The 231,830-nt window shown below is 47.5% G+C and overlaps 1 protein-coding gene and 2 long non-coding RNA genes across 10 annotated transcripts; 1 reads left to right on the top strand and 2 right to left on the bottom strand.

Annotated features, from left to right (window-relative positions):
• Positions 1-4,934: 4,934 nt before the first annotated feature.
• On the bottom strand, positions 4,935-6,300 carry LOC148774806 (uncharacterized). Its single transcript, XR_016035333.1, has 3 exons — positions 6,210-6,300; positions 5,219-5,273; positions 4,935-5,042 (listed from the first exon to the last, which is right to left on the bottom strand). It is a non-coding gene; the product is annotated as an uncharacterized LOC148774806 (long non-coding RNA).
• A 32,944-nt stretch (positions 6,301-39,244) lies between these two features.
• TMEM131L (transmembrane 131 like) lies at positions 39,245-212,113 on the bottom strand. 5 transcript variants are annotated; one of them, XM_055405425.2, is made up of 35 exons: positions 211,918-212,112; positions 211,169-211,239; positions 196,208-196,251; positions 122,197-122,265; positions 117,985-118,108; positions 116,860-116,976; positions 115,899-116,009; positions 93,727-93,804; positions 93,380-93,533; positions 92,084-92,142; positions 91,656-91,764; positions 89,465-89,558; positions 88,807-88,960; positions 88,077-88,247; positions 86,741-86,810; positions 85,561-85,678; positions 82,813-82,954; positions 81,558-81,667; positions 80,486-80,558; positions 77,210-77,337; positions 74,071-74,213; positions 71,986-72,172; positions 71,594-71,779; positions 70,822-70,971; positions 69,889-70,490; positions 63,793-63,941; positions 55,688-55,812; positions 52,954-53,120; positions 51,658-51,843; positions 49,223-49,301; positions 48,291-48,370; positions 43,428-43,548; positions 41,352-41,443; positions 40,269-40,408; positions 39,245-39,649 (listed from the first exon to the last, which is right to left on the bottom strand). In XM_055405425.2, the coding sequence occupies exons 1-35, from the start codon at positions 212,039-212,041 to the stop codon at positions 39,374-39,376; spliced, it is 4,803 nt and encodes a 1,600-aa protein (XP_055261400.1). In that variant the 5' UTR covers positions 212,042-212,112; the 3' UTR covers positions 39,245-39,373. The 5 variants fall into 5 exon arrangements, with proteins under 5 accessions (XP_055261400.1, XP_055261402.1, XP_055261401.1 ...); XM_055405427.2 differs by having other exon boundaries at positions 41,352-41,440; XM_055405426.2 differs by having other exon boundaries at positions 89,465-89,555.
• A 39-nt stretch (positions 212,114-212,152) lies between these two features.
• On the top strand, positions 212,153-231,624 carry LOC129542823 (uncharacterized). 4 transcript variants are annotated; one of them, XR_016035296.1, is made up of 7 exons: positions 212,153-212,763; positions 214,903-215,062; positions 216,372-216,449; positions 221,510-221,753; positions 224,267-224,412; positions 230,243-230,522; positions 231,171-231,624. It is a non-coding gene; the product is annotated as an uncharacterized LOC129542823 (long non-coding RNA). The 4 variants fall into 4 exon arrangements; XR_016035297.1 differs by lacking the exon at positions 224,267-224,412 and having other exon boundaries at positions 214,956-215,062; XR_008683164.2 differs by lacking the exon at positions 224,267-224,412.
• Positions 231,625-231,830: the final 206 nt, after the last annotated feature.

The raw sequence follows: 231,830 nt of genomic DNA, 5'->3' as shown, positions 1-231,830 counted from the left end.
ATCTCCATCATCACAGTGTCCCCGCACCATCTCCACCATCTCCATCATCATCAGCATCCCCGCACCATCTCCACCATCTCCATCATCACAGCATCCCCGCACCATCTCCACCATCTCCATCATCACAGCATCCCCAGCGCCATCTCCACCATCTCCATCATCACAGCATCCCCGCACCATCTCCACCATCTCCATCATCACAGCATCCCCAGCGCCATCTCCACCATCTCCATCATCACAGCATCCCCGCACCATCTCCACCATCTCCATCATCACAGCATCCCCAGCGCCATCTCCACCATCTCCATCATCACAGCATCCCCGCACCATCTCCACCATCTCCATCATCACAGCATCCCCGCACCGTCTCCACCATCTCCATCATCACAGCATCCCCGCACCGTCTCCACCATCTCCATCATCACAGCATCCCCGCACCGTCTCCACCATCTCCATCATCACAGCATCCCCGCACCGTCTCCACTATCTCCATCATCACAGCATCCCCGCACCACCTCCACCATCTCCATCATCACAGCATCCCCGCACCACCTCCACCATCTCCATCATCACATCATCCCCGCACCATCTCCACCATCTCCATCGTCACAGCATCCCCGCACCATCTCCACCATCTCCATCATCACAGCATTCCCAGCACCATCTCTATCATCTCCATCGTCACATCATCCCCGCACCATCTCCACCATCTCCATCGTCACATCATCCCCGCACCATCTCCACCATCTCCATCGTCACAGCATCCCCGCACCATCTCCACCATCTCCATCGTCACAGCATCCCCAGCACCATCTCCACCATCTCCATCATCACAGTGTCCCCGCACCATCTCCACCATCTCCATTGTCACAGCATCCCTGCACCATCTCCACCATCTCCATCATCACAGCATCCCCGCACCATCTCCATCATCACAGCATCCCCAGCGCCATCTCCACCATCTCCATCATCACAGTATCCCCGCACCATCTCCACCATCTCCATCATCACAGCATCCCCGCACCGTCTCCACCATCTCCATCATCACAGCATCCCCACACCGTCTCCACCATCTCCATCATCACAGCATCCCCGCACCGTCTCCACCATCTCCATCATCACAGCATCCCCGCACCACCTCCACCATCTCCATCATCACAGCATCCCCGCACCACCTCCACCATCTCCATCATCACATCATCCCCGCACCATCTCCACCATCTCCATCGTCACAGCATCCCCGCACCATCTCCACCATCTCCATCATCACAGCATTCCCAGCACCATCTCTATCATCTCCATCGTCACATCATCCCCGCACCATCTCCACCATCTCCATCGTCACAGCATCCCCGCACCATCTCCACCATCTCCATCATCATCAGCATCCCAGCACCATCTCCACCATCTCCATCGTCACAGCATCCCCGCACCATCTCCACCATCTCCATTGTCACAGCATCCCCGCACCATCTCCACCATCTCCATCGTCACAGCATCCCCGCACCATCTCCACCATCTCCATCGTCACAGTGTCCCCGCACCATCTCCACCATCTCCATCATCACAGTGTCCCCGCACCATCTCCACCATCTCCATCATCACAGCATCCCCGCACCATCTCCACCATCTCCATCATCACAGTGTCCCCGCACCATCTCCACCATCTCCATCGTCACAGCATTCCCAGCACCATCTCTATCATCTCCATCGTCACAGCATCCCCGCACCATCTCCATCATCACAGTGTCCCCGCACCATCTCCACCATCTCCATCATCATCAGCATCCCCGCACCATCTCCACCATCTCCATCATCACAGCATCCCCAGCGCCATCTCCACCATCTCCATCATCACAGCATCCCCGCACCATCTCCACCATCTCCATCATCACAGCATCCCCGCACCGTCTCCACCATCTCCATCATCACAGCATCCCCGCACCGTCTCCACTATCTCCATCATCACAGCATCCCCGCACCACCTCCACCATCTCCATCATCACAGCATCCCCGCACCACCTCCACCATCTCCATCATCACATCATCCCCGCACCATCTCCACCATCTCCATCGTCACAGCATCCCCGCACCATCTCCACCATCTCCATCATCACAGCATTCCCAGCACCATCTCTATCATCTCCATCGTCACATCATCCCCGCACCATCTCCACCATCTCCATCGTCACAGCATCCCCGCACCATCTCCACCATCTCCATCGTCACAGCATCCCCAGCACCATCTCCACCATCTCCATCATCACAGTGTCCCCGCACCATCTCCACCATCTCCATTGTCACAGCATCCCTGCACCATCTCCACCATCTCCATCATCACAGCATCCCCGCACCATCTCCATCATCACAGCATCCCCAGCGCCATCTCCACCATCTCCATCATCACAGTATCCCCGCACCATCTCCACCATCTCCATCATCACAGCATCCCCGCACCGTCTCCACCATCTCCATCATCACAGCATCCCCACACCGTCTCCACCATCTCCATCATCACAGCATCCCCGCACCGTCTCCACCATCTCCATCATCACAGCATCCCCGCACCACCTCCACCATCTCCATCATCACAGCATCCCCGCACCATCTCCACCATCTCCATCGTCACAGCATCCCCGCACCATCTCCACCATCTCCATCATCACAGCATTCCCAGCACCATCTCTATCATCTCCATCGTCACATCATCCCCGCACCATCTCCACCATCTCCATCGTCACAGCATCCCCGCACCATCTCCACCATCTCCATCATCATCAGCATCCCAGCACCATCTCCACCATCTCCATCGTCAGAGCATCCCCGCACCATCTCCACCATCTCCATCGTCACAGCATCCCTGCACCATCTCCACCATCTCCATCGTCACAGCATCCCCGCACCATCTCCACCATCTCCATCATCACAGCATCCCCGCACCATCTCCACCATCTCCATCATCACAGTGTCCCCGCACCATCTCCACCATCTCCATCATCACAGTGTCCCCGCACCATCTCCACCATCTCCATCGTCACAGCATCCCCGCACCATCTCCACCATCTCCATCATCACAGTGTCCCCGCACCATCTCCACCATCTCCATCGTCACAGCATCCCCAGCGCCATCTCCACCATCTCCATCATCATCCTCAGCACCATCTCCACCATCTCCATCATCACAGTATCCCTGCACCATCTCCACCATCTCCATCATCACAGCATCCCCAGCGCCATCTCCACCATCTCCATCATCATCCTCAGCACCATCTCCACCATCTCCATCATCACAGTATCCCCGCACCATCTCCACCATCTCCATCATCACAGCATCCCCGCACCATCTCCACCATCTCCATCATCAACCTCAGCACCATCTCCACCATCTCCATCATCATCCCCAGCACCATCTCTATCATCTCCATCGTCACAGCATCCCCGCATCATCTCCACCTGCCATAGAGACTCTCACTTCTTCAGGTCTCCGCTCACCTTCACTTCCTTTACTCTTCAACCTAGATATATGTTCCCTTCCTTCATAGAATTTAGCTTAGATTGCAGCTAGATTCTCCCATGTGTGTGATTAATGCCCGTCTCTCTCATGAGACCATAAAAAGAATTGTTTGTTTAGATCACTATTGTATTCTTTATGCTTACCCAGGAACTTGTATATAGTATGTGTTCAGTAAAAAACTTTTGAATAAATCAAGATACTCAGGAGATAAAGAACACAAAATGGAGCTCAGAAAGAAGCTTGAAGAACCCAGAAGTCAGGAAACACTATCAAATTTGGCAGGTAAATTCCAAAAGGAGGATGGAGGAGTGGGAGGTAGTTCCTTCTGTTGAGACCTCATTTTGTGTTAATATCTCTCCTTGTAGTTTAATGTGTATTTGTTTAATGCTTTGACAAGTCTATGAAGCAAACACAACCTGAACTTTAAATATAAAGCAGCTCAGAAGTGTTCAGGGCTTGCCAAGTGACATAGTTAGGATTGGAACCTCAGTCTGTGTGATTTCAAAGTCCCTACGCCACGCCTGTCACTAGATCTCCATAGACAACTTCCTATGCTTCCTAATCTTGCTTGTCTTAGTAAGAATAATATTATAGAACGTGAATGAACACTCAGATCACAGAAAAGGCTAGAGTTTTATAGTATGAATGTGTGTACATGCCGCTATTTTGTTGCAAGTTTTCTTCATACAAATATTGTCCATATGAACTGCCCAATTCAAGGGTGACTGCCTCATGTGAGACTCTTAAGCTAAACAAACCTTGCCTGAAATGATAGCATTTACTATTTCAAGAAGGAAGTTAAGTGATTTTTATGAATCAATATTCATTCCTGGCTTACAACAGCATTTCACTTATTTTCTGCATACATATTAAAATATAGGTTCATAAAAAGATGCTATTCTGGCTCTGAAGGACTTACATGAATCACTGCCATAAGTCAGCTTCTGCACAGACTTAGGATGGACATCAGCCATGACCCACGCACAGCACAAACACAGATCCAAAGCTGAATGGACTGGTTTCCAGGACTCAGCACAACCGGTCACACGCCTCCTCTGCAGCCTTGTGGGGACAGCGCAGCACGGCTTGTGAGGGCAACAGCTTCATCTGAGAGGCATGGGCTCAAATCGTGCCTCTTCCGCATGCTAGCTTTATGACTGAGAAGGTCACGAGACTCAGTTTTTACGTCTGGCAATGCCCAGAACCTGGTAAGTGCTCAGTGTTAGCTACTGTTTTAACAAAGGCCCCAGTATTGAAGGGGCTTCACTGGTGGCTCCGTTGGTGGTCTGCCTGCAGCGCAGGAGACCCAGATTCGATCTCTGGGTCCAGAAGATCTCCTGAAGAAGGAAATGTCAATGCACTCCAGGATTCTTGCCTGGGAAATCCCATGAACAGAGGAGCCTGAAGGGATACAGTCCATGGGCTTGCAAGATTAAACCATCACCACCAGCAGCATTTAAATTGTGGGGATTTAGTTCGTGCTCTAGTTTGCTGTAGGTCAGTCAATTTAATCAAGTTATTGATGGATCTGGAAATAAATAATGAGAACATTTGTCCTGGGGGAAAGGAATCTCACATAGTCACTTGCTCTGCCCACAGCCACCTTTCTATTTCCGATTCAAGGGGCCACTACATGTAATCCTCCCCCCCACCCCCAGAATCTGGGAGAACAGGGCAATAGGGAACAGCAGGAATATCACTCACCAATCAGGAATCTGTTCTGTGTACAGTGGGGTCTGGTCCTCCCTTAACTGTATATCTGTTGGACAATCCAGAGTGACTTTTAGAAAGTTAGGATGCTGTGATTCTTGTTTGTTATGAGAAACAATATTTAAAAGTGATTTAAAAACACGTCTGCTATGAAAGTGCAGTAGGAGGGTGTGTGATCCTCACCAGCTATCATCTCTGTAACAGGAACTTCATAGGATTGTTATGAAGATCAGGCACAGTGCCTTCTGCAAAGCACAAGCAGCACCTGAACTTTGAAAGTGCTATGAGCTGTTTGTCAGTAAAGCCAAATGAATAAATGTACTTATTTTGTGGAAAATCAACTGAGAAATGAAGCTGCCTGTCTGCATATGTACACACACATTCAGCGTGTGACTAATAGTAATAGCTACAAAAGTATGCAATGATAGGGTGAATGAGAAGAGAAACTGGACTGTAGGTCAACTGACTGAAGAACTCTCAGTTAGACACGTGAAACTGCAGAGTGCAGAGCTGCGTTGGCAGAGAATAAAAATTCGGAGAGAAAATTAAATGATGTGAATGGCTGTGGACATCTGGGTAGATTTTTTCCCCCAACTCTTTCCAAAAGAGCATCTGTTTCTGTTCTTAAGCTGATTGCCAGGAAAATAACCATGTAACAGCTGTCACTCAAATAATCGGATCCCAAACCTATCTTTCTGGTCCAGTGAGGGCAGAAGACCCGTAGGCAAAAAAAACCCTTATCCAAAGTCGACCAAATACCAAGTCACTGACCCTCCCCTTGTTTCACTCTGAAAGGCAGAAAGTTATCGAGAAAGAATTATTCCTTGAGGGACCTGGGAAGGACTAACTGGGCAGAAAGTCTCCATGAAAGTGGTGCCATAGAAAGTATTCACTTGCATGAATAAGGCCCTTGGATAAAAGTAAATACACTAAGGAATAAAAATATTATGGGTTTTCAGCTTTAGGATGAATACTGCTTCCTTACCAAATTTATGAGCTCGGTTTCTCTCAGAAAATGAGGGTGTTGATGACACAGGTGGAGGTGCAATTTGTGAGCAGAGGGTGTGGCCTCGGGCAGTTCAGTTGGGACGCTGAAGGCCAAGTGTTGGGGAGCGGGGAGACCCCTGCAGAAGCAGAGAGCAGAGTCCAGGAAAAGGGAAGGGGCAGAGAAAGGTGTGGGAAGGAACCCATGCTGTGAAAACCTCATTTGAGGAAGCCTGTGTGTCTTTGTCAAAGGAGGGCTCCAGGCCAAACCCACAGGCACAACAATAGCTTGCTGTTGCTGTCGGAGGAGAGAAGTCCCGGGCTCTGGGAGGGGAGGGACTCTCATTCTCAAGGCTGTGGCCAGCTCTGCCAAGGACACGTCCCCACGACGCACAGGAAGAGCTCCTGTGCCTGAAATCACAGAAGGTTGGGAAACTGAGCCCGCCCCAGCTCTGCCAGGAAGCTCTGTCCTGCCGCGGGCCACCCAGGGAGTGACTGTGCTAAAATTCCACTCTTGCCTCACATGTTTCCAGAAATTTCAGTTTTAGGAAACGAAAGTAACTGCTGTGGAGAAGCTGAACTTCCTACCGTGTTGAAACAGCCCCAGGCTGGCAAAGTCTTCGTGCAGGAAGCCAGCCCAGAAAGCGGGGACCTGAAAAGGGAAGCTGGCGAGACAGCGGGACTGTCAGGCCCCTACAGGCATCCAGGCCTTTGCTTTCTGTCAGTTCAGTTCAGTTCAGTCGCTCAGTCGTGTCCGACTCTTTGTGACCCCATGAATCACAGCACGCCAGGCCTCCCTGTCCATCACCAACTCCCGGAGTCCACTCAAACTCATGTCCATCGAGTCGGTGATGCCATCCAGCCATCTCATCCTCTGTCGTCCCCTTCTCCTCCCACTCCCAATCCCTCCCAGCATCAGACTCTTTTCCAGTGAGTCAACTTGATGCATGAGGTGGCCAAAGTATTGGAGTTTCAGCTTTAGCATCAGTCCTTCCAATGAACACCCAGGATTGATCTCCTTTAGAATGGACTGGTTGGATCTCCTTGCAGTCCAAGGGACTCTCAAGAGTCTTCTCCAGCACCACAGTTCAAAAGCATCAATTCTTCGGTGATCAGCTTTCTTCACAGTCCAACTCTCACATCCATACATGACCACAGGAAAAACCGTAGCCTTGACTAGATGGACCTTGATTGGCAAAGTAATGTCTCTGCTTTTTAATATGCTATCTAGGTTGGTCATCACTTTCCTTCCAAGGAGTAAGCGTCTTTTAATTTCATGGCTGCAATCAGCATCTGCAGTGATTTTGGAGCCCCCAAAAATAAAGTCAGTCACTGTTTCCACTGTTTCCCCATATATTTCCCATGAAGTGTTGGGACCAGAGGCCATGATCTTTGTTTTCTGAATGTTGAGCTTCAAGCCAACCTTTTCACTCTCCTCTTTCACTTTCATCAAGAGGCTTTTGAGTTCCTCTTCACTTTCTGCCATAAGGGTAGTGTCATCTGCATATCTGAGGTTATTGAAATTTCTCCCGGCAATCTTGATTCCAGCTTGTGCTTCTTCCAGCCCAGCGTTCCTCATGATGTACTCTGCATATAAGTTAATAAGCAGGGTGACAATATGCAGCCTTGACGTACTCCTTTTCCTATTTGGAACCAGTCTGTTGTTCCATGTCCAGTTCTGACTGCTTTGCTTTCTGTCAGCCCTACTTATGCAGCGTGTCCTTTTATCAGGCATGGAGTTTGTGGCAGGGTGACCAGCACAAAGTCGTGGCCGCTACCCTTCAGAAGCTCACAGTTTAAAACAAGAACAAAGACAAAAAGGAGACCCACAGATACAGGCAGCAGTCTCATGGGTGCCAACGGGGAGCAGTGGGGGGTCACAATGGGAGAGGGGGGTCAGGGGCACACCCCCAGGTGTAACATGAAGAGGACACAAGGATGTAGCGTGCGGCACAGGTGTTACAGCAATATTCTATGACAACTTTCCTTGGAGGATAATCTATAAAAGTGCCAATCACTACGCTCAACACCTGAAACTAGTTTGATACTGTAAGTCAAATATACTTCAGTCGAGAACAAAAATTCAGTCTTATGGGTGCAAGTAATTCCAAGAGGAACAACATGAACATTACAAATGAGGCGGCAGTCTCTCCGCATCCCCCTGAGAGAATTGTGAACCCCATTTTGCAGATGGGCAAATAGAGGCTCATAGAGGTCAGAGGATCTAGTAAGAAACACAGTCAGGATCTGCCTTCCAGACGCCTATTCTTTCTGTTAGCTGACTTGGTCTCTACCACATGCGTGTCACCAGGGTGAGCGCTCGAACACCTGTTTACATGGGTGAAGAGCTGCACAAACAATAGACAGATTGGCCAAAGGCAGTAGAACGGAAAGTGACCGGAAACGGGGGCCCCTCTCTTACGGGGTCCATGGTCTTGTGCATGTCAGTGTTTCTGGGTCTGTTTCTTGAGAAAGCTACATTTTTGCAGGGTTGCTAAGATAAACTTAGGTGGTAGAAGCGAAAAGTAGTTTGTAAGTTAAAACCACTGTTCCCATGTTTAATATTCTTACTACTACTTTTCAGCTTTGGAAGCAAAGAGCAGGCATGCTGACTGCCCGGCTGGAAAGCTGTGCGTTCCCCAAGTTCCGGCTCCTCCAGTACACACCCCACTGTGAGTGCAGCCTCCTCACCCTGCCCTGTGGAAAGCAGGGCTCAGTGAACCACACAAAATGCTGCTGCTCCAGCTGCTGCCATGGCTGAGAGAGAAGTTGGTCTCGTGTTCTGTCAGTATCCGTGGGACTGTGACAAGCCAACAGGTTGGCTTGCAGTTGGGAGAGAATTCAGACACGATCACTTCAGGACCGTGCTATATTAGTTTCCTATGACTGCTTTAACAAATTCCTGCAAATGTAGTGTCTTAAAACAACAATTTTTTTTATCTTACAGTCTTGGAGGTCAGACACTCACAGTGGGTCACACTGAGCTAAAATCCTTCCCAGAGAAGAGTCCATTCCTTGTCTGACCTTCCAGAGACCAGCTGCATCCCTAGGACATGCCTCCATCCTACAGCTTCAAGTCCTTCCTCTGACCTCAATTCTGAGGCCCTGGCCTCCTGCTTTCACTTAAAAGGACACTTACATTTACACTGGGCCCACCCAGAGAGTCCGGAATAATCTCCCCATTTCAAAACCAACTGATTAGCATCCTTAAGGGCTTCCCGTACCTCAGCTGGTAAAGAGTCTGCCTGCAATGCAGGAGACCCTGGTTCAATTCCTGGGTTGGGAAATTCTCCTGGAGTAAGGATAGGATACCCACTCCAATATTTTTGCCTGGAGAATCCCTATGGACAGAGGAGCCTGGTGGGCTACAGTCCATGGGGATGCAAAGAGTCAGACAACTCAGTGACTAAACACAGCACACAGCATCCTTAATTTCATCTGCAGCCTTAATTCCTCCCTGCCATGTAACATAACATATTCACAGGGCCCAGGAATTAAAACATGGACGTCTTTGGGAGGCCACTACCTTGCCTATCACGAGTTACGGTAGGAGAGGAATCCAGAAGTGTGACAGCTGGCAAAGGGAAGCCACTCTGCAATATAACACTGCCACAAAACATCTACACATTTGAGTCAGGCTGTCTCACTCTCCTGCATTGCTCAGGGGAATTATAACCGTCACTATGGAATAAATCCGTATAATGTGGTTATGGCGTGCGTGAGAAATGGCTTTGCTGTAAACTGAGGCCTGTCCTCGTGGCTTCCATTTCGAGGCTCTTACTTGACAACCAGTAAGACTATGAGACTTCATGTTCATTATGTAGCCTGTGTTGTAAACCAGACTATTCAAGACATATTCTCAAATTTTGGCAAAAATACTAATAGCCATTTTCTCATGACACGGTTAAGACCAATGAAAGTTTTGTTGTATTTATCTTATTAAGAAATACTCATTTATATTATCATATTTTTTGTTTTAGCATAAATTTAGTTCTACCATGGATCAAATCATATCATCTTCGTGTATAATGAACACTGGAACTCAGTAATAATTTTATGGGGCTTCCCAGGTGACTCAGTGATAAAGAATCTACCTGCCAATGCCAGAGACACAGGTTCAATCCCTGGGTTAGGAAGATCCCCTGGAGAAGGAATTGGCAACGTACTCCAGTATTCTTGCCTAGAGAATCTCACGGACAGAGGGGCCTGGTAGGCTACAGTTCATGGAATCATAAAGAGTCAGACATGATTCAGCAACTAAACAATAACAACAACAAATAATCCATGACAGAGCTTTACTTGCTTTAGACTTTTCAAAACATATTTAACATTGTATTTAAACGAGTTTATTATGGGTAAGTATCTTTCCTAAGTTAAAACAATTTTTTTCCATTTATTCATTCATCCATAAATATTTATTGAGTGCCCTATGTTCCAAGCAATGCTGGAGAAACCAATGAAAAAACAAATGTCTGCCCTCATGGAGCTTAATTCTTCTCGGGTGGGTGGGGAGGCCAACATGGCGGCTTCACTGCGTCCTGTGTTCAGTCTCATTAGGCTGAAACCCAGAGACTGACGGGGCTCTCATTACTGCCTAAACCAGGGAAATCACTTCTAAGATTTCTCGGGTTTTTGGCGGCCTGCCTTTCCTGAAGCTGCAGGTTGAGGACTTCAGTTCCCCGCTCAGGCTCACTGTTGTCTCCTGGGGTGTACTGCGTGTCTCCAGTACGACCACTGGCTTTACGACAGCTGCTTCCCCAAAGCTGGCGGTCGAGACAGAGTCGCTAGCAAGACAGGGCTCTTACATAGTGTGACATGATGAGGGACTGACACCCCATCACCTTCGGCACATTCTGTTGTTGAAAGTAAGTCACTGATCTCGCCCATTCTCAAGAGAAGAAGGGCATGAGCACCAGGATTCAGGGATCCTGGGGACCAGCCTGGGCTCCGTCTGCCATCCCGGGACCCAGGATGAGTCCAAAGGGGCCAGCTGTCGTGCACAGTGGAGACTCTGGAACACGGCCCCATGTAACCAGCCTACATGTCCAGAAGACAGAAAGATGGAAATATTTGGCAAGCAGCATTAATGACCGACACTTCCCCGGTGGCTCAGCAGTAAAGAATCTGCCTGCAATGCAGGAGACTCAAGTTTGAGCCCTGGATCAGGAAGACCCCCTGGAGAAGGAAATGGCAGCCCACTCCAGTATTCTTGCCCGGGACATCCCATGGACAGAGAAGTCTGGTGGGCTACAGTTCACGGGGTCACGCAAGAGCTGGACGCGACTGAGAGAGTAAACAGCAGCAACAGGTTAATGACCTGCATAAGCAAACGTGAATATATGATGCGTCCAGAGAAAGTGACAGTGAAGTCGCTCAGTCGTGTCCAACTCTTAGTGACCCCACCAGCCTCCTCCGTCCATGGGATTCTCCAGGCAAGAGGACTGGAGTGGGGTGCCACTGCCTTCTCCAGAGGATCCTCCCAACCCAGGGATTGAACCCGGGTCTCCCACATTGTAGGCAGACGCTTTACTGTCTGAGCCACCAGGGAAGCCCTACCGTGTGTCGAGTGATGATAAACACTATGGGAAAAATAGAGCAGTGTAGTGGGAGAGGGACTGACAGTGTGTGGGAACGGGCATCAGTCAGGATAGCTTAGGTCATGACGCTGTAACACGTGTACAGAGTCCACTGTGGGTCCAGACTAGCCTCCAGGGAAACTTTGGTCCAGGCAGTGACCCAGCAATTTAGCTGATGTCGGTGGCAGCACCCTGTGGTCAAATCATCTGGAACGTGTGGTCGGCCCTGTCACTGCAGAAAAGGGCAGACGTCAACGCTATCCATTGACTCTGAAGTGCTTCGACCCGGGAGTGATATGACTGTGCTCAAAGTCATTGCCTGATGTGTCCCAAGTTCATAAAACACGGAAGTAAAACCAATGCAACACTTAAGTATAAATTAGTAACCTCATTTGTTGTGTAAAATAAGTTAAAGTAAGCTTTGCTGGTATGACCCCCTCAGGAAGTGTTCAAGTCTGGCCTCCATCTGTGTTTGATTTTTAACAAAAGCAGTAATGACGGGCAAGGAGAGCGATCAGGTGATACTTGGATAAAAACCTCGCCAGAGGGAGGGAGTACCATGGGGCCATGGAGGGAGTGAGTGCAGAACAGCCCAGGTAGGAGACAAGCAGGTGGCAGGCAGGTCCTGCCTGATCTGCAGTGTCAGAGCTCTTGGCCATCATGGGAAGCCGCAAGCGGGCACACAGTAGAAGTGTGACTCGGGCCCATATGCTGAAAGGACCCTTTTCAGTTGCTCTGTTAAGAACAGTCCATCTCAATATCCACTCTTTCAAACCGAAAGCCGCCATGTTCCATAATCCAAGCTTGGCTGAGGGGTGGGCAGGCAGAGCTCTCCTGAAGCTCTGCTCTCTCACAGGTAACTTTTAATTGGTCTCTGAGTATTGGTTGTTGTTGATCAGTCTCTCAGTCGTGTCCAACTCTTTGTGACCCCATGGACTGCAGCTCGCCAGGCTTCCCTGTCCTTCACTAACTCCCAGAGTTTGCTCAAACTCACGTCCATTTAGTAGATGACACCATCCAACCATCTGTCTCATCCTCTGTCGTCCCCTTCTCCTGCCCTCAACCTTTCCCAGCATCAGGATCTTTTCCAATGAGTCAGTTCTTCACATCAGGTGGCCAAAGTATTGGAGTTTCAGCTTCAACATCAGTCCTTCCAATGAGCATTCAGGGTTGATTTCCTTTAGATCTCCTTGCAGTCTAAGGGACTCTCAAGAGTCTTCTCCAGCACCACAGTTCAAAAGCATCAATTCTTCAGTACTCAGCTTTCTTTATGGTCCAAGTCTCACATCCATATATGGCTACTGGAAAAACCATAGCTTTGACAAGACAGACCTTTGTTGGCAAAGTGATGCCTGTCCTTTTTTTTTTCTACAATTCTTGGCATTATTTTATATGCTCTTTCAGAATGTGTCATTTCTCCATTTCACCATGAATAATTACTGGGAAGAAGCTGCCTATTCAGTCACTCACAGAGATCTGATCCCATTTGCAAATAGTCATTTTTCAATGATGTGCTTTTTATGATAATATCAGCTTTGGGTATCCTAGAGAAAACCAGAGGCATTTGGTTTTCTCCTTCTGAACCCCAGGCTGAAAGAGAAGCCTCTTTCTGAACGTGCCCTTCAGTGGCAGAAGGAAAAAAGGAGATAAAGGGCTGCACAGCACTTGTTCAAGCTTCTCTTGGAAATTAGCAGAGTGTCACTTCCGCCCACATTCCGCGGCCAAAGCATGACATCAGGCCAAGCCTGACAACAGTGCATGGAGTGTGTTCCGTCCACAGGCGCTGCTATTCAGAGTGAGTGCGCATGATCTACCATGGTCTCTGAATCAAGTCAGCCTGGTCTGAGATCCCTGCAGGAGGTCTCCAGCTTAGACGTGCAGGTTCCAACCCAGTGTGGGGCTCTTCACGGAGGGGACAAGGAGGCTGAGAGCCCAGTCACAGAGTCACTCACTCTCCGAGGCAGAGTGAGGCCAGGGAAGGAATTAGGAGAGGAGGGTTTGTGGGGACCAGAGAAGAACCTCCAGATCACAGAGATTGCAAGAGGAGAGGTTCATCAAGGAGCGGGGTCTGCAGGGGAATGAAGGGTCGGCTGCCTCAGTGAGAGGTCACCAATCCTACTGGGACAATCGTTGAGTCACTGCCCTGCCTCAGGTCACCGGGATATGGACACTGGCCCGCCTCAGGTCACCGGGATACGGACACTGGCCCACCTCAGGTCACCGGGATACGGACACTGGCCCGCCTCAGGTCACCGGGATACGGACACTGGCCCGCCTCAGGTCACCGGGATACAGACACTGGCCCGCCTCAGGTCACCGGGATACGGACACTGGCCCGCCTCAGGTCACCGGGATACGACATTGGCCCGCCTCAGGTCACCGGGATACGACATTGGCCCGCCTCAGGTCACCGGGATATGGACACTGGCCCGCCTCAAGTAACCGGGATGCGGACACTGCCCACCTCAGTCACCGGGATACGGACACTGACCCGCCTCTGGTCCGGGATGCGGACACTGGCCCGCCTCAGGTCACCGGGATACGGACACTGGCCAGTCTCGGGTCACTTGGATACGGACACTGGGCCGCCTCAGGTCACCGGGATACGGACACTGACCCGCCTCAGGTCACCGGGATACGGACACTGACCTGATACGGACACTGGCCCGCCTCACATCAACGGGATACGGACACTGACCCACCTCAGGTCACCGGGATACGCACAGTGGACCGCCTCAGGTCACCGGGCTACAAACACTGACCCGCTTCAGGTCACAGGGATACGGACACTAGCCCGCCTCAGGTCACCAGGATACAGACACTGGCCCACCTCAGGTCACCAGGATACGGACACTAGCCCGCATCAGGTCACCGGGATACGACATTGGCCCGCCTAAGGTCACCGGGATACGGACACTGCACGCCTCAGTCACTGGGATACGGACACTGGCCCTCCTCAGGTCACCGGGATACAGACACTGGCCAGCCTCAGGTCACTTGGATACGGACACTGGGCCACCTCAGGTCACCGGGATACGGACACTGACCCGCCTCACACCAGGATATGGACACTGCCCCACCTCAGGTCACCGGGATACGGACACTGACCTGATACGGACAGTGGCCCGCCTCACATCAACGGGATACGGACACTGACCCACCTCAGGTCACCGGGATACGCACAGTGGACCACCTCAGGTCACCGGGCTACAAACACTGACCCGCCTCAGGTCACCGGGATACGGACACTGGACCACCTTAGGTCACCGGGATACAGACACTGGCACGCCTCAAATCACCGGGATACGGACTGTGGCCCACCTCAGTTCACCGTGATACGGACACTCGCCCGTCTCAGGTCACCGGGATACGGACACTCGGCCGCCTCAGGTCACTGGGATTCGGACACTGGCCCACCTCAGGTAACTGGGATACAGACACTGGCCCGCCTCAGGTCACCGGGATACAGACACTGGCCTGCCTCATGTCACCGGGATTAGAACACTGGCCTGCCTCAGGTCACAAGGATACGGACACTGGCCCGCCTCAGGTCACCGGGATATGGACACTGGGCCGCCTCAGGTCACTGGGATACGGACACTGGGCCGCCTCAGGTCACCAGGATACGGACACTGGCCCGCCACAGTCACCGTGATACGGACACTGGCCCGCCACAGTCACCGTGATACGGACACTGGCCCACCTCAGGTCACCGGGATACAGACACTGACCCACCTCACACCAGGATACTGACATTGGCCCGCCTCAGGTCACCGGGATACGGACACTGACCCGCCTCACACCGGGATACGGACACAGGCCAGCCTCAGGTCACTGGGATACGGACACTGGCCCGCCTCTGGTCACCTGAATACGGACACTCACCCGCCTCATGTCACCGGGATACGGACACTGGCCCGCCTCACACCTGGATATGGACAATGGCCCGGCTCAGGTCACCGGGATACGGACACTGGCCGCCTCAAGTCACCGGGATGCGGACACTGCACGCCTCAGTCACTGGGATACGGACACTGGCCCGCCTCACACCTGGATACGGACAATGGCCTGCCTCAGGTCACCGGGATACAGACACTGGTCCGCCTCAGGTCACTTGGAAACTGACACTGACCCGCCTCAGGTCACTGGGATGCAGATACTGGCCCGCCTCAGGTCACTGGGACTCGGACACTGGCCCGCCTCACATCAGGATATGGACACTGGCCCGCCTCATGTAACTGGGATACGGACACTAGCCCGCCTCGGGTCACCAGGATACGGACACTGGACCGCCTCAGGTCACTGGGATACGGACACTGGCCTGCCTCAGGTCACCGGGATACAGACACTGGCCCGCCTCAGGTCACCGGGATACCGACACTGACCCGACTCAGGTCACCGGGATACGGACACTGACCCGCCTCAGGTCACCGGGATACAGACTGACCCACCTCAGGTCACCGGGATACGGACACTGACCTGATACGGACACTGTCCCGCCTCAGGTCACCAGGATACATACACTGACCTGATAGACACTGACCCGCCTCAGGTCACCGGGATACGGAAACTGACCTGCCTCAAGTCACCGGAATATGGACACTGACCCATCTCAGGTCACCGGGATACGGACACTGGACCGCTTCAGGTCACCGAAATACAGACAATGATGCGGCTCAGGTCACCGGGATACGGACACTGGCCCGCATCAGGTCACTGGGATACGGACACTCACCCACCTCAGGTCACCAGGATGCAGATACTGGCTCGCCTCAGGTCACTGGGACTCGGACACTGGCCCGCCTCACACCAGGATATGGACACTGGCCTGCCTCATGTAACTGGGATACGGACACTAGCCCACCTCGGGTCACCAGGATACAGACACTGGACCTCCTCAGGTCACCGGGATACGGACACTGGCCTGCCTCAGGTCACCGGGATACAGACACTGGCCCACCTCAAGTCACCGGGATACGGACACTGACCCGCCTCATGTCACCGGGATATGGACACTGACCCGCCTCAGGTCACCAGGATACGGACACCGACCCGCCTCAGGTCAGCGGGATACAGACTGACCCACCTCAGGTCACCGGGATACGGACACTGACCTGATACGGACACTGTCCCGCCTCAGGTCACCGGGATACATACACTGACCTGATGGACACTGACCCGCCTCAGGTCACCGGGATACGGAAACTGACCTGCCTCAAGTCACCGGAATATGGACACTGACCCGTCTCAGGTCACCAGGATACGGACACTGGCCCGCATCAGGTCACCGGGATACGGACACTGGGCCGCCTCAAGTCACCGGGATGCGGACACTGACCCGCCTCAGGGTCTCCGGGATACGGACACTGACCCACCTCACACCGGGATACAGACACAGGCCAGCCTCAGGTCACCGGGATACGGACACTGACCCGCCTCAGGTCACCGGGATACGGACACTCACCCGCCTCAGGTCACCGGGATACGGACACTCACCCTCCTCAGGGTCTCCGGGATACGGACCCTGACCCGCCTCACACTGGGATATGGACACAGGCCAGCCTCAGGTCACCGGGATACGGACACTGGCCCGCCTCAGGTCACCGGGATACGGACACTGACCTGATACAGACACTGTCCTGCCTCAGGTCACCAGGATACAGACACTCACCCGCCTCAGGTCAATGGGATACGGACACTCACCTGCCTCAGATCACCGGGATACGGACACTCACCCGCCTCAGGGTCTCCGGGATACGGACACTGACCCGCCTCACACTGGGTTACAGACACAGGCCAGCCTCAGGTCACCAGGATAGGGACACTGGCCCACCTCTGGTCACCTGAATACGGACACTGACCCGCCTCATGTCACTGGGATACGGACACTGGCCCGCCTCAGGTCACTGGGATACGGATAATGGCCCGCCTCACACCTGGATACGGACAACGGCCCGCTTCAGTAACCTGGATACGGACACTGGCCCGCCTCATGTCACCGGGATACGGACACTGACCCGCCTCACGTCACCGGGATGAGGATACTGACCCGCCTCACGTCACCGGGTTGCAGACACTGGCCCACCTCAGGTCACCGTGATGCAGACACTGGCCCAATTCAGGTCACTGGGACTCGGACACTGGCCCGCCTCACACCAGGATACGGACACTGGCCCGCCTCATGTAACCGGGATACGGACACTGGCCTGCCTCAGGTCACCGGGATACAGACACTGGCCCACCTCAGGTCACCGGGATACGGACACTGACCCGCCTCATGTCACCGGGATACGGACACTGACCTGCCTCAGGTCACCGGGAAACGGACACTGGACCGCCTCAGGTCACCGGGATACAGACTGACCCACCTCAGGTCACCGGGATACGGACACTGACCTGATACAGACACTGTCCTGCCTCAGGTCACCAGGATACGGACACTCACCCGCCTCAGGTCAACAGGATACGGACACTCACCCGCCTCAGATCACTGGGATACGGACACTCACCCACCTCAGGGTCTCCGAGATACGGACACTGACCCGCCTCACACTGGGTTACGGACACAGGCCAGCCTCAGGTCACCGGGATAGGGACACTGGCCCACCTCTGGTCACCTGAATACGGACACTGACCCGCCTCATGTCACTGGGATACGGACACTGGCCCGCCTCAGGTCACTGGGATACGGACAACGGCCCGTCTCACACCTGGATACGGACAACGGCCCGCCTCAGTAACCTGGATACGGACACTGGCCCGCCTCATGTCACCGGAATACGGACACTGGCCCGCCTCATGTCACCGGGATACGGACACTGACCCGCCTCAGGTCACCGGGATGCAGACACTGGCCCACCTCAGGTCACCGGGATGCAGACACTGGCCCAATTCAGGTCACTGGGACTCGGACACTGGCCCGCCTCACACCAGGATACGGACACTGGCCCGCCTCATGTAACCGGGATACGGACATGGCCCACCTCAGGTCACCAGGATACGGACACTGGACCACCTCAGGTCACCGGGATACGGACACTGGCCCACCTCAGGTCACTGGGATACGGATACTGGACCGCCTCCCGTCACCGGGATACGGACACTGGACTGCCTCAGGTCACCGGGATACAGACTGACCCGCCTCAGGTCACTGGGATACGGACATGGACCGCCTCAAGTCACCAGGATACGGACACTGGCCCGCCTCAGGTCACTGGGATACGGACACTGACCTGCCTCAGGTCACCTGGATATGGACACTGACCCGCCTCAGGTCACCAGGATACGGACACTGACCCGCCTCAGATCACCGCGATATGGACACTCACCCGCCTCCAGGTCTCTGGGATACGGACAATGACCCACCTCACACCGGTATATGGACACATGCCAACCTCAGGTCACCGGGATACGTACACTGACCCACCTCACACCGGGATACGGACACAGGCCAGCCTCAGGTCACCGGGGTACAGACACTGGCCAGCCTCAGGTCACTTGGATACGGACACTGGGCCACCTCAGGTCACTGGGATATGGACACTGACCCGCCTCACACCAGGATACAGACACTGGCCTGCCTCAGGTCACCGGGATACGGACACTGACCTGATACAGACATTGGCCCGCCTCAGGTCACCGGGATACGGACACTGACCCGTCTCAGGTAACGGGGATACGGACACTGACCCGCCTCAGGTCACCGGGATACGGACACTGGCCTGCCTCGGGTCACCGGGATACGGACACTGGACCGCCTCAGGTCACCAGGATATGGACTTGGCCCACCTCAGGTCACGGGGATAGGGACACTGGCCCGCCTCAGATCACCGGGATATGGACACTGACCCGCCTCATATTACTGGGATACGGACACTGACCCGCCTCAGGTCACCGGGATACGGACACTCACCCGCCTCAGGTCACCGGGATACGGACACTGACCCGCCTCAGATCACCAGGATACGGACACTGAACCGCCTCAGGGTCTCCGGGATACAGACACTGACCCACCTCACACCAGGATACGGAAACAGGCCAGCCTCAGGTCAACGGGATACGGACAATGACCTACCTAAGGTCATTGGATACGGACACTCACCCACCTCAGGTCACAGGGATATGGACACTGACCCGCCTCAGGTCACCAGGATATGGACACTGACCAGCCTCAGATCACCGGGATATGGACACTCACCTGCTTCAGGTCACCGGGATAGGGACACTGGCCCACCTCGGGTCACCAGGATACGGACGCTGGCCCGCCTCAGGTCACCAGGATACAGTCACTGGCCCACCTCAGGTCACCAGGATACAGACACTGGCCCGCCTCGGGTCACCAGGATACGGACACTGGACCGCCTCAGGTCACCGGGATACGGACACTCACCTGCTTCAGGTCACCGGGATAGGGACACTGGCTCGCCTCGGGTCACCAGGATACGGACACTGGCCCGCCTCAGATCACTGGGATACAGACACTGACCCGCCTCATGTCACCAGGATACGGACACTGACCCGCTTCAGGACAACGGGATATGGACACTGGACCACCTCAGGTCACCGGGATACAGACACTGACCCGCCTCATGTCACCGGGATACGGACACTGACCCGCCTCAGGTCACCGGGATACGGACATGGACCACCTCAGGTCACCGGGATACAGACTGACCCACCTCAGGTCCCCGGGATATGGACACTGACCTGATGGACACTGGCCCGCCTCAGTTCACCGGGATACGGAAACTGATCTGCCTCAAGTCACCGGAATACGGACACTGACCCGTCTCAGGTCACCGGGATAGGGACACTGGCCCGCCTCAGGTCACCGGGATACGGACACTGGCCCGCCTCAGGTCACCGGGATACGGACACTGACCTGATACAGACACTGTCCTGCCTCAGGTCACCGGGATACGGACACTCACCCGCCTCAGGTCAACGGGATACGGACACTCACCCGCCTCAGATCACGGGATACGGACACTCACCCGCCTCAGGGTCTCCGGGATACGGACACTGACCCGCCTCACACTGGGTTACGGACACAGGCCAGCCTCAGGTCACTGGGATAGGGACACTGGCCCACCTCTGGTCACCTGAATACGGACACTGACCCGCCTCATGTCACTGGGATACGGACACTGGCCCGCCTGAGGTCACTGGGATACGGACAACGGCCCGCCTCACACCTGGATACGGACAACTGCCCACCTCAGTAACCTGGATACGGACACTGGCCCGCCTCATGTCACCGGGATACGGACACTGACCCTCCTCAGGTCACCGGGATGAGGATACTGACCCGCCTCACGTCACCGGGATGCAGACACTGGCCCACCTCAGGTCACCGGGATGCAGACACTGGCCCAATTGAGGTCACTGGGACTCGGACACTGGCCCGCCTCACACCAGGATACGGACACTGGCCCGCCTCATGTAACCGGGATATGGACACTGGCCCGCCTCAGGTCACCAGGATACGGACACTGGACCACCTCAGGTCACCGGGATACGGACACTGGCCCGCCTCAGGTCACTGGGATACGGATACTGGACCGCCTCCCGTCACCGGGATACGGACACTGGACTGCCTCAGGTCACCGGGATACGGACACTGATCTGATACGGACACTGTCCCGCCTCAGGTCAACGGGACACGTACACTGACCTGACGGACACTGGCCCACCTCAGCTCACCGGGATACGGACACTGGCCCGCCTCAGGTCACCGGGATACGGACAATGACCTGATACTGACACTGGCCTGCCTCAGGTCACCGGGATAAGGACACTGATCCGCCTCAGGTCACCGGGATACGGACACTGACCCGCCTCAGGTCAACGAAATACAATACTGACCTGCCTCAGGTAACCGGAATACGGACACTGACCCTCCTCAGGTCACTGGGATACGAACACTGGCCCGCCTCAGGTCACCAGGATATGGACACTGGCCCGCCTCAGGTAACCGAGATACGGACACTGGACTGCCTCAGGTCACCGGGATACGGACACTGGCCCGCCACAGTCACCGTGATACGGACACTGGCCCACCTCAGGTCACCGGTATACGGACACTGACCCGCCTCACACCAGGATACTGACACTGGCCCGCCTCAGGTCACCGGGATACGGACACTGACCCGCCTCACACTGGGATATGGACACACGCCAGCCTCAGGTCACTGGGATACAGACACTGGCCCGCCTCTGGTCATCTGAATACGGACACTGACCCGCATTAGACTGGGATAGGGACACAGGCCCGCCTCAGGTCACCAGGATACGAACACTGGCCTTCCTCAGATCACCGGGATACGGACACTCACCCGCCTCAGGTCACCAGGATACGGACACTGGCCCGCCTCAGGTCACCGGGATACGGACACTGGACCACCTCAGGTCACCGGGATACGGACTTGGCCAGCCTCAAGTCACCGGGATACGGACACTGGCCCACCTCAGGTCACTGAGATACAGACACTGACCTGCCTCAGGTCACCTGGATATGGACACTGACCCGCCTCAGGTCACCAGGATACGGACACTGACCCGCCTCAGATCACCGCGATATGGACACTCACCCGCCTCCAGGTCTCTGGGATACGGACACTGACCCACCTCACACCGGTATACGGACACATGCCAACCTCAGGTCACCGGGATACGGACACTGACCCACCTCACACCGGGATACGGACACAGGCCAGCCTCAGGTCACCGGGGTACAGACACTGGCCAGCCTCAGGTCACTTGGATATGGACACTGGGCCGCCTCAGGTCACTGGGATATGGACACTGACCCGCCTCACACCAGGATACGGACACTGGCCTGCCTCAGGTCACCAGGATACGTACACTGACCTGATACAGACATTGGCCCGCCTCAGGTCACCGGGATACGGACACTGACCCGTCTCAGGTAACGGGGATACGGACACTGACCCGCCTCAGGTCACCGGGATACGGACACTGGCCTGCCTCGGGTCACCGGGATACGGACACTGGACTGCCTCAGGTCACCAGGATACGGACTTGGCCTGCCTCAGGTCACGGGTATAGGGACACTGGCCCGCCTCAGATCACCGGGATACAGACACTGACCCACCTCATATTACTGGGATACGGACACTGACCCGCCTCAGGTCACCGGGATATGGACACTCAACCGCCTCAGGGTCTCTGGGATACGGACACTGACCCACCTTACACCAGGATACGGACACAGGCCAGCCTCAGGTCACCGGGATACGGACACTGACCCACCTCTCACCGGGATACGGACACAGGCCAGCCTCAGGTCACCAGGATATGGACAATGACCCACCTAAGGTCACCGGATACGGACACTCACCCACCTCAGGTCACCGGGATATGGACACTGACCAGCCTCAGATCACCGGGATACGGACACTCACCTGCTTCATGTCACCGGGATAGGGACACTGGCCCGCCTCGGGTCACCAGGATACGGACACTGGCCCGCCTCAGGTCACTGGGATACAGACACTGGCCCACCTCGGGTCACCAGGATACAGACACTGGCCCGCCTCGGGTCACCAGGATACGGACACTGGACCGCCTCAGGTCACTGGGATACGGACACTCACCTGCTTCAGGTCACCGGGATAGGGACACTGGCTCGCCTCGGGTCACCAGCATAAGGACACTGGCCCCCCTCAGATCACCGGGATACAGACACTGACCCGCCTCATGTCACCAGGATACGGACACTGGACCACCTCAGGTCACCAGGATACGGACACTGGCCTGCCTCAGGTCACCGGGATACAGACTGACCCACCTCAGGTCACCGGGATATGGACACTGACCTGATACGGACACTGTCCCGCCTCAGGTCACCGGGATACATACACTGACATGATGGACACGGGCCCGCCTCAGGTCACCGGGATATGGAAACTGACCTGCCTCAAGTCACCGGAATATGGACACTGACCCGTCTCAGGTCACCGGGATACGGACACTGGCCCGCCTCCTGTCACTGGGATACGGACACCGGACCGCCTCAGGTCACCGGGATACAGACACTGGACTGCCTCAGGTCACCGGGATACGTACACTGACCTGACGGACACTGGCCCACCTCAGGTCACCGGGATACGGACACTGGCCCGCCTCAGGTCACCAGGATACGGACACTGACCTGATACTGACACTGGCCTGCCTCAGGTCACCAGGATAAGGACACTGACCCGCCTCAGGTCACCAGGATACGGACACTGACCCACCTCAGGTCACCGAAATACGATACTGACCCGCCTCAGGTCACCAGGATACGGACACTGGCCCGCCTCAGGTCACCCAGATACCGACACTGGCCCGCCTCAGGCCAATGGAATACAGACACTGGCCCGCCTCAGGTCACCGGGATACGGACACTGGCCCGCCTCAGGTCACTGGGATATGGCACTGACCTGCCTCAGGTCACCGGGATATGGCACTGACCTGCCTCAGGTCACCGGGATTCGGAAACTGACCTAGTTCGGACAGTGGCCTGCCTCAGGTCACTGGGATACAGACACTGATCTGATTCGGACACTGGCCCGCCTCAGTTCACCAGGATACGGACACTGGCCCGCCTCAGGTCACCAGGATACGGACAATCTCCTGCCTCAGGTCACCAGGATATGGACACTGACCCGCCTCAGGTCACCGGGATACAGACACTGACCCGCCTCAGATCACCGGGATATGGACACTCAACCGCCTCAGGGTCTCCGGGATACGGACACTGACCCACCTCACACCGGGATACGGACACAGGCCAGCCTCAGGTCACTGGGATACGGACAGTGACCCACCTCACACCGGGATACGGACCCAGGCCAGCCTCAGGTCACTGGGATACGGACACTGGCCCGCCTCTGGTCACCTGAATACGGACACTGACCCGCCTCAGACCGGGATAGGGACACAGGCCCGCCTCAAGTCACCAGGATACGAACACTGGCCTACCTCAGATCACCAGGATACGGACACTCACCCGCCTCAGGTCACCAGGATACGGACACTGGCCCGCCTCAGGTCACTGGGATAGGGACACTGGACCGCCTCAGGTCACCGTGATACGGACACTGGACCGCCTCAGGTCACCGGGATACGGACTTGGACAGCCTCAAGTCACCAGGATACGGACACTGGCCCGCCTCAGGTCACTGGGATACGGACACTGACCTGCCTCATATCACCGCGATACGGACACTGACCCACCTCAGGTCACCGGGATATGGACACTGACCCGTCTCAGGCCACCAGGATATGGACACTGACCCACCTCAGATCACCGCGATATGGACACTCAACTGCCTCAGGGTCTCCGGGATACAGACACTGACCCACCTCACACCGGGATACGGACACAGGCCAGCCTCAGGTCACCAGGATACAGACACTGGCCCGCCTCATGTCACCGGGATATGGACACTGACCCGCCTCATGTCACCAGGATACGGATACTGGTCCGCCTCAGGTCAGCTGGATTCGCACACTGGCCTGCCTCAGGTCACCGGGATAGGACATTGGCCCACCTCTGGTCACCTGAATATGGACACTGACCCGCCTCATGTCACCGGGATACGGACACTGGCCCGCCTCAGGTCACTGGGATACGGACAATGGCCCGCCTCAGTAACTGGGATACGGACACTGGCCCACCTCATGTCACCGGGATACGGACACTGACCAGCTTCAGGTCACCGGGATGAGGATACTGACCCACCTCAGGTCACCTGGGATGCAGACACTGGCCCGCCTCAGGTCACCGGGATATGGACAATGACCCGCCTCAGGTCACCGGGATGCAGACACTGGCCCACCTCAGGTCACTGGGACTCGGACACTGGCCCGCCTCACACCAGGATACGGACACTGGCCCACCTCATGTAACCGGGATACGGACACTGGCCTGCCTCGGGTCACTGGGATACGGACACTGGCCCGCCTCAGGTCACTGGGATACGGACACTGGCCCGCCTCAGGTCACCGGGATACGGACACTGACCCGCCTCAGGTTACCGGGATACGGACACTGGACCGCTTCAGGTCACCGGGATACAGACTGACCCGCCTCAGGTCACCGGGATATGGACACTGGCCAGCCTCAGGTCACCGGGATACGGACACTGACCTGACGGACACTGGCCCGCCTCAGGTCACCGGGATACGGACACTGTCCTGCCTCAGGTCACTGGGATACGGACACTCGCCCACCTCAGGTCACCGTGATACGGACATTGGCCCCCCTCAGGTCACCGGGTTATGGACACTGACCTGATACTGACACTGGCCTGCCCAGGTCACCGGGATAAGGACACTGACCCGCCTCAGGTCACCGGGATCCGGACACTGACCCGCCTCAGGTCACCGAAATACGATACTGACCCGCCTCAGGTCACCGAAATACAATACTGACCCGCCTCAGGTCACTGAAATACGATACTGACCCGCCTCAGGTCACTGGGATACGGACACTGGCCCGCCTCAGGTCACCGGGATACGGACACTGACCCGCCTCACACCGGGATACGGACACAGGCCAGCCTCAGGTCACTGGGATACGAACACTGGCCCGCCTCTGGTCACCTGAATACGGACACTGACTCGCCTCATGTCACCGGGATACGGACACTGGCCCGCCTCACACCGGGATACAGACACAGGCCAGCCTCAGGTCACTGGGATATGGACAATGGCCTGCCTCACACCTGGATACGGACAATGGCCCGCCTCAGGTCACCGGGATACGGAGACTGACCCACCTCAGGTCACCGGGATATGGACACTGGCCCGCCTCAGGTCACTTGGATTCAGACACTGGCCCACATCAGGTCACTGGGAATCGGACACTGACCCGCCTCAGACCGGGATATGGACACAGGCCTGCCTCAAATCACCAGGAAACGAACACTGGCCCACCTCAGGTCACCTGGATTCGGACACTGGCCCGCCTCATGTCACCGGGATACGGAAACTGGCGTGCCTCAGGTCACCAGGATACAGACACTGACCTGATACGGACACTGACCCACCTCATGTCACCGGGATACGGAAACTGGCGCACCTCAGGTCACCGGGATACTGACAATGGCCCGCCTCAGGTCACCGGGATATGGACACTGGCCCGCCTCAGGTCACCAGATTACAGACACTGACCTGCCTCAGGTCACTGGATTATGGACACTGACCCGCCTCAGGTAACCGGATTAGAGACACTGACTCGCCTCAGGTACCGGGATACGGACTTGGGGGTCTCAGGTCACCGGGATACGGACACTGGCCCACCTCAGGTCACCAGGATACGGACACTGGCCCGCCTCATATCACCGGGATACGGACACTGGCCCGCCTCAGTTCACAGATTTATGGACACTCACCCGCCTCAGTACACTGGGATACGGACACTCGCCCACCTCAGGTCACCGGGATACGGACACTGACCCTCCTCAGATCACCGGGATACGGACACTGGGCCGCCTCATATCACCAGGATACGGACACTGGCCCGCCTCAGGTCACCAGGATACAGACAAAGACCCGCCTCAGGTCACCGGGATATGGACACTGGCCCGCCTCATATCACCGGGATACGGACACTGCCCCGCCTCAGGTCAATGGAATACGGACACTGGCCCACCTCAGGTCACCGGGATTCGGACACTGGCCCACCTCAGGTCACCGGGATACGGACACTGGCCCGCTTCAAGTCACCGGGATGCGGACACTGCACACCTCAGTCACTGGGATACGGACACTGGCCACCTCAGGTCACCGGGACACAGACACTGGCCAGCCTCAGGTACTTGGATACGGACACTGGGCCACCTCAGGTCACTGGGATACGGACACTGGCCCGCCTCGGGTCACCGGGATACGGACACTGGCCCGCCTCAGGTCACCGGGATACGTACACTGACCTGATGGACACTGGCCCGCCTCAGGTCACCGGGATACAGAAACTGACCCACCTCAAGTCACCGGAATACGGACACTGACCCGCCTCAGGTCACCGGGAAACGGACACTGGACTGCTTCAGGTCACTGAAATACAGACACTGACCCGCCTCAGGTCACCGGGATACGGACACTGACCCGCCTCAGGTCACCGGGATACGGACACTGGCCCGCCTCAGGTCACCGGGATACGGACACTGACCCGCCTCAGGTCACCGGGATACAGACACTGACCCGCCTCAGGTCACCAGGAACCGGACACTCACCCGCCTCAGATCACTGGGATACGGACACTCACCCGCCTCAGGGTCTCTGGGATACGGACCCTGACCCGCCTCACACCGGGATACGGACACAGGCCAGCCTCAGGTCACCGGGATACGGACACTGGCCCACCTCTGGTCACCTAAATACAGATACTGACCTGCCTCATGTCACCGGGATACAGACACTGGCCCGCCTCAGGTCACTGGGATACGGACAATGGCCCGCCTCACACCTCGATACGGACAATGGCCTGCCTCAGTTACCGGGATACGGACACTGGCCCACCTCATGTCACCGGGATACGGACACTGACCCGCCTCAGGTCACTGGGATGAGGATACTGACCCGCCTCAGGTCACCGGGATGCAGACACTGGCCTGCCTCAGGTCACCGGGATATGGACAATGACCCGCCTCAGGTCACCGGGATGCAGACACTGGCCCACCTCAGGTCACTGGGACTCGGACACTGGCCCTCCTCACACCAGGATACGGACACTGGCCCGCCTCATGTAACCGGGATACGGACACTGGCCCGCCTCAGGTCACTGGGATACAGACACTGGACCGCCTCAGGTCACCGGGATACGGACACTGGCCCGCCTCAGGTCACCGGGATACGGACACTCACCCGCCTCAGGTCACCAGGATACGGACACTGGCCCCCCTCAGGTCACTGGGATACAGACACTGACCTGATACTGACACTGGCCTGCCTCTGGTCACCAGGATAAGGACACTGACCCGCCTCAGGTCACCCGGATACGGACACTGGCCCGCCTCAGGTCAATGGAATACGGACACTGGCCCGCCTCAGGTCACCGGGATACGGACACTGGCCCGCCTCAAGTCACCGGGATATGGCACTGACCTGCCTCAGGTCACCGGGATTCGGAAACTGACCTAATTCGGACACTGGCCTGCCTCAGGTCACTGGGATACAGACACTGATCTGATTCAGACACTGGCCCGCCTCAGTTCACCAGGATACGGACACTGGCCCGCCTCAGGTCACCAGGATACGGACAATCTCCTGCCTCAGGTCACCGGGGTATGGACATTGACCCGCCTCAGGTCACCGGGATACAGACCCTGGCTTGCCTCTGTTCACCGGGATACGGACACTGGCCCGCCTCAGGTCACCGGGGTACGGACACTGGCCCGCCTCAGGTCACCGAGATACAGACACTGGCCCACCTCAGGTCACCGGGGTACAGACACTCGCCCGCCTCAGGTCAATGGAATATGGACACTGTCCCGCCTCAGGTCACCAGGATACGGACACTGGTCCGCCTCAGGTCACCGGGATATGGCCCTGACTTGCCTCAGGTCACTGGGATACAGACACTGACATGATACGGACACTGGCCTGCCTCAGTTCATCGGGATTAGACACTGATCTGATACGGACACTGCCCCGCCTCAGGTAACTGGGAAACGGACACTGACCCGCCTCAGGTCACCGGGATACGGACACTGGCCCACCTCAGGTCACCGGGATACGGACACTGGCCCACCTCAGGTCACCGGGATATGGACAGTGGCCCGCCTCTGGTCACTGGGATGCGGACCCTGGCCCGCCTCAAGTTACCGGGATACTGACACTGGCCCGCCTCAGGTCACCGGGATATGGCCCTGACCTGCCTCAGGTCACCGGGATACGGACACTGACCTGTTATGGACACTGTCCCGCCTCAGGTCACCGGGATACGGACACTGACCCGACGGACACTGGCCCGCCTCAGGTCACTGGGATACGGACACTGGACCGCCTCAGGTCACCGAAATACGGCCACTGACCCACCTCAGGTCACCGGGATAAGGACACTGGCCCGCCTCAGGTCACCAGGATATGGCCCTGACCTGCCTCAGGTCACCGGGATACGGACACTGACCTGTTACGGACAGTGTCCCGCCTCAGGTCACCGGGATACGGACACTGACCTGACGGACACTGGCCCGCCTCAGGTCACCGGGATACGGACACTGACCCGCCTCAAGTCACTGGGATATGGACCCTGGCCCGCCTCAGGTCACCGGGATATGGACACTGGCCCACCTCAGGTCACCGGGACACAGACACTGGCCCGCCTCAGGTCACCTGGATTCGGACACTGACCCACCTCAGGTCACCATGATACGGACACTGGCCCACCTCAGGTCACCGGGATATGGACACTGGCCCGCCTCAGGTCACCAGGATACGGAAAAGCGAGCAAAGCCAAGTCACGCCTGCAGCTCAGCCTGCGTTCTCCCTGGTGTGGCCTGTCCAGTCCCACTAGAGTTTGCTGTGCCCAGGTCACTGTCAGTGAACTGCCAGGTAGCCCCTCCAGGGGCCCGGCGCTGCACGGAGGAGGAAGGGGAAGGCAGGATTCAGGAAGGTGTATGAGGCACCCGTACCAGCATCTGTGCTGAGAGCAGGGTGCCCAGTGGGAAGCTCTCCAAGGCACAGGGGGCCCTGCCCTGCTCCTGTGTCCTGCTCAGTGGCTGAGGACAGGGGCGACCTGCCTCGGTCTCTCCCAGCCCTCGGCTCTGTGACCATGCCTGTGTGTTCGGTCAGCTTTCCTGCCAGGAATGACCTGAGAAAAACAAGAGGCAACAAAACTGGAGTATTAAATATCGTATTTTAACAGCAAGGTGGGGCTGTGCCGCAGTTTGTTCTTTGGGCAACAAAACACAGCTGCGTCTCTCGGGCTGTCTCATGGCTGCTGGCTTGGCCTGGGTTTAACCACACATCAGAGAGCCCCAGCGGCCACCATTTCACTTGAGGGTGCCCAGCCAGGATCGTTATCCTGGTGCCCTCTGGACTGTCCTGGTTTCAGCCACGGAAGTCTCAATTCCCGGGAAAGTCCTCTGTCCTGGGCAGTTCATCCTGCGGGTAACCGCGGGATGCTGGCACCACAAACACATGGATCTCAACATCAGGTAGACTCAAGTTCAAATCCTGTGTGTGCCATGTCACCTCCGAGCTGTGATCTTAGGGAAGTCAATTGCTATTTTGAAGCAGGGGTAAAGTTTGCCTCGTGCGATCTGTGATGAGGTCTAAGTTCTTCCCTAACCGGCACAGTGTCCCCGTCACTGCGTTCTTCTGTGTCACTGGCCTCTGCGCTTTTTCCAGCCTGCGGAGCTCAGGCCTCCTGCTCCTCTGTCGGGGAGAGCCGGGGTGTCCGCGCACCTGTTCCCTCCTGTGAGTCTCTGCTGCCGGCTCACTGAGGCGTCCCCCAGGGACTCTTCGTCTTCTCCCCATTTCGTTCCTTCCTAGTGCTGAGCTGGAGCTGGAGTTGTCTACTTGTGAAAGGGGCAGGCAACCTTTGAAAACGGCTCCCACGACCCCACTACTACTCATCTCCACCCCTTGAGTGGGGGCAGGACCTAGGGACATAAGTCTAATGTGGCAACGTGATGGCACGCCGCTTCTGAGGTTACATCCTAAACATGCGGCTGCTCCCTCCCCCGTCTCTTCCCGTCCCTCTCTCCCGCCTCCACCCCCGCTTGCTTGTACTGTTGAAGCCGGCTATTCTGAGGAGACAGCAGTCTGCCGTCAGCAAGCTGCAATCCTGCCAACGACTATGTGAACGAGCTTGGAGATGAACTTCACCGCCCCGTGCCGCCCGCCGCTTGCTTAACTCGGAAGCGACTGCAGCCCGGACTGACACCCCGGCTGCAGTTGTGGGAGAAACCCCGAGGCAGAAGGTGCTGAGTGGAGCCACGAGTCCTGACCCACAGAAACTGACATAAGAACTTGTTATTTTAAGTCACTAAGTTTGAGGGTCATTTGCTCTGCAGTAATCAAGAACCAGTGCAGTGCTGTACTGCTTATTCCCCCTGTAGACTCCTAGTGCCCTGGAAGAAGGGAGTATGCCTGTCTTGTTTACTCTGGTTCATCCAGAGCACAGAACAAAGTCTGGCCCACGATAGCTGCTCAGATTTATTGAATGAGCACGTCACGAGGGCACAGACCGCTCACATCTGTCAGGACAGATGGAATAAATATTTGCTGAATGAATGATTTAGTGACCAATTAAATATGTTGGGAAGAGAGAGTGTCTGGGCAGACTTATCTGTAACCATCAAGTGCCCAGGCCCCTATTGTGGGCTCAGAAGATACAACAAGCAACATGTTAGTAACAGAACAAACTCAGGCATAGATTTAAGTCAGGGATGGATAAGAACTGGTGTTTGGTGTTGACACACTGAGTGGGAAACAGCAGTAAAACTTCTGACAGGCGTTCAGAAAGGAATCTAGCTTTTTACAGAACATTAAATGAGGAAAATATTTCACAGAACAGTGTGCATGTCCTATTTTTGTCAAAACACACATATACACAAGTCTGGAAGGAAAGGTACCAAAATGTTAAGTGCTGCTTGATGGGTGGTAGGATTACACTGGCTTTTTTTTTTTTTTTTTGCTTATCCATATTTTCTACAACAGACAGAAGAAACAATAAATGTATTTCCATTTATTCTTAAAAAGTGATGCAAGAGCCCACAGCGGTTTTAAGTCAATACGCAGGTGGAAGAGTAACCCAGTGAGAGGGAGGGGAGAGGACGTGGCTGCTGGGGGCAAAACCCTGGGCATTTGTAAAGCAAGATTTCTGGTTGGGCCAGCGGAAAAGCATTTGGTGTTGACTACCGGCAGCAGCGACCTTTGCTCTGCAGCCACATTCCCTCTGCCTGGCCCTGCAGTCCCCGTCTCTGAAACGTGTCTCAGGTCTGCTTTCCAAGTTCACTTCTGGCCACCATTCCAGCCTAACCATTCTTTCATTCACACTTGCTTGTCTATTGCCTTATCTAGCATTTGCCCAGCCCCGGAGGCTGTCTTGCACTGGACAGCTAGACTAACGTCCCAGAATTGTTTAGACCGTCCTTCTTATTACAGGCTGGGCATGAAATCATGAGCTTAAAACTGCTCCAGCCTTCATCTCATCCCCAGATGAACCTGACCAGACTTGCACTTCCTGTCAAGAAGTGAAACACAGGAAAGCAAGTGTTACTTCCAGTGTAGCCACTGCCTGTTTCTCCAAATTCTGCCTCAGAATCCCTCCAGCTGTGCCTCCCTGCATGGCTCCCTGTATTTCAATCCTACTACTCTGGCAGACTGTTTCTGAATAGCTATTCAGCAGCTGACATATATTCGTGACTGTGATCTTAGACCTTATTTTTCTGAAGCAGCAGCCACACAGGGAGCACACACTGTGTTGGAGGAGTCGGATCCCCACGGGGGTGTGAGCTGCATCTTGCTCCCCCGGGATGTGGGAGCCCGTTGGCACGGGTGCTGCTACCTTGGGTGAGTGACTTTGGGGCACTCCTGGAATGGTGGGGCCGAAAGGCAACGTCTGCTGGTTCTGCGGGACCCTCTCCCCACAAGGCTGCCCAGGCTGTGTTGGCTGCCTGGGGCTTAGACACCATAAATCTTTCCAACTAGCAGGCAAAGAAAGACTCTTCTCCATGACTGGGCAGTGCCGTTCAGTTTTAGGAACACTCAGCAGCATCCACTTGCCTCAGCTCTGATGCATGGAGGCCTCTATTTCCTCTCGACTGGGACCATGTGACTGGTTCCAGTCAACCAACCAGCAGTGGTCACAAGTGACAGAGTCAGAGCACGCTGAGTCCTGCTGCTGCTCCTGAGGGTGTCAACAGCGAGCCCGCGGGGGGAGACGCCAGGTGCCCGTGCACCGCGGTCTGGATGCCGGGTCCTGCCGGGGGGCCCCTGCCCTGCAGTGTCACTGGGCCCTGTTTGGAGATCCGTTTTTCTGCCGTGTAACCTAGCCTATCCCAACTAATACACAACCAGTTCTCGATTCTGACATTATTCTGATTTAATGACCCTTCTAATTAAAGAAGGCAGGCAAGCGTGTGGCTGGTTTCTTTTCAGCAGCACTGTGGTTCTGGAACGCGCGATGGGTTGGGGGACGTGGCCTAACCCAGCACAGCTTGCTGCTTCCGAGGCAGGACTTGCTTTTCCGAGTGAAACAGACCAGGCGGCCGTGTTCCGCGTCAGTGTTGCTGTCCACAGTCCTGAGGTCGCGGCACTTGGGCTGTTCCTTCCATTTTTGTCGTTGCTGTTCCTTCTATTTTTTAAAGGTTGTAAATAAGTTCTTCATCTACAGTGAATGAATAAACATCCAACTGAAATAAACATCCATCCAGATGAGATGATGCTGGGTGAAGTTTTTGTTTTCAGTTTCTAAATTAAAAGCTTTCCTTTGAATTACTCCATATATTATGCAAACACAAATAATAAACACACTGTTTTACTGACATCTTCTCTGTGCTCCAGTGTATTAAATTATACAAATGTCTGGGTCACACAGAAATAATTATTTTGAAATATTAGAGTTTGCATAAACATATGTATTTTAAGTTGTATTTTAACTAATTATAATTAGACTACATTACATTTTGTATGTTGGCTATAGAGTGTTTAAAGACATTCTTATGTGCCTTTAATCCTAGCCCAAGTAATTACTACATACCTCATTTTATAGGGCTTTTATTAGGGAATGCTTAGTGAGTTTCACTTTGCCTTTGCCTTTAAATTATGTTCTTTTACAGCATAATGTAAATTTTATTGACTTTAGCATTTGTTTTTAGCATACTTACTTTCACCATTGTTAAATAAAACACATTCCATTAAGATTTAATTAAAAATTTTTAAAGAAGGGGGAATAATAGTAATACATACTTATAATAGGAAATACCAAAAAAAGAAAATGAAAACCACAATGCCGCCCACCAGATGGTACACTCCCTCCTCCCCCAAGTCCAGATGGGCTCATACAGCTCAGAAACTGCATCCTACCTTTCACTGCCTGTGTCATTCTCTTCCAGTGATTTTTAGAGGTTTCCTCGTACTCCAACATCTATATGTACCATAACTTAAACATATTCCTGTTGTAGAGCGCTTCTTTGTAGCTCCGCACTGTTCTAAACACTAGGACGAAAATATTAACACATCAGAAGCAAAACAATGCCCCTGCCCCAGAGATACCCACACCCTAACTCCGGAGGTTTTGAATGTATGACTGGCACGGCGAACACAAGTGGCTCTGAAGGCATGGTTAATCGCCCTTGAGACGGGGAGAGTCTCCGGGTGGACCGTCTAATCACACAGGTCTTTGAAAGAAGAGAACCTTTCCCAGCTGAGGTCAGAGAAAAAGATGTGACAAAGCTGTCAGTCAGAGAGAGGCCACGTTGCTGGCTTTGAAGACGGCAGACGGGGGCCGTGAGCCAAGAAATGTGAGCCGCTTCTAAAAGCTGGGGAAGTTGAGGAAGGAGCAGATTCTTCCCTAGAGCATCACCTTGCGCGAGACGGTAATTCCTAAAGGAATTCCGCCTTGCCAACACCTTGATTTCAGCCCAGTGGAACTTGTGTTGGACTTCTGACCTACAAAGCTGTCAGATGATACGTTCATATTTTTTTAAGCCACTAAGTTTGTGGGAATTTTTACAGCAACAACAGAAAACTGATACCTGATTTTTGTGCATGATTTTTTTTTTTTTACTATTTTCCTTAAGAGTCAATTCCTAGAAGAGTTTTCAAGGTACCTAAAACACATTGCCAACGGAGAAGGCAATGGCAAGCCACTCCAGTACTATTGCCTAGAAAATCCCATGGATGGAGGAGCCTGGTGGGCTGCAGTCTGTGGGGTCGCTAAGGGTCGGACACGACTGAGCGACTTCACTTTCACTTTTCACTTTCACACATTGGAGAAGGAAATGGCAACCCACTCCAGTGTTCTTGCCTGGAGAATCCCAGGGATGGGGGAGCCTGGTGGGCTTCCATCTATGGGGTCACACAGAGTCGGACACGACTGAAGTGACTTAGCAGCAGCAGCAGCAGCAAAACACATTGCCAAACATGCTACCATCTCATCAGCAGTGTTGAAAGGCCTGCTTCACCTGGCCGCTACTCAGCCTGAGATTTAGCTTCCCTGGTGGCTCAGAGGTTAAAGCGTTTGCCTCCAATGCGGGAGACCCGGGTTTGATCCCTGGGTCGGGAAGTTCCCCTGGGGAAGGAAACGGTAACCCACTCCAGTATTCTTGCCTGGAGAATCCCACGGACGGAGAAGCCTGGTAGGCTACAGTCCACGGGGTCGCAAAGAGTCGGACACGACTGAGCAACGGAACGGATGTATCCCGCTATTTTGTGTTCATTTAAATTGATGCTAGTAATTATATTGGACACTAATGGTAGCCAAGGGTTCACTATGTGCCAAGCACTATGTAAACACTCAGTTAATCCTCAGACTTCCCTGATGGCTCAGTTGGTAAAGAATCCACCTACAATGCAGGAGACCCCAGTTTGATTCCTGAGTCGGGAAGAGCCTTCCCTGAAGGGATAGGCTACCCACGCCAGTATTCTTGGGCTGCCCATGTGGCTCAGCTGGTAAAGAATCCGCCTGCAATGTGGGAGACCTGGGTTCAATCCCTGGGTTGGGGTATCCCCTGGAGAAGGGAAAGGCTACCCACTTCAGTATTCTGGCCTGGAGAATTCCATGTATAGTCCATGAAATTGCAAAGAGTGGAATACGACTGAGCAACTTTCACTTAATCCTCACAACTCTATGAAGTATGTTACCACTGTTATCCCCATATTACAGAAAGAGGAAACCGAGCCACAGGAAAGTTAGTTCAGTTCAGCTGCTCGGTTGTGTCCAACTCTTTGCGACCCCATGGACTGCAGCACGCCAGGCCTCCCTGTCCATCACCAACTCCTGGAGTTTACTCATACTTAACAACGAGAAAGTTAAATATATGATAAAACTGGAGTTAAGACCCCACAAAGTCTGGTCGCAAAGGGGATGTTCACTGGTAAGCCTCCCATTAGAATCAAAGCTCCTGGAAGGTGGGGTTGGCCTCCTCTACTGCTTCGCTTACTCTAGGGGTCCACATTTCCCAGGTGGTAGTACATGGGGCTCTGTACATGGGGCTTAGCATGTAAAAGCAAGGAAGGACATTGAGTACGTAAAGAACTGTGGTGATTCTCTTGCCTTTGCTTGTGGTCAGCCACAGAATAATGGAATTACTCTCTAATCACTAAGACTCACCTCTTTAGCTACGAGATAATGGTGCTCACACATGTCCCTCCACTCACTCCCGTGATTCAGACACTACGCCAGAGACGATGAACAGGCCGAGAGGGGAGGACCGTGCCACACAAACCCCACCCAGCAGCAGCCGAACAAGCGGACGCGTGTGCTGCCACTGCGAGGCCCAGGCCCCTGCTCTCCTGCTGCTCCTGTCACCGAGCAAAGGCCAGCAGACGTTCTCTGGGGGACTGGATGGGCACTTCAGGCTGTGCATCGCTGGGCAGAATGGAGTCGCTGTGCTCCAAGACAACTGGATCCACACAGCAGCCCAGAGGCCAGGACGCGCCACCCGCAGCTGGGCATCCCGGCCCTCCTCTCCTAACAGACTCACCCGCTCAGGTCTCCACTGCCCGCCTGCCCGGGAGATGCAGTGCCCTGTGTGCCAAGGCTCAGGTGCTTACAGGTGACCCCCAGGCCTGACTGCTCCCTTTCTGCCCAGCGGTCCCTGCCCCGGCACCCCACGCACCTACACTCAGCTCCCCCACGGGCCTTCTCCACAGTCGCTCCGTCTCTGTGTCCCCTGGCTGCGGCTGGCCTGGCTGAGGGCACCGGGCCGGGCACCGCCTGACCAGCCCTCGGGGCTCCTCGTCTGACCACCTTCCTGCCTTCACGCCATCGTGGCCACTGCCTCCCTCCTGGCCTCCCCAGAAATTTCTCCTGACTTCTCAGCCGCCGCCTCCTCTTCGAAACAGGGGCCTTGGCTCAGAGCTCTGGCCCCTTCTCCCAAAGCAGCCCCTCTTAGAACCATCCGGAGGCCAAGGATGGATGCCCCCACTATCTCCAGCCCTAAACTCCCAGGACCTTCAGATTTCTTGAGGCCACAGCCCCGCGCTATCTGCACACGGGGTTCCAGCCTCCCCCAGGCCAGCAGGTACCTCTGTCCCCTGCCCCAACCAGCCCCACTCCCCGCCCCAACAAGCCCCCGGAAACCTCCATTCCACTTCCTGACGAGCCCTGACCACACTAGAGTCCTCAGCACAGTGGAATCATATACTCCTGGCCCTTAGTAACTGGCCATGACACGCGGCTTCTTCTCCGGGCTCACCCGCGCTGCGCAGAGCCCTCTTCCCTCCCCAGGCTGGCCAGCACCCCTCTGTGCACACACCGCAGTTTGCTCGGCTGTCTCCCATCGACGGACAGTGCAGTCGTCTCTGCCTTTTGGCTGTTGTGAACAGTGCTGCAGTGAACATGGTGTGCAAGTGTTTGCTTCTATTGCTGTGGGCGCACACTTAGAGCCTGAGTGACGCTTCAGTATCTTCAGTCTCAAGGACAGGGCCGGTAGCCTGAGAGCGCTCCAGCAGCCATGTGTGCTAGGAGGTGCTCCCTGCAGGATGGCAGTCCCAGATTACAGTCCGCTCACCCTCCTCACCCAGGCCCCACAAGCCCATGAGAAAGAAAAAGCAGCGAACCCGACATCCACTCAAAAACCTCTCCCACTCAAACTCCAATAAAGACACAACAAAATGTAAAAATTAGCCATTTTTATTAAAGTTGAAAAGTTTACACATGCAGTCAGATAAGTCCACCATCACATGAATCTCTAAAATCACTGACAAGCAAATACACACTGGCCTGGTGAACCCGCGCCAGCTCTATGACCTGCTCAGAACTTGTCTGTGGACTCAGCCTGCTCACTCGGAGGGAACCTTGACACTCTTACCAGCATGTCCCCGTTGCTGCTGCCCGCTGGAGACTGGCCTGACGGAGATGAGGGAACATCCCTGCCAGTGTCAGCAGAACAGGCGCCGGGCTCTGCTCCACCCAGCGGCCATGCCCACCAGGACTGGTGTGTCCAGACAAGTTACTGGCAGTGAGGTTCCCAAAACCAGAGGCTTGTTTCAATCAAAGCAGTGCTTGAAATAAAATCCTCCCCACCTGAGCCATGGGCCAATTATGGCAGCATCCCTGGGAACACTACCCGATCGAGGTGGCTCCCTGCAAGCTCCCGGGGAGCCGATGCTCATGGAGGGGGGCCCATCGCAGCCCCTTCTTTCCCCAATCTTACCTTCTTCGACGCTGTCCTGGCTCTGATGTGCACACTTGGCGTGTTGACACGCTTCTGGAATCACGATGCTTTGTTTCTAACACCGATTTGTGAAGGGTTAAAAAAAAAGAGCACCCAGATTTCATAAAAAAATTTATTTTCATATAAAAGTGCCAAAATATCCACCAACGTCAATCTACCTTAACCAGTTTACGCTAGTAATCCAAACACAAGCCTCTTTATTCACATTGTTTAGACTCGAATCCTTTTCACATATTCCCACAGTAGCTCGAGTCTCTCGACAGTGGGAAGTTTGCATTCCTGTTCGCTGTGCTAGTCCATATGTCCAGGTCCATGTAGGCACGGAACGGGTTAAACCCGGGGTAATACTCCTTGCACAGGACCGCCTGGTTCTCCATGTGAGCCGAGTGTTCTGTGGCGGGGTTCATGGCGCAGCAATTCTCATACACATCGCTTTGTGGGGCCCAGATGGAACCAAAAAGTCCAGACATTGGAGATAAGCTTCGGGTGCTTGTGAGGTAGGGCTGAGGCATACACAAGGAGAGGGGAAAAGGAAATATTTAAAAGCCTTAGAAAGCAATGTCAAGGTGGACTGCATCCTCGTGGCTACCGCAGTGGAGTCAACCCAAGCTGCCTGGATGTTACCACGCTATTCTCAACCACCTTGGGGTTTCTAACTCCATTTTTCTCAAACAAAAGGTCATGAAATTCTCATCCAACTAGATAAGCTCATTTCAGGTCGAATGCCCTCTATCTTTAAAAACACAGTGGAGTGGGTGTGACCGGGGGAAGCCCTCCAAACCCACGGGTGACCCTGCCTGACCTTCCTGGAAGGTTCATCTCCTCTCCTCCCACAGGTGGAAGGTCAGCGGGGTCACAGGAGCCCACCTGCACCCTGGAGGGCTTCCTGGCCCAGGTTCAGTGTCACCGACAAACCTCTCTCCTTGATGCGGTTTAGGGCATCATGGCTGCCAACATCTGCAGGCCCCTGTCCATCTGCCTACCTGTGAGGCCCCTGCAGACAGTGGCTAGTGACCCAGGGGAGCAAACCAGGCTCCGGCGCATCTGAACCCAACCCTAATGCCCAGGATGACGGGGGCACCGGGAAGAACCCAGGGCTCAGCAGGGCTGGGCGGCACTGACCGGAGAGCTGATGAGACCGGCGTGTCCCCAGGCGGTCGGCACACTGGGGGGGCTGCCCCAGGCAGACGGGGAGCTGTGGTCAATGAAGTCCGTCTGAACCTCGGCAGGACAGGGGAAGCCGCTGGGGTAGTTCATGTTTTCTGCAAAGAGCAGAGACATCAGCAGAGGTGAACACGTTTCAGGACAGAATGGAATTCTCACCCTCAGGCAATAAGCTTTCAAGGACTTACTGTGTTGACAAGTTAAAGACAGACATAAAATACTCCGTGAGACACAGCACCTGGTAAGCCCTCAGTGAGGAAGTTCTTTCTCTGGGCTCGATTTTCTGTATGTCATAATCTGGTGGAACTCTGTAATATACAGAGTACGCTATAATACTGCTATATGTAGACTTAGAGTGTCATGGTTCTTACTAGTCCTTAAAACTTTCTTTTACTGCCTGTCATGCCAATGTCGGCCATCTGCACATACACCACATGCATTGATCAAAGCAGTGGGAAACCAAGCATTTCTCAGATGGCACTAAGAAGGTATAAACACAGCCTCACACACAGGAAGAAAGCGACCACAGCACCCCCTGGTGGTTACCACAGAGCACTGCATGTATCAAAACCCAGATAAGTACAAGCATCTGCAATTCATCCGTTTCCCCTCCATGCTCTTTCCCTTCCTTCTGCAGCACTATCCAGGGGTATAGAGTCAGGACATGCTGAGGAACAAGCATGTAAATCATTCTACCTCTCCTGGGACTTGTCTGCCTGAAAAGAGTAACTAACAGGTAAAGACCCAGCCCCCCAACAGACAGCGCACATTCAGGTTCATGTGGGTTCCACCTAGTCTGAAGGGCTAAACAGAGCAGGGTTATTTGTACATGTCCGCAGGCCCCTGGGTCTAGCAGGCTTTTTGAGGCCATATAAAATTACACAAGGCAAGTGTGCTGCACCCACATGAAGGCTCAGCGGACAACTGGAAGCTGCCTCTCAAAGGCACTTTCTCAGCAGCTAGCGCCCTAAGTACACATCCTTTCGGCTTTGACTTTCTCAGAATAAAAGGATGTCACTGGGACTGTCCAAGCAGCTTTACCTTCTGGAAAGGCATTGTAGTCGTTCAATTCCAGGGGGCAGTACACACTGGGAAACTGGCCTTCACACGTGGCGTTCCAATCAATGAAACTGCTACAGAAAACAAGGGGTCTAGTTTCAGAAACAGGATGTCGACAGATCAAAGAGAGAAAGAGGAAAAGGATCTTACTGCCCAGTGTCCTCATCACTGCGAGTTCTTCAGTTTTGGAAAATAAAAGAAGTACTGTATCGTCACAGAATCAAAGACCACCTGAAGGCTCACCACCAGCATCACGGTGCTGCACAAGGGACCGCGCAGGCCGGACACGCCCTTCCTTCCTTCCCTTTCTGGAGTACAGCTGCTTTACGTCACGTTCGTTTCTGCTGTGCGGCGCCGGGAACCCCCATGCGTACACACGTACCCCCTCCCTCGGGGCCTCCCTCCCACAGCCCAGCCCCGCCTCGAGGTCATCACAGCGCGAGCTGAGCGACCACGGCTCCACAGCAGGCTCTCTCTACCTATTTCACACTGGGCAGTGTATGTGAGAGCTACGCTCTCAATTTGTCCACCTCTCCTTCCTGAGCTGTGTCCACAGGTCTGTTCTCTGCATCTGTGTCTCTATTCCTGCCCTGCAAACAGAGTCATCTGGACCGTTTTTCCAGATTCTATATGTATCTGTTTTTCTCTGACCTACTTCACTCTGTATGACAGACTCTAGGTCCATCCCCGCTTCCTTCAAAGTGGATGTAATTAATGTAAGCACAGGGAATACAGCAAGTAACGCTGTAACACTCTGGTGAGAGACAGGCCCTAAGTCTAATGTGGTGATCATTTTGTAACGTGTAAAAATATCAAATCACCCCGCTATACACCTGAAACTGACACAATGCTCTACGTTGATTATAATTCCAAAGAAAATCAGAGGTGGGGTTTGGTCTCTTGAGTACAGTGAGTATTTGGGTGAAAGGAGGGCAGGGGAGCGCTTTTTAAATGAAACAAAACAAATAAATTATGCATGGATAGGGGAATGGATCAAAACCTGGCTTTCAGTTTGCCAGAGAAGTACTTTCACTCAGACTGCAAACAGTTCTCACCCATGAATAGGTGTACATCATGTAAGCAGGACAAATATTTGAAAGAAAACTGCTCTCCCTTCTAACTAATAGCGATCATATTCTAAAAAAAAAAACCAACCAACCCAGCCAGGTTTGTGAAGTGAAAGCAGAGGCCGGACCCACGCCTGTGGCTCTGTCAGTAGGGGAGGCTGGCTGCCGCTGGGGGTCCAGATTCCCGCTCTGGGGACGCTCACACACCCATACTAACGACCACCTCCACTAGGAGCCAGGCCGGCACTCGGCTCACGTCAACCATACAGAATGTGATTCTCGGTAGATGCTTTGGTCCCGAATGCAATCTGGATCTTCATTACAGAAATAAGAAAGTAATGACTTTGTAATAAGCTGGAGCCCCTAAAAAACCTCAAATGGTTGTGATAAAACACAGATATTAACATTTTCTCAAGTGTTCATCATCAAATGATAAATCCAATGGCAAGTCTAAGATGTGGCCATTGTGTAACTATTTTTCAATACGCAAACTATTCAATCTTTAAAAGCTTTAAATGTGTTCACGATTAATGCTATGGAAAACGGAAATTCCTGTTCTGTTAGCAAGGAGGAATTATGAGGGACTGTTTTTGCTTTTTCAGTTGTGCCTCTGATACAGGAATAGCTCATCGTTTCCATTTAAAAAAGGAAAGCGCTGATATGGTCACTGGCTGGATTGCTCTCTCCCTTCTGGGCTTCCCTCAGTTTCTGGCTTATAATTTCTCAGACATCACAACTCAAGTCCGAAAGGCAGATGGCAACACCCCGCCGAGGGGCTGCAGAGGAAGCTGGGGCCGGGCTGCTGTGAGGACCAGCTCCCAGCCCCAAGCCGGTCCCCCGGCTGCGGGAGCATGTACCTGCTGGGCACTGGGGCGCGCGGGGCAATGCGGCTGGCACGCTGCTCTCCAGGGTGCACCCAGGCTGCTGTGAGGCCCGGCTCCCAGCCCTAGCTCCCAGCCCCACACAGGTCCCCAGCCGCGGGAGCACGTACCTGCTGGGCTCGGCGGCGGGTGGGGGCAGCGCGGCTGGCCCGCCGCTCTCCAGGGCGCAGCCGAAGCCGCCAGTCACACACACGGGCTGCGCGGGCCACAGGTCCCCCGGGGCACAGAGACCTGTGGGAGAGAGCGGCCTCTCAGCCCCCTTCCTGCAGGGGCTCGCCCCCCAGACAGCGCCCCCAGGCACCCACGGGCCTGCCACGCCTGGCGCTGCGGATAACAAGGTCATGGGAGTGAGCAGGGAGGGCGTGCTTCCTGCAAAGCCACGTCGGGGTCCCAGGACGCGGCCATGAACAGGCTGATGTTCAGGTGAGCAGAGACAAAGAGGCAGGAGGAAGAAGCTGGGGCGACGGCGCCATGACAAGACACACACAATCCTGTGGCAGAGGAGGGGTGGCCGCCCCAGCTAGGGAGGGAACGCCCAGGCCCCAGGAGGCTCAGGGCGCGGGGGCACACGAGTGGGGCGGCTCTCGCCTTCCAGGGGAGGGACCTGTCCCGGCTCCCTGTGCTGCGGAAGGTGTGCCTGCGGGGCCAGCCAACACCCACCATGCGGTTCTGAACCGTCTCCTAAAGCTGCCCTGGGGACCCAGGCCTCTGCTCCTCCCAGCCAGCACCTGCCAGGACCTCCACGGGCCTCCACCTTCACCACCACAGCTGCTGCTCAGCCATCTGTGGGATGCACGGAGAGATGGACAGACACACGCCACTGGTTGGTGGCACATATTAGAGATGAGCTGGCCATCTGCACACAGGCCGGGCCTCAGCAAGCAAAGACTAGACTCGGCTGTTGGAAACGCACTGGGGACTGAAAGATTCGGTCCAGCTGGCCACATGGGGACACTGCCTGCCTGTACTCCTGGAGGAGGCAGGTCCACCGTGGGGGCCCAACCTGTGCGCACAACACTCTTTCCAGGCAGCCAGTGTGCCCTCAGGGAGCTGGGGGTAATCATCCTCCTGCAGATCTGGAGACATGCAGCTCAAGATGGTCCCAGTGACCCTCCAGCATTTAAAGAAACACCACTGGAGACCACGTAGCTGTCACAGCAGTGGGGGTCCCTCAAAGATGAGGCCTGCCTCCTAGGGCCACCCTGGTGCTTTAAGGCCGGCTCTGCAGCTGGGCCCAGACCCTGTGCTCAGTCCTAAAGGGCAACACATCCTGCCCTGAGTCCTGGTGAGAGCCGCTGGAACCAGAGGCTGGATGAGCTGCTGAGGAGATCTGGTTCCCATTCTGTCAGTCAAATTCACCAAGAATTGCTTCTAGAATCACGCGGTCATGAGCAAACGGACCAGCGGCCAGGACCACACAGAGATGAGGGGCGCGCGTGCTGCTGTGAGACTGGCTCTGGGGGTCTCAGGCGTCTCCATGCCCCTGAGAGGGTGCTCTGGCCACCTGCATTCTGACCTGTCTTTCCAAGGACAGCCACTGAACAAAGGCTCGGGAGACGTGGGGAGGGTCTAAGTCTAGAAAAAGGGGCAAGTTTGCTTCATCCAATGTGATAAAGACGTCATCTCCTACCTATCATTAAACACTGAAACACGCAGGTTTCCTGAGCTTGGGGCTCCCTTCCTGTAACGCAACCACAGACCACTGCAGGTATGGGTGGGCCCTGGGCGCCCCCTGCATCACCCCTCAAAGTCTGGATACCTGCAGAAGTGTGCTTATGAGGCTCTCAGGCTGCTCGTTGTGCTAAGCATCCTGTGCCTCTGACCCAAGCCTCCTGTCCTCTGGTGGCGTCCACAGAATCACGGCAGGCAGACCTGAGCTCAGGTGAACACTGCAGAGCCCTCACTGGTCTCCACAGTGATGCGATCCGATTCAGACCCAGCACCACCCTCCGGCTGCAGTGCTACAAACAGACGGTGAGGTGGCAACACACGTTAACTAGACTCACTGTGGTGACCGTTTGCAAAATGTACATACAGTGAGACCTGGAGGAGGGCACAGCAACCCACTCCATTATTCTTGCCTGAAGAATCCTATGGACACGACTGAAGTGACTTGGTATGCATGCACACACATACATTGAATCAATATACTACTTGTATGCCAGAAACTAATAGAATGCAGGTATCAATTGTACCTCAAAAAAAAAAACAAAAGATGAGACGGTGAGGGGAGGTGAGAGCAGAAGCAAAGACCTGTCAGGAGACTGTGGTGATACCCCACAGGAGAAATAATGGTGGTTGAGAGAAGACGTGCTCAGACTCTGGGTCTCTGTGAAAGGCAGAGGCTGAGAGGTCAAGGATGGTCCCCAGACCTCTGCCTGAGCAACAAGAAAGCGCGACTGGGAGGCTGTGTGGGAAGCCGGCTGAGGAGGGAGGTGTTCAGTCTAGGACGCCCACACAGGCCCAAGGACAGATGGCAGACAGCAGCTGGTGGTGCGGGGTCTAGGCCGACGGTGCAGAGGTGGGCGCCGTCAGGGGGCTGGAGGAGGACAGCCCCCCAGGGTAGCGTGACCCAGAAGAACTGGAGAGCTGGGGGAGTGGAGGGGGACTGCACCAGAACCCCCAGGTCACAGCCCGAGCAGAAGGGGCAGGATGGGAGACCGAGGACAAAGCGGGGCCCAGACACACAGGCACCACCGCTCAGCCAGCCCCGCAGCCTCAAGGCTGACAGAAGGCTTGTCAGCAGGTAGATGCCACTCTGAGCGGCTCCCTAGAGACTGCCAGGCCAGGGAGGCCAAGGGAGAGAGGCTGCTGCTGCACTCGGGCCAGGCCGGGGGCGGGGGCTGTCTCCCAGTGCTTGCCCTGGGCAAACAGGAGGCCTGGCAGAGAAGACAGGGCAGAGGCGCCGAGTGTGGGCGTGGGGAGGGTGGGGTCCACACAGGCCGGTCAGTTGTGTGTGCTGTTCTCCACTCTCTCAGCAACAGGCAAAGGAGCTGGAAAACTTGAGCAAAAGCACGCCTGTGGCTTTGGAGGCGCGTGCAGCACAGGGGAGAATGCTCAGCAGGGATGTGACAGCGGGGCAGAGGGCAGAGGCTGGCATGGGGGGTGAGGGGTGCGGCGGAAGAAGGGGCTTGGGACAGGCCCTGCAGACAAGGACTGTGAATAAGGGCAGTTTCTGCAGTGACTTTAGGGCCTAAATAGGGATTCTAACAGGTCACCAAAAAGTAAAGTAAGCAATATTAATTCAACATTCAAAAAACTAAGATCATGGCACCTGGTTCCATCATTTCATGGCAAACAGACGGGGTAAAAATGGAAACAGTAACAGGTTTTATTTTCTTGAGCTCCAAAATCACTGCAGATGGTGACTGCAGCCATGAAATTAAAAGACGATTGCTCCTTGGAAGAAAAGCTATGACCAACCTAGACAGCATATTAAAAGGCAGACATGTTACTTTGCCGACAAAGATCTATATAGTCAAAGCTGTGGTTTTTCCAGTGTTCATGTATGAATGTGAGAGTTGGACCACAAAGAAGGCTGAGTTGAAGAACTGATGCTTTCAAACTGTGGTGCTGGAGAAGACTCTCGAGAGTAGCAAGAGACTTGTGAGAGTAGCAAGAGACTCTTTAGAGAAAGGAGATCAAACCAGTCAATCCTGAAGGAAATCAACCCTAAATATTCACTGGAAGGACTGATGCTGAAGCTGAAGCTCCAATACTCTGGCCACCTGATGCAAAGAACTGATTCACTGGAAAAGACCCTGATGCTGGGAAAGATTGAAGGCAGGAGAAGGGGACGACAGAGGATGAGATCAATGGACATGAGTTTGAGCAAGCTCTGGGAGCTGGTGATGGACAGGGAGCCTGGCGTGCTGCGGTCCACGGGATCATAAAGAGTCGGACACGACTGAACAACAACAAAAGTAAACTGCAGACTGTGAACAAAGACGAGGTAAAAACGCACTTGAAACACACACGCACAACAAGCAGAGGACAGAAGACTCTCCCGCTGACGGAGACACACAGGATAAAGTGGCAGACGCACCCGCTCTGACGCAGGTCTCCTCTTCCCTCATCACGAGCAAAGCCCTCTCTCCCCTCAAAGGAAAAGGGGCACCTCCTAAACCTCTCCAAATCTTGTCTCAGTGAATTACTGAATTTAACAGTATTTTTTTCATCGAAAACACATTTTTATTAGACTCATGAGTAACTTATTTCTGGTGATAATCAGACAACAACTCCAAAACGTAAGCATAAAGCCTCACGGAGCCTCCTCCTGCGTTCAACGTTAACGCGCTCCACTGCACCAAGCAGCCTTTAACTTGCACCAGGGACACGAGCAAAAGAAAGAGCCAGCAGTGCCCCTGAGGGTGCCCAGCAGGCGTAGCCTGGGCCTGGTGTGGCAGGACAGGGGCCCAAGGAGAAAACAGGAAACGTGAGACAAGGTCACGAGAAGGGAAGGGAAGGAGCAGGGAGGAGGAAGAAAGAGGAGGCCAGAAAGACAGACCCTGGGCGGGGCGGCATTCCTTCCCACCAGCCCTGGGTCCACGCTCCGGCCACTGTCCCCACCGTCCCCGCTGTCCCTGCTCAGAGGGGCTGCGGAGCTCAGCACATGGCCTCAGCTCGTGCAGGGAAAGACGTGGGTGTGTCGACTGATGCAGGCAGTGGACCCTGGGTCTGTTCCCTGCTTTTCCACCCTCTCAGATGAGAAAGGCAGTGGCAGACCCCCTCAAGGGGCCCCCACCCGTGCTCTGGGGCCACAGGCTGCCTGCGCCTTGCCCCCCCAAGGATAGAAGTCAGGGTCCGAGCAGAAGGGGCCCGGGAACGCCAGGGTGGAGGGCAGGGATGCTCAGGAGCCCGAGGCGGGGGCCTCCTCCCGCCCTCACCCCCAGGCTGGTTCCATCCACCCTCAAGCTCCCCAGCCAGCAGGGCGGCGTGGACACCTGAGCAGAAGCAGGAGCCACGGGCCTCACCTTGATCTTCAGCAGCAGCAGGCCCAGCGGGGAGGCTGGGGCAGGGAGCGTCCACAGGCGCGGGGATGCCGCTCGCGTCCCTGGGGGGGAGCAAGGAGAAGGGGAGCCGCTGAGTCTCTCTCTGCAAACAAGTCTGACTGCGGCACGACATAAATCCTTCCCCCCACCAAAACAGATACTATAGACATGAAGCCATACACCCAAAAAAGGGCTGAAGAACATTAGATTCCTAAGACCCAGCCAAGACTTGTTTTAATAAATAGCAAAAGCACAACTTTAACTAAAGTAGCTCAGATGGTCTGCAGTTTCCAGTCGGCCTCCCTGCGGCTGGCAGCAACCTTCCACCCCATGTTTATTCTCTACCCTGAACAGAAAGAGCTCGTGTAGAGCTTTCCTCATCCAATTTTATTTTTGTGACATCCCCCTGTCCTGTGGCACCTAAAACCTAACTGCGCCCTCACTCTGAAACTCAATACCTTACATATACCTACCCCTGCCCACCCCTCTCAGTAAATGGGCTTGTTTATTTTGTCTGACGCTGTGGAAATCTTCATACAGTGAAGCTGTAAACATGTGACCGCCTATTAGGTCCTTGCACATTTCTAAGAACCATCAATGCTGATTTATTTCAAGTCCCAGCAGAGAACCTGGCTCCCATTCTTACTGTAACTACTGTTCTTCCTACTTTCAGGACAGAGGCTTTCTAACACAGCTGTATCACTTAACAGACCAGTGACACCAGAGATGCTTCTGCATGAACGTGTTATCTTGGAAGGATTGTATGCTTTAAATTATTAATAAAATCAATTCTACTCTCACATATCATTAAAAGGTTTTTCTATTTTTAGTCTGCAGAACTGAAAACAAAGAAGAAACACAAAATGAAAAAAACAAAAAAGCGGTACTTGAAACATGGAAAACCAAACACTTACGTGGGACTGCAGATGTTACGAGAAAGATTCAAGGAGATGGGAGCTTCAGAAGAAAAGTCATTTTGTGAAACATTGTCTCCTGCGTAAAAACAAAAAGATGATCAGAACTTTTTATAAGCATAATTTAACTGTATCTATTCTGCATTTAAGATGCAGACTGCTAACATTATTAACCTCTATGAGTGACTTGTTTTTCATTTTTAACTGTATTCACACATTCAGTAATTTTTTAATTAAAAAACCTTTTATGTATAAATATATATATAATTGGGATCATACTTTAAAAACACTTGCTGCTTTTGATCTTTTACAAGATTATTATATTGGGGACATTGTCCTAATATTTATTATGCAACTTCCAAACACACCTAAACGGAGTCTAACGCCCTGTGTCACAGTAAGGCATCAATGTTCTGCTCTTCTGTTCTTGTTGACGTTAAGCCCCAATTTAAAAACACTCCCATTAGCATCAACAGCCAAACTGCCTTCAATGGCCAAGAACACCGAGCCCACCACCAAACAAAACGCTGCAATCCGCCCTGCACCCATGCCTGCGCGTGTCCCCCATGTGGGTGGCGGCGTGCCTACTCAGGAGGGGGCTGGAGAACAGCTGATCACTTATGGGTAAGGCATGGGACAGTCACAGAGAGATGTCTGCTGCATGCGGGTGGCACTGAAATTCTATGGGGGGTCACTAGGCAAGCAGTGTCTAAACAGACGCCTGCAGGAGGAGCCAAAAACAAGAAAAAGGCTGAGAAAAAAGACAGAAATGACAAGCGGGTGGCTGTCTCGGTTTTCATGGGAGCAGGGTCCTGGTCACCGGACGAGAGCTTCTATTTCAGTATTACTGTTGGCAGGAGACAGCAGAGGCCACTGTGCAGAGCAGGAGGCTGGGAAGGGGCTGGGCTCTGGGGAAGCTGTGGGTTTCTGGGTGTCCAACAAGCCATGTGGCCTCTCCGGGCCAGACACTTCGGGGCCAGGGAGCCCACGCACACACACAGTGAGTGCCCCCAGGATGAAGCCCCGTCTCCCCGCCTGCTCTGGTAACAGAGCTCCACCTGTGCCATGCTGACTGTAACAGTGGGAAGCAGGGGGTTAAATCTTCACACAGACAGAGCTAGAGCAAACCACGCCAGGTGAGAAGGCACAACGCACCACACTTCCTGAAGCACGGCCTCCTTTACGTGCGTTAAAGATGACTCTCTACTTTGTTGATGGATATACGAATGTAAAATAAAACACAGTGGACAGTGAGTCTCTCAAGGAGGAAGAAGCGGAACGGACTATGACATATTACTTCTTAAAAAAATGAGGGTAAATATGACAAAATTAAGACTTATTCATTCTAGATGATAAAAATATAGGTGCTTCGTTGACATTTCCCGTATCTGTAAATTTTTCAAAAATAAGGGAGGACCACTGTTCATTTTCACAGCAACATTAGTATACCACTCAAATGATGGAAAAATCCAGGTGTCCATCAAGAGAGGAACAGCCAGAGAAACTGTGGTATGAAAAGACAACGAATAAACTCAGCCTTAAAACAAAGGAAACCACAGTGGCGATGAACCCTAAAGATATCACACTAAATGAAATAAACCAGTTACAGAAGGCCAGGTATGGTATGACTTGACTTACCAGATACTAGAGTATTCAAATTCACAGACAGAAAGCAGAGGAGAGGTTCACAGGGTTGCAGGGCGTGGGGAAGGGAGAGCTGTGGATTTATAGGCACCGAGTTTCTGTTTGGGAAGGGGAAAAGGTCTGAAAACAGACGGTGGTGACGGCTGCACAATAATGCGAATGTATTTAATGCCCCTGAACCGTACACTTACAAATGGTTAAAATGGTATATTTGGGGTTACATGTATCTTACCACAAGAAAAACATGTACAACTGAAAAAATAAACATGGAAGTCCTTTGAGCTGTTTTCAAGATACAGACTTAATAATAATGATAATAGAGGGAGGGAGGAAGGAAGAAAGAAAAAGGAAGTGAATAAAATCCAAAGCACAGGGCTTCCCTGGCGGCTCAGGGGTCAAGAATCTGCCTGCAATGCAGGAGGCACAGGTTCCATCCTGCCTCTGGGAAAATCCCACCGCCACAAGGCATTAAGCCCGCTGGCCACAACCACCGAGCCTGTGGTCTGGAGCCCAGCAGCCACAGTAATGAAGCCCCCGCGAGAAGCCTCTGCAGCGAGAGAAGACGCCGGGAAGAGGAGCCCCTGCACCGCGGTTAGGGAGCACCCCCCACCGGACCGACTACAGAGAAGCTTGTGCAGCGAGGAAGACCCGGCACAGCCAAAATAAGTGAAATAAATAATAAACATTAAAAAAAAACATAAAACAAAGCAAAGCGAACACTGGATGCACAGCCGTCTGGGCTGGGCAGGCCCTGCTGGGCAGGTGGGCCCCTGGCGCGGCCGCAGACTCACCGGGCGGCGGGCAGCGCGGGGGGCCCACGGCCGGCTTCCTGTCCCCGTCCGAGCTGCTGGCGCTGCTCCAGCTGCCCCAACTGCCCCGGCTGGCGCGCACGCTGCCCGAGGAGCTGCCACAGTCTGAGCCAGAGTCTGAGCAGGACTTCTCTGCACGCTTCTTCCCCGGTTTCTGAAAGTAACCCTCTGCGGGAAGCGAGAGAGGAGATGGGCCACTTCCAGGAGAGGAGAGCGGCCGAGCGGGGAGGGAGGCGGGGCTCGGTCAGGCCGCGCTCCCTCTGCCCGCCTCTCTGCCCCTCCGGTGGGAAGGAAGCCGCTCCCAGAGGCTGAAGACAGCCCTGGGCCAGCCGTGCTGACCACACGCCGTGCTGACCACAGTCCGTGGCAGCGGGTGATGCACGCCGTGGGTGAGACCGTCAGCACCCGGGGACGTCAGCCTAACAATGGTTCTGGGAACAGCAAGGACTTCTCCCCAGAAAATCAAGACTACTCTCTTGGACTGGAGACACGGAGGTCATTTCTTCTATTCAAATGTCTAAATAAAACTGAATCACGTTGTACATCTGAAACTTGACACAACATTGCAAATTGACTATACTCTAATAAAAATATTTTTTAAAATGTTCATCTCACATTTCAGAGTATTATTTATGTGAGGGTGGGAAGAACCTCCAGGAAGGCCAGAAAGACCCAGGTCCAGGCAGACCCAAGTGTGCAGGGCAGGAACAAGAAGCCCATCAGGTCTGTGTCCTGGGCGTAGCCCAGTGGGCACATGGCTGGGAACGTGGGTGTTGGTTGGAGGATCGTGACTGCCTGCCCTACACCCCACCCTGGTGCCGCCACATCCACGGCCATTCCTCTCCCGCTCTCTGCCCTCCCTAGACGTGCCCCAACACCTCCACTGCCCACTCCTGGGGGCACTGCCCACTCCTCTGCAGGCGGCAGCTGGCTCTGCAGGAAGCACCTGCCCCCTGGGGCAGGGGCGGGAGAACAGCCACGGCTCTCCACTGGCTTCCTTGGCTCCCCTCTATCCAAGGGGGTCCTCTCTCGCGCAAACACCCACTGTCCCTCCGGCTGTCTACATGACACCATCAAAAATGGCCAGACTTCACGGGCATGGAGGTCAGAGGGGCAACGCAAGGGCTCGGGAGAGCCTCAGCCTCCTGTCCCATCCAACAGCTCTCCATGCAGGCGTGAGGAAACGCTGCCTGGGAAGTGATAACCTCTCACCCCGGTACTTCCCCGCAGAAACAAGCCCAGCAGAAGTGTGGTTCGTAGCCCAGTGCGGTTCCGTACCTGCCTCTCCCTGCGTGGCAGGTAAGCTGCTTCCAGTGCTGGCACCCGCTTTGCATGCTTCCCCAGGGTTTTCCTGGATACGCCAGTTCCTTACGTTGATGTCACTGCTCATCTCAGACCTTTCAAACTCACCGCACACCAGCTTTAACTCACTCTGGTCGGAAGGCCTGGAAGAGCCACAGAAAATACCATCTGCAGGGTATCCTGCGCACACACACACACACACCTGCTCTCCTTGAGACCGAGCAGAGGTGAGAGCATGAATCTGTGACAACTCAAGCCCCTTCTCTCTGGGGGTGATGACGAGTAAGGGACAGAGATCAGGAAAAACAAGATTTTGCCATTTTAGAACCAGAACTAAGGTGGAGTCCACCTACTCGCTCTGTGTGTTACAGAGAGGAGTAAAACCGCACAGGGCAACTGGTCACCCAAGGTCACTGCTAAGGGGCAGGTGCAGGACTACAACCCACAGCTCTCGGCGTGCCTTCTTTGGGTTTAGGGCAAAAGGACTCTGAGTGGATGACCCTGCTTCTCGGCGTCTGGGGGAAGGTCTGAGTGCTAACTGTTATCTTTTCTCATTCACTCATTTAGCAAACATTTACGCAGTGGCCACCATGAGTCACGCAGGGTTAGGAAAGGTGCAGCATCTAAAAGAAGAATGCTTCTTCCCCAAGGAGTTCACCATCCAACACTTATATCTCTCTAACTAGACCGTGAACTCGAGGGAAGACCTGAAATACAGGTCTCATAAATGGAGACACAGAACTGTGCTGGAGAACACTACAGGAAGGCCGAGGTGATTATTTCACACAGTCCAACTTCTGGACCTCACGTCAGGCACGACTGCAGGATCTGAGCGTGAGATGGAGTCAGTGGTCTCCCTGGTGTCTGAACACTCAGGGCAAAGAGTACAGAGACAGAAGCAGGAGCCACGGAGCAGAAAGGCCAAGAACCGTCAGCTACATAAGCATCATATGCTCACAAAATTCTGATCACCTGTAAGACACTCCACAGTTATTCTGTAATAAATTTGTTTCTTTCACATGTCAGAAATCTACTTTAAAAATGTCCTAACATTCAATTGATGAAACTCCACCCTAACCTTTTATCTTTCTGTGTGTCCATATCAAGCAAATACACCACTTCAAAGGAACCACCTAAGTCCATCAACTTTTTATGAGAATATAAGGGGTGACTTTCCTTTCTATAGGAGACCACATCGCAGCTTTCAAACAATGTAGCCTAAGAATAATTACCCATGAAAATAGTATTTGATCATTTAATAGATCAATAATTACCCATCAATAATCTAACAGTGGGTATCTGTCTTTTTTTTCCTATTTGCATGTTGCTGATTGCAGGGCACAGAACCAGAGCTTAAAGGCCCCCTGGAGGTGGTGAGGGGACTACCTTAGTGGTCCAGGGGCTAAGACTACAAGTTCCCGAGGCAGGGGGTCCAGGTTTGGCCCCTAGTCACGAAACTAGATGCCACATACCTCAACTAAAGATCTCGTGTGCTGTAGCTAAGACCCAGCACAGCCAAATAAATAACTAGCTTAAAAAAAAAGAAAAAAAAAGGCCCCCAGGGTCATTTGGCCATCCTCCCTGTAAAGCAGGACACACAGGGCGGTGGGGGGCGGCATGTCACAGGGCTGCATCCATAGGGTACAAACAAAGGATAGATGCTGTGAGCAACATCTACGTGCCCCCACCCAGGGGTCCTGGCCGCCACAGGGACTGTTCTGCCAGATTTCCCTTCCAACCATGAGAGCAACCATCACAGCAACATGGACTCTCCTCCACACAGATGTGAAGCTGCCAGAGAACAACGGGACAGACACACATGTAACCACCTAGCTCAGCTCACAAGAAAGAGGAACCTCAGAGGCCAGTGCCCAACAGAAGACAAACCAGAGGGCGGAGGGCCAGTGCGGGAGAGTAGGCTGAGGCCCACCCGCACAGGGGCCCGTCAGCACGGGTCGCTCAGCAGGCGCCCAGGCCAAGGGCGGGAGGCGCTCCGCACGCAGAGTCAGGATGGACACACGACTGATCTAGTGGGAAAAACCCTCGAGCTGTGGAATTGATGCAAAATTAGGTTTAGAGAGCCACTTGTGGAAACTCAGACAACTGGGATTCCCACAAATCATGGAAGAACCTCCATCTGGCAGACAAGCAAGGTTTGCCAACAAGAGTGTCTGCCTGCCTGGGGTCACATCTGACTCTGGGTGCGGGCCAGCCTCGTAGTATCGGCACCTCACTTCCTGCAATGGAAGAACCTTCCTCTGCAGGACAGAGCAGAAGATCCAGTGCACAGGGCCGCTCTCTTTCGTTATCAGGACCCCAGGCAGCCCAGACAGCTCAGGGTCAGGCTGGGAAGGTGAGCCCAGGGCTTTCTCTCCCACCTGCTTCCTGTCACTTCACAGGCAGAACAAAGGCCCTGGCAAGGTGGAATGGCTATGCTTTTCCCCTAAAACCTTCCATGGCCTTTTGCATTTTACTGAGTAAAATTTTAAAAATTTGTTCATTTTAAGGGGCTTTCAACAACAAGAGTAACCAGAAGATATGTTAATTTTAAGAATATTAATTTTAACAATATATTTTCCTCTCAAAACACAAGTATCTCCACATTATTGTATCCAACTCAACAAAAATAAGATCTGAAGGTAACAGCTAAATGTAAAATTACAAAGTAAATAGCAGATGAAAATTTAAAGGGACTGTAAAAATTACACACCTCAAGACCTGGGCAGCACCCCTCTTTTTGTTTTTTCTGCACATTCGAGTTTTATTCCAATTTAAATTTTGTACATTTCCTTCCTTCTTCTCCTGAAGCGCCTTCTTCCTATAAGGATCTTCTTGCTAAAGAGGAAAAAAAGAAAATGTTAGTAAAGGCTTCACCTTTCTAATACACAGAAAAACCTCTGTGTGATTTTAACTTTTGAAGACTAACCCCATCTGAATTCAGAACATTCCAGAACTAGTGAAAACTGAGGACATATATTTATATATTTCTCAATCTCTAGTCTGTTTTCATTTCCTTTCTTTTTCTACCTCCTCAACCTCTGCAAAAAGGAAAAAAAAAAAAAAAACACAAACTGTTGCCTATAAAATTTCTCAGGGGCTAAAAAAGAAAAACATCTGTTAGCAATTTATGGTCAGCTTGCTGTTAACCTCAGCAGCAATAAATCCTCCGACCTTCACCTGTTTATTTGGTATGTGCAATTCACATGAATTACTACTGAAGAAAAGTCATGTAAAAACTCAACTTAGAGGAGTAATTTGTGTATTTATGTTTTTATTTGTTTATAAATGAACTTTAGGAGAACAGCCAAAACTACAGAGAATACTCCAAACTAGTTTAAGCTTTTCAAGTAAAAGAAACCAAGAATATGCTTGATGTTTTCAAATGTGGTTCTGAAAAACTTAATTTAGCATGAGTTACACATATACTATATATCAATTTTTAAAATTTGGGTATTTTCCTCTTTCAAATGTTGAAAGGCATGCATGCTCAGTCGTGTCCAACTCTTTGTGACCTCATGGACTATAGCCCACCAGGCTCCTCTGTCCATGGGATTTTCCAGACAAAAATATTGGAGTGAGCTGTCATTTCCTCCTCCAGGGGATATTCCCCTCCAGGGATCAAACCCGTGTTTCCTGAGGCTCCTGCATTGGCAGGAGGATTCTTTACCACTGAGCCACCTGAGAAGTCCTTTAAATATGAGGCATGGTCACATTTTTCTAACAGGCCCAAGGGGAGGAGGGGTTCGCTTGCCCTTTAAATAACTAGCTCATCTCTTTAATGTCCTCTAACACTTTTTTTTTCTTTCTTCTACCATGCTGCCCCTTTTAAAGCAGAAGAAAAATACAAGGTTTTAGATTCCTGCATGTTACATGTCTGGGGCAGTGAAAGCCTCATGTATCTATCAAAGAAATATGATAGATATCACTACCATAAACAGACACTAGAAATAAAACTATATTTTTAAACTGCATATGTGGTAGAATTATGGTATTTTTGCTATCTTTAACCTTTGTTTTTTCCCCAAATAAGTATTAACTTTTTCCTGATTCTGAGAGTACTTTTAAAACATGGCAAACCAAACACACAAAGTCCTATGCTATAGGACTTAATGCTAAAAAGTTTGAAACTAAATAGACACACTAAAGATGTGTGGTCGGAGAAGATGCGATTTTAAACATCAAATACAAACCACGTTTATTTGAGTATCGGTCTCTTTCCAACTTGTTTTGGGGTAGGGGAAAAGCCGGCTCCTCCCCACCTCACTCTTCCCCTACCCCACCACAAGCTGGAAATACACAACACAGTGGGGATCTGAGCCTTTCTGTCCCAGGGGCACCCACAAATGAAGGGCGAGCTTGGCCGGAGCTGCTCTGCCCCGTGGCCGCCTTCTCCATGCAAGCTGGGGAGCAGCGGCGTGGCTCGCAAGAGGGGAGTGCCGGAGGGCTAGCCCAGAGGGAGGGCTGCCACAAGCTTCAGGAGAGCGGGGACATGCTGGCCAAGGTGGGGTGGAGCAACGCAGAAGCAGGGTCTCCCGCAAACCCAGGAGCAGCAGGGGAGATGGTGTGTGTGTGTGTGTGTGTGTGTCAGAGAAGCACCAGGTGGTGCAGAGGCAGGAGCCAGGGCTGGGGAGAGCAGGCCAGCAGCTGAGGCCGCAGGTGGAGCTGAGGGGAACCAGAGCTACACACTGTCCAGCAACACGAGGAAGGCAGGAGCAGGAAAGGGGCTTTGCTTTTCGGTGGTGAGGGGGCGGGGCTAACCGTGGTCTGAAGGGTCGTGCAGGTCTGGACTGAGGAGTCTCTGAGGCTGAAACCCACCCCGTGCAACAGGCTCAGTCATCCTGTGCAAGTATCTCTACCTCCCTCTGCCTCAGAGTCCCAAGTTTTCAAAAAGGCTGCTGTGAGGCTTCAAGTACCTGACACAAAGCAAGTAGCATCCATAAGACTGAGCTATCATCACCATCAGTGTCGAATTACCTGATCTTCCTGAATGAGGGACAGCTTAACTGACCACAGGGTGGGGATATAAGATTTCCGCCGCTTTAATAATAAAAGCAAGGGAAGAGTAAAAAAGAAATCACAGACTGCACAAAGCTACTGTACATAAAGCTACTGTATCTAAGTCAAATAAAAGGACGGAAGGGCAAACTAAGGGGAAAAATCATTTTACTGTTTGACAAAGAGTCAACACCTTCACCTATGTTCTCAAAGGAAACAAGGAGAAAAACACACATTCAACAGAGAAGTGGACAAAGGACATGAAATGCAAGCTCACAAAAGAAACAGAGAAGGCCAAAAACACGAAGAGCTCCTCCAGAATATTTAATAATAAAGTATGTTTTTAGAAAAGACAAACTATACACCAACTTGTATCTCATCTTTCCATTTTGGCTTTAAAAACACAAGTGTGTTTACACTGTGTGTTTATGCCTGCAGACAGGGACAGGCTAGGGGTGGAGCAGCGCGCTGTAACAGCCTGTGTCTCTTAGCAGGGCGAGCGAAACTGGCGCAGACATTCACATCTTAACTTAGAAAAAAATACGTTTTTTAAAAGCGTCAGTGGTAGGATCTTGTGTTTTTCAGAATTTTACAAAAAGGATGAAGGAAAATCCTTACTTTTCTCTAGTAAGAGATGCAAACTGACATGAAAAAATGCAATTGTTTGCCTATCCTACGGACCAAGGTTTTGCCAAATAACAGTGCGGCTGAGACCAGAGTAATATGACCATTGTCATGCACCCTGAAAGGAGACAGGCACCACCTTCCTGAGTGCAAACTGGAGGTACACATGAGGGACCCTGACAGCTGATACTCTTTAATTCTATTTCTAGAAACCTATAGCAAGGATATACCAGGTATACAGGCCAGACTTAGTTCACCATCCTGTTATTTATGAAACTAAAGAGCTGCAAACAACTCTAATGTTCAACTGCAGGGAACCGGTTTGGATTACGGCACAATTAAGTGATGGAATGTTATGTAACCATTGAAAACAAAGTTCCTCATTAATTTCTAACACGAGAAAATTCAAAATTATGACATTATAACAAAGCTCCGTATACACAATGATATAATTACCCCGAGTTTTTCAGTACTTGCACAGAGAAGCAAGAGAATACAGAAAAAGGCAAAAAGCGATCCACTCTGGACACATCTTTTCCTCCCTCCTTTACGTTTCTATAATAGTCATGAATTCCTTTTCTAAGCGGGGGGCGGGGGGTGGAGATCTGCTTTCAAGAAAATAAGCAGCCAGGGCTGGGACTAAACTTTGGTTTGTGGCTCCCAGATCTGGGCTTCCACCTCCTTCGCCAATAAATCTGGAGGAATGTTCCCCATGTGCTATGGACAGATTTATGCAGTCTCCTAAGCTGCAAAGCGAGGCCCCAAGAACGCACAGGAAAACAAACAGTGAGCACTGCACTTGGGAATGTGTTTACTGAGAATGGTTTTCTCCAAATGAACAATGAAATGGAAAGCACACTCAAGGGGCTTTAAAGAAGAGGCCACGAAACTGAGAGCGGGCCCCAGAGCCAGCAGAGGGGGCCGCCCACAGCCCACCCCCACCCTGGCTGCCCGGGAGCCCCTCAGTGACTACGAGGGGCCTCGGACCCCCGAGCACAGCCCGAGCCCCCAGACTCTTGGCCCCAGTGCAGCCCCCGCTGCCTGCACAGAGCAGGGAGGGGAGGAGGAGCCAACACGAGCCCTGGACCGGAGTCCAGCGAGCGTCTGGGCCCCATGCACGCAGGCACCAATTCAGAGGGCGAGTCTGGACGGGAGCCGGGGAAGCTCCGTGGCTGGGGGTGTGGGGGGGCACAGTGCCCACCACGTGCAGGCAGGGCCACACCTCCAGTCTGGCGGCCCTGCACTGAGGGCCCTGCCGGATCAGCTCCCCCTCCCCTCCCAGGACGCAGGGCCAGGGGGCAGCAGGGTCGGCAGTCCTTGGAGTCAGCCTCCGCTTCACTGCAGGGCAGCACAGTGTCCTGTTCCCAGCTGCATCCAGTCCCTCTCCCCCAGGTCCACGGACTCGACTTCTGCTCTTCACCGTGCATCCTGTCCCCGCGGCCTGGCCAGGTCGCCTGCTGTCTGTCTGCCCTACTCGCCCCGTCAGGCAGACTCAGGCCGCTGGCCTCAGTGCCCGCATCAGAGAGCTCACAACACCCTTCAATGCTAACCTCCACGGGGACACTCCCGAGTCCCGGGCCCTGGGCCTGCCTCGCAACGGCAGCTCCAGCTCCATATTTCCCACCCACTGGGCACTCCCATGCCTGTCTGGCCTCCCCTCTGTTGGCAGTGATCACAGTCACACCTGTCACCTCCTTGATTCTAACGACTGGGCAGCGCTTCCCAAGGGCTGCTGTCCTAAGCACTTATCATAGTCACTCCTCCAATCCTCGAGACCATAAGAGGTACGAATACCATCACTACTCTAATGTTTCATATGAGGCAACTGCGACGTTGAGGAACTCACCCAACGTTAAGGAGTAAGAGTCGGGCTGGATTCACACCAGCTGCAAAAAAATAAAAACAAAAAACCATGCCACTAAACCACTAGGCAACACTGCCCTGAGATGAACATGAACGCATCATGGGGGAAGTCCCAATTCCCCAAATTCTAGTTCCCCAGACTTAAAACCCTGGAGCTATTTTTGCAAATGGCCCCTCTCCTTCAAGCACGGAGGTCCTCAGTCCTGAGGTCTCTCTTCCACACTGTCTGTCACCCCGCTCCTGCCAAGCCCGGCCTTGATTACATCACACCTCCCAGCAGAGGAACAGCATCCTGGTGAGAAGAGACCCGGTGCCCATCTCTGCCCTCCCCAACCCAGCCCCCGAAACACTCTGACTGGTCCTGCAGAAATGCCCTATTCACACATTCATTCAAGCACTGGCTCTTCATCGCAGGCCCTTTGCCAACTTTATGAAACTGAATTTAAAGATACTTAATCACGACCTTCAAGAAGACGGCAGCCTGCAGGTTGTTTTCCAGCCTCACCACCCCTCGGCCCCTGCCCAGGGCAGAACCCTTCAACAGCTCTCTATGATTTGCAGCAGGGTCCCTAAATGGGCCACCCTCAGGCCAAATCCTCCAAAGAGACTTTTTGTTTGGGCCAGAGTGCTTTTAAAAATTTGATCCTGGAATTCCTGAGCAGGCAAGCATCCCTTCCCAGGGCCTGTGCTCACTGACTTCATTGTCTCCAACTGAGATTCAGGGACTAAAACCTAAACTTTGAGCTGGCCTGAGAGGTCTTGGCAAGCTGGCCAGACTCGAGTGTTCCTCCCACCGCTTCCCCTCCTGATTGAGCTGCTTCTCGGTCAGATGGTTCCCTCGCTGTGGCTCCCGACCGCACCTCAGGGTCCCGTGTGCCGGGTGCCCATCTGCCCTCCCCAGCCTCTCCACACACCCCTGCACAAGCTCCTTCCTCCTTGGGGCTTCCACGGCCCTGCAGGCTAAGCCGACGTTCCCACCCCTGCAACCCCTGTGACAACGCGCTGTCCTGGGCACTTGCCTACATGGAAATATCTTGTCTTTCCCCACAGACCACAAATTCCTGGTTTGGAAAGTCTGTGATTTTCTTACTTGGTATCACACTCATCTACTTCACTGAAAAATTCATGCTTTTTATAGACTTTAAGCAAAAACAGAATAGTATAAAGAGAGAAAAGAAGAACTCATGCAAAATCCCACCACTGAGAAATAACCCCGTTCTCCCATTGATTATTTAGCAAACCTTATTTTTGAACATGTCTTTTTAAAACCTATACGTACATAAGGATGACAGGACAGATGATGGGAGTGATTTAGAAAACTAAGACTATGCATTGTTTTTAAATAAAACTTTAAGGCTCAATTTTATTTGAACCTAACAGAAGAAAATCAAGTAGAAAAAAAGGAATGCCAACTTTCAATAAATGTTTCCTTTCCACGTGATATATTAATCCCCTCAGGATACCCCTAAGGTCAAGAGAAAGACGGTGAAACACATTTTCGTAGGTTTTCACTCTTTTAAACTACACGCTTCAGTTTTGCACAGAATTGGCTCGCTACCAAGAAAGAAAATTAAACTTACTTTACACTCACCTTTCAATCCCACCTCCTGTTTTTGCTGATTTTATTACTATTTCTGCTTCATTAAAGCTTTAATATTTTAATTCTGTTCTACAACCATAATTGACAACCGTTCAGCCTTAGTTCTGGATATAAAATGGACAGAAACCTCAAAAGATCTCTAACACAACTTCCTCGATCCTGAGTCTATCTTTACTTTTATCTTGGGTGCCTAAATTTCACTAACTTCATTTTTCAAGCAAGGCTGCCAAGCTCAATTGCGTTTACAGATGCGTGTTTACTGCCTTTGATCCTGAGTGCCAGCTTCCTTGGACATAATGTTCCTGTTCACATTTTCACTGTCTCAAGGAGAGAGCTCTTCTGCTCTCAGATGTTAGCTGCTTCTACAAAGTCTGAGGCAAACCTAGATGTGTTTGATTTTTCCTGCCTTTTCTTTAAAATTTTTTATTTTTAATCAGAGAATGATTGCTTTACAATATTGTATTGGTTTCTGCCATATATCAACATGAATCAGCCATAGACATACGTATATTTATTTCCCGTCTTTTCTGCACAATTCTTTAAGCTTTAAGTTCAACACCTTAATCAGGATGTGCCTAAGTTTATTATCACGGATCAGCATTTCTGGTGGACACAGTGTGTCTCTGAATCTTTAAATTCCGTTTTACCATCACATTAGGAAATTTTTCTTCTATCCATCACTGAATTCTTTTCTGATCCATTGCTGGGCCACTTACTGAGACAATCATTCTTTTACATTGGACTATTTTTGTCTTTGTCCCACTATCTATTATCATCTTTTCCCTAAAACCTTCAATCTCTTAAAATTTTTCCTCCACGTTCACTCTGGTAATCTCTAAGCCTTTCCTTCAGCTCAATAAGTCAATTTTCAGCCACTGTCATACGCCTCTTCCAACTACATCCTCACCTATTAATTTGCCTTTAAAAGCTTGTGTTTTACTGAATTCAGAGTCTACTGTGTGAGGTGTTCTCAAAGTTCCCTTCATGTCTCTGGATAGGTTTTCAGCTGGATTGGCACCTTGGTCTGTTTCTGGTAGGTTCTGTTCCTTTTCTTCATTTTTCTACAGTGCATCTGCATAGTCGCAACGCTACTTTCCCCACTGTGTCTGTGCTAATACATAGACAGCTCTATTCTGAGGCAAAGCAGATAAATTCTAAATCCCTTTCCCGCCTTTATCTGGGAACTTTGGTTCCTATCAATCCAAGGCTAGGTTCTGCTTTTTAGACACTGTGCAGTGGTCCACACAGTGGGACAGTGGGGAGCCAGCTGCGTCAGTACCCAAGCTCTGCTCTCTCTTCTGGGAGTCTGTCCCGCCACAGCCCACACACTGAAGCTAGACGGGCATCGTTCCCCTGTGGGACACGGCTTATGCTTCTAATCAGCAGACTCTGCCCTTAAAAAGGATGCTGGGTAACAATGAGAGCGAAGATATATGTGACCTGGTTCTACACTACCAATTTTACCCAGGAGTTAACCCATTTTGCTTAAGAACAGCTTCTCTTGCAAATATCTGATGTCATCAAAAATAATTTTAGTATCTCCTATAGAAGATAAACTTTCTGAACATATCAACCTCACCAATTATCCATGTGAAGTCAAAATATATAACGATCCTCTTTGAAAAGTATGAAAAAGTATGAAATACAAATGTAAGTTATTACATAGATATTTGCAACTTGAAGCCCTAAAACTGGGTTTTGTTCTAAAAGGCAAGAAAAAAATGGATACAGACCTCGATTGAAGGTATGTCCTGTTTCTCAGAACATCCGTCTTCTCTAGCCGTTTTGTGAATCTTCTTCTCTGAAGAAGACTTTGTGTCAACCTTTTTCAAAGTTTCACAATTGTCTACTTCATTCTTGACAGGCACTTGCTGGTTATTCCCTTGAATAAATAAAAATGATTCAATTTCTAGCTAATTATTTCCATTCACATTCCCCAAAGTTAAATTTCATTCCTACACCACGCAATCTCATTTGATTTAATGAGGCTTAGACTTAAGGGCTGTTTCTGACATCCACAATGAATGCTCTAAAATTTATCTTGTTTTCAGGTGAAAATGCACTTATATCGAGTTCTACAAACCGTCATTAAGAGAGGTCCCGGGAAGAAAGAGGAGGGACACACCATTATTCACTGCAGTGTTATTTGTAACAGCCAAAAGGTGCACGGACAAATGGATGGATGAATAAAAAGGGGTGAATACCATGGAACACCACCAGCTTTAAACAGGAATGAGTCATCGCACTGCAATGTAAATATAATTAGCATTGCTGGACATACAAACAAAAATGGCTAAGGCAGGGGAAAAATGGAATGAAGTTCCAACATGTGACACAACATGGATGAACACTGAAGATATTATCAAGTCAAAGTGTTGGTCGCTCAGTCGTGTCTGACTCTCTGCGACCCCATGGACTGTAGCCCACCAGGCTCCTCTGTCCATGGAATTCTCCAAGCAAGAATACTAGAGTGGGTTGCCATTTCCTTCTCCAGGGGATCTACCCTCTTCAGGGATCAAACCTGGGCCTCCTGCATTGCAGGCAGATTCTTCACCATGTGAGCCACCAGGGAAGCCATTATACCGAGTGAAATAAGCCAAATTTGGATTTGAAACAAGACAAATCCTGTGTGATTCTACCTGTCTGAGGCACCTAGAGAAGTCAGATTCATGAGACAAAAAGAAGAATGGCGGCTACGGGACTGGAGGGAACCAAGTTCAGTAGTCACTGCTTAATGGCTTTATTGGGATGATAAAAAAGCTCTGGAAATCAATGATTTCCAGTGATGGCTGTCCAGTGATGTGAATGAACTTAATGTCACTGCTTCATAATTTAAAATGGTACCTTTCAGCTTGTTTATTTTACCAAAGCTTTTTTTTTGGCTGCATCATGTGGCTTGTGGGATCCTAGTTCCTCAACCAGGATCTAACATGCAATTCTTTTTTAAGTTGGAGGAGGCGGTAAAACCCTGGGTTATGGACATGATTCAGACACTAATCAGTTTTATGATTAGAAGTAAGTCTCTTAAGCTGCCTGAGCTGCAGTTTTCTTAAATATGAAACGAAACACCTTCTCCGCCTGCCCTGACTGACTGTTATAAAGGTGCAACAAGACAAAAATATTAAGGGTCATCACGGACAGACACACAAACGGCGGGAGGGCAGGGTGTCTTCCTGCAGAAGGTGTCCTTCTGCCCAGGGATCAGCACCCTCGGGTGAGAACTGAGCTCGAGTCGGCATCAGCAGGAGCCATCTGAAAATGGGACCTTTCCACTGTTCTTCCAAGTAACTTCATTCCTCAGTGTATTTCTTTTTCTATCCCTGACTTCAAAATAAGTTAAATCAACCTCAACCCCATAGTAGCGGACCTCAAGACACTAATATGAGTCAGAAAGGATTTCAGACCTTCCCCTTTCTTCTTTAAGGAAGAATCCCTCTAACACCTTGGCCATCTGGGCAAGTGTAGATGCCTGCCTGCAAACACATCACAGCAGAGCAGGCTACAGGCTGTCATCTGCTTGCTGAGGGGCCCGGGGCAGCGTGAGGCTCTCAACACAGAAGAGTGGTCAAATGCCTTCCAGATTCTGCAACCCTGAAGCTACACATCAAGCTCACTCAAAGCAAGATGCATACATTTTATCAATAACACTTACAAGGTAAGTATTCTTTTGTTAATGGAAAATTATGTAAATATTATGTAAATATAAACATGCTGGGAACATGAAATCCTCTACAACACAGATCAGGTGTGAGACACCCACAGGGGAAATATCCAGAACTTCTGGGACAACCCAGAGGGATGGGATGGGGAGGCAGAAGGGAGGGGGGTTCAGGATGGGGAACACATATACCCATGGCTGATTCATGTCGATGTGTGGGAAAAACCACTGCAATACTGTAAAGTAATTAGCCTCCAATTAAAATTAATTAATTAAAAAAATATCCAGCAGCACAAAGGAGCTGAGAAAGAGCCAAGAGCAAGGGAGACAGGGTTGAAACAGAAAATAATGTCACAAACAAAGACAGCACTTTGGGTTCCCGAAGCCATCCATGTGACCAGAATACAGTTATTCTCTAAAAATGTGCCATGAATTTCCTAGAACCTTAATTCATAATGAGAAAATTATTTTCCTCAAGTTTTCTTCAGGCCAAGTACAGTACTAAAAGTATCAGACATCAAAGTTTCTTAGAAAGGATCCAAGCTTAATATCTAACACTAAACTACCCCTTAAAAGGGATAAAGCACAGACTCAGAAAATTCCTAATACCTACTGTGTGGGTTAAGAATCAGGCAGGTTAAGTCGCTTCAGTTGTATCTGACTCTTTGCGACCCTATGGAGTGTATCAGGACCAACAGTAAAACGAATTCAAATTCAGTCTTCCAGAACTCTAACACGGCAATACTCAAGAGTTCAGAAATAACCATGAGCATACACTTGGTTCTAAACATGGAGCCACCCCAAGGCACCCTACTAAGTGTGCGGACTCACAGGGTCAGACGCTCTGCTGCCACGGCAGGGGTGTCTGAGCCACAGAGATAAGAACAAAAACAAAAGAAGATAAAAAGACAAAAAATGAAAAATAGCTGAAGAACAGAAACGAGTGAGTGGGCCAGAACCCTGCTCAGAGTCTCACTGTATCAAGTCTAAGTGTGCGCTGTATTTTGAGTAAACCACTAGATTTGCATTTCTAGTTCCTGGTATCTGTAAGTATTAAATAAATGAGATTATTTTGTTAATTTCTGCAAATACTGGTATTTCAGAAATTTTGTAAGTATCTGTCCAATTCATTAAAAACTTCCATGCACTGTTCATTTCAAGGCTTTAGGGTATTAAATTTAAAAGTTCATTATCACATTATTACAAGCAGAGACAGCAAAAAATTTGCCAACTATTCCTCTCTCATCACGCTGAGGCCAGGAACAATTGGTCTCCAGCTTTAAATCTACATTATTTTGATCATATAATGAAAAAACTAATAGTTATAAACATTTGAAAGGAGATATATTTCAAAAGATTACTTATTTACACTACACATAAAGCCCTGTTCCTGTCAGATTGTCAAGAGACTCTGGACCATATAACACACGCTTCGAGGGTGTCACTGTTTCACAGCTGTTTGACAGGCTGATGGTGAAAGCCAAATGTGTGAGACAGAGCCCTGAGCAATCTGTCGACAGACTGCACTTCTATCGCCAATTTTAATTTATTATTTACTACAGGCCTCTCAGAAGGAAGCAGGAGAAAGAGCATGAAAGGGATGACACACTTTCTGTTACTCAGAAAACACTGTCTCTCCACAACAACGGGGAGCACGTGGCCGTTCACACTCAGCTCAGAGACTGCGCTCAAACAGCAAGCAGGCTGCGCTCAGAAAGAGCGCTGCCTCGGGGTGAGAGAAGGCACGACGCTCAGGCGTGCTGGAGTTCCTCTGGGCTCAGGGCCTCGCTTTCGGTGCTGTCAGCAGGCAGGCCAGCTCCCCAGACCCTCTTCCCAAAGGCTGTCCCGTCACTAGGCGTGTTTCTAAGAACGCCTATGTGCTTTGGGAGGAACGGTGAGAACACGGCCCAGATGCTGACTGGTTTCAGTGGAGTGGTACCTCCGTTCCCAAGAGGCTCCTGGTGGGCTGAGCTCACAAGACTGAAGCTGTTCTTCAGATTCTAGAAAGGATCTTAAGATGGAAACACAAAGTGAAATCCTTTTCAAGACAGAAAAAACACTGATGCTCCCAAGTTGGAAGTGAAAACCCAGAAGGGCCTTACATTTCTGGTGTTCTCATTCTCGAGGGCTCTTTATGCATGACGACTCCCCCCCACCCCACCACCATCTGCCAGCTCATCACAGAGCCATCTTTACTGTCTGACAAAAGAACCCTGAACCCTCAGTGTCACCATAAGCCCATATCCTGTCTTTAAACCACAAGTTTCTTGCCCTAGATTTCTCAGTCTTTTCTTACTTTTAAAATTCTCAATTCTTTAAAATGCTGAAATCACAAATTAACAGAAGGCCATTTGTTTACTTATTAACCTCTTTGATATTTTCCTACAATAGTGATGTAAAGAGAACACAGAACCAAATACACGTCAGTGAATGGGTTTCCCTGTGAGGAGCCTCTTGCTGACAGATTAATTCTGGGTAGAAATACAGGCCTGTGAATTAGCACCTTTGAACTTGCTGGCACAAACATGGTGAAAAGCCAAAGTTCTTTCATCAACTCTGATCTGATCTGACCAACAATCACCCTGATACTGCCCAACAGGCTGACAAGTCAGCCAAAGAGCAGTTTCAAACAATTCTTGAAGGAGAGATTTGTTTCCATTTAAAGCATCCAAAACATATCAGTCATCTGCACAGGGCAGAAAGGTTTGGGGCGGGGGCGGCGCACGGAGGTGGGGGAAGTAGACATCTACAATGATCCAAGCAAATGATACGTTTGTGGGCACCTTTATTTATTCGCTCTTCCTGAGTGCTGTTAGATACTACATGGTCACCCAGGCTCCACTACAGGGACTGAACAGCAAGAAGCAGACAAGGATCCAGGAGCATGGACCTGAATCCTCTGACCCTCCGTGGCACTACATCATTTGAAGGTCCACACCTTCACAATGCTCTGACACAGCAGAAGGTCCATCCACCCACCTGCAAGACCACAGCACTTGGCTCAGCAGGCACATTTACACAGGCGTCTGAGAGGCACCACGGACCACAGGAGACGCACTTGTGGAGCAACAGTTCCCTGAAACAAGTCTGACTTTAAGTTTGTGTAAAGTCAGTCTGTGTTGAATACTGTTCTCAGGCCCATGTGATGCATGAAGTGAGAAATACTCAGCTAGACTCACTCCAAAGTGTCACCCTTTTCACAGGAGCTTTGTAGTCTGGGCTGCAGAGCACATCTGGGACAGAAACGGAACAGGCACCCACAGCCCACCACGAGCGCCCTCAGACAAGCAACGCTGTGCCTTGATGCAGGCGTGGTTGAGCGCCTCATCCAAGGGCGCCCTCGCGTGCAGGGACAGGAGTCCTTCCAGCAGACACTGCTGCACAGAGCCCACGCCAGCAGGGCGGACAAGGGGCACCAGAAATGACGCGAAGCGGCCCAAACCGTGTTCTACTCAGAGCAGCCTGGCTTTCTTTTCAATTAGAGATGTCCTCTGAAGGAACATTTAAATTCAGCTTGGTGTTTCTGTCCCCCTGCTAAATGCTTAAAGCTCATTAACATCAGCCAATATATGACTTCCTCTATAATATCAGGAGTGAAAAATATGAAGTTATTTATATTCTGATGTTTCAGATAAGATCAGAGGTAACTAATTCTTCAAGATTAAACAGTGTCAAAAATTCGACTCCTGAAGGGAACAGAAATGTGCTTATTAAAGTGGTCGAGACGGATACACAAAAACAAGCATACAACTGGAGAAGAACCAAGGATGAGTGGTATGCTGTGGGGGCAGCTGTTAAACCCAGAATGCTGGCGGTTTTCGTTCTATCAGAAGCATAGGCTGATTGAGCTCTGCAAGCAGTCTGAAAGGCCAAGGTACAAGATACTTAGGAAGAGGTGCCCAACAATAAAACATGATATTTGCATCATTCCAACGAATGTACTGAAAGAGCAAACTCAACCACAGAGCTCTAAAAACTTGGTGTCCCACCCGACACTTTCCATCGTGCAAACAGAACTTCAATATTTACACCTGTGCTAATCAAGCTCAGGGCATGAACTAAAAATTCAACAGCCACAATGGAAACCAAAGTCACCAGGGAAAGGCATCCCACTAAGAACACCCTGGAGACATACGGGAGAGAAGAATCAGCGAGGGGGAGGAGAGATTACCATGCCTTTTCCGGGAACTGTCTGGCAAGTCTGACTGGCACTGAGGTGAACTTCTCGGCAAATGATTTTCAGGTAGTTTCTTAGGGGTCTTCATCGGACAGACCTCTCGCTCCTTGAGCTCAGCTACGCTTTCTGAAATCTGAAAGTCCGTTTCCTTAGGAAACATACATGTCTGCGCGCCCTCCTTCGCGTGGCATTCGGAAGAAGGACTACTGGCAGCAACTGCGCTTTTCAGGGTGCTTTCGTCTTTACCCAGGAAGTTCCGGGGGAGCACGAAGCTCTTCTGCAGGTTGACGCTCAGGCCCCCGGCACACTTGAGGCCCACCCAGGCCTCGCCCGGCCCTGCAGGGCACCCGTCCTCCTTGGCCGGGGCTGGCTTGTCCTCCGAGGGGGCGCCGGCGCTGCTTGCCACGGCCGTGCCACCTTTGTGCTTCCCGTAGTAGACCGAGCACTTGTGCTTCTTCTGGGAATGGCCGTAGGTGGCCGGGCTCCTCTTTGTCGCATTCTGGATCCTGCTCTGCGGGCTGCTGACCGGAAGGCAGCTTTTCCCTCGGCCTTTATCGGAGGGGGTGTAGGTGTCGAGAAAGTTCTTGCAATTGCTTCTGAATTTAAGAAGAAAAACATTTCACATAAAGGCAAGCTGAATAAACCTCTCCTCTCTAACTGCAGGAGAAAGAGGGCGCAGTCAGTATGGTGGGGGGCGGGGGTGTACTAAGGACTTCTCACCTTTCATTCAAGCTCCACGAGGTATAAACTGAGTCCTTACATGAAGTCTAGCATATACTAGAACGAATGGCTTAGCTGCCACACAGTGAGTTAAAGAAAACTGTACAGATTATAAAGGCATATCACCTTAACATAAAATCAGAAGTAAGTAATATCAAAGGTGAGACCTGCCACCATCTCCCCCACCCACACGACAAGAATCCTTACTTGTGAGAATGAGGGCCGATTACGTCCACTGGACTAGTGCTTTGCTGTGAAGAGGAGCTGGCATTTTGTCTCTGTCTTGTTTTCATGAACTCCATCAGAATGTACTGTGCTTGTTGGAAAGCTATTAAAATCACACCCAGCAGGGACAGACTGAGGACAAAAAGAACAGGTTCATTACTGCCTGGTTCTGAATAGCATTAAACAGACACGCTCTCCAAGAAGGCAATGAGTGGCGGGAAATGTCTAAAGAGACACTATTCAGATTCTACAAGATGTATGACATTAAAATTTCTCATGTCTCAAAATTTCAAAAAGCAAAATTTCTAAACAGGTGAATATTTATCATTCTGGCATTTCAATTTCTATAGATTTTTCCAGGATAAAAATCACATCCGAAAGGGTCATTCTAGTCTTCTAATCTCAAACTGCCATTGCCCTAAGCCAATAACACCATATACCACAGGCGATGTTCATATATCTTAAATGTTATATACAACATTTATATCTTCCCCTGGGACTGCCAATGAACAAACACGGAGAGCAACTGTCCGTTACTCTCTCAGACCCTCAAGCTCTCCTACACTTAGTTCCCTGTTCTCTTAAAGCTCACCAGGAACCACTCGGTCTACTTCATGACTGCCAGGGTTCTCAAAGCAATGTCATCCACTCAAGCCCTGTGCTTCGATTCTGCCGGGCAACACACATTCCCCTATAGCTCGGCTGGATGGTATCTCCCTTGGTGAGGAGCAGCAGTGGAGCAGGGGTGGCCTACCTAACGAAGAAGACGGTGAGCCTCCAAAACGACTCCTCCCAGCTCGGTCCCGGGACCACGTCCGCACACAGCGGCAGCAGGTGATGAGGCAGGGTCACGTTGAGAGTGAAGCGGAACTCCAGGTCTGCCGCTGTGACCAGAGTCAGCTCGCGGATGACCCAGGAAGACGTGAAGTCTGGAGTAAACCTGACAACAGAGGTATCTTTATGAACTTCTGATGGTTTTCGCTTTAGGCACAAAAACAAATGATCGTAATGACAGCAGAATTTCTTACCTCTGCGAGACAATTATTTACACGAAAACAAATTAAAACAATCTTACCAGTGACAAAAGGTTTTTCCCCAAAATATAGTAAATGCACCCCCGAACTGAAGTTGAAACCCAGTGCTTACACGATGCTGATGTCCCGGGACGTGTTGGGGCCCAAGGAAAACTGATGGCAGTCCAGCACTTCGAATCCATAACCTTGGCAGTTATACCCATTAATTTTCAGAGATGTCACAGTTATAGGAAGTGGTCCAATATTCTCAACCTTAAAGTTCTTCGTAATCGATAAAATTTGCTTGCTGTCTTTCAGTTCTAGTGAGGACGAAAACTGAGATTTTAGTACAGATGAACTGCAAAATTTATTTAAAATAATTTACTGAATCAACATTTACAGAATTCACAAACCATAATCTACATGAGTAAAAAGCAGAAAAATTCAATATAACCTCAAAGCATGATTCCTAACTAATTTCTAGAACAGTTCTGGATGCTGCTATATTACCAAGATATGATAAAAATACTTAACTCATTAAGATTTTTCTTAAGTTAAATGACCTGCCTAGGTACCAAAAGTAACCAAAACCTCTTATTTGTCCTTTTACTTATTAAAGGTTAAGGTGGAGAATTTCATTCTTCTCAGAAGCCTCCTAGTTTGGATTTACCACGAGCCAACAGGCACCCAGGATCCTTTCACACCCAACAGGCCCAATCAGGAGGGTGTATGTGCTCTGCATAAACACATCACAGACATGAAAATATGGTTCAAACTCTCATTACGTGAAGGGCAGAAAGCAACAAAATCTTTGCAAATAAACGAGAGCACATTTCATACTGGGCACTTAAAAAGGGAGGAAATATCAATTTGTAAAATATTCCTATATATTCATAATTCACAATCTATTCCATATTAGGACTAACATTTTATCTGGTCCCGCAGTTTTTATATTACTCCTCCTTAATTCTAGCTTTTAAGGTCAACTCTAAACTATTAAAGCTCTGCTACTTTGCCCACCTCATGCGAAGAGTTGACTCACTGGAAAAGACCCTGATGCTGGGAGGGACTGGGGACAGGAAGAGAAGGGGACGACAGAGGATGAGATGGCTGGATGGCATCACCAACTCGATGGACATGAGTTTAGGTAAACTCCGGGAGTTGGTGATGGACAGGGAGGCCTGGCGTGCTGCGATTCACGGGGTCGCAAAGAGTCGGACACGACTGAGCAACTGAACTGAACTGACTGAACTATTCAATGAGTAAGTGAAGGAATGATTTAAAGTACACTCTGATGAAGATTTTGAATGCAAAATGGCTAATCTTTTCAGACAGTGCTCATTTGACACAGTTTTCTTATTTAAAAAAAATCCAATCAGGCATTAAAATAGTTCTACAAGTTGTCTAATGGTTTCACCAATCAGTATTCTCCATGGGAAATATACTGTTACATGAAAATACTTTCAATGTGTCCTGAAATTAAAAATAATAGTAGGAAATCAAGACAGAATTTACCAAAATAATTTTCTATCTACAGTTTGACTTTTGTCTCAGTTTCTGAGGAAGTTCTTGAAACTAATCTAAGTACTTTAGAAGCACTTAATTTAAATACATGCAAAACTTAGACATTTCTAATGGAACACTTAATTTCTAAATCTGCATAGCCTGATATAGTTGCCACTAGACACATATGGCCACTTTAAATAAACTTAAACACTGAGTCTCTCAGTCACACGAGCTCTATTGTAAGCACCCATCATCCATGTGTGGCGTGTAGTTGCCACACTGGACGACACAAACATGGAGCATCTCCGTTACTGCAAAACGTGCCAGGTGCTATTGGTCAGCTCTCCCTTAAGCCTCTCTCCACTTACATTTGGTGTGATTTTCTATGACTAGGTAACAGATAACCAAATTAACAGTTTCATACGACTGGTCTTATATTTTAACACTGTTGGGAACTTAACATTATACATTATACTACCACCCCCACCATCTATTATTTAAGTTGGGTTAAACATCTAAACTGTTGTTTTCTAACTAGGTGGTGCCAAACTACATATGCTCAAATGCCTGCCTGATCTAATTACTTGCATCAGTAATTACTGATGAATTACTGTAAACTGTTGAAGACTCTGATAACCGCCTTTTGCCCTTGGCTTCAGCACCCAGCCTCCCTGCCCGAGCGCCACACACACAGACACGCGCGCAGACTCACGTCGCCGGCAGTCCATCAGCGTGGACTCGGGCACCTTAAACCGCAGTGAGCCCCCGGTGCCAGGCAGTCTTCCACCCACTTTCAGTAGCTCTCTCGCCCCAAATCCTTCCACACCAATCATGTCGATAACAGTCAAGTTATTCCTACAGAAAGAGCAAAGGCAAACAAAAAGGCAATGCCACAGCGTTACAGGATACGGTGCCCTTGAGTTTAAATATTCCTAATCAGCCAAAAACATTGCTAAAGTTTTGGGGAAAAATCAACTTAAACAGTATGGCATCTCCCGCCATCTCGGAGCAGAGAAGCTGCTAAACGCACCAGAATAAAGGCAAGCCAACTGGGCAAAAACAAGCAAATGACTGTGATCACTCTCTAATTTCCACCCAAGAATGGAAACCCACATTTTTCTAACAAGGCACCAGGATGGTGATCAGACATTCAAGTGACAAAAGTGAGCAAACTGGGAGCCACAGAAAAATACTAATAAATGTAGACAAATTGATAAAACTGTTTACAGGGTGAATTAAGGCATTTCCACAGTAATTGTGACTATAAGCAATTCTTCCTTAGGGGTATTTCTAGAAATGAAATGCTACCCTATATTTTGAACCAAAGATTTAAAATAGCAGCCCTCAAACAGCAAGTTCTTATTAATCAAACAGTAATTCAGATTAGCTTTTGCCTTTTCATTAACTGAAATCATGATTCCGAGGATGGAGAAGTGGAAACGATGTTTACATGATGCAGACTGCACTGAAAGGCAGTTATCACTCATGTAAACAGTAGAAGCAGAGAATTCATTCCTAGTTACACAGAAAACACTAAGATATCTTTACATCTTCATCTAAAGGACTAAAGCCTTTACCGAACCATTTAAAAGCCTTTAAGTGATGGTAGATGATGGATACTGTTTACAGAAAAACACTGTGTCTCTCAATACAGAAACCACCAAGAATTAATTAGCTACTATAAAAAGCCAAAACTTTCAAGTCTGGGATAGTTGAAGCTGGGATAAGGTAAAGTTTAACTCTATACTTCCCATGACCTTAGTTCATCAACAGAGTTTAAAGTGAAGCACCTGTCAGCGGAGCACTAAAACGCTTACTAGAACATTAGTTACCCATTCCACTAAGCATTAGTTGAGTGAAAACGAAAGTCGCTCAGTCATGTCTGACTCTTTGTGACCCCATGGAATTTACAGTCCATGGAATTCTCCAGGCCAGAATACTGGAATGGATAGCCTTTCCCTTCTCCAGGAGACGTTCCCAACCCAGAGATCAACCCACGTCTTCTGCACTGCAGGCAGATTCTTTACCAGCTGAGCCACAAGGGAAGCCCAAGAACACCCGAGTGGGCAGGTATCCCTTTTTCAGCAGATCTTCCTGACCCAAGAATTGAACTGGGGACTCCTGCATTGCAGGCGGATTCTTTACCAACTGAGCTATCAGGGAAGCCCTAAGCATTAGTTAAAATGCTTAACAAAACAGACTCTTTTAAGAACTTTTAGTGCATTTTCTTTTTAGTAGCATTCACTTGCAGAAGAATAAACTAATATAATATATTAAAGAAAGTCAAGAATAAGAAAGTCTTTGCCAGCTATTCTGAAACTAGACAAGATTCAAAAATAAAAAAAACAGCTAAGGTTGGGACTCCACGCTTCCACTGCAGGGGCGGGGCACAGGTTCAGCCCCTGATCAGGGAACTGAGATTCCCCCATGCTGCATGGTGTGGCCAAAATAAAACATAAAATCAAAAAATATCTAAAACATCATTAAAGAAAAATTAAATTTGAACCAATTAAATCTCACCAATGCAGAGAGAAGTTCAATACAGATCTATATTTACTGTAAATTTTTGAAACAAGACTTTCAATAAATTTAAGAATGAAAAACATTTAGCTGCTTAAATCAGTTGGCAAGTAAAGAGAGCCAGTGGGCTCAACTAAGTACTTTCTTCATTATCCTCTGGTGCTACCAAGAAGTACGGAAGCAAGACAGATAGGTATGAGACTGGTATAAACCCAGACACTGAGGAATGAAAATGTATACAGCAGTGCTTCAATTATTCTTCTGAGCTGAGGACAGAAACTGCGGATGTGTGTGTGTGCATGTGGTGTGTGTGTGTGTTCGTGTGTGGTGTGTGTAGTGTGTGGTGTGTGTGTTCGTGTGTGTGGTGTGTGTGTGTGTGTTCGTGTGTGGGGTGTGTGTGGGTGTGGGTTGTGTGTGTTCATGTGTGGTGTATGTGTATGTTCATGTGTGGTGTGTGTGTGTGTGTGGTGTGTGTGTTCATGTGTGTGTGGTGTGTGTGGTGTGTGTGTGTTCATGTGTGGTGTCTGTGTGTTTGTGTGTGGGTATGCGTGTGGTGTGTGTTCGTGTGTGTTCGTGTGGTGTGTGTGTGTGGTGTGTGTATGGTGCGTGTGTGTATATGGTGTGTGGTGTGTGTGTGTGTGTGTTCATGTGTGGTGTGTATGGTGTGTGGTGTGTGTGTGTTCATGTGTGGTGTGTGTGTGGTGTGTGTGTGTTCATGTGTGTTGTGTGTGTGGCATGTGTGTGTGTGGTGTGTGTGTGTTCGTGTGTGGTGTGTGTATGGTGTGTGTGTGTGTTCATGTATGGTGTGTGTGGTGTGTGTGTGGTGTATGTGTTCGTGTGTGGTGTGTGTGGTGTGTATGGTGTGTGTGTGTGTTCATGTGTGGTGTGTGTGTGTGGTGTCTGTGTGTTCGTGTGTTTTCGTGTGTGGTGTGTGTATGTTATGTGTGTATGTGTGTGGTGTGTGTGTGTATGTGTGTGGTGTGTGTGTGTATGTGTGTGGTGTGTGTGTTCGTGTGTGGTGTGTGTATGGTGTGTGTGTGTGGCGTGTGTGTGTGTATTCCTGTGCGTGCCTGTTCTGCCCTCCGTGATGGTGGATGACATACTGTGTGAAGGGAGAGCACACGTTCTCCCTGTACCAGGCAGGAGCCTGACACCCAGGGAGATTAAATGTGGAGCTTCGGGAAGCTGCTCTCCTCAGCCACTGCCTTTCCTGTCCTGCAACACAGCTCATCACTGGGAGCCTGAGGAAATGTGGGCTTTTAGCTAAAGAGAGAAAGAGTCTTTTTGAGAGAAAGAGTCAGTCAACAAGAAAGCAATAGAGACACACCTACCGGATTAGGATGAGGGAGCTGACTTTTCCATAGTCAGCTGGAGTGAACACTACACCAACCCTTTTCCTTTCCAATGGCTGCAAATGTAAGTGGAGGATGCCAAATCTGGATTCCTCAGACTGCACACCCTGAAAGTTATCAATAAATGCAATTAACTTCTGGAGAGCAAGACTCCATCTTCATTAAATGCATAAACATGACTGCCGTTTCTTTAACGTTGGGATCTGACCATCCAAATCAACCTGTGGAACTTGTTTATCACAACAGTTCACGCCCATCAACAGCTACTGAGCCCAACTGAGAAGCAGAAGCAGAGGCTGCATGACAATCCAGTGTGGATGCTGGAAAGGGGCGGGGCCTCCTGGATCGGATGGGAGCTGGGGCTACAGACCTTCATCAGCAAGCTCACCTGAACGTAAAACATCACCGAGAAAACAGACCAACAGCCTCTGCCTGAATGCTGCAGGGATCTGACCAAAGCACTTTCCATTGCTGGACAACCCTAAATTCTCTGTATTATTGTTGAAAAAGAAACCGTCTTTACTACGTTTAGTCTCTCCATTCAGGAGAACGACCTATTTATTCACATCCTCCTTTTATTCTCCAAGATTTCTAACTTTCTCTGAATAAGATGCATTGTAAATTTAACATTCAAGATTTAGCTCTTCATTATTGTGATAGACTTTCCCTCTTTCCACTGTTTTTTCCTAGCTCTTTCTCACTAAGAGTAATTTATTAATTTTCAGAGCGATAACCATGTAATCTGCCTAATATCTCTCTTCTGTATTTTTAGTTTTTGAATTTGTTTTATCCCTCAGTTATTACTAGCATTTCCCGTACTATCTGAAAGAAGAAACAGTAATGGCATTTGATTCATTTTCATTAAAATTATAAACTTCATGAAGGAAGGAATTATGCTTTATACACCTATGAATACTGAAAAAAGCTGCCAATTTACGATTAAAAGTATAAGAACAATTATTAAGTAATTCTTATATGCCAGGCACTGGACTATAATTAGGTATATAAAATGCTAAGCATTCTATAAAACAATGAAATTTTCAAACATCATTATAAGTGAGAAACAGGAGACTTGGAGAGGCTAAATTATTTACCCATGACCACATGGAGGAACCTGGATTTGGAACTTTGAAAGTGCAATTCCACATGCTCTTAACCAAAGGAGCCACATTTCTAAAAGCAAAGCAACGAAAGAAAAATGCAGGCCTTTCTTAACCGACAAATGATCCTATTAAGAATTGCAAGTTAAACCTGTGTGTCAAAAGCACTGACACTGCTCAGGAAGGAGCGGGTCTATGCACACTTATCGCTGACGCATACTGGCGCGCAGCAGACACCCACACGACATGGCAGATCAGCCGCCCTCCAACTAAAACTCCTTAAAGAAAGGAACACTGATACTACCCCTTCTTCTAAATGTAATAAATTAACAATGGGGATAATTTCCTTTGTCACAAAAAGTGTAATGATCTATGGAAAACAATCACAGATTAAAGACCTTTACCAAGTGAGTTGCACCATTTGCTTAAGTCTGAATAGAAACTAACGTGTAAAAGAAACGGGCCTCATTGGAATTTCAAATTACGTATGATTAAATGGGCGTGGGGCAAAATATCTGCTGGCATAGAGGACTCGCTTGCTATACCTCCCAGCACTCCTGGGAAGCTGCCTGGTGGAGGGGCAAAAAGCAGGACCAGCCCAGCTGCCTGGACCACGGGCAAAGGGAAGGAGCACTACTGCTGGTGTCTCTCACTGCAAATGAGTCTCCGCTAAAAGTATATGGGAAACTTTGTTTTGATTCATTCTGTTTGAACTCACACTGGAGGTTATCTGTGGCCTCCCTCTTTCAAGTTATTCTAGAGCCAACAGTGTGTCTTTGGAGGGTTATGAGTAGAGAAAGAAGAAAACATCTATGACATTTCAGTATGTGTGTGCATTAATATACAGTGATATGCACAGGGGTGTCTATGTTGTTTATATTTCTTTAAGAGATGCTTTTTAAATTGATCTCAAGCACAGAATGCTATGCAGTGCTATGCTCAGTCGCTCAGTCGTGTCTGACTCTGCGACCCCATAGACTGTAGCCCGCCAGGCTCCTCTGTCCATGGGGATTCTCCAACAGGAATACTGGAGTGGATTGTTTTGCCCTTCTCCAGGGGATCTTCCCAACCTGGGATCGAACTGGGGTCTTCTGCACTGCAGGTGGATTCTTTCCCAGCTAAGCCACCAGGGAAGCCCCAAGCACAGAATCAGTTCAGTTCAGTCAGTTCAGTCGCTCAGTCGTGTCTGACTCTTTGCGACCCCATGAATCAGAGCACGCCAGGCCTCCCTGTCCATCACCAAACCCCAGAGTTCACTCAAACTCATGTCCACAGAGTCGGTGATGCCATCCAGCCATCTCATTCTCTGTCGACCCCGTCTCCTCCCGCCCCCAATCCCTCCCAGCATCAGAGTCTTTTCCAGTGAGTCAGCTCGTCGCATGAGGTGGCCAAAGTATTGGAGTTTCAGCTTTAGCTCAGTCCCTCCAATGAACACCCAGGACTGATCTCCTCTAGAATGGACTGGTTGGATCTCCTTGCGGTACAAGGGACTCTCAAGAGTCTTCTTCAGCACCACAGTTCAAAAGCATCAATACCCGTAAGTAAAACACTCAGCTACACCAGGGACCCACAGAAGGACTGAGTGAAAACCCAGTTTCCAGTCAGTGACGTCCTCATCATGTGACATGCTTTTTACTCCCTCTCCAGAGTACTTATGCAAGACCTCATGAGGGCCCAGAGGTGCAAGAATTTCAGAGAAATCCTTTTATATAGGTAAGGTCAATATCACAGAAATTGGGTTCTCTGCTAAAAACATGAAGCCAGTTTAGTAAGACTTAAAAAAAAAAAAATATGTTTGCTTTTATTTTATCTTGCCCCAAAAAAGAATTTGATGGGGCTGAGGAATTTTAAGACAATTATAAATTCTGGGGTCTCAAGTTTTACAATTTTCTACAGAGGTCTGATTCAACTGTTATTTCTTCACTCACATGAATCTAAATAATCAAATTAAAATGATTTACAGGCTCACATGAACCCCGGGCTCCTGCTGCATTAGTTAATTGGAAAAAGCTGCTATGTATGCTTAACTCCTAGAATATAGAAACAGAGAGCCACATATATTATGAAAAGACACTTGAAACATAAATCAGTGAGGCCCGTATGTTATGAGTCTAGTTTGTCGCATTCTTTTTCCTGTTTAAAGATGACATCCTACCAGGTAAGGGCAAGCTTTGGTAAGCTGGAATTCACTGGTTGTGAAATTAATCATTTGCATATCGATGCCAAACCTATAAAGAAAAAAAAAACAACATTTAAAATAGCATTCAGATCACTAAGAAAGAACGTTATGTGTGCATATATACACACATATAAACATATGTGTACATTTTTACACATATCCAGTTCACCCTGACCTGTCGTCTCTGGGCCCAGCTCCCCACACAGTACCTGGCATGCTGTAAGAGCACAATAAGCATTGTGAAAGGAATAACGTCGGCAGCACAGAAAGTAAAGACTGCTACAGTGACAGAAGCTCCAAATCTGAAGCAATTATTTTCCTTCAAATGGTTCAAAGCTGTGGAACCTGACAGGAGGTGACTCTCAACCAAGGACAATGCTATCTCCCAGTGGCCATCTGGCCACACCTGGAGACACTTTTGATTGCCCAGGCTGGTGAAGTCCTACCAGAATCTACTGGGTGGAAGCTAGGGATGCTGCTAAACAACCTCCAGAGCACAGAGCTTCTCCTCTCTCATCAAACAGAGGCAGTGTCCAAACACCAGCGGCGCTGAAGCTGGGACACTGGGGGAGGGGCGTCACTAAGCCGGAGGAGGAAATGTCCTAAGTGAAACCGTGACTGTTTCAAGGATAAGGTTAAGAGACACAGATTCTGACCTTGTATCACAACACCAGGCTAAAATACACTACACCTCCACTAAACTCACTGCTTGCATTGACCAGCAGTCACTGCTTTCAGTTCTAAATTTTAGGAGTATATGTGAAAAGTCACGACGGGAAAGCTTTCCTGACAAGAAACGAATGCTGTGTTGGGCCCTGAACTTGACACAGTAACACTGAAGAGCCACACAAGGCATGGGACTGGCACTTGCCATCAGGCCTGCACGGAGGGGCAGGGGTCGATGTCATGGGCTGAGCCCACGCACAGGACTGGAGGAAATGCAAAGGACGCAGAACAGTTGCGGGTCTTAACCGGACAGGCCCTATCAACTCCTCCCAGCAACTCCCCCACCGTCCCCCTTGAGAGGTCTTCACCAGCTAGGCGTTACCATTTGTGCAGCAGGCGCGCAGCAGCCTCGGGCTTCGGGTACAAAGAGACGGGCAGGAGTTGCAGGGAGACTGGCCACGAGGAGGGGTTCTTCACCACGAAGTACTTCACCTAGACGTGCGGGAAGGAGAGTCAGTTCCGGAGAAAGCACCACCCCTGAGACGCAGCTGCAAAGACTCATCACCTGCATCTCACCAGGAACCATCACCTGAGCAATTCCAGGAACGGTCTAGGGAATAAACGGCCTGCATGCGTCGTAACAGCTGCGTAACCTGAGGTGGAGGAGCTGCGGAAGACGGAAGGAGATTCAGGCCACTGGGCCAGGCAAGGAGCGGCTCTGGGTTGGATGCTGTGAGTACACATGTGAGTGGGACAAGTGGAAACCTTTGTATGGAGACTGCAGATCAGACAAAACTGTTGTGCTTGATGTTTACTTTTTCTGATTTTGATAGACTCTGATATGCAAGAAGATGTCTTATTCTTAAGAAATTCACATGGAAGTGGAGTCGGGGCATCATGTCCAACCCTCTCACACGGCTCATAAAAACACGTTGTGGAAAAAGAAGGGAAACAACAAGCCAAGTACGGCCTTGTTAAAAACAGATGAATCTGCATGAAGGCCAATTGGGAGTTCTTGGTACTGCTCTTGAAACTCTTCTTTAAGCTGAACTTTTTCAAAATAAAATGTTTTAAAAAAGCAGTCTCGGGATGTCTTCCCTAAGAAGCTCAGTGAGTACCTGAGGAAGTATAAATTAGTACTCGGATCACAGTGACCTGGCCCTCAGGTAAGGAGACTTTCCAGATAAAACCTCAAGGCTGCTGTCACTGCCTTCGCTCTGCCCTCCTCCTGCCACTCAACTCAAGAGAAGCTTCCACACAGGAAGGGAGCCGAGGATGCAAACAAGTGACAAACAGAGGACTCTCCCTTCTGAGCTGCAAAATCCCTTCTACTGAAGCCTGTGTCAGCCAAGACCTCCTCTGCGGCTACAGCTGAATACTGTCTTAGCTGGTGGATTCTGAGCTGAATACAGACTTCATAACATGTATCTGCTTAAAGCATTTCAGTCTGTTCATGGGTTTATTCCTTATTTTATTCTTCCAACACCTCCCTCCTAAAAGCACCGAATGGCATACACTTGAATTTCAACAAACTTTGATTCTGGAACAGTATCTCAAGGTGGAAATTCTTGGTTAACGTAAAAACGCAAGAGCCGAGGTGTCATGGACAAAGAAACGAGCAGACGTGGGAGCCTCACCATGCTGTTCCTCAGGGCGGTGGCGCTGAAGTTCAACACGAGGCCAGGCTCGGGGACCAGACGAGGCAGGAAGACAGCAAAGGGCTGCGACTCCTCGGGTTTCTTTGAATGGGCAAACCGAGTCACTCCTGAAACCGTCCTTCTGTGAAATTCGTCAAGAAAGAAAGTACGGGAAATAATTTTGACATATAAAAAGAAATCAGTAAATATCACACTCCAACTAAAAGGAACAAGAGGCTCTTGGAAAAAAATGGCTTATTCAGGGTATGCCTGTGTGCTCAGTCTCTTCGGTCACGTCCAGCTCTTTGTGACCCCATGGACTGTAGTCTGCCAGGCTCCTCCGTCCATGGGATTGCCCAGGCAAGAATACCGGAGTGCGCTGCCATGCTCTCCTCCAGAGGATCTTCCAGACCCAGGGATCAAACCTGCCTCTCCTGTATTGCAGGTGGATTCTTTACCACTGAGCCACCTGGGAAGCCTATTCAGGGAATGGGGGAGACAAAGTACAAGATGATCTTGGAACACCCCATCTTACTAGAAAGCAAGGAAGTGCTCAACGAGTGATGGGTACACACCAAAGACCCAAAAGCTAGCCTCAACAGGCTCCCATCAGCCAAATCTGGGACAAATCAACATCAAAAATAAAAATGATACTAACGATGGTAACGATCAAAGAACTCATAGTGATGCTCAAAAGAGTGTAGAATGAACAAAATAATTAGCAATATCACCATTTTTGCAGCCATAACTGATCAATAACTGATCTCAGGCAACAATTATCAATGGGTGCCAAAATCCTACGTTGAAACACTATCAGGGAACAGGAAATGTGTACGGACTCAAACTATCATAGCACATATTATTTATTAATTCTAAAAGGAAAAACGTAGTCTACAATGGAGAGAGTCAAATGCCTCAACCAAACAATCTCAATAACGGGACAATTGATATTTATGTCCCTCCTCGGGTGACGCAGTGATAAGGACACAAGAACAACCAAGTAATCAGTACTCTTCCCCAAAATGTTTAATAGGAATGTAAGCCTGAAGAAGCAATCCCAAAACATCCAGTGTTGAATGTTCCATAAGACAGTTGGCTAGGATTCTTTAAAACATTACACTCTGAGATGAGGAGAGATGGGGGCTCTAAAGAAAATTAAGGAAATGTGATGACTAAATACAATGCATGATCCTTGAATGTGTCCTGGGTTTTATAAACAGCTTTTTTAAAAGAAACTATAATGGATATTTTGGGGTCAACTAGGAGGGACTGGCGGAGAAGGCAATGGCAAGCCACTCCAGTACTCTTGCCTAGAAAATCCCATGGACGCAGGAGCCTGGTAGCCTGAAGTCCATTGGGTCGCTATGAGTCAGACACGACTGAGCGACTTCACTTTCACTTTTCACTTTCACACATTGGAGAATGAAATGGCAACCCACTCCAGTGTTCTTGCCTGGAGAATCCCAGGGACGGCAGAGCCTGGTGGGCTGCCGTCTATGGGGTCACACAGAGTTGGACACGACTGAAGTGACTTAGCAGCAGGAGGGATTGGGGGCGGGAGGAGGCAGGGACGACAGAGAATGAGATGGCTGGATGGCATCGCCGACTTGATGGACGTGAGTTTGAGTGAACTCCGGGAGTTGGTGATAGACAGCGAGGCCTGGCGTGCTGTGATTCATGGGGTCTCAAAGAGTCGGACACGCCTGAGTGACCGAACTGAACTGAACTGAGGGCCTTTCCTGGGTTCAGATGGTAAAGAATCCGCATGCAACGTGGGAGACCTGGGTTCAATCCCTGGGTTGGGAAGATCGCTTGGAGAAAGGAAGAGCTATCCACTCCAGTATTCTTGCCTGGAGAACCCCAGGGACGGGGGAGCCTGGTGGGCTGCCGTCTATGGGGTCACACAGAGTCAGACACGACTGAAGTGAGTTAGCAGCAGTAGCAGGAGGGATTGGGGGCGGGAGGAGGCGGGGACGACAGAGAATGAGATGGCTCGATGGCATCGCCGACTCAATGGACATGAGTTTGAGTGAACTCCGGGAGTTGGTGATAGACAGGGAGGCCTGGTGTGCTGTGATTCATGGGGTCACAAAGAGTCGGACACGACTGAGCAACTGAACTGAACTGAGGGCCTTTCCTAGGTTCAGATGGTAAAGAATCTGCATGCAACGTGGGAGACCTGGGTTCAATCCCTGGGTTGGGAAGATCGCTTGGAGAAAGGAAGAGCTATCCACTCCAGTATTCTTGCAGAGAATTCCATGGACTGAGGAACCTGGCAAACTAGAGTCCATGGGGTCACAAAGAGCTGGACCCGACTAAGCGACCAACACTTTCACTTTCACACTAGGGAAATGTGAATCTGGACTGTTTATTAGTTCATATAACCTCATCAGTGTCAAGTTTCTTGGGTATGTAATGACAGTGAAGTTACATGTGGGAGAATGTTCCTGGTATCTACTGCTTACTTTCAAAAGACTCAGCAAAAAGGAAGTATGTGTGTATGTGTGCATACAGACACAGGTGGAGGAGAGAAAAAACAGCAAAAGTGGTAAGATGCAAACATCTGCTGAGTCCAAATGAGGAACATCTGAGTACTCATCATACTATACTTTCCAACTCTTCTGAGGTTTGAAATTTGTCAAAATAAAGGCTGGATATTAAAAATTCACTATTGAAATTTCAACAAAGATTATGTTAAAGTGCCCCCCCAGTGCTGAATAAAAGAAACAAAGAGAGGTGAAAACCTACTTGCAGATGTCACCATGTTTTAATTTCTTCCATCTTTCATATAATGTATTTGCAAGTTCGGAATCCACATCCCAGGTAGACCGATCCAGAGAAAGGCTCCTTTCCCAGTTAGGATTTTCTACAAGTTAGATCAGACTTACTGTTTAGAGGCACAGGAAACATAATTCACTTAGTAAATAATGCCAAGGGTTGAGGGCTAAAACTTCTCAAACCCAGAGGACAGTAAAGTGATCAGTGACTCCTGTCTGCTGATTGCTTTACTACAAGTCCCTCTAACTCAATGGCAAATGAGATATCAAATCAAAGGAACATGTATAAAACGAAACTAAATCGAATTATGTGAAGGTAGTAACATAAAAGACACATGGCTCATGAATACAGCCTGAAACAAGGTAAAAATCATACTCAGACTATGTTCAACAGCTTTAAATCTAAAAGGCTAAACTGCGTCATGTAAGTGCTAGTTGTCTCTGAGCTGGGTTACCAGGAAGAAGGCCAATGCGCAGACAGGCGGCAACCCTCAGAAACGAGGGCTGCGAGCAGGGCTCAGCCTAAAGGCGCGTGTTTACACTCATAAACTGGTCCCTGTCTACTGGTCTGCCCTGCCTTGTCTGTGCTGAAAGACAAGGGTGGAAAAGCGGGAGTCATCCAAAGGAAACCTCTGTGCTAGAACTCTCTGCTTAGGCTATATATTTCAATAAGTCAACAGGCAGGAAGGAAGCCTGGAACAGCTTTCTCTACCGACACCTTGGCCTCCAGTCTCACACAACAACGAGTGCTCCCTATTAAGATGCTTATACGCTCATCAAAGACAATTCCAAATTATTATTATTATTATTTTTAATAACTTCTAGTCAGCCCTTTTATAAAAGAATCAGAGTCCAATTGTTCCAGACGACAAGGTTGCTATTATGATCAAACATCGTGTCTGAAAAAGTCCCTTACAAAAGTGCAGGTTAAGTCTTAAGGGGGTGTTAATTACACAGGCACCTCAGATGGTTCTGGAGGATTCTTAATAATTTCAAGTCATTTGGTTAATGATCATGCTCTTAAAGAATAGAATATGATGCAATGATGTTAAAGGACTAATTATTCCATCTACAAATGTGAATCTTCCTCACTACTTCCCACCCCACCCAACACTAGATGTCTACAGAAAGCCTAAGGGCAGAACACTTACCTGCTTTTGATTTTCCCATGAAATAATGCATGCCACAATGTGCTATCACTTCAAAACCCAGACTCCCTTCCTAGATTGAAAAGTAATATATGAATAACTTAAAACACAACACTAAACACAAAAATCCAAATGCACTCAAACGCATAGCACACACGGGCCTCCACGTCCACGAACTTCCCTTTAACCAGAAGCCAAACAACTAGGAAGTGATTTCTTGGCCTTCTTTCTCCTTGACTGAGAGGTCTGACTGTCTCTCACAGCAGGGTCACTACAGTGGGTTCTATGCAATAATCAACACCCACAGTGACACCCCCAGGGCCCTACAGACACCAAGCTGCCTTCTAAATTAAAGATTACATTAGTCTCAGGATATTCTCAGTAGGGTTTCTAAAACACTGAATTCTAATCCATCATAACTCCTAAGCTATTCAGGACATTCAAATGAATGCCCCACTTCCTAAATTGGGAAAGCATAGATCGCCTCTTCCATACATTCCTGCAGCCTGCCTGCTCCCTCCCAGTCACTCTTCTCATATGCAGCCCTTGATGGAAAAAGGAAATATCTAAGAAACCTCCCCTGCTCAAAATATGGATTAATAAAATTAACCTTACATTTTGTTTAGCATACTTTTAGAAGCCCTATCTTTAAGTTTTTAGCAAAACATGAGGCACTTCTATCTACGAAACAGCAACACTAATAAGTGAGAAAAATCATAAGATGGTTGTATGGACATCTCATAGTGAAAATTAGAACCCAGCACTATACAGAAGAGCTTGGGTCAAAAAGAAGCAGTGACAGTAAGTAAACGAAAAGAAATAAACATTAAGAGAAAATGAGACATGTTTAAGGTAAGACCTGAATTAAATATAATATACGGCTCTAGAAAGCATCTGCTTAACTGCGAATCCTTTCGGGCGTTAGATTACGACCCACCAGGAAGTTCAAGGATTATGAGCAGCTCAGTCACTTACCAGTTAACAATTCAGTTTATTTGAAATCACTGCACTGATGTCAGAAATGTGCTTACTACAGCAAGCACAGATTCTTTGCTCATTTTGGAAATAAGTGAAAATGAGATCTTGTAATGCCTTATTTCACTTGAAAATCACTTCATGTATCACTTTATGAAAAATAGAAGCTGTTTTCAAATACATTTCCATACTAAATAATTTATCATCTAAGACTGGCCTGGTAATATCCATTAATTTCTTAGACAGCCTTAGAAAATATGAGGTCAACTCCATCAACAAAATCCAACCACCATAAGGTAAGCTAATAAGAAGAAATAGTAATTATTACAAAAGTTATAACACATATGGAGTGTGTAAACAATACCTTGGTGGGCGCTGAGTAAATCTGAAGAGGTATTGCAAAAACAGCACCTATGTTTGTAGTCAAAAACACATGGGTGAATAGATTTATGGCAATGTCTTTAACAGCAAGTTTCAAAGAAAATATTTTCCAACAGCCTGGAGGTAGAAATAAAGGGCCAGTGAAATTCAGAATCTAAAAAGAAAAGAAGTAAGAGAAATTACTTTCCTAACGAATGCTAATTATGGTTAAAATCATCATACTGTGTGATACTAAAGTTCTTCTATACTTTGAGAAATAAAATGTTACTCAATTATTTCCAGGTCAAACATCGAAATATTTTCTATAAATAATAGATCTCACTTAATATTTAACATGCAATTATTTTTAAATTTCACAAAAGTAATCTTCACATGTTCATAGCCGGTATTTTACCAAAACCTACTATTTTATCATGAACGAGGCTTATTTTTACTAAATGTAATCTTCTTAGGATAAATTATAATTTACAATATTTTAAAATAATGGTAGTAACAAATATCTCTAATGGGATATATCCTGGTCCCTTTGAGCTCCTTGAACAATAGTTTGAAAAAATAAAGAGAGCGTAAAAGTAATTCTGAAAATGTTAAAAGAAACATACTTGCTTTAAAATTCATTAAGTGAAAGGTTTTATAAATAATTAATTTCATAGTATTTGACCTTAAACAAACCTTAAAATAGGCTAAAACTTGAATGAAAATACCATATGTACCTTTAAAATGTGCTTGGTCTCCTTGGAAACAAACACATCATTTAATACAACACCATGGTCAAAATGGTTGAGGTACCACATTGACCAAAGCCCTGAAGTATTCTCGTGATTCTCTATGTGAAACTGGGTTGCAGAAGGGTCCATTCGAAAATACCTGTGAACACAGGACAGTCATGACGTCAGTCCTGTGGTACAGACCACCATAGGGAGAGAATCAGCCTCTCACTGCAACACAACGGTCGCGCAGAACCCTAACCTGACCCAAAAAACACGATCGTTGCGTGAAAGCATCACAATGAATGTCAGTGCCTTTCTCAGCCTTCCTGCCCACCGGTGGAGCATCCGAAGGCCCAGGCGTGTAGTGTGGCCAGCACCAGGACAGCTCACCAGGCAGAAACCAGGCCCCAAAAGTAACTCAGAAACGTGGCAGGAATATGCTTTCCTCCTTGCACACACGGCCGCCTGGCCCGGATCCAATCCACCACCTCCATTATTCAGCTCCCCTTTCCCATTCTGCAAACCACCCTTTCACACCCTGCTAGCGTTGCTAACTCGGGGAAGGCGAGTCCAGAGAGAGAACCACACAAGTTATCACTTCTGTGCTTCAATCACCTCCAGGCTGACCAAACAATTCCAGGGAAAGAGGAATGAAACCCACCCTTGAACCACAGGAGAGGACAGGCATGCTTTTAGTGTCGGAGTGTTTTTTTTCTTTCTGTCTTCTCTCAGCCCACTGCCACAGGACGGAGCTGCTGGGAGGCAGAAGGAAATAAATGTGAAGAATCAGCATCTTTTCTCCATTTGACTAAATGAAAATAACTGTTTTACTTATAATATTTTAATTACCTCACACTTTTGTCTCCATTAAAGTCATGCATGAGATACAAATGGTAAAATTCTTTCTTGAACGCTACCTTTCCTCCTTACTGGCTAGTTGTCAGTTACCCAGAACAAAGTACTATCCCACCCCCTTGCTAAACCAACCTCTCACTTCTTCTTTTGGAGGAAAAGAGAGTCAACATTTTGTGGCTCTCCTTTTGTAAAGATCTTAAGAGGCAAGACTGAAGGCGGGAGGAGAAGGGGACGACAGAGAATGAGATGGCTGGATGGCATCACCGACTCTGAGGACATGAGCTTGGGTGAACTCCAGGAGTTGGTGATGGACAGGGAGGCCTGGCGTGCTGTGATTCATGGGGTCGCAAAGAGCCGGACACGACTGATCGACTGAACTGAACTGAACTAATAGGTAAATCCTTAGGTCTGCAGAGACGACAAAAGGGAACGGTCGAGCCCACTAGGGTGGGTGCAGAGATGCATGTGGAGGTGTAAGCCAGAAACGAACAGGTGAACCCAAGATCACGGAGGAGCCTCACAGCCAAAGTGGGGCCTCGCTGCCAAACACTGCTGGTTCATCAATCCCTTGTAAGTGTTCCTTGAGCCAGGTCAGGACACCATCACACTGGTACTGAATTCTTAACTCTGACACTAATACCTGACTTTTTTTTAGCTGCATGTTAATATATGTTCCCCTCCTAAAATTCAAACACTAAAAATAAGATGTGAAAATAAAAGTCTACCTTTCCCTAGACAAGGGAAACAACGGGCAGCAGACTCCCCAGAATCCTTCCAGTGCTCCAATACACGCAGACACACAGGGACCCTTAGAGAACCACCCTCCATCACTGCAGACTCCCGAGAATCCTTCCAGTGCTCTCACAGATACAGACACACAGGGACCCTTAGAGAACCACCCTCCATCACTGCTGACTCCCGAGAATCCTTCCAGTGCTCTCACAGATACAGACACACAGGGACCCTTAGAGAACCACCCTCCATCACTGCTGACTCCCGAGAATCCTTCCAGTGCTCTCACACACGCAGACACACAGGGACCCTTAGAGAACCACCCTCCGTCACTGCAGACTCCCGAGTATCCTTCCAGTGCTCTCACACACGCAGACACACAGGGACCCTTAGAGAACCACCCTCCGTCACTGCATGCCTGTGCACTGTAAGACCTTTTTAATACCTAAAAAGGTCTAGTCCCCTAGCTCCATGCAAATGAATTACAATTTAACCAATCTCCTGTTTTGTTGCCACAAACAATGCATATTTCTGTTATTACAATTCTGAATATATACAAGTGTATCTCTCACAAGATACACTCCCAGGATAAGCTTGGAGAAGTAAAATTCAGGATCAGAGAGCATACATGTAAATCTTAAGTTTTCAGAGAAATTGTGCCAATTTTCCCTCCCAAATAGCCTGTATCAATTTATACTCATGTCAAAAAATCAGTGCTATTTTCATTCTAGCCATTACTAACACAGAATACCAACAATCTTTGTAATCTTCATAGATCTAAGTCCTAAGTTATATTTCACTTACTGCTTTAAATTAACATTTCTTTCAATATAAGTGAGACGGGTATTGTTTTCATATATTTAAAATGCATTTCATTCCTTTGTAGAAACCTTCTGAACTGAGTTGACACTCACTAGGTATCCTGCATGGCATTTTATACAAAGATACCAAACTGGAGATGCACATCCCTACCTGCAAAAGCCGTACATCCATCACACATGTACAACCTGGCCTTTCAAACCACCAACTAAGTTATGATCTATAAACTCAAAATCCTACTCACGTGGCATCATAAAAGGGGCACACCACCAGTTCTTCCATCAGGTTACCTCTTAGAACTATTAAGGCTGTGGAACTGCAATGCAGCCCATTCACTTCCTAAAGCCTTGCCTAGGCTGTAGCGGAGTCATCACAGAAAGAACCAGTGTCATAACGAGTAAACAACGAAAACAAAAAGACAGTTCCAACATTTTTAAAATCTGTACCTTTGCAAGTAAAAGAAGCAATTTTTGTAAAGTTCGTTGTGGAAGTAGGTAGCAGTACTGGTTCAAACTGCAGAGATAGGACATCTCTCTGGGAGAAATGACGCACATCCTGTAACAAAAACAATCCACAGTTCTGCTCTTAGTGGGGTGGAGGCTGATCCAGGTTGAATCAACCCTGTTAAAACGGCTGAGCAGCTCTGACTGGCACAGACAGCAACTGTTCAGCAGAAGGGGTAATGACACGTGCTATTCTGTAATAGCACGAAGGGCTGCTGACAACCTTCATCCAAATATGGGCTCAAGCAAGGGAAAACGGGTTTCAATGGAAGCAAGAGATAACAGAGACAAATGTTCTCTCAAAAATCCTCACGTTCTGTAATTAAATATACACTTGTAAGTTTAAACTATACACAAGTATTTAAAATTACCTGTATCCATATAAGGCTGTTTCCTGAATGTAATATATACATATTCACTGCTGAATCATCTGTTCAAAAGAATCAAAGTAATGAGATTAAAACAAAGCGCCATCTCATTCTCACATTTTAATACTGAAGTTAAAATATCACACAACACATTTCTATTAAAAAATGCAATTCATCTTCCAACACTAAAATTGAAATGAGAAGCTGTTTTCTGTTGGGTATTCTTTGAAGTCATAAGAAAAAGGACTCTGGCAAAAAGACTGACCTGTCAACACAGGCTCTCTAATGATGAACTACTAGTAGAAAAAGTCTGAGTGTAGGGTCATACTCCTGCTCCCTTTAGATGAAACTAACCAGCTGGACAGCTTCAAACAAAGCTGAGGTCTCCTACTGATCAGACAGCCCCTCATGTCCTCTTGACAACCACACTTGGGAAAAATAAAACCCTGGATCTCAGGGTGCAGGCTTCCCTTTAACCCTCACCAACAGGAACGCTCCCCATGCTTTAGGAGTCTTCTCTACACTGATGTCCACCTGGCCATTCTGGGAACCAACAGAAACTAGGAACCCCAGGATAGGAAAGCTCTTCTGCTGACCCATGACTACTGTAATCAGTTCTGAGGATAGGAAAGTCAACCATGTCTGATCAACAATTAAGATGGCCAATGTAAAACTGTATTTTGGTACCAGAACAGTATTGATAACCCATGGCAAAGCGGACATGATAAACTTCACGGACCACATGTCCGCTACAAAATCTCTTAGAGTCTTAAACTGATAAACAAGGCTATTTTTGGTAAGTAGGACACACAATTTCAAAGGTAAAATTCACAGACAGGAACACTCAAATTCACACTACTCTAACTTGTCAGGCATCCAGGATTAAGTCATACCAGGAACATACCATCAACTATGAAAAATACAAACAGCATGACTTGGTCAACTGAGCTTCTGCAAATCATAAAACAGAACCAAGACACAAGACTTAAAATACTGCGTAAATATTTACATTAGACTGTAGTGCCCATTTAATTTGTTCACCATCTTCAAAATGTCAAGAAAATTATTTCTTGGGAAAACACAGAATGGTTTGCTGTTGCCACTTAATTTACTTTAAAATAATACACCCTTACTATCAGATGCAGACTAGTTACTACTGCAGTGCATTAATAATGAAAGCAAAATCTGTGTCTTGGATTGCAACAACGCAATCTGCAATCTATAAGTGAATGATACAGAAAGATGATGCAGGTGAATCAAAATATATTTTAACAGAAAAGTTTACAGATTCTGCCATACCTGAGCTCTCAGATTTATCTGTAGCTACATAAATAATAGAGAGATGATCTAACAAGTCTTGTGTGTTTTCTTCAAATTCTTTTGAGGTGTTTTCCATTGTTACAATTATGCTCATCTGTAGCCGTAAAACGTCACCCGATTCCACATAACAACTCTAAGATCGAAGGGATGGAAAAAAAGGAAAAACTCGAAAAATCAACTGAATTTTTTAATTTCAAATTTTAGGGAGTAAAAGCACTTAGGGGAAAAGCATATGCATTTCTGCAAATAAACATGTTTTATTTTTTATTTCTGAACAAAGAGGCAGGAAGGAAGGCAGGAAGAAAACACTAAATTTTTAATTTTACCTTTAGTTGCTGACACACTTTATTATGTAAACTGCATTCCAGTTGCACCTGCAAGAGGCTAGAATTAGTGGTTTCCGCCTAAAAGAAGAAAAAGGAGGGAAAGAAATTACAAGTAAGCAAAAGTCTCAATCTACTATCAATAGTAAACAATCTATCACTTAATCAGAAATTAGATTTCTTCACTCATTTTATTCATTCAACATGTATTTGAGCCTCTGCTAAATGTTAGGCAAAATTCTATTTGCTGGGAATACAACAGTGAATAAAACAGAAAAATTTCTTCTGTCACTGAGCTTACATCTAATGGAAATCACAAGCTCTCCCATGGGCAACACGAAAATTCCTGTTATGGCAGTAAGCAGATAAATATGTTCTAAATATACACAGGAACACTGTTGCTTGGCATTTCTTATATTTTTTGAACACTGTGCTCCAACACAGGAGCCTGCTCTTATTTGAAAGTAGGTTCACTCAGTTCAGTTCAGTCGCTCAGTCGTGTCTGACTCTTTGCTACCCTACCCCATGGACTGCAGTATGCCAGGCTTCCCTGTCCATCACCAACTCCCAGAGCTTGCTCAAACTCATGTCCATTAAGTCAGTGATGCCATCCAACCATCTCATCCTCTGTCGTCCCCTTCTCCTCCCACCTTCAATCTTTCTCAGGATCAGGGTCTTTTCAAATGAGTCAGTTCTTCACATCAGGTGGCCAAAGTATTGGATCTTCAGCATCAGTCCTTCCAATGTACATGCAGAACTGATTTCCTTTAGGATTGACTGGCTGGATCTCCTTGCAGTCCAAGAGACTCTCAAGAGTCTTCTCCAGCACCACAGTTCAAAAGCATCAATTCTCTGCTGCTCAGCTTTTTTCATAGTCCAACTCTCACTATTCAGAATTCTGAAGAGTCGGACATGAATGAGCGCCTTTCACTTTCACTTAACCAAGGTTGTAAACAGGACCAAACATTTAGCCAAGGATTTTTAAAAAAGTAATTGCTCAAGAGAGAAACACCAATACAGTATATTAACGCATACATATGGAATTTAGAAAGATGGTAACAACGACCCTGTATGCAAGGCAGCAAAAGAAACACAGATATAAAGAACAGAATTTTGGACTATGTAGGAGAAGGTGAGGGTGGGATAATATGAAAGAACAGCATTGAAACATGTTCGATGTGTTAAGCGGGGCACTCCAAGTCGGAGCTCTGGGACAACCCAGAGGGATGGGGTGGGGAGGGAGGTGGGAGGGGGTGCAGGATGGGGGACACATGGGCACCTGTGGGTGATTCATGTCAGTGTACGGCAAACACCACCACTATATTGTACAAGTAATTAGCCTCTGATTAAAATAAATTAATTTTTTAAAAAGTAACTGCTCATATCAGATTTAAACAGTAATATCATCTGTAAACTGAACCTCAAATCTCAAGAAGAGCTAGATTTTTGTCTTTCTGTGAGTCAAGTCCCACATCAAACACATAAACAAAAAGGCCCACCTACCCCTTATGGCAGAAAGTGAAGAGGAACTAAAAAGCCTCTTAATGAAAGTGAGAGGAGAGTGAAAAGGTTGGCTTGAAGCTCAACATTCAGAAAACAAAGATCATGGCATCTGGTCCCATCATTTCATGGGAAATAGATGAAAAAACAGTGGAAACAGTGTCAGGCTTTATTTTTTGGGGCTCCAAAATCACTGCAGATGCTGATTGCAGCCATGAAATTAAAAGACGCTTACTCCTTGGAAGGAAAGTTATGACCAACCTAGATAGCATATTAAAAAGAAGAGACATTACTTTGCCAACAAAGGTCATGCCAGTGGTCATGTATGGATGTGAGAGTTGGACTGTGAAGAAAGCTGATCGTCGAAGAACTGATGCTTTTGGTGCTGGAGAAGACTCTTGAGAGTCCCTTGGGCTGCAAGGAGATCCAACCAGTCCATTCTGAAGGAGATCAGTCCTGGGTGTTCATTGGAGGGACTGATGCTAAAGCTGAAACTCCAATACTTTGGCCACCTCATGAGACAAGTTGACTCACTGGAAAAGACTCTGATGCTGGGAAGGATTGGGGGCAGGAGGAGAAGGGGACGACAGAGAATGAGATGGCTGGATGGCATCACTGACTCGATGGACATGAGTTTGAGTGGACTCCGGGAGTTGGTGATGGACAGGGAGGCCTGGCGTGTTGTGATTCATGGGGTCGCAAAGAGTCGGACACAACTGAGCGACTGAACTGAACTGAACTCCTTGAAACTGTTAATCAAGCTTTAAGTGACCCCGTGTATCCCAATCCAATAGAAAGCCCTCTTCTGCCCGACCCTGCTCCCCACTTGGCCGTTTCCTGGTGTCTCTGATCCTCTGCTGGCTCTGCTGCCTCTGGCACAGACGTTACAGTCACTGCAGATTCCGTCTGCCCCTTGCCCCCTCTCCCGACACGCCGGAGCCACCCACGCTTATCTCACTGGTGCAGGCGTGTCTGCACACCCACGTGCGCGGCCAGGGCCTGGGAGCCCCCACACCCTCACTCACAGCCCCTGCCGGGGGCCGCGTCTGCACACCATTCCTCACAGCACTGTCTAAGCCAGAAACCTGGGGACCAACCTCCCTGCACCTTCCCGCTCAGCCTCCCCCAGCCACCCAGAACCCAGGCGCATTGAGCGGCTGTCTTCTGCAGCCCCTGGACACGTTCACTTCCCTTCATTCCTAACACACACCCTACGGATCGGGTCAGCACACTATGCCCACGGGTCAAAGCCAGCCTGCGTTTGCAGATAAAGCCCTGTTGGAACATGGCCACACTCTCTCTTTCACAAACTGCCTATGGCTGCCTTCAGGCTAAGACGGCATAGTAGAGTCTATAGCCTACAGAACCAAAACAAACGCCTCTCTGAGCCTTTACAGAAAAAGCTGCCGGACCTCTGCCCTGGTGGGAGGACGGAGGAGGGGGCAGGCAGGCTGGCAGAGCAACTCCCGCCCCAGGCTCTGCATGTCTACCCCTGTTCTCTCCTCTGTACTATCCACAACGCATCAGGAATGAGTTTGCTAACACACAAACCAGGGCACACCACTAACTGCTCAGAACCCATCCAAGACTTCCTGCTCAGCCACAGCCCCAAGTCCTTTACAGCACCCACAAAACCCGGGCCCCTGCCTCTTCTCTGCCTCCCTGTTCATGCTTCAGCTCCATCTACTTTCTGCTCCATTTTGCCGTCAACCTCTGCTGCTCCATTTTGCCGTCAACCTCTGCACGTGCTGTTTCTCTGCCTTGAACTCTCATACCCAATCCATCCTCCACTCCACCTAACAAAATCTGATTCATCCTTCACGTCCCAGCAAAAACACTCCTCTTAGGGAGGTGGTCCTTGACAGCACCACGGGGGTAAAGGCCAGTACTCACTCAGGCCGTAGGTCACGACACTGCCGCAACCTGTTCAAGGTCTGCCCTCCCCAGCAGATCGGAAGCACCCTGTCCGATGCTTTTACCACAGTGTCTACCACTTAATCAGCACGCAGCAGACAGCTGACATTGGAAGAAAAGTGGGTGCAGTCACAAACGCTCGCTTGAAAGGTGCAAGCCTGCTAGGGGCAAGAGACTAAAAATAAACAATGGCTCTAAAATAGAAGTGTGCATTGGAACCTGCTATTTAGCACGTGCTTCTGATCTGAAACTTTCCCAAAAAAAGGTTTAAAGACAAACCCATATCAACACGTTTACGACTAGGTTGGGTTTTATTTAATTAACTTACAATATTTTAACTATAAGTCTTAATCTGACAAGGCAATTTTCTTGCCTAAAATATTTCTTCACATGTTGAAATAAAGTTAAAAGTCCAAAATTATGACTTTGAACATGATTAAAAATCCTACCTGCACAGTGATTTGATGTGATTTTAGAGCCCACTGTTTTGCCCTTCTTGGTAAATTTCTGGATGAATGTATTTATAATTTTCCATGGTAAATAAGATTCCTCTATCAGTTGGAAACATAACAAAAATAAACGTTTTATTTGCTGCACAACATATTTCAGAACCCCACAAGGGGGAGTGCCAGCACCTCCAAACAGCTCTTGAAGATGCAGACTTTTCTCAAAGAGAAATTTAAATGCTCATGTCTCTTTCCCAAAAGAACAAAAGTATTGCACTCTTGACTTAAAAAGAGAAACTATAACCAAAACATGGGGCAACCACTGGCACACTGGGATGATAAATTCTCTCTGAAAGAACCCCAGAGGAGCACTGAGGACTGTTTTGACCACTTACGCAGAAGGGTGCCTGGGCAGGTTATAAAAGAAAAACAAAAGCCTACTTTTCTTTTGAAACCTCCCACATTATTTTAACAAATTAGTTCATAAATTTGACGGCTAAAAGAAACAGTAACTCCTCAGCAGTTTTCACGTAAGTGTATGGTATTATTCGGTTTTAGAAGGTGGGAAAAGATGCAGTCTGCAGGACTTAAACGACTTATCAAAGGTCCCCAAAGGTTAGCTAGGGAAAAATAGGGGGGGGAATAAAAGCAGTTCTTTTATTAAGTCATCAGTATTTTTTCCACGTAAATCTGAACAGATCATGTTTATTTCTCAGGTACTTGCAAGCCTAAAAATTCTTCAACATGAAAACATGTCTTAGAAAACCATACCAAGAGAGAATGTAGCTGTCAAGAAAATAGCCCTGTTAAGATGTCTTTTGTATGGCATGTATTTCCAAGGTTTTGTGGAGAAGTGGTCTAAACTGAGGGAATGAGATGAAAGAGAAAAAAATTACCTCCCTCTATTTGCTTAAAAAACTGGTCTTTGTGTACCAGGCCAGGGGTAAAGGGTGATTCTGGGGGGTTGCATGCAATCAAACAGGAAAGAAAACGATGGGCTGAAAGTTCTAAGTCATTTGAGATGATTTTCATTAACAAGAACAAACCATATCCTGGCAAAAGTATAGGAGAGTCTATAATACATTAACTCAGAATGAACAAGAGACTTGAAATTATGATGTTTCCATTAATGATCACACATGAAAACGTCTCATTTAAAGAATATGATACGTGAAATATAAAAGAATTACTTGGATAAACCCCAATTACTTGGATAGACTCCCTTTCAAGGTTTTTTTCACACTTATTGACTCTTTTTAAACACATTTATTTGTGGCTGCACCCCCGTCTCAGTGGCACCACGCAGGATCTTCATGTGCAGCGCATGAACGCTTGGTTAAGGCATGTGGGATCTAGCTCCCTGACTGGGGATCGAAACTGGGTTCCCTGCATCGGGGGCCCGGAGCTTTAGCCACTAGACAACCAGGGAAGTCCCCCTTTCACAATTCTGAATGCTGAACGGCAGAGGTCTTACCCAGGTAAATCTCTTCTGCCCACATGTGTCTTTGGAACACAGAGCCCACGAAGTCACTTGACTGTTCCAGCCAGTGGCCCACTCACACGGCGCTACATGAAACACATTCCATACAGGAAATGATTTTGTATAAAATGAGTACTTTCCTGGTACCTTCTACACAGCACTCACACTCTAACCAAAGTCCTAAGTTAGTGTCTCCTATGCAGCAGACAGGCTCAGCTGACTCACCAACAGGTGCTGCAGAACTTACCCTGATATTAACTAGCCCTCACCACTACCACCAACCCGGTTTTCACATACATAACCACTGAAACAGAATTTACTTACGTTGCCAAGCCCACTCACTAAAATATCTGTAAAATCCTAAGAACTGGCTGAAATGAGTCTATTTACTTATTTTAAGAGAAAAGGATTCAGCACACGTATATTTTTCCTTACCCACATCGTTTTAGAAAAGGCAGTGTGGTCAAGTAACTTTGCAGTCAACACAGATTCAAGATGAAACCCCAGACATGAAACCTTGGGGATATTTTCTATGAGCCGTTTCCAGGACTCAGCTTTCTCTTGCATAAAGCAGAGGTAATGGGCTCATGGCCATGGTCAGCAGCGTTAAACGAGACACATGCCAATCACAGCACACCAAACAAACCCTCAAAAGGAAGCATTTGCTTGTTTGTTCACAATTAATACATTCAATTAATGAAATCCCACAAGTAACTTAAATGCTTCTAGAAAGCATTTTCTCCACGTCCACGTTGTTAGAAGGGGGAACTTCCCTGGTGGTCCAGTGGTTAAGAACCCGCCTTGCAACGTAGGGGATGCGTGTTTGATCCCACAAGCCCCAGGGACTCTAACCCCTTCAGCTGCAACCAAGACCCAGTGAAGCCAAATAAATGATTTTTTTTTAAAGTTGTTAGAAAAACTCCTCTCCCCCAAACCTTTGGTTTCCAAGAGAAGGGACTTTTTTTTTCCTTCAACGCTTCAAATTCTTCTTGTCTTACGTCATAATTGGTTCAGAACTCAAGAAAAGAGAGAGAAGTCATTTACTGCACTCCACCTCCCATTACCCCCGCCCCTGAAATGTGCCAGGAAATGCAGCGTGGAGAACAAGCGAACGCTGACTATGAAGAAGTCCAGGGGGCCAAGTGGCAGCCGCCTGCCCCATGCAACGCTCCTGGCCTCTCTCTACAGCCGGCAGCTGGCTCGAGCTACCATAGCCGGGCTGGCGGCTTCAGGGCCGCGTTGGGTTTCCACCGCAGCGGGTCACGGTGGCTCAACCCGACAGCAAGCAGCTGTTTTATACAACTGGCTGATGCCGGGCCTTAAGCAAAGGCAAGGGAACCCTGAAGGCCTGGCCCATGCTTGAGTGGGGGCCCCGGCCCTGCACGAGACGGCTCTGACCCACTTAGGCACAGCACAGAGGGGGCTGCGAACGAAAGGGCGTCTCCGTGGGAAACGGTATGGTGGTTCCTCAAAAAAGTAAACACGGAACTGCAGTATGGTCCAGCAGATCCGCTCCTGGGTTCACGCCCGGAAGTGACGGGAGGCGCTCCAACAGGTATTTCTACACCTAGATTCACAGCAGCCAGATGGAGACAACCCAAAACCCACAGACAGCTGAAAGAATAAACACGGGACATACACAGAATGGAGCGTTATTCAGTCACAGGTGAGGGAATTCTGACACCTGCTACCACATGGCTGAACCTTGAAGACACCTGTCCTAAATAAAAAAGGCCAGTCACAAAAGGACAAACTTTTAAAACAATTTTTTTGTATATTTTACTACAATTTAAAATCCTTTTTTGGGGGCTATACCACACGACATTAAGGATCACAGCTGCCTGACCAGGGATTGAACCTGCACCCCCGTGCAATGGAGTGCAGAGTCCAACACTGACCTCCAGGGAGATCCTCGAAAGGACAAATGCTGTACAAGTCCACGCATGCGGGGACACAGGACAGTCAAATTCGGGACAGAAAGTTAGAATAATGTCTACAAGGGACTAAGGAAGAATCGCTGCTTAATGGGGGGCAGGGCTTTGGTTTGGGCGGACAAAGCAGTTCTGGGGGTGGATGGTGGTGATAGCCACACAGCAACGTGAGTGTAATCATGCCACTAACCTGTACACTTAAAAACAGTTAAAATGGTAAACAAATTGGGGGGTACACATAGTTTACCATAGGAAAAGGGGGGGCAGAAAAACAAAACAAAAGGTATCCCAGAGTCAGGGCTCTCTTCAAGATAGAGAGAGCTTCCAGAACACGATCAGCTTCCAAGGCATATGTGAAGGGAGCTGTGCTGAGTCAACACCAGGCAGGTAGTATGGACAGGCTGCTCCAAATTCTGTTCCTTTTTATGCATTATCTTCAGGCCAGGAGTCAGAATTGTGAAAGGGTTTGTTTACCTTCATGTGGTTGGTCCACAGACTCAAGAATTCCTCTGTAACTCACTGGCCGCACAGTTAACAACCAAATGCTAACTGCCACTTCAGATTTTCAAGATCCAAAGAGGTAGATACATCCAAGGGTAGCAGCCCTTATTCACAAAGAAGCAATAAGGGTATTCTGATTAAAGAGGCATGCTGTCATCCTGGGTTGAGTCAGAGAAGCAACTTAACAAAAGCATTGCATGCGTGAAGAAGGCAACCACTCACTAAGGGCTGTCCTTGACGATCAGGCTCACTCCAGAAAGCAGAGAGGTTAGAGCAACATTCTCATTTTCTTATCAGGACAAGAGGAACTAAAACAAAACAATAAAAAAAAGGAAGGCAGACTGATGAAGCAGGAGGAAGAGAGGGCTGCCCTCTGGAGAAAGGCTGACACCTTTGGGAATAACCAGACAAAGCTACAACAGAAGGAGATCATGCTGCCTGGTTCCACGGACAGAGCCAGAGACAGCCTGGAGTCGAACAAGCGAAGGAGCTGCATCTCTGTGCCTGCTTGAGCTTAGAAAAACATCAAAACTCTCCTACTAAAGGCAGACAAGCAAGATCTCAGAGGACTGGAATCGCTCCTTGAAAAGGCAACAGGATTCAGTTCTAGGAGTTATGGGGAAACACACTTCTAAAGCCAAGTACAGAACCTGGAGTGAGACAGTTGAGGACCTATCTGCATCTCTAAAGATGGAGACAGCTCTGCCAAGGACTACACAAAAAGGGAGGGCAGCGAGGCAGGGAGGCAGACGGGAGGAGGATACCTGTGCCCTGAGGGAACACGTTTCCAAAGCTGATGGGATCAGGGCTCAGTCTGAGAGAAGGCGCAGCACTGAGGAAACCCACTCACGGGGCGCCAGGGAGAACCAGGCAGACTAACCCCAGCCCTGCATTCGACGTTGGTCTACAGGGAGGGCGTCGCCAACATACGTGCACCCAGTGTGGGGAAGAGAAGCAAACTCAGCAGACCCAGAACCCAGCAACTGTACCTCTCTTGCTTTGGGAGAACTCACAAGAAAACATCTAGAGGAACATCTCGAGGAAAAACTACTTCCAGACCAAAAAAGAAGGAAAAAGTTCAAAGGGGGCAGCAGGGTTGCACCAATTACAGCACACAGCAGGCGCTTAAAGTGTTAGGGAAGAGGGCACAGCAAAAGCAGCTGCTCAAACAGCTGCTCACCCGAGCCTCCCTGACGGAAGACGGGACAGGAGTAAACCAGCACAGCCTGAAGGCAAAGAAGAGCAGGCGCACAAGCCGGAGGAGGGGGCACGGGGCTGGGGCCCAGGTGCTAACCCCCCACTGGGCCCCGGAACGCCAACCACAGTCCCCATCAGGAGTGTGCTGCAAACAAGCTCCACCTGAAACCAGCAGGATGAAAAGGAAACGCGTTCCCAGAGAGCAGATTCCAGGACGCTCTGTGCGAGGCAGGGGAAACCACATCCCACATCATGCACAGGTCTAAAGTACCCCGCAGCCCCACTCCATCCTGAAACACAGCAGGGGCGCCACTCTGCAGAGGAATGCCTGCAACATGGGCTCCCTGCAGAGGGGACAGGACAGACACATGGCCACTGCAAGGTGCTGGGCGCAGACCCAGGCCTCTTGGAGTCACTTCCCAAGAGAGGAGGTGGCGGGCACAGGTGGCTCTCCTCCTCCGGTTCACCTCTGGACAGGCAACCTCTGCCCGTGGAGCTCAGATCCAGTGGTGAGGACTCCACCTTTTAATGCAGGGGGTACGGGTTCAATCCCTGGTTGGAGTTTTTGCCTCATGGCCAAAAAACCAAAACTTAAAAAGAAGCAGTACTGTAACTTCTTCAGTAAGCACGTTATTAAATAAATAAATAAACAAAGGGCACAGGTCTTGGGCTCAGAACAGTTGGCACAAACTGAAGCTGAAGCCAGAGGATGCTCTCCCGGCCCTCCACCCCTCTGTCTGGCAAAGGACGAAATACTGGGAACAGTTCTACTCAGAAGTCATGCCCTGAGGGCTGGGGGGCATGCTTTCCAAACTTGGTGTCTGTGAGGTTGATAATGTAACACTCCTATGTGTCAGAATTCTAGATCAAGAGAGACTTGGTGTTGAGCTACTGTGACTCCTGAAGCCCCGGGGAAGCATGCACATCCTCGCGGGGAGGGCTGGGGCCAGGCTGGGGCTGCTGGAGCTCCCCAACTGCACACAGGCACGAAGCACCCCTCTAAGTCAAAAGACAAAATAAGGAATCACGGAGGACTCCAAATTCTCTGCATGTTAACTCACAGTCCAGCAAAATTTGATATGGGACTAGAGCCTTCAGCTTTCATGTTGTGCCAGGGACTGAACCTCTGAATTTTAAATCTCCCCCTGAGAGTTTTCATAGTAGGAGAGAATTGATACACAAAAACTTTTTAAAGTGATAAAATGCATTTCCACTATGTGCCAGAAGTTAGGTTCTAAGCTTTGTACATGTATTAGTTTATTCAACAGCTACAGCACTCCTAAGAGGTAGCACTATTACCTGTATTATAAACCAAGACGTAAAAAGGTTAGGTAATACGGCCAAGATCACTCAGAACCAAGACTTTAATCCAAGTGGGTTATTTACTACACTATACAGCTCCAGGATGGGGCATCCGTACAAGGCTGGAGTTGTTTTTTTAATTGGAATATCTTAATTCTGTTATCTGATCCTCTTTGAAAGCTCTGGTGAGCTATACTGGATACTCAGAAAGAATCTGGGATGGCAAATATGAGGACATGAACTTTAGGCTTGGGGCACAGAGTGGCTTTGGAGCAGACTACTGATGAATTATGATGATGCATCTGAGAGCTTCCCGGGCCAGACTCAAGTGGGCACCCCAGCAGTCCACAAGGAACAAACACAGGGTTGGTAAATCGGCGGGAGAATGAACAGGCTCAGAAAGGAGGGGGTGCGGCCACAGGCAGTCAGTCCATCTCCGGGTCAGGGGTGAGGGGGAGGGGAGGCTCGACCACAGGTAAGTCCAGTGTGCCAAAGGTACAAAACCGAGGAGCCAACGGAATAGGAAATGAAACACGGAATACTCCTGCCCCTCTGCCCCAGCCTGCCTTCCCCTCAAGGCAGAGGCAGTCATGGGTGAGTGGGCCAGACAACAAGCCTGTACTGCAGGCAGGGTGACAGGGTGGGGACTGTCGGAGGAGCTGGTTTCTTTCCTCCTTCTTTCTACACCCTGGGGAAGGGTGCTTGTCCTAGATTCCAACATCCCTTCCATAAGAGGAAATGTGGATGGCCAACAGGCAAATGAACCGATCACAGGGGAAAGCAAATCAAAACCACATGAGGTATCACCTCACACGTGTCAGAACGGCTATCCTCAAAAAGACCACAAATAACAAGCGCTGGTGAGGATGTAAAGAGGGAACCGTTGTACACTCTAGGTGGGAATGTAAATTGGTACAGCCACTCTGGAAAACCAGGGCTTCCCTGGTGGTTCAGACAGTAAAAAAATCCATTTGCAATGTGGGAGACCCGGGTCAGATCCCTGTGTTGGGAAGAGCCCCTGAAGGAGGGCATGGCAAACCACTCCGGTATTCTAGCCTGGAGAATCTCCATGAACAAAAAAGCCTTGTAGGCTACAGCCCATGGGATTGCAAAGAGTCGGACACAACTGAGTGACTATCACACACAATGTGGAAACAGCCTGGAGGTTTCTCAAAGAACTAAAAACAGAATCACCATATGATCCAGCGATGCCACACCTGGGTATATGTCTAAAAAATACAAAAGCACTAATTTAAAAAGATGCATGCATCCCAAGGTTCCCAGCAGCATTATTGATAACTGTCAAGATATAAAAGCAACGACAGATAAATGAATAAAGATGGAGTATACATGCACAGTGGAATCCCACTCAGCCATGAAAAAGAATGAGCTCCTGCCATTTGCAACAACATGGACGGACTCAGAGATTATTATGCTAAGTGAAGTAAGTCGGACAAATATGGTATGGCGTCACGTATGTGCAGAATCTAAAAACTACAACCAACTAGTGAATCAGACAAAAAAGGAGGAGACTCACAGACATAAAGAACAAACTAGTGGTTACCAGTGCGGACAAGGAAGGAGGGTGGGCTAAGACAGACGTAGGAGACGAGAGATATAAACCATTCTGTCATATAAACTAAGCCGCAAGGACACGCTGAACAACACAGCGAATATAGGCACTATTTTATGTTAACTATAAATGAAGTATAACCTTTAAAATCGTGAATCACTGTATTTAGTGTACACTTGTAACTTATTAATACTACATATCGACCTTTCCTCAACTTTTAAAAAAGTCCCTTCCAATGGGCCACACCAAGGTCTACCCTTGGGGACAGGGAGTTAGCACCTCTGACTCATGTCAGCTGACACAGGAGAATGCAGCTTATCAGTAATATAAAGAAGGCATTTTAGTGTTTCAGCTTCTGATTCTTATCCACCATTCAGAACTCAAGGGGAAAAGTGCTATTTATTGGACATGTTCAAATCTTCTAACAAAAGCTTCTAGAATATTCGAACATAGTTAATGTTGTCAGGACAACAAAAAAGATTCACGAACCTCCCTGGTGACACAGTGCGAAAGAGTCTGCCTGCCAATGCAGGGACACAGGCTCAATCCCTGGTCCAGGAAGACCCTCCGTGCCTCAGGGCCACTGAGCCTGGGGACCACAATTACTGAGCCAGTGCTCCAGAGGACACGCTCCGCAACAAGCAGGGCCAGCACCCTGAGCGGCGGCCGCAACGGAAGAGCAGTCTGCGTGGAGTGACGAGACCCAGCACAGCCAAAAGGAAGCTAGCTAGCTAACAAAAAAAGACTCCTTTCATAACTGTCAAAGCTGAAACCGTACTTTCTCGCTTTTCAAGGTGATTTCTTCAGTCCTTAGGGAGGCCTGGCACACTGCAGCTCACAACTGAACAACAACAACAATTCGATCCTCAAGCATTTATTGACTACAGGTTATGCGATGAGGCTCTGTGCCAGGTGATAAGAGAACAGTGCTGATTAGAACATGACTGCTGCTCCTACGCTGCTTACAGTCTTAGTGAAGGAAAACACACACACAAAACCCTTCCGGCATATTATTCTTGCTATGAGAGGGGTCTCTCAGGGTTTTCAGTAAGGAGCTAGTCAATTCTCCCAGCAGGCAAAAAAGGGACTAAAGCAAATGCTGAGTTAATGGAGGGACCAGGAAACTGTTCTAGAACACTGCTGTGCTCCGCCGAGAGAACAGACTTCAGAGCTGCAGGGGCTGATGGGTGGGGCTGGGGGGAGAACTCCCCTGGCTGGGGGTTGGGGACACCCACACCCACACCTCTGGGTATCTTCCTGGGCTCCACCAGGATCCCTGGCTGCTACTCGCCAACCCTCTTATCTCTTCCCAAACTCCCATTCCACTGAATCATTTTCACTGGAGGCTCCAATAAAAAAAATTTTTTTTCTAATAAAGCAATTTCTTTGCTTTAAAAGCTGTATTCTGAGGTAGGCAGGTAATTGCATATATTTTCCTAACATGCAGTAATAACTCTCCAGAGTTGGACAGCCTAATGTTCTTATGTTTTTTTAAAAAAAGGTAACTTTTATCAGGGAAATTAGCATCAATAAAAACATTATGATTCTACCCAGACTGTTAGGAATTCTTAACTATCACACCCAGAAAAGCTGTGTATCTCAATTTCCTAATTATGTAAGATCTCAGAAAAACACGGCAGCTACTGAGGCCTTTAACCTTTCCCTGTTTTTATTTTCCAGCTCCAGATCCTCGTTCAGACCTTTGCAACTAGTGAATGACAAACCCGCCCCTTTCCACTTCTCTGTCAAACTGTGGCTGGAGCCGTTCCTCGTCTCCTCCCAGCAGAGTTTACAGCCTCCCTTGCCCACGGCCACACTCACTTGACGGGGATCAGCACCTCGGCGGCGAGGCGCAGGACCGCACTCGGGGCGCCCCCCAGCCTGGCCCCGCGGCCCAGCCCACACCTGTCCCGCAGGGGGAGCAGGCCCCGGGCCCGGCGGCGGCATGCCCAAGCCAGCCTGAGCCAGGCTTAAACGGGCAGGAACGCCAGGGCTGAGGTACATTAGATACCACCCAGAAGATCCAGAAATAGTCTCCCCTTTACACAATCCAGTAACAGGACACCCTGACGGAGGAGGACAGCTCCCATCACACACACAGAAAAGCTCAGAAAGGAGGCGGGGAAGCGTGCCTCTGGGTGCCCTGTGCTGAGGCACACTGCAGTCCTGGCGCCTGTCTCTAATTTTTCACTTCTCCGGTTTCCTGCGCTTTCCTAAAATTACGCTGTAATTTCTTATCATCACAATCTCCCTTTGAGAGAATTCAATACTATGATACCATCTTAGGACACACATATAAAGAAAAAGCACTTTGACCTGGTGGGAACTGTGTGTCATCGGCTTTCCTCTACCTTTAAAGCCTCTGTTTCCCATACTGCCTTATAATTTCATCTTTAACAATAAATATTACTCTACAGTGACTCCAATAATAATAATTTAACTCTCTGAGACAAGGTCATTGTTATGGGGACCTTACACGTCAGATTCCAAGAGATTGCTAATTCTAAATTCTTTTTTGCCCAAATAAATCACTAAAATCTTTCTCAAATCTCAATGGCTTGGATCCAAAACAACACTAAAGAAAAATGTTAAAAAAATAAAACTTCTTGGGACTTTCCTGGTGGTCCAGTGGTAAAACTGTGCTTCTACTGCAGGAGGCACAAGTGTAATCCTTGGTCCGGGAACCAAGATCCCACATGCCGCATGGCACAGCCAAAAAAACAAACAAATAAAAACAGAACTTCTTGCTTTTTTGTGAGCCTAACACAACTCTTTGCATATTACATCCTACTACATACTTTATAGTTACAACCACAGAAAACAGTATAGCTTACCATTTGCTTGCATACATTTCTACACAGCATTACAACTGTAATTTGGAACAATGACTTAATATTGTACTGTGCTGACACACTTAAATTTATCAAACCCTTTTCCCACTTTTGAGCCTTTAAGCTGTTCCTATTGTTTTTGCCATTATACAAATGCTGCAAAAAAAAAACCCAATTTATCTGCATTTATCTTTCCTGGAACATCAATTACAAAGCCAACAATATGAAAATCATTACCTGGGGAAAAATTTAAAGCAAACTGAGCCAGGACTGCCAATCCTAGCTGTGTCCTCAACCTCCACCAAGTAACCTAAACTCTAAGAGCATTCTACAATTTCTAAAATAAGAATTTTAATACCACCTGCCCTGGTAGTAAATCTGTAGAAGGTCATCTGGTTGATGTGGTGAAAAGGTGAACTCACACAAATCTAAGATATTATGTCGAGGTGATTTGCTATTTGGGGCTCTTAACTCGGATGCCCACTGACTCATCTACCTATTAAAAACTCTGGGGGCTGCCCTCAGTGTACTAACCGCTGAGCTGATGTTGAGATGATAAAAATGAAGAAGAGACAGGCCTGGGCCCAGAGAGCCTCGTGGTAGGCCAGGGAAGGAGGCAGCCCAGGACACTCAATGTTAAAGCAGACTTGAACCACTTGCCTTGGGACCAGAGCAGACATTAGCCTGGGGATCTGACAAGGAAGGGATAGCTGAACTGGGTCTCAAAGGATGGAAACAGAACTGGAGTCAGAATGGGAAAAAAGCTTGTGAAATGGGGAGACTGCCTAGAGAAAGCGATGACAAGGGCTGCAGGCATGAGCGGATTGTGAGGCCAAAGCTGAGAAGAGTGGGGGAAATCTCTGAGGATGGAGAAGACACTGGACCTGGGGATGAAGGGCCTTGGGTGCCAAGCCAGGATGCTTGTGGCTGGGTCCTGCAAACAAGGGGGACCCAGCGGCTCAGTGACCAGGGAGAACAGCTCTGTTTAAGGAGACATCACCAGCCCACGTGGCAGGTGTGCTGGAGGCAGGAAAGCCTGACGGGGGATGATCCAGGGGCCAAACGCGGACAAGACTGCAATAGAGCGGAGCGACCTGGGGTCTCACTGAAACCCAGTCACAGTGACATCCTGTCCACTAGGAATGCTCACTCGAAAAAGGTCAAAACAGATGAAAAAGGAGGGCCAAGGGAAAAGGCAACATAGCTCCCGGTGTCACCAACTTTCCTCCCCCAGAGCAGACACGCGTGTGCAGCAAAGCCGCTGCAATGTACATCTGCCTGTCCCCTGAACTCAGCCACTGCTAGAGAACTCCCGGCCAGCACCAATTTAGAGAGAAGACCAATCACACAAACACTCTTGGCTTCAGCATTAGCGAGTGAGCCATTTAATCCAATTTCACTGAGCAGGAAAAATGCAAAAGTCAGATATGAATGGACACACACAAAAAGGGCCAGAATGAGCTCAATACTACAAGAAAAAATTAAATAACCTAACAAATTTTCATGGGCACCCTAGTTTATTCCACAAGATGAACACATTTTTTTGTTATTCCAGAAAACAAACTTGAGATCTTAAACTCAGGATTCATATTAAGAGGGCAGAACCAATTATAATCTATATGACATTATAAATATTCATACTATTTCCCTCCATTCATAGAAATAAGATCATCAGTTCAGTCGTGTCCAACTGTTTGCCACTCCATGACTGCAGCACACCAGGCTTCCCCATCCATCACCAATTCCCGGAGTTTACTCAAACTCGTGTCCCTTGAGTCGGTGATGCCATCCAACCATCTCATCCTCTGTCGTCCCCTTCTCCTCCATCCTTCAATCTTTCCCAGCATCAGGGTCTTTTCAAATGAGTCAGTTCTTTGCATCAAGTGGCCAAAGTATTGGAGTTTCAACTTCAGCATCAGTCTTTCCAATGAATATTCAGGACTGATTTCCTTTAGGATTGACTGGTTGGATCTCTGTGCAGTCCAAAGGATTCTCAAGAGTCTTCTCCAACACTACAGTTCAAAATTCATCAATTCTCTGGTGCTCAGCTTCCTTTATGGTCCAACTCTCACATCCATACATGACCACTGGAAAAATCATAGCTCTGACTAGACGGACCTTTGTCGGCAAAGTGATGTCTCTGCTTTTTAATATGCTGTCTAGGTTGGTCTAGCTTTTCTTCCGAAGAGCAAGCGTCTTTTAATTTCGTGGCTGCAGTCACCATCTGCAGTGATTTTGGAGTCCAAGAAAATAAAGTCTATCACTGTTTCCACTGTTTCCCCGTCTATTTGCCAAGAAGTGATGGGACCAGACCACCTTACCTGCCTCCTGAGAAATCTGTACGCACCTCAAGAGCTAACAGAACTAGGCATGAAACAACAGACTAGTTCCAAATTGGGACAGAAGTACGTCAACGCTGTATATATACTGTCACCCTGCTTATTTAACTCATACACAGAGTACGTCATGCAAAATGCTGGGCTGAATGAAGCACAAGCTGGAATCGAGATTGCTGAGAAAAATATCAATAACCTTAGATATGCAGATGACACCACCCTCTTATGACAGAAAGCAAAGAGGAACTAAAGAGCCTCTTGATGAAAGAGGAGAGTGGAAATGCTGGCTTAAAGCTCAACATTCAAATAAGATCATATGGACATATTTTATTTGACCATTTGCCCTAAATGCACGCTCTTTCAAAAAAGGAGGACAAAATATCAAGCAAAACCCTTTTCAGGGTACTTAATTATACTCTGTGAGCTGAGGCTGGGCTCTGTCCTGGGGTTTTACAAATGCTCATTTAACAATCCAGCAAGATAGAGCAGGCTCAGTGGAAAGCTCACAGGCTTGGAAACAGACTGAAGATCAGCTTCTGCTTTCACAGATGTAGTTAATTTTTCCTCCAGTTTGTATCCCTAAAACAAATCTTTATTTTTTTTTTAAATTTCCCTGGTTGTACAGTGTATCAGAATCCACCTGAGGACACAAGTTTGATCCCTGATCTGGGAAGATTCCACACACCTTGGGGCAACTAAGCCTGCTCACCACAACTGCTGGGCCCAGATGCTGACTCCTAAAGCCCATGCACCTAGCACCCACACTCCCCAACAAGAGAGGCCACCAAAACAAGACGCCCGCATGCCGAACAGAGAGCATCCTCTCTTCACTGTGACCAGAGAAAGCCCAAGTGCGGCAGCAAAGACCCAGCACAGATGGAAGGTAATCTGTTCATTTTAAAAATCAAATGAATCCATGATTTTCACAATAGCATGATGTAAACTTGATTTTGTAATAGCAGACTACATCTTTCAGAAGCTTGGAAGATAAGACCAAGTACTGCCAGTCCCTCTAAGTGAAGGCGGCGTGTGGTAAGCTACGAGGAAAAGTGAGCCAACGTGTTCTGACTGCATGAAACTTCTGGCCGCCACCTTAGGAAGCAAGTTTAAGTGTGAGCAAAGACCCTATCTGAAAGATCCAGGACATTTTCATTTCTGCCTGAACCTTGCTCGTTAGCTTCTTTCCACCAGATACGCTTTCCCACTCCATGCTGAAGAAGATGCAGTTGTGAGCAGTCCCTCCCACACGTCCTACCCCTCTGAGAGAAATGACTTGCCCAACTCGGCACCCACCCCAGATGATGGGTTCTGGATAACAGGAAGGAAGGAGACAAGAACAGGGGACAGGAAGAACATCAAAATAAAGACAGTCCTCTCTGAGAAAGGACAGCTGGCAACCTTACATCCATTTAAAACAATACAAAGACATTTTATGTCTGTGGTTCAAATGCAAAAACATTGTAATCAGGACTTTTTCTGAGGAATGCCATAATTATTTAAGTCTAAATTTTGTAGGCTTTTTTGTTTCCAGGTGTAGTAAGCCTTGAAAAAAGACCTTAAAATTTCTTTTTCTGAATCACCATAAAAATTAAAGAAATTTAGTAACTGACTTTCAAGAGAATTTTTTTTATATTTAGATCTCTGAATACTGGGCTCTAACAGAAGATCAGCCAAAAAACTGAGCTTTATCTACAAACTCTGGAAATGTATTCTACATTGTCACATCACAAGAGCAGGGTCACTGTGCTGTGTTCACTGCTCTGACATTTCCTGGAACATTCGAGAATGATATCTAACAACTGTTTGCTGCCTGATGGAGCAGACTCAGCAAGTGACTTGACTAAACTCACAGATCCCAGGACAGATGAAAAGGAAGGAGAGATTCCACTGCTGAGAATGGAGTCGAAGCTGACAGACTCAAGAAAGAGCAGAGACACCCCAGCGGGGGAAGAACTGTCTGTTCACCAGAGGTACTGGGACCACCGGAAGTGCACGTGAAAAGAATGAACTCGGGACCCAAGCTCACGATCCACACTAAAATGAAGCCAAAATGGGCCACAGACCTTTACTGGAAGAGATGAACTTTAAATTCTCAGAAGAAAACACAGGAGTAAATCTTCAAAACCGTGGGCCTCGCTAGATATGATGCTAAAAGCATAAATGACCAAACAGAAAAGAAGTAAACTGGAGTTCATAAAAATTAAAAATAAAAAGACAACCCACAGAATGGGACAAAATATTTACAAATAGTGTCCCTGATGAAAGTTCAATATTTAAAATATATAAAGAACACTTACAGCTCAACAAGACAGACAAAAAACCCAATTTAAAAATGGGCAAAGGATTTGAATACACGTTTCTCCAAAGGAGATATACGCATTACCAAAAAGTACATGAAAAGATGCTCAGCATCATTAGTCATTAAGAAAAAGCAAATAAAAACCACATGAGCTATCACTTCACGCCCACTAGGATGGCTATTAAAAAGAAAACAAGACTTGGCAAAGCTGCAGAGGAACTGGAATCCTCATATACTGTGGTGACATTATAAAACAACGGAACCACTCTGAAAACAGCCTGAGGACTCCTCAAAATGTCAGACACAGAATCATCATGTGAGCCAGCAGAGGTTTACCTCTACACATATACCAAGGGAAGAGAAGACACACGTCCGCACAAACCTGTCTGCCAATGTTCACTGAAACAGTATTCCTAACAGCCCAAATAATGAAAACAAACTAAACAAACTGTGGAGTATGTCTATACAATAGGATAGTATTTGGCAATAAAAAGGAAGGAAAGATTGATGACATGAATGAAACTTGAAAACATTTTGCTAAATGAAAGAAGCCAGTCACAAAAGACCACACAACTCATTTACATGAAATGTCCAATACAGACAAATCAATAAAGACAGAAAGCAAAGTAGTGGTTGCCAGGGACTAAGGCAGTGAAAAACGTTCTAAAATTAGGCTGTGAGATGGGGGTGAGGGTTGCACAATTCCACGAGGAACTGGGGGGGGGGCACTTTAAGTGACTGAATTTTGTGGGATGTGAATTATATCTTAATAAGAGCTATTAAATATAAATAAAAAGGGAAAAAAGAAACAAAGAACTAGAGCAGAACCATAAACCAAGAAAAGCCACTGCTGTGCCGGGCCACAGGGCAGGGAGCAGCAGCCACTACTCCTGATCTTGAGCTGGGGATCCTGCAGAGCCTTCCTGGGCCCCTCTGACAGCAGGCTCAGGCTGGGCCTGGGAGAGGCGGAAAGCCGAGTCGGGGGCCCCGTCTTCAAGGGGCTTCAATTCCACAGAGGGAAGGAGAGACTGGGTATGGGATCACCTCATGGGATATGAGTCCTAATGGGAAAGATCACAGCTGCACTGAAGTCTGACCAAGGTCCGAACAGAATGGGAGGGACAGCAAGGTCCCCGGAGCGATCGGGTGAGGAAGGAGGGTGACACACGGGCGCACCGAGGGCAGCCCGCAGGGCCGGCAGGAGCGGCCGTGAGCGCAGAGGCGCGGGGACGCCCACGCGGGCGGGGAGGACAGCGCCAGGCCCAGGCTTCCCAGACACAGGCCGCTGGAGAAGGGGGCTGGAAAGGCCCAAGCGGGCTCTGGGGACCAGGGAAGGGGCTGCTGTGATGCCCAGAAGAGGAAGGCCCGGATGTGGGGAAGGGCAGAGGGCGTCAAAGCAAGAATGGGCTCTGCCAGGCAGAGCGGATAACAGGCACGCTGTCAGCGAACCAAGGCCTCTCTCTGAGGCCCCTAATTCCACGAATCCTTAAATCAACTCCATTAACTGAGGAAATCTTAACACCCGCCTTGCTTTTAATGCTTTTATCACCACTAACACAGCACCAGGCATTCAGAGCTCTCACTCACAGTCAGCAGAGAAACCTGGCCCATCTCAGCTCCCCCATCTCCCGCCACCGAAAGACAGCCCCAAGATAAGGCTGAAAGTGCTCAGAGGAAAAGCCCTCGCTGTCAGCACATGCAAACTGAACTTTCTCTAGGCCTTCCAAGCCCTTACAGAATGCAGGTCACATTAGCGCAGTCTCTGGCCTAAAACCTTTCAGTACAGTCCACTGGTTTTGGGACTTAAAGCAAATCCAAATTTGCAAATTAAACCTTCCCTACAATGCTGAGGAAGGGCTATTTCATCTTATAAAAAATGAAAATAGTAGTAATATTTTAAATCCTTAGGAATAACATGTTTGGTGGCAAAGTGCCCAGACATTACATTACAGGTAAATTAATTTTTCTTGTCTCCCCACCGGAATGAGAGCTCCATTGAGACAGAAGTGCCAGACCAATACCTGGCCGAGAGCAGAGGCTCAGTGAGGCAGAGGGCGAAGGAAAGCCTGGGTACCGCGACCTACAGAAGTCCAAGCAGTGGGCTTTATTTACTCACTAGAAGAAAGAGCAGCAGCAGTAAGCAGTATATAAGAGGTAACATATATTCATAATATGCTGAGTCAAGAGCTTTCGGAATGTCAACAGTCGTCCACACAAGGAAATATAAATAATCAAAGGGAAAAACGGACAACCCTATCAGCTATTCATGAAATGTACATGAAAAGAATTTTAAGGTACCATTACATATACCTACTATGACATGGAAAACCTTTCTTTCTGGTGAGCCACACCCAGGCAGGACTGGAGGCAGGTGGGGAGGGAAGATATTTGCAAGAATGTCATTAGTGGTGACCAGGGAGGGTCTGGCTTCCTGAAAAGCACTCTGGCAAGATTAACAAGCTGTATAGACAGTGCACGGTCTTTAACTACAGAATCCTTTTTACAAAATACACCCCAAAGAAATAGGTAGTCCAAAAGAAAAACAAAGAAAGCTGTCAAATATGTACACCCTTTAATGACAATAATAAAACACTGGACACCCTGCAGATGACCAACAGAACTAAGCAAACTATGAAATACCAACACCATGAACTACACAGCCATTATAAGTATATGGACTCCTCTGACACTTTACACACGTGTTATTTCCGTATGTACCAGTTTTCCCAAAAGCAGAACATGTTAAAAATCCCAATTATGACTAGGTAAAAAGGGCTGCTTGGCCTCTTCATCAGACACCAAAATGTAGAGGCTACAAAGTTGGGTGTTTACCAGCATTCAAAATAAACGTACTACTAAAATCACCTGTGTTTGTGAAAGCTGAACACTCTGGACCTGTGGAAGCAGAAAGTAAGCATTCGGAAGCTGCTCTGCAGACCCTTTTGCAGAGATTCTGCGAGTACCAATTCCAGATACCTGCAGAAAAAGAAAAAGAAAAAAAAAAACAACCAACTGAGTTTCGAAACACATTTGACACAACACTGAAATACTTTTCCAAAGGAAATTTGTGTTCATCAACTTGGCCTTCAAGACTATTTATCCAATTCTTATACTTATCTTTGTCTACTTAAAAAACTGCAATAAACGTTGCTGTATTTAAGCTGAGTGTTTCTCACTGTAGCAAATCTTTACAGAAATAGCTTTTTTGATATGGGACAAAAGTTTAATGGAATTCAGACTTAGCCACAAAAATGCTAGATCTTGGCACTTAAATGAAAGATGTCACAGATACCCCTTAAGATAAAGATTTCTGATGGTTTTTGTGAACAAAAACAAAAAGACTCCAGTCCCTTGCCCCCTTCCCGCTCCCCCCCCCGACAATTTGCTAGAACAGGGAGCTCCTGAGGACTGGCCTGTAAGCCCACAACCCCCGCCCCACGACCAGAAACAGTCCTGAGCCCAGGAGAGGAGGTGGCAAGATTCCCAGAGGCCCTCTCGGCCCCCAGCCCTGGACTGCTTGAGGTGGAGGTCGTGAGCTTTGAAACCCCACTATATTTTACACTAGAAAACTGTACAGCGTATTTCTCTGTTTTGTTCCAATACCCTTTCAAGATTGTGTTCCAGCCCTGCACTCTGCAGGAAAGACAGTTGCCCATGAGCAGTGGGAGGAGGCAGGCTGGTGAGCTGAACATCAACTAAGCAGCCTTATGTTTTAATGACACAAACCAGGTGGCAACATTTCCAAAAGGCTTTTTTTCCTTTAATATCCAAACACCTTCATTAAATCAGCAGCCAAATTATATGACCAAAAGGAAAAGCTACTTACATGATAAGAGAGGACTCCGTGTGAGGAGGTATTAATAAATAAAGAACTTTCAATGCTTCCTTCTTCAGTGGGTAAGAAAATAATTCTGAAGGAAGTTTTCCCCATTGCTGGAATTACCTGAAAGAAAGGCACTTCATTAGCCGCTCTGAATGGCCCTTCTTTGACAAATTATCTTTCAGATTTTTTTTTTGACAATTCCAGATACTGACATATTCTTGCACCCTTGATTTATACATATCATGGATCCCTGAGAATGTCCAAACAGATCAACACCCAAAACTCTAAAAGAAAATATCAAAAACACCGTGGACTTAGGGCAAGACCGCTCTCGGCACGGCTGGAGTCACATGGCACACATCTTTCCTCTCTCATCCTCATGTTCAAGGGCCAGTATCTACACGGTTCTACCTCTACTGAAGTAAACAGAACCACCAGTGTACAAACACGCTGCTGTTTAATGAAAGCCAGGGACAGCATTCATCTGGACAGACTGCGATGAACAAGATACCAGGCTCCCCCTTACACCACTTCCTGAGTCCCAGGATTGTTTTTAAGAAGTGGGTGTCACATAGACATAGTAAGGAAAATAAACAAACTCTACTAGTAACCTGGATTTTCATTAAAAATTAAAGGTAAATTGAATTACTAAAATTAAAACTATTGGAAGACTAGGGTTTGGAGCTCTGTGTTGATGCAAATGAGCTTCACAAGGAATCGCTCACCCTCTCTTAGTCCTACACCAAGAAAACAGCCTAGTAGGCTGGCCAGGTAAAAAGATCACCACTAAAAACGTGACTAGTTATTACATGCTTCGGCATTTGTCGTCATCATGAGACAAGCAATATTAAGTTTCTTTAACTATGAAAAAGTCACGCTGAATATACACGCATTACTACCTAGTATAAACTCTTTACACTTTTCTTTCCACATGAGTATCAACAGCCACAAAATTATGAATCTGAACAACTGAAAAAATAAATGCTAGAGCAAACACACAGAAGGAGAGTTTGGGTAGCAGAAAACGGAGAGACAGGCAGCAGAAAGTAAAAACACGGCAGGCCAAAGAAAGCAAGCCAAGCTGGCAGCCCGCCACAGCTTAGCTTCCGAGAGCTGGTCCTCACTCACCCTGCAGTGAACAGGAGGCACGTGGAAATGTCTCGCGGCTGTAAACACGGAAGTCACTACAACCTCACTCTCCCTGCTTGGGTTATAAGCATAAAGAATCTTTGCCGCAGGCTGTCCCAGGAACCTAGGAGGGGAAAGAGAGGAAAAGGCAAGGGACTGGATGGTTATAAACAAAATATCTATCCATTCATCCACCCATCGATACACATATACATACATATACACACTCTAAACACAGAAAGCTGTTGATCTTCATTACAAAGTTAAAAACAATCCTATTGCTAATTCTATCCACAAAGAGTCCAAAACACTTCTTTAATTCTTTCTTTTGTAAGACATTTATGCCAACCCACAGCAGCACCCCACTTACTTGTATGAGAAGAATTCAACCCTTCTAGGCCATTAAACAGGCTTCCCAGGTGGCGCTAGTGCTAAAAAACCTGCCTTCCAATGCACGAGACATAAGACCCTGGGGTTCAATCCCTGGGTCAGGAAGTTCCCCTGGAGGAGGGCACAGCAACCCACTCCAGAATTCCTGCTTGGAAAATCCCACAGACAGAGAAGCCTGGCCGGCTACAGTCCAAAGTCGCAAAGAGTCAGACACTGAAGCGACTTAGAACGCACAAGTTGTTAAATGCTTGCAAAAAACACCTAGAGGGAAGTAGGTACCTGTCTGACATGGGTCTCTAATTTGAATGAAAATATATTTAGAAAAGAAACTGTACTCATAGAAAAATCCAATCTTCTTAGGGTTCATTTGCTGAATAAATTTAAATAGACTTTTGGGGGGAATGGATTTTAACTAGCAGAGACTTTATTAAGTCTTATAAAAGGAAACATAATCATTAAAACACCATTCTTCTGAGAAAAAATGAAAACTCTGCAGCACTTTCTAGCTTTGGCTCTTATCCATTTAAATCATGAGTCTTTCAGAAAACGCTAATGAAAGCTTTGGCTCTTCCATCCAAAATATGCACACAAAAGTTTTATATATACTTTCAAAACTTTCCATGACCCTCACAGTAAGAGTTTCTGTTCTTCAGCAAATACCCTAATCAGGAGACCCTGATGCCATCTTTTCAGCAAGGATCTCTGTCTACAAGGCGGGCTATCACAAAGAACTGCAAGAGGAAAGGGACTGGTTTCTGGCCCACCTACCTGGAGCTACCTGCAACATTTCCTGGAATCATTTACTCTGATCCCTACCACCCAATACCAAATTCACTCCAGTTAAGCACTGAGATAAACAGCCAGTAAAAACTTCACTGACGTGATCGCTCCAGTTTTAGCACCCTCAGTGGCAGAGACCCAAATAGACAATTCTCATCAGTATGGCCCAGAAATAAAACTATATTCAGCAAAAAACCATCTACATTACATTTGTGTTTCTCTGATTTTTTTCCAATTTCTCTGACATTAAAAATGTGCGCTTTAGGAAAAATTAAATGCATACTCTTTCTCTTACAAATAATGGGGTTTCCAAAATACTGTATTTGCCATCAATTCCTTGAAGTTTTTCTTTCAATTTTTCCTCCTACTTTTCATCACAAGTCTTAACTGAAGGCTTAATATGTCCAATATGTATTTTTAAAGTCCTTAACAACCAGTAACAAATAAAATACATATCAGTGTGATTAAAACTTTGATTTCTTTAGAGTGTTCTTAAATAATACAACTAAAATTCTTCTATACTATCATATATAGCAGGTCACCTCAGAAAACCCTAGCTCAGGAATACTGGGCTCATATCTGCGCTTTTCTTCAATTAAATAAAAACTTCCATGATTTTAGGTTTTTCAGTGAATAATATGAATCAATCAGCAAAGTTACTAATACTTATTTCATTCGCATTGTTGCAATACAAGATTTTTAGTTTCAAAAGATACAAATGTCTCCTGGAGCAACACAAAACTGCCAGGTTGCAGAGTCCAATAGCTGTCCCCCAGAAATCTCACCAGACCTAACAGAAAATGCTGGCCAAAACCTGGTTATCACTGTGCTATTTTTACCCTATTTTTTTTTAAACTCTATTTTTAAAAGTGTCATGAGGATAAGAATTTCCTTCACGAGTGACAACTGGAAGATACTCTATTAATTTAATACTACAAAAGAACGATCAAAATTTCTTATGAATGATTAGCACTTTTAATCTCAGGACCAGAAGAATATTAACCCTTAAAATAAAGCCTAAGAAGCAGGCAGAGGGTAACAGAATAACATGATCCTGATTCTGTGTCCTAGAGAGAAACCAGAGCTGTGGGAAGGGATGAGGTTTGCTCAAGGTCAACGTCAAAATAAACAATAGCAAAACCTGATCCAGGGCAGAGAAGAAATGGGGAGACCGTGCTGGTTAAAGTGTGTCTAATGCCTATAAACTGGACCATTTGTTATAAGATAAAACCTGACTAATTTTTTAAATGCTATGATTTGGGCTGTATTTTGTTATCACTGAATGACTGTTTTAAACTTTAGCAAAAAATAATGTTCCCATAACCATATCCTAGATCTCAGTTATGAGAAAAATAGCATAGCACTTACTGGCTTAGAAATCAAGATTTACTGCCACTTCTAGTGAAATAACCAATAACCTTGGGAAAAAATGCATTATTTCTCAGCACAAATATACGAGCATCTATAGTACATGCTCAAATAGAGAGATATTTGGAAATAATTCTCTCTCATATCCTTCCAGGATTGATATAAGACTCAACTCACAAGAGATAAGATTTTATTTTAGAACTGTAAACTACTACATAAACAAAACTGAATCATCCAAAGGTGATTCAAGACTAAAACAACCTTTTCAAGTCAAAAACTTTAAACATTTCTTTTCAACATCACTTACAGCTATCAGAACCAGAAACTGATGTGCAGGGCCAAGTAACATATGCAGATAATACACACAGCCATTCATGGGCACTGATGCTGGATTTTTATATTACTGACAGAGTAAATATACTATAGACAGCCAGTGTCCCATGAACTGGAATTGTTATCACAGTCTAACTGTACTTACTGCTATCCCTCTTACGATATCTACCAATCTATAATATCTAAGTAGGTCCTGCATTAAGAGTTCTCTTAACCATACTTTTCACAGAAGTAAAATAATCTCTTGGAAATTGAAACTGATGAGGTTTTATTATCAAATCTCATTCTTTACTTAAGAGTAAAAATATAAAAATTCAAAAACGAAAAAGCAGACGCCTCGAATCTTGTAAAATCAGTAAGTTCCCTTTGCACGTATCACGTCTTCCTTTTATACACTCTCCTTAAAAAGTTGAACGATGTACTTCTAAATTTAAAGTGCATTATTCTTCACTGCAGCTCTGACCTTCTGACGATCAGAAGATGGAAAGAAGGAAAACAGATGAATGAAGGATGCAACAGGAGAGCAACACTAACTCACCCCAGTGTTCTCCTAGAACCGTGGTTACTGCACTCACACAACGCTCTTTCCAAGTCAAAACAGTCTGTCATAAAACTGACGTTGCAGGGTGCTAAAACAAGCAGAGCTTTTAATCCTGAAACACTCTTTTACTTCCACCGTGAAATTCTATTAACATGAAATTGAATCTATCAGTACAGCAAAATTCTACATCCAGTGAGTCTAACACTTCACATCTTACACTGTACTACAACCAACACAAGTCCTAAAGTTCCCTCCTGAGAACAACTTCATCCTTCCCTTAATTTCTGAGTTCCCAAATCAGTCCCTCAACTAACACTCAGATCACCCCCTTCAGCTCATGGTTCTCAGCAAGATATACTGTAAGGAATTAGTTTCCACTCTGTCTTCCCCACCTGTTTCCAAAACCCCAATCACAACAACTAACGCATGTACAGTTTTGAATCCCCAAGCATAAGGAGCAGTTAGAAACAAGTGAATGAATGAATCTAATTTTAAAAATTGAAAAACCATTGATATGTAGAGTTTTTTCATTATAAAATAGCCTGCTTTATTTCAGAAGAACAAGGACTTAATACCAGACTTAAATCGTAAGATATATTCATTAAAAACTAAAGAAAGGAATAAAACAACTCTAATACTCTCCTTTTCACAAAAAAGTTCCTTTCGACAAGTTCTAGGAACATTATCTCTTGATATTATCTATTTAAAATACATTTAGTATCATACATATATAAAAAATATCCTGAAAGCAAAGAGTCTAAGTAATAAACTGCTAAAAATTATAAGGAGAAAATACTTACTGAACTCCAAAATCTAGAACTGATGGCTGAAAATGTAAGCCTTTTCCACTAAATAGCTTGTCTGAGAAGCTAGAAAGAAAAGAAAAGACAGATTAACTTTTGTTTGTTGTATGCTTTTGTTGGATGCCGACTTAAGAGGCTATATACTTAGGCTGATAGCTCTCATGAGATGTAATTTTACTCCCTAAAACATGAGTTTGAGCTAGATCTTAAATGGCAAAATGCTAATAGTTAAATTATTTGAAGTCTAATTTAATTCTACAGCTGCAAAAATTTAAGTCGCCTAAGTGTGTCTGACTCTCTTGCTATCCCCCATGGACTGTAGCCCACCAGGCTCCTCTGTCCATGAAATTCTCCAGGCAAGAATACTGGAGAATAAGCAGTGGGTTGCCATTTCCTTCTCCAGGGGCTCTTCCTGATCAACCAGAGTCTCCTGATGCATTTGCAGGCGGATTCTACCAATACTACTGAGCCACCAGGGAAGCCCAAGATACTCTTAGATTATGGTTAATACACAGCTTTTATACACATTCAGATAAAAAATGGAGATAAATTTAATTTGGAATGGGCTTCATTTCTGGATGAATTCAGGAAACATTTCTATTTTCACAAGTCCCAAATCAAGAAAAAACACAGGGATGGGAGTTGACGGTAGGAGGCTGGAGAGGGAAGGAGCTCTGCCCTCTATTTTCATCAGACTAGTTATAACAGGAAAAGGACTGGGAGCAAGGGTTGCCCCTTCAGACTGAAACCATCACCAAGTCTGTATCTTTAAGATTAACAAATTAAATAAAATATCACACAGCAGGTCATATTTTCAGCAGTTGTTAATCATTATTATGATTTCATTTTCCTTCAGAATCAAAAACCAGAAATTAATATACCCCAAAAGACACATTAAAAATAAGCCATAACGATATATATGAATAAAGACATAAAACGTAAAAACTACATAGAAATATATAATATATATAATATAAAATATATGTATCAAGAAACTATTAACTGTCATATGACTTTTTAAGTAATTTTTTTTAAATCCGTTTTAAATCTAGCAGTGTGTACATGTTAATCCCAAACTCCCAATCTATCCCTGCCCACAACCTTCTCTTCTGGTATCCATAACTATGCTCTAAGTTTGTGAGTCTGCTTCTGTTTCGTAAATATTAATAAGTTCATTTGTATCGTTTTTTTAAGATTCTCCATATATCATATATTTGTGTTTCTCTGACTTATTTCAGAGTCATCAGTCAGTTCAGTTCAGTTCAGTCGCTCAGTCGTGTCTGACTCTCCGCGACCCCATGAATCACAGCACGCCAGGCCTCCCTGTCCATCACCAACTCCCGGACTACACTCAAACTCATGTCCACAGAGTCGGTGATGCCATCCAGCCATCTCATTCTCCGTCGTCCCCTTCTCCTCCCGCCCCCAACCTTTCCCAGCATCAGAGTCTTTTCCAGTGAGTCAACTCGTCGCATGAGGTGGCCAAAGTATTGCAGTTTCAGCTCCAGCATCAGTCCTTCCAATGAACATCCAGGACTGATCTCCTTTAGAATGGACTGGTTGGATCTCCTTGCAGTCCAAGGGACTCTCAAGAGTCTTCTCCAACACCACAGTTCAAAAGCATCAATTCTTCGGCGATCAGCTTTCTTCACAGTCCAACTCTCACATACAAGATCTTAAAATCCATGTATTCCAGAAAAACTTAGAGAAGCTCCTAAATGTAGCATACATAACTGTTTTCAAAGAGTCAAGTTTTCCCAAATAACAATCTTTCCATTTTCTCCTCCCACAAGTAGCCCTGCACCAAGCACGACCCAGGTCCTGGAGGAGTGGACATCTGAGTCCCACACCTGCCGGCCCACAGAACCGCTGTGTCCCTCAGCAGGCCTGGCTCCCGACTGCCGTGAGGGTGCAACAGTGCAGAGACCAGAGACCCCGTCCAAACCCTCACCTCACACGAAGAATCCTGCCTGCAGCCTCTCCTCCCTCCCCTTTTCTGACTGGATTTAAGCTTCCCTTCCTCCATCCTGTCTCCTTAGAACCCCATCTCCGTTCTCTTATCTGTACCTCCTTTATTCTACATCAGGCATCATCTTTGTTAATAATAAAGGTGACACTTCAGTCTCCCATCTGCCAACTTCTTTCCCTGTGTCCATGTCAGGCAGGTAGGAGGTACGCTATTTACTGGGCGCTCTCAAACCCTAAAAGGCCAGGACTAACTCCATGACTTGCTTGCAAAAACAGGCCTCAAACACACCCAGCTGCCTCCAGAAATGTTTTGAAAAGCCACAGGAGGCCAATGGTCATAAAGAGTTGCCAACATCAGAGGCACCACAGTCAGCCCCTCTACAGACCGAGCTGGCCAGGGCTCAGCATTCCATAAAGAAAAGAAAACAGGCAACTTCACATGCCAAAAATTACCTTAGAAAAGTCAGGCTAATGTATTAGTAAAACGTAAAAGAGTCAATGACAGTCTACTTCACGCCTCGTATACTGAAGGCGAATTTATCGTCAGATTTCACACACAACTTCTGAATGAAGACGAGCGTTGGAGGATTTAAGTAATTCACCCAAGACCACACAGCTACTAAGAGGAAGAGCCAAAACCCCAATGCAGATCTGTCTGGGTCGGAAACTGAGCCCTGCGCGGGGTCTATCCACATTCTTGTGACCTACTCAAGGAACCAAGGTAGTCTCGCCTGCCAGGAGAGGAGAGGCTTTGGAGCCCTCACTATCTAGTACTGAACAAACTGGTCACTTAGGATCTGTAATATGAAAATGACAACAGGATCTGCCTTATCAAGAGGTTAAATGAAATAATGATGTCTTTGCGTCATGCCTGGCACGTAACGCAATACCTATCAGATCGTGTTGCTAAGAGGATGACTCTTGTCTAACAGAAAAAGCAATGGCAACAAATGGAGAGGCCAGTTGAGCTTGGAGCAGAGCTGACACTGGGATTTAGAAGTCCCAAATGGAGGTGCAGTGAATAGAGCAAGTGAAACAGAAACCTGGGCAGTCTTATACCATAACAGAGTTTACTAACGCACACAACCAGGAAGTTCTTCATCCCCAGCGAAAGTAAGACATTTAAGGGTCAACCTAAAGCAAAAAGGTAGAAACAGCGTCTCTAGCTTCAAAGAAGTCAGAGATCTTAGAATGGAGAAATAAAACCACGTCAATATTTCTTCTAAAAGTCACAGAACAGATACATCTTTCTCCTTTGGTCAGTTTTAGCTCAACTTATTTTTACAATCTGGAAACTGGATTGAGTTACACAAGGAGAAGTGTGTAGAAGGAGAGCCCTATATATTTGCACCTATAGCAGGAAGAAGGCACGGGGCCAAAACAGAGCAGTGGCAGCAAACCGAGGCAAGGCTCTGGTCACAGGGACCCCCTTGCCCACCCCCACTGTTTCTGCAGATGCCCCCCTCCTGCAAAGAGCCAGGCCTTCCCTCAGCTGCAGGACATGGGGCAAGGAATTCCATGCATGCTTTTTTGAAAGAGTATCTTTGCCTAAGAGTATCTGACTTTATCTTCTTAAAAAAAAAAACAAAAAACTTTGGCCATCATTTATCTCTGTATATAAAATAAAGAAACACAGTTCAAAAAAGTGGCTAGTATGAGAGGAAAAAATTTCCCTGGAAGTGAGAAGTGAAGTGAGAAGATCCCAGCCAAGAGCTCCTATGTGATACAAGGCTTAGTCTCCTGGATCTCCTCCTCAAGGGGGATGGGATGGATGTGCCAAGGTCCTTAGGAAAGGACTCGGATGTAAATTACATCCTAGGAAAAGTATATCCATCTGCCAATATCAGGCACACCCTTTAAAAAATTCAGCCCAGTAACAGGTATAAAAATGAATGAACTCTAAGCAACTGTTCTGGCCATTCACAGGTGTTATCCGACCAAGGCTCCCATCTTGGGAACTAGCGTCAGGACTCGGGCTGGTTCCAGTCTAGCAGCCCCCTGAGTTCAGAGCATCTGGCTGCATGGGGTGGAGGGGGGGCACAGCCAGCTCAGAGGAGCCTCCCCTCCAGATCATGCAGGAGGCCAGGCTCACGTGCCAACAGGCAAAACTCACAGATCAAGACAGTGCAAAGAGAGGGAAGGAGAAACTTCCTGCAAGAGTCACGAAAGGCTTCCGGGCTGGGGCTCCGCAGAGAGCTATCCTGGAGGTGCCTCCAGTCAGGCCAAGGGCTTCAAGCAGCACAGGTCACTCTGGAGAACGCCATCTGAGCAGTTGGGGGCTCCAAGCAAGCAGCAGAGTGCGGAGTGCAGAGACGAGGAGCAGGTGTGAGCAGGCAGGAAGGAGCGGGCAGGTGCGGGCGGCCCTGAGCCAGCTCCTGGACCCCGAGAGTGGGAGCGGCACATGAGGTCTGCAGGGCCTGTGCCTGACCTTCTCCTCCAGGTCTCACTGGTCTCTGGGAAAACCGCAGCAGTCCACAAGCCTGTGGGGGCTGCCATCCTCCCCAACCAGGGAGGAAGGAACCTCACCTTCCAGCAGGGATCTGAGAAACAACAGTGCCTACCAAAGGGAGGGTGGGGCTGCCTGGGGTCCACATTCCTAAGTGGACCGTTCTCCTCTCCTCTTGAAGGCCCGACACCTACAGCCAGCTGCCTTCAATGGAAGGGCAAAGAGAAAGAGCTTTTTTTTTTTTAAGGTCAACCACGACAATGGCTTTAGGCACTGGATGAGGATGAAAAGGCTGCAGAGGTCTCAATGCTGAGGTGTGGAGGAAAAACAGGTTATGCTAATGAGCTCCTTAATGAGCCACTTACTGGGCTGTTCTTCTTAAACTGAGCACCTCTTCAGATCCCAGAGCTGGGAAACCTCTCGGAAGGTTTCCTGCACTATTCATCCCCTGGGCCCTGAGCAGGAAATAGGGATTTCTGAGAGTCAGCCCCCATTCCCAGGGGTCCTAGAGGAATTCAGTGTTGGCCCTCTATGCAGTGGCCTGGCACCCACCCTGTAGGGATATAGGAAGCCCCAGCCTCCCGCAGCCCCCAGTCAGACGGGCAGCCTCAGGGCAAGACCTGAAGCTCCCACCAGCAGCACTGCCGCCCTGAGGACTCCTGGGACCCATCCCTACCTGTCTGGGGGCCTTCTGTGGAGACACAAATGCTCAGACTGTGTGACTGATGAGATGAGTTCTATAACTACGTGAGTTATAGCATCACAATCACGGTGCTACCAGTCGCTTTCCACTTCACATTAAAACAATACTTCTCCCCAGAAGTTTACCAAAAGGGAAAAATATGAATACACAGGCATGTCTACTTAAGTTAGAAATGTCATTCTTCCTGGTAAATTAATTAACTTGCAAGCAACCACTTAAAAATGGAGGCAGAAATCTACATTCTTCCCCATTAAGTTCCCACAGAGGGAGAAAAAGTCATTTGGCAGGACACAATTTTCCTAGCTTCTTCTTTTTTAAGATATTTTTATTTATTTGGCCACACCAGGTCTGAGTTGCGGCACATGGGATCTAGTTCCCTGACCAGGGATCGAACCCGGGCCCCTGTAGCGGGTGCATGGTTTGAGCCACTGCACCATCAAGGAAGTCACCTAGCTTCTTCCACTACAAGAAGGCCTGGGCTTCAAGGTCAAAGCCAAGGGAAGTTTTTGGAGCAACACCAACAGTGGTGTATCGGCGGCACCCTCACTGACAAGGCTTCCCTGGTGGCTCAGACAGTTTAGAATCTGCCTGCAACGAGGGGGACCTAGATTCGATCCCTGGGTCAGGAAGATCCCCTGGAGAAAGGAACAGTAATCCACTCAAGTACTCTTGCCTGGAGAATTCCAAGGACAGAGGAGACGGGTGGGCTACAGTCCACCGGGTTGCAAAGAGTCGAACGTGACTGAGCGACTAACACTTTCCCTGACAGATCTGGGGTTTTAAGCAACCTGGCTCGTTGCTGGTCAAGCCCTCCAAGGCCAGGACCAAAGTCCTCCACGTCATTCTGCACCTTGAGTTGCTGATGACCTTCTCCACCCACAGAGGAGGTGTTCCTCTCTCAAGGACGACCCCCCACCTCCCAGCCCCGTCCTGCCCTGCCCGCCCCAGGGTTTTCACCATCTCCCTACCCGCACCGCCTCCTCCACTTACACACAGGAAACTCATGCCCCCTCAGTTAAGCAGACGCCCTGAAGTGCCACACCAGCTCCAGTCCCTCTTCTGCTCCTTGCAGTCAAACTGCCGGTGAATGTGCCAGTGGCAGCACGCACATTTATTGAGCACTTCGAGCATACAGGATGCTGTGCCAAGCACCTGATTATCCCATGGATACCCGTGGCCCTGTGCAGACTGTCACTGCACATTCTCACGCACAGGGACACAGAGGTGCTGAGGGTTTCAACAGCCTGCAAGGCCCACTCGGTGGCTGGTGGCTGAAGGGGCCTGTGAGCTCGTGCCCAGAGCCCGCCGCCAGCTGCCCCCACCCCACTTCTCTCCCACAGCCCACCCCTCCCTCACTGAGCTGCTCGTGCTTCCTTACCCAATTCTCAGACTTCACCCCTTCTGGGCTGTTTGCTAAAGGGCCAGTTACGGGTGACCCTGGCACAACACTGGGGCTCCGGGGCTCGGCCCCTACACGGTCACAAATCTGCTTGTAACTTTACAGCTGGTCCTGGAGATCTGCTCCATATTCTCGGTTCTGCACCAGAATCAACCAAGCGTGGCTCACGGAGTCCATATTTATAGAAAGAAAGCACTTTAAGCGGACTTGCGCAGCTCAAACTTGAGTTGTTCAAGGGCCAGCCGTCCCAGTTTCAGTGGCCCTGCTTGCAGCCAGGGGGCCACCATACTACCCAGACTTGGGCGGATTCACCTGCCAGAGGCGGGGCAGTGGGGGGGCGGGCGGTCCCAGGGTAACAAGAGCCATGGCCAGCAGGGTTCGGGGGTCTGGGGGAACAAGCACCACGGCCAGCGGGGTTCGGGGGTCCCGGGGGAACGAGCGCCACGGCCGGCAGGGGGCCAGGGGTGCCAGGCAGTCTCCCTCCAGGACACACTCGAGCTACTAACTCCTGTTTCTGCTTGTCTCCCGTTTCTGCTTGTTTGTTTTCTAAGCCAGGTCCTTAAGACTTCCTCGAGATTCTGTCAGCTACCCAACATCTCTTCAATAAACTCCTTTTCTGCTTGAATCAGCCAGAGTCGGTTTCTGTGGTCTGACTGATTCATTTCCCAAGCCTGAGCATCTGTGGCCTGGACTCCTCTGCTGAGCTTCTGACTCTTGTTTCTGTCTGAGGCAATGCTATCCTGCAGATGCCCCCACTCCCGGCACCCCCAACTGCGACTCAGAATGGAGCTCAGCATCTTCCTTGGTCTCCCCAGCAGTTCACAGAATGGAGCTCAGCATCTTTCTTGGTCTCCCCAGCAGTTCACAGCACGGTCTGCCCCTCCTGGTGAGCGACAGCCAAACTGCCCAGCCCGGAGCCCCGCAGCAACCGCAATGTCTCCCTGCTTTCCAGCTCCACACATGGCCAACACTGACGGATACTCTGGGACCCACAAGCTGACCCCGTACAAAGCGGTCCCCTCCTTCTAGTCTCACTAGCAGGACCTTACATTCGAAAGTCGTTTCATTTGCACATTAAAGAATTTTAAATCCATAATTGGATTTACACATTTAATCATATCACAGTCCGCATGCTATAAAGAACTCCTTTAGTTGAGTGGTTAAACAGCCTTGCAAAAACCTATGAAAGAAAAGGCTGGTAATTAAGCTCATGTTTCCTATCCCTGGTGCAACTTTCTCTTTACAGCAAAGCATGGCTTCTCATCTATGAGTTGAAGTTCACATCTTTTCCCAGGCTACTATATGTTAAAATAATTAAACATGATTTTTAAATCTGCAAAATGCAAAATACATTTTGCACTCTCTTTCAGCTCTAAGACAAATTAGCATGAAAAAGTAATTCAGCCCTAGACATCTCCTGCAATAAAAGTCTTGACCAAATGCTACACGTGAGCCAAAGCAGAAATTCACACAGACAATAAGTGAATTGGAGACTGGGAATGAAGGTCTTATCCTCTGCAAACCACAGGTGGACCAAGCACATTTATGCAACACAGTAGCTATTTTCAAAAAAACAACTCTGACTTCTCAAAGTGACCAGATGAATTTAGATATCAGTAATCTGAACACCTCATGTGACTAGTTGACTCACTGGAAAAGAGTCTGATGCTGGGAGGGACTGGGGGTGGGAGGAGACGGGGACGACAGAGAATGAGATGGCTGGATGGCATCACCGACTCGATGGACATGAGTTTGAGTGAACTCCGGGAGTTGGTGATGGATAGGGAGGCCCGGCGTGCTGTGATTCATGGGGTCGCAAAGAGTCGGACACGACTGAGCGACTGACTGAACTGAACTAAACTGAATCTGAACATGAACAAGCTGTTTTTTTTTAATTGAACTACTGTTGACTTACAATATTGTTACCTTTAGATGTACAGCAAGGTTATTCTTATATATATGTATACACACACACACACACATTCTTTTTCAGATTCTTTTCCATTATAGATTACTACAAGATACTGAGTATAGTTCCCTGTGCTGTTCTGTAAATTTTTGCTATTCATCTATTTTATATAAAGCAGTGTGTATCTGTTAATCTCATACTCCTGATGTATATCCTGCCCTTTCCCCTTTGGTAACCCTAACAGAAACAGACAGACAGACGCACAGACATAGGGAACAAGCTATTTTTTAAAGCTTTTCTGTGAACTAAAATGGACAGGAATGGGCAAATTTAATTCAGGTGACCATCTTATCTACTACTGTGGGCAGGAATCCCTTGGAAGGAATGGAGCAGCCTTCACGGTCAACTAGAGAGTCAAAATGCAGTGCTTGGTAGGAGCTCAAAAACGACAGGATGATCTCAGTTCATTCCCAAGGCAAACCATTCAACATCACAGCAATCCAGGTCTATGCCCCGACCTACAAGACCTTCTAGAACTAACACACACACACACAAGTCCTTTTCATCATAGGGAATTGGAATGCAAAAGTAGGAAATCAAGGGACACCCAGGATAACAGCCAAGTTTGGCCTTCGAGTACAAAATGAAGCAGAGAAAAGGCTAATAGAGTTTTGCCAAGAGAACACACTGGTCATAGCAGACACCCCCTTCAACAACACAAGAGACGACACTACACATGGACACCACCAGATGGTCAACACTGAAATCAGACTGATTACATTTTTTGCAGCCAAAGATGGAGAAGCTCTATAGTCAGTAAAACAGGACCTGGTGCTGACTATGGCTCAGATCATGAACTCCTTATTGCAAAAATTCAGGCTTAAATTGAAGAAAGGGAAAACCACTAGACCATTCAGGTATGACCTGAATCAAATGCCTTATAATTACACAGTGGAAGTGGCAAATAGATCCAAGGGGTTAGATCTGGTGGACAGAGTGCCTGAAGTACTATGGATGGAGGTTAGAAACACTGTACAGGAGGCAGTGATCAAGACCATCCTCAAGAAAAAGAAAAAGGCAAAGTAGTTGTCTGAGGAGACTTTACAAATAGCTGAAGAAAGAAGAGCTGTGAAATCAAGAGAGAAAGGGAAAGATATATCCAACTGAACGCAGAGTTACTGAGAACAGCAAGGAGAGATTAGAAGGCCTTCTTAACTGAACAATGCAAAGAAATAGAGGAAAACAAAATGGGAAAGACTAGAGACCTCTTCAAGAAAACTAGCTATCAAGGGAACATTTCATGCAAGGATGGGCACGACAAAGGACAGAAAGGCCAGGACCTAACAGGAGCAGATTAAGAAGAGGTGGAAAGAACACACAGAAGAACTCTACAAAAAAGACCTTAATAAACTGGATGACCATAATGGTGTGTTCACTCAACTACACCAGACATCCTGGAGCATGAAGGCACGTGGGTCTTAGGAAGCATTACTACGAACAAAGCTAATGGAGGTGACGGAATTCTAGCTAAGCTATTTCGAATTCTAAAAGATGATGCTGTTGAAGTGCTGCACTCAATGTGTCAGCAAATTTGGAAAACTCAGCAGTGGCCAGAAGACTGGAAAATGTCAGTCTTCATTCCAATCCCAAAGAAGAGCAATGCCAAAGAATGTTCAAACTACCATACAACTGCGCTCATTTCACATGCAAGCAAGGTTCTGCTCAAAATCCTTCAAGCTAGACTTTGGCAGTACGTTGAACTGAGAACTTCCAGATGTACAAGCTGGGTTTCGAAGAGGCAGAGGAATCAGAGATCAAATTTCCAACATTCATTGAATCATGAAGAAAGCAAGGGAATTTCAAAAAAAAATCTACTTTATTTCACTGACTAAAGTCTTTGACTGTGTGGACCACAACGAACTAGAAAGTTCTTAAAAAAGATGGGAATATCAGACCACCTTACCTGTCTCCTAAGAAACCTGTATGCGGGTCAAGAACAGTTAGAACCGAACATGGAACAATGGGTTCAAAATTGGGAAAACAGTACAACAAGGCTGTATATTGTCACCCTTCTTATTTAACTTCTATGCAGAGTACATCATGAGAAACGCTGGGCTGGAGGACGTACAGGGTGGAATCAACACTGCTGGGAGAAATATCAACAACCTCAGATATGCAGATGATACCACTCTAATGGCAGAAAGTGAAGAAGAACTAAAGAGCCTCTTGATGAAAGTGAAAGAGGAAGGTGAAAAAGTTGGCTTAAAGCTCAACATTCAAAAAACAAAGATCATGGCATCTGGTCCCATCACTTTATGGTCAATAGAAGTGGAAAAAGTGGAAGGAGTGACAGATTTTCTTTTCTCGGGCTCCAAAATCACTGCAGACGGTTTCTGCATTAAATTAAAAGACACTTGCTCGTTGGAAGGAAAGCTATGACAAACCGAGACAGTGTATATATTAAGAAGCAGAGACATGACTTTGCTGACAAAGGTCCATATAGTCCATGCAACAGTTTTTCCGGTAGTCAAGTATGGATGTGAGACCATAAAGAAGGCTGAGCGCCAAAGAACTGATGCATTCTAACTGTGGTGCTGTAGAAGAGTCTTGAGAGTTCCCTGGACTGCAAGATCAGAACAGTCAATCCTAAAGGAAATCAACCCTGAATATTCATTGGAAGGACTGATGCTGAGGCTGAAGTTCCAATACTTTGGCCACCTGATGCAAAGAGCTAACTCACTGGAAAAGACCCTGATGCTGAGAAAGAATAAAAGGAAAAGGAGAAGGCAGATAATGAGCAGTTTAGATACCATCACCGACTCAACGGACATTAATCTGAGCAAACTCCGCGAGACAGTGGAGGACAGAGCAGCCTGGCATGCTGCAGTACACGGGGTCACGAAGAGTCAGACACGACTGAGCGAATGAACAATAAGGAACCTGGTATATAAACGTCATTATTTTAAACAGAATAATTTTATTTCCTAACACATGTTGAAACACAGATATTCAATATACACTTATCTTACCCATTTACTCACAGATCACTTCCAAAATACAACCGCCTTGATATTTAAGCGGGAATTAAATGTTACCTTAGTTGACATGGAAGTGCTTTTGGATGGATAGCAGTGTGAATATACTGGACTGGCCACAGCAAAATTTGATTAATTAGATTGGTTCTATAAATTTAAAGCTTGAAAAAGCTACTATTTTCACTTATAATGCTTTCAGGCAAATAGGATGTAGCAATTTCAGCTTGTATCCCAGAGAAGCTTCCTTAGTTTTTCTGGTGATGGAACCACCATCAAGAAAAAAAGCAGCAATGTCAAATCCCACCCCCCAACTCCTTCACGTGGGCTGCACGAGCTGTTACACCTCAGCCAAGGCAGTTTGACCCAAGAATTCAAAGAGGAATAAAAGGCCTCCTAACTCCCATGGCTTACAGTCTCACATCTCACACAGGTGGAGCACAGCCCATACGAGGGAAAGATGCTGCAAAGCAGGTTCAGAAAAGCTTTCTGGAAGAGGCGACGTTTCAGTGGGGCTAAGAAGGCTGGACATGCTGCGTTCAGTTGAACAGGGAGGAAGGAGTTTTTGACTAAGGGAAAAACAAAGATGAAGGCACACAGACTTCAGGGAGGTCGGTAACACAAAAACAGATATACATAAGGGGATCTTTCAGAGTTTCTTTGTACAATGAAAGAATAATCCTATGTAACTTCGTGGTCCAAAATTTTAATTCAAACACAATAAACTGATTATTTTTAATCCCAATATGAGCAAGTATACCCAAATAATCTTCAGGCAACTACAAAGAATATTAGCAATACTCGGGGGAAATCTATGAGAAACGCTTCAGCTTTCTAACTGTCCCGTGCAGGGCCCACCCCCGGGCACAGCAGGAGTGCCCTGGGAAGAGCAAGGATTCAAGTGACCCGGCGCTGCAGCCCCTCCGACCAGCTGGACAGCACGCACTAGCCAACAATCTCAGGGCTCTCCCTGCAAAGAAAAGGGCAAAACAAAATCCAACCTCGGAATGCAAGCCTTGTTTGAAAACAGGGATAGAGAAGAAACTCTTTTAACTGGTCTGTGATTGTGCCCCTGCAGCACACTGACACAGACCCCATGCTTGCCCACAGGGCCTAACTCACCACCACCAAGTTCCTGGCTGCTGCTGTTGCTGCTGTTCAGACACTAAGCCGGGTCTGACCCTTGGCGACCGCATGCACTGCAGCCCGCCAGGCTCCTCTGTCTGTGGGATTTCCCAGGGTCCCCAGTGGGATTGCCATTTCCTTCTTCACAGTTCATGGCTTATATGATACAATCCCACCACCAGAACGGCTTCAACGCGGAGCTTTTTCATGTGAAGCCCAAGGCTTACTGACACTGGAGAAACCGTCTGAATGTGCCCAGAAAAAGGACTCCTGAGCACAAGCCGCAGGGGCTAGGGTTTTCTCTTAGCAGGTGGAGCAGTGATGATTTTAGGATGTGCTTTATCAAAAGCATTTGCCCTTGGGAAATGATGGTCGCGGTTTCACGGCTTCTTCCCCAGAGCTGTGTTCCGAGACTGTTCTCTGGTCCTTCTCCATCATTCTTGTCTGGGCTCTGCATCATTTCCCAGGCTCTCCTGCAGCTGGGTATGGCCGTGGAACCAGGCTCCAGCAAACGGGGAGCAGGTTTCTGACACGAGCCCTCGGGCCCTCCCTCCACCCATTCTTCCACCGGCTGCCACGCACACACTGCCACCACCTCACATCCTGAGTCCCAGGCTGGTACATCCTGGGGAGGGGGGACCTGGGGGGGCAGGGCTCCCTAAGATTGCCTGGAACCAGAGGTGGCGCAAAGCACGAGAGAGGAAAAACTGCCTTGTTTTAAACTGCTGGTATTTTGTAACTGAGTTACCTTAAAGCTTAAGTTTAATTCAAACAGCTCTCACCAGAACGGCCAGTGGTCACTGCTCCACAGAACTCACACTGTCCAACAGCCCTACCCTCCAAGCTGCTGCTTGCCCTGGGGAGGCAGGTTCCCGCAGTGCCAGCCTTTCTTGTGGCCCAGCACCAGAGCTTCCTGACAGATGAGAAGGCGAAATGGCTACAGCAGTAAAAGGAACAATTCTCAGACCGCCCCTGCTGCCCCACGCTGAGAAAAGCCACCGATGATGGTGGGCGCCTGTGGTGGCTTTGGACACACGCTGGTGCCGACTGACAAACGCCTGCACAGAACTGCCCTGAGGACAAGGAACACAGAAACTGCCGTCCAGTTCGGAACCCACTGTTCTGCCTCGTCACTGCACCTGCAGGGACAGGTCCATCCCGTGCAGGGGACTGCCAGGACCGCTGTCAGACAGTCCAACACCAAATACACTGCAGGGAGGACAAGGAACAAAACGATCCTCCTCTTGAAAGACTGCTTGGAAATTCCTGTTATGGATACATGGCTCCTTCCCAGGACTGACTGAAGGAACCCTACGACGGGAAACAGCTGCATTCCTGCCCTGCCCAGAGTCCTTTAACCTGGTGAGCGAGTGCAGAGCTCTTGCAGAACCAGAAGTGGAGTATTTTCTCTCCGTCATGCTTTGTGCTGCCTCTAGTTTCAGACTGTGTCCTGTTTCCTAGTCAGTCTTGGGAGAAAGGAGTCAAAAAAGGTTACAGCAGTGGAAGAAAGAAATCTGCTAAATTCCCAGGGCCTAGAGTCACAAACCCTCGAAAGGCAGAATCAACTAGATACAGGAGGACACGAGAGCATCTAACAGTCACGTGACCAGAATTTCCGTTTCCACTGCTATAAAGTTAAGATAACACTCCTAAGTCCACTGTGAGGGTTAAAACAGAGGTCGAGAGCTGTGCAGAGTGCCTGGGGGCAGGGAGAGGGTGGGGAGTCAGCTCTAACGTCAGCAGAAATGGCCAAGATTCATGTTCTGATCTCCACGGACTCTCCAGAAGCAAACCAGCGCAAGACCAAACAACGCTCCAGAATTGTGTGTATTGAGGAGGCGGGTGGCGGTGGAGGCTGAGCTGCTTCCAACCATCCCAGGGAGCTGAGAGCTCCAGGCTGTTAACAGTAGGCGCCTCCCTCTCAGTTCAGCCCAGGGAACTTAATTGTTCTTCATTACACAGATGCCACTCATATGCAAATAGTGCGTGAAGGGCTTTCCTTTTAAATTGTAATTTTTCTTTCTTTTCCTGAGGCACTGAAGTGTTACTGCTGTAGACTCACAGAAGAAAGAATGGCCCAGAGGTGCCCGGGCCCAGGAGGCAGGCCCAGGGCACAGGCCGCCCTCCCTTGGGCTGGGTCCCCTCCCACGGGCCGGGCCTGCCACGGTCTTGTCTCTTCTCTAACTCTTTCCCCTCTCCTCCCAGCATTCTCCAGCCCAGACAAAGCACCAAGTGAAGCCCACAGAGGTCCCAGAACCCAGTGGAGACGGAGCGAAGTCAAGATCAGCGGGCCACAAGGTACCTTCGGCCAGTCAATCCTTCGATCAATGACCACCAACTGCAAGAGGAGAGTGCTCCAGTAAAAACTGTCCTTAAGATAATAATAGCAGCATGGGGATAAAAAAAAAAAAAAACAAAACCTGCCAGCAAGTAAATAAAAGGAAACACAACTGTCCTGTGCAATACGATTACAACGAAACACAAAAGGAAAGTGAGCAGGCGATTACTGAAATGCTAACCGGCCACGTTAGGATGGAGGAATATCAGTAACATTTCCCTCCCCCACCCCATATTCCAAATCTGTTACACGGAGCAATGTCTTTGAGAATATTAACAATTTTCAGTTATGTGCTTTTAGAAAACTCAAGAGCAATAGGAAAGTGCATTCTTATTAAGAATAACTTGAAATGACATTTTTTTTATCAAGTAACATAATAGTAACAAGTTAGCTACTGAAAAGCTAACAGAAGTTCCAATCCCCAGTGTCCTGTTACTTTTCTCCACTTCCCTGTCTCTCAAGGCTCTGCCTCCTCCAGCGCCTCTTTCAGAGACCCCCAGGCTTCAGTTGCCGGCTTTCTTCCCCATCTACAACCACTGGCTGAGCTGATCCAGGCTCCGAGCTCTGTCACCTGAAATTCACATCTCCAGCCCAGCCCTCCTCTCTCCAACCCCAGCATTCCAGCTGCCCACCCACACACAGGTCTATGACTAGCAGGAGTAATTTAGAAACTAAGTCAAGTCACCCTCTTGCAACCCCATGCCAGGCTCCTCTGTCCACAGGATTTCCCAGGCAAGAATACTGGAGTGGTTTGCCATTTCCTTCTGCAGGGGATCTCCCTGACCCGGGGATCGAACCTGGGTCTCCTGCACTGCGGGGCGATTCTTTACCACCTGAGCCACCGGGAAGTCCAACGGTCTTCTGAGAATTCTAAGACATTAAAAAACAAAACCCTCCACTGCTGCATCAACAGCCATCCCAGCTCAGCTATTCCAGCCAAGAATCTTTAAATCATCCTTGACTGCTCTCTCTCCCCTACACTCCACATCAATCCACCGCAAAACCTGTGAGCTCTAGTGCAAAACAAATCCAGAACCACACCACCTTCCCACCTCCACCAGGCCTGGACACTTAACCACTGACCTCAAGTGGCCTCTCCACAGTGCAGGTCAACGCTAGCCAGGATGGCCTTTCAGAACCTAACTCAGCGTCTCATGGCTCTGCTCAAAGGCCCAGTGACTCCCCATTCACTGGCTAAGTCCACAGAGCCACCACCCTGTGCTTCACCTTCAATTTGCTCCCTCCTCGGTAAGCTCTGCTAAAGCCCACGGTCTTCTGGCTGCCCTAGGACCACTCCAGGCACAAATGCCCATCTTAAAAGGCCTGTACACTGGCCATTCTGCCTGGAACATTCTTTTCCCAAGTAGCCTCATGGCAATCTCCTTCACCTCCTCCGAACCTTTGGAAAATCTCACCTCTTTAATAAGCCCAGACACCCTGTTTATAATGACAGCTCCCACCCTTCCTCTTTTTTTTTTTGGCCCCATTTTTTCCACTTTCTCCACACTACATATCACCTTCCAAAAGCCATACAATTCAGCTGTTCCTTATATTCAGGTTCGCTGCCTCTTTCCCACACCCAGATTGCAAGTACCACCAGGACAGGGCTTTTGGTCTGTTTTGTGTGGAACTGAACATTCTTAGGCATTGCCTTTGAGATTGGAATGAAAATGGACCAAAGAATGCTTAAACTACCACACAATTGCACCCATCTCACACGCTAGCAAAGTAATGATCAAAATTCTCCAAGTCAGGCTTCGATAGTATGCAAACCAAGAACTTCCAGATGTTCAAACTGGATTTAGAAAAGACAGAGGAACCAGAGATTAAACTGCCAACATCTACTGGATCATAGAAAAAGCAAGAGAATTCCAGAAAAACATCTACTTCTGCTTCACTGACTACACTAAGGTCTTTGACTGTGTGAATCACAAATTCTTCAAAAGATGGGAACACCAGACCACACTACCTGGCTCCTGAGAAATCTGTATGAAGGTCAGGAACCAACAATTAGAGCTGGACATGGAACAATGGACCGGTTCCATATTGAGAAAGTAGTACATCAAGGCTGCTTATTTAACTTATATGCAGAGTACAACACGAGAAATGCTGAACTGGATGAAGCACAAGCTGGAATCAAGATGGCTGGGAGAAATATCAATAATCTCAGATAGGCAGATGACACCACCCTTATGGCAGAAAGCAAAGAGGAACTAAAGAGCCTCTTGATGAAAGTGAAAGAGGAGAGTGAGAAAGCTGGCTTAAAACTCAACTTTCAAAAAACTAAGATCATGGCATCCAGTCCCATCACTTCATGGCAAATAAATGGAGAAACAATGGAAACAGTGACAGTGACTCTAAAATCACTGCAGATGGTGACCGCAGCCATGAAATTAAAAGACTTTTTGCTCCTTAGAAGAAAAGCTATGACCAACCTAAACAGCATATCAAAAAGCAGAGATATTACTTTGCTGACAAAGGTCCATCTAGTCAAAGTTATGGTTTTTCCAGTGGTCATGTACAGTATAGTCCAGAGAGTTGGACCATAAAGAAAGTTGAGTGCCAAAGAATTGATGCTTTTGAACTGTGGTGTTGGAGAAGACTCTTGAGAGTCCCTTGGATGCAAGATCAAACCAGTCAATCCTACAGGAAATCTGTCCTGAATATTCTTTGGAAGGACTGATGTTGAAGCTGAAACTCCAATACTTTGGCCACCTGATGTGAAGAACTGACTCAATGGAAAAGACCCTGATGCTGGGAAAGATTGAAGGCAGGAAGGGAAGGGGATGACAGAGGATGAGATGGTTCGATAGAATCACCGACTCAGCAGACATGAATTTGAGCAAGCTCCAGGAGTTGGTGATGAACAGGGAAGCCTGGCGTGCTGCAGTCCATAGGGTCGCAGAGAGTCAGACACGACTGAGCAACTGAACTGAACTTGTGCAGAACTGTGTCTCAAGAATTTAGAGAACAGTTGCTCAATAGCATTTATTACACAGGAGAAAAAGTCTTCAACCAGTGTCGTGGATCTTTAAAACCACAATCCAAGCCTCAGAATACCTTTTTAATTATTCAGTTAAAGTTAGCCTCACCAAAATATACCAGAGACCACAGGAAATGTCATGAAAAAAGGTTTCTCAAATTTCAATGTAACCCTTGACCATATCAAATTTTAAATGTGTGAAAGAGAGGGGAAAAGACTAGTGTCAGGAAAGTTACATTTTTTTATTCACCTTAAAAAGAAAAAAAAGTCAGATCTAATCAAGCCAAGGGTATTCAAATTACACTGACTCACAATTACAAACGCTATACTTGTTAATAAAATGCTGAGACAACTAAGACATTTTTTTAAAAAGAAAGGATATTGAGTCTATTGAGAAAAATAAGGCCTTGAACCAGGCACTGCAATGTAGAGAGATTAAGCCAGGACTGTAAGAGATCCCATCTGTTAACCCCGGTTGGGAAGGATCTCTGGGAAGAAGCATCCCAGGTCTGGGCCTGTTAAAATTGTCTGACTAAGCCCCCGAAGCAGCAAGAGGCCTGAGACGGCAGTTATGGTTCCACTGTTTGAATGAGTGGATTCATAATCCCAGAATGAAGAAATAAAACCTACAGTGTTTAGGGACTTCTCTGGTAGTCCAATGGCTACACCTCCACACTCCTAATGCAGGGGGCCTGGGTTCAATCCCTGGTCAGGGAAGTAGAGTCCGCAAGCCCCAACTAAAGATCTTGTGTGTCCCAACCAAAAGTAACAAACAAAACAAAAAAGGGATTCCCAAATGGAGCAACCAAGATCTGGCACAGCCAAATTAAAACAAAAGCCTACAGTCCTTACAGACAGCAGGTGCGCAAGAACACAGGCGAGCTGAAGCGGGCTCAGCACCAGATCCTCAGCAGCATTTCCGCTACCTCAGATGCACCCCAGGTTCAAGGCCCAGTGGAGAGACGCGTCCCCCACAGCCACATCCAGTCCCCCAGCCACCACGGGGGCAAACGTGGCCACCATGAGGATGAAAGACCTGAAGGATGGAGAGAAAGTCCCTGACTCTGCCTATTCGAGAAGCCAGCATCTGTCCTTCTTTAGGCTATGAGAACTAACAAATTCTTTTTAATTGGAATCTGTCACTTGAGACTGAAAAGGTCCCAGCTAATCGTTAGATGAGCCCAGTAACTAAAAGCTAATTTATGAGACTAGGTCCAAAAATAAGGAATGCAGGTAACCTCTGAAACATTAAAAGACATTTTATTGCTATTTATGAAAACAAATGCTTTCTGAGAAATATGGTGACTGTGCGAAAGGTCTAAAAAAAACTGCATCTCGAGTCAAAAAAAGTGTCCCTTAAAAAGTACAAACTATATTTTCTTTATAAAAGCCCCACAGCTTCTTTTGAGCGACAAACACTGCAAAATTAGATTGTGGTGGTGGCTACCTAACCCTGTAGATGTATCAGAATAGCTGCACATTCTAGATGGGTGAATTGTAGGCTATGTGTATTGTATCTCAATTAAGTGGTTTCAGAAAAAAAAAAAGGCAAGTGCACACATTAGGAGGCAAGGCCAGCCTCCTAATTCCATCTTTCTGTCAGGGTTCAACGTAGGAAGGGAAAGAGGCCATCTCTGCAGACGCATCTTCTCAAACCCGGAAGCCGCACAACACAAGCTCATTGCCTCTCTGCACACACAGATGCCTCCTGTACAGAGTGAAAACGCCATACGCAGATGCCTCTGATTAGCACGTCCACGCTTCCCATTATTATGCAGCACTGTGTAACAAGCTGCAGTTAATGCCTGCCCATTATCCAAGTGCAAAACCATTCTGCCTAATTCCAAGCAGTCTGACAGCTGCAGGGGAAGAACAGCCTTGCGCTTCAGTGGAGGCCCTCTGACATACAACCCCTGCCGCTGCAAGGACCCCAATTATCTAGGGCCCATCAACTGCAATCAGGCAGGCACTCTCAGACTTCATCTGTTATCACGGACTTCCAAATGCCAGCATGAGAAGATGAAGAGAAAGGCAGAAATTAGGACTGGAGCAGTTTGGGGGTGGAGGGGTTGTTTTTGGTGGCCCTTTTTTTTGGCGTGGGGGTGGGTGGGATGCACAGGTGGTGACAAAATCTAACAGGAGCAGAACAAGTGCTTCCACCGAGAAACAACGACCCCCGCTGAGTCCACCCCCATTCTCATCTTCACGGGCCTGGGAGCCGGGATCTTCCGCAGCCTGGCCTCCAGGGCCCAGTGAACTCCAGTACTGCTCAATGACTCTGAATTTGCCAGTTTTCCAAATAACCCTATGACCTCTCCTCTGAGGAGGCATTTCCGTATTTCAAATAGTCTCCATTGTGGTTTTCCTTTAACTATAAACAGAGATAAGGAGATACACTAACAGTACTTTATACAATGGATCGGGGGATCACACTGTGACATGGCCCAGTTACTACAATATCTACGCCACATATAAAGTATTACGTTTCAAACTCTCATGACAAACAACTCAACTTTTATTCTGTGTTCAGGAAGCCTCTTTCCAAAATCTATATTTCTTTACTTTCCTAGTAACAAAAGAAGGAAATCCTGTATAGTCCACACTAGAAATACTGCCACATTCTGGCAGTAGTTACAGAATTAATCCCTTTGAATCCAAGAGAAGGTAAATCCCCTGCAGTGGAATTTTAAAACGTGTAGTTCCTGAACACTTCCTCCCTTTAAAAAAGAATCATCGTGAGCATTGGATCACAGAGTCAAGAAATTATTTAATCCAGTGGAATTCAACCTGGCCACCTCTCAGGATAACCAGGAACAGCTTTTTAAAATATGGATTCCAGAAACTTCCCGAATGGACCAGCTGTTAGCTAGCTACCTGGTCAGGAAGCTAAGATCCCACATACCTCATGGCCAAAAAGCCAGAACTTTAACAACTGAAACAATATTGTAACAAATTCAATAAAGACTTTAAAAATGGTCCACATTAAAAAAAAATTTTTTTTTTTTTTTTAAATAAAACAAAATACGAATTCCAGGAATCCACTACTTTCCCCTGAATCAGAATCTCTGGGGAAAGAGCCTGGCAATCTGTTTTGTAAGTAACACCCCCACGCAATCCACTGCCCTTACACCCACTAGGAGAGCAGGAGTTGTGCATTTGGAAACCACAGATCCACTCATCCATCTGTCTGTGGCTTATTCCAGAATCCATTCAGTTTACTTCTGTTTCCAACGCAGTTCATTCCCATTATATTGATAAAATATTTCCGTCTCAGCAAAAGTCAGGTTGCAGGAAACAAGCTAGCTGTTTTATGCAGAAAGGGATTTTAACGTAGGGAATTAAATGCTCCTGAGATCACTGAAAGGTTCAAGAGGGAAGGCTAGAGGCTGAGCTTCCAGAAAGGAGCCCTAGAGCAACAGGAAACTGCCCTGCCACAGGCGTTGGCCTCAGTCCCCCAGGGAAGGTGGAGCCCCCTCTAGGGAGGCCGTCCTGGGACCACTGAGTGAGGAGCACCCCAGAACCTGACCACCGCCAGCGTTCCTACGCCTGACAGCCACTGAGGCGGAGTGTGGGGAGGAGCACTCACTCAAGAATGCTGCAGAGACTGAACTCACGTGACCTGGACACAACTGCACTCAGGGGTCCCCAGAATTGCATCCAGCAGGCCAGCCCACCCTGAGCAGAGGCCCTCACCTCTAACACACTGCAGTCACCACCAAGCAGTCTCCCCACCTCTGCAACCTCCGCAGGCCTCTCTCCTTTCCATTTCTCCCTCCTGTGGGGACAATGCTCACTCCACTACTGTACCTAATGATATCTTTTGAATTTCTTCTATGATTCAGCTCATAATGCAATCAGTCTAGATCTTTTAGGGTTTTGATTTTTATCATTCAATAAGCTGACTCTTTGTCCCCAAATTCTGTCATGCAACAAATTAATGATACTAACACTGAAGAGATAGAATTAATTTTTAAAATATACTAACACCACTTTCACTGGGAAATTATAATAATCGCATTATCAAGATCTGCCCAAATTCAACCAGGCTCTTTTACACAGTATTTTCTGGATCATATGTCCAAAAGAGTATGAGATGCTACAAATGCATAAAAGCCCTGACCACAAACAAGGAGTTGCTATTCTTAGAGGAGCAGCAGAGACTTAAAAAAAAAGAAGAGCAGAAACAGCAAGAATTTTAAGTGCTACAAATAGAACATCTGACACCAATGTGAACCATGAACTACTCAGACTTGAAATAATGATGGTGGTTCTTCTCTTAAAGCATGGTTTCGTGAAATGAACATATGGTAACATCTTGTGTAACAGCCCACAGAGTCCATTTTTGCAATCAGATCTTACTTAATTCAATACACCATGTGAGTTCAAAACGTGGGCAGATGTCAAATTCGAAAACTCTCCCACAGTTACCTGAATAGTGTGAGGAGGCAAGGGAGGTCTTCTGAGCAAACAAAATCATTCCTAACTCAGGCAGCACGCGTGAGTTATGTGCGTGTTAAATCCTAATTTGTCTTCTCTAATGAGTAAAATTAACTTGGTACCTTATTTCTACCCACGTTAAGATTTCCCCCTGAGGATTCAGTCTTCTCTTCTCACTGGGTTTCACCTCTTTCAACCCACTCCCTTCCAAAGCAGCAGGCTGTTTCTAAATGAGTGCACACGGGTCTCTCACTTTACATACTTGTTTCCGGCAAGTGGAAACACACACACCAGTGGGTTCTCTTCAAGGTGTGACTGAAGAGGAGGAGGGCCCACACCCACAAACGTTCGCCAATTTAAGCGGAAATTTTACTTTCATTTCTTCTGTAAATGGATTCCATCCCACCTACCACACTTTAGAAGCACTCTGTATGCAATGTCCTTAAATAGAAAATTCAAAGTAATCAATCATTTCTTTTACAAGTGGCAAGTACCACCAACTCTAGGTGGAACATTTCCATTTTATACAGATGAAAGTCAAAGTTCACAGATGCTAAATTCAGTGTAATTTCTCAGAAGCACCAAGATAAAATTAATCACAAAATAACCCGGAAATCGGGCTTCCCAGGTGTCGCAGTGGTAAAGAATTCGTCCACCAATGCAGGAGATGGAAGAGACACAGGTTCGATCCCTGGGTCGGGAAGATCCCCTGGAGTAGGAAATGGCAAGCCACTCCAGTATTCTTGCCTGGAGCATCCCATGGACGGAGGAGCCTGGCAGGCTGCAGTCCACAGCGCCACAAAGGGTCAGACAGGACTGAGCGACTGAGCACACACACACATCCCAGAAATCACGAACGATCACGGAACAGGCGACAGTGGCGTCCGAGCCCTCTGGACAGTGGGGGCAAAGGCACGCCTGCTCACCTCCCAGGCCACGCTAAACGGTCTGCCCGCAGAAAGAGCAAATGTGCAGCCCCTCTGACCCACAGCACACCCGTCAGATAAGAATCGGTGCCGCGCTTCTACAGGGTCCAGCCAGGCTGGGCCGCACTCTCCCAGGGGGGCTGGCTCCCCCACCCCCTGCATCCCTCACCTCTAGCCCCTCCACCCCCAGCCCAGCAAGCCCTCTTCTCCCCGCGCTCCACTGGGCTCAGAAACTCTAGACCTGAGGCCTATGCTGGAACTGAACTTTGATACAAGCACTCTATGCAACAGGCCTAGGAAGGGAGCCAAGAGACAAGACCAGTGTCTTCAAAGAAAGAGGGGGAACACAGGAGAAAATGGGCACAAGAAAGGTGTTTCCTCGTGCTCTGAAGTCAGTCTCCCCTCCCTGCCTGCTCTGAAGCCAGCACTTTCTCACTGGTAACGGCACTGCTGTCTTTCCACCAGAGGCTGCCCCTCCCCCTCCACAGGTGGAGGATGGATCAGCATTACCGCAACCAGTCTGCACACTCTGCTTTTAAAACCAGTCCTCTTTCCTCAATATTTTAAAACAGCCACATGCTTTTCTCCAGTCCCTGGAAAAGGATACACTAAATATAAAACTTAGGTTTTCCAACCCACGCAGATCTACCGAAGCCAAGTGCTAGGAGCCCAAGTCCTGACTTACTCTCTGTTCTGTTTTCACAACCTAGGTTCTTTCAATAAATTTCCATCTTTACAACTAAATAATACACTCTTTGAAGAGGCAAGCTCCAACCTGTTTTACATTATCTAAGGCCAAAATTTGAAAGTAAGCGAGGCTTACTTATTTCACCCCCAGTTCTAAAAATCCACAGGCGCCACACTGCTGTCCCTGTCACAGACTTAGAGCTCATGGGAAGGGCCCGTCCCGGGCATGGCGGGCAACGGCCACGAGGACCAGGGACACTCAGGACAGACCGCAGGACAGACCAGCCGCTCACACACCGGTTCAGCAAACGCTTGAAACACATGGGACCAAAACTCAAAGAAGCCTCTGAAGTTGCAAAAACATGGTGCAGAAGCGATGAAGCTAAGGAGCAACAACTGCTCCTGGATGTCCATGAAGGCAGGAAAGGCGAACGCAGGGAGAGCAGTGGGCGCCGTCCGTGCAGGGACCCTGTGCCAGCCACTCAGGCAGCCACGGACGGCGGGCACCTCCCGGACAGCTGGTCTTTACAAGGGCCACCCTCCACGGGGACAGTCCCTGCCTCCCCCTCGAAACCCAGAGGAACCCAAAGCCAATTACCTCTGCCCACAGGAACTACAACATTGAAACAGTACAAAGAGTCATAGCCTGGCAAAAGCACCAAATACACACGCATGGCAGGGCTGCACAAAATCTTCAACACAGCCACAAACCCTCTAAATAACAAGCAGTGATGAAAATCAAGCCCCTGAAATTCTGTGTCAGAGTGACTTGACACACCCCAGGGTCTGAATCTCTTCTTTGCCAGGCCAGGAAATGGAAACCCAGAGGGTTTCTTGCCCACGGTCAGGAATCCAATTATGCTGTCTCCAAAACAGGACACACATAAATAAAAACATAATTCCCACGTAACACATTTTCCCTGCCAACCATGTCAGCCATTAAAAATTACGTATCTGTGCACTTGTTCTTAGCTACTGCTTTTTCTTTGGGCAGTTTTTTAAAGTTACAGAGTGTTGGGAGAAGGCACGTGTGGAGCAGCCCTGGCTTTGGGCCATTTCTCCTGCCGGGAGAGGCGTGTCCTCCCCAGGACCTGCATGTGACCCAAGGCAGGTCCAGCAGAGCCCTCCGTGGGACCAGGAGCACTGGGAGGGAATTCTTGGGATGTGAAGCTTTGAGAAAGGTAAACTGAACCTGAAGAAGTCAAACAGAAGTGAAGCATACGGAGGGAAAGAGCCTCACACCGAGAGAAAGGTGTGCAGCTCAGGCAGTGCTGGTGAGGAGGGTAAGGAGGGCAACTTCTCTCCCTGAGGTTCTCTTCTGAATTACCTAATCCTGTTAAAGCAGACTTCTGCAATGAGAAGTGGGGAGAACGCTCTCTCATGAGTTAAGGGCAGGGCTGACACTCGACAGGGCTGGCCTCTCCTTCCTGACTGCCTAAGGCCTCCTCTGATTGGCTGGAACCCGGGGTGTTTCAAGGGGTTAAAATGAAACTGTCCGCATAATGTTGGCTGCAGGACCTGGGCGACAGCTTCTCTGCTGGGTGTGGCGCCCATTCAGACATAAATTTTAATGTTAACACGAGCTAACTGCAGACCTTTTCCCACAGCGCTATTGCTAACAGTATGCTAACTAATGCTCACCTGGAAATTCAACTACAAAACTTGAGGGTAATTACAAGCATGCAACCAACCTCCTTTCTGACTGCTCTCCCCAGCACCCTTCAGAGCAGGGAGCCAACTGACTCTGCAAAGGTCGGACTTTGCATTTCTAAACCTCAGTTCCTCTTCCTCAATGACTTCCCCTTCTTTTTACACCAAATCTTACCTTTGGACTTGCATCAGATCTGGTTTCCTCCTACACAAGGAAGTGATGCTTTTCCTTCAAATTCTTAATTTTTTGCTTGCTATCATGCCTCTCTCCCAGCTCCTTCCTGAGGTTACTGTGCCCTTCTCCAGCCTTAGGCAAACTGCCTAACCTCACCTCTTATAGAAGGAATCCCATTCAACACACAGCAATGGAGACAAACTGAAGGAAATCCCTAAATTTCACAAATACTTCTACTCAAGCAGCAACATCATTCTGGCAGTTTTAATTAATGTAGTTTGCCAAAAACTGACATAGTATTAGGGAATTACATTCACAGGAAACTACTTCAGGCCTTACTTTGACATGAAACGCTAAAGAGACAACAAATGTCCAAGGCAAAAAATACAGGTAATGCTACAGTCACACAGTCTTCAATTTTTTTTTTTTTAGACCAAAGAAAACACAGTACCTCAGAAATATTACACAATGGTTAAGTCAACAGACAAAGCCACGAAAACCTACTCAATCCTTCAGTCCTATAAAGTCTAACCACCAAGTACCAGAGGGGGCTAAGGGGAAACCCAGAGCCCGGAGCCCTGGCAGAGGCCTCGGGGATTTCCTCTGATTTTTCTAAATCACGAAAGGCAACTAGATGCAGGGCCCTCAGGCAAACCCAGGGCAGAAAGAGGTCCGTGGGAAGTGGGAGCAACAAGACGGGGGAGGCCCCGTGGTGGGGGAGTAGGGAACACGCGGAGGAGAAAGAGGAAGCCGTTTACCGCAGACTGGGACTTCAACCCATGTTCCGGGACTCAAACCAGCCAGAACCCTGCTTGGGACTCGAACCCACGTGGCTGCGACTCGAACCCAGTCAAACCCACAGTACCTGGTTTCAGGACCTAATGAAGCTCATCACAGAAAGAATTCAGAGAGAGACAAAGTGATGGTAAGAAGCAAATTTATTCAGATTCAGAGAGAAGCACACTCCACAGACAGAGTGTGAGCCTTCGCAGAAGGCGAGCGAAGCAGCTGCGAAACATGGCATGGCTAGTTTTCACAGGCTGGGAGATCGCACGTGCTAGTGAGGGGAGAGCGCCAGAAAAACGTGTTTCTGCTTCACTGACTATGCCAAAGCCTTCGACTGTGTGGATCACAATAGACTGTGGAACATTCTGAAAGAGATGGGAATCCCAGACCACCTGACCTGCCTCTTGAGAAACCTGTATGCAGGTCAGGAAGCAACAGTTAGAACTGGACATGGAACAACAGACTGGTTCCAAATAGGAAAAGGAGTACGTCAAGGCTGTATATTGTCACCCTGCTTATTTAACTTATATGCGGAGTACATCATGAGGAACGCCGGGCTGGAAGAAGCACAAGCTGGAATCAAGACTGCCGGGAGAAATATCAATAGCCTCAGATATGCAGATGACACCACCCTTATGGCAGAAAGTGAAGAGGAACTAAAAAGCCTCTTGACGAAAGTGAAAGAGGAAAGTGAAAAGGTTGGCTTAAAGCTCAACAGTCAGAAAACTAAGATCATGGCATCTGGTCCCATCATTTCATGGGAAATAGGAAAACAGTGGAAACAGTGTCTGACTTTATTTTGGGGGGCTCCAAAATCACTGCAGATGGTGACCGCAGTCATGAAATTAAAAGATGCTTACTCTTTGGAAGGAAAGTTATGAGCAACCTTGATAGCATATTAAAAAGCAGAGACATTACTTTGTCAACAAAGGTCCGCCTACTCAAGGCTATGGTTTTTCCAGTGGTCATGTATGGATGTGAGAGTTGGAGTATAAAGAAAGCTGAGGGCAGAAGAATTGATGCTTTTGAACTGTGGTGTTGGAGAAGACTCTTGAGAGTCCCTTGGACTGCAAGGAGATCCAACCAGTCCATCCTAAAGGAGATCAATCCTGGGTGTTCATTGGAAAGACTGATGCTAAAGCTGAAACTCCAATATTTTGGCCACCTCATGCGTCGAGTTGACTCACTGGAAAACTCTGATGCTGGGAAAGGTTGGGGGCGGGAGGAGAAGGGGACGACAGAGAATTATATGGCTGGATGGCATCACCGACTCGATGGACATAAGTTTGATGATGGCGTTGGTGATGGACAGGGAGGCCTGGCTGCGATTCATGGGGTAGCAAAGAGTCGGACACGACTGAGCAACTGAACTGAACTAATGAGTGGGAGGACTATTCCAACTATCTTACGGAAGGGGCAGAGATTTCCAGGATCTGGGCCACCGCCCACTCCTTCGTCTTTTAACAGTGCCTTGGAACTGCCATGGCACCTCTGGGTGGGTCACTTCTCTTGCTGACTGAGGATCAAGGTCTCGTCTGGTCTGCCCTCTTGGTCCCATTTGACTCTGACTGGTTTATGTTGTGTCCGTAGGCTGTGTCATCCTTTCAAAAGCTGGGCCCTGCCCCTTTCTCTCCTGTTACAAAGGGTGGAGGAACAGAAGTGGGCGTGGTGTTAACCAGGAAACCTGACACCAACCACCTGGGCAGGCTCTCCTATCAATGAAAAAACATCTGTTAAAGGCACTCAGAGAGGAGCTGAGGATGCAAAAATTTTAAAACAACAGAAAGGATCTTGTGGTGAAAGACCTTCATCGAGTGGGTGGAGACAAGCCAGACACTGAGACTCGGGCAGGCAGAAGGCAGGCTGTTCTAGCAGGAGTAAGGGCCTGGGGAGGCCACCCCCAGGCCCCAGGAAGGAGCCTTTGGCACCGCACCCACCTTAGTTGGGGTCCAGCACGAGGTTTCCCTCGCAGCCCGCGCCTGCTTCTGAGGCCTCCTAAGACTCACACACAGTGAAAGCCAGCACATGTCTTTACTACAAACTCAGGAACTTAGAAAGTTGAAATTAAAGGGCACAAAACAGGAACTCAAAAGCCACTAGCTGAAGCTTCAAAGGTGAGAATGTCCCATTTCATAAAAGGCGGTTGAGGGTTCCCACTCCTAGGCTCCACCTACTCCCCGCCGCCGACACACACTCGATGTCCTCACGACTGAAGAGCCCACGGCCCCCCATCTGATGGGGAGCAGGGCCCCCGGGACGTGCACGCGGCGACTCTGAGCCGCTCTGCTGAGACAGCCTCAGCGGACGCGCACGCTCCGAGAGTCAGGCTGGGTAGGACAGTTACAGCATGCTTTCCTTCTTTGTATTGTTGAAAAACTGAAATAAAGCTGCATTTCTTCTGTAATAAAAGAAAGAACAAAAGGAGACGGAGAGCTAAACAAAGCACACAGGCTTCAACGCAGACGAGCCCTGAGGGCAGGAACCAGGCCCGGAAGGACAAACACTGCCTGGCGTGGCCACACTCACCGTGATGCACAGCACAGGGACGGCTGTCGGGGCTGGAGTTGGGGAATGGGGAGCTAGTGCGTATAAAGCAGAGCTGCAGGTCTGCAAGCAGCAGAGGCCTGTGGATGGTGGTGACGGCTGCTCAACAGTGGGAACGGACTTAAGGCCACCGAATGATCACAATGGCAACCTTTATATTACATACTAAGTCTATTGTATCACTACTAAATAAATTTTGAAAAGGAACAAGCTTCAGGAATTTATTGTATCTGAAATAGAGTCCATCTGAATTTAATATATTTTTCGAGTAATGCACAATGCTTCTAGCAGTTATCAAGGAGACTACCTAATTCCTAACCAGAACATCAAGGGTGGACGCGTGTACTGAGACCTGCCTGAAAGGCCATGACCCAGACTCTTCCCTGAAGAAGCAGCGGCCAGCCCCTTCCCCCCAGTGACACCATCACCCTCAACACGGCCGCCACCACCATTTGCTGAATCCCCAGTATGCAGGGACTGATACATGTTGTCTCCACACCCAGAATCAGCAAGGAGAGCAGGCACGGTCCCCAGTCTACACACGAAGAAATAAGGCCTGAGACAACACAGCCAAGAAAGCCTGCAGCCTGGGTACTGCCCTCCTGGAGCCAGCTGCTTCCCAGCGTGGACCCCCGTCACCCCTGAGTCACATACACAGAACTGGCTTCCCAAGGGGGACTGCAAGGCTCTCCACCCCCTTCTCCCACACACTGAAACTGCTGTACACCCACAGGAAGCCGTGGACATGCTGGATCCATAGACTTCAAGAGAAAAAGCAGAAGCCACAGCCACACCCAGAGGTCTGCGCGGGGTTAAGCTCTTGGTCGGCTCCTACCAATGCTCCTTCCACCTGCCCTCAGCTCCCAAAAGAGAACACTCAACTCCAGGAGCCCGAGTCCTCCAAGGTCTCCTGCCTTAAATGTGAAAACTAATTAAAGACTAGTTGTCTATTTTTAAAATGGGTGAAAACTAAGCATTCCATCCTTAGGGTTCATTTTAAGATTAAAAAAAAAAAAAATCTCCCTTCCAAATTTTAAGTAAAATCAGCAGCTAGAAAGACAGACCATGGATGATACCCAAAGCCTCCAGAGACCCCCACCCCCTCAGTCAGCCTAGAGAAGAGGAAGCTGATCCAGCTGTCCAGCAAAGGGGGCACCCCTTCCTGGCCTGACAGGAATCCCTGGGCCGGTGCTGCTGCCAGAATCATCCATGTGATCTACACACACCGGGCTTTACCCCACCAGTTTCTGTTTTCACATGCATCAGTGTAAACTCCCCGTGGTCAGGGGCTGTCAAACTTCCCTATTCACCCACGGCATCAAATCCTGTTTCCTACACATAAGAGACACTTAGCAGTGCTGGTTCTTCAAAAGGTCTTGTATGAAAGGACAGTGTGATAGGAACCAATAGGCCGCCTTCCCGGAGACTCAGGGAGTGTCTGTCTCAAAGCCTGATGAGCCGCTCGGCTCTGATGGGGACCAAGGATGCACCCCCACCGGCCGGAGGGCCCTTCTCCCGGCATCCCTGCTGCTTAACTGGCCAGATCATATACGCACTGCATTCATGTATCTGATTATTTTTGAGATTCAGTTCAGTCGCTCAGTTGCGTCCGACTGTTTGCAACCCATGGACTACAGCATGCCAGGCTTCTCTGTTCATCACCAACTCCTGGAGCTTGCTCAAACTCAAGTCCATCGAATCGGTGATGCTATCCAACCATCTCATCTTCTGTCGTCCCCTTTTCCTCCAAGCTTCAATCTTTCCCAACATCTGGTTCTTTTCCAATGAGGGAGTTCTTCACATCAGGTGGCCAAAGTACTGGAGTTTCAGCTTCAGCATCAGTCCTTCCAATGAATATTCAGGACTGACTTCCTTTAGGATGGACTGGTTTGATTTTTTAGTTTGGAGATATTATTTATTTTTGACTGCGCTGAGTCTTTCTCCAGTTGTGGTCACGGGCCTCTCCCGTTGCGGAGCATGGGCTTCAGGGCGAGAGGGCTCAGAAGGTGTGGTCCGTGGGCCCTGTGGCTCCTCGGCACGTGGCATCCTCCTGGAGCAGAGGTGGAACCAGCAGGTGTACACTCAACCACTGGACCACCAGGGAAGTCCATGTATCTGCTTTAAAATTACATTTGCCTGTCATTTCCCTCCTATGCACACCCAAGAATTAAAGTTTCAAATTTCTCATTTTCCATACTGTAAATGTGTTCACTAGTAGGTAAAGCAAAGAAGACAATGGCAACCCACTCCAGTACTCTTGCCTGGAAAATCCTATGGACGGCGGAGCCTGCTAGGCTGCAGTCCATGGTGTCGCTGAGAGTCAGACACGACTGAGAGACTTCAGTTTCCCTTTTCACTTTCATGCATTGGAGAAGGAAATAGCAACCCACTCCAGTGTTCTTGCCTGGAGAATCCCAAGGACTGGGGAGCCTGGTGGGCTGCCGTCTATGGGGTTGCACAGAGTCGGAGATGACTGAAGCAACTTAGCAGCAGCAGCAGCAATAGGTAAAGATGGCCAATTTAAAGTGTCTACTCCTGCTTGTATCCCAGCTTTTCTCCTTCTATGGTGTTAATGTCACCTGAAGTTTAAGTAAAACTTCAAATTTCTGTGGCATGAATAAGAAGTGATTGGATTTGGGTAAAAAGTCTTCAGCTTCAAAAATCTGTATACGGGGCCACCAACATTAATTTTCTTTCACAGCTTTTGTCACTTTCACTGAACGCTCAGCCCCAAGCAAGCGACTCAGAAAGACAATATTTACACGAGGCATCAGAACAAGTGTGAATGAAATCCCAGAGAACTTTCTCTACCAAATCTCTAAGCAAAGAGCAGCAGCATGGTACACCTCTCCCCATCTCCCCAGCTGGCCAGCACACCCAGGGTGCCCCCTGTGGCTGCTGGCTCACACCACCCATGGAACAGGCTCCTCACACACACACCCGCCCCGCCCACCCCTGCAGAAGGAGGGCCAGGAGAAAAGCTCTGCACGGGAAGACTACACGCTCATCACAGGGCATGTAAGTGGTTGGTGATCAAGAGTTGAAAACACAGCAAATAAACCACTGGCTCAAGTCTCTCAAAGTCTGTAAGGCCCCAGCAAGTAGGATGCCCAAGACAACGAGGGGCAGACACAGAAGAGGAGGTCCCGCTGGCAAACAGCTAAATGATCAGCACGCACGTCACATAAAAAAGCGGAAAGCCAGGTCTGATACATCTTTGGGGGGCAATGGGAAGACCTCATATAGAGCCTGGGCACCAAGTTAAGACATCAGGTTTTACAGTAAACGTGCTTAATTAGTGCTTAGTTGCTCAATCATATCCAACTCTTTGCAGCCCCAGGGACTGTAGCCCACCAGGTTCCTCTGTCCATGGGGATTCTCCAGGCAAGAATACTGCAGTGGGTTGCCATGACCTTCTCCAGGGATCTTCCCGACCCAGGGATAGAACCCAAGTCTTCCACATTGCAGGTGGACTCCCTACCGACGAAACCCAAGTAAACACATACTGACATAAACCAAAGCCTGTCATTCTTTTCTGAAACTGTCACACATGATTTAATCAATGAGAAATTTCTCAATACCTTACTAAATTCTCCCTTTGCATACTAGAGTCTCACCAGTCTTTCCCCTTTCCTTGAAACAGCACACACACACAGACCTTCTCTCCAGGGTGCGTTAACGCTGAGACAAAAACTCAGTGATTCACTGTGTTCTCAGCTAATCACGCCTGCTTCTTACTTTCAGAGACCTCGACATTGGGCTCAGTCCCTTCTAACTCTGTTTTCTCTTCGGGTCTGCTCTGGGGTATCCTGCCTCAGCCCTGGCCGACACAGCTTTCTCTTAGACCAAAAACACTGCCTTCTGAAACACTCAGCAGCACCCAGCACTGCTCGGGAGACGAGGAGGCATTTTTGCGCTAAGGGCTCAGTCTGACCACCACAGTGCTGGGCACGTCCGGGGAACTGGCAAGAAGCCAAACACCTGCCGACCTGCTTCAGTTCTAAACCCGGACCTGGTGGGGGTCAAATTACTGCCCTCCGTGTGCACTCCATTCTCCATACAGGTCTCGGCGCTCACTGACAGCCAGGCAACTAAACGTTTGCTGGGTTCTACTCACCCGGTTAAAAACCCACACACAGTAAGTTTAGGAAGATATAGAAAACTAGTGACAAACAAATCACCTTGAAACGCCACCACTCAAGTTGGGCAAATTTCCAAGATAAAAATAGGGCTCCAAAAGACTCCTACTCCATGCAAAAGGCAAAAGAGGTGACTCAGGGAGTGAGTTTAAAAAGAGGCTAGAAGGGCACTGAGTAATGTGAGCCAGTTATCACAGGAAATCAGTAATGTACCAAAATAGATTTTTCAACTTCTGGCTAAAGAGTCTGGGAACACACGACTGCAAAAATACACACACTGCACATAGAATTATCTTAACTGTTGGAAACCTTCGTAGAGTGTTTCTCTCACTGCTACCACGAACCTACCTGGAACCAAGCCTCAGACAAAAAGGTTCCTTACCTGAATGCTAAAAAAGCCAACGAGCACTACACTTCATGGCTTCAATTCAATTCAGCTCTGTGCTGAACACCAGATGGGTCTCAGGAAGAGGCAGACCTGCTTTCACAGGGCTGGAAACTTATTGCTCAGGAGGTGGGAAGGGTGTTGTTTAATGGGAAAAAATACACAATGTATTTTACTTTTGAAAATTTAATAAAAAGCGTAACCATGTGAACACATTCCTAGGCTCCTCCCACGGTCTTGGAAAGGACTCATCAGAATGGAGAATGAGTGTGTTTGCGCAGGTGGGGGAGGGGCAGGAAAGGCTTCCTAGACCAGGCGGTGTCCAGGGAGAAATCAACCTGGAGGAGGCACAGAGGAAACCTCCAGGCTCAGGAAACAAGTCCAGCCGTGGGAATAAAAAAAAAAAAAAAAACCTTCAACTACTTTCATTAACAAATGAATGCAAATGAAAACTATATAATACCAATTAGGGCCTCTTAGATTAAAATTAAAATGCGCTTCCATGGTGGCTCAGTTGGTAAAGAATCCACCTGCAATGTAAGAGACCCGGTTGGATCCCTGGGTCTGGAAGATCCCCAGGAGAAGGAAATGGTAACCCACTCCAGGATTCTCGCCTGGAAAATCTCAGAGAAGCCTAGTAGGCAGTTCATGGCATCGCAAGAGTCGGACACAACTTAGCAACTAAACCATAACCACAATTAAAATTACAAAGATTAAGAAAATATTGGTGGGCCTTCCCTGGTGGTTTCATGGCTAAGACTCCACAGATGCAAGGAGTCCAAGTTCGATCCTCAGTCAGGGAACTAAATCCCACATGCCGCAATTAAAGAGTTTATATGCTGCAACTAAAAAACCCACGTCACACAATTAAGACCTACGGAGCCATATAAATAAATATGCATTTTAAAAAAAGAAATGATTGTTCAGAGACGCAGATGCAGTGTGGCAGATACAGTGTGGTTGAGTTTTCTTTTTTTCCCTCTTAAATAAACCTCCTATAGAAAGTATTAGATTTTAATTAAATTATGGAGCATTCATACAATGTACTACAAAGCAGTCATCAGAGGCAATATTAAGCTTAAAAATCAAGCTACATTAACTCAGAAGGTATCTGTACCCTATGTTCACAGCAGCATTATTCAACAGCCAAAAATTGAAACAGCCGAAGTGTCCACCAACGAATGTATAAAGAAGCCACGGTGCATATAAACAAGGCAACATCACTCAGCCATAAAAAATAAGGAAACCAGGCCATTTGCAACAGCATGGACAGACCCTGAGGGCATCATGCTAAGTGAAATAAGTCAGACAGAGAAAGGCAAATACTGTATTATCTCACTTGTATGTGGAATCTTTAAAAAAAAAACAAAAACAACTCATAGGAAAAAAGATCAGACACGTGGTTACCAAAAGGAGGGGCTTAGGGAAGGGGGAAGTGAAAGAAGCTGGTCAAAAGGTACAAGCTTCCAGGGACTTCCCTAGTGGTCCGGGGGCTAGGAATCCACCTTCCAATTAGGGAGCGACTGGAAGCTCGCACGCCACAGGGCAACGACTGAGCCCAACTACCAGGCCACAACCAGGGAGAAGCCTGCGAGCCACACTGACGCCCACGCGCGACAGCTAAGACCCAACACAGCCAGATCAATAAAGCCTTTCTAAAGAGGGACAAGCGTCCAGCTATGAGACACGCAAGTACTGTGCCTGTGCATACAATGTGATGACCACTGTCAACACTGCCGTATGACACACAGGAAAGCTGTCAGGAGAATAGCCCCTGAGTTCTCATCACAAGGAAAAGATTTTTTTTTCATTTTTTGCTTTTTCTCTGTATTGCATGTAAATGAGATGATGGATGCTAACTAAATTTACTGTGGTAAGCATTTCACAGTAAGTGAAATTTCTACGTTGCGCATCTTAAACTTACACAGTGATATCTCAATAAAACTAGCAAAAAGGGGGAAAGTCACGTTACAAAATTACGTGTCAAATAATCTCATTTAAAAATATATAATAATAATACAACAAAAAACACAAAAAAGTGCTTTATTAATAGAAAAACGTTCTAGCAAGATACAATTAAACCATTAAAATACACAATTCAACAACAGAGACACAAAGAATCCAATTAAAAAATAGGCATAGGATTTGAACAGGCATTTCTCCAAAGAATATAAACAAATGGCCAATAAGGGCAGGAAAAGATGCTCAATATGACTCATCTTTCAGTTCAGTTCAGTTCAGTCGCTCAGTCGTGTCCGACTCTTTGCGACCCCATGAATCACACCACGCCAGGCCTCCCTGTCCATTACCAACTCCCAGAGTTCACTCAAACTCATGTCCATCCAGTCGGTCATGCCATCCAGGCATCTCATTCTCTGTCGTCCCCGTCTCCTCCTTCCCCCAATCCCTCCCAGCATCAGAGTCTTTTCCAGTGAGTCAACTCTTCACATGAGGTGGCCAAAGTATTGGAGTTTCAGCTTTAGCATCAGTCCTTCCAATGAACACCCAGGATTGATCTCCTTTAGAATGGACTGGTTGGATCTCCTTGCAGTCCAAGGGACTCTCAAGAGTCTTCTCCAGCACCACAGTTCAAAAGCATCAATTCTTCAGCGATCAGCTTTTTTCACAGTCCAACTCTCACATCCATACATGACCACGGGAAAAACCCGTCTTTAGTAAAATACAAATCCCAGCCACGAGACGCCACTTCACAGCCACTAGCACAGCTATAATCAAAAAGTCAGCTCATGAATGCCGGTGAAGATGGAGAGAAATCAGAACCCTTGTTCATGACTGGAAGGAATGTAAAACGAGGCAGACGCTTTGGAAAACAGCTCAGCAGCTCCTCAAAATGTTACACATAGAGTTACCATAGGAACTAGCAAATCCACTCTTACATACTTAACAGAATTAAAAACATATGTCCACACAAAACCTATACACCGACGTTCACAGCAGCATTATTCATAAGAGTCAAGAGCTTGAAGTACCCGGATGTGCATCACCTGATGAATGAACAGACAAAAGACGGTACAGCCACATAAAGGCACATATTTGGTAACACAAAGGAGAGAAGTCCTGGCAGAGCTACAGCCTGGGAAAGCTTGAGAACATCACGCTAAACAAACCGAGCCACTCACAAGACGGACCAGATAGGACATGATTCCATTCATCTGCAACACTGAGAACACGAGTCTACAGAGACAGAAAGCAGACTAGTGAGTGGTCGTCAGGGGCTGGAGTGGAGGGATGGGAAACGACGGGAGACGGGTGTGAGGTTTCTTTTCAGGGTGATGAGGATGTTCTAAAATTAGACAGTGGCGTTAACTGCACAACTGCTAATAATGTAAAAACCACTGAACTGTATACCTTAACAGGGTGCGTTTACAAGGCATTGTGTGAACTATATCTCAGTAAAGCTACTTTTAAAAAACTGTTTCTTTATATGTTTTATTGACGTATAGCTGAATTATGTGTTAATTACCGCTATACAGCGAAGTGACTCAATTACATACATACATATATTTACATATTTTTTTTTCATATCCTTTCCCATTCTGGCTTATCACAGGAAATTGAATATAGTTCCCTGCCCATTACAGAAGGACTTTGTTATTTATCTATACCTATATATACCACTTAGTATCTGCTAATCCCAACTCCCAACCCTCTCCCACCCATTTCCACTTATAATTGATTTTCAATGTTGTGTTAGTTTCTGATGTATAGTAAAGTGATTCAGTACATATATATTTTATATATATACATATATATATTCAGATATATATATATAGTTGCTATTTTAAAAAATACAGTAGTTATTTCCATACTTTATGTGGCTGTAATTTTCTTTATATTTCATAATATTTTCTAAGAAAAAATTAACACCAGCTGAGCAAGCTTGAATTAGTACTAACTTTGGTTTCCTATTATTAAATGAGGATAGCAGCAGTACCCATTTTAACAGCATCTAACTTATAGCATTTTCAAAGCAGTAAATGAGATTCCAAATGTAAAGGGCTTGCTTTCCAGGTGGCACAGTTGTAAAGAAATCTGCCTGCCAATGCAAGAGACACAGGTTCAATCCCTGGGTCGGAAAAATCTCCTGGAGGAGGAAATGGCAACGCACTCCAGTACTCTTGCCTAGAGAATCCCATGGACAGAGGAGCCTGGCAGCTACAGTCCACGGGGTCGCGAAGAGTCAGACACGACTGAGCGACTAAGAACGGGAGCGCTCGCACAAACACACCATGAATGAAGCAGGCACTTAAAAATCAGCTGTTGACTCGATGCACATGAGCTTGAGCGCACTCCGGCAGCGGGAGGCCGGGCGTGCTGCAGTCCATGGGGTCGCAAAGAATTGGATACAACTGAGCGACTGAACCGAACTGAATGAAGTGAAAGTCACTCAGTCGTGTCCGACTCTTTGTGACCCCATGGACTACACAGTCCGTGGAATTCTCCAGGCCAGAATACTGGAGTGGGTAGCCTTTCCCTTCTCCAGGGGATCGTCCCAACCCAGGGATTACACCCAGGTCTCCCACATTGCAGGCAGATTCTTTACCAGCTGAGCCACCAGGGAAGCCCAGCTATTATTATAACCTTTAAAATTAAAAATGATTTTCATTTTGAAAACAGAAACTTGGCCTCCTACTGATGTCAAGATTGCCAGGAGAAGTATCAATAACTTCCGACACGCAGATGACACCACCCTTATGGCAGAAAGTGAAGAACTAAAGAGCCTCTTGATGAAAGTGAAAGAGGAGAGTGAAAAGCTGGCTTAAAACTCAACATTCAGAAAACTAAGATCATGGCATCTGGTCCCATCATCTCATGGCAAATAGAGGGAGAAACAATGGAAACAGTGAGAGACTTCATTTTTCGGGGCTCCAAGATCACTGCAGATGGTGACTGCAACCATGAAATTAAAAGATGCTTGCTCCTTGGAAGAAAAGCTAGACCAGCCTAGACAGCATATTAAAAAGCAGAGACATTACTTTACCAACAAAGGTCCATCTAGTCAAAGCTATGGTTTTTCCAGTGGTCATGTGTGGATGTGAGAGTTGGACTGTGAAGAAAGCTGAGCGCCGAAGAAGTGATGCTCTCAAACTGTGATGTTGGAGAAGACTCTTCAGAGTCCCCTGGACTGCAAGGAGATCAAACCAGTCATTCCTACAGGAAATCAGTCCTGAATATTCACTGATGCTAAAGCTGAAACTCCAATAATTTGGCCACCTGATGCGAAGAACCAACTCATTGGAAAAGACCCTGATGCTGGGAAAGATTGAAGGCGGGAGGAGAAGGGGACGACAGAGGATGCGATGGCTGGATAGCATCACTGACTCGATGGACGTGAGTTTGAGTAGGCTCCAGGAGTTGGTGATGGACAGGGAAGCCTGATGTGCTGCAGTCCACGTGTGTGGACACAACTGAGAGACTGAACTGAACTGACATCACTCCACATTCCGGACCCGTTTCTCCTCATTTAAGAAGCAGTGCTCGCGTTAGCTGAGACAAATGCCAAGTGCAAAATGAACAAGGTGCAAGAATGCCAGGGGCCTCCGCTGAGTGCACCGCATGCAATGTGCGCTCTCAGCACGCTCGGGGAAAGGCAGCAGTAGTCCCCTTTTAAAAGAAGGGAATCAAAGCCCGCAGGGATTTATCTGACCAAGGTTGCCCAGGGCAAGGGGCTAAAGCAGGATTCAAATCCAGGTTTATGCTCCAAACCTTATACTTCTCCATATCCAAGGGATAACTGATACCCAAAAAAAAAAAAAAATGCTCAAAGGAATCCATTTAAAGTCCACAAACGTGGGAGAAAAAGACAGACTTCTCTAGGACTTTAACCTTCAAAACACTAAGCTATAAAAATAAACATTTCATATTTAATAAATTGTTATAATTCCAACCATGCCCCAAACCTCAGCAGAAACAAAGTCAGAAGTTGAGAATTTTAGTATAATTCCTGAGAAATGCTAGCATGATATGACTGAACTGATTTTTGCGAAAACATTTAAGGGCTGCATTAATTTTCATTCATTATTTTCACTAAACATAATTTTAATTAAACACTGAAGGCATGCCTTAATGCTCTGACATTTAACCCACCCTCTTCTGAAGCATCAAACATGTCATCTATGTCAAGTTTCTCTTCTTCAGTTGTAAACTCAAAGACACTGGCTACCCATCAGAAGGGAACTTGATGGAACAGAGCTAGTATTAAGCAGGAAGGCATGTTTGAATGGAGACCAACTTTACAAGTGTTACATTGATTATTAAATATTTTATTTTATATTACGACAGCTTCCGCGATAACTATGCTAACTCAGTACTGAAAATCAGAATAAGCAAGAAAACAGGCTTCCCTGGTGGCTTAGATGGTAAACCGTCTGCCTGCAGTGCGCAAGACCCGGATTCAATCCCTGTGTCAGGAAGATCCCCTGGAGAAGGAAATGGCAACTCACTCCAGTACTCTTGCCTGGAAAATCCCATGAACACAGGAGCCTGGTAGGTTACATGGGGTCGCAAAGAGTTGGACCCGACTGAGCAAGTCACACGGACATGGTCAAGAATACCTATGCTGTTTTCCCAATACCGATCTGCTCACAAAATGTAACCAAATGCGTTCTGTCCTTTTTCAATCTTCAATTTTACTTTTTTATTAAGTATATTTTGATTATAGTATCTTTTCAAATTATCAAACAATTCAAAAAAGATAGAAATCCAATCCTACCTACTGGAGACCTAGAACAAAAAGAATTCGCGTTTGGTAGTCAAATCTCACAGTTCTCTCCAGTGAATACACAAACGTGCTCAGGTAATAGCACCAGGAAAAGACACACACCAACTCCCCCTCACATTACCATGACACAGAATATCTGCACACACAGACAGCTTGCAGCAGGAGATCCCAGAGTACCCTGACTTTCTCCAGAGCCACATCTGCTGCTTCAGGCATTCCCAATCTGTCTAGACTCCTTGATAATCAGAACCAGCAGATAAAAATGAAAATTAGCAAAAGATAAAGGCATACCTGAGCGTGAAAAACTGGTGAGTTAAAACCCCAGCAATATCTGCTGATAAATGCAAAGTGCCTGCATATCTAAACTGGAAGACATTCTCTGAGCAGGAAGGCAGAAAACAGGGAGATATCAGGAATGTTATCGACAAAGGCTCAGAGAAGACTGGGCCTGGAAAAGTTAAGCAATCTTTAAAAACAAAAAAGAGCGAGCATTTTTGGACACCATATTAAAATTTGGCAACTATCCTTTTTTGTTAAAATACTGCTGACACACTTAAAAATACTGAATTGTGTCATCTTTCCAGGTATTTTAACTAAAGGAAAAATAAGTAAATAAATGACATCTGTCTTCCTCCTCATCCTTTCCCCTGTGATGGGCCTTCATATTTTTGTTTGCATAATCCCAAAAAGGATTTGGAAAAGCTGTGTACTCCACACATTTTGAAGTTAACATTTAAAATCTCACACTGTCATTTTAAGTGGCTGCAGAGAAGATAATTTCTTACTTATTATAAATATTGTGTTTTAAATAAAACTATTATATCACTTTTAAATATATCTCTTCCAGTCTAAATTCTATCATCTTCTGATTACCATGATATATCTAAAAAGTAAACTAATCAACTAAGAGTTGGCAACTGTACATAATTTTCCTTTCTCCTTGAGTTCATCTTCCCATTCCACTCTCCCCAGACTACTGAATCTCAATACACTTTTATGCATTAAAGTCCCTCACATCTCAAAAAACCTGTAAATAATTTGAGATTTATATCTAACCATAAAAATCAGTCTTAAAAGTTTCTTCTAAACTGAGGTAAATACAGTTAGTATTGTAAGGACAAAATTGACCAAAGAAATATCACAAATTTAAGTAAAATTTTATTGGAGATGTCCATCTGCATGACATGGATGCAGCAGCATCCCCCGTTAGTTTACTCCGTGTAGAAGACTATTGCTTATTACTGGAATAAGACAAGGCACTGCACATGGTTTAAGACTGTGTTTAGTTCTTACGGACGCGCGCACTGAGAAAATGGGCGCACATGGACGGGCAGGTGGGAATGGAAAAGATGTTTCTGGCAAAGAAAAACACTACGCACCCATGGCAGTGACATTCACACTCTCTCAGCTGTGCACTCAATGAGCCTCCTTTCAATTTTACTGAAAGAACGGGGAATTCATTTGCAGAGGACCTTTCACCCAGTGCTCAGAGTCATTCACTTTCTCAGTCACACCAGTTTTTTAATCGCCCCCTTGCTGGGCATCAGATGGTGAGAGGTAGGTGAGAGTTGCTAATTCTGAAAGGAGAGGCGTCAAAGGGGACCCAGCAGGCCACCCGGGCCACAGGCATTGTCTCAGGCAGGTCAGTTTTAAGGCTGGTCACACTCAAGCCTGAAGAGTCTGAAATGGATTCCCTTTAAATGACAGGTGCCGGTATATCCGGGGGAAAAGGCTTCACCAGGCATGTATCCTCTTTGTTCTGAAGGCCACAGCTCTAAGAAGCTCAGGATAGAGATTAAGAAAAAATTACCCCAAATCTGATTCTAATCTGGGTTGTTTCATACACATATTCTTTGATAAAGGAGAGTCAGGTATCAAAATTACAATGTAAGGCTGAGTGTGTTCATATCCTCTCACATCATCAGACATGCCATCAACTTTAAATGAAAACGTAGACTTCTACAGAATAAACATATGGTCCCTTTACCGACAGATCACATTCCAGTGAGCAAGAGAACAAGGGCACCATGAACGCAGCCACCGGTCTGTCACAAAAACAATCCTGGGGCAGCAGTTTCAACTCTGGCTGCCCATATCCTGATTCACTTGCTTCACAGTGTGGCCAGTAGCATCAGTATTTTTTTTTTAACTCTCCAGGTGATTCTAAAGTGTAGTCAGGATTAAGAATCACTAAACTAATTAATACCTAAATATCAAATACTTTTTTATTGTGGAAGTGTGATGTATATTCTTGATTTATAGATTAACCCAAAAATTAATTTGTAGATTAATCCAAACATTCATACATCATAAACTTTAATTTTTATGATGTATTATTAATAATTTTAAAAGCATGATAGAGTTCTATACTGACAAAGTTTTTAACTTATGTAAAAGAGGCCATTTAAACATTAAATCAATCTTTAAATCAAGGAAACCCATAGGAGACATCTTTAATCAGTGTGTGCTGGGAATGTATTTAGTGAATAATATTATCTTCAATATAGAGGTGAGAAGAAAGTATTAAGTGAGAAAACATTTACAAAATTTTGCATGTTGTTTGATGCACAGAAGAAACTCAGTAGCTGTGGTTTACAAGGTCTGAATCTAGGATTCAAACGGGAGGCACATCAATATAAAGTTATAACTATACAATCCAAGATTGCTGGGAGAAATATCAATAACCTCAGATATGCAGATTACACCACCCTTATGGCAGAAAGTGAAGAGGAACTAAAGAGCCTCTTGATGAAAGTGAAAGAGAAGAGTGAAAAGATTGGCTTGAAGCTCAACATGAAGAAAACAAAGATCATGGCATCTGGTCCCATCACTTCATGGGAAATAGATGGGGAAACAGTGGAAACAGTGTCAGACTTCATTTTCTGGGCTCCAAAATCACTGCGGATGCTGACTGCAGCCAGGAAATGAAAAGACGCTTACTCCTTGGAAGGAAAATTATGACCAACCTAGATAGTATATTAAAAAGCATAGACATTACTTTACCAACAAACGTCTGTCTAGTCAAGGCTATGGTTTTTCCAGTCGTCATGTATGGATGTAATAGTTGGACTGTGAAGAAAGCTAAGCGCCGAAGAATTGATGCTTTTGAACTGTGGTGCTGGAGAAGACTCTTGAGAGTCCCTTGAACTGCAAGGAGATCCAACGAGTCCATTCTAAAGGAGATCACCTGGGTGTTCATTGGAAGTACTGATGCTAAAGCTGAAAGTTCAATACTTTGGCCACCTCATGCGACGAGTTGACTCACTGGAAAAGACTCTGATGCTGGGAGGGATTGGGGGCAGGAGGAGAAGGGGACGACAGAGAATGAGATGGCTGGATGGCATCACCGACTCGATGGACATGAGTTTGAGTGAACTCTGGGAGTTGGTGATAGACAGGGAGGCCTGGCGTGCTGTGATTCATGGGGTCGCAAAGAGTCGGACACAACTGAGTGACTGAACTGAAATGAACTGAAACCCACTCAGGGCAAAAGGTAATAGAGTTTTGCCAAGAGAATGCACTGGTCATAGCAAACACCCTCTTCCAACAACACAAGAGAAGACTTTACATCTGGACATCACCAGATGATCAACACCGAAATCAGATTGACTATATTCTTTGCAGCCAAAGATGGAGAAGCTCTATACAGTTAGCAAAAACAAGACCGGGAGCTGACTGTGGCTCAGATCATGAACTCCTTATTGCCAAATTCAGACTTAAATTGAAGAAAGTAGGGAAAACCACTAGACCATTCAGATATGACCTCAATCAAATCCCTTATGATGATACAGTGGAAGTGAGAAATAGATACAAGGGACTAGATCTGATAGAGTGCCTGATGAACTCTGGACGGAGGTTCGGGACATTGTACAGGAGACAGGGACCAAGACCATCCCCATGGAAAAGAAATGCAAAAAAGCAAAATGGCTGCCTGGGGAGGCCTTACAAATAGCTGTGAAAAGAAGAGAAGCTAAAAGCAAAGGAGAAAAGGAAAGATATAAGCATCTGAATGCAGAGTTTCAAAGAATAGCAAGGAGAGATAAGAAAGCCTTCCTCAGCGATCAATGCAAAGAAATAGAGGAAAACAACAGAATAGGAAAAGGCAATGGCAAGCCACTCCAGTACTCTTGCCTAGAAAATCCCATGGACGGAGAAGCTTGGTAGGCTGCAGTCCGTGGGGTCGCTAAGGGTCGAACACGACTGAGCGACTTCACTTTCACTTTTCACTTTCACACATTGGAGAAGGAAATGGCAACCCACTCCAGTGTTCTTGCCTGGAGAATCCCAGGGACGGGGGAGCCTGGTGGACTGCCGTCTATGGGGTCACACAGAGTCGGACACGACTGAAGTGACTTAGCAGCAGCAGAGATCTCTTCAAGAAAATCAGAGATACCAAGAGAACATGTCATGCAAAGATGGGCTCGATAAAGGACAGAAATGGTATGGACCTAACAGAAGCAGAAGATATTAAGAAGAGATGTCAAGGATACATAGAAAAACTGTCCAAAAAAGATGTTCACAACCCAGATAGTCATGATGGTGTGATCACTCACCTAGAGACAAACATCCTGGAATGTGAAGTCAAGTGGGGCTTAGAAAGTATCACTACAAACAAAGCTAGTGGAGGTGATGGAATTCCAGTTGAGCTATTTCAAATCTTGAAAGATGATGCTGTGAAAGTGCTGCACTCAATATGCCAGCAAATTAGGAAAACTCAGCAGTGGCCACAGGACTGCAAAAGGTCAGTTTTCACTCCAATCCCAAAGAAAGGCAATGCCAAAGAATGCTCAAACTACCGCACAATGGCACTCATCTCACACGCTAGTAAAGTCATGCTCAAAATTCTCCAAGCCAGGCTTCAGCAATACGTGAACCGTGAATTTCCAAATGTTCAAGATGGTTTTAGAAAAGGCAGAGGCACCAGAGATCAAATTGCCAACATCCGCTGGATCATGAAAAAAGCAAGAGAGTTCCAGAAAAACATCTCTTTCTGCTTCATTGACTATGCCAAGGCCTTTGACTGTGTGGATCACAATAAACTGTGGAAAATTCTGAAAGAGATGGGAATACCAGACCACCTAACCTGCCTCCTGAGAAACCTATATGCAGGTCAGGAAGCAACAGTTAGAACTGGACATGGAACAACAGACTGGTTCCAAATCAGAAAAGCAGTACGTCAAGGCTCTATACAGTCACCCTGCTTATTTAACTTCTATGCAGAGTACATCATGAGAAATGCTGGGCTGGATGAGGCACAAGCTGGAATCAAGATTGCCGGGAGAAATATCAATAAATTCAGATACACAGATGACACCACCCTTATGGCAGAAAGTGAAGAGGAACTAAAAAGCCTCTTGATGAAAGTGAAAGAGGAGAGTAAAAAAGCTGGCTTAAAGCTCAACATTCAGAAAACTAAGATCATGGCATCTGGTCCCATCACTTCATGGCAAATAGATGGGGAAACAGTGGAAAAAGTGTCAGACTTTTATTTTTTTGAGCTCCAAAATCACTGCAGATGGTGACTACAGCCATGAAATTAAAAGACGCTTACTCCTTGGAAGGAAAGTTACGACCAACCTAGACAGCATATTAAAAAGCAGAGACATTACTTTGCCAACCAAGGTCCGTCTAGTCAAGGCTATGGTTTTTTCCATGGTCATGTATGGATGTGAGAGTTGGACTGTTGAGAAAGCTGATCGCCGAAGAATTGATGCTTTTGAACTGTGGTGTTGGAGAAGACTCTTGAGAGTCCCTTGGACAGGAAGGAGATCCAACCAGTCCATCCTCAAGGAGACCAGTCCTGGGTGTTCACTGGAAGGACTGATGCTGAGGCTGAAACTCCAATACTTTGTCCACCTCATGAGAAGAGTTGACTCACTGGAAAAGACCCTGATGCTGGGAGGGATTGGGGGTGGGAGGAGAAGGGGACAACAGAGAATGAGATGGCTGGATGGCATCACCGACTCGATGGACATGAGTTTGAGTGAACTCTGGGAGTTGGTGATGGACAGGGAGGCCTGGCGTGCTGTGATTCATGGGGTCGCAAAGAGTCGGACACAACTGAGCGACTAAACTGAACTGAACTGAACCCCACTCAGGTTCTACCAAGTCCATCCTAGGTCAGGCCTTTACTAGTTCCCCCTGGACTGTGCTCAGTGTCTTTTGGCTGACCCCCTGCCCCCATGCAGGCTTCCCCACAGTCCGCTGTATGCATGTGTCAGGGTCTTAGCTGCCAATCACAGAATCCATTCTACATGTTTCACAGGCATTTCTGAAGCTGTCACCCCAGGCCTAGGATCTAGGATCTATAATGCTGAACCACATTATAGGCTCGGTCCTGTAAGGGAGCCAGAACAACCCAGCTCAACTGAGATCAGAAGCCACCTCTGAAGCCACACCAGCATCAAATGGGCATTTCCAGCCTTCCTGGCGTTTTTCACAGTTCAGTTTCAAATCCAAGTCTTGCCAGGGGCTCATACTCTAGCTGGCGGCACTCAGGTCAAATGTCTGCAGCCTAACAGCAAGAGAGGTTGGTAATACAGTGCAAGGGGTTCTTCGGTTTGGGGGTTTTGTTGTGCATCCTCTGGGGAAAGTCAGAATTCACAATACAGAGAGATACCCAGATATGAAGAGGATGTTCAAAAGATTCAGGGAAACCACAAAAGAACAGGGGTCGACGGCAGTGAGAGGAAACTCATCTTTCTAAATGATCACTTTGACCACAGTCTTCTATGAAAGAAAAAGGATGGTGGGCATGGAGATGCACAACCAGAGGGCGGTGGGCAGACAGTCTCTAGGGTCCTCAGGGTCTGCCTGGACCACCCATCAAAAACACGCCCTTCAAAGGGCAGGCCACACCCAGTGACTGATGGAGATGGGGGACAAGGGCCCAATTATTTCAGCCCAAGCCTGGACCACTGTGATGGGCCATAAACACTCTGAAGCTCCCTGGAGTGCCAGCCAAGAGTCCACAGACCCACTGGGCAGCTGGCTCCTCCCTCTGCCCCACCCTGCTTCTGCCCTCTCCCTTCCACAGGCGTTAATCCTTCATAAATATCCCTCACACCAAACTCCAGCTCAGTATCTGCTTCTGGGAACCCACAGGGAGACAGAAACCACTGCCAAGGGCTTCCAGTTACAGTTTTGGGGATGGCTTTTACCCTCCCATCCTGTCTCTTCCTCCACTTCAGTCTGAAATCTGCAAATACAATACAAAACGCTCGACCTCAATCATCTCACTAAAGCTTCCCCAGACACTTCTTGGTTAAATGAAGTTCATTCTCTCACAAACTCCTCCACAAGGGCATAAAGATGGAGAACTTCCAGAAGTTGTGTATGTTTAAAACTGGTTTTCTAGCTTTGATACTTGAAGGACAGCCTGTCTGGATATAAATCCATTATTATCATTTTAAGATCTTTTGCAAATGCTGCTCCACTGTGGCCTTGCTTTTTATGCGTCATTTTGAGGAATGAGATGATGAGCAAATCCTTATTGCCCTTGTGCCTTATTCAATCTTTTTGCAAGGAGTCCTTGAGAATTTTTTTTTCTCTTTTCTTTGAAGTCTAATACTTTTCCTTTAGAATATATCTCCACATTGATCTTTTTGGGTTAATTTCCCCAGGTACTTGACAGGCTTCCAATTCACAAATTCAAGTCTTGTTTTATTTTTGGAAAGTTTTCCTGGATTTTAAATATTAGTATCACCAAACAACTTTATTTTTCTCCTTCACAGTCCAATCATACACGTTTCTTTGCTATCATCTTCTACTTCGCTTTTTCTCTGATCTTTTTTGCTTCATGAAAAAGTTTTAATTCCTCACACAAGAATTCAACGTGCCCTGGTGGCTCAGTGGTAAAGAATCTGCCTGCCAAGACAGGAGACATGGGTTCGATCCCTGATCCATGAAGATCCTGCAGGTCTCGAAGCACCTAAGCCTGTGCGCCGTTAACTACTGAGCCTGCGCTCTCGAGCCCTGAAGCCACAGCTACTGAGGCTGCAGCCACTGCAGCCCACGCGCCCGAGTCCACGCACAACACAAGTCACCAAAATGAGAAGCCTGCCCGCCGCAACTAAAGAGCTGCCACAACCCGGGAAAGGCCCGCAGCAACGAAGACCCCGGCACCACCAAAAATAAGGAAGCACTTAAGCTCTCAAACCCGGCATCACACACCCGTGTGACTTATGTCTGCCACACCAAAAAACCCCGTGTTCTGTCCAGCAGTGCCCTGGCAGAATTCTGGGACTTGCGTCCAATCTGATGCCCAGGTTGATGTGAGTCCTCTCGAGTCCTCCCCTGCACACCGACGAGTCTCTCCTACTGCCATTGTTCTGAACCCGTATTGTGTTATTGTTCACTTCCTGTTAGTGGCATGAGATATATTAGCAGGCAATAAACTTATAGTACTCTCTTACACCACTGCTGTGTCATGGGCTTACAACTCATTTTTCCAAACAGAATGAGAGCCTGAATACTGTGAATTATGACTGAACATTTTTCTTTTCCTTTTCAGTACATAACATGCTTTCAAATTCTAACTCAAGTGACACACAAATGTGTGTACACTCACATTATAATTAAAGAATGAGTTTAGAGTTTAGGAGCTGATTACAGACAGGTATTACTTGCAACTATTTATGGACAAAAATACTCGTAGGTTGTGCTGATCCCCTCGCCAAGGTCCCCGTACACTTGCTCTACACACTACAGTGCCCACCTGGCCAGCCCCAGCTCCCCTCTCACAGGCCCCCCGGAGCCCCAACCTCTGTCACTGCTCAGCAACGCTGCTCACCCTGGAAAACAAGCTAAGATTTCAGTGAGCGCGTCTATCCTTGACAAAGGTGTCTTGTCGGGGTGAGGTGACGAAGAGGCTCAGAGTCAACAATTCTGTTTTTCATATACCCTAAATGTCATTCATTTGTAGAAAAAGCCATTTGACAGGAGAAAGTCTCATAACTTTGTTAAAAGAATTTTTTGCTAGTTTATGGAATGAATGAAAACACAAAATATCATCACTTATAATATAAGCTAGTATTACATCTCAGATTAACCAAGCCACAAAATACTTATTCTAACAAGTTAATTTTTCTTAGGATAAAATACAACCCACCAATGCATTTAGATTTCATATTCACTTAAAAGCAAAGACTTCTATATATATATTACTGAAAAGCAGTGACTTTTCTGTTTTCTCTTCCTTATTAAAGATTTGCTTCTAGTCTCAGCTGTGATTCTTCCATTAACATAACCTTATACTCATGACCCTCAATCATTTTCAAAACACTTCCATAACCAGCACAGTATTAAATTCTTACAGTGAGGCTGGCAAGGTACACAATTAGCCTTATTTTGCTTGTGGTGAAGTAAACTCAGCAGTCAAATGATTTGCTCCAAGTCACATCACTAGCAAGGGGCAGGACCCAGGTTCCCTCGATCCTTGTCCTGTCCTGGCTCTGGCCGTGAAACTGAATTAAAGCACGAATTTAATACACATCTAACACTTTTCTTAACTATTTACTATTTAGGTTTATCCCATATATATCCTAACAATTCTTTCAAAGCTATATCCTAGTACTTGCTTTAAATAGAATTTATTATAAATAATGACTGAATTATTGAATGTCCATCTAGTCAAGGCTATGGTTTTTCCAGTGGTCATGTATGGATGTGAGAGTTGGACTGTGAAGAAAGCTGAGCGCCGAAGAATTGACGCTTTTGAACTGTGGTGTCGGATAAGACTCTTGAGAATCCCTTGGACTGCAAGGAGATCCAACCAGTCCATCCTCAAGGAGATCAGTCCTGGGTGTTCATTGGAAGGACTGATGCTAAAGCTGAAACTCCAATACTTTGTCCACCTCATGCGAAGAGTTGACTCACTGGAAAAGACCCTGATGCTGGGAGGGATTGGGGGCAGGAGGAGAAGGGGACGACAAAGGATGAGATGGCTGGATGGCATCACCGACTTGATGCACATGAGTTTGGGTGAACTCCGGGAGTTGGTGATGGACAGGGAGGCCTGGCGTGCTGCGATTCATGGGGTCGCAAAGAGTCGGACACGACTGAGCGACTGAACTGAACTGAATGACTGAATTTGAAAACGACAGTCACCGAGACAGGATCTACTCATTTTGCCGTGTTTTAAATAGCTATCCATTTGCGCCACTTAGCCTACTCCATTCTACCCTACTTAATATGGTTAGTCCTGTCCCGGCTTATGTTTAAAAGCTATGTTATGCTCCAAGGGCAAGAAGGAATAATAACCAAATCCCTGAAATGTGAAAATTCCCTTGCATTCTAAAAAGCTGTAAGGGAAAAAGTGAACTGAACAAGAAAGTTATAGCAATGGAAAACATCACATGAACATTTGGTAAGTGTTAACAGTTCTTGAGAAATTTCCTAAGTGAAAAAGTACTCTTCGAGTTAAGTGTAAGAAAATGAAATTAGGTCTTTAGCTTCAATATACAGTGTATACAGTTTAAGATTAACCTTGAGGCATCGCTGAGTTTTTCCAACTAAAAATAAATCTCAAGTATTTGGGTCAAGAGAAATAAACACAGCCAGGAAGGCTGGGGGAAAAAAAAAAAAAGAACATCCTGCAAGATGAGACTTTGTGGTAACTGGCTTTCTAGAAATTTCATCTCTAGGAACAGGGTCATGGACCCCATGGTCATCCAAACACACAGGAATAATGTGAAAAATCTAAGATGCGGATTTCCCAGGAGTGATGATGGAGACTCAGAGCACTCCCAGGGCAGAGGGATCAAATCACAAGAAGTTAACAAACACTGACCACTGTAAGCACCGGTCAGTCCAAGCAATCTGTGCAAACTGTCTCCACACCAGGAGGAGAGCGTAACTGATACCAGCTTCACAAGACCATCTCAGTCATTTCCAATGTGCTCCTTATCAGCAGCTCCCTTCAAAAGTAATGCTCAAATGAACTTTTCCAGTGGAGCTCATTTAAATGAATTTCAGCCATATTAAAAGCTTCTGTGGTTTAATGCCTGGTTTAACACATAACTCATAAATCAACCAACTTATAAGCTAATATGTCAATGAACCTTTGTGTGACATCCCAAAGAGGTGAAACCAATCTCCTATTCCACAAGTTTGGGATCTGGTTACTGACAAGTAAAAATTTATGACAAGGAAGATGCTGGCTATCAACAACTGTTTTTTCCTTCCTCCTTAAAAGAAATGCTTAACTAGGCATATGGCTGTAGAAGACTTCTTTCCCCAGCCTATGCTGCAACTGAGATGCAGTCACGTGACTAAGTTCTGGAAATGAGATATGTGTTGCAATTTGGGGACTACCTCCAGGAAGTGACCTGGGGGAGGGGGTAGCGAAAAGCTACTGCAGCACCTTCCTCCTCCATGGGACAGACGTGAACGGGACCCCCAACACAGAAGCATCATCAGCCCTGCCCTGCCCACTGGGCTCTCAGATAAGCAGCCTAACAGCCAACGTCTGCCCCATATACCCCACTGCTATCCTGTTTATGCCACTGAGTCTGTCTCATGAAGCTGATCCTGGCCCTAATACACCGCTTCCCTAGGGAACAGAGCAGACGCAGTGCTAGTAAGAACAGCAGTGACATCTGCACAGGCACCCGGACAGTGCTTACCACGCCCCAGGAAAATACAGTGGACGTTCTGTACGTGTTATTTAAGACTTTCCACAGCCTCGTGAGCCGGGCATTCTAAGTCCCCGCCCTCATCAGCCATCCTGCACAGGTTGACCGGAACTCCCCCTGTGCTGTCTTCACTAGTGACCTGACCTGCTCCCCGCCAGTCTCCAATGCCTCCCAAGAGGAGCCTTCAAGAACCATCTTTTTCTCCTCTCTGTTCTGAAGACCACAGTATACTTGGCAGATCCCTTCAGAGCCAGGCTGTAGGCTTTCCTTGGTCTCCTTCATATCATCTATTTTCAATCTTCCAGGATTTTTTAGAAATTTCTTATCAACTGGTAACTCCTGCCCCAAACACTTGCATACTGTGGGCTTTTTCTACCTTTTAAATTTCTATGCTGTCATATTAAATAAGGTCTGGGGAGAGAGAGGAGACTAAGTCACATGGTCATTTGGGACTCAATTTTCACACCTGGGGGGGAAAGTGCCATGTGTGTGTGTGTATGTGTGTGATTTTCTTTGGGCTCAACAGGCTAATACAGGTCCAAATCAACAGGATGAAACCTTGTAAGACTCAATGTAAATACTTACATTTAAAGCGTTATTTTTGTAAAGAGGGCAGTTGACTACCTATGTATATATTAAGAAAGCTAACTGTCAAAAAGAAGGAAAAGGATACGAGAAAAAGAAAGACTTAAGGGCTTTTTGTTTCGTTTTGCATCTGTCTCTGTTTTCATCTGGCCGTAAGATCAACACGGTCTAAGTGGGAAAAGACTGCGGACGTGCTAATGAAATTCTGAGGCTTCGTTAAAACAAAGAGTCCAGACAAAAATGAGTTCTCTCCATGTGGCCCCATTCAGATCTCAACTGAATTCCTTTATCCAGGACCGGCCAAACTCTCAAAAAAAGTTCTGATCAAGTTAACATCAGAGCTGAAAAACCATTTAGCCTGGAGATATTCAATCAAGAGATGAGATCTGACAACTGTCTCTCAAACCTGTGAGGAACTCTGTCCTCCAGCAGACAGGGCTGCCTCAGGCTGCGTGGACGCAGCTGGTGAAGGCCAAGCCAGTGGATGGGAACCCAGCTCAGGACAGCCCAGCAACGGGACCCTCAACCACAGGAAGCCGGCCTCGGAGGAGGTGCGCTCCCCGTCACCAGGAGAGGTCAAGCCGAGGCTGAATAACCAATTGATGTAGAGGACGCTATAGCAGGACTGACTTCTTCACTGGCAGGAGAGCAGACTCCTAGTAGGCCTGAGGCTCTGGAGGATGTGCCTGGGCCTGGCAGTAGAAGCTGAGGGGGCGGCAGGCACTGGCGGCTGCCACACCTCCCAGGGGCCTGCAGGGACACCAGCGTCTGCATCTCTGCATCACCAACCCTGGAAAAGGGACCAGCGCTCACAAGGCATAAGGTGTAGTCTCAGAGCCATGAAACAGTGCATTTAGGCCTGGCCCAGCTCTAAATATCAATATTCACAGAAGAAAGAAAAAATGCCTAAGATAAGCCAGATAAAGGTTTTGAAAAGTCAGAGGCAGCCCAAGTTCTCTACTAAAACTGCATTCCAAGAGAAAAACGACAGGAACAGTGCAGAGCTGGCCTGGCTGTGCAGGACTGGGACACTTCTCTGAGCTCCAGAGGACTTTTTTTTTTTTTTTTTTTTTTCAAGAAGGGCTGGCAAAAGCTCCAAGCTGATACAACTGCAAAGTTTGGAAAGACTCTCTTGTATATGCTGTGTAAACTTCCAAATGGCAACTTCTTGATTTCCAGCTTCTATTAGTTTCCAAAGTGACTGAAAGAGTAAAGCATGAGGGCAAGTGGGAGGCCCAGCCTCCCCATGAAGGACCGAGTGAGAAGATCCTAGGGTCCCAGAGGACCATGGCATTTCAACTCTTCCTTGTTTGCACTCCGTATACATACTAAGGCAGGAAGTAATTTGCATCTTGTGAGGACAGAGTGTAAAAGAACTGTATTCACCCTCTACCTCCTTACCCACCTCAAAAATATACACACATTCCTCTCTCTCACATAGTGCAATGCCCATACTAAAGAATGGGCAGCCTTTCTTCCAGAATCCTGCAGAAAACATTTTTATGAAGCAATTCACTAAAACACATGTTCCAAGATTTCAAATGAAGCAGCAAGCCGGAAACGAAAGACAGGGGCGGGAGAGCTGGCCTGGGCCCGGCTCTGTGGCTGCAACCTTGCTTCTCTGTCCAGAGTGGACTTTCAGGAACAGTTCCAAGCAGGGCAGGGCCCCTCACCATCTCCCTGACCCTCTTTGGGCAAAAGAGGATAAAGGGCTGGAGGGAAAGGGCTTCCTGCACAGGCCCCCAGGAACCCCTGTCTCTGCCCAGGACCCACTGGGCAGGGCGTGTGGATAAAGCAAGATGCTCTCCCTCTGGCCTCCACTCTCCTCTCCCAGCCGCCCCCTCAAGCTTACACAGTCTTGGAGAACAGCAGGCAGACAGAAAAGGAGCTTTGCCTTAAATCTGAAAATGTGAAAATGCAGGGAAGGCAACACAGTGTTTTTCTTAATTTAGCCAGCAACTTTGAAATGCTTAAACACTGGCCTCTGCTATCAAAAGCTTTAACGATGCCAACAGAAGCTGCATCTAGGGAATGTGGCACTGGAGTCCATTCTACAAGGTTTCCCTGTTTCCTTTACGTTTGAAATGTGTCAGGAGAAGAAATTTCTGCATTTTGAGAGGCATCTCTGGGAACACAGATGAAATGGCAAAAAGTGGGAAAGTGCACAGTCTGTGATAACAATCCAGGCGCTGGTGTTTGTCATCACTTTCTAATTTCAAGGTTGTGAGTTCAACGCCCAAGTTAACTTTCTTTTATAGAACAGGACACAGCGGTACCAGCAGACGTGTTTCAACTATGGCATGGAAAATGCTCTGAGATGCAGACTTCAAAAATACATCTTTAAAAATATGGATAACAAAATATAAGGCCTAATTTAATCAAATTAACTCTCTAGGCAGATGATTCTATGGAGCAAAAAGTTTCAAACTGGGAGAGAGTCTCAGGTTTGTGATCTGTTTATCTCAGGGGCTGGAGACAAGACGCCTAATAGGTGTAACAGGACATTTTCAGTTTCAAGCAGCACAAAGCTGAACTCGAAACAAGGTAAACAGGAGCTTCTCTCCCGTGACTCATAAGACCCACCGTCCCAGAGCACACAGTCCCTGGCAGTCTGTCTGGTTCAGCAGCTCGGGGACATCGTGGAACTCGTGCAATCTTCCTGCGGCATCACAGCCTCAGGGGTGCTCTCGGGACATGCGGAAAACGTTCCTCCAAGTCCCCAAAAGTGTTCCCTTCAAACCCGTCCTCATAATGTCCAATCTTAAATCAGTGCCGGGCAAAAGTGAGGGGACAACTGTGACACGGCTATGGTCCCTGCACACACACATCCGTGCAGAAGGGGCTGGCTCAGGCTGACTGCGTGCGGCCTCGGGGGCTAGGGGAGGCACGGCCGTGAGAGGCGCCCCAGCTGAACGATGAGATGGGGGGTCTTGAAAGAAAAATACCCCTGTGCCTCGGGGAGCCTCCCCAACCCCGGGGTAACAAGCAGCCCGTGTCTATCATTTATCTACCTGACTTCTACAGAAAATTCTGCTTAGGTAAAGCAGTCAGTGATTTAAATGTTTTCTAAGTGATTTACAGTTTTTTAAAACTGTACTTTAGGCTCAGCTTCTAGCCAAGAATTATCTGATACCATTCCAAAGAATTCCTGTCCATTAAAGCCAAAGCCTGATCTATGCTGACACCCTGACTCCAAACGGTCTTCTCTCCAACGCACGCTTTCTGACCCCGGCTACCCGACCCCAGAGCCCAGGGCCCCGCGGGTCCTCAAGGGAAGGCATTCAGCCTCAAGCTTCTTCTCTGGCCAGGGCGGGCATCCACTCCCTACCTAAGGCACAGCCACACCCTTTAACAGGCCGACGCCCTTGTCTGATACAGAGCTGCTCCCCCTACCCTGGTGCCCCTCACACCTCCCCAGGATGGAGCAAGGAAAGGGCAGAGAGCTGGCAGAGCCCCGTCGGACCAGAGCACTGCCCTCCCCTGAAGCCACGAGCTCTCTCCCGCCCCTCTGAAACCCCGCTCCCGGCAACCAAACAGCTCTGCAGGTGACCAGCCTCAAGCAGGGTCGACTCCTGGACAGAACCACCTTCCGGGAGAGGCTCTCCTGGGCGGCCCGGCTTAGCTGCGGTCAGGGACCGCGGTCAGCTACTCTGTCTGTTTCCCCTCTTCACTGTGAGTTTCCCTAAGCCAAGGTGCCTTATTTTTTAATGTACCTTATGGTATAATATGCAAAACCAGAAATAACATTTCACCACCAAATGAAAACACTGTTACAACTTCAAGTGTATTCCTCCAGACTACATAAGTAATTCTGAGCAGCGTCACACAGGTAGTGACGCCTTTGGGACAGCAGGCCCGTGAGCTGTCAGAACAAAACAGAGTAACACACAAGGAAGCTTATCACAGTACCTGTCACAGACCCAATGAGCCAACATCGCGCTCTAAGATAAATGACTCCATTATCGAAGCACAACTGACATACAACATTATTATTAGTCTCATCAGTACAACATACTAACTTGATATCTGTACATACTGCAAAATAAGCAGCACAATAGGCCGAGTTAACATCCGTCTGTAATTTTTTTCTATTAAAAATTCACTATCATGAACCTCTTTTTCTTGCAAACATTGCACTGCAATCTATACAGATGTACTGTGGGACACATACATACAGTTTCTAATTCTCAATATAAATCAGGTTGTTTCTGATTTTTTCTCACCATAGAAAGATGAATATCATTTTAAGTATGTCTTTGTAAAACAGTCTGCTGTTTATTAAGACACACAGTATAATGTCTTTAAAGCATGTACACACTTTGATACCTGCTGCATATTCCACGCTGAAGAGCTTCTTTTACACATAACCCCTTTAACCCTCACTTGATCCCATGACTGTCCCAGTTTTACAGATGAGAAAACTGAGGTCCAATATCTCACAGCTGGTAAAGCCACACAAACAGGCTTCAAACTCTGAGCCTGGGGCCTTAGCTGATCTAGTACTGACTTCTCAAATGCAACCATCCTTTAAAAAGCATGCTCCCCTGGAGAAGAGACGGGTGCAGTCAGAGCAGGGTCCCTTGATACCTGAGGCAGCCACAACTGAAACGAGGACGAACTTCTCCACCTCGGAGCAGGTAAGACTGGAGCTCTCACCCGCACGGGACTGTTCCAAATACCACACTGTACTTGTTTCTTGCAACAAACTCTGCAGGAGGTGTTATTCATAACACCCACATTTGAGAGAAGAGGAAATTGAGGCAAGGAGAATTCTGGCAAATTGCTAATAAGTCAGATAATAAGTCAGATCCAAACCCAGATGGTCTGGCTCCAAGCACAGCTTCAACCCTACCTGGAGGGTTGGGAAAACATCCTCATTCCTGTTTCTGCCTGAGCTGCACATCTTACTACACAGCTCTGCCCACAAGCACCAGGGTGCGGACAGAAGGGCAGGGCCGTGACCCTGGCTCTTGGCTTACCACCCCGGCCCCTCCACTCCCACCACAACTCCTCAACCTACCCACGTCACACTTTCTCTGTTCCTCCCCCACCAGCTCTAATTCAACGTCACACGAAGCCCAGGGAAGATGGAAATAAAAAGAACTAAGCTGACACCCAGCGCATAAGCACACATTAATCCATGTGTCCTCAAAGTCGTGCGTTTCTCCCCTTAAAATGATGCACGATCCTTGAGAGCAGATCCTGTGTTCACAATCATCCTAGTTTAGCCAGCACATTTCAGGGCTTTCCAGAAATATGAAATACCAGCTTCCTGTTACTGGCATGTTATCTTTTAACCCCTGAGTACAGCAGAATAGTCGTTTTCCCCAGGTAAAATGTAGGAAATTTGAGCTATTTTATGCATAACCTTAAAACTCAAACAATGATTTAAGCAAAGTTTTGAGCACATCTGTTAATGTCTATTAATAGTCATTTATTAATTACTATTAATCTTATTAATAAATGGTTATTTATTAATGACTATTCAAAATAGTTGCTGAAAACATCTCCAGCTGAAACATCATTAAAATTTGTAAAATGTAAAGACTTGAATAAGGGTGGATGAAAACACAGATCTTCAGCAAGCTCCCTCTATTTTTAATCCAGGGTGAACTCAAGAGAAAAATACTACTACACATTTAATTATTAAGAATTACCTACAATCCAACCAATAGGCTAATTTGTAAGTCACCATCACGGTTGATATTAGATCATTTTCCTTGGGTTAAATTATGTATTTTTTCACTGTTCTTTTAATCTTTAGGTCAAAGTTCCCATAACTCAATGCTCCATTTTCCCACCTTACATGGATTAACAACATTTCAATACATGTAAATAAATGGCAGTATTCCATCTTTTTTTCTTTTTCTACTCAGATTAGAAGGAAAGTATAGAAGGAAGACAGAAACGAGAGCAAGTGAGAATTTTCTAATTCTTCTATTAATCACTGACATCACACCTACAGATGGGAGAAACCCAAAGTCTGGTGATTGACAGCTGGACTCCCACCTCAGCTCCACTCCCCTCAGCTGTGGGAGAACTCAGGCCTCTAGAGGCACAGCCTCTGAGTCACAGCAGAACGAAGAGACAGCCACTTCCTCTTGGGAGGTCTATGAATTAAACAAGCTGATACTACGAAAACCACCAAAAATGTCCAATGTTCAACAAGCGTCAGTTGTCTACACACAGGACATTACCCCATTTTCCAGATGGGATCTCCTTTACAAGGTTATGTGGATCGAATAAGAACACAAAGCCATGTGCTTTACACTGAAAAGTGCAACAGGTTAGCAAGTGCATAGGAAAACCAGAATGCTAAAGCATGCTTAAAGAATTAACATTTTAATTAACATCTAAGTGAATTGTTAAGGCTACAAAAGGAATAATGCTCAGTATAATAAAAACTGTACCAAGCAAAGCCAAGTTCAGGACTTGACCATATGGTGCTTTTGTACAAATCTGAGTGAGACACCCGCTCTGGAGGACAAAGCTCCAAGGGCAGAGGGCCGGTCTGACAACCCCGTGTGCAGCGGCATACACAACGTCAAACGGTCACGTCAACCTCCCCTCCTAGCCCTCCTCCCTGAAGACCAGAACAACTGACTTAACTTTTCAAGTCTTTTCATAAGAAATAAAAGCTAAATATTTACTTACTATAGTAAGTACGCTAAAGTCTTAATCAGGTTTCTATTTTACAGTACAAATAACATGCACTGTCACCAAACACATCTAAAACTAGACATTACAGGAAAAATACTCCAAAAGCTATATAAGTTTAGAAAATTTACATACTGTAATAGCCTAAGTAATTTTCAGGTACTGAGAATCCTTATTTGGGAAACCAAAAAGAAACCTTAAAAAAAAAAAAGTACTCTACAGAAGTACGGAAGTTCAATTCACCATGAGGTTACATCCAGACAAACTCACCATAAGTTAAAAATGCATTTAATATGCCTGACCCACCAAACACCAGAGATGGCTTAGCCCAGCCTACTTTAAAGCTGCTCAGAACACTTAGGTTAGCCCACAGTTAAGCAAAGTCATGTAACAACGAAGTCTATTTGATACTAAAGTACTGAGTACCTCATATAAGTGATGGAACACTGTACTGAGAGTGGGGAGCAGAATGGCTGTCGGTGTATCAGCTATTCCCCCTTGTGACTGTGGAGCTGAGGCCACCCCACCCATCATCATGAGATCGGAGCCCACCTCCCAGCACTAAACTAGGAAAAGACAAAAAGTCAAAACTCCAAATACAATTCCTACTGAATGTGTATCACTTTCGCGGCACTGTAAAGTGGAAAAATTGTAAACTGAACTATCCTAAGTCAGAGACCATCTGTACTACCAAAAAGTAACACAGAGATAAACTATATTAAATGTGTAAGCAGAGCTTTTACTATGTTTAAAAAAAATGCAGACTATACAAACTGGAATAAAATGACCAGTGTGACAACATATTTAAAGCTGTTGCTAAACAGGAATAAAGTGATTTTTACAACCACCTGAAGGATTTTACTTATAGAGGAACAGAAAACTGACATGAGTCACTAAGAAAACAATAGAAAAGACTGGAGATTTAATTTCATACCAGTAACACCTATAATCACCATCTACCTGATCAAAATTCCAAGTTGCAAGGAAGGCACAGACCCATAAATGCACACAATCCAGACCCTCTATCTAGCTGGGTTTTTTTCCCTCTTGTCCCAGTTTCTTATTCCATTTCCTTCCCCCTTCCCTCCTTTTATTAGTCAATATTACAGGTGTGTTCTCCTGAAGCATCTCTCTCCTTCTCCAGTTTCCCCTTTAACCCCCAATTCAAAAGCAGAAATAAAAAGAAAATGTAAATAGTGTGCATTTAAGTGAGAGATGTTCCTTAAACTCAGCAAGAGAGCCAGTTACTTCATAGGTGTGTGTTCACGAACTCCACACCACATGCCACAAACAGACCTCCGAACTGGGTTCTGCTTTTGTCGCGCCTATTTCCTTTGGTCGCCAGCTCACTGTTTCAACCTGGAATTTCGGTTTCCAACAAGGAGCAACACATTTTTAATGGATTCTTGCTGTACCCACGGTAACTTTTAGGAGTTCAGGCAATTAGGAATAACCTCCCTGCCTTAATTATGGTCTAAATGTGGTGAATTAATGAAACCTCTTCCCAGCTACCTAAATATATTTCAAATTAAAACGAAGCCTGAATTTACAAACCAGGTTAAATGGATTAAAAGATTAAGGGATAGAGCACAAGAGCTTTCTCCACCTCATTCTCACATTTCAACCTCAAATTACCCAGGCCCTCTAATGACTGGAGGAGTCACTGCTGAAGGCACCTAATTACCCATGAATTACGCCAACCGTAACCAATTTCAAGATCACAGATCAGATGTTCCCAAAGCATTAATCTACTAATTAAAGTTACATGAAAGTCAAACCAACAGGCAATTTGAATGGAACATCCATCCACCTGAAAGGAGACTGCCAGATGAAATACTGGTGCTAGATGAGCACCAAGGCCTCACTGTTGGCACTCTCAGACACCTGGGTAATTGCAGTCAAAGCATATGAAGCAGAAAAAGACTCATACTGATTCAAGCATTTCCAGGGAACAACAAAAGGATTCTCCCCTCAAACTGATGAATGGCTCACAAGGTTCTGCTTCAGCACGTGGATCAACCCACACGGATTCACTTGCTGGGTTTAAAATGGGAATGAAACCTGCTTCAAGATACGTCCACACACCCTGACACAGCATACACGGCCTGGCAGCAATTTCTGTAGCTGCGTTTTTCTGAATTCTAACCTAAGGACTGTGGTTTGATTGCAAGGCTTTGCCTATTTGCTAAAGCTTCAGTGTATACTGAAATATCCTTCCACCTTCCCACTTCATTTCCACCGAGTTAAAAACAAAATCACAAAAAAAAATACTTGTACCTGGTGTCCACAATTTGGTGTAAAAAAAAAAAAAAAGAATTCCCATGGATGTGCTCTTACAGATTCAGCTGCGTAACTACAGCTCTCAGAATGCAAACGCCCAGCCCAACACCAGTTACTTCCTAGGAGCCCCAGAGTCAGGGGAGGGCACGTGAAGTGGGTGAGGAGACCCTCAAAAGGCTCACAAATGAGCCCCTATACATAACAGGTTGAACTGTGTCCCCCTAAGATGACATGCTGATGTCCTAGCCGCCAGGACCTCAGAATGTGACCTTACTGGAAACAGGGTCGCTGAAGACATGACTACTTAAGATCAGGTCATACTGGGGTAGGGCAGCCCCCCGACTCAGTATCTGCTGTTCTAAGACAGCCATGTGCAGATACCGAGACAGCACAGGGAGCCGGGGGATGCAGCTGCAAGCCGGAGTGGCGACGGTCACGGCCAAGCAGCAGAGGCCAGGAGGGGGTAGGAGGGAGTCCCTGCGGGTTCCGGAGGCAGACGCGCGCTGCTCTGACTCCTGGTCTCCAGAGCTGAGAATAAACTTCTGTTGTTTCAAGCTACTGGTAAGTCCTTTGCTGTGGCCGCCCTAGGAGGCGAGCACAGCACACTTCGGCTTGGGCTCCGCCTCCTGCCCCCTCCGCTGGCAAACTCCCCCTCTGCGCCACGACAGAGCCCCGGGGAATCCCTGTCTGGACCGGCTTGGGGAGGCCCCAGGCCCGGGCTCCAACCATCGCCCTTCTCTCCAGCGCCCCCACCCGAGGACCCCATCTCGGCTCCTGCAGCCAGGCCGGCAGCCTGCCGGGGCTGGGGTGTGAGGCGGGGTGGCCAGGTGCCCCCCAGAGTGGGCGGCGCCCCCCCCCCGCTCCCGCCCACCCCAGACCCTCACAGAGTACTTAGAACATTTCTCAGTTTTTACTTAATATCCTCCTGCCCCAGCAAACCCCTACAGACTCGTGCTCGCGCTCTCATACACACACACACACACACACAGCCACGTGCCTAGAGGGAGCTGGGCCAGGGACAGATCCGCGCTCACACACACCCTGTACCGCCGGTGGCCACTCCCCTCCCATAACTGAGACTTTCTGTTACTGGGCCAAGGTTCTCTGCCAGACTCACTTCCCTTATAATGAATGAATTATCCCCGAGAAAGTTCCTCCCTCCTCCCGGGAAGCCGACCTCGACGGCCTGCGGGACACGGTGGGCCCGGGTGGGGGGCCCGCCCTGCCCATCACCAGGACAGAGGTCGTTTAGGAGAACCGCGTCCGCCGGCGAAGGCTGGCACCATGAAGGGCGTGCAGGTACCCGAGGTTTGCGCCCAGTCCGGGGCGGCCCGTGCGCGCGCTGAGCGCAGGCGGCCTCCCGGCTTCACCTCCGAGACCGCCTCCGCCGCCCATCATTCCACCTTCGACCCAAGGTGTGTCTTGAAATGTGCCTTCTCAGAGGCCTCGGCTGGACCTCCCCACGCCAGAATCACCCGGAGGGCTGTGAAAACAGCTCGCAGACCCCGCCCTGGAGCTTCTGATTCAGAAGCCGGGCTGGGTCGGGTCTGGGAGCCGGCCTAACAGGTTCCCAGGTGGTGCTGATTCTGCTGGTTCCAGGACTGCACGTCCAGAAACGCTGCCCGGGCCTCTCACTCCGCACTGGGTGCAAGTGAGGAGCTGCTGGCACCCCTGCAGCCAGCCTGCCCTCCCTCCCCTTCCACCCACCCACCTCAAAGATGAAGCCTGCGTCAGGCAGGGAGCACCCCTCCCAAGCCTAGCGGCCCCACCACGCCCAAGGCCCAGGAGGGGTTCAGGCTGAAATGGACCCATTTTGAAGTGTGAGGCGTAAGGGGAAGTCGCTGAGGCGTGCTCCTGAGAAAGAGGCCCGGGAGGAAGGTTCTTCACCTGCCCACCTATGCTCACCCAGGCAGTGAGCACCGCTAGGCACTGCGGGAGGCAGCAGTAGGGACAAGTGGGAAGGGCCTGGCTGCCCGAGGCCGACGCCCACTGCTCAGCAAATCCAACCAGCACCACCCTGCCTCCTGGTTTCTTGTTAGGTGACATAACTCCTTCTTCATTGTTTGAGCTGGCTGAGTCAGGACTTTCTGTTACTTGAAGCTGAAAATACCTAATCGCAAAGCAAGCTAATAGGATAACACGTCCACCCAGGACAGAGGGCAACCTCTGAGCAGGTATTACACTGGCATGTGTTCCACCAAGTACTAAAATTCCAGATATCCACTTTCCAGACTATTCCAAAAGCTACACAGCTGATAGTCAGTGGGTGAGCAGCACCTAGAAACAACGCAAACTGAAGAAGCTATCTAGCAGCCCCTAGATAGCATATTAAAAAGCAGAGACATTACTTTGCCAACAAAGGTCCGTCTAGTCAAGGCTATGGTTTTTCCCTTGGTCATGTATGGACGTGAGTGTTGGACTGTGAAGAAAGCTGATCACCAAAGAATTGATGCTTTTGAACTGTGGTGCTGGAGAAGACTCTTGAGAGTCCCTTGGACTGCAAGGAGATCCAACCAGTCCATTCTAAAGGAGATCAATCCTGGGTGTTCATTGGAAGGACTGATGCTAAAGCTGAAACTCCAATACTCTGGCCACCTCATGCGACCAGTTTACTCACTGGAAAAGACTCTGATGCTGGGAGGGATTGGGGCAGGAGGAGAAGGGGACGACAGAGAATGAGATGCCTGGATGGCATCACCAACTGGATGGACATGAGTTTGAGTGAGCTCCGGGAGTTGGTGATGGACAGGGAGGCCTGGCGTGCTGTGATTCATGGGGTCGCAAAGAGTCGGACACGACTGAGCGACTGAACTGAACTGAACGGCTAACTGAAGACCCAGCTCCAGGTCTGTCTTACAAGGGCCATGCACCTTCTTTTCAGAGGGTTTGCCAGGTACCCTACACTACCAAAGCTTACTAGAGAGTTGAACTGCTTTCACCCATCAATCCAGGGCACCAGTATATCTAACTGGGAAAAGAGTCATCTAACCGATTCCCCTTTAGAGACACGACAGACAATACATCTAGAAAGAGGACACTTCCACTTACGGGCCTGCCACCACACAGCTCTGTGATCTTCAATTGTTGGGCTTTATGAACTCATTCCTCATCTATAAAATGGGAAAACCAGCACATATACACCTGGTTTTCTAAGAACAATGCATGAGAAAGGACTCTGCAAACCATAAGTACAAGGGCAATGACTTAAATCTGATTTTGAATGGATTAACTGGATTGACATGGCCTGATTTTAAGAGGGAAAGATGAATCATGTTCCCAGAAGAATTACTTCACCAAAAATTCATAGTATGTACACCCACACCTGCCTTATCACCTGGAACACTGTTGCATTGTTATTCAAACTGGACTTCACCTATTATCAACAATTTAGTGGCAGCTACATAAAGGAATGCACATTCACAGGGTAGCACAATCCTGAAAGTCACTGCGGTACCAGGCATGACATCAACGTGAACTAATGTGCACATTTTCACAAAGGTCAACTCGGGAGGTCACGCACTGTCTGTGCTGTTCCCTGGGAACTACTTCAAGCACAGCAGTGGGCACTTCCGGCCGTTTCACAAACGGCAAATCATCTTTCCTACTGGAGAAATGTAGTTTTAGCCCAACAGCCACATGCTCTGAAGGAAGAGCCGCGTTTACTTGAACAAACGGGGTAGAAACAACAGTTCTTGAAGTGTAAAAAGCAGGAACGGCACTAAACCCACGCTTCTCAGCAGCATCTGTGCAGTACAGAAGCGATAATGCCAGAAAGTACACAGGCTATATGTGTTTCTGAAACAAGGATTTTATTAAAAGATTTCTGAAGGAAAAAAAAAAGGAATAATCAGTGAGTAATTTTTAAATGACTGAAAATCTCAATAAGTTGTTTAATTTAAAAGAATTTTCATACCCAAAGCAGACTTTTCAAAACTACATCCCCACTGCTTAGGGGGAAAACACTGGGCAGGACTACAGTTCACAAATGAGACTTTTTCTCACATCATTTACAAAGTAGATACAATGGTAAACCCTAAAGCAATGGTTCCAAAAACATCTTTATTGAGCACCTCTATGAAACACTGTCCAGACTACTGCAGTAATTATTGGTAAAGTGGCAATGTTCTTTTGTCACATTTACTGGGGCGGAGGGATCACTATTACTCGGAGTCCTATTTCCTACGTGGAAGACTCTAACAACAAACTAATAATTTGATGACAATTCATTTAAAACGAGAGTAACAAGCTCCCACGAGACCCCATTATCTCATTATTGGGGTTCCCAGACAGAATACTGCCTTGGGAAATTACATTTCTTTGAACCTTGAAATCCCAGGCTCTGCCACCTTAAGCAATAAGAGGCTTGGTGTCACAACACGTCTCCAACATCTTCACAGAACTAATCAACACTGCTGCCAATACACTGGGCTCCATCTAGGGTACCTTTATTCTCATCGACCCAAAGCACAATAAAGAAGGGATAAATGGCCAAAATGTCAGCTCATCTCTTAAGACCTAAGCTGGAGTCCCAGCAACAAAACACCCAAGCCTCTCTCTTGCTCACAGCACTCACTACCTTCTTTCTTGTCTAAAATAAACTTCTCTGAGTCTTCTACATACTTTTTATGTATGCTCAGTCCAGTCTGACTCTTTTGTGACCCCAGGGACTGTAGCCCGGTAGGCTCCTCTGTCCATGGGATTTTTCAGGCAAGAATACTGGAGTGGGTTGCCATTTCCTAATCCAGGGGATCTTCCTAACCCAGGGGTCAAGCCTGCGTCTCCTGCACTGGCAGGCAGGTCCCTTCCCGCCGCGCCACCAGCGAAGGCCCACACACCTTAACCGTGTGGTGATGTCCACCGTCAGCCTTCCCGGGCTGTTGACACTGCCTCACTCTGGTCAGAGGCCTGTCTGACTGCACGGATTCCATAGTTACTCTGACGACAAACACCGTGACAAACGTAGCAAGTAACCGGCCAGGCCAGGGGATGGCCGATGGAAGGACGCTGCTGAGGCTGGGCTTTCAGTACCGAGTTAAGCCACTTCTTCTAAAGGTGACCCGACCGAGTCTAAGTTAATGGACACAAAGGTTCTTATGAAACACATCCAAGCTCTCCAATTCCCCTTTTTTGTTTTGGGATCTCCAATTCCCCTTTTTTGTTTCGGGGACATCAACATTAATGACGTGTTTTGTCTGTTCTAAACTAACCCTTCAAAATACACCTGGAATCATTAAAACTGACTCAAATATTCTTTTTAATTAAAGATACAAAATTAGCACAAGTCTAATCACGCCAGTGTAGTATATTTTTGCCTTTTCATACTGTTCATGGGGTGCAAGAAGATCCAACCAGTCCAACCTAAAGGAAATCAGTCCTGAATATTCATTGGAAGGACTGATGCTGAGCTGATGCTCCAATACTTTGGCCACCTGACACGAAGAGCTGACTCATTGGAAAAGACCCTGATGCTGTGAAAGATTGAAGGCAGGAGGAAAAGGGGATGACAGAAGATGAGATGGTTGGATGGCATCACCGACTCAACAGACATGAGTTTGAGAAAGCTCCGGGAGTTGGTGATAGACAGGGAAGCCTGGTGTGCTTCAGTCCAAGGGGGTCGCAAAGAGTCAGACACAACTGAGCGACTGAACTGAACTGAATCACAGCAGAGTGTGTAAAAAATACATATTCAAGAAAAGAAAAACTTTCAGTGAAAATCAGTGTAAGATTCTGATCCTATCATATCATTTTCCCAATTGATTTCAGTTGAGGCCTAAAAATTATGTGTCAAAAAAGCTTTGCTAGAAATTTCACCACCTAAAAACAGCTGAAAAGGGTTTTGTGGCTTAACAAATTTAATATGTACAAAGAACCCTGTTTAAAAGGTTGTAATTCTAAGGCCAACACCCAAATTATGAGCCCTATTACAGTCTAAGAAAACTCACTTCACACTGTCACAGCCACGAAAACCATGATTGAACACGTTCACTCTGCACCCCGTCAGGCCCCACGACCCTGCAGAAGGTACCGCAGGGCACAGGGACAGAGCTAATAACCCATTCTCATTAAAAACACACCAACTGCAACAATCCAAGTTAAAAACCACAACCCCTAATAGGAATACCAGTACTGTGGTTTCAATGACAAACATGGTTTGTGTGCTTGGATATGAAAGGCACGTGAAGTATGACAAGCGATCAATTTCAAAGACTTAAAGATAAGAGGGTTTGTCCCTTCATCTAGCAGATCCTCTCCTAGGTGTTAGGCAGTGGTTAGGTGCTGGGGGATCCGCTGACTGAGACTCAGACAGGTAGGTGGGCATCCTGAGGAAGGTGACTTTAAACACAGGAGTAAGCACCGGAGCCGGCAGAACTGCCCTGGTCCGAGCAGAGCAGGACGGACAGAGTTGGGTGAGCGGCTTGCCGAGGAAGAGAAGAGAGTCCCGGAAAGGGGCCATGTGCATGAGAAGAAGAAGTTGGGGGTGGGTAAAGTGTGCAGAGGAGAGCGGCATCACAAAAGGCCTCTGTGCCAGGCTCAGAAGGCAAGGGGTCCCCAAAACGCCGCTCGTAAGAGGAATGGCAGGCAAGGACGCACACGTTTTAGATGCATCACTTGGGTAGGCGCGTGGAGAGCAGGCTAGGGTAGCTCTAAAACCCTGTGAAAAAGATGCAGCCAGACCTCGTGGCCCCCTGGGTACAAGGGGCGTGACAGGAGGCGGGGGGAACCCTGATTTCTAGCTCACGGACACATGTGCGGGGCGCGGGCCAGCGGCGGGGGCGGGCTCCCAGGGGCACCGGCGTGGTCCTCCGCGACTGCGCAGTGCCAGCCGGGGCAGGAGGTGCCACCGGGTTCAAGTCCCTTCCCCATGGAAACCCGGGAGAGGAGGCAGAGGCAAGCTCCGGTTAAAAATGCACGACCCTATCAACAGGTAAGGAACTCCAGGGTGGAAAACAAAGAAGAGTGGAAAGTAGTTCCGTTCCCCGTGGGGGCCCTGATACCGAGCCATTGCCAAAAGGAAGCTTCCCTGAAGATTAAGCCGTTGCTGTCTGCAATTACATCTTTCAGAATGTTGCTGAAAGGTTAACGAGATTTTCTTCATGTTCTGACTCTTAGGATCAGCCTCTGATGGAGACGGTTTCAGGAGAACACATGTTGCCCCTGCTACCAGACAAAAGTACATTAAAAACAACCACCTTCCCCGGACACCCCAGAGCCAGTCGGTATGGATGAGTTCTACATAACCATTTTAAAAGCGTAAATAACATACTATTTATACTTTGCCAACGCTTAAATTTTTCACATTCTAACAAACTGACCCCAAAAAGGCTTTTCAGAGATGCATCCAGAGAGAAGCCAACTCTAAGAAGGGCTGCTCCCCTTTGCTCCCGCCACTGAATCCCCAACAGCAATCCTTCTCAGCCGAGGAGCAGATTACTGCTGATATCTGAGAACACCCAGGAGAAAAATGGGGATGGAGAAGAGCGAGGGGAGAAGTTTTTCAAATATTGCTTTTCTGGCTTTCAACCAAGTACAATTACATAGCATTCACAGAAGATGAAGTCAAGATAATATAAACAAAATCTTCAATGAGGCCAATTACCCTAAAAGCTTTCCCAAACTCTGAGATCACAGGCAAGCTGCTCTAGAAACCCCACACCCCAGAATCTTCAGTAGTCGGCGAGGACCCCGCCCTGGCTAGTCTGGAGGGAAACAGAGCCCCTTCTCTGTCTGCACTCTTTCCAGTGCCAGAGGTCAGGGCCACCGCCACTTTTCCGAGAACGTACTGAGGCTGTTTTGTGGTCAAATCTATTGCCCAAGTTAGCAGCTGTTCCTCTGCACAGGTTCTCTCAGAGACAGAGCCTTCATTCTGTGGAATTCGTATGTGCTGCCACCACTGACTTCCAGTTCATCTCGATGTCATTAATGCTGGCACAGCAGGGTAGTAATTAAAATGAAAATCACAAAAATGTTTGAAAAATGGGTAAGGACATACTAATGACTTTATAAATAAGGTTAAGAATAAATGGCGTTAAAATAGCAGGGCAGGGCTTCCCTGGTGGCTCAGTGGTAAAGAATCTGCCTGCCAATGCAGGAGACGCAGGTTCGATCCCTGATCTGGAAAGATCCCACACGCCACAGAGCAACTAAGCCCGTGTGCCACAATTACTAAGCCTGTGCTCCAGAGCCCAGGAGCCACAAATACTGAGCTCACGTACCCCAACTACTGAAGCCTGAGCATGCTAGGGCCCAGGCTCTACAGCAAGAACAGCCGCCACAACGCAACGAGAGGGCAGCCCCCAGCCACTGCAGCTAGAGAAATGCCTGAGCAGCAAGGAAGACCCGGCACAGCCAAAAATAAATAAAATAAAAGGTCAAAATAGCAGCACAACCCTACTATTGGACGATCATCCAAAGTATAAAATAAACATCCATGACATAAATAAATGACTGAATAAATCAATAAGAGAAAACAGACATATCTCCCGGACGGAGGAATTCTAAACAATTTATGTAAGTGGAGCTTATTCTACTTAATGACTTGCCTCCAAAGACGGCAGTATGGAAAGAGGTAAGCAAAGAAGAAGTTTCCAGTCGACGGAGCTGACAAACAGTACCTCAGCCAGGTGGTCAAGGTCAGCACTGAAGGGGTGTCACATGACAGCCAACATCCTTGATATATGACAAGAACGGCAATTTGTAACTGAGGTCTTCTTCCCCCATAACCTCAGTCTAACCACGAGGAAAAACCTCAGACAGCCCCAAATTGAAGGATGAGCTCCTCAAAACTGCCCTGGTTTTGAAAACAAGGGAACTCTGACCGACTGTCACAACGAAAAGGACCCTGAGACACGACAACTAAAAGTCATGTGGGTTCCTGGATAGGATCCTAGGACAGAGAACATTAGGGGAAAACCAGGGAAATCTGAATCAAGCGTGGAGTTTAGTTCACAGTAACGTACCCACGTTGGTTTCTGAGCTGTGATCACTGGACCACAGTAACATAAGGGATTAACACTGGGGTAAACTGCGCCCAGGGCAGACAGGTACTCTGTACCATCTTTACAGCTTTCCCATAAACCTACATCTATTCTAAAGCAAAAGGCTTAATTTAAAAGTAGCAAGAGGGACTTCTCTGGTAGTCCAGTGGTTAAGACTCTGCGATCCCACGGCATGGGGACACAGGTTCCATCCCTGGTTGGGGAACTAAGATCCCTCATACTCATGATGCAGCCAAAAAAGAATTTTTTTAATTATAAAAAAAAAAAAAAAGCAAGAGAATCTACGAGTTTTGAAAGTACTAAAAATCTTCATCTTAAAAAAAGTTCCAACTGCACAGTAGAAGGTAAATGAACAGTAAGTACTTAGGTGACTGACCCATCACAGGATGTTAGATTTATAGAGAATTCATGGCGAAAACCCCTGAAGCAGCACTTTAAGAAAATGGACACAGAGAAGGTTTTCTGGTTGCAGCACCCAGCCTTCATCATGATCTTGCCTTTACACAAAGGGAAAAAACTCAACAACAACAGAAAACCCCAAGAGGCTTGGAAGTCCAGCTAAAAGCAACTAGGGATAAAGTAACAGCAAAACGCTGGAATATTTGTCCTTGAGAAGATTAAAACATACAAATCAGGGCTGAGCCAACGGTGAATCATCATTAAGGAGTTCTGAAATCAGTTCAGCAGTGGCAACCGGTGTTTTCTCAATGAAAGAGAATGAAGCAAGTTCTGTGGTGCTGACGGCTGCACGACAGTGTGAACGTACTCAACACCACAGACCTGAACACTGCAAACTGGCTAAAGCGGTAGGGGTCACACGAATCTTGCCACAATTTTTAAAAAAGAAAACAGAGTACACCACAGGTAGCGCAGGTTAAGTGCTATTTTACAAATAAATGCGCAGGAGTACACAGTCACACACCCCCATTACCTGCCTGTGGGTAATAAAATGCCATTTCCTTCTCCAGGGGAGCTTCCTGACCCAGGGATCAAACCTAGGTCTCCTGCGTTGCAGGCAGACGCTTTACCGTCTGAGCTACCAGGGAAGCCCGGGTAATAAGTAATCACAGTGTAAAAGGTCTCTCACTGAGCTGCTGTCCACAAGTCTGAAAGCCACTGACTCAGTGCCCCCTACACCCGCACTCCAATTATCCACGTCAAAAGAGGAAGAAGGGCAAAATCTACTCCATATCTTTAAGTGTGGCGGGAAACTGGTGAGAAGAAACTAGTTCTTATTAATAAGAAAGAAGCATCTGTGAAAGCAGAAAACCAGCGCCAAGGTACAAAGGACAACGCCCCCGAGGATGCAGCCTGGCCTCCCTAGCCCACACCCTAGCTCACACTCACTCCTAGCTCACACTCACTCCTGGCCCACACCCTAGCTCACACTCACTCCTAGCTCACACTCACTCCTAGCTCACACTCACTCCTGGCCCACACCCTAGCTCACACTCACTCCTAGCTCACACTCACTCCTAGCTCACACTCACTCCTGGCCCACACCCTAGCTCACACTCACTCCTAGCTCACACTCACTCCTGGCCCACACCCTAGCTCACACTCACTCCTAGCTCACACTCACTCCTAGCTCACACTCACTCCTGGCCCACACCCTAGCTCACACTCACTCCTAGCTCACACTCACTCCTGGCCCACACCCTAGCTCACACTCACTCCTGGCTCACACCCTAGCTCACACTCACTCTAGACCACACCCTAGCTCACACTCACTCCTAGCTCACACTCACTCCTGGCCCACACCCTAGCTCACACTCACTCCTAGCTCACACTCACTCCTGGCTCACACCTTAGCTCACACTCACTCCTAGCTCACACTCATTCCTGGCCCACACCCTAGCTCACATTCACTCCTAGCTCACACTCACTCCTGGCCCACACCCTAGCTCACACTCACTCCTGGCCCACACCCTAGCTCACACTCCGAGCTCACACTCACTCCTGGCCCACACCCTAGCTCACACTCACTCCTAGCTCACACTTACCCCTGGCTCACACCCTAGCTCACACTCACTCCTAGCTCACACTCACTCCTGGCTCACACTCACTCCTAGCTCACACTCACTCCTAGCTCACACTCACTCCTAGCTCACAGCAGCTCATACTCAGTCCCTAGCTCACACTGCCTCCTGTCTCATCAAGTCTGAGATTCCTAGGAGGCAACCAAGCAGAGTTCCTGACTGCCCTCTGCCAGACCTTTCCCATCACATCATCGCTGTTCCAGGCTTCTCTTCATCTCCACAAATGAGCCAACCAAAGTTCACTGCAGAACTTCCCTTGTCCTCCATCCCCACCGCTGCCAGCCAAGCTGGAAGCACCATCAGCACTCAGCTGTTCTTGCTCCCAGATCCTCAAACCGGACTGTGACAAACTTCAAGCTTTGACACATGTATTTAAGTAATCTCAAACACATAAAATGTTATATATACCGTGAATCTAAATGTTTGCAAAAAATGTAACTTCTGACATATTGTAAATATTGGCAATTTTAATCAGACTCACACTTTTTAAATTATATTCTAAAGAATCTAAGGCCAAAGGCATGCCTTTCTTCAGCAAAGCAGAGGAGTGAGCTTGTGAGAGAAGAGCAGGGAAATGATGACTTGCGATCTCAGATCAGTTTCCAGACAGGACATGGATGCTGGGAACCCAGATGCTGATTCTCTGAAACATATCCCCTTGCCCAGGCACCACTGAGAGACTACTGAGGTCCTTCCAAGGCACCGGATATCCCAGTTTGACAACAGTGAACCAAGTGAGCCCTGGGACCAAAGCATTCTCTTAAAAAATGGAGTTTACATCTTTTGATCTGCCAGCCAGTTTTAACCACTCCCCTCACACTTACAAACATAAAGCTGTGTCTCCGCACTGTGGTCCTCTCAGGCCCCGCCTCGCCCCTTACCCTCAGGAGCACGCTGGCCGTCTCCAGGCCCCTGCGCTCCGCCGGCACCCTCCCCTCCCCCGCCCACCACGGGGCTGCTCCCACGCACCCCACACTGCAGCTGCCGCGCCAGCTCCCACCGCCTGTCCACGTGCCCCACCTCACTCGTCTCTGCCGCAGCAACTGAGTTACTGACAGTTCTTATTAGAAACATAAGTGTTTTGTTCATTTACAGTACTGTCTGACCTCCCTGCTGCACACAAGCAGGTCTTACTCAAAGTGCTATGCTCGGCTCCCAGCACCGTGATGACCAACAGGCGTGTGCAGACAGAACAGAGCGGGGACAGCACGGGGGTGCACGGACCTCGCAGGAGAGTGCGGCTGGGACGGGGGACTCTCCAGAGCTCTCCGTGCAACTTCATTTCAAAACAAAACCGTGTTATTAGAGTCCAGATGCCCCAAATGCCAAAAAGAAAGGTTTATCATAGGTAACACTAAACACATAAACACATGTTCCAAGACGTTAGACGGCATCCAGATGGGCAGGGAGACTCAGCCCGGATCTGCTCCCATGCTTTCCTTACCTCTGTTCTTGAGACTGCTCCTCTGTATCGTCTTCAGAATCACCCTATTGAGAAAGAATATGCTTTAACAGATGTTTCAGAGAAACACAACATCTCCCAAAAACAAAAATAGAAACGTCTTCAAATCCCACAAGGGTGATGAACTCGTCTAAAACAGTGCCTGCCACACAGCACACACTCAATAAATACTGAAAAACAGAATGACACTAAAGTGGCGCCACTGACAGCCAGACCCTGCCAAGGGACCCCTCAGATGTGCACTACAAGTAGATTTTCTACTTCTTTAAAACTGCCACCAAAACACGGTCTCAAAGCTGGCAGGACACCACTCTTCTCTCCAAGAGCCTTTTTCTGATGTTCGAGTTTAATCACACAAGACAAAGTTTAATGATAATTAAAATCCCCAAATACAAAAACTGTACTGAATAGCTCAGAATCCCCTATATGAACACCCGATATATGTTGACTTCAACATAAAAAAGCTGACCATGCTATAAATGGCATACATACTGCACTCCGATCCACTCCCAAAATCTCCACGACCGACCATGCCGCGTCGTGACCAGGAGACACACACCAGGAGGGTGAAAAGAGAAGGCACTTGCACCAGAAGCAAAAGGGCGGACCAGCTAAACGCTCGTAGGCACGCACAGGCACCCGTGCCCTTGGCTTCTGTCCCCGCCCCAGGCCGCACCGCAGGAGGCTTCCTACCCAGCCCTCCTCCTCCTCCTCCACAGCCCCCCAGCTCCCCGCTCTCCCGGCCGCCCTATCCCTGGCGTCTGTCCTCCTGAGCCCAGACCTCCGTGCGCTAATGCCCGCTGACTGTTAACCTGCTCCTGGAGCCACGGGGCCCAAATCCCTGTCTGTAGCCCCAACCTCTCACTCAGGCACACTTAGATCAATGCCCACCTTCCTACGAAAGCTGAGGCTCAAACAAGCTAGGTCCGACCCCACAGGACAGGCAGGACCAGTTAACTTAGCTGAGCCCGGCCGCCAAACAGCTCCAGGGTCTACACACCCTCTCCCCGGAAACAGACTCTCCCTCTCCCTCACACCAGACTCGCAACGTCAGGGGGCCCTGCCAGGGGCCCACTCATGTCCAGGAGGCCATCACACCCCTGACCCCTGGGCAAACCTGAGGGTCATCTTATACTGGTCCCTCCTGTCACCCCCAAGCAGTAGATCTGTCCCCTCAGCAGACCTGTCCTTCTCCACCCCTTCTGCCTGCAAATGAGCCCAAGCCATCAGCGCCCAGGCCTACATGACCACTGCAACAGGCTTTCCAGGCTATGGAAGGCTGCTGCCTTTCCGGGACAGGGAGAAAAGGAAACCCTCCTCTACTGCTGGTTGGAATGTGGCATTACAGAGAATATTACAGAGGTTTCTCAAAAAACTAAAAACAGAACTACCATATACCCACCAGTTCCACTCTTGAGTATATATCTGAGAAAAACAAAACCACTGATTCAAAAAAGATACATGCACCCGTGTGCACAGCACCTCTATTCCCAAGAGCGAAGATACAGACACAGCCCAAACGCCCATCAAGAGATGAACGGAGAAAGATGTGACACACACTGACACACACACACACACACAGAAATGGAATACTAATAAGCCATGAAAAATGAAAATCAGACAGAGAAAGACAAATATTGTATGATATCACCTGCATGTGGAATCTAAAAAAATTACAACTCGGGAATAGAAAAAGAAAAGGCACTCATGTAGAGAAGAAACTAGGAGTCGGCAGTGGAGAGGGACAGGATGCGGGCAGAAGAATCACTTCAATTTATCTAATACTGGCATTAGTTATACCTCAAGAAAAAAATTTAAGGGTTGCCACTGAGTCTGCATACAAAATCACAGAGAAGGAGAAAGGATGTCTGTGTTAACACACGTACGTGGGATCTAAAACAACTGTGTAGACGAACCAATCAGCACAGCAGGGACAGAGCTGCAGACACAGAAAACGGCCATGTGGCCACGTGGGGCGGGGGGAGAGGAGGGGCAGGAATCCGGAGATCAGGGCTGACAGATGTATACACTGCCATGTGTAAATCCGATAGCTAGTGGGAAGCCGCTGTATACACAGCAAGCTCAGCCTGCTGCTCTGAGATGACCTGAGAGTGGGAGGCTGGGAGGCTCAAGAGGGAAGGGATGCATGAACACACATAGCCGATTCTTCACCACTGGACACACGGGTTCAATCCCTGGATCAAGAAGATCCCCGGGAATAGGAAATGGCAACTGGCTCCAGAGGAGTCTGGTGGGCTACAGTCCATGGGGTTGCAGAGAGCCAGACATGCCTGAGCAACCGAGTATGAACACACACACACACAGCTGATTCATTTCATTGTACAGCAGGAACTAACACAGTAGTGTAAAGCAACTATACTCCAATAAAAAAATAATAATAAAAATTTTAACAAAAGACTGCTGCATTCAACCCATCCTGTGTGTCAGTCACTATGAGGCCCATCTTCCTCAACATCAGTCATTACTTACAGACCCAGCAGTCAAGGTCACCACATTAAACTCTGCTCAAGAACCTGGCTCCAAGCTGAGCAACCGACACTTGACTTTGACACACTCACCCCAATCTCTACAGCCACACTTCAGCAAGCTCTGGCTCCCATTCAAAACACAAGCATAAAACATGCCGCCCTGTGACTGTGTGTTAACGCAGGGTTCTAAGTGGACAAGTGCAAAGAAACAGAGGAAAACAACGGAACAGGAAAGACCAGAGACCTCACGAGAATTAGAGATACCAACGGAACATTTCACGCACAGATGGGCACAGTAAAGGACAGAAAGAACAGAAGGGATTAAGAGGTGACAAGAATACACAGAACTATACAGAAGAGGTCGTATGATCCAGATCATCACGATGGCGTGGCCACTCACCTAGAGCCAGACACACCAGAGTATGAAGCCAAGTGGGCCTTCACTACATCACTACAAACAAAGTTACTGGAGGTGATGGAATTCCTAAAAGATGATGCCGTGAAAGTGCTGCACTCAATATGCCAGCAAATTTGGAAAACTCAGCAGTGGCCACAGGACTGGAAAAGGTCAGATTTCACTTCAATCCCAAAGAAAGGCAACACCAAAGAATGCTCAAACTACCGCACAATTGCACTAATCTCACACACTAGCAAAGTAATGCTCAAAATTCTCCAAGCCAGGCTTCAACAAGACGTCAACTGTGAACTTCCAGATGTTCAAGCTGGATTTAGAAAACGCAGAGGAAACAGAGATCAAATTGCCAACATCCACTGGATCACAGAAAAAGCAAGACAGTTCTTGCTTTTTGTTAGTCTCCAGCTTTACTGACTAGACCAAAGCCTTTGACTGTGGATCATAACAGATATGGAAAATTCTTCAAGAGATGGGAATACCAGACCACCTGACCTACCTCCTGAGAAAGCTGTATGCAGATCAAGTAGCAACAGTTAGAAATGGACAAGGAACAGTTCAGTTCAGTTGCTCAGTCGTGTCCGACTCTTTGTGACCCCATGAATCACAGCACACCAGGCCTCCCTGTCCATCACCAACTCCCGGAGTTCACTCAAACTCAAGTCCATCGAGTCGGTGATGCCATCCAGCCATCTCATTCTCTGTCGTCCCCTTCTCCTCCCGCCCCCAATCCCTCCTAGCATCAGAGTCTTTTCCAGAGAGTCAACTCTTCACATGAGGTGGCCAAAGTATTGCAGCTTCAGCTTTAGCATCAGTCCCTCCAATGAACACCCAGGACTGATTTCCTTTAGAATGGACTGCGTGGATCTCCTTGCAGTCCAAGGGACTCTCAAGAGTCTTCTCCAACACCAGAGTTCAAAAACATCAATTCTTCGGCTATCAGCTTTCTTCACAGTCCAACTCTCACATCCATACATGACCACTGGAAAAACCATAGCCTTGACTAGACAGACCTTTGTTGGCAAAGTAATGTCTCTGCTTTTTAATATGCTATCTAGGTTGGTCATAGCTTTCCTTCCAAGGAGTAAGCGTCTTTTAATTTCATGGCTGCAATCAGCATCTGCAGTGATTTTGGAGCCCAAAAAAATAAAATCTGACACAGTTTCCACTGTTTCCCCATCTATTTCCCAAGAAGTGATGGGACCATATGCCATGATCTTAGTTTTCTGAATGTTGAGCTTCAAGCCAACTTTTTCTACTCTCCTCTTTCACGTTCATCAAGAGGCTTTTGAGTTCCTCTTCACTTTCTGCCATAAGGGTGGTGTCATCTGCATATCTGAGGTTACTGATATTTCTCCCGGCAATCTTGATTCCAGCCTGTGCTTCTTCCAGCCCAGCGTTCCTCATGCTGTACTCTGAATTAAAGTTAAATAAGCAGGGTGACAATATACAACCTTAACGTACTGCTTTTCCTATTTGGAACCAGTCTGTTGTTCCATGTACAGTTCTAACTGTTGCTTCCTGACCTGCATACAGGTTTCTCAAGAGGCAAGTCAGGTGGTCTGGTATTCCCATCTCTTTTTATTTCCCCTCTGAGACTGTGGCTAAGATCATGAACTCCTTATTGCCAAATTCAGACTTAAATTGAAGAAAGTAGGGAAAACCACTAGACCATTCAGGTATAACCTAAATCAAATCCCTTATGATTATACAGTGCAAGTGAGAAATAGATTTAAGGGACTAGATCTGATAGATAGAGTGCCTGATGAACTACAAACAGAGGTTTGTGACACTGTACAGGAGACAGGGATCAAGACCATCCCCATGGAAAAGAAGTGCAAAAAAGCAAAAATGGCTGTCTGAGGAGGCCTTACAAATAGCTGTGAAAAGAAGAGAAGCAAAAAGCAAAGGAGAAAAGGAAAGATATAAGCATCTGAATGCAGAGTTCCAAAGAATAGCAAGGAGAGATAAGAAAGCCTTCCTCAGCGATCAATGCAAAGAAATAGAGAAAAACAACAGAATAGTAAAGACAAGAGATCTCTTCAAGAAAATCAGAGATACCAAGGGAACATTTCATGCAAAGATGGGCTCGATAAAGGACAGAAATGGTATGGACCTAACAAAAACAGAAGATAATAAGAAGAGGTGGCAAGAATACACAGAAGAACGGTACAAAAAAGATCTTCCCGACCAAGATAATTACGATGGTGTGATCACTGACTTAGAGCCAGACATTTTGGAATGTGAAGTCAAGTGGGCCTTACAAAGCATCACTACAAACAAAGCATCACTACGAACAAAGCTAGTAGAGGTGATGGAATTCCAGTTGAGCTATTTCAAATCCTGAAAGATGATGCTGTGAAAGTGCTGCACTCAATATGTCAGTGAATTTGGAAAACTCAGCAGTGGCCACAGGACTGGAAAAGGTCAGTCTTCATTCCAATCCCAAAGAAAGGCAATGCCAAAGAATGCTCAAACTACCACGCAATTGCACTCATCTCACACGCTAGTGAAGTCATGCTCAAAATTCTCCAAGCCAGGCTTCAGCAATACGTGAACCGTGAACTTCCGGATGTTCAAGCAGGTTTTAGAAAAGGCAAGGCACCAGAGATCAAATTGCCAATATCCGCTGGATCATGGAAAAAGCAAGGGAGTTCCAGAAAAACACCTATTTCTGCTTCATTGACTATGCCAAAGCCTTTGACTGTGTGGATCACAAGAAACTGTGGAACATTCTGAAAGAGATGGGAATACCAGACCACCTGACCTGCCTCTTGTGAAACCTGTATACAGGTCAGGAAGCAACAGTTAAAACTGGACATGGAACAACAGACTGGTTCCAAATAGGAAAAGCAGTACGTCAAGGCTGTATATTGTCATCCTGCTTATTTAACTTATATGCAGAGTACATCACGCAAAATGCCGGACTGGATGAAGCATAAGCTGGAATCAAGATTGCCAGGAGAAATGTCAGTAACTTCAGACATGCAGATGATACCACCCTTATGGCAGAAAGTGAAGTACTAAAGAGCATCTTGATTTCTGAAAGTAAAAAGAGGAGAGTGAAAAAGTTGGCTTAAAACCCAACATTCAGAAAATTAAGATCATGGCAACCAGTCCCATCGCTGCATGGCAAGCAGATGGGGAAACAATGACAGACTTTATTTTGGGGGGCTCCAAAATCACTGCAGATGGTGACAGCAGCCATGAAATTAAAGGATTCTTACTCCTTGGAAGAAAAGCTATGATCAACCTAGACAGCATATTAAAGAGCAGAGACATCACTTTGCCAACAAAGGTCCCTCTAGTCAAAGTTATGGTTTTTCCAGTAGTCATTTATGGATATGAGAGTTGGACTATAAAGAAAGCTGAGTGCCAAAGAATTGATGCTTTTGAACTGTGGTGTTGGAAAAGATTCTTGAGAGTCCCTTGGACTGCAATGAGATCCAACCAGTTCATCCTAAAGGAAATCAGTCCTGGGTGTTCATTGGAAGGACTGATGCTGAAGATGAAACCAGTATTTTGGCCACCTGATGGGAAGAACTGACTCACTAGAAAAGACCCTGATGCTGGGAAAGATTGAAGGTGGGAGGAGAAAGGGATGACAGAGGATGAGATGGCTGGATGGCATCACTGACATGGGTTTGAGTAAGCTCCGGAAGTTGGTGATGGACAGGGAGGCCTGGCATGCTGCAGTCCATGGGGTCGCAAAGAGCATGACTGAGCAACTGAACTAAACTGACATGTCCATCCCAAGCTCCCTAACTATCCCTTCCCCTCATCCTTCCCCCTGGCAAGCATAAGTTCATTCTCTAAGTCTGTAAATCCCTGTTGTGTAAATAAGTTAATTTTATCATTTTAGATTCCACAGATAAAAGGTATCATACGGTATTTCTTCTCTAACTTCACTCAATGACAATTTCTAAGTCCATCCCTGTTGCTGCACATGGCATTGCTCCATTCTTTTTAACGCTGAGTAACAGCACGCTGCACACACGTAGCACATCTTCCCAATTCATCCCTCGGCTGATGGACACTGAGGCTGCGCCCATGTACTGGCGGCTGTAAACACTGCCGCAGGGAACACTGGAGAGCACGGACCCTTTCAGATCATGTTTTTCTCTTGATAGTCACCCAGGAGCGGGACCGCAGAGTCATATGCCTACCTTGGCCGCTTTAATTAAAACTCTAATTCCTGTTGTCCACACCCTCCCCGAGTCTGCCACCGTATTATCACTGATGCCCTTCCAACAGACTACATAATTTACAACTGTTTCTATTTCTCCTTTACCATCCATACACCTGCATTAAACGGGCAGCTCAGTGCGGCCAATGGTTTTCTTTCCTTGCTCCGCGTGACAGCCCCAGGACCTCAAACAGTGCTCAGCCCACGGCATGTGTGCCATAAATGTCTGCAGGGCTAAGCACAGTCTGTTTCCTAAATACTAATGAGTATTGCTCCACACCTGTCAGAAGGCTATTATCAAACAGACAAAAGATCAGAAAGGTTGGAGAAGATGTGGTGGAAAGGGAACCCTCAGGCACTGTTGGTGGGATTTAAAGTGGTGCGGCCACCATGGAAAACAGTACGGAGGCTCCTCAAAAATGAAACACAGAGCTACCACACGATCCAGCAATTCCATGTGTGAGTATTCATCCAAAGAAACTAAAACACTAACCTGAAAAGATATATATAAAAATCTAAGTTCACTGCAGCATCATTTACAGTAGCCAACATAAATACGCGACCTAAGTTGTGATCTAAGTGTCCACTGATAGATGGATGGATAAAGAACATGTGGTATGTATGCACACTGGACTATTACTCAGCCACATAAAAAAAATGAAATCTTGCCATTTGTAACAACATGAACAGACTTTGAGGGCATTATGCAAGGTGAAATAAGTCAAAGAAAGACCAAATTCCATATGATCTCACTTATTTGTGGAATCTTTAACAAAACAAAACAAAACAAAAAACAGAATACCAAGTGCACAGATACAGGGAATAGATTGGTGGTTCCCAGGGGCAGGGGGATGGGGGTTGGGCAAAATGAATGAAGGCTGTCAAAAGGTACAGACTTCACTTATAAAATGAGTAATTTCTCTCAGGGATATAATGTAGAGCCTGGTGACCACAGCAAATAATACTGTACAGCATATTTGAAATTTGCTGAGAGTAAATCTTAAAAATTCTCATCACACACAAAAAAAATGTTTGTTACTAGGTATGGTTGTTGCTAAGTCACTTCAGTCGTGTCCGACTCAGTGTGACCCCATAGACGGCAGCCCATCAGGCTCCCCCGTCCCTGGGATTCTCCAGGCAAGAACACTGGAGTGGGTTGCCATTTCCTTCTCCAATGTGTGAAAGTGAAAAGGGAAAGTGAAGTTGCTCAGTCATGTCTGACTCGTAGCGACCCCACGGACTGCAGCCGACCAGGCTCCTCCGTCCATGGGATTTTCTAGGCAAGAGTACTGGAGTGGCTTGCCATTGCCTTAATAGATCTTAACTAGCCTTATTGGGACTTCCCTGGTGGTCCAGTGGTTAGGACTCCAGGCTTCATATACAGGGGGAGCGGGTTCAATCCCTGGCTGGTGAAATAAGATCCATATGGCATGGTCAAAAACTAAAAAATAAATAAAAATTAACTCGACTGACTGTGGTGATCATTTTTCAGTATCTCCAAATACAGAATCATTATGGTGTAAACCTAAAACTCATGGAACATTTTATGTCAATTATACCTCAATAAAAATTTTTTCCAATTAAAAAATGTTAATAGCAGTAAATATAACTATTTTTTAAAGCTCAATTAAGCAAATTTTTTAGATTTGAAACTGAACATCCAATTATTTCTCTCAGAAAAGGGCACTTTATCACCACCACAGTATTTTCCTGGACATACTGTGCTAAAACTCATACAAGAGCAAGGGGGACAAAAGCCCAATCTCACGCTGAACATCTCCAGGGTTCAAATTCCACGACTGCTGTGTGCTTATCACCTTGGACAAGTTACTTACCCGCTGTGTGGTCTCAATTTCCTCATCTGAAATTGGCTCTCAACACTTCATAGCTTCTGGAGTCTTAGCATGAGTTAACATTCGAGGGTGTTATAGAATGGGAAAGACTAGAGAACTCTTCAAGAAAATTACAGAGCCACCAAGGGAACATTTCATGTAAAGATGGGCACAATAAAAGACAGAAATGGTATGGACCTAAGAAAAGCAGAAGATATTAAGAAGACGTGGCAAGAATGCACAGAAGAACTGTCCAAAAAAGATCTTCACAATCCGGATAATCACGATGGTGTGATCACTCACCTAGAGCCAGACATCTTGGAATGTGAAGTCAAGTGGGCCTTAGGCATCACTACGAACAAAGCTAGTGGAGGTGATGGAATCCCAGTTAAGCTATTTCAAATCCTGAAAGACGATGCTGTGAAAGTGCTGCACTCAATATGCCAGCAACTTTGGAAAACTCAGCAGTGGCCACAGGAATGGAAAAGGTCATTTTTCACTTCAATCCCAAAGAAAGGCAATGCCAAAGAATGCTCAAACTACCGCACAATGGCACTCATCTCACATGCTAGTAAAGTAATGCTCAAAATTCTCCAAGCCAGGCTTCAACAGTACATGAACTATGAACTTCGAGTTGTTAAATCTGGATTTAGAAAAGGCAGAGGAATCAGAGATCAAATTGCCAACATCCACTGGATCACAGAAAAAGCAAGAGAGTTCCAAAAAAACACCTATTTCTCCTTTATTGACTACACAAAAGCCTTTGACTGTGTGAATCAAAACAAACTGTGGAAAATTCTTAAGAGATGGGAATACCAGACCACCTGACCTGCCACCTGAGAAATCTGTATGCAGGTCAAGAAACAACAGTTAGAACAGGACATGGAACAATGGACTGGTTCCAAATTGGGAAAGGAATACATCAAGGCTGTATACTGTCCCTGCTTATTTAACTTATATGCAGAGTACATCATGTGAAATGCCGGGCTGGATGAAGCACAAACTAGAACCAAGATGGCTGGGAAAAATATCAATAACCTCAGATATGCAGATGACACCACCCTTATGGCACAAAGTGAAGAAGAACCAAAGAGCCTCTTGATGAAAGTGAAAGAGGAGAGTGAAAAAGCTGGCTTAAAACTCAACATTCAAAAAACTAAGATCATGGCATCCGGCTCCATCATGGCAAACAGATGGGGAAACAATGAAAGACTACTTCTTGGACTCCAAAATCACTGTAGATGGTGAGAGCAGCCATAAAATTAAAAGACGCTTGCCCGTTTGAAGAAAAGCTATGACAAACCTAGACAGTATATTAAAAAGCAGAGAGATTACTTTGCCGACAAAGATCTGTCTAGTCAAAGCTATGGTTTTTCCAGTAGTCATGTATGGAATATGAGAGTTGGACCATAAAGAAAGCCTAGCACCAAAGAACTGATGTTTTTGAACTGTGGTGTTGGAGAAGACTCTTGAGAGTCCGTTGGTCTGCAAGAAGATCCAAGCTGTCCATCCTAAAGGAAGTCCTGAGTGTTCATTGGAAGGACTGATGCTGAAGCTGAAACTCCAGTACTTTGGCCACTTGATGCAAAGAACTGACACATTAGAAAAGACCCTGATGCAGGGAAAGAGTGAAGGAGGGAAGAGAAGGGGACGACAGAGAATGAGATGGCTGGATGGCATCACCAACTCGATGGACATGGGTTTGGGTGGACTCTGGGAGTTGGTGATGGACAGGGAGGCCTGGCGTACTGCGGTTCATGGGGTCACAAAGAGTCGGACACGACTGAGCGACTGAACACTGGAGGGTTTTTAAACAATGCCAGCAGTATTCATCCCATGTTAGTTAGTATCTTTTGACATTAACAGTGGAATCTGATGCAACCAAAAATAAACCTCTATGACAAAAAGCTTTCCAAATACGAAGCGGCGCTTCCTGGCCTGGAGCAAGAGGCTATTTCCTTAGTACCTGAGATACTCACTGTGCCATTTCTTGTTTCACCTTCCACCGGTTTCCGTTATCTACACGCTCAGGCTCAAGAGGGTAAAATAAACAAGCTGTGGGATTTTTAAAGGCAGAAACGTTTCTTACTCAACACTGTACTACATGAAGCAGGCCTAGGTCAGCTGTTTGCTAGATGGACCAACCAGGCCAGAAGAGCGTGGCCTCCCCATCCCATCCCATGCCATCCCAGAACAACACGCTCTGGACCAGGTAACAGCTGCTCCTCCTCAGCAGACATGTACATGGCTCAGACCCTTAGGAGTGAGGCTTCTCCCCCGAGCAAAGGCTGAAGAGACTAAATTAATAAATTCTAGATTACCCTTCTTGCTCCTAGAACTAATATAGAAATGTGATTATTAATAAGAAGAACTCAATGCCTAAGAGAGTCCATCGGCCATCTTTGAGAGACTAACCTCCTAAACAGGGAACTAGACAAGACACTGACCACTGCTCCTCTCTCAGCAGGAAGAACCCCTGAATGCCTACTGTAGACACAACATCGTTGCCACATGGGGCCACCAAGCATAGATGCCCAAACTCTCTTAAGGGGAACCCAATTAGGGCAACAGGGCACACACAAGACAGAGAAAACAAACGCATACACTCAAAGAGCTCAAAGAGGAAGAGAAACACAGATAGTGCCAGTGCCAAGGTAGGGGTCAGGAAGGACCGGTCCTGATAAACGGCAAGGCAACAGAACTTGTGCTTTCATTCAACAGAACCGTGCTGTACCTGGCTAGCCAAGGGGCAGACCAGTGTCCCCGAGGACCGAGCGAGGCCATGGACAAGGTCAGATCACAAAAGGCCTCAGGCCCAGAGTAGGTCAAACGGTTCACAGGGAATCCCGGAAGCTTCTCATCTTGGAGGAAGGGTAAGAAGGGGCACAAAGCAGTGCCTTGCACACATGCAACTACTTCTCGACAATAAAATATCTGACAAAAGCATTTGCTTGGGAGTTGGCACAGTGAAAGCCTGGATGAAGCACAGTCAGAGGAGAGGGAAAATTCTGTCAATCTAACCGTAAAACAACGTGTTTTCTTCTCCCTTCTTGGTATCAACACAGATCAAGTTTTAATGTCCTTAGACCAAAATATTTTACAAAACAAGAGTAACAAAAAGATATGAATAATATAACTTATCTATGCAATTGCTGGGCACATAATAAGTGTGAGTTGCTCAGTTGTGTCTGACTCTTCAATCCCATAGACTGTAACCTGCCAGGTTCCTCTGTCCATGGGATTCTCCAGGCAAGAATACTGGAGTGGATTGCCAGTCCCTTCTCCAGGGGATCTTCCCGACCCAGGGATCGAACCCAGGTCTCCTGCATTGCAGGTAGACTCTTGCAATAGTTTGAGCCACTATGCAATTGCTGGGCGCATACTACTGCTCAGTCATCTGCACTGGCTCAGCCCCTTCAAAGCAGGAAAGCTGTTCCACACTCTCCAGTGAGCAAATATAGGGGTCAGATGAGAATACTGCCACAATAATGGGAAACCTGTATTAAGCACTCACTAAGTTCAAGGCACTTAATCGGCACAAAATCCTGATATCAGCACCACTGTTAACCCCGTTCTGCAGATGAAGAAACAGAGGACAGAGAGGTGGAGAAGAATGGAGCCCTGAGTCAATCCTGGAAGTCTGGCAGTTTACAACAACTCAGCTGTATCTGTTTTTACTAATGATGCCTTACTCAAGTTCTTGGTCCATTAAGAGAGCCGTTAGAAAAAGAAAAAAGGCCCAATCGACAAAAAACATTTCCAAAAGAGATAACTGTAAAAATAACAAGTGTCAGCCAGTGTTAGTATTCAATTTTTTAACACCACATCTTCAGACACTTCTATTTTACCAATCACTGACAAATCTTAGCTTCCGAAGCCATCTTTAGGTCTTCCTGAAAGCAACCCAACTTACAAATTCATTAGGCAGAAAACCTTCAAATTTAAATAACACCTATGAGGGAACTTTTTCTGAAAAAATTCAAACTACTTTGAAAAGAATTCCCTAAAAATAACTCTCTTCAGAATTCTCTGCAGTTTACACACACACACACACACACACACACACACACGCCATTCAGATAGATATGCAGCTTAGATAAACAGACCCCTACCCAGGTATATGCACAGTAAAACAATTTCAAAAAATACACATACACATGGAGATGAAATATTTAGAAAATGATTTTGAACATCAGTTTCACTTTCATTACAGCTTTGATTAAAACAGCTTAGGTATAAACGCTTCTACAGTGAACATTCCAGACAGATAGCTTCTAAAATTCTAACACTATTAAAATCACTTTTGAGCCTATAAATAAAATCATTCATCATATCAGAGACTGACATTTCCACCTCTGAGGACAGTGACTGCTTCAACTACTGCTACAACAAATGAAAGTCTGTAATTTACTTTCCTTTCAGTCTGGGTTGGCTTTCAACACTAACCAGTTAAGAGGTAGAGGGTACAATTGAGTAAAAATGCAAATATGTATAGCTATACACCAGTGCTTCTCAACCCAGGCAGTTCTGCTCCCGAGAGACATTTGGCAATGTCTGGAGACATTTTTAGCTGTCACAAATCGGGGAGGAGGGGGGAGGGATAAGGGGGAGAGAGAAGAGCCACTGGCATCTAGTGGATAGGGGCAGATGCTCTAACTGCGCGACAGCACGCCAGCCCCAAGCGTTACTAACACCTCTGCTGAAATCTCTGATATACACAAATATGACCATACTTTATTTGTTAAAAGTAAATGTGTCAAATGTTAAGTATGTTTCTCTCATCAGGAACTGAATGATTTCTATTTTGTTCTTTTTATCTTATTGCATTTTTTAACACTACACATTTGCCATTTACAATGGGGGGGGGGGGATCCATTTAGGAAGAAACTTTTCAGAGAAGGACAAACTGTTGATCCCTATCCTGACAGGACTTTTTCTCCAAGGACTGGTCTTATGCAGCACCCTGGCCTACAGCGAAGGGTCAGGAAATTTTTCCTCTAAAAAAGCTGTTGAAGCTGTTATTCATTAGCCCTGTATTAAAACGAATATTCCAAATATCTAGCAGCACTCCGAAATGTAAAACTGCACAACGTCACCAGTCAATTTCCAGCTACACATCCTGTTTTCTCAACAGCCACAAGAGACAACATAGAATTAAGTGCTACCACCAATGGAGGAAGCAATGAACATCCTCAAAACTACCGCACACAAACTGACTATTCCCTGAGGATTCAAACCACTCCCCCACCTACCCAAAACATGCATCTCCCATGCTGTGCATGCGTACTGTCGCTGCTCAAAGACAGTCAACAATATTATATTTAAATGTGTACATCTGCAGTCAATGAAAACTTCTCTTAAAGTTAAAAAACCTTGAACACAAAGGCTTTGCCGTACTCTGTGGCAGTGGTAAACCCTGGATGATGCCAAATGTCCAACCAATCTTTACCAACGATTTTTCCACGTGCCATCATTATATCGCATGGGGTGGGGGCCTTACATTCTAGTTCTTAACAAGAGGCTGTATTTTAACACAAATTAAAGGCACTTGGAAGAGATCCAAGATCACAATTTTTTAAAGTCCCATCTTCATCCAAACAAAGCTATTTAAGGCCAATGGCACGGACCACTCTCTAACATTTCTGCAATCAACACTGCATCTTCCGGTGGTCCTCAGGCACACAGCACGGCTCACGGAGAGATCAGGGCACGGGCCCCTCGCCCACCCTGGACCGCAGCCGGCCGAGGGGCCCGCCCTGTCCCTGGGCACCGGCGCCGCGGCCCTGCTGAGGTGGCCTCGGCTCCCACCTCCTGAACTTGGGGCCGGCGTGACTCACGCCCTGTCACATGGCGCGGGAGGAGGCCGCGCAGGCCACCGTGGCCAGGTGTTCAGGCTCGGCCGACCGTTTATTTGACTTGCAAAGTGGCCCCAGCGCCGGCGCCGCCGGGGGGCCGCGGCCTCGGAGCCTCCCCCGCCCCCGCCCCGCTGCCCCGCAGCCGCCCCGTCACCTCGGCCGTCCTCACCTGAGTGGGCAGCAGGAGTTCCCCTTCCTCCGCCTGCCACAGCTCCACCACGTTCGGCACGGGCTCGATCGCTGCACCAACACCAGAAAACACACCGAGGTTTTAATGCACGGAAAAGAAACGCTTCCTGTTCCCCCACCGTCTCCTCCGTGCACCCGCCCCACCAAAACAAGCCTCCCTTCCCTTCCAGAAGCGGAGGCCACCCGAGGAGCCAGCCGCGGATCAGAACACAAAGCACCGGGTGCGGGCCGGCAGCCCCTCGGACAGCGCGGCGACGGCGTGCGGGCTCGCGGGCTCCCGCGCTGGGCGAAGGCAGGCCGGCCACCCCGCGGGACCCCGCGCTCCGCATCCCGCAGCAGCCGCGGCGGGCGAGTGCGGGACGCGGCCCTGGCGGCCGGGCTCGGGGAACAAAGCTGCAGGAAGCCGGGCCGCGGCGGGGCCCCAGCGCGCGCCACACAAAGCGGGGGCTGCGCCCGGGGCGCCCGGGGCCCGCGCACAAAGGCTCCGGGGCGCGCGCGGCTAGCGGTCCGCGCCGCGGTCCCCGGGACCCGCGACTGCCCGGCTCTCGGGCGGCCGGGGGCGCGGGAGCGGACGCCGCGGGGAGCGGAGGGCACCAGCCCGGAACTGCCGCCGCTCTCCTTCCCCCTTTCCCGTTCCTCCCCTCGCCCTCTTACAGATCTCAGCGGCTCCCCCAAAAGAAAGCGGGGGCGGGGTGGAGAGGGGAGCCCGCGGAGCGGCGCCAGGCTGACCTTGTCCCTGAGCCCCGCCCGGGCGGCCGCAGGGCAGCAGAACGTGGAAGACGCCCAGCAGGAGGTTCACGGCCGCGGCGGTGCGGCGGTGGCAGCCGGGCTGCGGGCGTCGGGGCCCCGCCATGCTGCTGCTCGCGCTCCTCTCGGCTGCTCGCCGCGCTCGCCGCCCGCTCGCTGGCGCCCCGGCAGCCTCGCCCGGGCCCGCCCCCGCGCCGCCCGCCCCGCCCCGCGCCGCCCCCGCCCCGCCGCAGCCGCCGCCGCCGGCCCGCCTCGGGCGCGCCGCTCGCTCCGCGCGTGTGCGCCGCAGATAGGGAGGGCCGGAACGCCGAGGGGCGCGGGGAACGCGGACAATGCGAACGCCGCGGCCGCCGCCCCGCCCCGCGCGGAGCGCACGGCCGCGGGCCCGGCCCGAGGCCCGGAGGCGGGGGCCGCCCGGAGGCGGGGGCTCAGGGCATTTTCCGCGACCGTGACGGGGGCGCTGGGAGCCGGCGGGAGGGCTCCCTGGCCACTGTCGCCAGGAACTTTGGGGTGGTTTTCGCTTGGTTTGGGCACGCGCGCCACGATCGCGTTATGACCCACGGGGACGCTGGTGGTGGTGGGTGGTGGGATGAGGAGTCGCCCCGCGGGAGGCCCTGGGCAGGATATTGGTGGAAATAATGCACTGGTTGTCCGGAAAGGCGAGTGCAGCCACATGGGTACTGCCAGTCTGCAGCGAGGGTATCCGGTGGCTGCGAAGTCTGTAATTTAGCAGAAGAAGAGCGTCCCCAAGACCCGAGAGGCTGACCTCAGCGCCGCGTGGCGGTGGCGCGCCCGGCACCCTCCGTGGAGACCGTCCAGTTGTGACAGGTGGGGAAGCCTCTTCGGAGAGGGTTTACAGTTTCCAAGACCCTGCACACACTCCTCTTCGGATTCCTATTGCAAAATTTAGCCAGCCTCTTCTGAAATCTGGCTGCGGTCTGGGACATGGTCAGTTGCCTGTCTCTAACATTCCCGCGGAAATTTAAGTGACACTCGGAAATGTGTTTTCTGGCTCCATTTTTTGATGCCTAGAACCAAAAAGTACACGTAAGATCGGAGATCTCTTTTAAGTTAATGCCGTGCCGACGGGATCAAAGGCAAGGGTTTATTCAGGAATCCATTTACACAAGCTGGAAGTATTGGCAGTCTTAAGATATTTTTAGTTAATTTGCTGCTTGTAGAGTAGATTGTATGAAATTCAGAAAATAAGAGCAATATAAAGAGGGGAAGTGACCGGGGCACACTTGTCTGCTTACATTGATCCTCTGTTTAATTGCTTCTGGTGCCTTAGAGTCTAGACAATGGCAAAGCAGTGGTCAAATAGCAGGACAGATGCGGAGAGGAACTAAATCAATTATGGATCCTCTCTTTCCCAAGGACATAATACAGTACTGTGAACGCAGCCTAACACTGTCTGGGCATAACTCTAAACAAGGTTAAATAGCCTAATTGCTTGGCCAGAACTTAACATTCAAGAAGATTAGCATAAATATAAAACCTCCATGTGAAAAAGAAAACATGTTGCATTATCTACTCACTGGTATTCTCCCAACCCTTGCCTTTTCCCCACGTTGCCTGCCAGCATCTACCTTTCCTTAGCAATAACCTCCAGGCCCAAACCAGCATGTCCCTTTTTTCTCTTCATTTAACTTCTCCAGGTTTGCTTTTGCCCCTTTGGCTCTGAAGGTCTATCTTCTGTGTTAAGGAGGCCTCTTAAGACAAGAATACTTGCCTAGTCCACTTAGGTAGTAACTGCACCTTTGAAGTATACTTTTACATGAAAGTTCCCTCATTGACCTGTTTATTTACAATATGTATTTTTTCTAAGATTTTTTGAAGTAAATCATTTTTAAAGCCTTTTTTGAATTTGTTACAGTATTGCTTCTGTTTTATGTTTTTTTGGGTTTTTGGCCAAGAAGCGTGTGGGATCTACCTGACCAGGGATCAGACTTCCACCCCCTACATTGGAAAATTATATCTTAACCACTGGACTGCCAGGCAAGTCCCTACAATGTGTATTAATATGTCTTCTGACCATACTGCTTAGAAAAGCAAGCAAACATCGGCAACCTAACAGGTTTTATTAAATAGTTTAATAAACAGTCACAGGCAAAAACTTTTTTTTACTAATTTTTAAACTGTTTTACTTTTTGCTAAAACTTTTTCACACCAGCCAATACCATAGAATCAATGAAAATGGCTTAACAGATAGACGGTATATAAATACAGCTCTATTTTGTATTTCTACTGAAGCTTTTTAAAGGTCAGCTTAATTTTTCAAGTTGTGGTCTTGAGGACTTTACAGAGTTGGTAATGCTATTTGACTGTTGTTCAAAAGCCAGAAGAACGTCTGCAGTGCCATGGGGTTGGAGAGGGATACAGGATTACACAGCTGTCTTCTTAGATAAATCTGACCTACTTAGCCTTCTCTGGAGGTATTTTTCATGCTGACTCACGAACAACAGGAAAGTTATGGCCCATTAAGTAGCATCCCTGTTTTGAAGTAAACTTCTCCAGAAAAGACTCCTGTGTCATTCATGCTATATTTCTATTATTCCCCTGTGATAATAGGTATTCCATTAGAGCTAGAAAAACTTTGCTATTAAATAATAGCCTAACTGCCTCATTTTACAGAAGAAACTGAAGCCCAGAAAAGATGAGAAATATCCACGTTACAGTGGCAGAGTTATGGGGAAGTATGTATGAAATAATGTTAACTGAAAAAAATTAATGTCAACATGATTAACTTGATATGCAAATTATATACAGAAGATTAAAGCATGGAAGAGACATAGGAGGTAAAAAAAGAGACGATTTACCACAGTATGTCAGTTTTAAATTAGATCTGTATGTTTTTTTAAAACCACATCTAAGAGCAACTAAATCTACCTTTCCTTTAAACATGCAAGATATTGACCGTGCTTTTGACTTACTTTACCCTTGTTCTTTTTCTTTTAACAAGTATAGATGAAAACCAAGCAAGTTTATAAATAAGAGCTATATCTCATCATATCCTACAGAAAATTGATGGGGAAGGGTCAAGCCCAAATCATTTATCTCTAATCCAGAGAAGATTCAACACACCAGGTTACAAGGTGGTTGTGAAGATTAAGTGAGATGCTGTAGGGTAAGTGTCCAGTAGATGGGCTTACTGAATGATAGTAGTGGTATTACCATATGCTCACACTGTGGGGATGTGTCAGACTTTCGTGCATATGCTAAGTTTGATACTGATGTTCAGTTACTTGCATGACCTATTCATTGCCATTCACTGTCATCTCATCACTCAGACATGCTGGAAATGGGAATGATTAATGAAAATGTACATGTAACAGCTGTTTTCCAGTTCATCTATTCATTTACATTCATGGCCTCACCCCAGTGGAGACAACAAAACTGAGTCTCCTATCAGATCATCACTACAGTCACTGCTGGGACGCAAGCCTCTCCCTTGCCTGGGAGGAAAGGCACAGAAGAGGTGGTTCTTGAGCTCAGCAGAAACCTAGGGATTTTAGTCAAGAGTTCTTGAGATGCAGACTGCTCCCGTGACTCAAGAGGACCCTTCTCACTCTTTATTCCACTTTATCTCATCTCTGGCATTGTCCAGGCCAGAATACTGGAGTGGATAGCCTTTAGCTTCTCCAGGAGATCTTCCCAACCCAGGGATTGAACCCAGGTCTCCCACATTGCAGGCAGATTCTTTACCAGCTGAGCCTCAAAGGAAGCCCTTGCCTCATCTCAGGAAGCATCAATTAAGTATTCACACCTTTTTCCAACTACACATTTTGTTGAATAACTGTCCTTTCCCACTGTTGGAACATAAGGCAATTTGGCAGGAGCAGCAGTAGCCACAGTTAAAAACTCATCTTTTCTGTTTTTTTTTATTCATAAAACCATGCAATAAAAAAGGTACATTTTACAGTATAAAAATTAACTGATTAAATTTTACATTAGATAGCTTCCAATAAAATTAAAAAATTTTAAAGAGAAGCTAGAATGTGATTTACACAAGATGCCTTGAGTGTGGTCCTACTACATGTTTCAGTTCAATTCAGTTCAGTTCAGTCACTCAGTCGTGTCCGACTCTTTGCGACCCCATGAATCACAGCATGCCAGGCCTCCCTGTCCATCACCAACTCCCAGAGTTCACTCAAACTCATGTCCACAGAGTCGGTGATGCCATCCAGCCATCTCATTCTCTGTCGTCACATGTTTAGTTATGATTAAATGAATGAGACATGAATAAAAAAAAGTAGTCACCTTCCCAGCCTCCTTTGCAACTTGGCATGGCTATTTGGCCAATTTATGGTCAATGTGATGTAAGCAGACTTCTACTGGCATGGCTTCAAGGTAAGTTATTGTTTTCCTGATGAAGAGGAATAGACTCAGCTAGTATAAGAGTTTTGCTCTGTGTTCTTCTTTCTGCTGGAATATAGATGTGATGCCCTGAGGTTTGGCAGCCTTCAGATAAGCCTGAGGAAGCAAACCCCTGCTGAGGATGGTGCATTGGAAAGGTGAAGTGTTGATCCTAGAGGATTTCTAAAATTGCTGGATTGTCTACCTTTCAACGTCTTGTTTGTAAGCAGAAATAACCCCTTCTTATTGTAGTCAAGTTTTCTGATACTTCCAGTCAAAAACAATCCCAAGGAAAGAAAAAATCAATACAAAAATGGAAGTGAACCATAATCATTTACAAGAACCAGTCTCAAAGATATTAACACAATGGTCATATAACAAGAGGAAACAGCAAAGTAATACGTGGTTTGTTTTACAAGTGCAAATTAAAAGAACTATCATATCATTTTATATCAACTAAATTAGCAAAATAAATAAAAGCAACAAAAATAAATACTGATTGATAGCTGCAGAGAAACAGTGTTTATTACTTAGTAAACTAGTTTATTCTCCAGAGAACAGCCTGTTCCCCACAGGGCCGTCCCTGTAAGTCTGTGGGAACAACACACCCAGCACACGTGGCAAACAGCTCTGTGCCATCCAGGAGGCTGTCCTCACCTCCTCAATCTACTTTGCAGCCATTACCTCCTAAGCCCAGCCTTTGAAAGTAAGAGGACGCAGGTCTTGGTCCTGTATTCTTTCTCTCTCTCTAGATCCAGCCCCAGGTCTTTAAATATTATTTATAAGCTAAAAGTCTCAAGTTTAAAATTTTAGCCTAAACCTAAGGTTCCACACTTACATATCTAACTGCCTGCTTGCCATATCCATTTGAATGGCTAATAAGTGTCTCAAACTGAACATGTCCAAACACTTGATTGCACCCATCCAAACCTGTTACATCCCTACTCTTCTTAACCTCCCACCCATGGCAGCGCCATCTACCTGTGCATGCGTGTCTGACTATTTGTGACCCCTACTCTTGCCTAGAAAATCCCATGCACGGAGGAGCCTGGTAGGCTGCAGTCCATGGGGTTGCTACAAGTCAGACATGACTGAGCGACTTCACTTTCACTTTTACACATTGGAAAAGGAAATGGCAACCCACTCCAGTGTTCTTGCCTGGAGAATCCCAGGGACGGGGGAGCCTGGTGGGCTGCCGTCTATGGGGTCGCACAGAGTCGGACACGACTGAAGTGACTTAGCAGCTTAGCAGACAGTAGCCTGCCAGGCTCCTCTGTCCACAGGATTTCCCAGGTAAAAGTACTGGAGTGGGTTGCCATTTCCTCCTTCCGGGGGATCTTCCCGACCCAGGGATCAAATCTGAGTCTCCTGTATCTCCTGCATTGTAGGCAGATTTTTTTTACCTGGTGAGCCATCAGGGAAGCCGTCTAGCCAGTTGCTGAAGCCCAAAGCCAAGGAGTCTTTTTTTTTAATTAGTCATTCTTTTTTAAATTGTATAGTTGCTAAATTGTATTTTAAATTGTATAGTTGTACAGTGATGTCTTCGTCTCTGCTGTACAGCAAAGTGAATCAGCTGTATGCGTATATATATCCCTCCCTCTTGGGCCTCTCTCCCACTCCCCTGCCCCGTCTTCCCTGCCCCTAGGTCATCACCGAGCATTGAGCTGAGCTCCCTGTGCTGTACAACAGGTTCTTACCGTTATCTGTTTTACACATGGTAGCGTAATGGCAAGCCACCCCAGTACTCTTGCCTGGAAAATCCCATGGATGGAGGAGCCTGGTAGGCTGCAGTCCATGGGGTTGCTAAGGGTCGGACACGACTTCACTTTCACTTTTCACTTTCACACATTGGAGAAGGAAATGGCAACCCACTCCAGCGTTCTTGACTGGAGAATCCCAGGGACGGGGATGCCTGGTGGGCTTCCGTCTATGGGGTCACACAGAGTCGGACACGACTGAAGTGACTTAGCAGCAGCAGCGTATATACCGGAGAAGGCAATGGCAAGCCACTCCAGTACTCTTGCCTAGAAAATCCCATGGATGGAGGAGCCTGGTAGGCTGCAGTCCATGGGGTTGCTAAGGGTCGGACATGACTGAGCGATTTCACTTTCACTTTTCACTTTCACACATTGGAGAAGGAAATGGCAACCCACTCCAGTGTTCTTGCCTGGAGAATCCCAGGGACGGGGGAGCCTAGTGGGCTTCCGTCTATGGGGTCACACAGAGTCGGACACGACTGAAGTGACTTAGCAGCAGCAGCATATATACGCCAATCCTAATCTCCCAGTTCATTCCACAACCCCTTCTCCCACCGGGTCCACATGTCCATGCTCTGTGTCTGCATCTCTGCTCCTGCCCTGCAAGTAGCTTCATCACTACCATTTTTCTCGATTTCATGTGTGTGTTAATATGTGATATTTGTTTTTCTCTTTCTGATTTACTTCACTCCATATGACAGACTCTAGGTCCATGCACCGGAGAAAGCAATGGCACCCCACTCCAGTACTCTTGCCTGGAAAATCCCAGGGACGGAGGAGCCTGGTAGGCTGCAGTCCGTGGGGTCGCTAAGAGTCGGACACGACTGAGTAACTTCACTTTCACTTTTCACTTTCATGCATTGGAGAAGGAAATGGCAACCCACTCCAGTGTTCTTGCCTGGAGAATTCCAGGGACGGGAGAGCCTGGTGGGCTGCCATCCGTGGGGTCGCACAGAGTCGGACACGACTGAAGCAACTTAGCAGCAGCAGCAGCAGGTCCATCCACTTCTCTACAAATGACCCAGGTTTGTTCCTCTTTATGGCTGTAATATGCAAGGTGAAAATGAAACTGAAAGTTGCTCAGTGGTGTCCAACTCTCTGCAACCCCATGGACTGTATGCAAGCAGTCTATTTAATTCCACTTTCCTTTATAGCCTCTAACTCTGAGCAAGTCCTGAGGCGCTCCCCTCTCCTTTATTCCTCAGCCACTAGCCTGATGTCTGAATCAGGACATCAGCACCCAGTCGCTCATGAAGACACCTGCGGTTACCTTCTCCTGATCCCTCTGCTTCCACGCTCATGACATATCTCAGCTGTACTGTGGCCAAAATAATCCTTGTAACAAATTTCGTATCATCTATAAAACCCTTTGGTGGTTTCCCATATGCTGCTGCTGCTGCTGCTGCTGCTGCTGCTGCTGCTAAGTCACTTCAGTCGTGTCCGACTCTGTGTGACCCCATAGACGGAAGCCCACAAGGCTCTCCCATCCCTGAGATTCTCCAGGCAAGAACACTGGAGTGGGTTGCCATTTCCTTCTCCAATGTGTGAAAGTGAAAAGTGAAAGTGAAGTCGCTCAGTCGCATCCGACCCTTAGCGACCCCATGGACTTCAGCCCACCAGGCTCCTCCATCCATGGGATTTTCTAGGCAAGAGTACTGGAGTGGCTTGCCATTGCCTTCTCCGGGTTTCCCATATAATTAGGATAAAATCTAAACTCCTGTCCTCATCCTGCAAGGAACTGAGTAGTCTGGCCTTGCTTGCCTTTCATATTCCACAGGCTTCCCTTTGATAACTGCTCTTCAGCCTGGGGACTGTGTGTCCTCCGAGCTCACCAGTCTTGATCCCCATCCCAGGGCCTTTGTGCTTGCTGTGTTCTCTTCTCAGAAATCCCTCTGTCCTTTCAAGCACACGTCTGGCTCCTCCTCATCACAGACGCAAGGCTGCTGTGCATGCTCATGTCTGGGGAGCCCGGGGACTATTCTCCAGCTTGGATGCACCAAGCCAGGCCCTGGCTGCAGGGTGCCTGCAGTGAGAGGAGCTGCCTTCTGATTCTGCAGGGGCACGGACAGCCTGAACCACAGGCCCAGGACACTGCATCCTCCATCCTCCTGGAAGAGGCAGCTTTTTCTAATCGAAATCTTTTTTTTATTGAAGTGTAGTTGATCTACAATGTTGTGTTCATTTCTGCTGTACATCAAAGTGACTCAGAAACATATATGTGTGTATATATATATGTGTGTATATATATATGTGTGTATATATATATAAACTTCCTTTTTCATATTCTTTTCTATCATGGTTTATCACAGGATATTGAATATAGTTCCTATGCTGTATAGTAGGACTTTGTTTTTTATCCATCCTATATATAATAGTTTAGTTCAGTTCAGTTCAGTCGCTCAGTCGTGTCCAACTCTCCGCAACCCCATGAATCACAGCACGCCAGGCCTCCCTGTCCATCACCAACTCCCGGAGTTCACTCAGACTCAAGTCCACAGAGTCGGTGATGCCATCCAGCCATCTCATCCTCAGTCGTCCCCTTCTCCTCCCGCCCCCAACCTTTCCCAGCATCAGAGTCTTTTCCAGTGAGTCAATTCGTCGCATGAGGTGGCCAAAGTATATATCATAGTTTGCGTCTGCTAATCCCGAACTCCCACTCCATCCTCCCCTCACCAGCCCTTTGGCAAAACCCAGTCTGTTCTGTATGTCTGTGAGTCTGTTTCTGTTTTGTAGTTGAGTTCATTTGTGTCATGTGGCTCAGATGATAAAGAATCCACCGACAATGCAGGAGACCCAGGTTGGACCCCTGGGTTGGGAAGATCCCCTGGAGAAGGGAATGGCTACCTACTCCAGTATCCTTGCCTGGAGAATCCCACAGACAGAGGAGCCTGGCAGGCCACAGTCCATGTGTTCACCAAGAGTCTGACACAACTGAGCAACTAACACTTCCACTTTAGATTCCGCATATAAGTGATAACATAATGTATTTGTCTTTCTCTGTCTGACTTACTTCACTTAGTATGATAATCTCTAGGTCCATCATGTTGCTGCAAATAGCATTATTTCATTCTTTTTCACTGTCGTGTATTATTCTGTTATATATATGTACCACATCTTTATCCATTCATTTGTCAATGGACATTTTGGTTGTTTCCATATCTTGGCTATTGTGAATAGTGCTGCTATGAATGTAGGGGTACATGTATCTTTTATAATTATAGTTTTGTCTGGATCTATGCCCAGGAGTGGGGTTGCTGGATCATATATCAACTCTATCTTTAGTTTTTTGAGGAACCTCCATACTGTTTTCCACAGTGGCCACACTAACTTACATTCCCACCACTGTAGGAGGGTTCCCATTTTGCACACCCTCTCCAGCACAAAACATTATTTCTATGTCTAAAGAGAGAGGAGGGGCTTCCCTGATAGTCCAGTGGTTAAGAATCAACCTTGCAATGCAGGGGACACCGGTTCAATCGCTGGTCTAGGAAGATCCCACATGCCGCCAGGCAGCTGAGCCTGCGAGTCACAACTACAGAACTGCCATACTGCAACTGCGGAAGCCCGTGAGCCTCGAGTCCGCACTCCTCAGCACGAGAAGCCGCCACAGTGAGAAGCCTGCGCTCGGAAACTAGAGAGTGGCCCCCACTCACGGCAGCTGGAGAAAACCCACACACAGCAGCAAAGACCCAGCATGGCCAAAAAGTAAGTAAATCTTTAAAAATATAAAAGAGAAGAGAGAACTGTCGGTGGGCACTCACGTCGTATGCATGTCTTACACAAACCTTGCAAAACTGCGGTGGGATTCGCCTTCTTGTCCTGATTTCACGTGCTGCAAACTGAAACTGACTGTGAATTGTTTCTCTGGAGTTAAAGTTGGACTCCAGTTCTACTGCGTCACACAGTCTCCAAAGATAAAGGAGAACTCACTTGGAAACTTCCATTCCATGCCGCCCCACCCCACCCCCCCACCCATGTTTTAATTCTACTTATTTTAGGATACTTGTAGGAAGGTTTAGAAAAGTCTATGAAGGCCCAGCTATAGTGATTAAGAATGAGTTACTATTGCATGTATAGCTACGAAGCATACCCCATCTATACACCTGCCAGGTGATAAATTAAGGTCAAAATGAAATTCAGTAAAAATCTCTCATTTTTCTCTTGAGCTGCAACACTTTTGGACTTAATGATCTTGTCCTTTTACTGACCTTTGTACATACTAGCTTACAGTCTATTTGAGAAGGTTATTTGTGTAAACCTCTAAAATAGTGACTGCGTTAACTTATTTGTTTATACGTGCTATTAAAATGTTCTATTTGGGAATTCAAAATGTAGAACAAAGAATAGAATTTATTTTTGTTTTCCTTTCTTTCTTATTTGTTATTGGAAAAGATATAGATCGAGATTTCATTTAAAAGGTTGGCAAGAATTCCAATTCTATAAATTGAGTCAATTTCTTAGAAGATGATCTTGGAAAAACTATTTTTTAAAGGTCTGACTTAAGCTTTAATAAAACAAGGCCCAACCTTCATCTGGGAAGCAGAAATAGTCAGTACTTTTTCAGCTCCATTTGACAGTCTGAAGTGATTCCATTATAATTCAGCTTCCTCTTCTAGAAATAATGATAACCTTACCTTCATATGGCGCTTATGGCAAGCCCTATCCTAAAAGTGTTGCTTTTAATAAGTCTTTTCACTTAATCCTGCCATCAACCCTATGGGGTATCAGTTCAGTTCAGTTCAGTTCAGTCGTTCAGTCGTGTCCGACTCTTTGCGACCCCATGAATCACAGCATGCCAGGCCTCCCTGTCCATCACCAACTCCTGGAGTTCACCCAAACTCATGTCCATCCAGTTGGTGATGCCATCCAGCCATCTCATTCTCTGTCATCCCCTTCTCCTCCCCCCCAATCCCTCCCAGCATCAGAGTCTTTCCCAGTGAGTCAACTCTTCGCATGAGGTGGCCAAAGTATTGCAGTTTCAGCTTTAGCATCAGTCCTTCCAATGAACACCCAGGATTGATCTCCTTTAGAATGGACTGGGTGGATCTCCTTGCAGTCCAAGGGACTCTGAAGAGTCTTCTCCAGCACCCCGTATAGGTACTATTATTATCCCTATTTTACCGATGGAGAATTGAGGCACAGATAGGTGAGGTGAAACTAGCAAAGAACTGACTCATTGGAAAAGACCCTGATGCTGGGAAAGATTGAAGGCAGGAGGAGAAGGGGACGACAGAGGATGAGATGGTTGGATGGCATCAGCGACTCAATGGACATGAGTTTGAGCAAACTCTGGTAGTTGGTGCTGGACAGGGAGGCCTGTCCTGCTGCAGTCCATGGGGTGGCAAAGAGTTGGACACAACTGAGCGACTGAACTTAACTAGCCCAAGGTCACAAAGCAGTAAGGTGCAAACCTAGGCTGATCTGGAAACCACATTTTTCACTATCAGAGAAAAACTGCCTTTATCCTCGTGTGAATGGGCAGTGACGGAATGGTAACCATCAGAAGTGTATGCAAAGCACACGGGAATCGGAAACACTGATTAAAGGCCATAATGGCACCAAGTAGACTAACACATTGCCTCTAAGAGGATGTTGATACTGTGCAACCAATTTCTGGATGTTGAATGTATCATGGTTCCAGAAAGAATGGCATGCTTAGTGTTGAAAATGGATCTGTCTTGTGAGGTAATCTTAACATAGGATATGAATTAAGTCATATGAACCCATGTTGCTGTAGGAACTCCCTGAACTAATGCCATCAATCGAGTTCCTTGACTAGATAGCATCCTAACAGTAGCATTTCAGCAACACTTAGCTGACTTACCCATCTAAACAATCTAACTGCAATTCTGGAAAATGTGTTTCATGACCTTGAATAAGGCACTTCAGATCCCTGAGCTTTTTTTCTTGACTTTAAATGAAGCCATAAAATATGACCTCTAATGTCCTTCACATGTTATATAAAGAATGTGAATGATTTTCTGTCCAGACTTGATGACTTGAGAGCAGGAAGTCTGCTTTTTTTTTTTTTAATTCATCATTTCTTACTATTCCAAAATCCACTGAGTAAAGCAACTTCACAGCTTCCTGAATCTGCGTGCTTTCAGATTATAATCATGTTAAGTTTGGCACATCAAATTCAAATAAAAAACTGCCAGGTCAGCAGCAGGGAGCCAGATGTTATGGTTCTGAAATAAGGGGGACTCTTCTTTCTGCAGCTTCAGACCTGGACTGCCAGGCTTGGGCCACGGGCTAAGAGCACAGCCAGCAGAGCACAGGGTCCCAGCTAGGGAGTCCAGGCGAGTTACCTCGCTTCTCTGCACCTCAGTTTCTCACCTGTGAAATGGAGATAATCGTCTACCTCGTAAGTTGCAGCAGAAAACTGAGCTCCTATGTATGTCTGTAGAAGAGTGCCTGGCACATGTTGGTTGGTTGTCGTCATTTCCTGTGTTAAGAAAAACAAGAGGGGAGCTTGAAGGAGGTCGGGTGGAAGCGTGGTAGGATCACAGCAGGAGAGTTGCTCAGGTGATGGCCTCAAAGATGCTTCTTCCAGTCCACATTAGTGCCATTGTGAACCGAGTGCCCTCATGTTGTGAAAGGGCCCCACTTCAGTTATTTTATTGTGACTCGTGTTTCAATTCCCAGGCACCCAAGGCAATATAGGACTTATTTATTTTTCCTTCAACTGAGAAATAGAACTACCCACCCACTGGGAAAGGAACATCTCCATTGAGATCCGATCTGGATTATCAAACAGTGCCCACTCAGGGTGCGCAAGGACTCCACATCCTGCTAAATGCAGAGCCACACACACCCCCCCCCCCCCCAGGGAAAGGGACTGCAGACACGCAACCAGGGAGGGTCTTCACTGGCACAAAATCAGTTCCCTGCACCTGGCCGTTCTCAGCATCCCCCGACCGCCAGCAGCGCGGGAGAGCAATCCCTAGAAAGCAAGCAGCAGGCAGACAAAAGGCAGGGAACACAACCTGCCAACAATAGCTTGTGGTGAGAGCAGGAGCATCCTGAACTGGGGCGCAGCTCTTCCAGGGCAGCGAGAGGCCAAGGGCAGAATCACACACAGTGGTGGGTGAGCCTTGACAGTGGCTGTGGCTCCTGCAGCTGAAGGGCTGGAGGGAGAGCCTCCGACATCAGCCGGCAGCTCTTCCGAGGCATCTGGATCCTCAGAAAGTGGTGAGAAGCGCAAGATGCAGGAGAAAGCTGGGTCGGCAGGCTATGCCCCTGACGCTTCCCCCGCCCTATTTCCTCTGTGAGCTCTTTAAAGTGGTGGTGGTGGCTGGTGCCTAAGTCGTGTCCGACTCTTTGCGACCCCATGGACTGTAGCCCTCCAGGCTTCTCTGTCCATAGGATTCTCCAGGCAAGAATACTGGAGTGGGTAGCCATTCCCTTCTCCAGGGAATCTACCCAACCCAGGAATACAACCCAGGTCTCCTGCCTTGCAGGCAGATTCTTTACCAACTGAGCCATAAACCAGAGCTGTGGGTAAAGGACTGGGAGAAGGTTGGTGAATTTGTTCGGAGACTTTGGCAGTCACCTGTGAGGAGAGAAGACTCTAGACCAGAGTGGTAGTAGCAATTTTGGATAAACAGTTTCTCCCTGCCAGTGTGTAGGCAAATTCTTCTGAGTCGGCCTGGTAAATTTGAAAATGTGACCTGCTTCCACTCCCCTTGGAAGTTATTTTTACTCTCTGTTAAATTATTATTTTGCTTTACATTTCAGTCTTGACACTTTTTTATTGATAGGTCAGCCTCACTTAGAATTGCAATAACTCCATAGTGGCATTTCATGATGGTTAAATTAATGACAGCACAAAGCAAATTATTATAAAACCCAGTGTTGGGAGGAATTCAAAGAAGCCCACTCTTAACAGTGCCGAGGGTAAGACAAACTGGATACTTCTTCTTGAGGGTAACCTGAATACAGGACAAGAGCTGTAAAAATGACTGTACCATTTGACATAGTAATATTCTTGGAAGCCTGTTTTGAAGAACTAATTTTAAATGAAAGATATTTTACGAGATATTTATGGCCATGTTATTTGTAAATAGCTCCAAATTGGAAATACCCAAAATAAATCCACTAACTTGGAAATGGCAAAGATAACTATGAAAGATTCTGTGAAAAGCTACTCAGTACAATGACAATATATAAAATAATTTTACAAAGAAAAAGTGCACCGTATAGTTGGAGCAAAAGGGACTTCTGGCAATAAAGCCGGGAGAGGGTAGAGAATGGTGTTTCATTTGGGCAGAACGTGGGGCTTGTGAAACGGGAAGGGACCTGCAACTCCACTTGGAAGGGTGTGAGTGCCAGGATCAACAATGACAAGGCATGTGGATTTAAACACAATCCATGGGACTTCTCTGGTGGTCCAGTGGGTAGGACTCCATGTTCCAATGCAGGGGCCCAGGATCTATCTCTGGTCAGGGAACTAGATCCCACACGCTGCAACTAAGAGTTCATATGCCTCAGCTAAGACCCAGCACAGCCAAATACATAAATAAATGTTTAAAAAATAAACACAAACCAAGACCTGAAAACTCAGGAGATCGTGAAGTGAAGTGAAAGTCACTCAGTTGTGTCCAACTCTTTGTGACCCCATGGACTATACAGTCCATGGAATTCTCCAGGCCAGAATACTGGGGTGGATAGCCTTTCACATCTCCAGGGGATCTTCCCAACCCAGGGATCAAACCCAGGTCTCCCACATTGCAGGTGGATTCTTTACCGGCTGAGCCACAAGAGAAGCCCAAGAATATGGAGTGGGTAGCCTATCCGGATCTTCCCGACCCAGGACTTGAACCGGGGTGTCTTGAACTGCAGGCAGATTCTTTACTAACTGAGCTATCAGGGAAGCCCAGGAGGTCATAGTCATAAACAATTGGAAGACTGCAGAAGAGGAGGTGGGTGAGGGGGTGGATTATAACCTCAGTGGGCAAGGGACTCGGTGGTCAGTCCTCTCTCTGCCCCTCCAGTGAGTGGCTAATGAAAGGCAGCCCTGAAGTCGGAAGCCAGTGTGCAGGTCAGTGGCTTAGAACAGGCAGGGCTCTGAACAGGAAATGGCTAAGACAGCCTTTCTAGCTGTCAAAGGAAGTTGACGTAATGAAGACGGGGCTCTGGGAAGATGTTGCTCAATTATTAAGGCCTAACACTTGAGATCACCTCTGAAAAAGAAGCCCAGGTGGTAACTGAAAAAGGTAAGAAGCAAGCCTCCAATTAAAATAAATACATTTATATTAAAAAAACAAAGGTAAGAAACAGGTCGAGAGGATTAGATAAAACAATACAGGTGAAGCCTTGTGCCACCTGGGAAAGGCTTTATAAATACTTTCTCTGGAGACTAGGGAGTCACTCTATGAAAAAGGCTGCAAAGTTAGCTGGTGTGTTCTTAATTCTAATCCTACATGGATAGGTGGCTTTATAAATTCTTTCAGTTCTAGTTTTGAACAAGTAGTGGCAAAATTGTATGCTTGTATCTTTGACTCTTTTTCAAGAGATTTCTGGTGATCTTTAAGCCAGCCTATTTGAATGAATCAATTGAATTAGAGAAACAGTCTAAAACAGCAAATCAGCCATGATTGGCTCCATGAGGTTTCTATTCTGAGTATTTTAATTGTATGACCACTCCATTCATCATTCATTCATTCAGGGAAATCTGGAGAGGAGTAAGTAGGGTAAAGTGTAAGGAAATAAAAAGGTACAGAATGCTACAGATGACAGAAATAGAGAAATATGGAAGTAGGGATATGTTATACAAATTGTCCTTCCTGCTGATCACAATGAGTAAATAGCTTACCTCTTTGCACAGAACAACGTTTGATCTTTCTTGTCTAAGCTTATCACGTGGTTGATGAGGCCGGTACATTCTGCTCGCTGCGTACTTGCACTTACATGTTTCCTTAATGTTTGGTTCACCAGGCCAAGACTCCGCTTCTACTTCATGCTTCAGAGAGATCAAGTTTCAATTCCCGTTGCTTGACTCTTCTGTACCTCCCCCCACCCCACCCACCTTCTGTGTCTTATAAAAATGAACCTTTCTTTTGATTTTCTTCTTGTCAACACTGTTCTAAGGCTGTTTTCTCTCCCTTCTGCTGTTAAGCGTCACGTGTGGCATTAAGCCCAGTTGTCTGAAGGGACAGAGCAGGACTTCTAGCTGAGAAAGGTAGTCATCTTGACTTGACACCAGTTTATCCTTGTGATGAAAGTACCATTTCATTCTTGATGGCCTTAATTTAGCATTTATCCTAGGGGCTGGGTTTTGTGTTGCCTTTATAAATACACACGTGCGCACACACACATACACACACACACACACACACACAAAGAGCCTAGTTCTTTTTAGGCACTTCTCCAGCTGTGAGTTTAGCAAGCCTTTCTGGTAATGGGGAGACAGACAGAATTACTGCTCCAAACATTCCCCTGCCACTGATCCAGAACATGTGTTATCATATCACACACTGTAAATTGATTCCGAATTCTTGCCAACAGGGCAGAGTCTGCATTCCAAATACCTAAGACCCTAGGACAGTGAGTTGTAGAAGAGAAATATGCCTTGCTTCCTTCTTTAGTTTGATGTGAGCACAAGTAAGTTTGCTAAACATATTTGAGTCTCAGAATTTTTTTTTTCCTGAAAACATAGAACAAGCCCACGAAATCTCTATACCTCAGTGAAAATAGACTTTATCCTGAAAGCCCCCAGGTCCCCTGATTGTTAATGTCATTTCCAATCTCTTGGTGAAGGGTGGTTGACAGGAAGGAGGGCAAGATGGAGGGGGGTTCACATTTAAGATAATAAAGTGACTCTCGTTCAACTGGTGAGAGACATAAACAGTCTGACCGTGATGGTCTCCTGGGAGTGGAGGTCTAGGGTTTCAAATGGTATATAAACAGTTGCAAAATCTCTGAAATTACTCTGGAAATTAACTCCTAGCCCAGATGGCAATGTGAGGAATAAGCATCTATTTTCAGCCCTGTGCTGTCCTGTACGAATGCCCGGAGCTACTGTCAATTTATTTCTTGTTCATAATAATTGTAGATTATGGAACAAATATCTCCAAAACTTCTCTTTATTTTTGTGACTCTTGAGGACTGAAGGGTGGGAACTGGGAGAAGAGAGTGTCACCAGGAACTTGGCATTGGGAACAGCCTGGGGATAAGCAGGCAGGCTGGTTGATCTCAGAAGTTCAAAATCCCCGCTTGGTTACCATGGTGATACCATTCCAGTCCATAATTTCACCTGACAAGGTCGCCATTGTGTCTTCACTCCTGAAGACTAACCCATCCCACTCTTCTTTGATCCTGGTCTTCCTCATTAGATCCTAATAGTCATAAACGCACACATAGGTACAGGGAGTCAATACTTGTGACAAATGAGTTAATGCCACTAGTGGATGAACTGCCAGATCAGTTACTCAAACTACAGCAGTGGCTTCTGCATATTCTCAAATCTCATTGTGCGTGGAAGAGCTGTGGCATCGTGGTGCATGGCTTGGTTTTCCCCGAGTGTAACAGCTAGTGCTAGCTAATAAAATCTGGCTAGCTGCATAATTACCCCAGTTGATTTTCAGGTTGGTCTGGTATAATAGCGACACTGTCTGCCAACCTTGGGGAGGCCTGGCTTCCAGAACCAGTTTGTGGTCAGCTAGCTGAGTGATCTCTACTCACTCTCTCGAGGGCTCTGGTTCTTTAACAATAAGTGGAGGAGTCAAGCTGGCATTGCAGCCTGAAGCTGTCCCGTAGGTCTCAAGTCCAGTGATTCCTTTCCTTATTGTTGCTTTCTTCTCTGAAATTAAACCTTTTACTGTACATTTCTAGGCTGATTTGTTTGATCTTGCTAATTTCAAACCTTTAGGAAATGAAAACAATAATGTTTGAAGGAGGAAGTGTATATTCTCAAAGGAATTTGAACCTTATTATACAACTTTTAAAGGTGTAATTATGTTTGTTTGGGAGAGGCAATATATAAGATTATAATAGAAAAGAATGATTCAAGTCTGTTTAAGTATAATAGGTGTTTACATTTCCTGAAAAGTCAAGTTGTGAATCATGTTTATAAAACTAGATTTAAAGTCTATAGCAACATAAGTGGATTCTTCTTAGGTCAAGACATGTCTATATATTAGAAATCCCTCTTGAGGAATGTTCTCCTATGTTTATTTCTTTATATCTTGATACAGGGCTTCCCTGGTGGCTCAGCAGTAAAGAATCCATCTGCTGATGCAGAAGACAGAAAAGACTCGGGTTTGATCCTTGACTGGGGAAGATCTCCTGGAGGATGGCATGGCAACCCACTCCAGAATTCTTGCCTGGAGAATCCCATGGACAGAAGAGACTGGTGGGCTATAGTCCATGGGGTTGCAGAGGGTCAGACGCCACTGGAGTGACTCAGCACACAGGCATGCACATCCTGCTACAACATATGTCATGGTCAGCGTTTTGCTATGAAAGCCACTGACTGTAAGTATTTGGATTCGTTGACCTGGGTCCCACCATAGAATGTTGGAAGGAAGGGGGTCAGCTCTAGTTGGTCGTGAGATGAGAATATTTAAGAAGCATTTGTGAAAAGGGCTGGAGGAAATTCTTCTGTGCAACTTGGAGGAGGAGGTGATTGTTGGTGGTGTAGTGGGACGCAAGAATGGATCAGTAGGGAGTGAAGGTAGGCCTCCTTTAAAAGAGTTAACTCGGCAACTATCTGGGGGAAGAGCATTTGGGGCAGAGTATGGGCCGGGGCCAGGGCAGGGGCATGCCTGCAGGAGGCCAGAGTGGTGAGAGAGAGAGAGAGAGTTTGGAAGATGAGCTCAGAGGCTGAAGAGTCGGGCAGAGTGAGCCTGGCCTCCTGGGCCAAGGTCAGGGCTTTTGCTTTGCAAAGAGATGGGGAGTCAGGAAGGGCTTTCGGCAGAGTGACCTGACCTGATGGGCATTTTGGGGGGTCCTCCTGGCGGCAGTGTTGAGGGTAGACTATCTGAAGGCAAGGAGCAGACAACCCATGTGAAGTCTCAGCTGAGCTGGTCATCTAGCTTAGAGGTTATATTGACTTGGAGCAGGTGTGAGCAGGAGGGTACTCGGAGATAATCAGATACCAGATTTTATTTTATTTTTTTTTAGGTACCAGATTTTAAAAGAAGTTTGTGAAATGTGACTTTTAAAAGTGAAACCAAGAATGATTCCAAGCAACCCAAAAAGTGGAGTCGCCCTCACCTAAGATGGTGATCAAATGAAACTTCCAACTCCCCCCACAAATCTGAATTTTCCCATTTTAAAAACGGTCAGGGGACCTTCCCTGGTGGTCTACTAGTTAGGAATCTGCCCAACAATGCAGGGGACACAGGTTCAACCCCTGGTCTGGAAACTAGGATCTCACATGCCACGGGTCAACTGAGCCCCGTACGCCACGACTGTGGAAGCCCGTGGACCCTGGAGCCTGTGCTCTGCAACAAGAGAAGCCCCCGCAGTGAGAAGCCTGCACACCACAGCTAGAGAGGAGCCCCGCTGGCTGCAACTAGAGAGAGCCCTCACAGCAGCAAAGACCCAGTGCAGCCAAAAATAAATAAAAATTTAAAAAGAATTTGTTGTTTTTGTTCAGTCGCTCAGTCGTTTCTGACTCTTTGTGACCCCATGGACTGCAGCACACCAGGCTTCCCTGTCCTTCACCAGCTCCCAGAGTTTGCTCAAACTCATGTCCGTTGAGTGGGTGATGCCATCCAACCACCTCATCCTCTGTTGTCCCCTTCTCCTGCCCTGAATCTTTCCCAGCATCAGGGTCTT

Source organism: Moschus berezovskii, chromosome 19, assembly GCF_049115385.1.
Source record: "Moschus berezovskii isolate FMDL1 chromosome 19, NW_MosBer_1.0, whole genome shotgun sequence".
Taxonomy (NCBI): Eukaryota; Metazoa; Chordata; class Mammalia; order Artiodactyla; family Moschidae; genus Moschus; species Moschus berezovskii.
Note: the sequence above shows the minus strand (reverse complement) of the source record. Positions and strands in the feature narration are given on the sequence as shown.

Coding starts and splice junctions, on each gene's coding strand:
- TMEM131L (XM_055405425.2), bottom strand. CDS start 212,041: ATGGCGGGGCCCCGACGCCCGCAGCCCGGCTGCCACCGCCGCACCGCC. Junction 55,813..63,792: donor AGGACATACCTTCAATCGAG/GTCTGTATCCAT, acceptor TTTCCTCTTTAG/CAAGAAGATCCTTATAGGAA. Junction 53,121..55,687: donor GGTGCTGCCCAGGTCTTGAG/GTGTGTAATTTT, acceptor TGGCTCTTCCAG/GCCTTCCGACCAGAGTGAGT.